Here is a 242652-nt window from a genome sequence, read left to right as displayed (position 1 = left end):
GTGCCCTGGGAATGAATGTGGGTCCATCCTTCAGAGAGGTTACTTGAATGCTAACCTTTACCAAAAGATCTAGGACATCATTTGGCTCATCGAGTCTGTTCCACTACTGCATCATGGCTGACCACTCAGCCCCATTCTCCTAATTTCTACCTGTAACCTTTGACACCCTTACCACAGACCACTGTCAGCAGTCAGAAACCTTAGCACAGGAGACATTTAGTTTAGTGTGTCTCACTGGTTATAGAAACGTTGCAGAGCCCAACTCCACCGTCCAGGGTGGCAGGCTAGTGTAGTTGCTGGTGTAACAATTTACAGCACCAGAGATGAGGGTCCAATTCCCACCATAGTCTGTACGGAGTTTATCCGTTCTCCCTGTGACTGCGTGGGCTTCCACCGGCTACTCCGGTTTCCTCCCGCGTTCAAAAGATGTACGGTTTAAGGTTAGTTGTGGGAATGCTATGTTGGTGCCAGAATCTCGCTGACACTTGCAGGCTGCTGGCAGCAACCCTCAGGCACAACACGACTCACTGCAAGTTTCAATGTGCACGTGACAAATAAAACTAATCTTTAGAGTCCACATGCAGCTGGAACTAATGTGTCCAAGGACCGGTTCCTCATATCACTTTCTCAACTCCCAGCATCTTGTACAAAGCTGTTCTTCGGGAAGAAGAATCTATGGTACTGACGAAGAGCAGTCTGCAAAAAAAGAGATCTGTCAGATTCTGGTTGATGGGTGAATGGGAACAGCTGGGAGCCAAAATGCAGGAAAAAGAATGACAAAAGGCAAAATACAGAGAGGAAGATAGGCTTGCCAAATCAGCATTCAACACCGGTAATGTGCACCAGCCTTACTGACATGGCCATTGGTAGAAAGAGTGAGCAGCTTCAAATTCCTGGGTGTCAACGTTTCAGGGGATCTCTTTCAAGCCCAACGATACAATCATGAAAACATGCCAGTGACTCTACTTCATGAGAAGTTAGAGGATGGTTGGTATGTTTCTAAAGACTAACAAATTTCTACATCATGTTGCCTTAAGAGAATAGGTTGAGTGAACTCGGCCTTTTCTCTCTGGAGCGGCGGATGAGAGGTGACCTGATAGAGGTGTACAAGATAATGAGACATTGGTCATGTGGATAGTCAGAGGCTTTTTCCCAGGGCTGAAATGGCTAAAACGAGAGGGCACAATTTTAAGGTGCTTGGAAGTAGGTAGAGAGGAGATGTCAGGGGTAAGTTTTTTACGCAGAGAGTGGTGAGTGTGTGGACTGGGCTGCCGGTGACAGTGGTGGAGGCAGATATGATAGGGTCTTTTAAGAGATTCCTGGATAGGTAACACTCACAACACACTGGAGGAACTCAGGTCCGGCAGCATCTGTGGAAACTTTCACTGATGGTTTCCATGGATGCTGCCCGACCTGCTGAGTTCCTCCAGCATGTTGTGAGTGTTGCTTTGACCCCAGCATCTGCAGATTATTTTGTGTCCTGGATAGGTACATGGAGCTTTGAAAAATAGAGGGCTATGGGTAACCCTAGATAATTTCTAAAGTAAGTACATGTTTGGCACAGCTTTGTGGGCTGAAGGGCCTGTATTGTGTTGTAGGTTGTCTATGTTTCTATTTCCAAACAGTTTCTGGACTGGGCAGTATATGTCTGTACGGTGTCACACTGAGGGAATTCACTGCTTTGCATGTGTAGGAAACTTCCAGATGATGGTGAATGTTTGGAATTCACTGCCTTTTTCATCTGAGACGGTTAAGCAAGTTTGGTATGGGCCTCCAAGTCCTAAGAACTTTCTACAGGGGCACAACTGAAAGCATCCTGACTGGCTGCATCACTGCCTGGTATGGGAACTGTACTTCCCTCAATCGAAGAACCCTGCAGAGAGTGGTGCGGACAGCCCAGCACATCTGTAGATGTGAACTTCCCATGACTCAGGACTTTACAAAGACTGGTGTATAAAAAGGGCCCGTCGGACAATCCCAACAGAATCTATTCCAGCTGCTACCATCTGGGAAACGGTACCGCAGCAGCAAAGCCAGGACCAACAGGCTCCGGGACAGCTTCTTCCACCAGGCCATCAGACTGATGAACTCGCTCTGATTTAAGTGTGCTCTATATTACATAGACTGTTCTATTTATTATAAATTACTATGATTGCACTTTGCACATTTAGACGAGGACGTAACGTGAAGATTGTTACTCCTCATGTACAGGAAGGATGTAAGAAGTAAAGTCAACTCAGTTCAGCAGAGGAAAGCAGACACTGCTGGTGCCCGGGATACGCGTCGGACCGGTCACTGTCTCCGATGGGTGGCTGGACAACAGGGTTTCGGACTGACGGCCTTTGCCCTCGGTCATGAGATTTCTGGCTGGCCCGGTGCCCGGGACGCCAGGCCGGGGATCGCCGGCCTCACGCCGGTCGGTCCTCCGAGGATCACGTGACCAGCCCACGTGGGGCAGACGTAGGCCGCGCGGGTGGCGCCGCTGCAGTTGCCCGGAGGGGCCAGAGGGGGCGGCAGCAACGCAGCGCCGTCCCCTCCCGACGACCCTCATCCGGCGCCGCTCTTGCCGCTTGGCTCGTCGTCACCTTCGCCTGAACCGGCGGTCATGGCCGCGCTCTGCCGGCAGCTCAGGACGTGTCGCCCTCGGTTCGCTGGCAGGTCAGTGAGGGGAGAGGTGTAGAGTGACTCCGGAGGGAGGGAGGGGGGGTGTAGGGTGACTCGGAGGGAGGGAGGGCGGTGTAGGGTGACTCGAGAGGGAGGGAGGGGGGGTGTAGGGTGACTCGGAGGGAGGGAGGGGGGTGTAGGGTGACTCGGAGGGAGGGAGGGATGGGGTGTAGACTGACCCGGAGGGAGAGAGGGATGGGGTGTAGGCTGACCCGGAGGGAGAGAGGGATGGGGTGTAGACTGACCCGGAGAGAGAGAGGGATGGGGTGTAGGGTGACTCGGAGGGAGAGAGGGATGGGGTGTAGACTGACCCGGAGGGAGAGAGGGATGGGGTGTAGACTGACCCGGAGGGAGAGAGGGATGGGGTGTAGACTGACCCGGAGGGAGAGAGGGATGGGGTGTAGACTGACCCGGAGGGAGAGAGGGATGGGGTGTAGACTGACCCGGAGGGAGAGAGGGATGGGGTGTAGACTGACCCGGAGGGAGAGAGGGATGGGGTGTAGGCTGACCCGGAGGGAGAGAGGGATGGGGTGTAGACTGACCCGGAGGGAGAGAGGGATGGGGTGTAGACTGACCCGGAGGGAGAGAGGGATGGGGTGTAGGGTGACTCGGAGGGAGAGAGGGATGGGGTGTAGACTGACCCGGAGGGAGAGAGGGATGGGGTGTAGGGTGACTCGGAGGGAGGGAGGGGGGGTGTAGGGTGACTCGGAGGGAGAGAGGGATGGGGTGTAGACTGACCCGGAGGGAGAGAGGGATGGGGTGTAGACTGACCCGGAGGGAGAGAGGGATGGGGTGTAGGCTGACCCGGAGGGAGAGAGGGATGGGGTGTAGACTGACCCGGAGGGAGAGAGGGATGGGGTGTAGACTGACCCGGAGGGAGAGAGGGATGGGGTGTAGACTGACCCGGAGGGAGAGAGGGATGGGGTGTAGACTGACCCGGAGGGAGAGAGGGATGGGGTGTAGACTGACCCGGAGGGAGAGAGGGATGGGGTGTAGGCTGACCCGGAGGGAGGGGGGTGTAGGGTGACTCGGAGGGAGGGAGGGGGTGTAGAGTGACAGGGAGGGAGGGGGTGTACAGTGACGGGGGGTGTAGGATGACTTGGAGGGAGGGGGGTGTAGAGTGACTCAGGAGGGAGGGAGGGTGTAGAGTGACTCGGGAGGGAGGGGGGTGTAGAGTGACTCGGGAGGGAGGGAGGGGTGTAGAGTGACTCGGGGGGAGGGAGGGATGGGGTGTAGGGTGACTTGGAGGGAGGGAGGGATGGGGTGTAGGGTGACTTGGAGGGAGGGAGGGGGGTGTAGAGTGACGGGAGGGAGGGAGGGGTGTAGGATGACTTGGAGGAAGGGAGGGGGTGTAGAGTGACAGGGAGGGAGGGGTGTAGGGTGACCCGGAGGGAGGGGGGGTTGTAGAGTGACTCGGGAGGGAGGGATGTAGGGTGACCCGGAGGGAGGGGGGGTGTAGGGTGACTCCGGAGGGAGGGAGGGGTGTAGAGTGACTCGGAGGGGGGAGGGAGGGAAGGACGGGGTGCAGAGTGATTCGGGAGGGAGGGAGGGGTGTAGGGTGACGGAGGGAGGGAGGGGTGTAGGCTGACTCGGAGGGAGGGGTTGGGTATAGGCTGACTCAGAGGGAGGGATTGGGTGTAGAGTGACTCGGGAAGGAGGGAGGGGTGTAGGCTGACCCAGAGGGAGGGATGGATTGTGTGTAGAGTGACTCGGGAGGGAGGGAGGGGGTGTAGGGTGACCCGGAGGGAGGGGGTGTAGGGTGACACAGAGGGAGGGAGGGAGCGGGGTGTAGGGTGACTGGGAGGGGCGGAGGGGGTGTAGGGTGACTCGGGAGGGAGGGGTGTAGAGTGACGGGGGGGAGGGAGGGATGGGGTGTAGGGTGACTTGGAGGGAGGGGGGGTGTAGAGTGACGGGAGGGAGGGAGGGGTGTAGGATGACTTGGAGGGAGGGAGGGATGTAGGGTGACCCGGAGGGAGGGGGGGGTGTAGAGTGACTCGGGAGGGAGGGGGGTGTAGAGTGACTCGGAGGGGGGGTGTAGAGTGACTCGAGGGAGAGGGAGGGATGGGGTGTAGGGTGACCCGGAGGGAGGGAGGGATGGGGTGTAGAGTGACTCAGAGGGAGGGATGGAGTGTAGGCTGACTCAGAGGGAGGGAGGGAAGGACGGGGTGCAGAGTGATTCGGGAGGGAGGGAGGGGTGTAGGCTGACTCGGAGGGAGGGAGGGGTGTAGGGTGACTCGAGAGGGAGGGAGCGATGGGGTGTAGGGTGACTCGGGAGGGAGGGATGGGGTGTAGGCTGACACGGAGGGAGGGAGGGGGGTGTAGGGTGACTCGGAGGGAGGGAGGGGTGTAGGGTGACTCGGAGGGAGGGAGGGGTGGGGTGTAGGCTGACCCGGAGGGAGAGAGGGATGGGGTGTAGGCTGACCCGGAGGGAGGGAGGGGGGTGTAGAGTGACTCGGAGAGAGGGAGGGATGGGGTGTAGGCTGACCCGGAGGGAGAGAGGGATGGGGTGTAGGCTGACCCGGAGGGAGGGAGGGGGGTGTAGGGTGACTCGGAGGGAGGGAGGGGGGTGTAGGGTGACTCGGAGGGAGGGAGGGGGGTGTAGAGTGACTCAGGAGGGAGGGGGTGTAGAGTGACTCAGGAGGGAGGGAGGGTGTAGAGTGACTCGGGAGGAGGGTGTGTAGAGTGACTCGGGAGGGAGGGGTGTAGAGTGACTCGGGGGGAGGGAGGGATGGGGTGTAGGGTGACTTGGAGGGAGGGAGGGGGTGTAGAGTGACAGGGAGGGAGGGGTGTAGGGTGACCCGGAGGGATGGGGGGTTGTAGAGTGACTCGGGAGGGAGGGATGTAGGGTGACCCGGAAGGAGAGGGGGGGTGTAGGGTGACTCCGGAGGGAGGGAGGGGTGTAGAGTGACTCGGATGGGGGAGGGAGGGAAGGACGGGGTGCAGAGTGATTCGGGAGGGAGGGAGGGGTGTAGGCTGACTCGGAGGGAGGGGTTGGGTATAGGCTGACTCAGAGGGAGGAATTGGGTGTAGAGTGACTCGGGAAGGAGGGAGGGGTGTAGGCTGACCCAGAGGGAGGGATGGATTGGGTGTAGAGTGACCCGGAGGGAGAGAGGGATGGGGTGTAGACTGACCCGGAGGGAGAGAGGGATGGGGTGTAGACTGACCCGGAGGGAGAGAGGGATGGGGTGTAGACTGACCCGGAGGGAGAGAGGGATGGGGTGTAGGCTGACCCGGAGGGAGAGAGGGATGGGGTGTAGACTGACCCGGAGGGAGAGAGGGATGGGGTGTAGACTGACCCGGAGGGAGAGAGGGATGGGGTGTAGACTGACCCGGAGGGAGAGAGGGATGGGGTGTAGACTGACCCGGAGGGAGAGAGGGATGGGGTGTAGACTGACCCGGAGGGAGAGAGGGATGGGGTGTAGCTGACCCGGAGGAGAGAGGGATGGGGTGTAGACTGACCCGGAGGGAGAGAGGGATGGGGTGTAGACTGACTGACCCGGAGGGAGAGAGGGATGGGGTGTAGACTGACCCGGAGGGAGAGAGGGATGGGGTGTAGACTGACCCGGAGGGAGAGAGGGATGGGGTGTAGACTGACCCGGAGGGAGAGAGGGATGGGGTGTAGACTGACCCGGAGGGAGAGAGGGATGGGGTGTAGGGTGACCCGGAGGGAGAGAGGGATGGGGTGTAGACTGACCCGGAGGGAGAGAGGGATGGGGTGTAGACTGACCCGGAGGGAGAGAGGGATGGGGTGTAGACTGACTCGGAGGGAGGGAGGGGGGGTGTAGGGTGACTCGGAGGGAGAGAGGGATGGGGTGTAGACTGACCCGGAGGGAGAGAGGGATGGGGTGTAGGAGGGAGAGAGGGATGGGGTGTAGGACCCGGTGTAGACTGGGGAGAGAGGGATGGGGTGTAGACTGACCCGGAGGGAGAGAGGGATGGGGTGTAGACTTAGGAGGAGGGATGGGGTGTAGACTGACCCGGAGGGAGAGAGGGATGGGGTGTAGCTGACAGAGGGATGACCCGGAGGGAGAGAGGGATGGGGTGTAGACTGACCCGGAGGGAGAGAGGGATGGGGTGTAGGCTGACCCGGAGGGAGGGGGGTGTAGGGTGACTCGGAGGGAGGGAGGGGGTGTAGAGTGACAGGGAGGGAGGGGGTGTACAGTGACGGGGGGTGTAGGATGACTTGGAGGGAGGGGTTGTAGAGTGACTCGAGTGACTCGGGAGGGAGGGGGGGTGTAGAGTGACTCGGGAGGGAGGGAGGGGTGTAGAGTGACTTGGAGGGAGGGAGGGATGGGGTGTAGGGTGACTTGGAGGGAGGGAGGGGGGTGTAGAGTGACGGGAGGGAGGGAGGGGTGTAGGATGACTTGGAGGAAGGGAGGGGGTGGAGGAAGGGAGGGGGTGTAGAGTGACAGGGAGGGAGGAGGGAGGGAGGGGTGTAGGGTGACCCTCGGAGGAGGGGGGGTTGTAGAGTGACTCGGGAGGGAGGGATGTAGGGTGACCCGGAGGGAGGGGGGGTGTAGGGTGACTCCGGAGGGAGGGAGGGGTGTAGAGTGACTCGGAGGGGGGAGGGAGGGAAGGACGGGGTGCAGAGTGATTCGGGAGGGAGGGAGGGGTGTAGGGTGACGGAGGGAGGGAGGGGTGTAGGCTGACTCGGAGGGAGGGGTTGGGTATAGGCTGACTCAGAGGGAGGGATTGGGTGTAGAGTGACTCGGGAAGGAGGGAGGGGTGTAGGCTGACCCAGAGGGAGGGATGGATTGTGTGTAGAGTGACTCGGGAGGGAGGGAGGGAGGGGGTGTAGGGTGACCCGGAGGGAGGGGGTGTAGGGTGACACAGAGGGAGGGAGGGAGCGGGGTGTAGGGTGACTGGGAGGGGCGGAGGGGGTGTAGGGTGACTCGGGAGGGAGGGGTGTAGAGTGACGGGGGGAGGGAGGGATGGGGTGTAGGGTGACTTGGAGGGAGGGGGGGTGTAGAGTGACGGGAGGGAGGGAGGGGTGTAGGATGACTTGGAGGGAGGGAGGGATGTAGGGTGACCCGGAGGGAGGGGGGGTTGTAGAGTGACTCGGGAGGGAGGGGGGTGTAGAGTGACTCGGAGGGGGGGTGTAGAGTGACTCGAGGGAGAGGGAGGGATGGGGTAGGTGCCGAGGAGGGGGGATGGGAGTGCGTGTCAGAGGGAGGGATGGAGTGTAGGCTGACTCAGAGGGAGGGAGGGAAGGACGGGGTGCAGAGTGATTCGGGAGGGAGGGAGGGGTGTAGGCTGACTCGGAGGGAGGGAGGGGTGTAGGGTGACTCGAGAGGGAGGGAGCGATGGGGTGTAGGGTGACTCGGAGGGAGGGAGGGGGGTGTAGGGTGACTCGGAGGGAGGGAGGGGTGTAGGGTGACTCGGAGGGAGGGAGGGGTGGGGTGTAGGCTGACCCGGAGGGAGAGAGGGATGGGGTGTAGGCTGACCCGGAGGGAGGGAGGGGGGTGTAGAGTGACTCGGAGAGAGGGAGGGATGGGGTGTAGGCTGACCCGGAGGGAGAGAGGGATGGGGTGTAGGCTGACTCGGAGGGAGGGAGGGGGGTGTAGGGTGACTCGGAGGGAGGGAGGGGGTGTAGAGTGACGGGGGGTGTAGGATGACTTGGAGGGAGGGGGGTGTAGAGTGACTCAGGAGGGAGGGGGTGTAGAGTGACTCAGGAGGGAGGGAGGGTGTAGAGTGACTCGGGAGGAGGGTGTGTAGAGTGACTCGGGAGGGAGGGGTGTAGAGTGACTCGGGGGGAGGGAGGGATGGGGTGTAGGGTGACTCAGAGGGAGGGAGGGAAGGACGGGGTGCAGAGTGATTCGGGAGGGAGGGGTGTAGGCTGACTCAGAGGGAGGGATTGGGTGTAGAGTGACTCGGGAAGGAGGGAGGGGTGTAGGCTGACCCAGAGGGAGGGAGGGATTGGGTGTAGAGTGACTCGGGAGGGAGGGGGGGGGTGTAGAGTGACCCGGAGGGAGGGATGGGGTGTAGGGTGACTCGGGAGGGAGGGGTGTAGAGTGACGAGGGAGGGGGTGTAGAGTGACGAGGGAGGGAGGGAGGGGGTGTAGAGTGACTCAGGAGGGATGGGGTGTAGGGTGACTCGGAGGGAGGGAGGGGGTTGTAGGGTGACTGGGAGGGAGGGAGGGGTGTAGGGTGACTGGGAGGGAGGGAGGGGGGGTGTAGAGTGACAGGGAGGGAGGAGTGTAGAGTGACTCGGGAGGGAGGGATGGGGTGTAGAGTGACTCGGGAGGGAGGGAGGGGGTGTAGGCTGACCCGGAGGGAGGGAGGGAGGGGGGTGTAGGGTGACTCGGAGGGAGGGAGGGGTGTAGGGTGACCGGGAGGGAGGGGGGTGTAGAGTGACTTGGGAGGGAGGGAGGGAGGGGGGTGTCGGGTGACTCGGAGGGAGAGAGGGATGGGGTGTAGGCTGACCCGGAGGGAGGGAGGGGGCTGTAGGGTGACTCAGAGAGAGGGAGGGATGGGGTGTAGGCTGACCCGGAGGGAGAGAGGGATGGGGTGTAGGCTGACCCGGAGGGAGGGAGGGAGGGTGTTGAGGGTGACTCGGAGGAAGGGAGGGGTGTAGGGTGACTCGGAGGGAGGGAGGGATGGGGTGTAGGCTGACCCGGAGGGAGGGAGGGGGGTGTAGGGTGACTCGGAGAGAGGGAGGGATGGGGTGTAGGCTGACCCGGAGGGAGGGAGGGAGGGGGGTGTAGGCTGACCCGGAGGGAGGGAGGGAAGGGGGTGTAGGGTGACTCGGAGAGAGGGAGGGATGGGGTGTAGGCTGACCCGGAGGGAGGGAGGGAGGGGGGTGTAGGCTGACCCGGAGGGAGGGAGGGAAGGGGGTGTAGGGTGACTCGGAGGGAGGGAGGGGGGTGTAAGGTGACTCGGAGGGAGGGGGTGTAGAGTGACAGGGAGGGAGGGGGTGTAGAGTGACTCGGGAGGGAGGGAGGGGTGTAGAGTGACTCGGGGGGAGGGAGGGATGGGGTGTAGGGTGACTTGGAGGGAGGGAGGGGGGTGTAGAGTGACGGGAGGGAGGGAGGGGTGTAGGATGACTTGGAGGGAGGGAGGGGGTGTAGAGTGACAGGGAGGGAGGGGTGTAGGGTGACCCGGAGGGACGGGGGGTTGTAGTGTGACTCGGGAGGGAGGGATGTAGGGTGACCCGGAGGGAGGGGGGGTGTAGGGTGACTCCGGAGGGAGGGAGGGGTGTAGAGTGACTCGGAGGGGGGAGGGAGGGAAGGACGGGGTGCAGAGTGATTCGGGAGGGAGGGAGGGGTGTAGGCTGACTCGGAGGGAGGGGTTGGGTATAGGCTGACTCAGAGGGAGGGATTGGGTGTAGAGTGACTCGGGAAGGAGGGAGGGGTGTAGGCTGACCCAGAGGGAGGGATGGTTTGGGTGTAGAGTGACTCGGGAGAGAGGGAGGGGGTGTAGGGTGACACAGAGGGAGGGAGGGAGCGGGGTGTAGGGTGACTGGGAGGGGCGGAGGGGGTGTAGGGTGACTTGGGCGGGATGGGGTGTAGGGTGACTCGGGAGGGAGGGGTGTAGAGTGACTCGGGGGGGAGGGAGGGATGGGGTGTAGGGTGACTTGGAGGGAGGGGGGGTGTAGAGTGACGGGAGGGAGGGAGGGGTGTAGGATGACTTGGAGGGAGGGAGGGGGTGTAGAGTGACAGGGAGGGAGGGGTGTAGGGTGACCCGGAGGGAGGAAGGGAGGGATGGGGTGTAGAGTGACTCAGAGGGAGGGATGGAGTGTAGGCTGACTCAGAGGGAGGGAGGGAAGGACGGGGTGCAGAGTGATTCGGGAGGGAGGGAGGGGTGTAGGCTGACTCGGAGGGAGGGGTTGGGTATAGGCTGACTCAGAGGGAGGGATTGGGTGTAGAGTGACTCGGGAGGGAGGGAGGGGGTGTAGGGTGACCCGGAGGGAGGGGGTGTAGGGTGACCCGGAGGGAGGGATGGGGTGTAGGGTGACTCGGAGGGAGGGAGGGGGTGTAGGGTGACTCGGGAGGGATGGGGTGTAGGGTGACTCGGGAGGGAGGGGTGTAGAGTGACTCGGGAGGGAGGGAGGGAGGGGGTGTAGAGTGACTCGGGAGGGAGGGAGGGGGTGTAGGGTGACTGGGAGGGAGGGAGGGGGTGTAGGGTGACCTGGAGAGAGGGAGGGGGTGTAGGCTGACCCGGAGGGAGGGAGGGAGGGTGTGTAGGCTGACCTGGAGGGAGGGAGGCAGGGGGGTGTAGGGTGACTCGGAGGGAGGGAGGGGTTGTAGAGTGACGGGAGGGGGGTGTAGAGTGACTCGGGAGGGTGGGAGGGGTGTAGGGTGACCGGGAGGGAGGGGGGGTGTAGAGTGACTCGGGAGGGAGGGAGGGGTGTAGAGTGACTCGGGGGGGAGGGAGGGATGGGGTGTAGGGTGACTTGGAGGGAGGGAGGGGGGTGTAGAGTGACAGGAGAGAGGAAGGGGTGTAGGGTGACTGGGAGGGAGGGAGGGAGGGGGGTGTAGAGTGACAGGGAGGGAGGAGTGTAGAGTGACTCGGGAGGGAGGGATGGGGTGTAGAGTGACTCGGGAGGGAGGGAGGGGGTGTAGGCTGACCCGGAGGGAGGGAGGGAGGGGGGTGTAGGGTGATTCGGAGGGAGGGAGGGGTGTAGGGTGACTCGGAGGGAGGGAGGAGGTGTAGAGTGACAGGGAGGGAGGAGTGTAGAGTGACTCGGGAGGGAGGGATGGGGTGTAGAGTGATTTGGGAGGGAGGGTTGGGGTGTAGGCTGACCCGGAGGGAGGGAGGGAGGGGGGTGTAGGGTGACTCGGAGGGAGAGAGGGATGGGGTGTAGGCTGACCCAGGGGGAGGGGGGTGTAGGGTGACCGGGAGGGAGGGGGTGTAGGGTGACAGGGAGGGAGGGGGTGTAGAGTGACGGGAGGGGGGGTGTAGAGTGACTCGGGAGGGAGGGAGGGGTGTAGAGTGACTCGGGGGGAGGGAGGGATGGGGTGTAGGGTGACTTGGAGGGAGGGAGGGGGGTGTAGAGTGACGGGAGGGAGGGAGGGGTGTAGGATGACTTGGAGGGGGGTGTCGAGTGACTCGGAGGGAGGGGGGGTGTAGAGTGACTCGAGGGAGAGGGAGGGATGGGGTGTAGGGTGACCCGGAGGGAGGGAGGGATGGGGTGTAGAGTGACTCAGAGGGAGGGGTTGGGTATAGGCTGACTCAGAGGGAGGGATTGGGTGTAGAGTGACTCGGGAGGGAGGGAGGGGGTGTAGGGTGACCCGGAGGGAGGGAGGGGGTGTAGGGTGACCCAGAGGGAGGAGGGATGGGGTGTAGAGTGACTCGGGAGGGAGGGAGACGGTGTAGGGTGACTCGGAAGGAGGGAGGGAGGAGTGTAGGCTGACTCGGAGGGAGGGAGGGATGGGGTGTAGGGTGACTTGGAGGGAGGGAGAGTGTCGAGTGACTCGGGAGGGAGGGATGGAGTGTAGGGTGACCCTGAGGGAGGGAGGGGGTGTAGGGTGACTCGGAGGTAGGGAGGGATGGGGTGTAGGGTGACCCTGAGGGAGGGAGGGGGTGTAGGGTGACTCAAAGGGAGGGAGGGATGGAGTGTAGGGTGACCCGGAGGGAGGGGGTGTAGGGTGACCCGGAGGGAGGGAGGGATGGGGTGTAGGCTGATCCGGAGGGAGGGAGGTGTAGAGTGACTCGGGAGGGATGAAGTGTAGGGTGACCCTGCGGGAGGGAGGGAGGGGGTGTAGAGTGACTCGGGAGGGAGAGAGGGGGTGTAGGGTGACTCAGAGGGAGGGAGGGATGGGGTGTAGGCTGATCCGGAGGGAGGGGGTGTAGAGTGACTCGGGAGGGAGAGAGGGGGTGTAGGGTGACTCAGAGGGAGGGAGGGATGGGGTGTAGGCTGATCCGGAGGGAGGGGGGTGTAGAGTGACTCGGGAGGGAGGGGGTGTAGGGTGACCCTGCGGGAGGGAGGGAGTGGTGTAGGGTCACCCTGCGGGAGGGAGGGAGGGGGTGTAGGGTGACCCGGAGGGAGGGAGGGAGGGGGTGTAGGGTGACCCGGAGGGAGGGAGGGATGGGGTGTAGACTGATCCGGAGGGAGGGAGGTGTAGAGTGACTCGGGAGGGATGGAGTGTAGGGTGACCCTGCGGGAGGGAGGGAGTGGTGTAGGGTCACCCTGCGGGAGGGAGGGAGGGGGTGTAGGGTGACCCGGAGGGAGGGAGGGATGGGGTGTAGACTGATCCGGAGGGAGGGAGGTGTAGAGTGACTCGGGAGGGATGGAGTGTAGGGTGACCCTGCGGGAGGGAGGGAGTGGTGTAGGGTGACCCTGCGGGAGGGAGGGAGGGGGTGTAGGGTGACCCTGAGGGAGGGAGGGAGGGGGTGTAGGCTGACCCAGAGGGAGGGGAGTGTAGAGTGACTCGGGAGGGAGGGGGTCTAGGGTGACTCGGAGGGAGGGATGGGGTGTAGGCTGACCCAGAGGGAGGGAGGTGTAGAGTGACTCGGGAGGGATGGAGTGTAGGGTGACCCGGAGGGAGGGAGGGGGTGTAGGCTGACTCGGAGGGAGGGGGGTGTAGAGTGACTCAGGAGGGATGGAGTGTAGGGTGACCCTGAGGGAGGGAGGGGGTGTAGGCTGACTCGGAGGGAGGGAGGTGTAGAGTGACTCGGGAGGGAGGGAGTGTAGGGTGACCCGGAGGGAGGGAGGGATGGAGTGTAGGGTGACTCGGAGGGAGAGAGGGGGGTGTAGGCTGACTCGGAGGGAGGGAGAGTGTTGCTCGGTAACCAGTTGCTGGTGGGGGGTGGTGTTAGAGAGTAGGATTCATGCGGGGTGTTAGAGGGAGGGAAGTTGGGGTTCAGGGGTGACGACTCGTTGTAACTGGATCGTTGATTCTACAGGCCATTGTCCCGTGGTCACCGGACGACTCCAGCAGATGACGAGCTGTACCAGCGGACCACAGTCAGTGCCCTGGAGCGGGAGTCCCGGGACTCACTCTTCATCGACTCGTACAGCCAGCAGGGCTTCACTATCGGTGGCAACCGGGTACTGGGCCCCTGTGCCCTGATCCCACGCGCCCTCCTGCACTGGGATGTGAGTGTCCGAGTGGTGGGGACAAAGGGTTGGGGTTTGGGGCTGTGAGGGTCACAGATGAGGTAGTCCATTCAGCCCATCCAGTTTGTTCCCATTGTGTCACCTTTAAGTCTGGTCGGCTCTCCGTTTGATCCATAAATCTCTAAGCCTCCCCCTATCCAGTCACAAACAAGAGAAAATCTGCAGATGCAACTGTACTCTTTTCCATAGATGCTGCCTGGCCTGCTGAGTTCCTCCAATATTGTGCGTGTGTTGCTCCCCTATCCGTGTCCATATGCTTTTGTAGAAAGTTTTAAAATATATGCCCACCTCCAGCACTTCGTCTTGTAGCTTGTTCCAAAACGCACTTCCCCCGTGTGAAGGAGCTGCCCCTCCACCTCGAATGTCTCTTTAGTGAAAAGGACTGTGCTCCTCCTGATCTGACGTACCTCTGTCAGATCACCCCCTCAATCTCCTGCTGACTGAAGCACTGACAGCTCCTTTCTTTTCAAGGACGCTGCTCGTTTCTCTGAGTTCCTTCAGTAGACTGTGTGGTCTCCACCCCTCCAGCTTCCTCACTCCGGGGAATACACTCCTGTTCCGAGAGTCTCAGTCAAGCTTTGAGATGAGAATGGGATGACAAAGGGATGAAGCTGATGGAACTCAGCACAGTCCAGGCACCTTCTGCCCCCAATTTTGTGCCAACCTTTTAACCTGTTCTAAGCTCTCTCTAACCCTTCCCTCCCACATAACCCTCCATTTTTCTATCATCCAAGTGCCTATCTTAAATGCCCCCACTGTATCTGCCTCTACCACCACCCCTGGCTGCACGTTCCACCCACCCAGCACTTTTAGTGTGGAAAAGATACACAACCTCTGACTTCTCTAACTTCTGCTAATGCCCCACCTCCCCCTCATACCCCATCCGTTATTTATTTATTCCCACACATTCTTTTTCTCTCTCTGTCCCTCTCACTTTACCCCTTGCCCATCCTCTGGGTTCCCCCCTCCCCCTTTTCTTTCTCCCTGGGCCTCCTGTCCCATGATCCTCTCATATCCCCTTTGCCAATCACCTGTCCAGCTCTTAGCTCCATTCCAACCCCCTCCTGTCTTCTCCTATCATTTCGGATCTCCCCCTCCCCCTTTCAAATCTCTTACTAGCTCTTCCTTCAGTTAGTCCTGACGAAGGGTCTCGGCCTGAAACATCGACTGTACCTCTTCCTAGAGATGCTGCCTGGCCTGCTGCGTTCACCAGCAACTTTGATGAAGTTTGTTACAACCTCTGACTCTAAATTACCTTAAGAGTTTGCCCCCTCGTATTAGCCATTTCCATCCTGCGAAGTCGACCTTGGCTGTCCGGACCGATGCCTGTTATTGTGTACACCGCTCATCGAGAGGCCCTAGGTCGATCTAATGCTGTTAAAGTGGGCAGGTTGTGAGATAGGGAATCTCAGGAGGAGGAGAGGGGATGGTCACTGCTGGATCTGGTAGCGTAGTTCACCAGCAGGAAGGGTGTAGATGAGAGAAGTGGTAACCACTGATGAAGTGTTATGCACCAGGGAGTGGGGGAACGGGGAATGACCTGATGCATCTGAACTGGATGGGGAGCAGTCTCCTTGCTCGGTGGGAGTGGTTAAACCACTGAGACAGTTGGTTTGGACCCGGGATGACTTTGGCAGGTAGGGATGTAATTCCAATGTAGAATATAGAACAGGCAAGTCTGGTTGGCAGAGACAGATAGGGAACCTCGGGAAGGTGGGGAGGGTAGTGTATTTGTTGAGATACCAAATCTCTTCAAACTCCCAATGAAGTGTAGCCACTGCCTTGCCTTCTTTATAACTACATCGTATGTTGGGACCAGGTTAGATCCTCAGAGATCTTGACACCCAGGAACTTGAAGCTGCTCACTCTCTCCACTTCTGATCCCTCTATGAGGATTGGTATGTGCTCCTTCATCTTACCCTTCCTGAAGTCCACAATCAGCTCCCGTATCTTATTGTTTCTGGTGGGTAGAGACAAGACCAGAGGGGAAGGCCTGGGGGAGCTCGAGGGTGGAGAAGAGTAATGCAGAGACCTCATGGGTAGAAAGAGTGCAGAGGAAATTTATGAGGGTGTTGCCAGCACATGAGGGTCTGAATTATTGAGAGATGTTGAGTGGATGAGGATTTTTTCCATTGGTGCATTGCTCATCTCTGTGCCCTGTGGCTTCTAAAGAAACGCCTTGCCAAAAAGCATTCAAGGAGCCGGCCGGATTCAAATCTGAGCCTTGAAGTCTAGCACGGATATCACACCACCACCAGCCGACTGTCTCTGCCCACTAGCCCTTTTTTCTGGTTGCCAGTGACTAGTGATGTTCTGTAGGGGGGCAGTCAGGCCATTCAGCCCATCTGGTCCATGCTAACCCAGATTCCCATCCAAGCTTGTTCCATTTGCCTGAGTTTATACCTCCTATCCATATACCTGTCCAAGTATCTGCCTCAAAGACTTCTTCTGGCAGTTCATTCCATTTCCTGAATGTTGCCCCTCAGATCTGAATAAAACTCCCCTCACCTTAAATCTGTGCCATCTGGTTCACCCTGTCTCTCATGATTTTATTCGCCTGTTAGATTGCTTGAGGTGCTGCACTGACTTTGCGTCACCCAGGCTTTGTGTGTTTGCTTCACGGCCTCTCGATTCTCAAAACTGTCCAGCTTCACTTGGAGTGGCCCTGGTGGTGATCACAGTCTCAATCCTGGACAATTAATTGTTCTCAACTTCCCTTTCCAAACATGTCTGAAATATGAGCAAGACAGTGTGTGAAGAACTAACACTTCAGTGCCTGTGAAAGATCAGCTGTGAAGAATAACCCCCATCTTTCTCTCCCTGTGGATGCTGCTCAACCTACGGGATAGTTTTCTTTTTCGGTCTTTATCTCAGATTCCCAGTAACTGCAGAATTGTTCTCAGAGGGCAAATGGCCATCGTGGGGATGCGTGTCACATGCCCAAGATGAGCTCCCCCACAATGATCAGAGCATTAGATAAGGATAGTCTGTACTTGACCTGACCCCTCACTGATAGTCACTCTGTGTTGGTTATCCTGTGCTGTTGTTTCTCTCAGTTGAACTCAGATGCCCAGGTGTCCTTACTGCCTCTAAGTCCAGTAACTCGCACTTCCTATCCTGGTTGTTCCCCCCAAATTACAACACCTCACACTTGTCTGCATAAAATTGCATCTGCCATTTTTCCAGCTGGTCCAGATCCCACTGCAAGACATGATAGCCTTCCTCACTGCACTACAACTCCAATCTTGGTGTCACCTGCAAATCTGCTGATCCATTTATCCAGATCACAGATATATATGACCATGACCACTAGTGACAGGCCTCCCCCAGCCAGAGGCATCCATCTACTACCACAGTCTTCTCATGCACAGGCAACGTCTAATTGAATTTACTACCTCATCTTGAATGCCAAGTTGCTGACCCTTCATGACCAGCCAGTGCAGGACCTGGTCAAATGCTTTGCTAAAGTCCATCTTGACAACCTCCACTGCCCTGAAAGACTATGATAGGTATGTTACAACCTATCATGCACAAAGCCACGTTGACTAATCAGTCCCTGTCTATCCAAATACTTATATCTCCGGTCCTTTAGGATACATTCCAATGTCAGGCTCACCGGCCTAAAATTTCCTGGCTTGTTCTTAGAGCCTTTCTTAAACCGTGGAACATTAGCTACCCTTTAATCCTCCGGCACCTCACCTGTGGCTAAGGACATTTTTAACAGCCTTCACTGTGGAAAACACTTGCAGTATGCCAGAAATTGAGAAATGTCAGGGAGCTGAAAGATTAATCAGCTAGATTTAATAACTGTACATCCCAGGATTCTGAAAGAGTTAGCTGAAGAAAATGTGGAGGCATTAGTAATGGATCTTTCAAGAATCAACAGATTCTGGAATGGTTCCAGAAGACGGGAAAACTGCAAGTCACTCCACTCTTTAGGAAACGAGACAGGGAAAAGAAATTCTAGGCCAGTTGCCCTGACATCAGTGGTTGGGAAGATGTTGCAATCCATTATTAAGGATGTGGTTTTGGGGTGCTTGGAGATGTGACAAAATGGGCCAAAGTCAGCATGGCCAACAAGGGGAAGTCTTGTCTGACAAATCTGTTGGAAATTTTTGAGGAAGGCTTTTCAGGACTTTGACAAGGTGCTACACGTGAGGCTGCTTAACATAAGAGCCCATGGAATTACAGGAAAGATTCTGGTATGGGTGGAAAGATCCTGCCTGGCAGGAGACGGAGTGGGAATAAAGGGAGCCGTTTCTGGGTGACTGTCTTTGTCACTGAACACATCCGCAAATCTGCTGATCCAGTTAATCATGTTACCCACATCGCCGTATTTTGTGAATGCTTTTCTAGGCTCAGGGAACAGTAGAGATAGAGACACATAGGAGTGTGGAATGCTAATCTTCTGAGTTTTCTTTCTGTCTAGGTTCAGAGCTACAAAGACATCAGTGCAGACAGTCTGGCCTTGTTCTACTTACTGGAACCCAAAATAGGTAGGAATCTCGGTGTGCGGAGTTTAATGGGTTAAATTAGACCTTGTGTGAATGTGGCTGAATTTCTTTAGATTGCATAGAATCTAGAGCCTTTCCAGCCGTGACCACACCAGCGTGGCTGTCACTGATAGTGCATGTTCGGTCACACTGAACTGGTTTCCAGTCGGGTTGAGGGAGGTGCTTTGAGGATAGGGGCATTCCCCCATGCTCGAGCCCGTTCCCTTGATTAACCCTGGTTGTTGAAGCCTGTACTGAATGAGGCTGTTGCATCTCCCACATTGCTACGGTTAAACGGTTTCTGAGAGTCTCAGATGTTCCTGGTGCTTTACAATGGAACTCCCCCCCCCCCCCCCCGCTTGTACGCTCATCTGTGTTGTGTTGCAGAGATTCTGGTGCTGGGTTTGGGAGAGAGTGTCCAGAGGCTGGATCCTGAGGTACGGGCGTTCATGAAAACCAAGGGGGTTGCTCTGGAGATACTGGACACGGTGAGTGATAGATTGAATCTGGGAATCAACCCTCCACCGGGGCAGTGATCCCAAACATGCACTGACTCTCACCGGGGGACGGTCCCACGCACAGACGCATCCTCTCCCTCACGTACTCTGAAGCTCACTGAGACCATTCAGCCCTTCAGCCCTTCTAGTTCTGCTTGTTTGGTAAGATCATAACTTATTTGTCGACACCAACTTTGTGTAGAACTTGTGAAGATTTTTTTTTTAAAGTCCTGATTTGGTCCCACAGGCCAGTCTACCCTGTGATTTTTTTTTTTAAGTGTCAGAGTAATTTTGTTTCTCTATCTCAACCCAGGGAAATCTTCCTGTATCTATCCTGTCTACCCCGGAACAACATTTTCCATTTCAACCAGACTGGTTCTGATTTGTTTAACTCGTCATTTCCTTTCTTATGAGAAAACCTCCACCTTTTGTCAACCTTGTGTTCCCTCCACTCCACCCCCTGGGCAGTGAGGGCTGTGAGTCGGGCAGTATCTGTGCAAGACGATGGACACTCAACATTTCCGATTCAGAATCCCCTGACCCCTGAAACAAATTGTGTACAGCTGCAGGTTTCTGGTGTCATCTTCCCAGGAAAGGCCGGGGGGGGGCAGGGGAACAGCAGCCACCTTCCCCCGGGGTTCAGACCGATACAGCAGCTTTGTCATTACTTTGGTTTATGCTTCCAATGCCATAGTTACTGTGTTGGGGCTTCAATTCTCATCTTTATCTCTCTGCTCGCAGTGATTAACTCTTTCATGTGATTATGGGGAATGACATTAATGCACTGTATCCTCCTCCTTTCCCAAGCCAAATGCCTGTGCCACCTTTAACTTCCTGCTGAGTGAACGACCGCACGTAGCAGCCGCCTTGATTCCTCCAAAAAACATCCCCACCGACAAGTAACAGGAGCCACAACAAAACCACCAGTGGGTGGTATAGAATAAACTGTGTGAAGATCACAGGAGGAATTCTCATGTCATCCCTATACCGTGTGAGATTAATGGGAGGAGACGCTGGCATCTCCCAGTAACTACAGCTCGTTACAACCGCAGGGATGCAGGCAGCTGTTGGGGAATGGAGCAAACCATTCGTGCTCCTGCCTTTATCCTCAGTCACAGCTCCCGTTCAGCCACCGCTGGGCAGGAAGGGAAATGGTGCATGCTGTTGGGAATTGGTGGTAAATAAAGACACCTGGAAACATTTGAAACCATTCATTATTCTGTAAACAAGGACCTTCCGGTCAGATGGATTGCTGCACACGCATTCCACGTAGTACCCGTTAATAAAAGCTCATTGCACCCTGTGCAGAGTGGTTTCAGCTAACCTGCAGTAGTCAACACTGGGCGCAGAAACCAGGGGACGGCTGTAGCTCGCACGCCCAGGTTTCCAATCCAGTTTACCAACAAAACATTCCTCTAAAGAATTCACAGCAAGGTGAGCCACGCAGAATCAGGCTTCAAATCCCAGTCCTGAGTTCTTTACTGAGAGTGGAAGGGAAAGTGGATCTGGAAGTTTGTCTGGACAGGCCTGGAGAAAGGTCCCCACAGGATTCAAAAAAGTCTCTTCTCATACCTGAAAAGTAACCAGAAATCGGTGGGTCAGAAACATGGCAACCAGTCTCATCACCCAAAGCTTCAAGTCTGGGAGGGATCTGGGTGTCCGACAAATACAGAACTGAACCAGCCATCTTATGTCACTGTTCCCCATAGCGTAAGGGGAGAGGGCAGGAATCGAGGGTACATTTCACTGAAGGAATCTTTGTTCCCCAGTAATTTCTGGGAGGTATACTAAGAGGCACACACATCCACGTGCCAGATTCCTGAGAAACATCCAGGGTAGAGAGGAAGTGGGGGTAGGGGTGGTTGTGAAACTTACGAATGCAGCCCATGGACTCCTCCTTCCATCTGAGCACACAGCGTCCTCCTCTCGAACTTCAGCTCTCCAGCGTACATCATCACTCTAGAGAGAGCAGAACATCAGTAACAGCAGCTGACAGAGGGGAAGAGAGAGAAGGAGGGTGTCGGGGTGGTAAGCACAAAAGAGGATGAAAGGGAGACAATGTCCATACCTAAGCTGTGTTAAACTCTTAGCTCCGATGTCCTGGCAGCCGTGTTGAATTCCAGCAATCAAATACGGGACGAACTTATGGATGGAACCCTTGTCCTGGACAGCACCAGACACTCCCTGAGCCACTTTAATCTTGTCCGACTCACTGGGGGAGGGAGATATCTGAATCAGACACTGCTGCTCTCCCATATTCACTGTTACCCCTGGGTGGCAATGGTCAGAGTGTTCCCGGTTCATTGTCCGACACTGATGTTGTACCCTCCTCTCCAGATGAAGGTCCATCACCCACCCAGCTGCCCTCTATTCCAATGACCAACTGAACCACTCTGTCCCTTCACTGCCACTGGGTCCAAGCCTTGGACCTCCCCTCCCCTCTGCTACACGGACTGCAGCGGTTCACATCTCCTCCCTTACACCAGGGGCAGTTAGAGACAGGCACTTACTTCGGCCCGCCCGGACCCCAAGGAGACCCTGCTGCCTCAGTAACTGCTTGTCCTGTGAGGAGCTCAGTCGTTTTGCACTGAAGTTGGAGGCAGAATGTGTCAGTTCAGGACCAAGAGTGCAGACGTCCCATCTGGAGGGAGGCAGAGTGGGTTGGTTCAACCCCCAGCCAAACACGGACACACCAACCTGAAGTAGCGACTCTGGCTGCCAACATGTTTGTCCATTGCGTCAACTGATCCCATCCCACGGTATTTCTTCAGCCTCACCCCATCGGTGAAGAAATATTCACCGGGCGCTTCACTCGTCGCAGCCAGGAGGGATCCCATCATCACTGGGGAGAAGTGAGGGGTGTTAGTCAGCACAGCCGGGAAACAAAATCACCCCTCCCCTGACCACACCGTGGTTCTCCATTGACAACACCCCTTTTTTCAAACAAACGTACAAAACTTCATTCAATTACAAAGGTCAGGAGTTACAATAGTTAGTGAATACAAATTAAAATACAGTTACCATCTACAATGCACTCATTTCATTGGGGGAGGGGCACCATTCCCAGAACCGCAACCCCCCCCCCCAAACTGTTCCCATAATGTTTGCATGTTCCCTGGCGTGAATGCCTACTGCCTAGACCCATGAATGGCCATCTTGGTCAGGCCCAAGAGCAAGTCTACTAGGAAATCCTTCCAGTGGCTCGCCCTCTCCCCCCACCCCCTTACATGGTGCTCACAAACCAGGAGAGTGGGGCTGAGATGCAGCCAGAACCTGAGAACCAACCTCCAGATATTCAAACGGGCTGCAACCTCTCACATTCCATGTAGACATGGTACACCAACTCCTCCAGGTCCCAGACAGAACAAGTGGACAAGGCACCACTTGTAAGGCCAGTGATGTTGTGGGGATGGAACTGGACTCTCTGACAGTGGTGTCTGAAAAGAGGATGCTGTCCAAGTTGCATGCCATCTTGGTCAATGTCTCCCATCCACTACATAATGTACTGGGTGGGCACAGGAGTACATTCAGTCAGAGACTCATTCCACCAAGATGCAGCACAGAGCGTCATAGGAAGTCATTCCTGCCTGTGGCCATCAAACTTTACAACTCCTCCCTTGGAGGATCAGACACCCTGAGTCAATAGGCTGGTCCTGGACTTATTTCATAATTTACTGGCATAATTTACATATTACTATTTATTTATGGTTTTATTACTATTTAATTATTTGTGGTGCAACTGTAACAAAAACCAATTTCCCCTGGGATCAATAAAGTATGACTATGACCAGTGAACCTGCTACGGTACACTGACCCTTCCCAGTCACAGAATGGACAGGCAGACACAGTACTCTGACTTCTCCAGGTCACAGAATGAACAGGTGAATGGGGAATCGGTGAACCTGCTTAAAAACCTGTGCATGGGGGGGGCGTCACGTGACGATGTGGGATTGAGACGTGTAAATCCAGCTCTCCCGTAAAAAATTAGCAAAGTACCGTTTAAACAAAACAAAGTTAATAAATACTTTCGGAAAACTATTTATAAACTTTGCAAGACTACTTTACGATATGCCTCCTAAACCACAACAGAAGAAGTCTGTTGTTGCGAAGCAGCCGCGAGATGGGAAGAAAAAAGGGCCTACTGCAGTGATGGAGCCTCGGACTCAGGTTGGATCTCCTTTGGAGGAGGTGCATTCTATCCCCGCCGTAGAACAGGGAGCAGTGGCGGCGGTAGCGGTCTCTCGGAAGAAGATGCCGGAAATGCGCATGCGCAAATCGACACAACTCAAACTACAAGAACCGACAGCCACTGCAATTGAAAATGACTCAGTCAGAATTGGATTCTGCAGAGAATACAGATGAAGAAGAGGAGGAAGAATTGGAAGCGACTGGAAGTAAAGGAGACGATGGAAACATAAGAGAGGCTATATTGCAATTAACGGCTGAACTAAGAAAAGTAAGAGAAGAGCTTAGAGATGTGAAGATGTCCTATAATAAAGCTATGGAAAGACAGGACAAAATGGATAAGAAGCTTCAGAAGATGGAAAGAGCAATGGGGCATATGAATGATAAGAGTGGAAAAAACAGAAAATGATCTGCTTGTCTGGAACTCGGAAAGAAATCGACTCTTGGAGAAAGTGGACATGTTGGAAAATTTCAGTAGACATAATAATATTAAAATTGTTGGTCTTAGAGAAGGTATGGAGAGAAAAACCAATAGAATTTTTTCAAAGATGGATCCCGGAAGTTTTGCAAATGGAAGAGGAGGTTCGAACAATTGAAATTGAGCGGGCACATAGAGCTCTAAGACCAAAACCAAAAGATGACCAATATCCACGATCGATTTTAATAAAATTCTTAAGATTTCAAGACAAGGAAAGGATTCTACAGGCAGCTGTTCGAGCTGCCAAGGATAGAAAAGGGCCATTGATGATTCAAGGGAACAAAGTTTTTTTCTACCCTGATATAAGTTATGAACTTTTGAAGAGAAGGAAGAAATTTAATCCAGTGAAAAAAACCCTATGGGACCACGGTTATCAATTTATATTGCGTTACCCTGCAACCTTAAAGATTTTTTTGCCTGGTGGAGAAAAAAGATTTTTTGACGATTACCGGAAAGCGGAGCAGTTTGTGCGAGATTCTCTGAATATTCACCAGATACAAGAACAAAACCAGGGGAGTGAGATAGATTGAAGATGAAGATTGAGTCAAAGAATGGACTTGTTAGATTTTTGAAGGTGGATGAATGTATAAATATATTATTAATTATACGAGGGGGGTAAGAAAGGTTAAAATTGGAGGAATATTAGTTGGGAATAGTAACATTAATTTTGTCTATATATATATATAAAATTTTTTTTTGTTGCGGGGGAGCTGGAAGAAGCACTGACCAATTGCTATGCTAATCATGTGTGCAAGCGTGGCTTTAGCCACGACCCGTAAAATGGAGGGGGGTAGTGTTGTGTATCCTTTCATTCACAACATTAGTGGGGGGGGTATTTTGTTTTTTCTTTTTTTGTATCCTTTCTATTTTTTTCTTTTTGCCTGGAGGGTTGGGAGGGAAACACATAGCAACATGGTGAAGTTTAAAGAGATTCCCCAAGGAACTATGAGAGTTGAGAAGTAATGTTTTAGATTGGAGTAACTTTGTTAAGAATAATGACTAATTTTTTGAATTTTTTGAGTTTTAATGTTAATGGGCTTAATGGACCAGTGAAAAGAAAAAGAATCTTAACACATATTAAAAAAATGAAGATAGATTTAGCTTTTTTACAGGAAACGCACCTAACAGAAACAAAACATCAGAAACTAAAGAGAGATTGGGTGGGTAGTGTTGTTGCGGCTTCATTTAATTCAAAAGCGATGGGAGTAGCAATTTTGATCAATAAAACATTACCAATTAGAATACAAAATGTAATAACTGATTCTGCAGGGAGATATGTGATTATACATTGTCAACTTTTTTCTGAACTATGGACTTTTACGAATATTTATGCACCAAACGAAAATGATGCAAAATTCATATAAGAAGCTTTTTTGAATTTGGCGGATGCACATGAAAAAATATTAATTGGAGGAGACTTTAATTTTTGCTTAGACCCAGTCTTAGATAGATCAACCAAGGTTGTTATAAAATCGAAGGTAGTAAATTTAACTTTATCATTGATGAAAGATTTAAATTTGATTGATATATGGAGAAGAATCAATCCTAAAGAAAGAGACTATTCGTTCTATTCTCATAGACATAAAACTTACTCAAGGATAGATTTTTTTCTATTGTCAATGCATATTCAACACAGAGTGAAAAATATGGAATATAAAGCAAGAATATTATCAGATCATTCTCCTTTATTAATGACAATAATAATGGCTGATAAGGAAGAAGTGGCTTATAGATGGAGATTTAATTCAACATTATTAAAACGTCAAAATTTTTGTGATTTTATGAAAAAGCAGATTCAATTTTTTTTTGGATACAAATTTTCATTCCGTGGATGATAAATTAATACTATGGGATGCGATGAAAGCATATCTTAGGGGCCAGATAATAAGTTATACGTCTAAAATTAAGAAAGAATATATGGTAGAACTAGATCAATTGGAAAAAGAGATTACAAAATTAGAAAAAGAATCTCAAAGATATATGTCAGAAGAAAAACGAAGGCAACTTGTCAATAAGAAGTTACAATATAATATGCTTCAGACATATAGAATGGAAAAAGCAATTATAAGATCTAAACAAAGGTATTATGAGTTAGGTGAGAGAGCACATAAAATTCTTTTGCCTGGCAGTTGAAAACAGAACAAGCTTCCAAAACAATAAATGCAATTCGAACAAGGGCAAATAAAATATCTTATAAACCTCTTGAAATAAATGAAACCTTTAAAAGTTTCTATTCTGAATTATATCAATCAGAATCACAAAATGATGTTAATGAGATAGAAAGGTTTTTATCACAAGTATCTCTTCCAAAATTGAATTTGGAAGAACAGAAGGGATTAGATATGCCTTTTACATTAAAAGAAGTTGAAGAAGCTTTAGGATCACTCCAAAGTAATAAATCTCCAGGAGAAGATGGTTTTCCACCTGAATTTTATAAAAAATTTAAAGATTTATTATTTCCTCTCTTTATGGAACTAATACGTCAAGCAGAAAAAACACTAACTCCCAGAATCTTTTTCAACAGCGATTGTAATAGTATTGCCAATAAAAGACAGAGACCCTATGAAACCAACATCATACAAGCCTATTTCTTTATTGAATACGGATTATAAAATAATAGCAAAAATTTTATCGAATAGATTATCTAAATATTTACCAAAATTAATACATATGGATCAAACAGGATTTATTAAAAATAGACAATTGGTAGATAATGTAACTCGGCTACTCAGTAGAATTCATTTGGCACAAAAACGGGAGGAGAAGAGTATAGTAGTAGCCTTGGATGCAGAAAAAGCATTTGATAGATTAGAATGGGATTTTTTATTTAAAGTATTAGAAAAATATGGGTTAGGAACATCTTTTATAAATTGGATTAAAACTTTAAATTCTAACCCTAAGGCTAAAGTAGTGACAAACTCTCAAATTTCAACACCATTCCAGTTAAAAAGGTCAACTAGACAAGGTTGTCCATTATCACCTGCTTTATTTGTACTGGCGATAGAGCCATTAGCAAAACTAATCAGAATTGATCCAGATATTATGGCTTTTAGAGTTAATCAGGAGGAATATAAAATTAATCTTTTTGCCGATGATGTTTTGATCTACTTAATAAACCCACAACATTCGTTACATAAATTATCTTCTAGATTGGATGAATATGGGAAGGTATCAGGTTACAAAATAAATTGGGATAAAAGTGAAATTTTACATCTTACTAAAGGAGACTATAGTCAATGTCGATTAGTAACCCAATTTAGATGGCCGGTTAATGATGTAAAGAATTTATATACATTTAATTATTTACCACTATTGAAAAAAATTCAAGAAGATTTTGACAAATGGATGATACTACCAATAACATTAGTAGGCAGAGTCAATGTTGTAAAAATGAATACATTTCCTAGATTACAGTATTTGTTTCAAACATTACCAATACAATTGCCACAGAAATTTTTCAAGAGTTAAATAAATGTGTGAGAAAATTTCTTTGGAAAGGTAAAATGTTAAGAATATCATTGGAAAAATTGACATGTAAATTTGGGTAAGGAGGGTTACAACTTCCAAACTTTAAAAACTATTATAAAGCAAATCAACTTAGATTTATTGCATCTTTCTTCGATGATCGAAAACCAGCATGGATTAAAATAGAATTAGACAAGATAGGAGAAAATAGACCTGAAGATTTTATATATAAATGGGAATCTAAATGGATACGGGAAAAGAAAGAATCTCCTATATTAATACATTTGATTGATCTATGGAATAAGATAAATGTTGATAATGAAATACAGAAATCTTTATTAGCAAGGAGACCTTTGTTTCAAAACAGACTTATTCCTTTTACAATGGACAATCAACTTCTATATAATTGGTACCAAAAAGGGATTAAATTTATAGGAGATTGTTATGAACGCGGTATATTGATGTCATTTGAACAATTAAAGGATAAATATAAAATATCAAATAATACTTTCTTTGTTACCTTCAATTAAGGGCTTACTTAAAAGGTAAGCTGGGCCAAACAATGTTTTTGCCAAAACCTAATGAAATTGAAATTTTAATTCGAAAAGGGAAAATTAAAAAATTTATTTCTTGTATGTATAATTTGATTCAAGAACAGACAATTAAACAAGGAACCCATAAGTCAAAACAAAAATGGGAAACAGATCTGAATATTAATATTGATGAAACAAATTGGTCAAGACTCTGTCTTGACAGTATGACAAATACAATAAATGTTTGACTTAGATTAGTACAATATAATTTTTTAGACCAATTATATATTACACCACAAAAAATAAATAGATTAAATTCAAATCTATCCGATAAATGCTTTCAGTGTAATCAAGAAATTGGTACTTTTTTACATTCTACTTGGTCTTGTTTTAAAATTCGACCCTTTTGGATAAATTTAAGAGTCTTATTGGAACAAATTACTGGAACTCAACTTCCACATAACCCTGTATTATTTCTATTAGGTGATATTGAAGGGATAAAGCCAAAACTTAAACTGAATAAATATCAGAAAGAATTTATAAAAATTGCATTGGCAGTAGCTAAGAAGACTATAGCTGTTACTTGGAAATCTGATTCGTATTTAAGTATGAATCGTTGGAACAATGAAATGGCTAGTTCTATTCCACTCGAAAAAATTACTTATAATTTAAGAGATAAATATGTAACATTTTTTAATATTTGGCGCCCTTATTTACAAAAGATAGGATGGCATATTTGAGTGCTCCGATAAAGATCTTGGTCCCTTGGGGAAAGTAACGAATAATTATACCAAATTTATTTTGAATCCCATGGAGCATGTGGAAACCTTCCAATACCCAGGCGGCTCTTTTTTTTTCTCTTTTCTTTCTTTTTAGGTAGGACTATATATGGGGGGGGGGAGGGTTAAGGGGAAGGGGGAGGGTAGATTTTATCTTTATCTTTTCATGTATTCTTTTTGAAAACTCAATAAAAATTATATTACAAAAAAAAACCTGTGCATGGCAACACCTTCCAGCCCAGGTCACCAGTGGACAGGAGCAAGGCACCTGCTTACAGAGACTTTCACTGGGGGTCTCGCTCAGCGCCTGAAGGTAAGATAGTCTGCTACGATTGTCACGATGGCAGGCAAGGCAATGAAGTGAAAAGTGTGCAAGAGCAGCCCTACAGGATCCATTTGGGTAGGTTGTGGAACGGCATGATGGGTATCACACCTCATGCTGTGTGGGACTGGCTTCCGAAGGAGATCTTGGGGTTTAGGTACGTACCACAAGCACCATCAGTGTGGCCAGAGCCAAAGCAAACCTCACAGCCACCATGACAGGATGGGAAACATCCTCCTCTGCAGTACAAGCCCTTCTCCTCACAGGCCCAGGAGCACCCCCCAGACACACAGTAGCTTCTAATAAAAACGTGCAAACTCCTGCATAGCAGAATGGCTGCCGTTCGCCGTGGGAAGCCGCGTACCCTCCTGCAGGCAGTGACTGACCGCCCTCTGCAATTGGAAGACTCAGGACCGCAGAGAACCCCACGCCTCCCGTTGCCACAGAAGTTGTCCACCAACTTCCTCTGGGTCATGGTGACGATACAGTGGCCGGTAACAAAGCATGGGTGATGACCAACACCCCCTGGTATCAGACTGTGCGAAGTAGACCTGACTGGCAACCCAGTTGGGCAGAGACTTTCGTCTCGAGTCCTGCCAGTTTGCTAGCCAAGACTCCACAGAGGAGCTTAGGTAGAGCCCAGATAGAGGGGTGTGGTGCTCTACACAAATGGCCTTAGCTCTTTCCTCCAAGAATAAAACTGCTGCAGTTCTCTGCCAAAGCTGAAACATCTCTCTCCTGAACCATTCTTCAGGATATAATTCCTAAATAAAACAACTTTTTCTAAGAGCTCACACAATTTCGTCCGTCCCTCAATGTGACCCTCCCTCTGTACCCGCCACCTCCATCCGCCACATCCCCCGGTTCTGCCTCTAACCTACCTGTGGACGCTCCCAGCGCCAGAGCCTTGACAATGTGTCCCACTGTTTGGATCCCTCCATCGGCGATGACAGGCACCCCAAAACGCCGGGCGTACTCGGCCACCTTGTACACCGCTGTAGCCTGCGGCCTCCCGACTGCCAGCACTGAGGGGAAGGGAGAGAAGATTGTCAGAGGTGTGCGTGACGATAGATCACTTGGACAGCCAGAGATAATGGCTGATACGAAGGGGCAAACGTGAAGGTGTTTGAAGGAAAGTATGGGGGAGATGTCAAGAGGTAGGTTTTTTTTAAAAAGCACAGAGATGTGGAACACTCTGCCAGGGGTGGTGGGAGAGGCAGATGCATTAAGGGCATTTAAGAAATTCTTAGATAGGCACTTGGATGATAGAAAAATGCAGGGCAAGGTAGATGTATCTTGGAGTAGTATAACATAATGGGCCGAAGGGCCTGTACTGCTGTATGCTTCTGTGTTCTCCCTCTGACCACTGGGTTTCACCGGTTTCCTCCCACATATTGACTGATGGGTCGGCAGGAGAGAAACTTCCTCGCACAACTGGCTGTTGTAAGACAAACCCTGCCAGGTAAACTGGGTCAAGGGACAGGAACTTAACACAAACAGCATGAGAACAGACACTTCGGCCCATCTGACCCAGAACTGGACAAGCCCCTGCCCTCCACCTTCCTATTCAAATACCTCTTAAACGATGCAGTCTACTTTCTCCGACAGTTCATTACACTATCCTCTGTGTAAACAAGTTCCCTCCCAGGTCCCTTTTAAATCTCTCCACTCTTGTCTTGTATCTGGCCCCTCTACTTCTGGGCTCCCCAACCCTGCACTATACCCTCTAGTTTTATTTATCGATACGGGAAGGACATTTCTGCAGTCGACACTATCCCTCAGTCATCCCGCCCCCCCCCCCCCCAAGGAGAGAGCCAGCCTCTCCCGGGTCTCCTCAGCACTGAGGGCCCTCCTGGAGTCACAGTGAAGGAGGCATTTGGCACGCCGGCCAGCAGTCAGTCAGTGCAGAGTACACTCTAGCAACTCCCCTCCTGGAATCTAATACCAATCTACCTGCATATTGAAGTCCCCCATGACTATTGTAACACTGCCCTATTGGCATTCATTTTCTATCTCCCATTGTCTTTTGAGTGTGGGCACGTGGCCAAATGGTTAAGACATTCGACTAACGATCTGAAGGTCGAGAGTTCGAGCCCCAGCCAAGGCAGCACGTTGTGTCCTTGAGCAAGGCACTTAATCACACATTGCTCTGCGACGATACTGGGGCCAAGCTGTATGGGTCCTAATGCCCTTCCCTTGGACAACATCGGTGTTGTGGAGAGGGGAGACTTACAGCGTGGGCAACTGCTGGTCTTCCATACAAGGCCTGTGCCCTGGAGAGTGAAGACTTTCCAGGCACAGATCCATGGTCTCACAAGACTAACGGATGCCTTTGTTTTTTGAAGGCCACATCCTTACTACTGTTTGGGGGTCTTCTACAACATCAGGGCGTTTTTACCTTTGCAGTTCCTTAACTCTATCCACAACGATTTAACACCTTCCAACCCTATGTCACCTCTTTCTAGTGATTTAATTTCAATTTTTTAAACCAACAGAGCAACGCCACCCCTTCTGTCTTCCTGCCTGTCCTTTAGATACAATGTGTATCCTTGGACATTAAGCTCCCAGCTCTAAACTTCTTCCAGCCATGATTCAGTGATGCCTACATCATACCTGCCCATCTGTAACTGTGCAGCAAATTCATCTACCTTATTCCATATGCTGCACACATCCAAATACAACACCTTCAGTCCTGTATTCACCCTTCTAGATTCTGTCCAGCTTTACGTAGGAACTCATCCTGTTGACTGCAATTTTGCCCGATCAACATCTCTCCTCACTACACATTGCCTCTGTTTGTAAACCAGCTTCCTCATCTTCAGCACTATCATCCACCCTTCCTACAATATCTGTTCCATTGAAATACAGGCAGCTCAGCACACTAGTCACACCATGCTCAACCTTTTGATTCGACTTTGTCTGAAGCCTTACCAACATCTGCCTCCACAAATTGACAAGAGGATTAGTTAATGACACAGGAAGGAAAAGCAAAGATGTCCCAAAAAAAAAAATGAATTTAGAGAGCTAGACAGAAATCTGAGAGAAAAGCGAGGGTTGTAATTTCTGGATTGCTGCCAGTGAGGGTGAAAGCAGGGTGATTTGGCAGATTCCATTGAATGGACTTTATTTCCTACATCCTTCACATACAGGAGGAGTAATCTGTCTAAATGTGCAATTTACAGTAATTTGTAATAAATAGTATGTACAATAGGACAGTCAATACAGCACAGAAATACAGTTGTGTCAGTCTGATGGGTCTGCTGGAAGAAGCTGGTGCAGGGGGCAGGGCTTCAGGTTCTTGGATCACTGGGATCTCTTCTGTAGGAGGTATGACCTGTTCAAAAGTGTCAGGTTGTACCTGAACCCGAGGGGGGGCTAATGTTCTCGTGGGCAGGTTTGTTAGAGCTGTTGGAGAGGGTTTAAACTAATTTGGCGGGGGTGGGAACCGGAGTGAAGGGACTCAGGATAGGAGCGATGGTAAAAAAGCAAAGATGTGGTACAGTCAGACTGTCAGGAAGGGCAGGCAGATGATTAAGACAAAATTGCAGCCAGCAGGGTGAGTATCAGTGCATTAAGGATGCAGAATCAAAAAAGATAGCAAATACAGCACTCAAGTGTTACATCTCAATGCATGGAGTACAAGAGATAAGGTGGATGATCTTGTTACACTATTACAGATTGTCAGGTATGATGTTGTGGCCATCACTGAATCGTGGCTGAAGGATGGTTATAGCTGGGAGCTGAATGTCCAAGGTTACATGTTGTATAGGAAGCTTAGGGTAAAAGAACCTTAAGAACCAGTGATCACAATATGATTGAGTTCAACTTGAAATTTGATAGGGAGAAAGTAAAGTCTGTAGCAGTATTACAGTAGAATGAAAGAAATTACAGTGGTCTGGGAGAGGAGTTGACAAAAGTAAACTGGGAGGAGATGCTGGCAGGGATGACAGCAGGGCAGCAATGGCGTGAGCTTCTGGGAAAAATGAGGAAGGTGCAGGGCATGTGTATTCCAAAAACAAAGAAATACTCAAATGGCAAAATAATACAACCGTGGCTGACAAGGGAAGTCAAAGCTAATGTAAAACTAAAAAAGAGAGCATGCAACAAAGTGAAATTTAGTGGGAAGACACAGGATTGGAAAGCTTTTAAAAACCTTTGAAGGGAGCAACTAGAAGAATCATTAGGAGGGAAAAGATGAAATTTAAAAGCAAGCTAGCAAACAACATTAAAGTGGATATTAAAAGCTTTTTCAAGTATGTAAAAAATAAAAGAGAAATGAGAGTGGACATAGGACCACCAGAAAATGAGCAGGAGGAATAATAACGGTGGACAAGGAGATGGCTGAATAAGTAAATGAGTATTTTGCATCAGTCTTCACTGTGGGAGATGCTAGCAATGTGCCAGATCCTGAAGGGTGTGAGGGAAGGGAAGTGGGTGCAGTTACTGTTACAAGGGAGAAGGTGCTCAAAAAGCTGAAAGACCTAAAAGTACACAAGTCACCCGGAGCAGACGAACTGCACCCTAAGGTTCTGAAAGAGGTAGTGTTACAGATTATGATGGTAGCAATTTTCTACCATTGATTCAAAAATCAATGGACTCGGGCATGGTGCCAGAGGACTGGAAAATTGCAAATGTCACTCCACTCTTTAAGAAAGAAGGAAGGCAGCAGAAAGGAAATTATAGACCAGTTAGCCTGACCTCAGTGGTTGGAAAGGTGTTAAGAGCCAATTGTTAAGGATGAGGTGATGGAGTACTTGGTGGCACAGGACAAGATAGGACAAAGTCAGCATGGGTTCCTAATGGGAAAATTTTGCCTGGCAAATCTGTTGTAATTCTTTGAAGAGATTACAAGTAGGAAAAATGAAAGGGGTGCAATGGATGTTGTATATTTGGATTTTCAGAAGGCCTTTGACAAGGTGCCACACGAGGCTGCTTACCAAATTAAGAGCCCATGGTATTACAGGAAAGTTAATGGCATGGTTAGAGCATTGGCTGATTGGTAGGAGGCAGTGAATGAGAATAAAGGGATCCCTTTCTGGTTGGCTGCCGGTGACTAGTGGTTCCGCAGGGACTGGTGTTGGGACCACTTCTTTTTATGCTGTATATCAATGATTCAGATGATGGAATAGATGCTTTGTTGCCAAGTTTACAGATGATACAAAGATTGGTGGAAGGGGCAGGTAGTGCTGAGGATATGGGTAGGATGCAGAAGGACTTGGCCAGATTAGGACAATAGACAAGAAAGTGGCAAATGAAATACAATGTTGAAAAATGCATGTTTATGCACTTTGGTAGTAGAAACATAGAAACATAGAAAATAGGTGCAGGAGTAGGCCATTCGGCCCTTCGAGCCTGCACCGCCATTTATTATGATCATGGCTGATCATCCAACTCAGAACCCAGCCTTCCCTCCATACCCCCTGACCCCTGTAGCCACAAGGGCCATATCTAACTTCCTTTTAAACATAGCTAATGAACTGGCCTCAACAGTTTGCTGTGGCAGAGAATTCCACAGATTCACCACTCTCTGTGTGAAGAAGTTTTTCCTAATCTCGGTCCTAAAAGGCTTCCCCTCTATCCTCAAACTGTGACCCCTCGTTCTGGACCTCCCCAACATTGGGAACAATCTTCCCGCATCTAGCCTGTCCAATCCCTTTAGGATCTTATACGTTTCAATCAGATCCCCCCTCAATCTTCTAAATTCCAACGAGTACAAGCCCAGTTCATCCAGTCTTTCTTCATATGAAAGACCTGCCATCCCAGGAATCAATCTGGTGAACCTTCTTTGTACTCCCTCTATGGCAAAGATGTCTTTCCTCAGATTAGGGGACCAAAACTGCACACAATACTCCAGGTGTGGTCTCACCAAGGCCTTGTACAACTGCAGTAGTACCTCCCTGCTCCTGTACTCGAATCCTCTCGCTATAAATGCCAGCATACCATTCGCCTTTTTCACCGCCTGCTGTACCTGCATGCCCACTTTCAATGACTGGTGTATAATGACACCCAGGTCTCGTTGCACCTCCCCTTTTCCTAATCGGCCACCATTCAGATAATAATCTGTTTTCCTATTTTTGCCAGTAGAAATAAATGTGCAGACTATTTTCTAAACAGGGAGAAAATCCAAACATCTGTGAGGCAAAGGGACTTGGGAATTCTCGTGCAGAACATGCTAAAGGTTAACTTGCAGGTAGGATTGGTAGTGAAGAAGGCAAATGCAATGTTAGCATTCATTTCAAGAGGACTAGAATACAAGAACAGGGACATGATGTAGAGATTTTATAAGGCACTGGTGGGGCCTTACCTTGAGTATTGTGCACAAGCCCATCTAAGAAAATGTGCTGACGTTGGAGAGGGCTCAGAGGAGGTTCACAAGGATGATTCCGGGAATGAAAGGGTTATCATACGAGGAATGTTTGATAGCTCTGGGTCGGTACTCACTGGAATTTAGAAAGATGAGGGGGGATCTCACTGAAACCTTTCAAATGTTGAAAGGCCGAGACCGAGGATGTGGCATAGCCTCATAGTAAAGGGACGCCCACTTTTAACAAAGATGTGGGAAATTTCTTTAGCCAGAGGGTGGTGAATTTGTGGAAATTGTTACCACATGCAGCTGTGGAGGCCTGGTCATTGGGTGTATTTAAGGCAGAGATTGAGGGGTTCTTGATTGGACATGGCATCAAAGGTTACGGGGAGAAGGCCGGGAACTGGGGCTGAGGAGGGGGAAAGAAAGGATCAGCCATGATTGAATGGCGGAGCAGACTCGATGGGCCAAATGGCCTATTTCTGCTCCTGTGCCTTATGGTCTTATGATTGAGTCCCATTGCAACACCAGACAGAAAACTGGAAGAAAAGTGCCTCCTCAAGACCTTTCAACAGAACGGATATCCACGAAGCTTCGTCCGAAGGTGCTTCAAAGTCAGAAACCTAAATATACAAACTACACGAACGATGAATAAATGAATTGTATTGCCGTACATAAAAAGCGTCTCAGAAATGACAGCAAAACATCACAGTTGCTCACTGCAGCTTCGAGGAGGAACTCAGCAAAACTCAAGGCACAACAAAGTGTCACTAATAGAACAAATGTTATCTGCAGTGTAGTGACTGCAACACAACAAGTACTATGTTGTCAACCAGGCTATACGAGCGTCAGCGAGCAGAAGGCATGACCCACTCTTGCTAGCATCAGCTCATGAAAACGAAGAAAGTCACCAATTCAACTAAATGACAGCCAGAGTCTTGACTCAAGCAAGAACAAGAAAAGAACGAGAATTTCTCGAAGCATGGATCCCTGCGGGAGGGTTCGCCAACAAACACATCGACACAGATCCAGTATATGAACCCGTACATAGAAAAGACATCACCAATATTCTCAGAGTCTGTACAGCGAAGCAAGCACTCCCAGCAGACCTCCCTCAAAGCTAGCCAATTAGAAACCTCTACTGCTAAACCGTTCAGTGTTTTGAACCATATCCATTCAGACCCCGGAGGAGTCAACACCTTCACCGTGCACCGATGACGGCTTCTCGATTGGAGCCGAAATTCTGCCAAGCTCAGAGATCAACCAAACTTCCAACTTCTCCACTAACTGTTCTGCCATTCTGGTTCCCGTCCCCCTGCAACTCTAAACTGCACCGTGCAGCATTAACAAACCTTCCTGCTAGGATATTAGTCCCCCTCCAGTTCAGCTGCAAACCGTCCCTTCCGTACAGGTCCCAATGAAAAGGAGCCCAATGATCCAAAAATCTTTATGTCCTCCCTCCGGCACCAACTCCTTAGCCACGTATTAAACTGTATAATCTTCCTCGTTCTGGCTCACTAGCATGTGGCACGGTTAGCAATCCTGAAATCACAACCCTGGAGGTCCTGCCCTGTAACTTAGCACTTAACTCCCTATGCAGGACCTCGTCACTCGTTCTACCTACATGGACCACGGCTTTTCACTGTTCACTTTCCCACTTAAGAATGCTGAGAACTCGATCAGAGATATCCCCAGAATCTTGTTCCAACCCACAGAACCCCCTATCCATTCCCTTAACGAATCCCCGTCACCACAGCGTGCAACGTGCCCTTTCTCCTTCCCTCCCGTCTGAGGCATAGAGGCAGAGACCCAACCACAGTGGCTTTCCATTGTTAGGTCAATTCCCACCCCCACACCGCCTCCAGACAGTATCCAAAGTGATATACCTGCTGGCCACAGGGCTACTCTGCACTGGCTCCTTAATCCCTTTCCCCTGCCAGACTGTCTGTCTTCTGTGCCCTGCACCTCTCTACATGTCCCTTCGGCCTGCGAAATGATCCAGTTCATCCAGTTCCAGTTCCTTAATGTGCAGCTGGAGGCACATCTTGTAGTTGGCAGGGCCACAGGAGGTCTCCCTGCCTTCCCACATCCACAAGAAGAGCATTTAACTATCCTGCCTGGCATCTCTGCTGCCCTAACTGAGCAGATATATAGAAGGGAAGGGAAAAAAAACTTAACCTAGAGCTTTTCTTTTCTTTGCTTTCTCTGACTGAAGCCTCGAACAGCTAATACCTCAAGATCACCACTCTGATCCTGCCCACTCAGACAAGGGGGCTGCACGCCGCTACCTTCGTTTAATTTGCTCTTTGCTAAACAATCCTAAGCTCCGGATGGCTGCTGGTCAAAGCTCTTATTCGCTGTACTGATCCTGCTGCTACCTTTTGTACTCAGGTAGTGGACCTGATTGAAGTCCCACCCTCTCAAAACTTCCAACATCCGGACTGGCCACTGATCAAAGCTCTCCTGGCGTCAGATATAAAGTGAAGATCCCTCCACACACCCCAGTGCATCTCAGATAAGAGCAAAGAAAAGGACATTTAGATGAAAACAGAAGTTTCATTCACTTCACACACTCGCTGGGCATCAATGTCCAATAATCCGTGCCTAAGGAACAGGCCCTTCGGCCCATCGTGTACACACTGACCATCCAGACAAATCTGAAGGAGCATCATTCAGTCTGTATGTGTCTCCAGCTGGGTAATAAGTCCTCGTGCAGATAAATGATGTGAGTCTCTGCCCCCACGGTACCCTCAGGAAGTGCTATCCAGATTCCGACACCCTATGACCTCTAGGTTTATACACACCTGCAGTGGAGAAGCATTTCTCATCACCCACTCTGTATATGTCGCTTACAGAGTCAAACACAGCACAAAGACAGGCCCATCGGCACAATTTCTGATGCTGACCACTTGTCTTCTCTAACCTTTCAGATCTTCCAAGCGTAACAGCTGCACCAACTCTCCCACTTCCTCTGGCAGCTCGGTCCATAGACCCCACCCCAATCATCAGGAAGCCTTTAAATCTTCCTCCTCTCACCTTAAATCTCCACTCCTTATTGATTCACCACCTTACTAAAAAAAACCTGACAATGCACCTACCTCCACCCCTTGTGAATTTATAAACCTCTATGAAGCCACCCCTCAACTTTGTTCACTCCGTGGAAAACAGCCCCAGCCTATCCAGTCTTTCCACATAACTGACACACTCCATCCCCAGTAACATTCTGAGGAAGATCACATGATACCAGGGTGCCGCCTGGATTGAAGAGCGTGAGCTATAACGAGAGCTTGGACAAACTTGGGCTGTTCTCTCTGGAGCGACAGAGGCTGAGGGGAAGTTTCTAAGGTTATGAGAGGCATAGATAGAAGAGGTAGACAATACCTTTTCTCCCCCAGGGTATAATACCAGAGGGCTTGCATTTAAGGTGTCAAATCACAGGGGAACCTTCACGAACTCCCACTGCCCCCAATGACCCTGCGATTTTAGTCTCTGAAACTAACATGAGAGCATCCTTCAGGAGGATGAACCCACAGAAAATATCCGGCCCAGATGGGGAACCTGGCCGAGTACTAAAGACCTGTGCTGGTAACTGACTGGAGTGTTCACTGAGATGGTTAACCTCTCGCTCAGGCAGTCTGAATATGCAGCTGCTTCAAGCAGACCTCAATTACTATCATCCAGCAGCACTAACATTCGCTGTGAGGAACTCCTGCTGCTCCAATTTGCCTACTGGATCAGAAGTCAACAGCAGAAGCCATTTTACTGGCTCTTCACTCAGCCCTGAAACATCTGGACAGTGAAGATGCTCTTTATCGACTACAGCTCGGCATTCAATACTACTGTCCCCTCAAAACTAATCAGTAAGCTTCAAGACTTTGGTCTCAATACCTCCTTGTGCAATTAGATCCTCGATTTCCTCACTTGAAGAAACCAGTTAGTTTGGATTGGCAACAACATTTCCTCCACAATCACCATCAGCACAGGAACACCACAGGGCTGTGTGCTTAGCCCCTGCTCTACTCACTTTATACCTATGACTGTGTGGCTCAGCTCAGCTCCATTGCCATATTTAATAAGTTTGCTGATGCCGTTGGCTGAATCAAAGGTGGTGATGAAGACAGACTGAAAATCTGGCTGAGTGGTGCCACAGCAACTTCTTACTCAGTGTCAACAAGACAGGAGCTGATTATTGACTTCCAGAGGTCTGTCAGCCAGTCCTCATCAGGGGATCAGAGATGAAGACTTTAAATTCTTCGGTGTTATCATTTCCGAGGACCTGTTCTGGGCCCAGCAGGCAAGTACAATTATGAAGCACGGCCGCGCTTCTACTTTCTCAGGAGTTTGCGAAGACTTGGTGTGACATCTGAAACTCTGACAAGCCTCTATAGATGTGTGGTGGAGGGTATACTGATGGGCTGCATCACAGCCTGGTATGGAAACACTGAAACCCTACAGCCCAGTCTATCACGGGTAAAGCCTTCCCACCATTAAGCACATCTACAAGGAGCACTGTCACTGGAAAGCAGTATCCATCACCACCCAGGTCATGATGCCTTCTTGCTGCTGTCATCAGGAAGGGGGTACAGGAGCTTTGGGATTCACACCACCAGGTTTAGGAACAGTTATTACCCCTCAACCATCAGGCTCTCGAACCAGAGTGGATAACTTTACTCAACCTATTAACACATCCTATGGGCTCACTTTAGAGTACTCTACATATCATGGTCTTGATACTTATTGCTTAGTTTTTTTTTGTCTTTTGTATTTGCATAGTTTGCTGTCTGTACGTTGGCTGTCTGTCCCATTGTGTGCAGTCTTTCATTGATTCTGTTGTGTTTCTTGGACTAACTGAGAATACCCACAAGAAAATGAATCTCAGGGCTGTTTATGGTGACATATGTGTACTTCCATAATAAATTTACTTTCAACTTTGAGGGCAAAGGAGATGTGAGGAGCAAGTTTTTTTTAAAAAAACAGAGTGGTGGGTGTGTGGAACGTGCAGTTTGAAGCAGATACATTAGACACTGAAGAGACAGATTGTGAGGGAAATGAAAGGATATGGACATTGTACAGGCAGAAGGGATTAGTTCAGTTGGCCAACTGATTACAAATTTGGCTCAACATTGTGGGCCGAAGGGCTTGTTCCTGTGCTGTACTGTTCTATGTTGTCGAACTACACGTGGTATCCCAGCTACGACTTCAGCAAAGGTTCATCAGAACCTCCCTGCTCTGCCTTTGTAGGACATGGACGCCTTCCCATCATCTCGTGACCCCGTGCTGTCACCTTCAGACTTGTCCATTCATCAATCCTCCTCACTACCCGTTGTGTTTCTTCACAGACTTCATCTCACTCGCAGTCAGACACAGGCTGGTGTTGCAGGCACTGGGTTAGTGACGTGCAGCCACACAGGACAGGGAGCCAGTGCTGGGGTTGGGTGCAGCGGGGAGGGGAGCAAACAGAAGACAGTCACGGCCCAGCACCCGAAGAAACACTTACTAAAGGAGCCCGACACAGTCGATGGGAGTTTGGGGCTGAGAGACTTTATGTCTGGAGGAATCTTGGGTGCAGCTGAATCGGAGTGTGGAGAGAGAAAGAGAGAAGAGAGGGCGGCTGTTACAGCGAGTGCGGAGAGGAGAGGAGAGATGGAGGCGAGAGCAGACCCATCACCAGATTGACCGGAGGTCACATCTAACCCACAGGCACCACTCCCCCACCTTCCCAGGTCCATTATCCCACTGCCCCCACCACCCTCACTGACATGGTCACCAACATAATGTACCCTTCCCACTCCCACATCCTCCATTAGCAACTCTCCCTCACCCCCACTAATGGCCCACAATCAGCTTCTTGGGATAAATATTCCCAGACTCAGAGACCAGACCCATCTCCGCGCCATTTGCCCCAAGCAGTTGGAACATTTCTCAGACCCAGACTGTCCACTCGTGTCTCCCCTCGTCCTTCTAAACTCTGGGCCAAGCGCCCCTCTCACGCCCCTGACCCCAACCCCCCACCGTCCCCTACCCAGCTGACTGTGTCTTGCTTCAGATTCCTGCACCTGTGACCATTCCCCACCACCCACCCTCCCACCCTCCCGTATCTCTACACCGGTCCCTGAATCCCAATATTGTAAAACTGGTGTATCATACCACTCCCCCGCCAAACCCCACACTCCCGTATCTCTACACCGGTCCCTGAATCCCAATATTGTAAAACTGGTGTATCATACCACTCCCCGCAACCCCCACACTCCCGTATCTCTACACCGGTCCCTGAATCCCAATATTGTAAAACTGGTGTATCATACCACTCCCCGCAACCCCCACACTCCCGTATCTCTACACCGGTCCCTGAATCCCAATATTGTAAAACTGGTGTATCATACCACTCCCCGCAACCCCCACACTCCCGTATCTCTACACCGGTCCCTGAATCCCAATATTGTAAAACTGGTGTATCATACCACTCCCCGCAACCCCCACACTCCCGTATCTCTACACCGGTCCCTGAATCCCAATATTGTAAAACTGGTGTATCATACCACTCCCCCCACAACCCCCACACTCCCGTATCTCTACACCGGTCCCTGAATCCCAATATTGTAAAACTGGTGTATCATACCACTCCCCCCACAACCCCCACACTCCCGTATCTCTACACCGGTCCCTGAATCCCAATATTGTAAAACTGGTGTATCATACCACTCCCCGCAACCCCCACACTCCCGTATCTCTACACCGGTCCCTGAATCCCAATATTGTAAAACTGGTGTATCATACCACTCCCCGCAACCCCCACACTCCCGTATCTCTACACCGGTCCCTGAATCCCAATATTGTAAAACTGGTGTATCATGCTCCCCCCACAACCCCCACACTCCCGTATCTCTACACCGGTCCCTGAATCCCAATATTGTAAAACTGGTGTATCATACCACTCCCCCCACAACCCCCACACTCCCGTATATCTACACCGGTCCCTGAATCCCAATATTGTAAAACTGGTGTATCATGCTCCCCCCACAACCCCCACACTCCCGTATCTCTACACCGGTCCCTGAACCCCAATATTGTAAAACTGGTGTATCATACCACTCACCCCCCAACCCCCACACTCCCGTATCTCTACACCGGTCCCTGAATCCCAATATTGTAAAACTGGTGTATCATACCACTCCCCGCAACCCCCACACTCCCGTATCTCTACACCGGTCCCTGAATCCCAATATTGTAAAACTGGTGTATCATACCACTCCCCCCACAACCCCCACACTCCCGTATCTCTACACCGGTCCCTGAATCCCAATATTGTAAAACTGGTGTATCATGCTCCCCCCCAACCCCCACACTCCCGTATCTCTACACCGGTCCCTGGACCTCAATATTGTAAAACTGGTGTATCATACCACTCCCCCCCCAACCCCCACACTCCCGTATCTCTACACCGGTCCCTGAATCCCAATATTGTAAAACTGGTGTATCATACCACTCCCCGCAACCCCCACACTCCCGTATCTCTACACCGGTCCCTGAATCCCAATATTGTAAAACTGGTGTATCATACCACTCCCCCGCCAAACCCCACACTCCTGTATCTCTACACCGGTCCCTGAATCCCAATATTGTAAAACTGGTGTATCATACCACTCCCCGCAACCCCCACACTCCCGTATCTCTACACCGGTCCCTGGACCCCAATATTGTAAAACTGGTGTATCATACCACTCCCCCCACAACCCCCACACTCCCGTATCTCTACACCGGTCCCTGAATCCCAATATTGTAAAACTGGTGTATCATACCACTCCCCCCACAACCCCCACACTCCCGTATCTCTACACCGGTCCCTGAATCCCAATATTGTAAAACTGGTGTATCATGCTCCCCCCCCAACCCCCACACTCCCGTATCTCTACACCGGTCCCTGGACCCCAATATTGTAAAACTGGTGTATCATACCACTCCCCCCCCAACCCCCACACTCCCGTATCTCTACACCGGTCCCTGAATCCCAATATTGTAAAACTGGTGTATCATACCACTCCCCCCACAACCCCCACACTCCCGTATCTCTACACCGGTCCCTGAATCCCAATATTGTAAAACTGGTGTATCATGCTCCCCCCCAACCCCCACACTCCCGTATCTCTACACCGGTCCCTGGACCCCAATATTGTAAAACTGGTGTATCACACCACTCCCCCCCCAACCCCCACACTCCCGTATCTCTACACCGGTCCCTGAATCCCAATATTGTAAAACTGGTGTATCATACCACTCCCCGCAACCCCCACACTCCCGTATCTCTACACCGGTCCCTGAATCCCAATATTGTAAAACTGGTGTATCATACCACTCCCCGCAACCCCCACACTCTCGTATCTCTACACCGGTCCCTGAATCCCAATATTGTAAAACTGGTGTATCATGCTCCCCCCACAACCCCCACACTCCCGTATCTCTACACCGGTCCCTGAATCCCAATATTGTAAAACTGGTGTATCATACCACTCCCCGCAACCCCCACACTCCCGTATCTCTACACCGGTCCCTGAATCCCAATATTGTAAAACTGGTGTATCATACCACTCCCCGCAACCCCCACACTCCCGTATCTCTACACCGGTCCCTGAATCCCAATATTGTAAAACTGGTGTATCATACCACTCCCCCCACAACCCCCACACTCCCGTATCTCTACACCGGTCCCTGAATCCCAATATTGTAAAACTGGTGTATCATACCACTCCCCCCACAACCCCCACACTCCCGTATCTCTACACCGGTCCCTGAATCCCAATATTGTAAAACTGGTGTATCATACCACTCCCCGCAACCCCCACACTCCCGTATCTCTACACCGGTCCCTGAATCCCAATATTGTAAAACTGGTGTATCATACCACTCCCCGCAACCCCCACACTCCCGTATCTCTACACCGGTCCCTGAATCCCAATATTGTAAAACTGGTGTATCATGCTCCCCCCACAACCCCCACACTCCCGTATCTCTACACCGGTCCCTGAATCCCAATATTGTAAAACTGGTGTATCATACCACTCCCCCCACAACCCCCACACTCCCGTATATCTACACCGGTCCCTGAATCCCAATATTGTAAAACTGGTGTATCATGCTCCCCCCACAACCCCCACACTCCCGTATCTCTACACCGGTCCCTGAACCCCAATATTGTAAAACTGGTGTATCATACCACTCACCCCCCAACCCCCACACTCCCGTATCTCTACACCGGTCCCTGAATCCCAATATTGTAAAACTGGTGTATCATACCACTCCCCGCAACCCCCACACTCCCGTATCTCTACACCGGTCCCTGAATCCCAATATTGTAAAACTGGTGTATCATACCACTCCCCCCACAACCCCCACACTCCCGTATCTCTACACCGGTCCCTGAATCCCAATATTGTAAAACTGGTGTATCATGCTCCCCCCCCAACCCCCACACTCCCGTATCTCTACACCGGTCCCTGGACCTCAATATTGTAAAACTGGTGTATCATACCACTCCCCCCCCAACCCCCACACTCCCGTATCTCTACACCGGTCCCTGAATCCCAATATTGTAAAACTGGTGTATCATACCACTCCCCGCAACCCCCACACTCCCGTATCTCTACACCGGTCCCTGAATCCCAATATTGTAAAACTGGTGTATCATACCACTCCCCCGCCAAACCCCACACTCCTGTATCTCTACACCGGTCCCTGAATCCCAATATTGTAAAACTGGTGTATCATACCACTCCCCGCAACCCCCACACTCCCGTATCTCTACACCGGTCCCTGGACCCCAATATTGTAAAACTGGTGTATCATACCACTCCCCCCACAACCCCCACACTCCCGTATCTCTACACCGGTCCCTGAATCCCAATATTGTAAAACTGGTGTATCATACCACTCCCCCCACAACCCCCACACTCCCGTATCTCTACACCGGTCCCTGAATCCCAATATTGTAAAACTGGTGTATCATGCTCCCCCCCCCCAACCCCCACACTCCCGTATCTCTACACCGGTCCCTGGACCCCAATATTGTAAAACTGGTGTATCATACCACTCCCCCCCCAACCCCCACACTCCCGTATCTCTACACCGGTCCCTGAATCCCAATATTGTAAAACTGGTGTATCATACCACTCCCCCCACAACCCCCACACTCCCGTATCTCTACACCGGTCCCTGAATCCCAATATTGTAAAACTGGTGTATCATGCTCCCCCCCCAACCCCCACACTCCCGTATCTCTACACCGGTCCCTGGACCCCAATATTGTAAAACTGGTGTATCACACCACTCCCCCCCCAACCCCCACACTCCCGTATCTCTACACCGGTCCCTGAATCCCAATATTGTAAAACTGGTGTATCATACCACTCCCCGCAACCCCCACACTCCCGTATCTCTACACCGGTCCCTGAATCCCAATATTGTAAAACTGGTGTATCATACCACTCCCCGCAACCCCCACACTCTCGTATCTCTACACCGGTCCCTGAATCCCAATATTGTAAAACTGGTGTATCATGCTCCCCCCACAACCCCCACACTCCCGTATCTCTACACCGGTCCCTGAATCCCAATATTGTAAAACTGGTGTATCATACCACTCCCCGCAACCCCCACACTCCCGTATCTCTACACCGGTCCCTGAATCCCAATATTGTAAAACTGGTGTATCATACCACTCCCCGCAACCCCCACACTCCCGTATCTCTACACCGGTCCCTGAATCCCAATATTGTAAAACTGGTGTATCATACCACTCCCCCGCCAAACCCCACACTCCCGTATCTCTACACCGGTCCCTGAATCCCAATATTGTAAAACTGGTGTATCATGCTCCCCCCACAACCCCCACACTCCCGTATCTCTACACCGGTCCCTGAATCCCAATATTGTAAAACTGGTGTATCATACCACTCCCCCCACAACCCCCACACTCCCGTATATCTACACCGGTCCCTGAATCCCAATATTGTAAAACTGGTGTATCATGCTCCCCCCACAACCCCCACACTCCCGTATCTCTACACCGGTCCCTGAACCCCAATATTGTAAAACTGGTGTATCATACCACTCACCCCCCAACCCCCACACTCCCGTATCTCTACACCGGTCCCTGAATCCCAATATTGTAAAACTGGTGTATCATACCACTCCCCGCAACCCCCACACTCCCGTATCTCTACACCGGTCCCTGAATCCCAATATTGTAAAACTGGTGTATCATACCACTCCCCCCACAACCCCCACACTCCCGTATCTCTACACCGGTCCCTGAATCCCAATATTGTAAAACTGGTGTATCATGCTCCCCCCCCAACCCCCACACTCCCGTATCTCTACACCGGTCCCTGGACCTCAATATTGTAAAACTGGTGTATCATACCACTCCCCCCCCAACCCCCACACTCCCGTATCTCTACACCGGTCCCTGAATCCCAATATTGTAAAACTGGTGTATCATACCACTCCCCGCAACCCCCACACTCCCGTATCTCTACACCGGTCCCTGAATCCCAATATTGTAAAACTGGTGTATCATACCACTCCCCCGCCAAACCCCACACTCCTGTATCTCTACACCGGTCCCTGAATCCCAATATTGTAAAACTGGTGTATCATACCACTCCCCGCAACCCCCACACTCCCGTATCTCTACACCGGTCCCTGGACCCCAATATTGTAAAACTGGTGTATCATACCACTCCCCCCACAACCCCCACACTCCCGTATCTCTACACCGGTCCCTGAATCCCAATATTGTAAAACTGGTGTATCATACCACTCCCCCCACAACCCCCACACTCCCGTATCTCTACACCGGTCCCTGAATCCCAATATTGTAAAACTGGTGTATAATGCTCCCCCCCCCCAACCCCCACACTCCCGTATCTCTACACCGGTCCCTGGACCCCAATATTGTAAAACTGGTGTATCATACCACTCCCCCCCCAACCCCCACACTCCCGTATCTCTACACCGGTCCCTGAATCCCAATATTGTAAAACTGGTGTATCATACCACTCCCCCCACAACCCCCACACTCCCGTATCTCTACACCGGTCCCTGAATCCCAATATTGTAAAACTGGTGTATCATGCTCCCCCCCAACCCCCACACTCCCGTATCTCTACACCGGTCCCTGGACCCCAATATTGTAAAACTGGTGTATCACACCACTCCCCCCCCAACCCCCACACTCCCGTATCTCTACACCGGTCCCTGAATCCCAATATTGTAAAACTGGTGTATCATACCACTCCCCGCAACCCCCACACTCCCGTATCTCTACACCGGTCCCTGAATCCCAATATTGTAAAACTGGTGTATCATACCACTCCCCGCAACCCCCACACTCTCGTATCTCTACACCGGTCCCTGAATCCCAATATTGTAAAACTGGTGTATCATGCTCCCCCCACAACCCCCACACTCCCGTATCTCTACACCGGTCCCTGAATCCCAATATTGTAAAACTGGTGTATCATACCACTCCCCGCAACCCCCACACTCTCGTATCTCTACACCGGTCCCTGAATCCCAATATTGTAAAACTGGTGTATCATACCACTCCCCCGCCAAACCCCACACTCCCGTATCTCTACACCGGTCCCTGAATCCCAATATTGTAAAACTGGTGTATCATGCTCCCCCCACAACCCCCACACTCTCGTATCTCTACACCGGTCCCTGAATCCCAATATTGTAAAACTGGTGTATCATGCTCCCCACCCTCGCTCTGCCTTTTCACTGTGCCATGCCACCCCAACTCGCTGCTCAGCATCTCCTGCACCAGCAGCAAACAGGTCACTGACCTAGAGAGGATGTTTCCTATAGTCAGGGAGTCTAGGACCACAGTGCACAGCCTCAGAGAAAAGGGCCGGCCATTTAGAACAGAGCTGAGGAGGAATTTTTTTTTAGCCGGAGGGTGGTGAGTCTGTGGAATTCATTGGCATAGACGGCTGTGGAGACCAAATCTTTGAGTATATTTAAAACACAGATTGATACTTTCTTCATTTGTCAGAGAGTCATAGGTTACGGGGAGAAGGCAGCACAATGTGGTTAAGTAGGATAATAATTCAGTCATGATGGAATGGCAGAGCAGACTCGATGGGCTGAATGGCCTGATTCTGCTGCAATGTTGTACGGTCTAATGGCACTGACAGTCATTAACCCCGACTGTCAAAATACCTCCTCTGGACCCTGCACACAGCCACTGGTGTGGCTCTTTTACCCTGTACCTTTATCAGGCACTGCATAGGAAGCGGAAACTCAACCCCTCGTTTGTGTAACCCCAAGGGTGCAGGGCAGCTGCGAAGCAGAGGAGGGGTGAGAGTTCCACTGAAGGTGGGCTAGTCGTCTTCACAGAACAATTACTGATCCCACACACCCAATGCCCGACAGAGTGAGAGGCAGTGAGATTTCTGTCTTTCATCACACACAGAGTGGTGGGTGCTGCCAGGGGTAGTGGTGCAGACAGATATGACAATGGTAGTTCAGAAGCCATTAGACAGATGCAGGTAAAGGAGGGACAGGGACCCTGTTCAGGCAGAAGGAATTCAGTTTAATTCAGCATCCTGGTCAGCAGAGTCACATTGGGCTAAATGGCCTGTTCTTATGCTGTTTGTTCCACAGAGCGAGAGGGGGCAAAAGTAACTGACCAGGGAACAAGCAGTGCCACGGATGAAGGGAAGGGGCAGTGAGGGGCCAGAGTTCAGGGAGCCAGGAATAAAGTGCCATCGAGGGTCAGACGTGAGGGAGACGGAAAGCAGAATATCCCACATAGAAACCCCAGTGCTCAGGAATTCAGGCCCTACCTTCTTGTGTGATGCAGATAGAGCCGCTGCCCATCCCCACTCGCAGAGCGTCCACCCCCGCATCGATCAGGTTCTTCGCCTGCGCTGCCGTCACCACTGTGTATGGGGGGGGGGGGGGAATAAAACCAGAACGGTCAGGGAACACCAGCTACCTGTACATAACCACTGTGTACGGGGGGGGGGAATAAAACCAGAACGGTCAGGGAAAACCAGCTACCTGTACATAACCACTGTGTACGGGGGGGGGGATAAAACCAGAACAGTCAGGGAAAACCAGCTGTACATAACCACTGTGTACGGGGGGGGGGGGGGGATAAAACCAGAACGGTCAGGGAAAACCAGCTACCTGTACATAACCACTGTGTACGGGGGGGGGGGGGATAAAACCAGAACGGTCAGGGAAAACCAGCTGTACATAACCACTGTGTACCGGGGGGGGGATAAAACCAGGACGGTCAGGGAAAACGTGACCACACTGTGGGAGGTGTGGGAAGTGAGGCAGGCAGGTGGTCGGGGGAAGACAGGGCAGACGAGACACACATCAACAGCGCAACAGACTGCGGGAACCCACATGTCAGCACCGAGCCGCATGTGGATCATGGACACAGAACCATGGGTTTCTGTGGGGATTCTTTCAGAACGCTGCCAACACCCGGACACTGTGTTCACTCACCATTCCCGCCAATAACCTGCAAGTCCGGATACTTTTCCTTAATGTGTTGGATCATGTGGATCTGGAAAATGGAGTTTCCCTGCGAGGAATCCTGCAGCAAACAAAGGGAGGAGGTACAGTGACTCCAACACGATCGATTCTTTTCCCTCCTCCCCTCCAGACGGTCAATTCTTTTCCCTCCCCCAGACCACACTGACTCTCACGATGGGATGGCGCCAGTTTGTCAGTGAGGATGGGATACTCACCAGGACCACAGCGTCCACCCCTGCCTGGGCCAGGAGGTCGAGCCGATATTTGTCATCCTCATGGGTGCCGATGGCTGCCCCGCACAGTAGCTGCTTGCGGGAGTCCTTGGAGGCGAGGGGGTAGTCCCTGTTCTTCTTCAGGTCGGTCCGAGCGATGATGGCCACCAGCTGGTCGTCCTCATTAACGATTGGGAGCTTCCCTGGGGAAGGGGGTGCGGCAGAGTTCAGCTGGTGATTCACACTTCACCCACTCCTAAAGATCACAATCCACCCCCATCCCTACTCCCCCCCACCCCCAACCCTGAGGGGTCACAGTAAAGGGTGCAGTGTCTCTGGTTCTCCACCCCCTACCTTAGGACCCCTCCACGGTCTGTAGCTATCACCAGTGGTCGGCAACGACTGGCAGCAGTCATTAATGATCACCAGCAGTCAATAATGGTCAGCACCTTTCTTGCTCCTTTGCAGGATCTCGTTGGCCTCCTTCAGGGTAATGTCTGCTGGAGCCACGACCAGGTCCTCCCTCCTCGTCATCACCTGCAGCAGAGGGTCAGAGGTCAGTAGGCCCCACCCCAATCACAGACCCTGATACAGTAATGCTAGACCTCCAAGCCTCAATGCACCTCAAACTCTGACCCTGGCAATGCCTGAATCTGACCCCAGTAACCCCTGAACACCTGACCCTCATCGCCAGCAACACCCCAACCTTCAACGATGGCAATAATGGACTCCCGCAATGGCCTACCCTGTTGACATCTGACCCCCAACTCAGACAATGCCCAAACCCCAAGCCTTGACCCCAGGAATGCCTCTATCCCTGAGCCTGGCATCGCCCAGCCTGCCAAACCCCTGACCCCAGCCGAAAAGTGGGAATGAACAGTGGGAGAGGACTTCTGCCACCACAGTCCAGTAACCACTTCCACAGCCAATGGCCCCCTTCACTGGGTCACCCCTGGGCCAATTCCCCCACCCCAGCTGTAGGATGTGTCTGAACCCAGCTATCTCTTCCCACACCTCGGCCCAGCAGCCCCTCCACATACCTCAGCCAGCGGGAGGTCGTGCTTCTCCTGTGTCAGGAAGTCGATGTCTCGAGATGAGATGATTCCAACCAGCTTCCCCCCCAGCTTTCCAGAATCGGTGATGGGAATCCCGCAGAACCCGTGCCGAGCCTTTGCCTCGAAAACGTCGCGGACCCGATCGCGGGGGCTCATCACCACTGGGTCCGTGATGAATCCCTGTTCGTATTTCTGGAAACCCCCATCACAGTTAGCCAGTCACCCAGCCTGACCATCCACCCCTCGTCCAAAACCCACCCTGACTCCACCTTCGACCCAAGCCCAGACCCTCACCACAATCCCAGCCTACGAACCAACTCACAACTCCATCTGGTCTCTGACACCAACCTAACCTCTGATCCCGATCACCTTACCTTGATCTCATATGACCCCAATACCCCCACTGTCACTAAATAGCACCCACCACACCATCATATCTGGTCACCATTCATGAACAAGCCCCACCCCTTCACCAGGACCCCAATCCCCCTCGTCCCCACCGCCCCTCCCTAATGGAGCACCCATCACCCATCACAGAGACACCACCACCCTGTGGAACGTAGAACAGCACAGCAAAGTACAGGACCTTCAACCCACATTATTCTGCCGACCCTCAAACCCTGCCTCCCATATAACCGCCCACCTTAAATTCCTCCATATACCTGTCTAGTAGTCTCTTAAATTTCACTAGTGTATCTGCCTCCACCACTGACTCAGGCAGTGCATTCCATGCACCAACCACTCTCTGAGTAAAAAACCTTCCTCTAATATCCCCTTGAACTTCCCACCCCGTACCTTAAAGCCATGTCCTCTAGTATTGAGCAGTGGTGCCCTGGGGAAGAGGCGCTGGCTATCCACTCTATCTATTCCTCTTAATATCTTGTATACCTCTATCATATCTCCTCTCGTCCTCCTTCTCTCCAAAGAGTAAAGCCCTAGCTCCCTTAATCTCTGATCATAATGCATACTTTCTAAACCAGACAGCATCCTGGTAAATCTCCTCTGTACCCTTTTCAATGCATCCACATCCTTTCTATAGTGAGGCGACCAGAACTGGACACAGTACTCCAAGTATGGCCTAACCAGAGTTTTATAGAGCTGCATCATTACCTCGCGACTCTTAAACTCTATCCCGCGACTTATGAAAGCTAACACCCCATAAGCTTTCTTAACTACCCTATCTACTTGTGAGGCAACTTTCAGGGATCTGTGGACATTTACCCCCAGATCCCTCTGTTCCTCCACACTACCAAGTATCCTGCCATTTACTTTGTACTCTGCCTTGGAGTTTGTCCTTCCAAAGTGTACAATCTCACACTTCTCCGGGTTGAAGTCCATCTGCCACTTCTCAGCCCAGTTCTGCATCCTATCAATGTCTCTCTGCGATCTTCGACAATCCTCTACACTACCTACAACACCACCAACATTTGTGTCGTCTGCAAACTTGCTAACCCACCCTTCTACCCCCACATCCAGGTCGTTAATAAAAATCACGAAGAGTAGAGGTCTCAGAACAGATCCTTGTGGGACACCACTAGTCACAACCCTCCAATCTGAATGTACTCCCTCCACCACCACCCTCTGCCTTCTGCAGGCTAGCCAATTCTGAATCCACCTGGCCAAACTTCCCTGGATCCCATGCCTTCTGACTTTCTGAATAAGCCTACCATGTGGAACCTTGTCAAATGCCTTACTAAAATCCATATAGATCACATCCACTGCACTACCCTCATCTATATGCCTGGTCACCTCCTCAAAGAACTCTATCAGGCTTGTTAGACTCGATCTGCCCTTCACAAAGCCATGCTGACTGTCCCTGATCAGACCATGATTCTCTAAATGCCCATAGATCCTATCTCTAAGAATCTTTTCCAACAGCTTTCCCACCACAGACGTAAGGCTCACTGGTCTATAATTACCTGGACTATCCCTACTACCTTTTTTGAAAAAGGGGACAACATTCGCCTCCCTCCAATCCTCTGATACCATTCCCGTAGACAATGAGGACATAAATATCAGCAATCTGTTCCCTCGCCTCGTGCAGCAGCCAGAGGAATATTCCGTCAGGCCCCTGGGACTTATCCATCCTAATGTATTTTAATAACTCCAACACCTCCTCTCCCTTAATATCAACATGCTCCAGAACATCAACCTCCCTCATATTGTCCTCACCATCATCAAGTTCCCTCTCATTGGTGAATACCGAAGAGAAGTATTCACTGAGGACCTCGCTCACTTCCACAGCCTCCAGGCACATCTTCCCACCTTTATCTCTAATCGGTCCTATCTTCATTCCTGTCATCCTTTTGTTCTTCAAATAATTTAAGAATGCCTTGGGGTTTTCCTTTCCCCTACTTGCCAAGGCCTTCTCATGCCCCTTTCTTGCTCTTCTCAGCCCCTTCTTAAGCTCCTTTCTTGTTACCCTATATTCCTCAATAGACCCGTCTGATCCTTGCTTCCTAAACCTCATGTATGCTGCCTTCTTCCACCTGACTAGATTTTCCACCTCACTTGTCACCCATGGTTCCTTCACCCTACCATTCTTTATCTTCCTCACCGGGACAAATTTATCCCTAACATCCTGCAAGAGATCCCTAATCATCGACCACATGTCCATAGTACATTTCCCTGCAAAAACATCATCCCAATTCACACCCGCAATTTTTAGCTTTATAGCCTCATAATTTGCCCTTCCCCAATTAAAAATTTTCCTGTCCTCTCTGATTCTATCCTTTTCCATGATAATGCTAAAGGCCAGGGAGCGGTGGTCACTGTCCCCCAGATGCTCAGCCACTGAGAGATCTGTGACCTGACCCGGTTCATTACCTAGTACTAGATCTAGTATGGCATTCCCCCGGTCGGCCTGTCAACATACTGTGACAGGAGAGGGTCCGTACCTTCACCCTGCGCACTTGGTTGGCCTGGAACTCGGGGGTGCAGTTGTGGTGAATGAAACCGATTCCTCCCATCAGCTGTGGGGAAGAGAAGAGACCGTTAGACATAAACTCTGCACAAAACACCTTAATGTCAGCCCAACACCTCTCACACTGATACACCGACACCACCCCATCACCCAACACCCTGACACATCAACACCACCCCGCACCCTGACGCACTAACACCCCATCACCCCTCACCCTGACACACCAACACCACCCCTCACCCTGACACACCAATACCACCCCATCACCCCTCACCCTGACAGACCAATACCCCATCACCCCTCACCCTGACACACCAACACCACCCCTCACCCTGACACACCAACACCACCCCTCACCCTGACACACCAACACCACCCCATCACCCCTCACCCTGACACACTAACAACACCCCATCACCCCTCACCCTGACACACCAACACCACCCCATCACCCCTCACCCTGACACACCAACACCCCATCACCCCTCACCCTGACAGACCAACACCCCATCACCCCTCACCCTGACACACCAACACCCCATCACCCCTCACCCTGACACACCAACACCACCCCTCACCCAGACACACCAACACCACCCCTCACCCTGACACACCAACACCCCATCACCCCTCACCCTGACAGACCAACACCCCATCACCCCTCACCCTGACACACCAACACCACCCCTCACCCTGACACACCAACACCACCCCATCACCCCTCACCCTGACACACCAACACCCCATCACCCCTCACCCTGACACACTAACAACACCCCATCACCCCTCACCCTGACACACCAACACCACCCCTCACCCTGACACACCAACACCCCATCACCCCTCACCCTGACAGACCAACACCCCATCACCCCTCACCCTGACACACCAACACCACCCCTCACCCTGACACACCAACACCCCATCACCCCTCACCCTGACAGACCAACACCCCATCACCCCTCACCCTGACACACCAACACCACCCCATCACCCCTCACCCTGACACACCAACACCCCATCACCCCTCACCCTGACAGACCAACACCCCATCACCCCTCACCCTGACAGACCAACACCCCATCACCCCTCACCCTGACACACCAACACCCCATCACCCCTCACCCTGACACACCAACACCCCATCACCCCTCACCCTGACACACCAACACCCCATCACCCCTCACCCTGACACACCAATACCACCCCATCACCCCTCACCCTGACACACCAACACTCCATCACCCCTCACCCTGACACACCAATACCACCCCATCACCCCTCACCCTGACACACCAACACCACCCCATCACCCCTCACCCTGACACACCAACACCCCATCACCCCTCACCCTGACACACCAACACCCCTCACCCTGACACACCAACACCACCCCTCACCCTGACACACCAACACCACCCCTCACCCTGACACACTAACAACACCCCATCACCCCTCACCCTGACACACCAACACCCCATCACCCCTCACCCTGACACACCAACACCACCCCTCACCCTGACACACCAACACCACCCCTCACCCTGACACACTAACAACACCCCATCACCCCTCACCCTGACACACTAACAACACTCCATCACCCCTCACCCTGACACACCAACACCACCCCATCACCCCTCACCCTGACACCAACTACCCATCACCCCGACACACCAACACCACCCCAACACCCCTCACCCTGACACACCAACACCACCCCTCACCCTGACACACTAACACCCCATCACCCCTCACCCTGACACACCAACACCACCCCATCACCCCTCACCCTGACACACCAACACCCCATCACCCCTCACCCTGACACACCAACACCCCATCACCCCTCACCCTGACACACCAACACCACCCCTCACCCTGACACACCAACACCACCCCTCACCCTGACACACTAACAACACCCCATCACCCCTCACCCTGACACACTAACAACACCCCATCACCCCTCACCCTGACACACCAACACCACCCCATCACCCCTCACCCTGACACACCAACACCCCATCACCCCTCACCCTGACACACCAACACTCCATCACCCCTCACCCTGACACACCAACACTCCATCACCCTGACACACCAACACCACCCCTCACCCTGACACACCAACACCACCCCATCACCCCTCACCCTGACACACCAACACCCCATCACCCCTCACCCTGACACACCAACACCACCCCATCACCCCTCACCCTGACACCAACTACCCATCACCCCGACACACCAACACCACCCCAACACCCCTCACCCTGACACACCAACACCACCCCAACACCCCTCAACCTGACACACACCAACATCACCCCAATAACCTATCCTGTAACCCAACATCACCTCAACACACGCATTGTATTACCCTGCCATCCCAACATCTGACAGCAGTCAGTGCCCATGGACAAGCTCACCCAGACCCTGATACCCCAAAAGCACGCATCTCAGCTCAGGGTCTTACACTCCATCATTTCCCACCATCCATCTTCCTCTTTTGAACATGGGAGTAACATTGGGTGCTGGTTAACATTCAGGGAATCCCGCACGAAGACTCCCGAGACCCTTTGCACCTTGGATTTTTGAGCTTTCTGTCCTTGGATTTTTGAGTGTTCTGTCTTTTATTCCTTCCACCAACATGCATGACTGTGTACTTCCCAACACTCTATTCCATCAGCCACTTCTTTGCCCATTCTCCCAGTCTGTCTAAGTCCTTCTGCAGGCTCCCTGCTTCCTCAGCACTGCCGTCACCTCCACCTATCTTCGTATCACCTGTAAACTTGGCCACAAATCCATTAATTCCGGCATCCAAATCATTGACATATAACATGAAGAGTTCCAAACACTGACCCCTGTGCAACACCACTAGTCACTGGCAGCCAATCAGAAAATGCCCCTTTATTCCCGTTCTTTGCCTCCTGCCACTCAGCCAATCTTCTATCCAGGCTAGTAGCTTTCCTGTAATACCACGGACTCTTGGTAAGCAGCCTCACGTGTGGTATTCTGACAATCCAAGTAGACCACATCAGCTGATTCTCCTTTGTCTATCATTGCCTCCTCTGTTCTTTCTTTCCTCTCCTTTCTATAAGTGTATACCTCAGATAAATATTATGTGGAGATTTGTGACAAATATGATTATATGATATATATGCACAGAATCTGAAATACATCTTATGGAAATGTTTGTTTGATGATGAACTTCAATAAAAAATAAACTACAAAAAAACAATTCCAACAGATTTGTAAAGCAAGATTTCCCTTAAGGAAACTATGCTGACTTTGGTCTATTTTATCATGTGCCCCAAGTACCCCAAAACCTCATCTTTAATAATGATCTCCAACATGTTCCCAACACTTAAGTCAGACTACCTGGCCTATAATTTCCTTTCTTCTGCCTCCCTCACTTCTTAAAGAGTGCAGTGACATTTGTAATTTTCAATTCCTCTGAAACCATTCCAGATTCCAGTGATTCTTGAATTTTCATTACTAATGCCTCCACAATCTCTTCTGCCACCTCTTTCCAAACCCTGGGGTGCACATCATCTGGTCCAAGTGACTTACCTACCTTTATACCTTTCAGCTTCCCAAACACCTTCTCCTTAGTAATAGCAGCTACACTCACTTCTGCCCCTGGCACTCTGTAATTTCTGGCATACACAGTGAAGACAATCGTGAAATACTCATTAAGTATGGCTGCCATTTCTTTGTCCCCCATTACTAGCGCTTCAGCTTCATTTTCCAGCAGTCTGATATCCACTCCCACTTGTATTCTACTCTTTATATATCTGAAAACCTTTTGGTACCTTCTTTGATATTATTGCATAGTTTACCTTCACATTTCATTTTTTCTCACCTTATTGCTTTTTTAGTAGCCTTCTGTTGGCTCTTAAAAGCTTCCCAAGCCTCGAGCTAGCCACTATTTTTTGCTCAATTATATGCCCTCTCTTTTGCTTTTATGTTTTCTTGTCTTCCATTTTCTTGTCTTCCTTCGTCAGCCACGGATGCCTCATCCTCCCTTTAGAATACTACTTTATCTTTGGAATGCATCTTTCCTGACCCTTCTGAATTTCTTCTAGAAACTCCAGCCATTGCTGCTCTGCTGTCATCCTTGGTAGTGTTTCCTTCCAATAAACTTTGGCCAGCTCCTGTCTCATGTCTCTAATTCCCTTTACTCCACCAGAAGACCAAAAGGACTGTTGCTATTCATGTGGCTCCTTGGGGTGATACACTACTAAACTAATTGAGGGGCTTCCTCACCCAACCCGGCACCCCCCCCCCCCACCGTCTAGTTCACTCACCGCCATCGCAATGGCCATATTGGCTTCAGTCACTGTGTCCATCGGGGAGGAGACGAGCGGCGTCTTTAGTCTGATCTTCTTGGTGAGTGCAGAGGTAAGGTCCTATGTAGAGACAGGAAGTGAATCAGTGTGCGCGTTCACCCAACAGCCTGAACTGGGTCGAGCCACTTCCAATTCCCTTCTCAGACCAGCAGTCATGGAAGAACCCATGCATGGAGATACAACCCCAAATACCAATCCATCCCAGTCTCCTGTATAGGAACAGGAACTTACACCACATCAGACCTCTCACCTACAATACTGACCCGTGCACAAATAAACATCCACCAGCAAATCATTTATTTGGGTGGGTGGGGGAGTATGTGAACATTAACCCCTGCACATGTCCTTCACAGGATGTTGACCGATCTCCGAGTATTTCTGGTGCCTTGTTTTCCACCAGATGAGATCATCCCTTCCAAATGGAGCCACACTTCAGCAGGGGAGAGAAAGGAAAGGCAAGGGGGGGGGGGGGTGCAGAGGAGATTCACCGGGGTAGGAGTTCCACAGAGCAAAGACACTGGAGAAACCATTTGCCTGAATCAAGGAGGGTTCAGTGATCTACAGGCGAACCGGTTTCTTTGGGGTGGGGTGGGGTGGGGGGGGAGTGAAGAGAACAGTGGGAGTGGGTGAGTGGTGAGGAGAAGTGTGTGAGGGACAGGAAGGGGAAAATCAAACATTAAAGATTGACTTTATTTGTCATGTGTGCATCAACACAAATAGTTAAATACATCGTTTGCATCAACAGCCAACACAGTCCAAGAATGTGCTGGGCGCAGCTCGCCAGTGCCGCCACGCTCCTGGCATCACTATAGCATGTCCACAACTTCTTAACTCATCCTTGGAACGTGGGAGGAAACCGCAGAACGTACAGACAGCAATGAGAATCCAACTTCAATCCATGATCATCGTAAAGTGCCACTTTCCAGCCACACATTGGTCTCATTGCGTCTCTGGCACTGAGATGGGACCCTCAGCTCAGAAGGGAAGGAGGGAAAAGAGGAGAGCAGTAGTGATAAGGGATTCAATAGTTAGGGGGACTGATAAGAGGTTCTGTGGAAGAGATCCAGAATCTCGGATGGTCTGTTGCCTCCCTGGTGCCAAGGTCCGCGATATCTTGGATCGAGTTCTCAGTATTCTCGAGAGGGAGGGTGAGCAGCCGGATGTCATGGTCCATGTAGGGACCAATGACATGGGTAGGAAGAGTGAGGAGGTCCTGAAAGGTGAGTTTAGGGAGTTAGGCGCCAAGTTAAAGGAAAAGGCCTCCAGGACAGCAACCTCAGGACTGCTACCTGTGCCACGTGCAGGCGGGTTCAGAAATAGTGAGATAGTGCAGAACAACACGTGGCTGAAAACATGGTGCAAGAGGGAGGACTTCAGATTTTTAGATAATTGGGCAGTTTTCCAGGGAAAGTGGGACCTGTCCCGACAGGACGGTTTACATCTAAACTGGAGGGGGACAAATATTCTTGCAGGTAGGTTTGCTAGAGAGGCTCCAGTGGATTTAAACTAGATACAAGGGGGGAGGGGAACAAGAGTGTAGGAACAGATGTAGGGGAGAAGGAAGAAAAAGAAGATAGTAAAGTTCTTTGCACCGTTAGTGATAAACAGAGAGTAAGAGGTGGAGAATTTCTTAAATGCATTTATTTTAATGCTAGGAGCATTATAAGAAAGGTGGATGAGCTTAGAGCATGGACTGATACCTGGAAATATGATGCGGTAGCTATTAGTGAAACATGGTTACAGGAGGGGTGTGATTGGCAACTAAATATTCCTGGATTTCATTGCTTCAGGTGTGATAGAATCAGAGGGACAAGAAGAGGAGGTGTTGTATTGCTTGTCAGAGAAACTATTACAGCGGTGCTCTGGCAGGATAGATTAGAGGGCTCGTCTAGGGAGGCTATTTGGGTGGAACTAAGGAATGGGAAAGGTGTAGTAACACTTATAGGGGTGTATTATAGACCACCTAATGGGGAGCGAGAATTGGAGAAGCAAATTTGTAAGGAGATAGCAGATATTTGTAGTAAGCAGAAGGTTGTGATTGTGGGAGATTTTAATTTTCCATACATAGACTGGGAAGCCCATTCTGTAAAAGGGCTGGATGGTTTGGAGTTTGTCAAATGTATGCAAGGTAGTTTTTTGCAGCAATACATAGAGGTACCAACGAGAGAAGGGGCAGTGTTGGATCTCTTGTTAGGGAATGAGATAGGTCAGGTGACGGAGGTTTGTGTTGGGGAGCACTTCGGTCCAGTGATCACAATGCTATTAGTTTCAATATAATTATGGAGAAGGATAGGTCTGGACCCAGGATTGAGATTTTTGATTGGAGAAAGGCTAACTTTGAGGAGATGCGAAAGGATTTAGAAGGAGTGGATTGGGACAACTTGTTTTATGGGAAGGGTGTAATAGAGAAATGGAGGTCATTTAAAGGTGAAATTTTGAGGGTACAGGATCTTTATATTTCTGTTAGGTTGAAAGGAAAGATTAAAAGTTTGAGAGAGCCATGGTTTTCAAGGGATATTGGAAACTTGGTTCGGAAAAAGAGAGATATCTACAATAAATATAGGCAGCATGGAGTAAATGAGGTGCTCAAGGAATATAAAGAATATAAAAAGAATCTTCAGAAAGAAATTAGAAAAGCTAAAAGATACGAGGTTGCTTTGGCAAGTAAGGTGAAAATAAATCCAAAGGGTTTCTACCATTATATTAATAGCAGAAGGATAGTGAAGGATAAAATTGGTCCCTTTGAGAATCAGAGTGGACAGCTATGTGTGGAGCCAAAAGAGATGGGGGAGATTTTGAACAATTTCTTTTCTTCGGTATTGACTAAGGAGAAGGATATTGAATTGTGTAAGGTAAGGGAAACAAGTAGGGTAGTTATGGAAACTATGATGATTAAAGAGGAGGAAGTACTGGCGCTTTATAATATAAAAGTGGATAAGACTCTGGGTCCTGACAGGATATTCCCTAGGACCTTGAGGGAAATTAGTGTAGAAATAGCAGGGGTTCTGAGAGAAATATTTCAAATGTCATTAGAAATGGGAATGGTGCCAGAGGATTGGCGTATTGCTCATGTTGTTCCATTGTTTAAAAAGGGTTCGAAGAGTAAACCTAGCAATTATCGGCCTGTGAGTTTGACATCAGTGGTGGGTAAATTAATGGAAAGTATTTTTAGAGATGGTATATATAATTATCTGGATAGACAGGGTCTGATTAGGAACAGTCAACATGGATTTGTGCGTGGAAGGTCACAATTGGTAAATCTTGAATTTTTTGAAGAGGTTACCAGGAAAGTTGACGAGGATAAAGCGGTGGATGTTGTCTGTATGGACTTCAGTAAGGCCTTTGACAAGGTTCCACACGGAAGGTTAGTTAGGAAGGTTCAATCATTAGGTATTCATATTGAAGTAGTAAAATGGATTCAACAGTGACTGAATGGGAGATGCCAGAGAGTAGTGCTGGATAACTGTTTGTCAGGTTGGAGGCCGGTGACTAGTGGTGTGCCTAAGGGATCTGTACTGGGTCCAGTGCTGTTCGTCATATACATTAGTGATCTGGATGATGGGGTGGTAAATTGGATTAGTAAGTATGCATATGATACTAAGATAGGTGGCGTTGTGGATAATGAAGCAGGTTTTCAAAGCTTGCAGAGAGATTTAGGCCAGTTAGAAGAGTGGGCTGAAAGATGGCAGATGGAGTTTAATGCTGATAAATGTGAGGTGCTACATTTTGGTAGGACTAATCAAATTAGGACCTACATGGTAAATGGTAGGGCATTGAAGAATGCAGCAGAACAGAGAGATCTAGGAATAATGGTGCATAGTTCCCTGAAGGTAGAATCTCATGTGGATAGGGTGATGAAGAAAGCTTTTGGTATGCTGGCCTGCATAAAACAGAGCATTGAGTATATGAGTTGGGATATAATGTTAAAATTGTACAAGGCATTGTTAAGGCCAAATTTGGAGTACTGTGTACAGTTCTGGTCACTGAATTATAGGAAAGATGTCAACAAAATAGAGAGAGTACAGAGAAGATTTACTAGAATGTTACCTGGGTTTCAGCACCTGAGTTACAGCGAAAGGTTGAACAAGTTAGGTCTTTATTCTTTGGAGCGCAGAAAGTTGAGGGGGGACTTGATAGAGGTACTTAAAATTAAGAGGGGGATAGATAGAGTTGACGTGGATAGGCTTTTTCCATTTACAGTAGGGGAGATTCAAACAAGAGGACATGAGTTGAGAGTTGAAGGGCAAAAGTTTAGGGGTAACATGAGGGGGAACTTCTTTACTCAGAGAGTGGTAGCTGTGTGGAACGAGCTTCCAGCAGAAGTGGTTGAGGCAGGTTCAATATTGTCATTTAAAGAAAAATTGGATAGATATATGGACAGGAAAGGAACGGAGGGTTATGGGCTGAGTGCAAGTCAGTGGGACTAGGTGAGAGTAAGCGTTCGGCATGGACTAGAAGGGCCGAGATGGCCTGTTTCCGTGCTGTAATTGTTATACGGTTATTGCAGTGGGACACCCGTAAGGCCGGAGGAAACAAATTATGAACAACACAACAGGTGTTTTGAGGCCGTAGGGCATGGAGTAGAAAGGGCAGTTGGGTGAGACAGTTATCACGTGCTGTCCCCAACCCAATAGACCGAGGAGCTTTAATTCTGAAACTCACCACTTGATCGGAGGTAAAATCAATGTATCCTGGCAAGATCAGGAAATCACTGAAAAACAAAAAAAAACAGCAACTTAATATTAACTGAACACCCTCAGCAGAACACAATCTTCCTCTCAGTTAAAATACTAACATCAATGCCTATAAGGGGACAGGACTAATGGTGTTAACTGCGTGTTCTTTAGGAAAAGAACAATGCTCGAGTTTTGCTGAACAAGATGACCACTTGAGCTAGTCCCATTTGCCTGCATTTGGCCCTAAGCCTTTCTCGTTCGCGTACCTGTCCAAGCGTCCCACCCACATAACCGTCCGAGTGTCTTCTAAACAGTATTGTTGTACCTGCCACAGCCACTTCCTCTGGCAGTTCATTCCATATACTCACCACCCTCTGGGTGAAAAGGTTGCCTCTAACATTCCTATCCCATCTCACACTTAATCCATTCTCCCAGTTCTCGATCCCCTAACCCTGGGAAAAAGGCTGTGTGCATTTACCTGATCCATGCCCCTCATGACTCTACTACATCTGTAAGTCAGGACTGGACTGGAGGCAGTTGATCCTGATTTGACTCATTCCTCTACTTGTACACAGTGAATCGGTGGACTGGACCATATTTGGAGATTCTTCATCTTCGGATCTGAATGAATATGCCACAGTTATCACCAACTTCATCAATACCTGTATGGATGAGTGTGTGCCTTCGAGACCATACTAGACATTGCCAAACCAGAAGCCCTGGATGAACTTGGAGATTCAGTCTGCTGAGAGCAAGATCTACGATGTTCAAAAACAGCGACCCAGATCCTCCAAGAAGCCTATGTACGATATACAGGCAGCCATCATGAGAACGAAAAAGCAATTCTGATTGAAGTAAGAGAGAGATTCAGATACACGACAGCCCTGGCAGGGTTTTCAGGCCATTACATCCTACAAGATGAAACCTAACATCATGAATGGCTGTGATACTTCACTCTCCAGTAAGCTCAACACCTTTCATGCTCGCTTTGAAAGGGAGAATAAAACTACACCTGTGCAAATCCCTACAGCATCTGGTGCCGCTGTGACCTGTGACTTGGAAGTTGACATCAGAACATCTTTCAAGAGGGTGAACCCCCCCAAGGCATCAGGTCCTGAAGATGTACCTATTGAGCACTATAAATCTGTGGCAACCAACTGGCAGGAGTGTTCATGGACATCTTCAATCTTACACTGTTGCAGCTGAAGGTTCCCACCTGCTCTCAAAGAACAACAATCAGATCAGTGTCCAAGAAGAACTCATATCTAATGTGCTGAAGTGCTTTGAGAGTTTGATCATGGTTGGAAACAACTCCTGTCTAAGCAAGGGCTTGGACGTGCTACAATTTGCCTCTCGCCACAATAGGTCAACAGTGGATGCAATCTCACTGGTTCACTGGCCTTGGATCACCTGGACAAGAGCAATACCCACACCAGGCTGCTGTTGATTGATTGCAGCTTAGTGTTCAACACAATCATACTCTCAGTTCTAGTCAACTAACTCCAAAACCTGGGCCTTTGTATCTCTACACCTACGATTGTGCGGCTGGGCACAGCACAAATGCCATCCAGAAGTCTCCCGACGACACAGCTGTTGTCGAAATCTCCGATGCTGATGAGGAGGCACACAGGAGTGAGAAAGACAGGCTGGTTGAGTAGGCTTGGAATAGCAACCTTGTACTGAATGCAAACAAGACCACAGAATTGATTGTAGACTTCAGGAGAGAGAAGTTGTAAGGACGCACATCAGTCCTGATCGAGCTTCTTTGGCTTCTGCTGATGAGAACCCCTTTAGGGAGGCACCTGCCCAGGAACCCCAATGACCTCCTCCCTTCCAGCACAAACCCTCAGGTCAATACGTTGGAAGGCTGGGAGGAGCAGAACACAGGGACCCCTCGACTACACACTGTGCTCTGAATTCTGTCTCAGATGATAATCTTGCTTTGAGGCATCCGACAATCTCAATGAATGGCTGGTTCACACTGCCCAAATTCAACGTAATTTAATTGAACATTTATGCTCCACTCCTCAGTCCACGCTAATTCAATTAAAAATCAAATGTTTTCAATAAAATTCTCAGCTCATCCAAGCACAGTTAATCAACCCTCCCCCCACATCAACACACACCAGCTCCCCAACCTGCTGATCGACTCAGCTGTGAAAGACTGCAGCTCCTAACACCAACACCTGTACTTCCCCCTCCCCCTCACAGTGATGCGTTGTCCATTCCCACAGGTGACAATATCCTTACCCACATATATCCTCTTCACATCTCCACACCTCTCCTGGAGCACCAACCTCGTGCTCCATCTCTCCACTCCTCTCTCAGGGTTACGGGAGGCGAGGAAGAGAAATGGAGGATCACAGGACCGGGTCAGCCGCCTGTCAGGAGACAGAGCTGACAATGTCCCTACACATCGCCACGGCCTCAGCTGGGTAACAGCTCTCAACCTCTTCAACTACTGGTGATAACTGATCCTAAGGAACCAGCTGCTATTACACCGAAACCCTTCACACCTGGTTGCTCAACAGCTAACCCCCACTACAGTGCTCAACACCTGCCCAAAATCTGACCCCCCCCCCACACGGTGCTGGCCCATCACATCCCACACCGATGCACAGAGAGGGGAGTCTGAGATCATCCCAGTACAGTCAGCCCTTCAGCCTGCCATCAATCTCCTCAACCATTCCCCAGCCCCCACATATCAGCTACTACCCCCACCCTCCCGGGAAAGAGTCCAACAGACTAATTGGCCAGCTTCATACATACTGATCCATCGCCCAGCACTTGGCCTGCAGCCTCAGTGATTCAGACCATTGTATCGTGGCAGGACATCACTGCATTGTTACCCCCACACATCCACCCACCCACCCTCCATCCCAACTCCCGCTCCGCTGGGCCATCCCCCCCACCCAAATTCCTGCTCCGCTGGCAATCTCCCCCCTGCCCAATTCCCGCTCCGTCGAACCTTCCCCCCCCCGCAATTCCCGCTCCGCCAGACCTTCCCCCCCACCCCAATTCCCACTCCGCCGGACCTTCCTCCTCCCCCCCCCCCGCCTAATTCCCGCTCCACCGGACCTTCCCCTCCCCCCGCAATTCCCGCTCCTCCGGACCTCCCCCCCCCCGCAATTCCCGCTCCGCCAGACCTTCCCCCCACCCCAATTCCCGCTCCGCCGAACCTTCCCCCCCCCGCAATTCCCGCTCCGCCGGATCATTCACCCCCCCGCAATTCCCGCTCCGCCGGACCTTCCCCCCCCCCCGCAATTCCCGCTCCGCCGGACCTTCCCCCCCCCCGCAATTCCCGCTCCGCCGGACCTTCCCCCCCCCCCCGCAATTCCCGCTCCGCCGGACCTTCCCCCCCCCCCGCAATTCCCGCTCCGCCGGACCTTCCCCCCCCCCGCAATTCCCGCTCCGCCGGACCTTCCCCCCCCCCCGCAATTCCCGCTCCGCCGGACCTTCCCCCCCCCCCCGCAATTCCCGCTCCGCCGGACCTTCCCCCCCCCCGCAATTCCCGCTCCGCCGGACCTTCCCCCCCCCGCCCATTCCCGCTCCGCCGGATCATTCCCCCCCCCCCCCCGCAATTCCCGCTCCGCCGGACCTTCCCCCCCCCGCAATTCCCGCTCCGCCGGATCATTCCCCCCCCCCGCAATTCCCGCTCCGCCGGACCTTCCCACCCCCCGCCCATTCCCGCTCCGCCGGATCATTCCCCCCCCCCGCAATTCCCGCTCCGCCGGACCTTCCCCCCCCCCGCAATTCCCGCTCCGCCGGACCTTCCCCCCCCCCCGCAATTCCCGCTCCGCCGGACCTTCCCCCCCCCCCCGCAATTCCCGCTCCGCCGGATCATTCCCCCCCCCCCCATTCCCGCTCCGCCAAGGGCAGCCCGTCCCTCCTCTCTCTCTCCGGCTTCACCGGGCGACCCCCCCCTTCCTTCTCCGCCGGGCAGCCCCCTCTCTCCCCGAGCTTCCCGCCGGCACACTTCATTCCCCACCACGCTGCCGCTCCCGCTCGGTCTCTGCGCTCAGACCCGGCCCTCTCCCCAGACCCCGGCTCTCACTTGTAGGTCAGCCCGTCTCCGGCCCCCAGGAGCTGCGCACCGCTCAGCCCGTCCTCCGGGACATAACCGGTGCCGCCGCTGATGAGAAACTCGGCCCCGGGCTCCGCCATCGCCGCCACAACGTGACTCTCAGCGGATATCCGGCGGCACGGGCGTCCAATGGGGAGCGGAGGGGAGGGGCGGATGAGGTAGGTGGGGAGAGTGAGGGGAGGAGTGAATGTGAGGGGAGGGGAGAATGAGTGAGGGGAGGAGTGAATGAGTGAGGGGATGGGCGGGGTGAATGAAGGGAGGGGGGTGGGTGAGTGGGGGAGGGGAGGAGTGAATGAGTGGGGGAGGGGAGGAGTGAATGAGTGGGGGAGGGGAGGAGTGAATGAGTGGGGGTGGGGAGAGTGAGTGAGGCGGGGAGGGGAGGAGGGAGAGGGGAGGGGAGAGGGGAGGGGAGAGGGGAGGGGAGAGGGGAGGGGGAGGGGAGGAGTGAATGAGTGGGGGAGGGGAGGAGTGAATGAGTGGGGGAGGGGAGAGTGAGTGAGGCGGGGAGGGGAGGAGGGAGAGGGGAGGAGGGAGAGGGGAGGAGGGAGAGGGGAGGAGGGAGAGGGGAGGAGGGAGAGGGGAGGAGGGAGAGGGGAGGAGGGAGAGGGGAGGGGAGAGGGGAGGGGAGAGGGGAGGGGAGAGGGGAGGGGAGAGGGGAGGGGAGAGGAGAGGGGAGAGGAGAGGGGAGGGGAGAGGGGAGGGGAGAGGGGAGGGGAGGGGGAGGGGAGGGGGGAGGGGAGGGGGGGGGGAGGGGGGAGGGGAGGGGGAGGGGAGGGGAGGGGGGGGGAGGGGAGGGGAGGGGGAGGAGGGAGAGGAGGGAGAGGAGGGGAGGAGAGGAGGGGGGGGAGGAGGGAGAGGAGGGGAGGGGGGAGGAGGGGGAGGAGGGAGGGGAGGGGAGGAGGGAGGGGAGGGGGAGGAGGGAGAGGAGGGAGAGGAGGGGAGGGGAGGAGGGAGAGGAGGGGAGGGGAGGAGGGAGAGGAGGGGAGGGGAGGAGGGGGAGGAGGGAGAGGAGGGGAGGGGGAGGAGGGAGAGGAGGGGAGGGGGAGGAGGGAGAGGAGGGGAGGGAGAGGAGGGGAGGGGGAGGCGGGAGGGGGTGGGGAGGGGAGGAGGGGGAGGAGGGAGAGGAGGGGAGGGGGAGGAGGGAGAGGAGGGGAGGGGGAGGAGGGAGAGGAGGGGAGGGAGAGGAGGGGAGGGGGAGGCGGGAGGGGGTGGGGAGGGGAGGTGTGAATGAGTGAGGGGTGGGGAGAGTGAGTGAGGGGAGGGGAGGAGAGGGGAGAATGAGGGGAGGGGTGAATGAGGGAGGGGAGGGGTGAATGAGGGAGGGGAGGGGCAGGGTGAATGAAGGGAGGGGTGGGTGGGTGAGTGGGGGAGGGGAGGGGAGGAGTGAATGAGTGGGGGTGGGGAGAGTGAGGGGAGGGGTGGGGAGAGTGAGTGAGGGGAGGGGAGGAGGGGAGGGGGAGGGGTGGGGAGGTGTGAATGAGTGAGGGGTGGGGGAGGGGAGGAGTGAATGGGGTAGGTGGGCAGAGTAACTGAGGGCGAGGAAGGAGGGGAGGAGAAGGGACTGTGTTTCTCCAGCATTTTGTGTGTGCTGCTTGGATTTCTCTTGTTTGTGTTGTGGTAGTTAATCGATTAAACCTACGCCACTCGGTTAGCCGCCCCCACTTGGGAGGAGTTGACAAGCAAGCGAATGAATGAAGTTCATGCTGCTTTGCTGCTGTGCTGTCTGCACTATCTCTCAATATCGAACACAACGTGTTTCAGAAAGGACTGATCGTCAGTCAGATATGCCAACTAGTGGAGTGGTGTCGCAGCAACAACCTGGCACTCAACGTCAGTGAAACGAAAGAGCTGATTGTAGACCTCAGGAAGGGTAAGACGAAGGAACACATACCAATCATCATAGAGGGATCAGAAGTGGAGAGAGTGATCAGTTTCAAGTTCCTGGGTGTCAAGATACTGCATTAAACTGCTGCTGCTAAGTTAGCAAATTTTATGTCACATGCTGGTGATAATAAACCTGATTCTGATTCTGAATCTGAATTTGGGCTATGGACCAGAGGAGATCCCTAACAAGAAAGAATTTGCAGTAAGACTGTTCTTGGTATCATGGATTCTTGACTACGTGTGCTTGCACCACTGTGTGTCCAACAGAGTGATCAGCAGCACTGGGGCTCCACAGGGAACTGTCTTGTCTCCCTTTCTCTTCACCATTTACACCTCGGACTTCAACTACTGCACAGAGTCTTGTCATCTTCAGAAGTTTTCGGATGACTGTGCCATAGTTGGATGCATCAGCAAGGGAGATGAGGCTGAGTACAGGGCTACGGTAGGAAACTTTGTCACATGGTGTGAGCAGAATTATCTGCAGCTTAATGTGAAAAAGACTAAGGAGCTGGTGGTAGACCTGAGGAGAGCTAAGGTACCGGTGACACCTGTTTCTATCCCAGGGGTCAGTGTGGACATGGTGGAGGATTACAAATACCTGGGGATATGAATTGACAATAAACTGGACTGGTCAAAGAACACTGAGGCTGTCTACAAGAAGGGTCAGAGCCATCTCTATTTCCTGAGGAGACTGAGATCCTTTAACATCTGCCGGACGATGCTGAGGACGTTCTACGAGTCTGTGGTGGCCAGCGCTATCATGTTTGCTGTTGTGTGCTGGGGCAGCAGGCTGAGGGTAGCAGACACCAGCAGAATCAACAAACTCATCTGTAAGGCCAGTGATGTTGTGGGGATGGAACTGGACTCTCTCACAGTGGTGTCTGAAAAGAGGATGCTGTCTAAGTTGCATGCCATCTTGGACAATGTCTCCCATCCACTACATAATGTACTGGGTGGGCACAGGAGTACATTCAGCCAGAGACTCATTCCACCGAGATGCAACACAGAGCGTCATAGGAAGTCATTCCTGCCTGTGGCCATCAAACTGTACAACTCCTCCCTTGGAGAGTCAGACACCCTGAGCCAATAGGCTGGTCCTGGACTTATTTCATAATTTACTGGCATAATTTACATATTACTATTTAACTATTTATGGTTCTATTACTATTTATTATTTATGGTGCAACTGTAACAAAAACCAATTTCTCCCAGGATCAATAAAGTATGACTATGACTATGACTATACAATACATCCCTGGGAGGTGTCCAGGGACTTCTTAGCTGGTTGCTAACTGCAAACTGAGACCTGGCCAGGGTTGCTGGGCAACGTCTTTGAGCTACACCCAAAAATAGATACATTGTAATAATCTGTGGGCCACTAGCCTGTGGAAGTGCACAGAGACACAGACACAGCAGAGGAGTCAGTCAAACTTTCAGGGAGAGGGAAAAGACAACACTCGTAATCCTAATAAATAAACAAACAAACAGGGAAATGGAGCAAATACCTGCAGTACCTACATCTACTTACTGAATAAAGCCCCTGAGACATTTGATTTCTCGAAACCAGGGGACCTTGAGCAATGGCCAAGACACTTTGAGAGATTTAGGGTTTCAAGCAACATCACTGAGGCTTCAGAAATGCATCAAGCAAGTACACTGATATACTGCATGGGCAGCAAAGCAGATGACATTATGGGTGGATTAAGACTGACATGCTCAGGGAAAGGATTACAAAACTACAGGACAAATTCAAAGACTATCTCACAGGAAAGCAAAATGTGATACAAGAGGAAACAAAGTGCAGTCGGAAAAAGGGGACAGTAGAGCTCAGACCAAACAAAGCAGACAACTGAAACAGAACAGATAAAACATCCATCTGCAGGAGATGCAGCGAGTCTCCATTCCATGTCAAAGGACTCTGTCTAGCAAAAGAAGTGAAATGGCAATAGAGTTAGCGATTTTAAAAGCTGGTGTCAAGAACAGTTCTTCAGGGGTCAAAGAAGACCATGATTTGGACAGAAAGAGAGCTTTACTTGGGGCTCTAGATTCAAATAGACAAGGCAGTTGGTCTACGGTTCAGTTGCATTAAAAATGGACACTGGGGCAGATGCTACAGCCATTTCCAAATGTCTAACAACAAAATGGGCGAAGAAATCAGGCATTATGCTATACTCAACAAAAAATGTGTTCGTAGGGGCAGGGAAACATAATCTTGGTGCGAAAGGAATGTTTACTAATGCCATCCATAAAAATGTGAGACCGTTAAAAGAGGGTGTCTATGTTGTTCAGAATCTCTTCTCACCGCTATTGGGACGATACAACATCGAGAAGCTGAACCTCTGCAAGGCTGGATTCACTAAGCAATGTTCAAGTGACAGGAGAAGTACCCGGAGTTGTTCACAGTCCTGGGGGTACTGAAAGAAGAGTACCTTACCCAAATGAGGCCACGAACGATGCCCTACTCTTTGTTCATCAATGGGACTGGTATAGGTCTCGCCGTGGTCAAAGTCAAAATTGAACGAGAGAATTGAGGTGTTTGAAACATAGAAAACCTACAGCACAATACAGGCCCTTCAGCCCACAATACTGTGCCAAACGTACTTACTGTAGAAATTACCTAGGGTTACCCATAGCCCTCAATTTTTCTAAGCTCCATGTACCTATCCAGGAGTCTCTTAAAAGACCCTATTGTATCCGCCTCTACCACGGTCACCAGCAGCCCATTCCATGCTCTCAATACTCTGCATAAAAAATATCCTCTGTATCTACTTCCAAGCACCTTAAAACTGTGCCCTCTCATGTTAGCCATTTCAGCCCTGGGAAAAAGCCTCTGACTATCCACACGATCAATGCCTCTCATCATCTTATACACCTCTATCAGGTCACCTCTCATCCTCTGTCGCTCCAAGGGTTGAAGGGACTTATCTGGGTTGAACTCTATCTGCCACTTCTCAGCCCAGTTTTGCATCCTTTCGATGTCCCGCTGTAACCTCTGACAGCCCTCCACAGAACTGAGCACAGTACTCCACGTGGGGTCTGACCAGGGTCCCATATAGCTGTAACATTACCTCTTAGCTCTTGAACTCAAATCCCACTGTTGATTAAGGCCAATGCACCATATACCTTCTTAACCACAGAATCAACCTGCACAGCAGCTTTGTGTCCTATGGACTTGGACCCTAAGGTCCCTCTGATCCTCCACACTGCCAAGAGTCTTGCCATTAATACTATATTCTGCCATCATATTTGACCTACCAAAATGAACCACCTCACACTTACCTGGGTTGAACTCTATATGCCACTTTTCAGCCCAGTTTTTCATCCTAACAGTGTCCTGTTGTAACCTCTGACAGCCCTCCACACTATCCACAACACCCTCAATCTTTGTGTCATCAGCAAATTCACTAACCCATCCCTCCACTTCCTCATCCAGGTCATTTATAAAAAGCACGAAGAGAAGGGGTCCCAGAACAGATCCCCGAGGCACACCACTGGTCACCGCCCTCCATGCAGTATATGACCTGTCTACAACCACTCTTTGCCTTCTGTGGGCAAGCCAGTTCTGGATCCACAAAGCAAGGTCCCCTTGGATCCCATGCCTCCTTACTTTCTCAATAAGCTTTGCATGAGGTACCTTTCAAATGCCTTGCTGAAATCCTTATACACTACATCTAGATTCAACTTTATCATCATTGTGCCGAGTACAGATACAAAGCCAATGAAATGCAGTCTACTGCATCAATGTGTTTAGTCACATCCTCAAAAAATTCAGGTTAGATCCTCCGAGATCTTGGCACCCAGGAACTTGAAACTGCTCACTGCTCACTCTCTCCACTTCTGATCCCTCTATGAGGATTGGTATGTGTTCCTTCATCTTACCCTTCCTGAAGTTGGTATAGGGAGTTTAAAACCCTGTCTCCTTGTAACCCTGCTCTGCTCTTGCACTTCCTCCAAGGTATCCTCCGTGGGTGCAACCAGCCATATTCGGTGCTGTTTCCATCAGTTTTAAGCAGCGATAGTTTATTTAAACACATTAAGACATCTTTTTTGACTGTACTGACCTTGCAAGCAGTTGTGCTTTTTAGCTGTATCAGGCTGAAAGGGGGATATTTAATTGTATTCATTGAGAGTACTGCTGCTACTCGAGTCATGAGTGAACTGGACAAAATTCACATTGATTTGAAAAAGGATTAAATCTGCAGCAAGGTCAAGCAGTACTGTGAGCATGGATGCCAGCTGTTCCAAAAGGAGCTCTCAAACTCCAACTTTACTGGCTTGAAAGAGGCACACTCACCAGTCTTGTTGTTTGCTGCTAAAGGGCTCCAGACTCATCATTCCTGCTTCAATGCACACCAAAATCATCAGTCCACCAAGGACATCAAGTATTGAAAAATGTTGTCTAACAGCAAGACAATCCATGTGGTGGCCTGGTCTGAGCACACAGCTGGGAGATTGTGAGAAGCATGCAGAAAACTGCACAAATATCATGCTGGAGCTCTCTGTCCCACAGAATTCCCAGACTTTCCTTGGCAGATTGCAGGCACAGACATCTTCAAGCTGAAACGAGACAAAAATCTCACTGTGGATTACTACTCACGGAATGATGAGGTGTCCAAGCCCCTGTGTGCTCAGCAGCAGTTATACAGCACCGGAAAGTTCTATCCACTTGTCATGGAACACAATGTCTACAATTCAGCTGCTCAGAATTGAAATCAAGCAGAACAGGTGTGTGTTTGTGAGCCTTCAAAGTCCACAAGAGATAAAGGAAGAAATAGAGCGGCCCGATCCTTCTGATGAGGGTCACTTACCTGAGGTGGACGTACCCGTTCAAGAATCTCCATCTGTTCCGACACTTCCAGAAACCTATGCTAGGTATGCTCATTTATCTGAGATAGACTCCGTAGCCTAATAGCTTAGGGCAAGTGACTAAAGGGGCAGAATAATCCTTTCACTCTGCCAAAGTGTTCAGGTAGTCTACCCCGACCTCCATTAGATTTAGTGTTTTTGTTTTAAAAGAAGAGTTCTAATGTTGAAAACATTTCACAAAATGAGACTGTTCTTAAAAAAAAAGGAATTGGTTAACAAAAGGAGGAAAACAGTGAGAGATGTTAAAAACAAAGAGAAAGACTGTCCTAATGTTGCCAGTTCTTGTTTATGTAAAGAGCGCAAGTTATGTGCTATGGGTAATGTGAACTGAAACACAAGTTTCAGTGACTACACTTTCAGTACAGATCTACAGACAAGTAGTACACACCTAGTTTTTCTTTTTTTCCCAAGGGGAGATGTTGTGGTAGTTAATGGGTTAATCCTGTGCCACTCAGTTAGCTGCTCCCATGTGGGAGGGGTTCACATTTTGTACAAGCAAGATTGTCAATAAAGTTCAGCTGTATGGCCTGCATGTTGCTATGCTGGTGTGCTCTGTGCACTCCCCCACAATATCAAACACAACAAACGTTAAGATGGCTAAGTCCTCAGAGCTGGATGGGATGTATCCAGGGTATTGAGAAGGGAGATTGATGGGGCCTTGAGCAAGAGCTTAGTATCTTCACTAGCCACAGGTGTGGTGCTGGAGGGCAGGAAGGGAATCAATTCCTTCCTTTGTTCAAGAAGGGACAGAGATAATCCTGGAATCCATAGACTAGTGAGATTTACATCAGTGGTTGGGAAGGTAATGGAGAGGATTGCTGAGCACTGGGAGAAGTACAGTGTAATTAGGCACAGTCAGCATAGCTTTGCATGGAGCAGGTCGTGTCTAACTCATCTGATTAAGGATTTTTGAGATGACAAAAGACCATAAGACAAAAGAGCAGAAGTCGGCCATTCGGCCCATCGAGTCTGTTCTGTCATTTTATCATGAGCTGATCCATAGGCAATCAAGCTGTGGATGTTGTCTACAAAGATTTATGCAAGTCATTTGATACCGTCCCTCGCAGGAGGCTCATCCAGAAAATTAGGATGCATGGGATTCACAGTGAGTTGGCTGATTGTCTTTTATGGACAAGCTAATTCTAGATTCAGAGGCTAATGGATAATAATGGATTGGGCTTATTATAGGTGGAAGTCCATGAACACTGATATTCTGCAGGGACCTCTGTTTGTCAAGTATATACGTGGCTAAAGGAAGGCCATATTTGGGAGCTTAACATCAAAAGAATATACCTTGTATTGAAAGAACCGGTAGGAAGGCATAGGCGATGGTGTGGCTGTCTTGGCAAGAGATCGAATTTGCATCTTTAGAAGAAGGTGAAATAGGATCAAAGAATGTTGAATCCTTGTGGGTGGAGTTAATAAACTGCAAAGGTAAAAAAAAAAATTATGAGTATCATATGTAGACCTCCAAATTGTAGCCAAGATGTGGGGTTGAGATTGCAAAGGGATCTAGAAAAGGGATATAATAAGGGTAATGACAGAATTGTAGTGGGGGACTTCAATATGCAAGGGGATTGAGAAAATCAGGTTGGTGTCAGATCACAAGAGAGGGAGGTTGTTGAATGCCTACAAAATGCCTTGAGCCTTCTCAGGGAAAGGCTATCTTAGATTGGGGGTTGTGTAATAACCCAGATCTTATTAGGGAGCTTAATGTAAAGGAACCCTTAGGAGACAGTGCTCATATGATTGAATTCATACTGAAATTTGAGAATAAAGGAGTTACAGAGGCATGAGAGAGGAGCTTGCCCAGATGGATTGGAGGAGGATACTGGTGGAGATGAAAGCAGAGCAGAGGTGGCTGAAGTTTCTGGGAATAGTTCACAAGGCGCAGGATAGATATGTCCCACAGAAGAAGTTGTTCTCAAATGGCAGGGCTAGGCAACTGTGGCTGAGAAGGGAAGTTAAGGACTGCATAAAAACCAAGGAAAGGGCATATAAGGTAGCAAAAGTGAGCGGGAAGTTGGATGATTGGGACACTTGGAAGAAGGGAAAAGATTAAATATGAGGGCAAACTCACCTATAATATATAGCAAGATGCTGAAAGTATTTTCAGTTATATGAAGAGTAAAAGGGAGGTGAGAGTTGACAATGGACCACTGGGAAATGATGCTGGTGAGGTAGTAATGGGGGACAAAGAAATGGAAGATTGCAAATGTTACTCCACTCTTTAAGAAGGTGGGAGGGGGAGGCAAAAAGGAAATTGTAGGCAAGTTAGAGTAACCTCAGTGTTTGGGAAAGTGTTGGAGTCTATTATTAAGGATGAGGTTTCAGGGTACTTGGAGACCAATGATAAATTAAGTCAAAGTCAGCTTGGTTTCTGTAAAGGAAAATCTTGCCTGACAAATCTGTTAAAGTTCTTTGAGGAAGTAACAAGCAGGGTGGACAAAGTGGAGGCTGTGGATGTCATTTACATAGATTTTTAGAAGGCATTTGATAAGGTGCCACACACGAGACTGCTTAACAGGATAAAGTCCTGTGGCATTACAGGAGAGATACTGTCATGGATAGAGGAATGGCTGACAGGCTGGAGGTAGCGAGTGGGAATAAAGGGGACCTTTTGTGGTTGGCTACCAGTAATTGGTGTCATTATTTGGACTGCTGCTTTTGACATTGTCAATTATTTAGATAATGGAATTGATGACTTTGTGGCAAAGTTTGCAGATGATATGAAGATGGCTAGAGGGGTAGGTAGTGCTGAGGAAGCAATGCGATTGCAGCAGAACCTAGACAAATTGGAAGAATGGGCAAAAATGTGGCAGATGGAACACAGTGTTGGGGAATGTACGATAATGTATTTTGGTAAAAGGAACAATTGTGCAGACTATTATCTAAATGGGGAGGAGATTCAAACATCAGAGGTGCAGAGGGACACACCAGTCCTCATGCAAGACTCCCAGAAGGTTAATTTACAGGTTGAGTCTGTGGTTAAGGTGGCAAATGCAATTTTGGTATTTATTTCAAAGGGAATAGAATACAAAAGCAAGGAGATAATGCTGAGCCTTTATAAGACACTAGTCAGGCTATATGGAGTATTGTCAACAGTTCTGGGCTCCATCATCTCAGAAAGGATGTGTTCTCATTGGAGAGTCCAGAGCAGGTTGACGAGGATGATTTCGGTAATAAAGGGTTAACGTATGTGGAGTGTCTGGCAGCTTTGGGGCTGTACTCGCTGGAATTTAGAAGAATGCGGTGGGGGCGGGGGCGGGAACCTCATCGAAACCAACCGAATGAAAAGACTAGATAGGGTGGATGTGGAGAGGATGTTTCCTAAGTTGAGGGTATACAGAACTAGAGGGCACAGCCTCAAAATTGAGGGGTGACCTTTTAGAACAGAGGTAAGGATTTTTTTTTTAAGTGAGAGTGTAGTAAATCTGTGGAAAGCTCTGCCACAGGCTGCAGTGGAGGCCAAGTCCGTGGGTATATTTAAAGCGGAAGTTGACACATCCCTGATCGGTCGGGGCATCAAAGGATTTGGCAAGAAGGCAGGTGTATGGGGTTGAGTGGGATCTGGGATCAGCCACAATGGAATGGTCTAATTCTGCTGCTATGTCTTACGGTCTTGATTTGCTTGAAAATATGTAGGTAAGTGTGCAGGATTGGTGGTGTTGTGGATTGTATGGAAGGTTGCCAAAGGACACAGTGGGATGATGGATGAGGTACACATACAGACAGAGAAGTTGCAGATGGAGTTCAATCCAGGGAAGTGGGAGCTGCTGCAGTTTGGGAGAACAGACGTAAAAGGCGAGGATACGGTTAATAACAGCAAGATCCTTGATAGCATTGATGAGCAGAGGGACATGGTAGTCCAGGTATACACATCACTCTCTTAAAGTGACCACACAGGTAAATAACATAGTAAGAAAGTATTGGTGTGCTTGCCTTCAGCAGCTAATACATTCGGTTCAAGATCCAGGATCCTACATTATGGATTTGTAAAAGGGCACATTTGGAGAACTGTGTTTGGTTTGATCACCCCATTCCAGGAAAAGTGTGGAGGCTTCGGAGAGGGTGCAGAAGAGGTTCTCCAGGATACGGCCTGGTTCGGAGACCATAAGGAACGGTTTGGCAAATTTGTGTTGTTTTCTTTACAACAGCAGAGACTGGGGGAAGATTTGATAAAACTTTATAAAATTATAGAGCAGGCAGCCAGTGTTCTCTTCCCAGATAGAAACATCCAGTATGAGAGGATGGTTGTTGAAGGTGGGTGGGAGTACATAGGATATGTGCAGTGCAAGAGGTTTTCTCCCCCACCCAGAGAATAGTGGGTGCCTGGAACGTGCCGGTTGTTTAAGAACCGGATGGTTAAAGGGAATTGATCAGCAGGTGTTCCTGAACCTGGACGGGTGGAGCCTCAGAGCTGTGAGAAGATGGCATGGCCTGGATCGTTGACAATGGGTGTTGCCTTCTCTGTAGGTACTACCAGTGGTGGGAGGCGACGTGCCTGTGATGTACTGAGCAGAACCCACCACTTTCTGCAACTTCTTGCATTCATGCACGTTCATCCGTGTGGAGTTTACAACATTTCTCCGGGTGCTCTGGTTTCCTCGCACATCCCAACGACATTCTGCATCAGTGAGTTAATTGGTGTCTGTAAATTGTGCCCCCCCCCCAGTGTGTGTATGTACCTGGGGGAGTTGTTGAGAATGTGGGGTGGTGGTGTGGGGAATAAAATAGGATTGGTATACGTGGTGTTGGTCAGCACAGGGCCTGTTTCTCTCTGTGAGCCTGCACTGGAAAGCTGGTCCAGTGGCACAGCAAGTTCTGGAGAAATGTCTCCAATACCGCGGCTGGGACACTGTCTGGTCCCAGGACCTTCAGCATCGCCAGTGTTCGCAGCTTCTCAATCACGTCAGATTGGAGCGAGAGGTGCCAGAGTTTAGAGGAGGGAAGTTGGAGTTTTATTCATCAGGAGCCTAAAAGGGGCAGAACTGCACATTGTAAGGTAATAATTGATTGGCCAATTAACAGCAGCCAATGAAAACTGAGAGTCAATCAGAGTGGCAAGCTGAGGCTATCACTCAAGAGGCTTCAGCGTATAAGTTGGCCCAGGAGTGACACCAGCTCTTTGAAAATGGCTGCAGGTAAGGTTTTATATTCTTTTTGATCCCCATCCATTGATTCTGTGTAGTGTGAAAGTGTACAGGCGGGTCTTGAGCAGCGAGTACACTCAAGACATTAGATGCAAAGGAAATGGGGATTGTGTCCCTGCAGGGAAGTGGTATCACGCTGAATGGTGGAGCAGGCCCAATGCTCTGAAGGGTTAGAGTTCGGTTGATCCTAACTCTCACTCCAACATCTCCATTCAGCAGAAGTTGGGGAGTTCAGGGAGGTATTAAATTGGATCTGGAGCAGTGGTTTGAAGAATTTGAATCATACAGTGGAACTGCAGAGGGTGTCACCAACCCTACCGTCATGGAGGCCACATCCTGAACATTGAAACAGACAAATCCCACAGCTTTCCAGAACCGTGCCCCCTCAGTGGTACTGTCATCCAGACCCTTGGCCGGTCCTCAGTAGCATCACCAACACCAATTAGGTTGTAAACACGAGGAATTCTGCAGATGCTGGAAATTCAAGCAACACACATCAAAGTTGCTGGTGAACGCAGCAGGCCAGGCAGCATCTCTAGGAAGAGGTACAGTCGACGTTTCAGGCCGAGACCCTTCATCAGGACTAACTGAAAGAAGAGATAGTAAGAGATTTGAAAGTCCACACCCAGCCCACCCCCTCCCTCTCCTGTACCCCACCCACCCTTCCCTTGCCCCCTCACCCCTTCCTTCCACAGCACCCCCTCACACAGCCTACACTCAGCCATTCCCACCCGCCCCCTCCCCACTGGATCCCTGGCCCCCCGTGAAGAGATTTGAGTTGACTGTACCTCTTCCTAGAGATGCTGCCTGGCCTGCCGCGTTCACCAGCAACTTTGATGCGTGTTGCACCAATTGGGTTGTGCCTATTGTTGCCATTTAATACCAGAAGCCTGACTGGTAAGGCAGATGGAAAGAGGACATAGATTGATAGGTGGGATGGGGTATCTGAACCATGATTAAAAACATGGCTGAGGGAGAGACAGAACTAGCAGATCCATGTTCTGGGGTATAGATATGACAGAGAGGTGAGGATAAGGGGCAGTTTTGATCAAGGAGAACATTGCAGCAATACTAAGGGAATATCTTGAAGGGTCTCTGTCTGAAACCCTCTCCACAGATGCCACCTGACCTGCTGAAGCATTGAGGTAAAGGAGGATATTCCTGGCAGATGACCCAGTCACACTGTATGGATGGAATTTAGAAACAGGAAGCGGGGGCAGTGATCGATATAATGAGAATATCAGGCACTCAATAGTCAGTAAACAAATACAAGACACAGAAGCAGGATTAGGCCATTTGGCCCATTGAGTCTGCTCCACCATTCTATCATGGCTGAATTCTCCCTCTCAAATCCATTCTGCCCTCTCACAGCAACGTTTGACACCCTGACTAATCAAGCACCTATCAACCTCCACTTCAAATGCACCCAATGATTTGTCCTCCAGTCTGTGGTAATGAATTCCCCAGATTCACTGCCCTCTGGCTAAGGAAATTCCTCATCTGTTCTCAAATATACAGGGAATCACAGACAAGCGTGGGAATAATATGATTGCAAGGTTGATTGGGAGATGCTGTTCACAGGTAAAAGCAACATCTGACAAGTGAGAGGCTTTTAAAAAGTGAGTTCAAGGCCAACATGTTCCTGTTAGAGCAAAGGACAAGGCTACCCTTCACTCTAACTGTGGCTCTTCTCAGGAGTAAGAGGAGGCATGTGACAGGTATAGACAGCTGGATTCAAGCAAATTGTGGATCAGAGAAAAGGTCCCCTTAAGTATTAATTATCTATGCATGGACCCACAGGAGATGGTAGAGGTCGGTTGGGTATTACTCATCTGTATTTACCATGTTGAAGGTAAAGGAAAATAAGGTGGATAGTGGAAATATGAAAAGTGATTGCAACATACCCACATTATGAAATAAGAGGCACTCATGGTGCTAAAGCACATCAAATCTTGGGGTTAGATTACATGCATCGCAGGACATTGTGGGAAGGGTGGGGGAGAAAAGAGGCCCGTGAGACAATATTGGCCACAGAAGACTGGAGAGTGGCTGATGTGTGTTTATTTAAGGACAAGGACAAGCCAAGGAATGACTGGCTGGTGAGCCTGTTGGTGGTGGGAAAGTTACTGAAACTACTGGAGGGGATTCAGAGGGACAGGAGCTACCGGCATTAGAACAGCAGGGATTGATTAAGGAGTCGGTGCAGCTTTGAATGTGTGTATCTTGCTTCCCAAATTTGAAATCTTTGCAGAGACGATGAAAAGGACCGGCAAGGGCAGGGACATGGACTTCATTAAGACCTTTGACAAGATCCTACATGGTAGTCTGGTCCAGAAGGTTAATCACATGGGATCCAGAGTGAGCGGGCTGATGTTGAATTGGTGTGGTGCAAGGAGTCAGAGGGTGGTAATGAAGGCTCTTTTGCAGACTGGAGCGCTGTTTTGCAGACATGTGCCACTTATTTATCTACATTAACAATTTGGATGAGAATGCAGTTGGCACAATGCTAAATTTGTAGATTACACCAAAATTACTGGGTGTGATGGACAGTGAATGAAATTTGCAACAGGACCAAGATCAACGGGAGAAGTGGGCCAAGGAATGGCAGATGGAATTTAACCTGCGCAAGTGTGAGGTGGCAAGTTAATGCAGGGCGGGAGTTCCACAGTGAATAGTGAGTCCTGGAAAGTGCTAAAGAACTGAGACCTAGGGCTGCAAGTATATACTGTAGCTCCCTTAAAGGGGAGACACGGGTCGAGAGGTGGTGAAGGTGCTTGCCCTAATCAGGGTCGAGTACAGGAATTGGGATGTCATGTTACAGCTATGGCCACACTTGGCATATTGTGTATTTCTGTTTCCTCATCTACAGGAGACACGTCATTAAGGTGGGGAGTATTCATGAGGATGTTACCAGGACCGAAGGACCTGAGGTCTGAGAGTTGGAGAGGCTGAGACTATCAGAAGTTCATGAAATAATGAAGGAACGTAGATAAGGTGGATGGTTACTGTCCTTTTCCCACATTTAAAAGGGACCTGAAAGGCAACTTTTTCCTTATGCAAAATGTGAAGGCGTGAAATAACGGCGAAAGGACACCATTGAAGCAGGTATAATTACAACATTTAAAAGATACTTGCTCAGGTAGGCACGTGGACAAGTTGGCCATTGGGAGAACATATGACATTGAGAATCATGGGTGTAAAGTCACCACGGACTGCACCAAAACAATGTTGTTAAGCAGCTCACAGGCACTGGGCAAACTGCTGAGACAGTGCAGGAGGGGATGGCTCCTCCATGTAGTTATTCCAGCCAGTTCTGCCCTCTAAAGCAATGCTGAAGGTTGCCACCCATCCACCACACAGCAACTCCCTTCTGCTGGTACACGGCAGACTTAGTCACATTTAATGGCATGAACACACCCTATAACTTTTGTGGAGGCTCACTGCCTGGTGAAGATGTAGAGCTTGGGGTTAAAAACTCATCCAACTTGTAGAAGGGAAGAATTGGGGAGGGAGAGGTGAGGTGTCAAAGCCCTGTCACCTTCTGTATCACCCTGACTACTGCCTCCAGGAGCAGGTTGAGTTGAGTTCTTCAGAATTAGATTCAATAACACTGACATAGGTCATGAAATTTGTTGTTTAAACAAATCTACAACTCATCCATGATTAATAGCAAATCTCCTCCATCTGAACAGTTTTGTTACGGTCAGAGATACAGGTAATCCACAGCAAGGAACTACACAAATTGCCACGATGAACTTTGTGAAGGAACACCCAGCAACCCTGTTCCCCGATCAGCTGGGCACCTCCGTCTGTTCCCATCGGCCCTGGCTAGTTCCCTTCTGGAAACTGGTCACCATGCTCAGGGAAAGGTGACAGGAATGTAAAGCAGGAAGGTCACAATCACCTGCTTGAAGAGATGGGAGAAAACATTCAACATTCAGAGCCAATAAATTCCTGAACTGCTGTAAACAGTTAAGTTCACCCCAACGGGAGACAAACACACTTGCCTCCCAGATTTACAAACCTCAGCAGGGGATAATTTTCTGACGGAGGATGGTGGTATTTATACCAACGACTGTCACAAGTACAGAACTGGAAATAGACAGGCTTGTCTGAGTTAACCTGATTGAGCAGAACAAGGGTGAAGGCCATTCCCCAGTGAAATTCCCCAAAGGTATGTTTCCACAAATGGATTATTTCTTTAAAAAACAATTTAATTTTCTTTTAACTTTTATTTAAAATACTTGAAACTGTATCACAAAATAAGCAAAAGAATATTTTACAAGTAAAAACTTTCTCCTTTTTTGTTGGATAAAAAAAATTAATGATGGGAGTCCAGCCCTGTATCAACAGTCCATCAGGACCGATCACCATGGATCGAGACAGTGGGGCAACTCTGGACTGGGGGAAGGATGTAAAGACGAGCCCAGCCTTGTATCGACAGTCTCTCGGGATCAATCACTCCAGACTGTGAGACAGTGAGGTGATTCTGGATGGGGACGGGAGAGAAGAGAGAAGAGCAAGGATGAGCCCAGCAGGGAGGCACCCTGATTGAAGATTCTTGGTGGGGGTGAGGATCCCTTCCACGCAGTGGACCAGCAGGTAGGAGAGCAGAGAGCAACACACACAAAATGCTGGAGGAACTCAAGCAGGTCAGGCAGAATCTATGGAAACGAGTACAGGTGTGTGTGTGTCTGTCTGTCCGTCTCTCGGATTTCCAGCATCTGCAGATGTTCTCCTGTTTGTGAGGGGAGCAGAAAGTTGATTTGGTAGGATCACCAGTCACTGCCCCAGACTGGTAGAATCAGGTGTGGCCCTGACACCTTGTAGGCAACCTCTGAACAGCCACAGACAACTCCCCTGGTTATAGGGTAGACAGGATTACCAAGCAGTTTACAGATCATTTAGTAGCTTTAGGATGATGGGAAAGCAACAGTTTCAGAAATACTCAGTGACGAGGCAGTTTGAAGAGCATGAAACGTGTGATGGTGGGGTGTGTCTCACAGTAAACCAGGGTGCATGTGGGGTTAAAGCACTCGTCCGCTGCACATTCTGTGGATGAAGCACTGATTAAAAGTTCCTTCAGCCATGGCCAAGGAGGGAGGGGGATCAGCCAGAAACCATGAGGGGACCTGGAGAAGTGCAGCACAGAAACAGGCCCTTTGGCCCATCTAGCCCATGCTGGAACTATTTAAACTACCTCCTCCCATTGACCTGAACCAGGACCATAACCCTTCATATCCCGACCATCCAAACAACTTGTAAACACTGAAATGAAGCTCACATGCACAACTTGTGCTGGTAGCTCATTCCACAATCTCAATTCTGAGTGAAGTTTCCCCTCGTGTTCCCCTTAAACTTTTCACCCCTAACCTATGACCTCTCGTAGGCCCACACCACCTCTGGAAAAAGCCTGCTTGCATTAAACCCCATCTATACCCCTCAATTTTGTATACCTCTATGAAATCTCCTCTCAATCTTCTTAGTTCTAAAGAATACAGTCCTAACGTAACATAGCATCCCATCTTCTGTACTCAATGCATTGACTTTTGAAGGCTCATGTGCCAAAAGCTTTCTTTACAACATCTACCTGCGACTCCACTTTCAACGAATTATAGACCTGTATTCCCAGATCCCCTTGTTCTACCGCACTCCTCAGTGCCCTACCCTGGAAATGCAACAGCTCGTACTGCCTTCAGTTCAGACACCAGGGTCAGATGGGCAGGCTGAGATCAGCACTATTCCCTGGCCTGCAGGGGTTGACAGTGGCCACTGCTCCTACGTCATTCCAGGTAGCGGACCCCAGTTATAGGAAAAGGTTGAATAGTTTAGGATTTTATTCCCTGGAGCAAAGGAGAATAGGGGGAGATTTGATAAAGGTACACAAAATTATGAGGGGTACAGATAAGATCAATGCAAGCAGGCTTTTTCCACTGAGACTGTTTGAGACTAGAACTAGAGATCATGGGTTAAGGGTGAAAAATGAAATACTTAAGAGGAAGTTCTTCACTCAAAGGGTGGTGTGGAACAAGCTGCCAGTGGAAATGGTGGATGCAGGGTTGATTTCAACATTTAGGAGAAACTTGTAGACAGGTGTAAGGAGGGGAGGGGTTCAGCTATGGTCTGGGTGCAGGTTGATGGGTCTTGACAAAGTAATGGTTCAGCTCACACTAGAGGGGCCAAATGGCCCAATTCTGTGCTGTATCACTACGTATGATTAGTTGTTATGGAAACCATCCCCTCTGGGGGCACAGTCCTGTTCAGGAGCCATTTCCTCAAACAGCTACGGGGAGCTGGTTGAAGTTTCAAATGCAAGAATGAGAGCAGTGAGAAGGGGTGTGTTGGTGAGGGAACTGGTGGCAGGTGAAAGGGGAACACAGTTGTGTTCTGGTGGCCACACTGACTGCTCAGGAACAGTCTGGAGTTGTGCTGGATGGAAGCAATCTGTGTTAATAGGAACATCTGCTAAAGGGGGCATTTATAATTTATGGGGGTCTTGAATTTATAAACCCCACAATCAAAACAAATTATCTTTGGAACATTTGAATAAAACATAGTAGGTTCAAAATTTTTAAACAGCAGTTGTTAGTGGCAGAACTCAGATCAAAGGCAGCAATACGGTTAGTGCTGAAATCTTCCAGAATTGTCCAGCTTCTTTCCCCTCTGAATGGGCGTTGAATCCATGAACACTACCTCACTACTCTTTTAACTATTTAATATAAAGACTAATTTTTTTCCTCTTATGTATTGCATTAGATCACAAGACATGGAGCAGAATTAGGCCATTCAGCCCATCGAGTCTGCTCCGCCATTCCATCCTGGCTGATCCCAGATCCCACTCACCCCAGACACCTGACTTCTCGCCATATCCTTTGGTGCCCTGACCGATCAAGAAACCATCAACTTCCACCTTAAATATACACACAGACTTTTCCTCCACCAGTCTGTGGCAGAGCATTCCACAGATTCACCACCCTCTGGCTCAAAAAACTCCTCCTTACCTGCTCTAAAAGATCACCCCTCAATTTTGAGATTGTGCCGTCTAGTTCTGGATACCCCCACCAGAACAAACATCCTCTCCACATCCACCATCTCTAGTCCTTTCAACATTTGGTAGGTTCCAATGAGATCCCTTCACATTCTTCTAAATTCCAGTGAGTACAGGCCCAAAGCTACTGAATGCTCCTCATACGTTGACCCCTTCATTCTAGGAAACATCCTTGTGAACCTCTTCTGGACTCTCTCCAATGACAACACATCCTTTCTGAGATATGGGTCAAAACTGTTGACAATACTCCAAGTGCAGCCTGACTTTGGAATCTTTTAAAGCCTCATTTTCTTGAAATAAATGCCAACATTGCATTTGCCTTCTTTACCACAGGCTCAATCTGTAAATTAACGTTCTGGGAGTTTTGCGCGAGGACTCCCAAGTCCCTCTGCATCTCTGATGTTTGAATTTTCTCCCCATTTAGATAATAGTCTGCACTATTGTTCCCTTTACCAAAATACATTATCGTATTTACCAACACTGCATTCCATCTGCCACTTTTTTGCCCATTCTTTCAATTTGTTTAAGTCCTGCTGCAATCACATTGCTTCCTCAGCACCACCTATCCCTCCACCTATCTTCGTATCATTTGTCAACTTTACCACAAAACCATCAATTCCATTATCCAAATCATTGACAAACAATGTGAAAAGTAACGGTCCCAATACTGATCCCCAAGGAACACCACTAGTCACTGGTAGCCAACCAGAAAAGGTCTCCTTTAATATCACTCGCTGCCTCCTGTCAGCCGTTCCTCTATCCATTCCAGTACCTTTCCTGTAACACCATAGGATTTTATCTTGTTTCATGTGTGCCTCATGTGTGCTTAAAAAAAAAGTATCACAGCATATGCCAGTGATATTAAACCCGATCCTGTTATCCACCTCATGTTCAGCAAATGGGCACTCCGGTAAATAAAACTGAACTTTCCCTGAATCCCAATTCTTTTAAACAGGATTTTAACAATGGCTCCTAAACTACTGGGCAAGGGTGGAGTGGGACAGAGGGAAGGGGTGGGTAATGACGAGCTGCTCTCCAGCACTGTGCTGTTCCTGTCAGCTCCTCCCAGCTCTGTGGAAACGGAGCGAGAACATTTGCACACTACTTCATTGCAATTTCTATGGCGCTGTGATCAAACTGAGAACCATCAGTGACAATGCATGCAAGTTTCCCATCGCCCGGTGTCCAAGTCTACCTTCACAAACTGCAGCAAGAATAAATCCCAACTCTAGCACACACACAGGCCAAATTCCCCCACAAACAGAATTGTGGAGACACACACACACACACACACCACACACACACACACAGTGGAGGAAATCATTTGACCAGAAGTCAGATTGGAGCAGCTGGTTTCTTGCAGGTGGCTCAGGGAATGTGTTATCGTCCCTTTATCGTCACTGAAAATGAATTACAGTTTATCACCTTCCAGAATCAATGGGTACAGACCATCCCTATCACTAAATTAAAAATGTCTGCAACCATCTACTCGAACTAAACAGAAAAACTCAACATGCCAACTGTGAATAGGCTGTCCTGGGATACCAAAAAATAGAGGTTCACTGAGAGTGCACCAGAGTGTCCCCTGAAACACTGGTCACTAGATTGTCCGGTCAGCAGCCGGTGGCACTGCAGTTTTTCCTCAGCAGTCTGGAATGGCAAACAACACCCTTCAGTGCACAGTACACTAGAACCTGAGCACGCGTCACAAACATATCTCAGCCCTACTACACCAAGGGCCAGATATGTTACCCTTTACCAAACTAATCAAAGACTGACAAGTGCATGTTGCACTCCGAACATGTAGTGCCTAACACTAGTTCAGCTAGGCTGGTTAATTCAAACCAACAAGGAACTTTGTGGAAATCTGGTTCCCCTGTGGGTAACGCACAAGTTCACTGTTATTGTGGGTGTGGACTGTGATTCAACTTTATATGTGTGGCTTGCAATGGGCAACATTGTCACACCTTGCACCACCTGACACTGCAAATATTGCAATATGGTAATATCACCCTTCTAGTAAAAAGTATAAAGTCAGAAATTATCCAAAATAAAGTTAGTGTCTACACCATGACTATCAGCTACCACAATAAGTACTACTGTATTCCTAACGTGAAGACATATTATCACAGTGCCACAGCTTAACCTCGACATCAGTGCGCAGACATGACTACAAGCCAATGGAATTAGTGATCGGAAGTGAAGTGATTTCACCCGGCAGCCAGTTAACAATGATCAGACCACAGCAGGCTGTCAGAGCTGCAACTGTGTTCACAGGCGGTGAACAAGTGCAGGGTCTGGCCCTCCCTCCGTCTCACATGCAATTCACTCAACTACAGTGAAAACCTCACACGTTATTCAAGGCCGAGAAATTTCTGCTGTGTCGCACAGACTATCAGAACAGAACACAGAAAAACAAAGGTCTCTTTATAATGGTAAACGAGTATATTACAATTATTTTGCTCTGCATCTTGCCTGGAGTTAAGGCCTCACACTAGGCCAGATGTGTGAAAAGTCTTCAGTTCTAGTCAGTCTAAAAAACATTATTTTTGTCTTAAGTATTGAAAAACATTTAATTATATAACCCTTCATCAGCGTTCTATTCTCTCGTCCAGGTTAAATTCTCTTCAGTGGAGGCCAGGTTTACGCCAGCAATTGGCAGAAAGATTACAAATAGATCCGTCTCACACCAATCACATGATGAGTTCGTCCTGAGGGGTTTCAGCAGTCCTTACACGAGTTCATAACAGCAGACCCTCTCGCTGCACAAAATGCTCCCACGCATCAAAAAATAAAGTAGAAATCAAATCTGCCACTTGAGAAAGGCAACTGCCAGACTCCTTGCATCTGGAGCGAAACCAGATTATACTAAATTATCCAAAGATATACAATCGATGGTTCAGCCTGAAGCCTCCATGGAAACACAGCGGAAGGCCTTAGTGTCCCTTGTAGTGCACAGAGTGTGCGTGCTGCCTGCCCTCACAGCCAGGCTTCAGTGCAGGTTGGCAGCCGCGATGGCGAAAGCTTCCTGGATCTCTCGCACGGTCAGAATCCGAGTCAACATCTGCTCCATGTGTTCCTTGCTAATGGGCTGGGTCGAGTACCAGATCGGACTGTTGGGAGCCACCACAGGCTCAGGCGTCAGGTAGAAGGTGTCGTTCCTGCCCTTCACACTCTGGGGACTGAACAAGACGTCACAGGTTATTTGGGAAAATCAATCTTCTCCTCAGAGACTTGCAACAGATTTGATAAGAATTCAATGCCTGTCACCTTGGTCACACCAAGACACCCCCTCCATTGGCACAAGTCACCAGGTGAGAGCACACTCATCACAACTGTCAGGCAACCGGTGCCAGGTCCTCAGGGAGTTGACGACAACCCTACATCACCATGAGCAATAGTAAGGGCTGTCCTCAATAAATTATCATTTCAGTACTAAATGGACTTCCTTCTATTCTAAGGCTGTGCCCTCACAGCTTAAGACCATAAGACAAAGGAGAAGCTGGCCATTCAGCCCATCGAGTCTGCTCCATCATTTTATCATGAGCTGATCCATTCTCCCATTTAGTCCCACTCCCCCGCCTTCTCACCATAACCCTTGATGCCCTGGCTACTCAGATACCTATCAATCTCTACCTTAAATACACCCAATGACTTGGCCTCCACTGCCACCCATGGCAACAAATTCCATAGATTCACCACCCTCTGGCTAAAAAAATTTCTTCGCCTCTCTGTTCTGAATGGGCACCCTTCAATCCTTAAGTCATGCCCTCTCGTACTAGACTCCCCCACCATGGGAAACAACTTCGCCACATCCACTCTGTCCATGCCTTTCAACATTTGAAATGTTTCTATGAGGTCCCCTCTCATTCTTCTAAACTCCAAGGAATACAGTCCAACAGCGGACAAACGTTCCTCATATGTTAACCCTCTCATTCCCGAAATCATTCTAGTGAATCTTCTCTGAACCCTCTCCAACGTCAGCACATCCTTTCTTAAATAAGGAGCCCAAAACTGCCCACAGTACTCCAAGTGAGGTCTCACCAGCGCCTTATAGAGCCTCAACATCACATCCCTACTCCTACACTCTATTCCTCTAGAAATGAATGCCAACATTGCATTCACCTTCTTCACCACCGACTCAACCTGGAGGTTAACCTTAAGGGTATCCTGTACGAGGACTCCCAAGTCCCGTTGCATCTCAGAACTTTGAATTCTTTCCCCATTTAAATAATAGTCTGCCCGTTTATTTCTTCTGCCAAAGTGCATAACCATACACTTTCCAACATTGTACTTCATTTGCCACTTCTCTGCCCATTCTTCCAATCTATCCAAGTCTCTCTGCAGACTCTCCGTTTCCTCAGCACTACCGGCCCCTCCACCTATCTTTGTATCATCAGCAAACTTAGCCACAAAACCATCTATTCCATAATCCAAGTCGTTGATGTACAACGTAAAAAGAAGCGGCCCCAACACGGACCCCTGTGGAACACCACTGGTAACCGGCAGCCAACCAGAATAGGATCCCTTTATTCCCGCTCTCTGTTCCTGCCAATCAGCCAACGCTCTATCCACGTATGTAACTTTCCCGTAATTCCATGGGCTCTTCTCTTGTTTAGCAGCCTCATGTGCAACACCTTGTCAAAGGCCTTCTCACTACTGGAAACATCCCCGCCACACCCACTATCTAGGCCTTTCAGATCCCCCCTCATTCTTCTAAACTCCTGTGAGCATAAGCCCAGAATCAAATGCAGCTCATATACCAACCCTTTCATTCCCGGAATAATTCTCGTGACCGTCCTCTGGGCTCTCTCCAATGCCAGCACATCCCTTTGTAGATAAAGGTCCCAGAGCAGATCAGTTTTCAGCCAGCCATGGAATCAGCACAGAAGAATACAGCGTATTGGCCTTCACCGATCGTGGAATTGAATTTAGGAGCTGAGAGGTAATGTTGCAGCTATATGGGACCCTGGTTAGACCCCACTTGGAGCACTGTGCTCAGTTCTGGTTGCCTCACTACAGGAAGGATGTGGAAACCATAGAAAGGGTGCAGAGGAGATTTACAAGGATGTTGCCTGGATTGGGGAGTGTGCCTTATGAAAACAGGTTGAGTGAACTCAGCCTTTTCTCCTTGGAGCGACGGAGGATGAGAGGTGACCAGATAGAGGTGTATAAGATGATGAGAGGTAATTGATCGTGTGGATAGTCAGAAGCTTTTCCCCAGGGCTGAAATGGTTGCCACAAGAGGACACAGTTTTAAGGTGCTAGGGAGTAGGTACAGAGGAGATGTCAGGGGTAAGTTGTTTTTTTATATAAACGCAGGGAGTGGTGAGTGCGTGGAATGGGCTGCCAGCAATGGTGATGGAGGCGGATACGATAGGGTCTTTTAAGAGACTTTTGGATAGGTACATGGAGCTTAAAAAAACAAAAAAAAAAATAGAGGGCTACGGGTAACCCTAGTAATTTCTAAGGTAGTGACATGTTCAGCACAAATGTGTGGGCCGAAGGGCCTGTACTGTGCTGTAGGTTTTCTGTGCTTCTAAGAAATGACCACATATACTGAGGACAAAGTATTTGTTTGAATACATGTCAGAGATTCCCAAAGTGGGATGCACAGACCCCTTGCTTAACGGTGTTGGCCATGGCATAAAACAAGTTGGGAGCCACTGATACAATGAATGAATGAATGATTACTATGAAATAGCTGAATGCTGGTCACTGGCTGGCCCAGCAGGAATCCACCCTGGTAGGTAGTCACGTGAGAGCACTCAACTCATTCCAAGAAATACAGTGCAGGAGAGTTTAGTTCAATCCCTGAGAGTCATTCAGCCAGGCATCAGCCAAGTGGAGATCACTGAGCCACTACAGGTGGCTGAAAACCACAAACACTACAGGAGAATTCATTTCAGTTCGAGGACGGAGACATTTACCCCGGGTTTACAGAAACACTTTCACCATTTGAAGAGGTAGAAGTTATAGAGTTTGATGGGACAGCTAGATCAGTGCTAAAAACCACAAACACTACAAGTTAAATTCATCATTTGCCCCGGGTTTACGGAAACACTCACCATTTGAAGAGGTAGAAGTCGTACAGTTTGATGGGACAGCGCAGTGGGTTCTCAGGGTTTTCCGCCTGCTCTGCGTACATGTCATCTGTAACTGAAGATCACAAATCAACATTATACATCAGCACCGACTGATGTTCTGCACTTCGAGAACAAAGTATTTCAATACAAATCAGGGATTCCCAATCTGGGGCCCACCGATCCTTGGTATTCGCCTTGGCATAAAAAAAAGTCGGGAACAGCCCAAGACAACCAGGGACAGGCAGTCTGTTCAACTATCCCCTAAAACCATTGCTGTCTTGCCCCAGCAGCAGGTCTGATGTCGAGTTGGAGGAGGAAGTTTAGTGAGACGGTGAACTCTAGTGCACGTGTCTGCTTTCAGAAGGGCTGTTTGCGAAATGGAATCGCTGAGCTTGGGGCGAGAGTGCCAAGGTTTTGGCAGGGCAGTCTCAGTCAAGAGCTCAGGATGAGAGTACCAAGGCTTCAGCAGGGGTGGTCTTGGTGTGGGGGCAGGCTGAGTGGTGACAAGGTTGGGGAGAGAGAGAGAAAGGAGGGGAGAGAAACACAAGCAGCTGCAGATGCTTGAATCTGGAGCAAAGAATAAACTGGAGGAACTCAGGAGGTCGATTAGTATCTGCGGAGGCAGAGTAGTAGTAAATGGATCAGGCCGATATCCTGATTCAGTCCTGGCGTGGGCCCTGACCACGCTTTGCCTCCACAGGCACTGCTCCATCTTAGTTAAGGCAAGGTCTGAGCAGCCACAATTTTCCTGAATGGTGCAGAGAGTTGAGTGGTATATGGCAGCTTGTGCTCCTAGTTATTTACTCCACACTGTCCTTTCCCATTTATATTCTCTGCCTTCCATCTTCACTTCTTTATAAAATTGGACAGCTTACACTCAGGCCTCCATCACAGCCTTTAAGCATAGGTTGCAAATGGCAGGATTCAGCCCAATTCCCACCAGTAACCTCCGCCCCCCCCCCCATCTCATTAATTCTGTTTTCTGTCCCCTAACTAATTTCCCTCAATTCCAGTATCGCTAATCAGGTGACTCCTATTCTGAAAGCTGTGGGGTCCATATCAGAGGCACCAAGGTGGGAGTAGAGGGTATTGCAGTATCGACATACACTGAGTGGCCAAGCTAACCTGCTTGTTAATGCAAATATCTAAACAGCTGATCAGGTGGTAGCATCTCAATGCATAAAAGCATGCAGACATGGTCAAGAGATTCAGTTGTTGCTCAGACCAAACATCAGAATGGGGGAAGAAATGTGACCCAAGTGACTTTGATCGTTGGTGCAAGATGCAATGGTTTGAGCATCTCAGAAACTGCTGATCTCCTGTGATTTTCACACAACATTCTCTAGCAAAGGGGTTCCCAACCTGTGGTCTACAGACCCCTTGTTTAATGGTATTGTTTCATCACACAAAAGGTTTGAAACCCCTGTTCTGGAGTATACAAAGAACAAAACACATCCAGTGAGTGGCAGCTCAATGGCTGCATATGCCCTGTGAATGAGTGGTCAGAGGAAAATGGCCACACTGGTTTAAAGTGACTAACTGAAGTAACCACACGTTACAACAGTGGTGCGCAGAAGAGCATCTCTGAACACACAACACATTGAACATTGCAGTGGATGGGCTACGTGAACATACACTCAGGGGCCACTTTAATAGATATAGGAAGTACATGATAAAATGGCCACTGAGTACAGAAAACAGCGACAGACCAATTGGCCCCAAGAGCTGTTCTGCCATTCAAACAGATAGGGGATGACATGGAATTAGGTGTTGTTGATAATGAAGGTTATTGCAGATTACAGGGAGATCTTATCAGTTTGGGAAGTGGGGAGGTGTGCTGAATAGATTTCCATACCGATAAATGTGAAGGATGTATTTTGGAAAGTCAGACCAATGTTGGACTTGCACTATGAATGATAGGGGCATTAGGGAGTGTCATGGAAGAGGAACTTAAGAGCACACTGCTCATTGAGAGCAGCAACAAAGGCAGACAGGAGGGCGAAATGGGTGTTTAGTACACTGACCTTCAGGGTGATTAGATAACTGGATTTTAAGACACAAAGGGCATCAAGGTTATCCAAAGAGAACAGGAACAATATTGAGATAGTGGAGAGGAAGCAGCTACAAATCAAAAGGTACAGTATAGTACAGGCCTTTCAGTCCAATGTTATGTTGATCCTTCAACCCATTCCAACATCTATCCCTTCCCTTTCAGCCACATAGCTCTCCATTTTTTAATCACCTAACTAAGAGTCTTAAATGTCCCTAAAGTATCTGCCTCTCCCAGCACCCTGGCAACATTCCATGCATTCACCAGTAAAAATAAACCTGCTTCTGACATTTCCCCCCATGCATTCCTCCAAGCACTTTGAATTATGCCCCCTGATATTAGCATTTCTGCGCTGGAAAGTGAGCTCTGGTTATCCACTCGATCTCTGCCTCTTGCATACGTCTCTCATCCTCCTTCACTCCAAGACAAAAGCTGCAGCTCACTCAACCTCTCCTCATAAGACATGCTCTCTAATCCAGGCAGAACACGTTGGAAACGCTGAATGACCTGCAAGGCAACTGCACTTCAATCTCAAGACATGATTTAAAGGCTTAACAGACATCTTCACATTTAAACCAGGTCATCCCAATTCAGATACAGTGACCAATGCCAGCAATTCCAGCAGCGTGCCTGGATTACAAGAGAAAAGAGCAGAGCAGGTTTCATTTACCAAGATTAATTCAAAATTGGGTTAGTGTTTCTTCTCTATGGAGCTGTGGATCTCTGAACCAGGCTGCAGACCAGATAGTTAACTGATGTTTCTCTTGTCAATGGACAAGGGCAAAGTGATACATTTTGGAAAGTTAAACCGAGCCAGGACATAGTGACTGGTAGGGCCCTGGGGAGTGTTACAGAACAGAGAAACAAAGAAGCACAGGTGGTAACACAGGCAAACAGAATGGTGAAGATAGAGCTTGGCACATTTACCACCATTCAGGTCACGGAGTACAAGAGTTGGGACATCATGTTACAGCTGTACGCGACATTGGTGTGACTGCGGTTAGAGTACTGTGGGCAGATACACTATAGGAAGGATGTCATTTAGCTGCAGAGAGCGCAGGAAAGATTCACAAGGATGTCACCAGGATTGGAGGACTGAGGTTCTAAGGAGAGACTGGAGAGGCTGGGACTGTTTTCCTTGGAAGAAGAGAGGCTGCGGAGTGACCTTACAGAGGTTAAAATCATGAGGGGCCTAGATAAAGTGTATAGTCACCGTCTTTCCCTCAGGATATGGCAAAATTAGAGGGCATAGGTTGAAGGTGAGGGGGAAAGATTTAGAGGCACCCGAGGGGAAACTTTTCTCAGAGGATGGTGGGTATATGAAATGAGTTGCCAGTGGAAGTAGTAGAGGCAGGTGTATTAATGATATTTTAAAGATATTTGGATAGGTATATAAACAGGAAATACTTAGAGGGATATGACTCAAATGCAGGAAAACTCAAGGCAACTTGCTGGAAATGGACAAGTTGATCCAAAAGGGCTGTAAAGCTCTATGACTGGTGGGACCAGCTCGAGACGCCCGATGGTAAACTTCTCTATCTTTGTGATTGGCAACATCTCCGCCACGATCTCCATCAGCACAGGTGCACCACAGGCTTGTGTGCTTAGCCCCCTGCTCTACGTGCTTTACATTCATGAAGCTCCCATCAAGGAGCTGTTTATTCACTTCAGGAGGAGGAAACCAGATGTTCCACGAGCCAGCCCTCATCAGGAGATCAGAGGTGGAGAGGGTCAGCAACTTTAAACTCCTCGGTGTTATCATTTTGGAGGAGCTGTCCTGGGCCCAGCACAAGTGCAATTATGGAGAAAACACGGCAGCACCTCTACTTCCTTAGTAATTTGTGAAGATTCAACATGCTATCTAAAACTTTGTTAAACTTCTAGAAATGTGTGGCAGAGTGCGCAAAACCATTCCCACCACTGAGCACATCTAAGTGAAACATTATCGCAGGAAGGCAGCATCCATCACCAGGGACCTCACCACCTGGTTCATGCTGCTGCCATCAGGAACAGTCATCACCCCTCAACCATCAGGCTCTTGAACCAAAAGGGCACAACCTCTTTCAACTTCACTCGCCCCATCAGTGAACTGTTTCACAACCTATGGACTCACTCAAGGAGTCCTCTCAGCATGTTCTTTACATTTATTGTTTATTATTCAAATTCTATTATTGTATTTGCAGTTTGTCGTCTGCACACTGATTGTTTGTCCATCTTGTTGAGTGCAGTCTTACATTCATTCTATTGAATTTCTTGAACTGAGTATGCCCGCAAGAAAACAAATCTCAGCGTTTTATATGGTGACGTATGTACTTTGACTTTGAGTTCTGTGCCCATTCGTAATAAACTAGGAACCATCAGCCTTGTGTACATCTTGTGTAAATGAGAGCCAGAGGTACTCCCTCCAGAGTCTCAGTGACTCACCTTGTTGCATATGCATTGAGAAATCTGTGGGCTGCAGCAAGACCGTGAACAAAATACTAACAGTAATGAACTTTAAACAGGTTTAAACTACCAAACCATCATGTTTCAAATGCCCAGTTTTCCATGCTGCACAACCATTTATGCTTAGCATTTACTGAGATTTAGGAACCAATTTTAGAAACGTAGCATCCAATCTTTGTTGTGTAAACATAGAGGACACAGGGAGGGAACTGCCAGGAAAACTGCTTCCCAGTGACATACAAATAGTTTGAGACAGGTAGGTACCAACCTTTCTGACCAGTTTGATGGAGACCCAATGCTTTCAGATAACGAATACTTGTGCTTTTGTCCTTGGGATTGACTGGGTTCTTCTTCGTCTGTCGAACCACCTTCGAGAAGGCCAGCTTCATGTGCTGTTCCACACTCTTCAATAGGAAGTACCTGAATGAAGAGAACAAGACGAAATCTTGAAAACTCAATAAGACCTCCTGAATGGCACACTAAAGTTCCCACGGTTTGCCCTTTGGGAAAAGCAAAATGCCTTCCGCCTTGAATGGATTTTTTTTTTAAAAACCAGACCATCTACCCATTCTAGTAAACTTTGCACTTAGTCTTAGAGCACAAAGACAGGCTTTCCAAATGTGGAAGTTCAGGAATTCAGGGAAGAGAACAGTGAAAGATATTTTTATTACAAAAGTGGTGCTGCTGATGGTCTTAAGGTGCATAAATGTGGGAAGCTCAGGAAGAGATTGAAGGGACTGTGGCACTTTCATCCATGATTGAGGATGAAGGGCTCTGACCAGAAAAGTCAGTAGTTCCTTCCCCACCCCACTGATGCTGTTCCAACTGAGCACTCTCAGTTATTTGCTGTACCTACATACTTGTTCTTTGCAAACCATGCAAGAGGACACTACACCCCTCTTGTATCTGGATAAGCTTTACTTGTGCTGCCAGTGGATAATATCACATTTCCTACAGTATACACCATTTGAGAGACCTCCGCCCACTGACTTCACCCATTTCTCTTTGCAGCCTCCTTATGCCATCTTCACAACTCACTTTCCTACTGATTTACCAATCTTTTGTGATGTCCACAGCTAAACCTTCAGCTCTTCCCATCCATATTATTTATAGAAGTTGTAAAACTGAGGCCCCACCACCAGCCCCAGTATATGGAGGGAAGCAAGTGGAAATCTGCATGCCTACCACACCAACATGGTACCAGTGAGGCCAGCAATTTTCTGTTCCACTATAAGCGTTGCCACGCCAGATTTTCAAACGACTACTAGATATGTGAGCGGACAACATCGGTTTGCTCCTCTTCACCCACAACATGTCACTGAAGAGTCATAGTGTTACTTCTTCAAAAAGCTCCAATAAATTAGTTGGAAACTATTCCCTTTCTCAAAGCCATCTAACTTTGCTGATTAACTTGAACTTTGAAATGCTGTACAATAACTTTTTAAAATCAGTTTTTCCTAACAGAGAAGTTGACTACATCAGCCTGAATATTGCAGATTTGTTTCTGCCATTCGTGTGGAATGAATTCTAAATTTTAAAACTAAACAAAAGTTTATATCTACTCCCTTTTCGAATGAAGGGCTTACATTTGCTATTTTTCAATCTAATGGAGCCTTTTCCTCTATGTGGAGAAAGTTGTTGGAATAGGATTACTTTGGCAAAGGTGAGAATTATTTTAGCTCAGCACTAAAACATAGGAGACAAAACTGAAGCATACTTCCCAGTGTGAAGCAGATACACTTTTCCCAAACGCACGTGGGACCATCCTATCCGTAATTGTTTGCACAAGAATATTGTTCATAACAAGTTCTTTATGTTACAAAAAACTCATGGCATCAGATTCAGAACTGTACATGAAAACAGACACTGAACAGGAGCACTATGGTACTCACTTGGTGTTGAAGAACATGAGAGTTGTGAGGAGAGTGGAAGGCGAGTGAGCCCCGAGCTGTTTGCATTCCCACAGCATCTCCTCAGTGATGTGACTGGGGATGATGTAACCTATTAAACAATGCATCACATTATAAATGTCGTATGACTGGATACTAACTATTTAGTAAGTACTTCTGAGAGTCTCTGGCTAAGTTGTGCCATCTTGGGAACCAGAGGTAAGATTTTCTGACAGCAAGCTACTCAGCAAGAGGGACAATTAACCTGATCAGAACTCAACAACGATAGTCAATGTAAAACAAGCTTCCCATGTCCCATTCAGCACCTTCGCCATCTAGCTGTTTTCTAACCTTTTCGAAAGTACAAACAATAGGAAGTAGAGTGCACATAAAAGCTTAACAAAACTGAAAAATCAATGAGGGGAACTGGCCAGTTTTACTGCATGGATTAAAAAAAGGATTTGTTAGCAGGCAGGTGGATTAATTTCACAAATAGAACTGAATGGGGCAATCCAACAGTGATTGCAGGGATGTAGTTGCAAAGTGACCAAGGTCAAGAATGGTCCTGGATGGTTAACTTTAGAAGAGAGATAAAATGGAAGATGTAGTTGGGAACTGAGGATCTGGTAGTCAGGGGGTCTTTCTGGAAAAGTACATTTCATCCAAAGACAGAAAATGATTTAGTTTATGTGAAACCAGACTGCGGAGGACTGGAGACAGGACAGGTGAGAGAGGAGCAACACTAAATGCTGGGGCAGTAAGCCCACAATGGTGTGGAGGACTGGTGACAGGAGAGTGAGGGGTAACATTAAACACTGTAGTAGTAAGTCGGCAATGATGAACATTCAGGAATAATGAGAGGGGGATCAGGACCATTCAAGGATAAAGGAGGAAGCATGCCTGGAGGCAGAGGATGTGGGCAAGGTCCTAAACAAGTACTGCACAAGGACCACAGTCAGTGCACCTGGAGTTCGGGTCCTGTCAGCAGCTAGCCCGGGGTTTGATATCAAAGATCAGAGACCAAAGGTCAATCGCTAGACTGGAAGTTGAAACCCAATTGCCAAAGCCTGGAGATTCATCCCAGAGCTGAAGGACTGCCCATGATTATGGGTGGGAGGGTAGTAACGGGGCTTCTCTTGTTGGTTGTTGTGTTCTGCTGAACATGGTGGGCATTAATGTTGACAGCTGCCTGAAAATGTCTGCACAGATAGATAGTGGTAAACACAGCACATGTACTTTCTTCATTAGCCAAGGCACCAAATTCAAGAGTCAGCAAGTTACATTGCAGCTTTATAAAACTACTTAGGCCTCACTGCATTCAATTCAGGAAGGACGTGGAGGCTTTGGAGAGCTCAGAGAATTCACCAGGATGCTGCCTAGATTAGAGGGCAGCTGCTTATAAGGAGAGATTACAAACTTGGATTGTTTTCTCTGGAGAAGCGGATCCTGAGCTGAGACCCTGTAGATGTTTATAAGATTACTAAGTTTATAAAACAACTAAAAAAAAGTCACTTACGGAATTCACAAAACACCAAACATTGAGTATTGAGTAAAATACACTCTTACGGAATTTTCACAAATGTACAAGAACTGGTTTGCCAAGAGCAATGATTGCAGGCTGCCAGTTCACAGCAGGAAGCCACTTAAGGGAATTGCTTTGGCAATTGACAAGGCAATCTCGTCTATTGACAGTTGTACAACAATACTTTATCCAGCAATGGAACAGCTGCAAGTCAATCTAGTAACTAAAACTACAACCCTTTCTCTTCTACCTACAATTAGAATTCCCTTGCCTGTCATCTGCACACCCACTGGAGAAGAGGGACCATGTTGCAGAAAATTTCAGTTAGAACACTGGCCCTCCACGTCACAGCGATACACTATTATTTCAAGTGACAAGCTGTTTCTGAAAACAAGGCAACGGTTAAACGTTTGTGGCTGTAGTGAAGAACCCACGGCATCACTTACCCAGAGCGCTGATCTGAGGCTGCCAGTCTTTTAACACTTCCTGCAGCTTTTCAGTGAACTTTGTATAATAGATATCTGAAAATATATCATCTACTCTGCCATTTTCAAATAGATACTGCAAAAAAAAGTTAGAGAAATTTTCAATTTAACATTAAATCGGGTACTGAATCTAAAATCAAAATTTCTGCAAATGATGGAAAGTTGAAACAAAAAGCAGCGAGCACCCAGCAGGTCGGGTACAGAGAAACGGAAGTATTCAGCTTGACAATTTATTGGAGATACAGTGCGGAATAAGCCCCTCTGACCCATCAAGCCACGCCGCCCAGCAATCCCCAGATTTAATCCCAGCCCACTCATGGAACAATTTACAATAACCAATTAGCCAACCCACCGGTGCAGCTTTGGACTGTGGAGTACCCGGAGGAAACCCACATGGTCACGGGGAGAACGTACAAACTCCTTACAAGCAGCTGCGGGAATTGAACCCGTGTCGCCTGTACTGTAGACTGCTGTGCTCCCCAAGTGTGCTGTGTATACAGCTGAAGAGTTCAGTAATGACCCTAGTTCTTTTTTTCCTCCACAGGTACCGACTGCCCCCACCAAATAGATCCACCAATTTACAACTTTGATTTCACAAAGGAATAAATGATTTTGCGCCATAAAAACAGAACACTCAGCAAGTTCTGGAGAGAGAGAAACAGCTGTTGTTTCAGAAGAACTGGACAAGTGAGAAAACAAGATGCAGACTGTTGTCCAGCTGACAACTGGCTTTAGTGCCAATGAGATTTAGGCTTTAGATCTTTCAGAAAGGATAGGGAGGGAGGCAAAAGAGCTGGGGACAGCTGCAGAAAAGAAGGAAGTCATGGAGCGGTTGTCTACTGAGTCTCTGTGGGTGGAAGTTAGAAATGGGAAGGGGGTCAATAACTCTACTGGGTGTTTTTTTTTAAAATACACAAGACCACCCAATAGTAACAAGGACATCAAGTCCTGACGAAGGGTCTCGGCCTGAAACGTCGATTGCGCCTCTTCCTATAGATGCTGCTTGGCCTGCTGCGTTCACCAGCAACTTTGATGTATGTTGCAAGGACATCAAGGAGTAGATAAGGAGACAGATTCTGGAAAGGTGTAATAATAACAGGGTTGTCATGGTGGGAGATTTTAATTTCCCAAATATTGATTGGCACCTCCCAGAGCAAGGGGTTTAGATGGGGTGGAGTTTATTCGGTGTGTTCAGGAAGGTTTCCTGACACAATATGTAGATAAACCTGCAAGAGGAGAGGCTGTACTTGATCTGGTATTGGGAAATGAACCTGGTCAGGTGTCAGGTCTCTCAGTGGGAGAGCATTTTGGACATAATGATTACAATTCTATCTCCTTTACCAGAGCATTGGAGAGGGATAGGAACAGACAAGTTAGGAAAGTGTTTAATTGGAGTAAGGGGGAAATATGAAACTATCAGGCAGGAACTTGGAAGCATAAACTGGGAACAGATGTTCTCAGGGAAATGTACAGCAGAAATGTGGCAAATGTTCAGGGGTATTTGCATCTGCATGGGCATGTTCCAATGAGACAGGGAAAGGACGGTAGGGTATAGAAACCATGGTGTACAAAGGCAGTTGAAAATCTAGTCAAGAAGAAAAGCTTACGAAAGGTTAAAAAGAAACTAGGTACTGATAGAGATCTAGAAGATTATAAGACTAGCAGGAAGGACCTTAAAAATGAAATTAGGAGAGCCAGAAGGGGCTATTAGAAGGGCTTGTGTGCAGGATTAAGGAAAACGCCAAGGCATTCTACAGGTATGTGAAGAGCAAGAGGATAAGATGTGAGAGAATAGGACCAATCAAGTATGAGAGTGGAAAAGTGTGTATGAAACCAGAGGTACTTAGTGGATATTTTGCTTCAGTGATCACTACGGAAAAGGACCTTGATGATTGTAGGGATGACTTACAGCAGTCTGAAAAGCTTGAGCATGTAGATATTAAGAATAAGGATGTGCAGGGGCTTTTGGAAAACATCAAGTTGGATAAATCTCCAGGATCAGATGAGGTACTCCAGGCTACTGTGGGAGGAGAGAGAGGAGATTGCTAAGCCTCTGGCAATGATCTTTGCATCAATGGGAAACGGAGAGGTTCCAGAGGACTGGAGGGTTGCAGATGGAGGGAGTAGAGGTAGCCCAGGAAATTACAGACCAGTGAGTCTTACTTCAGTGGTTGGAGAGTTGATTGAGAAGATCCTGAGAGGCAGGATTTATGAACATTTGGAGAGGCACAATATGATTAGGAATAGTCAGCATGGCTTTGTCAAAGGCAGGTGGTGCATTATTAGCCTGATTGAATTTTGATGTGACTAAGCACATTGATGAAGGAAGAGCAGTAGATGTAGTGTATGTGGATTTCAGCAAGGCATTTGACAAGGTACCCCATGCAAGGTTTATTGAGAAAGTAAGGAGGCATGGATTCCAAGGGGACATTGCTTTGTGGATCCATAACTGGCTTGCCCACAGAAAGCAAAGAGTGGTTGTAGACAGGTCATATTCTGCATGGAGGTCGGTGACCAGTGGTGTGCCTCAGGGATCTGTTCTGGGACCCCTTCTCTTCGTGCTTTTTATAAATGACCTGGATGAGGAAGTGGAGGGATGGGTTAGTGAATTTGCTGATGACACAAAGATTGAGGGTGTTGTGGATAGTGTGGAGGGCTGTCAGAGGTTACAACAGGACACTGTTAGGATGAAAAACTGGGCTGAAAAGTGACATATAGAGTTCAACCCAGGTAAGTGTGAGGTGGTTCATTTTGGTAGGTCAAATATGATGGCAGAATATAGTATTAATGGCAAGACTCTTGGCAGTGTGGAGGATCAGAGGGACCTTAGGGTCCAAGTCCATAGGACACAAAGCTGCTGTGCAGGTCGATTCTGTGGTTAAGAAGGTATATGGTGCATTGGCCTTAATCAACAGTGGGATTTGAGTTCAAGAGCTAAGAGGTAATGTTACAGCTATATGGGACCCTGGTCAGACCCCACATGGAGTACTGTGCTCAGTTCTGGTCACCTCACTACAGGAAGGATGTGGAAACCATAGAAAGAGTGCAGAGGAGATTTATAAGGATGTTGCCTGGATTGGGGAGCATGCCTTATGAAAATAGGTTGAGTGAACTCGGCCTTTTCTCCTTGGAGTGATGAAGGATGAGAGGTGACTTGATAGAGGTGTATAAGATGATGATAAGCATTGATCGTGTGGATAGTCAAAGAGGCTTTTTCCCCCAGGAATGAAATGGCTAACACCAGAGGGCACAGTTTTAAGGTGCTTGGAAGAAGGTACAGATAGGATGTTGGGGGAATGTTTGTTTGTATTTTTTTATATAAATATACGCAGTGACGAGAGTGTGGAATGAGCTGCCGGCGACTGTGGTGGAGGTGGATAAAATGGGGTCTTTTAAGAGACTCCTGGATAGGTACATGAGCTTAGAAAAATAGAGGGCTATGGGTAACCCTAGGTAGTTTCGAAAATAAGTATGTGTTCGGCACAGCATCGTGGGCCGAAGGGCCTGTAGGATTTCTATGTTTCTATGAGGGAGGAGGGAAGTTGTTGGTAAGATACAATGGGTGAGACAGCATCTGGGGAGAGGAATGGACAGCTATTACAGGTGGATTGCCAATTCTGACATACCAGGAGGGATGATCATCCAAAACTGTTTAATTCAGTGGACACTACAGGCCCGGATTCATTAGCTGGACACTCAACCACAGAGTTTGGTTGACACAGTTCTCCCACTCCCCACAACTAAACTCACTTGTTTTCTCACTATTCTACTTCTGAAGGACTGTTTCTCTCCACAACATCTGCCGAGTATTTCCAGCTTTTTCTACTGTGTTTCCCCCCCCAATTCTCGGCTTCTGCAGTATTTTATTTACTTCAATAGGTTACATGAAAACAGACTGCACACAGTGAAGTCAGGCTTGTTTGAAAGTTTGACCTATTTGGCCATACCTTTTGAATGCAGAGACAGATATAGTACAGCATGTCTGGATCATAGGCTTCACCCTCTGGGTTGCGGGCTTCCTTTAGCATCAGGCACAGTCCGTAGTTCAGTTCTGCCACTGCTGAGGACAGGAGGTTTTCCTGGAAGCGCAGTGGCTGCCGGCCTTGCCGAGAAAGAAGATGGCATGTTCACTGGTGCACTGCATAAATGTACCTTCTCCAAATTCATTTTGTCAAAACTAGCTCGTCCTTGGGACTGACCAACAGCAGGATATAATGGGAACGTACCAAGAACATTATTCCTCTCTTCGGAAGTGAAAAATTTAAAGGGGCAACTTTTCCCCCATAGAGGGTGGTGATATATTGGACGATCTGTATGAGGAACTCGTAGAGGTAGGTACGATTACAATGTTAGATATTGGATAGGTACATAGATAGGACAGGTTTAGAACAGGGGTTCCCAACTTTTTTTTAAAATATATATGCCAAGGGGCCTGTGAATCCCAAGTTGGGATCCCTTGGTTTAGAGGGATATAGGGACAAGTTGCAGGCAAGTGGACAACTTGGATCAGTTGAGCCAAAGGGCCTGACTCCAGTAGACCACAAGACACAGGAGCAGAATTAGGCCATTTGACCCATCCAGTCTGCTCCGCCATTCAATCATGGCTGATCCTTTATCCGCTCCTCAGCCCCATTCCCTGGCCTTCTCCCTGTAACCTTTGATGCCATGTCCAATCAAGAACTTATCAATCTCTGCCTTAAATACACCCAACACCTGGCCTCCACAGCTGCATGTGGCAACAAATTCACCACCCCCGTCTAAATAAGTTTCTCCGCATCTGTTTTAAGTGGATGCCCCTCTACCTTAAGGCTTGTCCAAGACTTTCCCACAATGGGAAATAACCTTTACACATCTACTCCGTCTAGACCTTTCAAATTTGAAAGGTTTCAATGAGATCTTCCTTCATCTTTCTAAATTCCAGTGAGTACTGACCCAGAGCTATCAAACATTCCTTGTGTGATAACCCTTTCATTCCCAGAATCATCATGAGCTTCCTCTGAACGCTCCAACGCCAGCATATCTTTTCTTTGATGAGGACCCCAAAACTGTTCACAATACTCAAGGTGATGCCTGACCAGCGCCATCACATCCCTGCTCTTGTATTCTAGACCTTTGGAAATTATTTGCCTTCCCCCGCACAGGGACTCCCCAAGGCCCTTAGCAGCTCAGATTTTTGGGTTTTCTTCCTGCTTAGAAAATACTCCATACATTTATTTCTACGACCAAAGTGCATGACCATGCATTTTCCAACAGTGCATTTCATTTGCCACTTTCTTGTCTATTCTCCCAATCTGTCCAAGTCCTTCTGTAGCCTACCCGTTTCCTTAACATTACCTGCCCCTCCACTAATCTTTGTATCAGCCGCAAACATGGCAACAAAGCCATCGATTTCATCATCTAAATCAGTGATATCAGCACAAAAAACAGCGGCCCCAGCACAGATCCCTGTGGGACACCTCTAGTCACTGGCAGCCAACCAGAAAAGGATCCTTTTATTCCACTCACTGCCTCCTACCAATCAGCCAATGCTCTAACCATGCCAGTAACTTTCCCGTAATACCGTGGGCTCTTAACTTGGTGAGCAGCCTCATGTGTTGCACCTTTCCAAAGGCCTTCTGAAAATCCAAATATGCAATATCCACTGCATCCGCTTTATCTATCCTACAAAGAATTCTCCTCAAAGAATTCCAACAGGCTCATCAGGCAAGATTTCTCATGAAGGAAACCAGCTGAAGTTGTCCCATCCCGTCCTAGGTCAACAAGTACTCCATAACCTCATCCTTAACAACTGACTACAAAATCTTCCCAACCACTGAGGTCAGGCTAACTGGTCTATAATTTCCTTTCCGCTACCTTCCTCCTTTCTTCAAGAGTGGAGTGACATTTGCAATTTTCCAGTCCTCTGGCACCATGCCAGAGTACAATTACTACCTTGGAGGTCCTGCTTCTCAGCTTTCTGCCTAGCTCTTGAAATTCACTTTTCAGTACCTCATTGCTTTTCCTTCGTCATCAGTACAAATATGTTCCAAGACAACTGGCTGTTCTCCCTCCACCTCCAGAATGCCACGGACATGATTCAAGACATCCCTGAACCTGGCACCTGGGAGCTGCCCTGTTCAGTAGTGGAAGAGACCAGGAATCGAGGCAACGGCCTTAGAATAAAAAGTCCTTTAATACTGAGATGGAGAACTTCTTCAGCCAGAGGGCAGTGAATATAAAGAATCTGTTGCCACCAAGTCATGGGTGTATTTAAGGCAGAGATTCTTGATAGGTAAAGTAGTTCAGTATTATGGGGATGTGGTGAGAAAATGGGGTTAAATGGCAGAGCTGACTAAATGGGCTAAATGGCCTAATTCTTACAAGGCAGAGGCAGATTGTGCTGTGCCTGAAGCATTTTCTATTTGGTTTATTTTAATCTCAGCTACTCCAATTGTGATAACAATAGTCGAACAACATTATGCTCGACAGCGATGACTGTCATGCATACTAGCATCATTCACTTTCATTGTAGCTCAGGATTAACCCAACACATCAGTTACACAGAGCAGGTGAAATAGTGTTTGAACAGCAGCACCACATAAGAAAAAGGTCAGACTTACGTAGGTCTGCCCTGGTACGTACCTGGAGAATTTAGAACCAAGCCTCAGCAGGTCTATTTGACCACCACAGAGTTAATATTTATCTGAAAACTAACTTGTCTTTATTACTTTTCCACTTCACTATTTCCTAATTTGAGGAAACACTAATACTAAACTCTGCAGTAACTGCACTGCTTATATACAAGTGAATCAAATACCATTAGACCAAGAAACATGCTGGCCTGTGAACAAAACCAGTACACTATGAACCAGAGGTGTAGAACAAAGGAAGCAGATTCTCCAAGCCCGAGAGTAGAGGTGTCCAAAACAAGAGCGCACAGTTTTAGAGGGGGTACAACGAATCACTCAGATGTGGCTGGAATCTGGGGCCGTTTCCCAGGGGGTAGTGGAGGTAGAGACTCTCACCATATGCAAGTACCCAGACAAGTACAATCGGCCTTCCTTATCCGCAAGTTTCGCGTGCGTGAATTCAACCAACCGCGAATCGAGAAAACCCGGAAGTGCTCTTCCAGCACTTGTTGTTTGAGCATGTACAGACTTTTTTTTCCTTGTCTTTATTCCCTAAACAATGCAGTATAACAACTATTTTACATAGCATTTACATTATACTAGGCACCAAGTAATCTAGAGATGATTTATAGTATACAGGAGGATGTGCATAGGTTACCATGGATCGGGATCGGAAAAAAAAACGGAAGTTCTCTCCCTAAGCAAGTCGGAACAGGTACTTCTGGTATTATTTAGCGTCAGTTAGTCAAACGTTTGTCTTAGTATATAGTATATATTTTACCTTTCTATGCATATAAAACACTTAAATGTATGTTTCAGCACCAGGCTTGGGAACGGAAGTTCCCGAGTTCCATCCAGTGACAGAGCGCACCCAAGTGCGCTCTCCATCTGTGCCAGGTTGATGTGAAGGATCAAAAGCTCAAAACCCAATAATTAAACCACTACATTGCTTAGTAATAATTGTAGCTTTCATTAGGGCAGGGCCTTTCTAACTTTATCCTTTAAAATTGTTCCAATCGTTGGCCGACTGTAGCCTAATGCTTTTCCAATGACCGATGGCGTTTCACCTCTTTCCGATCGCTTTATTATTTCCACTTTATTTTAAATTGCGATCGAGATTATTTTCATGAACATAAACTGCAGATTCAGAGCTCCGCTGCTGGGTCCTAATGCCCACCGCACTGAGACAGGTTAAATAAGGTCCGGGGTTCCACTGGGTCCTAAGATCCACTGCATTGAGACGGGTTGAATAAGGGACTTGAGCATCATGTCTTTCGGTATCCGTGAGGGGTCCCAGAGCCAATCCCTCGCGGATGAAGGCTGACTGTAGTTGAACCGCTGAGGCAGAGATGGGTACAGACAATTATTAGTAAATGGGCTGGGTACACGATGGCTGAGGCAGACACCGAGTCATACGGATTGCTCTACGAGCCTATGACTCACAGCTAGGAAGAAAATTAACACATTTTCAGTGCGCATATCAGCACTCAACTTAATCCTTAAATGTGATCACATACTCTTAAGACAAATTCCTTTCTAGAGAAAGAAGGATAGCAGATTTCTGGAAGCAGTCCTTGCACGCGAGGCAACACTTCACCTGCGAATCTGTTGTGGTGGTCTAGTGTCTCTGGTGCTCCCAATGCTACCTCCTCTATACTGGCCAGACCAGGCGCAAATTGGGGTACCACTTTGTCGAGCACATCAGCTCCATCCACTGACAGGATTTTCCGCAGGGGCCAAATATTTTAATTCCTATCCCCACTCCCAGACCAACACGTTGATCCATGGCCTAATTTGCCATGATGGGGCCACTCTCAAGGCGGCAGAGCGACACCTCATTCAGCCTCCAATCTGATGGCACGGGGCCGGCTGGTGGTGCAATGATATCAGCGCTGGACTCGGGAACGAAAGTTCCTGGGTTCGAATCCAGTCGGGGCCACTCCCAAGTATGCTTTCCAACCGTGCTGGGTTGAGTGTTGAGATTGCAACTCGACCTCAAAAATAAAGGGGAAAAATAGTGCGAAATATCTGTGTGAGGAATGGCGTGCCATACAGTCTTTATCTCACTCCGTGCCTTGTAAAGGCATGAAAAAGACATCGTCCCACCAACATCACGCGCACACACACTCACACGCCAGCCAAAAAAAAAAAACAATCTGATGGCACGATCACTGATTTTTCCTTCCAGTAAAAGTTCCCTCTTTCTATTCCCACTCAGGCGTCATATCTCTTCTCACCCACCTATCACCTTCCCCTCGCCCTTTCTTCCCTTTCTCCCATGGTCCACTCATCTCTCCCCATCAGATTCCTTCTCCCGCCCTTTACCTTTCCCACCCACCTGGTTTCGCCTCCTATCCCCACCCCCTACCTTTTTATTCTGGCATCCTCCCCCTTCCTTTGCAGTCTTGTTGAAGGGTCCGAGTCCAAAACATCGACAGTTTATTCATTGCCATAGGTACTGAGTTCTTCCAGCATTTTGTGTGATACTCTAGATTTCCAGCATCTGCAGAATCTCTTGTCTAGCAGATTTGTTTTAAGTATTCTTGTTCATCTCAGTATCTGATGGATGGAGTCACAATCTTCAATAGACCCCACTTCTAAACACCAACTTTGACTACATACATTTCCCCTTTCCTCACATTCTGGAATTAAAGTTAATCAAATCTCACAGCCTAGGACATTGCTGCATTAGCTACAGAGACATTCTTTAAACAGGTTATTCAGCTGTAACAGTACTTACGGCCAATGGGAGCTGGTCTGTTCTCAGAGTCCTTGTCAAACTCTGCGTTCTTGGTCTCTGCCCAAGTTTTCCAAACGCCAAGGCCTTCCTCCGGCTTCAGAGTGTTTGGCAAAAGCATTTCTGAAGCTGCTGGAGGCTGAGGTTCCACTTCAGCCACCTGCACTGCTTGACCCTAGTGCCCAGCAAAAACAAGACATTTCCAATGCTCTGACAGCGAACAAGCACAACAATATAAAAAGTCTAAACACAGGTGTGCGCTACATTTCATTCTAGAAAGCACTGAACAAATGTGATCTTGTGGGGCCACTCTGGGGTTTAACATGATTTGCACCTCTTTGCAACTTGACATTTTATAGAACACTTTCAGCTTAGTTTTCCCATAAATAAAAAGTTAAGGTAAACTTGGTTCGCAGAAGTTTGACATCGTCATGAAAAGGCAGCTTACTAACAGTTTGTGTGTTTGTAAGTTTCATGCAAGTCGTGCAGTCCGAATGGCAGAGCACAGACGACAGCTAACTGAAAATATGGCACGATACATTGAAGGTAGTGCAGTGGATGTAGTGTATGTGGATTTCAATAGGCATTTGATAAGGTCCCCCATGCAAGGCTCCTTCAGAAAGTAATGAGACATGGGATCCAAAGAGACCTTGCTTAGTGGATCCAGAATTGGCCTGGCCACAGAAGGTTGTGGATGGTTCGTATTCTGCATGGAGGACCGTGACCAGTGTTGTTCTCCAAGGATCTGTTCTGGGACCCCTCCTCTGTGATTTTTATATATGACCTGGATAAGTAGTAGAAGAGTGGATTAGTAAATTTGCTGATGACACAAAAGTTGGGGGGTGTTGTGGATAGTCTGGAGGGTTGTCAGAGGTTACAGTGGGACATCAATAGGATGCAGAACTGGGCTGAGAAATGGCAGATGGAGTTCAACCCAGATAGTGTGAAGTGGTTCACTTTGGTAGGTCCAATTTGAAGACAGAATATAATATTAATGGCAAGACTCTTTGACAGTGTGGAGGATCAGCGAGATCTTGGGGTCCACATCCATAAGACGATCAAAGCTGTTGCCCTGGTTAATGGTGTTGTTAAGAAGGCGTATGGTGTGTTGGCCTTTAACTGTGAGATTGAGTTCAAGAGCCATTAGGTAACGTTACAGTATGCAAGACCTTAGTTAGACCACACTTTGAGTACTGTGTTCAGTTCTGGTCACCTCACTACAGAAAAGATGTGGATACTACAGAGAGTGCTGAGGAGATTTACAAGGTTGTTGCCTGGATTGGAGCATGTACCTTATGAGAATAGGTTGAGTGTACTTGGCCTTTTCTCCTTGGAGCGATGAAGGATGAGAGGTGACCTGATAGAGGTGTGTAAGACGATGAGAGGCATTGACCATGTGGATAGCCAGAGGCTCTTTCCCAGGGCTGAAATGGCTAACACAAGGGGGCTTAGTTTTAAGGTGCTTGGAAGAAGGTACAAGGGGGATGTCAGAGGCAAGTCTTTCCACAGAGAGTGGCGGGTACGTGGAATGCACTGCCAGTGAAAGTGGTAGAGGCAGATACAATAGGGTTTTTTAAGGCACTTAGATAGGTACACGGAGCCTAGAATAAAGGGCTATGCTGTAGGGAAATTCTAGGCAGCTTTCAGAGTGGCTGGTCGGCACATTGTGGGCCAAAGGGCCTGTACAGTGCTGTAGATTTTCTATGTTTCTATGATATCAACAAACCTCAATTAAACTAAAAGAGTTAATAATTCTATGCAAGGTTGATTGTTGATGTAAACAAATTTTTGGATTTACAGAAGGTTTCAATTACTGCAAGGCTGAACGAGAAATCGGTGGCTCTACAATTGATGTGTTTAGTTATTTACTGGAAATTCTGAAATTTGATGCTAGTTTCATCTCAATGATTTCCTTGCAAGGCCCTTTAAGCATGATACGAATGGTTAAAACACGAGCTATGGATTCACAATAGTGGGTTGGACTACAATAGCAAGGCTGCTTTGAACACAATCATTGGTTAAGCCCTGACTAGTATGCCATATCTAATTTTGGTCTTAATAGTTTAGGTTCTAAAAAGGTCAGGGAGGGAATGACATGGAAAGGTTGCAGGGTGAGGGATCTCTCCTACAAGACTGGAGGGGTGAAAAGGGGTCGTTCTGTTAGAGATCTGTTTGGTGTTCACAAGGTCCTCACTGGCTAAAAGAGTATTTAGACAGAAGCTGCTTCCATCTATGGATGGTTCAAAGAACAGGGAATTTTCAAAGTTCTGAGTAAGACATGGAGAGGACTGGGAATACTTTGAAGGCAGTGAAGGTTGGTGATGAAAATAAGAAATACCTGGTGGTACAGCCCAGTCCCAGTGATTTCCCTTTCATTGTTATTGCTTCCTTAAATCTTTCCTGTCTTTTTTAAGATAATCCATAAAATCTCTTAATTACCTGTCTCAGTACCTCACAACATCTGTGATGCAGGGTCTCAATGTATACCCTTTGCCTCCTTAGATGCACTTGACCCACTGAGTTCTCAGATTTCAGTCTCTAGTTTCTTGTTTGTCGGTCAGGAGCAGAGTCATAGAGCATTACAGCAAAGAAACAGGCCCTTTGGCCCATCTAGATCATGTCTGTTATTCTGCTTAGTCCCATTGACCAGAACCTGGGCCATAGCCCTTCATATCCCTCTCACCCACGTACGTATCCAAATTTCGCTTAAACATTGAAATCTCTCCTGCACCCACCATTTCTGCTGGCAGCTCTTACTCTAATTGAAGATCCCCCATGTCCCCCTTAAACATTTCACCCTTAACCTCTAGCTGTAGTCTCACCAAACATCCGTGGAAAAGTCTGCTTGCATTTGCCTTATCAATTCCCCTCAATTTTGTCTACTTCTATCAAACTTCCCGTCCTTCTCCAACGCTGCCAAAGGAAATTGGACATGGCAAGTACAGGGGTGTGGTGCTGTGGTAAGGTGTGTGTTACCGATTAAGAAGCTGACTCTGCACAGACCAGGAAGAAATGGGCGAGGGAGGTAATTACTCCCCTACAGCCCATTACACACAGCCAGCTACAGCTCACTGTCACTCTGCCTTACCTGTAGTTGCTGCGGTGGCTGCGGCTGTGGCTGCGGCTGTTGTTGCTGCGGCTGTTGTTGCTGCGGGTCCCAGAGTTGTACAGACTGCGCCTGAGCCTGGTATGAGCCTCCCACTGCCTGCACTGCCACCGGAATATGGATGTTCCCATTCATGAACTGTGCCGGAAAGATGGTGTTGGCCAGTGTGTGAACAACCTCCTCATGAGAGTTCTTCATTACAGAGGTCACCAGCTTATCTTTATCATCCTCCAGCTTCACAGCGGCCACAGTGGTGGGTGAGCCGCTGACGTGTACCACATTATAGGCCTCCTGAGGGATGGCGACGTGTGTGGGCGTTTGTTGCTGCTGGATATCAGTACGTGGTTGCGTGGAATACACAGGGATGGCCCACGTTTCCCCACTAGGACTTGTGATTGTACCAGCCGCAGTCGTATAGAGATGAGCACTGTCCACCGTCAGAAGGTCAGGCCTCAGAGACACATATCCTTGCTGCTGCCCCTGTGGAATAGTCAGCACTGTGGCTACCGGCTGCCCAGTAATGGTGTAAGATACCGTGATGGGCATGTCCACCTTGCGCTTCTTGACCGGCTGGAGTACGTTTGAAGTACTGGATCGCCTGTCCCCCTCACGGGGAGACCCCTGCGGCTGAGTCGGGGAGAGGGTACCCACTGTCTGAATCTGTATCTGCTGAGCCTGACCAGAGACGAGCTGGGCTTGGATCTGCTGGTGCTGAATGTGCTCCTCGGAGATTTCCGATGTCTGCATTTGCTGGGAAGGCTGGATGTGCTGTACAGAGATCTGGGCGGCCTGCAGCTGCTGTGCCGTGTTGGGACTGTGCATGGTCTGAATCTGTGAGGGCTGCTGTGGGGCGGCCACGGGCTGTGACTGCACCTGCACTGGAATCTGATCGGGCGACGGGTGCAGCTGGGGAGACAGCTGCTGTGTGGACACGTGCTGCGGAGACTGCTGCACCTGAACCTGGACCTGCAAAGACCACAAGAGCACAGGCACTTTATAAAACAGCACTTCTCAATTACATCCATGTCTATTTGAAAAAATAATGGAGAAATAATAAGTCTCTACACAGTAAAAATTTAAACAGCAGTTCTACAATGACCTTGTAACTTTGAAAGCTTTGTTTAATGATTAGCTCTTTTGGGTAGATTCCACCCACTGGCAAAAAAAAAGAAAGAAATTGATTTGTGTGGTTAAACAGCACTGCCTGAAAAATTACAGAAGAGATTCAATCCAGTCTGAACCAGTCCAATTTACAAACTGCAATACGCTGCAGGAATTCAACGTCAGGCTGAGCAAGAGCAAGACAGCGACAGCGAGACCCAGATGGAGAGCATAATGGAAGCTCCTCAGCCAAGGCCCGTTTCACTTCCAATTTTCTAAAGCTGCCACCTCACAACAGGGCCTTCCATTTCTGATCCAAATGCCTGTCCACTGAACTAAATATTGGTAGGCAACTCAATGGAACCACCTTGGTCATGATGGCTACAATCCTGCTACGGAACCCATTCCAACTCCTCTGTGGCCCTGAGACGAGGAAAATGGAAAACAAAAACAGGATAAGGAAAAGCCTCGACAGAGCCGTATTACTAGTGAATCTCCCCTGCACTCGCACTAAAGCTTCCGCATTCTTCCTATAATGAGGTGTTCAAGTGTGGTCTAACCAGGAATTTATAGAGCTGTAACATCACCTCACAGCTCAAACTCAATCCACTGACTATCCAAGGCCAACACACCATATGCCTTCTTAACAACCCTATAAACTTGCATGATAACTGAGGGATCTGTGGACATGGATCCCAAGGTCCCTGTTCCTCCAGACTAAGAATGCTGTCATTAACCCTGTATTCTGCCTTCAAATTCGATCTTCCAAAGTGAATTATTTCACACTTCTCCAGACTGAACTCTCAGTCCAGCTCTACATTTAGTCCATGTCACGTAATCTGTGACAACTCTCCACACCAACAACTGGACACAGTACTCCAAGCGTGGTCTCACCAACCACTTATACAGTAAATCTGCAACATAATGTCCCAACTCTTACACTCAGTGTCTTGATTCAAGGAACATTTGATGGCTCTGGGTCTGCACTCGCTGGAATTCAGGAGGATGAGGGGGGGGATCTCACTGAAATCTTTTGAATGTTGAAAGGCCTAGACAGTAGATGTGAAAAGGATGTTTCCCATGGTGGGAGAGACTAGGCCAAGAGGGCACAGCCTCAGGATAGCGGGGCGCCCTTTCAAAACAGAGATGCAGAAAAATTTCTTTCGCCAAAGGATGGTGAATTTGTGGAATTTGTTGCCACATGCAGCTGTGGAGACCAGGTGGTTGGGTGTATTTAAGGCAGAGATTGATAGGTTCTTGAATGGACATGGCAAAGATTACGGGGAGAAGGCCAAGAAATGGGATTGAGAAGGAGATAGAAAAAAAGTACCAGCCATGATTAAATGGCAGAGCAGACTCGATGGGCCAGATGACCTAATTTTGCTCCCATATCTTATGGATTCATGAAAGTCAACATGCCAAATGCCCTTTTCACCATCTAGTCTGTGTCGCTGCTTTCAACAAACTATGCACCTGTACTCCTAGGTTCATCTGTTCCATTACATTTCCTAGTGCCCTATCATTCTGGAGGAGGAGGAGAAGATGGCAGCACGATGGTAGCGCGCGCGGCCTCTCTGGTGAATGATATCTGTAATCTGTCAATTAGGGGACCGTGCACAATTCTGCTTTGATGGAGACGGACGTGAGAGTACGGAGGAACATCTGGAGAAACTTCTGAAATGCCCGCTTCGCTGTTACTGTGTGGTAACCGGAATCTCCGGAGCAGAAGGCCCCGAATCCTCGTCTTTGCTTGTTTCAGCGATCGGGGCGAGGTCAAAGGCGCTCAGCAGAGGATGGCGCTCGGGAGGCTGTATCGGAGGGGCTGGTCGGAGGCTCGAAGTTTTCGGATGGACAAACTCAGTGTCAGCTACTTCCAAGGCATCGGCAAGTTGACGGTGCCTGAAGGTTTATGGCAGGGAGTTTCTCCCTTTTGCCGCCTGCTATCGGGGACTCGGGGACTTTGAGACTTTTTTTTTTTTTTTACCGTGCCCATGGTTTGCTCTTCATCAAATGATGGTATTGCTTTGCACTGCTGTAACTATATGTTATAATTATATGGTTCTGTCAGTGTTAGTCTTTGGTTTGTCCTGTTTTTCTGTGGTATCACTCTGGAGAAACATTGTATCATTTCTTAATGCATGTATACATTTCTAAATGACAATAAAAGAGGACTGAGGGTTCTCATAATCTAATCATTATATGTCTTACATTGGTTTGACTTTCCAAAACGCATCACTACACACTTATCTGTATTGAAAACCATTGCCACTCCTTGGCCCACTCCCAAACCTGATAACGGTCCTCCTGTAATTTATGATAACCTTCACCATCAACAAAACGTAAATTCATGGCATCTGGAAAGTTTCTGATTGAGCTTTGTGCATCTACATCCACATCATAATGAATTCCAAGGGTCCAACACTGACCCCTGCAACACACTTCTGGCCACTGGCCTCCATTCTGCAAAACAACCTGCAACCAGCACCCTCTGCTTCTATCATCCAAGCCAATTTGGAATCTCCCTGGATACCATGGGACCTTACCTTCCAGACCTTGCAGGACCTTGAGGGCCTAGCTAAAGTCTAAATCAGGGTTCCTCAACCGGAGTTCCATGAAAGTCACGATTAAAAAACGACATTGTTTTTTTGAACTTCACGCAACATGCTATGCTAGCACTTGCAATGGTGGGCAGTGACCGAACAGCCTGGTTAGCAAGAGGTCTCTCAGCCCAGTATGGTAGTGCACAGTAGGACCGTGTTTAATTGGTTGTCCATTCTCAGTTTTTGACGCAAGATTGGAGGGGCTGTTGATAATTGGTGAGTTCTGCATTGCATGGAGAGGTGGACTGTAGGCCTTTGAGGAGCGTGAAGTGCATTTCACAAGCATTGAATGGACATGCCCAACTTGGGCTGTGATGCCAGGATCTCCCTTCTGAATTACCTCCCCCAACTTCTCCTTACATGCTCCAACTGACTTAAGGGAGTGTTCAGGGACTTAAGGGAATGTAGTAGAAAATTGGAGGGAAATTTTCATTCTAAAGAGGGAATTTTTATGTGTTGTGACTCATCCAGAAAAGGAAAAGTCACACGGTTGGAGAGAAACTAATAACATCAGCCTGTAAACATAGTGGGTAAAATGCTAGGACAAGATGCAGTATGAGAAATTGAAAAGCTTCGCTCTCAAACAGTACTAAGAGTTTATGTATTGATCACATGATATCAGAAGAGGTTTGTACGATAAACTAAGCAAAAGCTTCTCTATCCATGTTGATGAGTTAACAGATTTCACCAATAAATGTCATGCTGCAAGATGACATTTGTAAGATCTGTAAACAGTGAAATTCAAGAAAGCTTTTACTGTTGCAAAGAGCTGCAGAAACAAGCAAAAGCCAAGATATATTTGATGTTTTGTCTTCATATCTGTAAATAAATGCCTGTCTTGGAGAAACTGTGCTGGCATCCGTATCGATGGTGCCCCAGTGGTTGGCTCTATGAGAGGTTTCATTTTTTTTTGAGAGAGTTGTCACAACACCACTTTCTTCAGAGATGCTGATGTCAAAAACTCTTGGAGATGAAATGAAAAAGTTCTGGATGATGCTACAAAAAAATGGTTAACGTTATTATACAAAGACCAGTTCACTCAAGAATGCTTAAAAAGACTGAAAATCTGGACCAAGAGCACAGCAATCTCCTGCTACAGACAGAAATCTGGTGGCTTAGCAGAGGAAGAGTTCTCAATAGGGTGTTAGAGCTACAAGGTGAATTGCAGGAATACTTTCAAGAAAATATTAAGCCAGATTTTGCTGAAGAACGGCTTAGCCACACTTATCATATGAACCAGTTGAACAAATCTCTGCAACACCCTGGAGAAAATATTTTGACTTCAAGTGACAAGATTCTTGATTTAAACAGAAACTAACAACTTACTAATTACGCTAATGAACAGTGAGCTGTAGATATTTTATATATATTATACAATTTATTTACTTTTTTCTAAAAAACACACACGCATTTCCTGAAACCTGAAAATTACTTCAAGGGTTCCTCCAGGGCAAAAAGGTTGAGAAAGCCTTGTCTAAATACTACGCTATCCTCATCTACCCTTTTGGTCACCTCTTCAAAAATCTCTCAATAAAAGTTTGTTAAAAACTACTTCCCACTCTCAATCAGAGTTTGTCTACCCAAATATTGGTAGATCCTTTCCCTCAGATTACCCTTCAGTAACTTCTCCACTACTGATGACGGGCTATTCAGCCTGTAGTTGCCTGGCTTGAAAATTACTAACTATTCGAACTTACTTTCAGAAAAACTAAAACAATCTTATGCTGGTTACACATTGTATAAGCTGGGCTAGCCTACCACAAACTCAAATCACTAAATCCAAAAGGCAGTGACAGTTATTTTCCTGTGTTCCAGACACGCAAATAGCAGTTCAACAGGTTTAACCAAACTTTTGAAAGTTGAAGTCAAAGGCCAAGGAAATCTGGGCTTTCTAGCTTTATTGAAGGGAACTTCATGTCCGCCATTTTGCATACATTACTGCTCATACAAAGTTCAAATAAGTGTTTTTAAACACAAAAATTCTATTTCTGCTATTCAGCTATTTCTGCAGCTACATAATGACACTTACACAAATACTGGATAAACAAGATCACCTCTCTGGTGTTAAACATTATTTGAAGAGAGTATCTGATTGGTTAACTCTTATCTACGAATTTGACTGGAATGCTTATTTGAGATACAGCGCAGAATAGGCCTTGCTGCCCTTCGAGACACACTGCCCAGCAATCTCCCAATTTAATTCTAGCCTAAACATCGGACAATTTACAATGACCAATTAACCTACCATTCGCACATATTTGGACTGTGGGAGGAAACTGGAGCACCTGGACGAAACTCACACGGTCATGGGAAGAACTTACAGGTAGAATTGAACCTGGGTTGCTGGTACTCCAAAGGATTGGCTAACTACTAGGCCACCATGTGACCTCAGTTTCTCATCTTTGAGTATAAAAAGAGCTGACCACGAGGTGACAGCTGCTACTGTCCTCTGCTCCAGTTACTCTCATTTTCAATTTTTTGTTCTATTAATGCTTAAAATGACATTGTGCTCCTTTCCCAATTTCCATAAGAACCTTGGATTTAAAACATCTGAGTCCAACAGTGGTGACCAGTAACACAGATTTAAATCAGCAGGACAAATTATTAGACAGGGAAAATGTATTTCACTTACTGAGCAGTGGGGCTCTAAAATCTGAGTGGGAGCAGAAACTGCCTGGATGAGCATTTGAACTACCACATCTGCAGGACTGTGGACCCACAAATGCAAAAGGGATTAACCAAATTTCCATTTCTGGCTAGGAACTTTGATGATTTCAATACATATCAATTAATGAGTAGATATTAAGGCACTGTTGTCTTTGCAACTGATGACCTTGCTAAAATACATCAGCATCACATAGAGCGATTGCTCTGAACTGTATTGTTCTGTTGCAATGCAAGTTTAAGATGGAGCTGGTAAGATACAGTGATGACTCTTATCACACATTTCTGGAAAATGATCACTGCAATCAATTGTCTGCAACTTCCCTGTCAGAGTTGAGCTTTTGAACTGCCTGTATGACCTGGCATTTTTGCAGTGTGAACTGAAGCCTCAAAGGTGCAAGACAGTTGTGGTGTGGTGTGTACAGGCCAAACTGACGAGGCGGGGCTTGGGCCCCGACAGTCAGGAATGAACCAGCATTTGGCCACTGCTGGAGCGGACCTGGAGCAGATTCGAAGCCGCAGAGCTGAGGTGGGGCGAATCATGGTGAGTCAGCAGGGCTGATGTTTGACTGATTTAAGTGCCAGGCCATACTGAAAAGGTCGGGTACAGGCAGGGCCCAGGCCCAAGTAAGAGGAACAAGCCGAAGTCTGGCCAATTTAAGTGCGGGGCCAGATTAAAAAGGTCAAGGTGTTAGGACTAGAGGCAAGGTACCGGCTGGTGTTCAGCTCGCTCTCAGCAAGGTTTACCCCGTTTCTGTGCTGAACTGAGACTGTGGCCTGCAACAAACAGGCTCCTGGACCGGCCCCGACTCACTTCATGCTGTGAGATCATTTTTGTGAACTTTAGTTCTGAATGGTACTTGTTTACTTTTTATTGTTTGCACGATTCGTTTTTTGCATGGGTATTTGACTGTCTTTTAAAAACGGGTTCTAATGTGCGTCTTTGTTTTGTGGCTGCCTGTAAGGAGGTGAATCTCAAGGCAGTTTATATTATACACACTTTAATAATAAATGTTCTTTGATCATTGAGAAAATCTCTAGATTTTTATAGATATTCAAGCATTCTTTAGAGTTTGACTTGTAAATAATAAACAGACAAATAATCCTATTTCTTAATGAGTGCAGAACTTAAACCACTACGTGGCTCATTCTGCAAGCAATCCAGTTAATTACTTTAACAGCCGTTGTTCAATAAAATGGAAGCTGGCTGCTGGGATTAGAAGAATTCTGAAATGGAAAGCTGCCATCACTTGCAATAATTCCTTCCCTTTCCATCCAAACCTTCTACTCACACCGACATGCGCAGTAATCATCACTGATGAAGTAGACAGTAAAGAGAAATGGTAGCAATTCAGTTATACAACATGGAGACTGGCTCTTTGGTCCATCACATCCGTGCAACCAAGTTGCCTACCCAGAGCTAGTTCCACTTCTGTGTTTAACCCTCTCCTTCCAGGCTTTCCTGCTTAATTACCTGCCTCACTACCTTTTAAATGGAATGGGCCCACCCTCCACCACTTCCACTGCCATCTCTGAAAACTATACAAGTTGTTAAGATGTGATTTGCGAAGCCAAAAGGGTTGCAAATGTTGGTATTTCAGTTTGAAACTCATCAGCACAGTGAATCAGATTTAATATCACCAGCATACCTTGTGAAATGTTATTTTGCAGCATAGGTACTAGGCAACACATAGCAATGAAAATATATATTTAAATTAGTGCAGAAAAATAAGAAAGAGGAAAGTTAACCAAAACTCAGGACACAGACAGTCTAGAGAAGTGAGGCAAAAATGGCATTAACTTCATGTACCCTGTATAGACTACAAACAAGGGTGCTTGCTGTCTTGAAGCAAATGAGTGCGGATAAATCCACAGGCCTGACCTGACAAGGTGTTCCCTCGGACCCTACAGGAGGCAAGTACAGAGGTTACAGGGGCCCTAGCAGACAGAAGTAGTACCAGAGGACTGGAGGATAGCTAATGTTGCTCCACTGTTCGAGGACAGGTCTAAAATAAACCAGGAAGTTATAGGCCAGTGAGCCTGGCATCAGTAGTGGGAAAGTTATTGGAAGGACTTCCAAGGGAGCGGCTATACATGTATTTGGATGGACATGGACTGATTAGGGATAGTCAGTATGGTTTTGTGAGTGGTAGATCATGCCCAACCAAGCTTAGAGACTCCCCCCCCACCCCCCACCAAGGAAGTTACCAGGAAAGTGGATGAAGGCAAGGCAGTGGATGTTGTTTACATGGATTTTAGTAAGGCATTTGACAAGGTACTGCATGGGAGGTTGGTCAAGGTTCAAGATGAGGTAGTAAACTGGATTAGACATTGGTTTTGTGGGAGAAGCCAGTGAGTGGTAGTAGATGGTTGCCTCTCTGACCGGAGGCCTGTGTCTAGTGGTGTGCCGCAGGGATCAGTGCTGGGTCCTTTGTTGTTTGTCATCCACATCAATGATCTGGATGATAATGTGGTTAACTGGATCAGCAGATTTGCAGATGACATCAAGATTGAGGATGTAGTGGGCAGCAAGGAAGGCCATCACGGCTTGAAGAGGGATCTGCAACAGCTGGAAAAATGGCAGATGCAATTCAATGCAGACAAATGCAATTATATTTCAGTAGGACCAACTAGTAGGAGTGAACGGTAGGGCACTGAGGAGCGTAGCAGAAAAAAGCCATCTGGGAATTCACTGAAAGTGGGGTCACAGGTTGGTAGGATCATAGAGAAAGGTTTTGGCCAAATGTCCTTCATAAACCAATGTACTGAGTACAGAGATGCGATTTCTGTTGTGTGCAGTTTTGGTCACCGACCTACAGAAAAGATGTAGAAAGACATAGGCAAGATTGAAAGAGTACAGAAAAAGTTTACGATGATGCTTGGTCTGGAAGATCAGATTTATATGGAAAGACTGAACAGGTTAGGACTTTACACCTTGAATTGTAGAAGACTGAGTGGAGATATAATAGAGATACAAAATTATGAGGGAGATAGTGGAAAAAGCCTGCTTATGTTTACCCTGAGTTTGGGTAGGACTATAAAGAGGTCACGGGTTAAGGGTGAAAGTTAAAAAGTTTAAGTGGAACATGAGGGGAAACTTCTTCACTCAGAGGATGTGAGAATGTGGAATGAGCTGCCAGCACAAGTGGTGCATGCGAGCTCGATTTCAACATTTAAGAGAAGTTTGGATAGGTACACGGATGGCAGAACGGAGGGCTATGGTCCTGGTGCAGGTCACTGGGAATAGGAATTTTAAATTGTTTGCTATGGACTCTAGGACCTGTTTCTGTGCTGTACTTTTTTTTAATGGGGTGGAACAAAGTGATGATGGCACTAAATGGCGACTCCTTTGCTTGCGTCTTCAGAAACAGCTCTATTTCCATCTTTTATATCTCTTCCCCCCACCCCACCCCGCTTTTCGAGGTTCTTTTGAAGACCCTGACCTGCAGTTACACTGACTTTGGTTCTTTGCAGGAATGGGCCAGGCCACTTTTTGATATCCCAAGAACATGACCTGAAAGATCAGCATGTCTTCAGGATGCTGGATTTTCATGGCTCTAGAGACAGGCTGATTCAAGGCCAATGCTCCTGACTGAGGCGTCGTGGGAGAACATGGAACATTAGGAGCAGTGGGTTAGCTGTCGTGGGCCGTGTCGAGAGACTTGACCCTTGGGGTCAACTGTCATGCAGAGCTTGGAAAAAGTGACATAGACTTATTGTTATAAATCCACAAATTGTTTGTTACGTCTCCCTTGCTGTGAAATGGGGACACCTCTCTCCCCCTTATTAGGGAGTGAGAGAGGCTGTAGTACATTGAATTACCAGGTGAACGAGTAGTCTTTTGGGGTACTGCAGGTCTGTGTTTTTACTGATGCTCTGCCGCACGCTCGAGTGCTCGGTGGGGGGCACCAATGTTTTTTTGCTGGTGGGGGAGGGGGGCTTTGCTTTGTTGCTGCTTGTGGGGGAAGGGGGAGCTTTGGGGTGCTAACATTTACCTGTCAATCATTCTTTGGGGCACTTCTGTTTTTGTGGGTATTTGTGAAAAAGAATTTTGGGATGTATATTGTGTGCATTTCTCTGACATCAAATGTACCTATTCATTAAAATAAAGGAGAGGGAATGGTGAAACAGGAGACAAATGTGAATGGTGGACAGAGGAGAGGAGGAGTTGGGAGACAGAGGCAGGTGGATGATGGATGAGGGCAGAGGAGTTTTCTAATTTTAGATATCCCTTCCTTCTCCCTATTGTCCTCATTCCACCCCCCCATCCCCTCATCACCCATCTTTAACTCCAAGACCATAAGATATAGGAGCAGAATTAGTCCATTTGGCCCATCACATCTGGTTCACCATTTCATCATGGCTGATCTAATTTTCCCCTCACCCTCGATCTCCTGCCTTCTTCCCATATCCCTTCATGCTCTGACCAATCAAGAATCGATCAACCTCTGCCTTAAATATGAAGATATGCTCTCCATAGCTGCCTGTGGCAACAAATTCCACTGATACATCACTCTCTGGCTAAATAAGTTCCTCCTGCTCTTCGTTCTAAAAGGACGCTCCTCTATTCTGAGGCTGTCCCCTCTGGTCCTAGACTCTCCCACCAGAGGAAACATCCTCTCCACATCCACTCTATCAAGACCTTTATTCTTCTGAATTCTAGTGAATACAGGCCCAGAGCCATCAAGCGCTCTTCATATGACAAGCTATTAAATCCTGAGATCACCTTCATGAACCTCCTTTGAACCCTCTCCAGTTTCAGCAAGTAACTTCTAAGATAAGGGGCCCCAAACTGTTCACAATATTCCTAGTGAGGTCTCACCACTGCTTCGAAGTCTCAACATTACACCCTTGCTTTCATATTCTAGTCCTCTTGAAATGAATGCCAACATTGCATTTGCCTTTCTCACCACAGACTCAACCTGCAAATTAAGCTTCAGGGAATCCTGCACAAAGACTCAGGTCCCTTTGCACCTCAGTTTGTATTGTCTCTCCATTTAGAAATGGTCAGCTCTTTCATTTCTTCTACCAAAGTGTATGACTGCACATTTCCCAACATTGTATTCCATCTGCCATTTCAACTCCAACATCTTTCCAACCACTGAGGCCAGACTAACTAGCCTATGGTTTCCTTTCTTCTGCCCTTCTCCCTTCTTGAAGAGTGGAGAAACACTTGCAATCATCCAGAACCTATTGATTCATGGAAGATCATTACTAATGCCTCCACAATCTCTGCAGCCACCTTTTTCAGAACTCCAGTGCACACCATCTGGTCCAAGGTGACTTATCTGCCTTCAGACCTTTCAGTTTCTCAAGAACCTTCGGTCTTGTTACAGTAATGTCACACACATCGTGCCCCCGACACCTGCTAGTGCCTTCCACAATGAAGACTGATGCAAAATACTTATTCAGATCATCCACCATTTTGTTGACCCCATTACTTCTCCAGTGGTCCAATATCCACTCTCTCGTCTTTTACACCTTCTGTATCTGAAGAAACTTTTGGTATCTTCTGTATTATTGGCTAGCTTTGTATTCCATCTTTACCTTCTTAATGACATTTTAGTTGCCTGCTGTTGCTTTTTAAAAGCTTTCCAATCCTCTAACTTCCCACTAATTTTTGCTCTATTATATATCCTCTTTGGCTTTTATGTCAGCTTTGACTTCTCATTAGCTATGGTGCGTCATCTTTCTTATAGAATACTCCTTCCTCTTTAGGGTGTATATATCCTGTGCCTTCCAAATTGCTTGAGAATTCCAGCCATTGCTGCTCTACTGTCATTCCAATCAATTGTGGCCAGCCTCTGTAATTCCCTTTCTCCACTAATTCTGATGCATCTGACTTCAGCCTCTTCTCAAATTTCAGGGTGAATTTGACCACTTACCCCCAAAGGAGACCACTCTGTACTGGCTCCTTAAACCTTTTAGGGTCTCTAATCAATTCTGGTTCATTGCACGACACCCAATCCAGAATAGCTGATCCTCCAGTGGGCTGTTCTAAAAAGCCATCTTGTAGGCATCCTAGAAATTCCCACTCCTGTAACCCAGCATCACCCCGATTTTCCTAATCGACCTACATATTGAAGTCCCCCATGACTACTGTAACAGCCCCTTTGGCATGCATTTTCTATCCCCCATTGTAACGTGTGGACCACATCCTTACTACTGTTTGGGGTCTGTATACAACTCCCATCAGGGAGGTTTTTTTTTACCCTTGCAGTTCCTTAGCTCTACCCAAAAATTTTCAACACTTTCCGACCTTATGTCACCACTATTTGATTTCATTTTTTACCAACAGAGCAATGCTGCACCCTCTGCCTTTCTACCTATGCGTTCAATACTTGAGTATCCTTGGACATTAAGCTCCCAGCTATAATCTTTCAGCCATGATTCAGTGATGCTACAACATACATGCCAATCTGCAATTGTGCTGCAAGTTCATCTACCTTATTCCATATACTGCGTGCATTCAGATACGACACCTCAGTCCTGTATTCACCACTTTTGATTTTGGCGCACTATGATCAGCCTTTTGATTCCTAACTTGGTCTGAGGTCTTACTAACATCTGCCTCCACAATCCGTCCACCAATGGTCTGGCACTCTTGTTCCAATTCCTCTGCAACTCCAGTTGAAACCCCGCTGTGCAGCATAAACAAACCTTCCCACTAGCATATTAGTGCCCCTCCATTTCAGATGAAAACTGTCCCTTCTATACAGGTTCCACCTTCCCCGGAAGAGAGACCAATGATCCAAAAAAATCTTATGCCCTCCTTCCATGTATTAATAGTATAATCTTCCTAGTTCTAGCCTCACTAGCAATCCTGAGATCACAACCCTGGAGACCCTGCCCTTTAACTTAGCACCCAACTCCCTGAACTCCAAATACAGAACCTAGTCATTTGTCCTACCCATGTCATTGGTACCTACATGGACCATGACATCTGGCTATTCACCCTCCCACTTAAGAATTTTGAGGATTCGATCAAAATGTCGCGGACCCTGACACTTGGGAGGCAACAACCATCTGGGAATCTTGTTCTCGTACACAGAACCCCCTGTCAGTTCCCATAACTAATAAACCCTCTAACACCACAGCATGCCTCTTCTTCCTTTCTGAGTCACAGAGGCAGACTCAGTGCCAGAGACCCAACCACCGTGACTTTCCCGTTAGGTCATTCCCCTGCCCCACTTCTCTCCCCCCACAGTACTGTTGAGGGGGATGGCCGCTGTGCACTGGCTCCTTAACCCCTTTATGATTATAAAGGTAGTCACACCCAGTGTCCTGCACCTTTGGTGTAACTACTGCCATGTCCCATCACCCCTTCAGCCTCCCAAATGATTCCAAGTCCATCCAGTTCCAATTCCTTAGCACGGTTTGTTAGAAGCTGCTGTTGGATGCAACTCTTGCAGTTGTAGTGGTCATGGATTCTGGAGCTTTCCCTGCCTTACCACATCCCGCAAGAGGAGCATTGCGCTATCCTGCCTGACATCTCTACTGTCCTAGCTGAGCAGATATAGAGGGAAGGAGAAAAACTTGAGCTTTTCTTTCCTCTGCTTTCTCCGAGTGAAGCCTCTCTTCACTGAAGCCTTGAAGAGTTAAAGCCTTTGTCCGACTCTGTGCACTCCGATGACAGCTGCTGCACTTGTTCCCGTCTTCTTTTAACTTGCTCTTACTAATTCAATTCTAAATACCAACCGGCCACTGGTCAAAGCTCTATTACACAACTGCCTCCTTTCCCAGTTCCATCCATCAACCACATACGCAATTCACTCCCAGGTTTCCTTCTATTCCCTTCCCCCACCTGGTTCTGGTTCTATCTGCCATCGACTTCTCTCCGAATGGTTCCATTACCACCTCGGAGTGCCACACTGGTGTTCATGTTCACCTCCCTCCAGCAGCTGAGCACCTTTACCTTCCTGTTGCCTCCTCCACCGCACGCCAACTACCTCCATTTCCCCGTGACCATCCATCATGTACCCTCTCTCAACCTCACCCCCCCCAACCTGTCCACCATTCCTCACCCCTCCTCCTGCCTCACTACTCCCCCTCTCCTCTTTATACTGGCCATGACCCGGGGGGTGAGGGGGGCAATGTCTAATGAGGAAAAAAGCATAATATTAAGGTGCTTGGAGGAAAGTGAGGATAGTTTTTTTAAAAAAAATATATACACAGTGGTGGGTGTGTGGAATGTGAAGGGTGGTGCTAGAGCCAGATACATGCATTAGGGAGATTACAGAGACACATATGGATGAGGCAAAAACCATGGGTTATGTGGAAGAGAAGGGTTAGACTGATTTTAGAGTAGGTTAAGAGATCAGCACAACACCGTGGGTTGAAGGGCTTGTACAGTGCCGTACATATTATTCTGCCTCTGAAGGCCCTCTGCTCTATATATGGCTGATGAAAGAACACAAGAATTAGGAGCAGAATTAGGCAATTTAGCCCACTAAAAAGGTCAAAGGGACCCGTATTGCCCTAAGTAAAGTAGAAATGTACATTGAGTCATACCTGGATCTGCTGCGGTTGCTGTTGGATCTGGTGCTCCTGCTGTTGTACAGTTGATGTGACCGGACACGCAAGCTCGAGTAGGGAGCCAGCCACCTCAGTGCTGTCTGTGTAGATGCAATTGCCACCCTGCTGATACACAGTCATGGTGGTCTGCTGGAATTCCTGCAATGCTTCCGGCCCTTTTGCAGCCAGTGACTCCAAGAACTCCTTCATTCTGTGCTGGGGGATAGTGCGTGCTTTCAACCGAATGTACTCTTCAAACGACATAGCGTTATCCAATGAGTTATTCATGGTTACAGTTTACCTGTAATCCTGAACAAAGGTTTAACAAACATTAAAACATAATAAATGTACTATTATCAATTCCCCTCATCCAAGCAACACTCCTTGAAGATAAATATACTTCTGGGTCCCTAGAAGACAGGACTGCAAGAAGATGGCAAAAAAAAAACTGGCCCAGGGCATCAGTCTCAGGATTTTAATGTCAAATGCTTGTTGAAAGAAATGCTATAATAACTCAGCTTAAAAACAGATCCATGGGGACTTCCGGTAGCGCTCATGGAGTGAAGTCGCGTTCTTGACTCGCTCCATTACCTCTGAGTTTTTTCTCTCTATGGTCAGCTATACTTTAATTAACTATTAAGGCATCAATTTTTACAATACTTTGAATTAAACTGAATTCTCTGACAATTGGATGGAACTTAGATCTGCTATGTCTAAGAACGGGAAAGACGGCAAGGATGGTAAACCTCCGGTTAAACCGAAAGCTACGGATCTCCCTCCGACTGAATCACCGGTGACTTTGGAAGCTATATCGGAGTTAATTCAGAGGGAAATTTCAACCTCTGTTAGGGAGATGATTCGTACAGAAATTATGGGCTTTGTTAAAGACCTGATTCATATGGAAATCTCAACTAAGTTCCAGAAAATTGCCGATTTAATTGATAAGATGCAAACATGTATTGCGGAACATCAGTCGGCTATATCTGGTCTTCAAAAATCCGCGCAACAAAGTGAGCTTAAGATGGGGAAAGTCGAAGAAACAATTAATGTAATGAAGAAGAAACTTGACTTTTTGACTTTTAAAAACTCTGACTTGGAATCTAGAATGCGACGGCAGAATTTACGAATGATTGGCGTCAGGGAAGCCGTGGAAGCTAACAACCCTATGAAATATTTCTCTCAACTTTTAAAAGATGCATTCCCTACTGTATTTCCTGACCAACCACCGCTACTGGATCGTGTTCACAGAATCCCATCATACTCGTCTAGGTCAGATAGACCTAGGCATGTTATCTTACGTTTTCATTACTTTCAAGATAAGGAGAGACTGTTTCGATTCGCTCGATCTAAAGGTTTCATTGATTTTTCGGATCTTAAGTTCCGATTCGTGGAAGATTTCAGTAAACCAATCTGGGACCAACGGGTCCGTTACAGATCCGTGATGTCGGAATTCTATAAGATGGATTTAAGACCAGCGCTGCTGTACCCTGCACGTCTAAGGATTCGCATGTTAGATGGAGCTCTTCGTTTTTTTGATTCTCCATCGGATGCCCAGAGTTATCTGGATCAACTTTCATCTTCAACATCTTAATTGCCTTTTTTTAATTTTCTCCGTTGATCGGAGGCTGTGAATTGGTTGGTTTTAACTTTTCTGTGCCCTATTTGGGCAGAAAAGTTTACTTTCGATTTCTTAATATGGCTGCTAAACTTTCTTTTTAACTGCGTCATTTCTTTCTTTTCCCAGGGGATTCTGGGTGGTTACTTCCCTTTTGTCATCTTACGTATTTCCTGTGCGGCCTTAAATTTTGTAGTTTTTTTTAAATTTTATTCTGTTTTGCTTTTTATAATCATTTTATGTTAATAATCCTATTTTTTTTGTTGCTGTGTCTATTCATGAGTTTGAGGTTTATTGTGGTTTTTTTTAATATATACTTTCCGGCTTTTGTTCTGTTCTGTGTGTATTTTAATTGAGCTAACTTTTTTTTACTTATTTTTTACTGTTTTACAATTAGCTGATCCTTTTCATATTTATACCTTTTTTTTAGGGAGCGTATACCGGAAGTCATGGGGGTAGTTTTAGCGCTTGCTTCTTTCTGGCGGGTCTGCTTTAGATTTCGCCTTGGGGTCCTGGGGTGGGGGGCGGTGGGAGGGGCTTCACGTTTTAGTTTGTTTCTCTTTGGGCTATATACATTATTGAAGTATTGGTTACGTCCTTTTCCCCGGTATCTTTTGTATGTTCTGTTTCCTCTCCGGGTCTGTGGGTCGCGCCTATTGTCAATCCTCCTTGTTATGGGTTGACTTTAGGATTTATGGAGTCTATTATTAATTTTGTCTCCTGGAATACTAATGGTCTTAATCATCCTATTAAAAGGAAAAAAGTTTTTAAAGTGTTCCGGAGACTTAAAGCACAAATTTTATTTTTACAAGAGACCCATGTACGGAGGGGGGACAGACTACGTTTTTTCAAATTTTGGAAGGGACAACAATTTCATTCGAACTCCAATGCTAAGATTCGAGGCGTCTCTATCTTTATAGACTCCTCAGTTACTTTTATACAACAGGATATTATCTCTGATCCGAATGGTAGATTTTTATTGGTTAGTGGTTTATTATTTAATAAAAAAGTAGTTTTGGTTAATGTTTATGCTCCTAATATGGATTGTCCGGAATTTTATAAATCATTGTTTGATCAGTTTCCGAATTTGAACGAGTTTTCATTGATTTGGGGCGGAGATCTTAATACCTGTTTATCTCCAGCTTTGGACCGTTCGGCTCCTTTACGGACTTTACCTAATAAATCTGCAAATTTGATTAATTTTTTCCTTTCTGATTCTGGGTCGACGGACATTTGGCGTTTTCTGCATCCTCAGGAAAAAGATTTTTCCTTCTTTTCACATGTTCATCATTCCTATTCAAGAATTGATTATTTTTTCATTGATTCTCGTCTCATTTCTTCAGTGATTAAATGTGATTATGATTCTATAACCATTTCGGATCATGCTCCACTTAAGCTTTCTATTAAAATTATGGCCAATATACCAAACAATAGACAATGGCGTTTTAATTCGCTGTTGCTTCAGGACTCGGACTTTGTTAATTTTATGAATGAACAGATTGAGCTTTTTTTTACAATTAACCATACAGAAGATATTTCGGTTAACACTCTTTGGGACACTTTTAAAGCCTATATTCGGGGTCAGATTATTTCGTATTCCGTTGCTTTGAGGAAGAAACAGAAGCAGGAGGAGATGGTAATTGTGGACAAGATTAAAGAAATTGATAAGAAATATGTTATGGCTCCTTCTGAGGAGCTATACAAACAAAGAACTGAACTTCAAATGGAACACAGTTTACTACTCTCGTCCTCGATTGTAAACCAATTAAAGAAAACAAGAAGTGATTTTTATGTTCACAGTGATAAAATTGGCAAGCTGCTGGCTAATCAATTGAAATCTAATTATGTTAAATCTCAAATCAATCAGATTTATAACCAAAATGATCGATTGATATTGGATCATGTGGGGATTAATCAAACCTTTTGTGATTTTTATTCTTCTTTATACCAATCAGAGTCTCCTCGAGATTCTAAATATATGAATGATTTTTTAGATAAGTTAGACTTCCCTCTGATTTCACAGGATATGTCTTCTTTATTAGATACTTCCATTACAATGGATGAGATTAAGAATGTTATTTTTTCTATGAATCTGGGGAAAGCTCCTGGCCCTGATGGGTTTACCGTTGAATTTTATAAATGTTTTGCTTCTTTATTGATTCCTTGGCTCTATAAGGTTTTTGAGGCTTCTTTGAAACTTGGTAAACTTCCGGAATCTTTTAATAGAGCATCAATTTCTTTAATACTAAAGAAGGATAAAGACCCTGCTCAATGTGCATCTTATAGACCAATATCTTTATTAAATGTTGATTCTAAAGTTTTTTCTAAGTTATTAGCAAATAGACTAGAAAAAGTACTTCCTTCTATTATTTCGGAAGACCAAACGGGTTTTATTAAAGGTCGTTACTCTTTTTATAATATTCGTACATTGTTAAATATCGTTTATACTCCCTCACAAAATGTTCCTGAGTGTGTTATTTCTTTAGATGCCGAGAAAGCTTTTGATAGAGTAGAATGGCCTTATTTATTTAAGGTGCTTGAAATGTTTAATTTTAGCTTGAAATTTATATCCTGGATTAAACTGTTATATTACTCCCCTGTAGCCTCGGTTCGTACTAACTCCTTAAACTCACCTTTTTTTCCTCTCTTTCGTGGTACTCGACAAGGCTGTCCTCTTAGTCCCCTATTATTTGATATTGCATTAGAACCTCTTGCAATTGCTATTCGAGAATCTTTAAATATTACTGGGATAACTCGGGGATTAAAGTCCCATAAATTATCACTCTATGCTGATGATTTACTTTTATATATTTCTAATCCTGAGAGATCCATTCCTGCTGTTTTAGAGTTATTAGCACAATTTGGTCTTTTCTCAGGTTATAAATTAAATCTTAGTAAGAGTGAACTTTTTCCGATTAATAAACATCTTCCCTTATATTATAAATTTCCATTTAAATTGATTAATAATTACTTTTCATATCTTGGGATTAAAATTACTTGTAAACATAAAGATTTATTTAAGATTAACTTTTTACCATTAATAGACCATATTACTCAACTTTCATCTAAATGGTTTCCCTTATATTTAACTTTGATTGGTCGTATTAATGCAGTTAAGATGTTTTTTTTGCCAAAATTTTTATATGTGTTTCAGGCATTACCAATTTTCGTTCCTAAATCTTTTTTTGATAAAGTTGACTCTAAAATTTCTTCATTTATTTGGCAGAACAAGAATCCGAGACTGGGTAAAATACATTTACAGAAAGCTAAGAGAGATGGAGGTTTAGCATTACCTAACTTTAGATTTTATTATTGGGCTATTAATATTCGACATATGAAATTTTGGTTACTTGATCGGGACATACTATTTATTCCTAAATGGGTAGCATTGGAATTACAATCTGTTCAGGGTTATACACTTGGTTCTATTTTAGGTTCCTCTCTTCCTTTTGATTCGAAACGTCTTAAGCAGGTCTCTAACCCGATAGTTAAATATGCTTTGCGCATTTGGTTTCAATTCAGAAAATTTTTTGATCTTAATCAATTCGGGTTAGCGATTCCTATTTTAGGTAACATATTTTTTCCTCCCTCTTTTACGGATCGCGCTTTTCAAACTTGGAAGACTAAGGGTATTTTACGGTTTTTGGATTTATTTTTAGATGGTTCCCTTATGTCTTTTGAACAATTATCTAACAAATATAACTTATCAAGAATACATTTTTTTAGATATTTACAAGTTAGAAATTTCCTAAGTACTATACTTACTTCCTTTCCAATGCTTCCTCCTATATATATTTTAGATTCGATAATTAACCTTAATCCATGTCAGAAAGGTGCATCGGCTATGATTTATAATATTATTATGAAACTTAGGAAAGCTCCATTTGATAAGATTAGGGTAGATTGGGAACAGGAATTGGGGCTTACCATTTCTGTGGATGATTGGGGGCAGATTTTACAATTAGTTAATACTTCCTCTATTTGTGCTAAACATTCCCTAATTCAATTTAAAGTGGTTCATAGAGCACATATGTCCAAAGATAAGTTAGCGCGTTTTTACTCGCATATTAATCCTTTCTGTGATAGATGTTCGGGGCAGATAGCCTCTTTAACTCATATGTTTTGGTCTTGCCCTACTTTGGAAACTTTTTGGAGAGATATTTTCAATATTATTTCTAAGGTATTAAATATAGATATCTCTCCTCACCCTATTACTGCTATCTTTGGACTACCTAAAATTTCTAGTAATCTTTCCCCTTCAGCCCGTAGAATGATTGCATTTCTTACTTTAATGGCGAAAAGATGTATTTTACAACATTGGAAAGAGCTTAATGCTCCAACTACCTTTTTTTGGTTTTCTCAGACGATTTTATGTTTGAATCTGGAGAAAATTAGAAGTAACCTTTATGATTCTTCATTTAAATTTGAACAGATTTGGGGACCTTTTATTCGATATTTTCATTTAATGTAATATTTACCCTTCTTGTTTTCTCTTCACTGTTTTAATGGAGGTTGGGATTGAGGACGTGATTTTAAGTTTAACTCTGTTTGGTTTCAAGTTAGCCCATTGCTTTGCTTTGCTTTTAGTTAGTTGCACGGTGGGTTTTTTTTTGGGGTTTTTTTTTTCTTTTTTTCCATTGATATATATAAAATCTAGTATACTATTATGTTATCTTGGTTTCTTATGCTTAAATTACATTGTTTGTAGTATTTTCTTTTTGGTATTGTTATCTTTTGGAATTTTATTATACTTTAACATTGTATTAATGTTTATATGGCTTACCTTTTTTGTATACTTACTCAATAAAAATATTTAAAAAAAAAAAAAAAAAAAAAAACAGATCCATAGGTTTTATAAGACTTTGATCAGACGACACTTGGGATTGTGAACCATTTTGGGCTCCTTGTTTCAACGAAGAACGTGTTGACATGTGGAAGGTCCAGAGCTGGTTCACAAAAAATTATCCTGGGAATGAAAGGGTTAACCTTCATTCCATCCGTCTGATCTTTATTAATCCCTTCAAAGTACTTCACTCATCAATAAATCTCACCTTTCACTGCTCTGCCCCTTTACCAACACCATTCTGCAAGAGTCATTGCAAGTCTCATTGTCAACACCACCAACCCATGGTAATCATAGTCACAGGCTTTCAAAGACTGAAGCAATTCTCCACCCTCTGCTCCTCATTACCAAGCCAGTTTTGGTTCCAGTATGCCCTGAATCCCAGGGGCTCCAACTCATTTAGATCAGTTTCATGGGAAATTAATCAAGGTCTGCCTTGAAGAAACAAGTCTAATTATAATATTGGAAGTATCATTTTATTTACAAATACAGTGCAGTAACTACCCAATGAGCCTGTCCTGTGCCACGCAATGTGACCGATTAACCTACCTACTGGTAAATCCTCAGAGACTGGGAAGGACAGGAGCACCCAGAGGAAACCCACGTGGAGAATGGGTTTGCACAGAGAGGGTGTACAAACTCCTACAGATAGCAGTGGATTGCTGGTGCTGGAAGTAATAGTGTTATGATACACAAGTTCAAGTTTAATTGTCATTCAACCATACATGAATAGAGGCAAATAAAACAGTGTTACTCCATGCTGCCCTTTAATAGAGCAGCAGATGAAGGAAGGTGAATGAGTAGAAATGGAAAGTGACATACGGAAGCCAATAACAGGAAAATTTCACTGTTCAGATACAGAGTTAGCAATGGGAAGTCTTTAAATTGAGGACAATTCAGCAACAAGCTGGAAATTAAATGCACAAATCCACAGATTCAACACAATAGTACAAAGCAGCTGGTGGACGGGTAGATAAAAAATCATGGAGAATGAGAAGTGTTATATTTTGGTAGGAAGAATAAGGAGGGGCATTACAAACTAGAAATCACACGCTTCCTGCAGCAAGGTGTCAGAACGCACAATACTCCAACTCAGGTCTAACCAGTGATTTATACAAGTGTAACATGATATCCCAACTCCTCCACTTACAAGGGCAGGCAGACTATGTGGGCTGAATGGCCTTGTGTTGTGGAATCTCCATTCTGAGATTCTAACCTCCTAGAAATAAACCTGTTTCTTGCTCCTTCAAAAAAAGTTTTTTTTTTAAAGTGATTTGCATGCTCTAGATTCCTGTACTTGCTAATTAAGCAGTCTAAGAATTTTGTTTAACTTCAGAGTAGACAGCAATTCTCAGTTTTTACTTAAAAGGCTTTCAATACAAAAAAATGTCAAAAACAAATTTTCAAAAGAGTTTCAGTAAACACGCTACAGTTTCTGCACATGAAAAATGCACAAGAATGCCTTGCTGCACCAATTAACCAATGCACTCCACAACTCAACGCTTCCACCAGAACTGCTGACCTACAGGGAGACCTTGCATTGACTAGGTTATCTGACTGTTTAATGGGCTGAGAATTAAAAGGACAGCATGTTTACTCTGCCCTGCTTTGTGTTAAACTCTATGTTCCACTATGAATATTTGGTCTGTCACAATGTTAAAATGTTCAACATTGACCTGTCACGCTCAGGAGGGTGGACAGGTTTAATTTGCCACATGAAGGAACTTAATTAAATACCTTACATTGATTAGGAAGCCACCTCAGAAAAAGGAACCAGGAAGAGTGGAAAGCTTGTAGCATGTTCAGGTGATTGACAGTAATACTGAGGAGAACCTGAAAGCAGAGCATACAGTCGATGACAACCAAGATGCCAATTTAAACTAATCGCACCTGACTATTCATATACCCATCAAGTGCTGCCACTGTATCTGTATCTGCCCTCCCCACGTTGCAGGGACCTAGCACTCTAAAACCATTACCCTGCTCATCTCCTTTCAACTTTCCCCCTCACACAGCGCCCTCTAGCATTTAACATCTCCATCTTGGGCAAAAGGCTGACCCCAGATACCTTTATTTATCCTGTAGGAAATTAGCGTTGCAAGGCTGCTCAGTCAGGTATACAAAACGTAAGCATTAAGGCACAAACCCCCCCCCCCAAAAATGTTCATTAAAGTAACAGTGCAAAATACAGATGTGCAATGAAACCATTGGGTGGCCTATGCCACAGTAGGGGTGATGGGCTTAAATAATTAGAACAGTAAGCAGTTAGGGCCACAGGATACACCTCCATTCTCAACCTGCCCCCTCTCCCCATCTCCCCAACAGGAGAGGTGATATATTGAGGGCAGCACAACGGATGCATATACATTGACTAAGGAAAACTTTCAACATGGTTCCTCATGGTAGGCTGATTCACAAGTTTAACACAAAATCCATGGTGACTTTGTAAACTGGATAAAACTTGGATTGTTTTTTCTGGAGCAGCAGCTCAGCATGGATAGGGTGAGTCAGAATATTCCCCCTCTCTCCCCCCAGTGTTGATATGACAAATACTGGAGGGCATAGCTTTAAGGAGAAAGGGGGAATCTTAAGGAAACTTACGAGGCATAAAAACAGGTACCCAGTATGTGCTGTCAGGGGTAGTGGGATTGGGGGTGGGAGAGTAATGGACCAAGAACGAGGTGGGGATGGAGATGGGGAGAACAGACTTTGGATGGGGCAGGAAAGACATGGACCCTGGACAGGGTGGATTTACCTGGATTTCCAGAAGGCATTTGATAAACATAGAGCACCAACAACACAATACAGGCGCTTCAGCCCACAATGCTGTGCCGAACATGTATTCACTTTAGAAATTACCTAGGGTTACCCGTAGCCCTCTATTTTTCTAAGCTCCATGTACCTGCCCAGGAGTCTCTTAAAAAACCCTACTGTATCTGCCTCCACCACCATCACCAGCAGCCCATTCCACACACTCACCCACTCTCTGCGTTTGAAAAAAAACACTTAATCCTGACATCCCCTGTGTACCTATTTCCAAACACCTTAAAACTGTGCCCTCTAGTGTCAGCCATAACATACCAGATAAAAGACCTATCTGTAAGGTAAGGATGCATAGGTGATAGAGGGTTGTCTAATAGAAAGCAAAGAGTTGGGATACATGGGTGTTACTCCAGTTGGCAGTGGTGAGCGGTGTACCGCAGGGGTTGGTGCTGGGTCTGCAATTGTTCATGATATACAGTACCAATCTGTAGTGTATCTAAGTTTGCTGATGACACTAAATTGAGTGGAAAAGCAAATCGTGCACAAGTTATGGAGAGTCTGCAGAGAGATATGGGTAAGTTAAGTGAGTGGGCAAGGGTCTGGCAGATGGTGTACAATGCTGGTTAATGCAAGGTCACCCACTCTGGAAGGAAAAATGAAAGAGCAGTTTATCATTTAGATGGTTAAAAAACAGCAGCACGCTGCTGTGCAGAGAGACTCGAGTGTTTGTGCATGAATCACAAAAGGTTGGTTTGCCGGTGCAGCAGGTTATCAAGGCAGCAAATGGAATGTTGGCCTTCATTGCTACAGGGATTGAATTCGAGAGTAGGGAGGTTATGCTGCAACTATACAGGGTACTGGTGAGGCCGCACCTGGAGTACTGTGTGCAGTTCTGGTCTCCTTACTTGAGGAAGGATATACTGGCTTTGGAGACAGTGCAGAGGAGGTTCACCAGGTTGATTCCAGAGATGAGGGAGTTAGACACGAGGAGAGATTGAGTCACCTGGGACTGTACTCACTGGAATTCAGAAGAATGAGAGGAGGTCTTCTAGAAACCTACAATATTATGAGAGGGATGGATAGATAAGATAGAGACAAGAAAGTAGTTTCCATTGGTAGGTGAGTAGAACTAGGGGACATGGCCTCAAGGTATGAGGGAGTAGATTTAGGACAGATGAGGAGGAACTGCTCCCCCCACCCCACAGAGTGGTGAATCTGTGGAGTTCTCTGCCCAATGAAGCAGTACAAGCTACCTCAGTAAATATATATTGCATAGATTTTTGCACAGTAGGGGAATTAAGGGTTACGGGGAAAAAGCAGGTAGGTGTAGAGGAGAGCACGGCCGGATCAGCCAAGTGCCAAAGTGCAGACTCAGCTTTTCTGCGTGCTGGGTTTATAACATTAATTTAAACACACTAGCTACAGCACCTCAACATATAACATGGTTTAAACATTTTCTTTCTTCTGAGTGTATCATGTATGGCCCAGTCCAGATGGGCTTTAGGCTGTGGTTTGAAAAGTAGAGTCAGTGAGATTGCTCAAGCATTGGCTTTAATGTTTTCAACATTTCCTTGATTAGACCACAAGACACGGGAGCAGATTTAGGCCATTCAGCCGATCAAGTCTGTTCGCAATTCTCTCATGGGCAAGAACCCATCAACCCCCACATCAAATATACTCGTGACTAGGCCTCCACGGACATCCATGGCAATGAATTCCACCACTCCCTAAATTCCCAGATCTCCTTGTTCTACCACACTCCTCGTTGGCCTACCAGTCACTGTGCAAGACCTGCCCTGTTTGGTCCTACTGAAGTGAAAAACCTTGCACTTGGCTGCATTCAATTCCATTTATCATTTTTCAGCCCATTATTCCAGCTGATGCAGATCCCTCTGATTGCCTTCCTCACTGTCCCTACACCTTCAATCTTGGTGTCATCTTCAAATCTGCTGATCTGGTTAACCACATCATCAACTAGATACAGATGACAAACAACAAAGGACCAGGCACCAATCCCTGCGCCAGGCTACTAGTCATAGGCCTCCAGTCAGAGAGGCAACCCTCTACTACCACTCTGGTTTCTCCCACAAAGCCAATGTCTAATCCAATTTACTACCTCATCCTGAATGCCAAGCGACTGAACCTTCTTGACCAGTCTCACATGTGGGTCCTTGTCAAATACTTTACTAAAGTCCATGTAGACAACATCCACTGCCTTGTCTTCATCCAATTTCCTGATGAACACATTTCACGACACATGCCAGTGATATTACACCTGATTCTGATAACTTCATCAAAAAAACTAAGATAGTTTAGACATGACCTACCACACAAAGCCACAATGCCTATCCTTAATTGGACCATATCTATACGAATACTTTTACATCAGTCCCTTAGAATACTCTCCAATAACTTTCCCACAACTGATGTCAGGCTCACTGGCATATAATTTCCTGGTTTCGGCTTAGAGCCTTTTTTTTTAAAACAGCAGAACAACATCGGCTATTGCCCAATCCTCTGGTACCTCTCCTGTCGCTAAGGATGTTTTTAATATCTCTGCTAGGGCCCTAGAAATTTCTGCACTTGCCTCTCATAGCATCCAAAGGAACACCTTGTCAAGCCCTGAGGATTTATCCACCCTCATTGGCCTCAGGGTAGGAAACACCTCATTCTCTAATCCGTACAGGGTCCATGAAGTTGATGCTGCTTTGCCTCACTTCTATAGACTCTGTATGTCTTCCAAGTAAATACAGATGCAATGAATTTACCAATGGCCCCAAGTAGCTGTTTACATGTGACTGCAGCCACACCTCCAGTACACAGTTTCAGTAGGCAAACTGAACAAGTGACCTCATAGCCTGGTGAGATAGGGACATTGCTGTCCTAACATGTAAAATCAGCTCTGATGGACTGGGCAAATGAGAACTAGAGTGAGGCACAACAGCCAGGAAGGCAGTATTGCAACACTCCATGGAGAGGAAAGAGCATGACAAGGCATCAGAAGACATCATGGCTATCCACTACAACTAAACGCAATTTGTGACACTGGATCCAGAATGGGGGGGGGGGGGGAAATCACCCCTTTATCTAATTGGTGAGAAATTACAAAGCTCAGGAGTCAGGTATTCTAGTCCAAAACCGCAAAAGTCTACAAGTACACCAGGTAATTAGGAATGCGAACATCATTATCTTTTGTTGCAAGTGGCATGGAATACAAAAGTAGGTTATGTCTCAGTTATATAGGGCACAGGTGAGAGTACATTTGGAGCACAGCAAATCGTATCAAGCTGCGTAGTTAGATGCCAAGGCATTGGAAACATCTCAAGAAGTTAGACTAATCCCGACAATGGACAGTGTCTCATGAAGAAAGGTTGCACAGGTCAGGACTGCATTTGCTGGACAAATTGACTGAAACACGATGTTCTGAGGGTCGTGTCAGCATTGTAGAGTCCAGGACAGGGGTCTCAACTTGGGGTCCACAGACTCCTCGGTTAATGGTAGGGCTCAATGGCACAAAAGAGTTCAGGAAGCCCTGGTTTAGGACTAGTGCTATTTAGAAATATGAACTCGCCTACACAACAAAACTGAATTTTGTTTTAGGCAGGTGGTGATTCTTTAGCATTTTCATTGCCAAAAGGTCAAAGTCAGAAAGGGGAAGCAAAATTGAATTTTAATGAGCAAGGGGTGAAAACTCATCAGGGCTTGATAGGAACGCAAAGTTAAAGTTACAAAAACACAATCTCAGAGCAGGTTTGAGGAATATCGGGGCTTACTCCTGCTAAACTGCTGGTTATTATGTCAACCAGCTCTCATTGGCTTTGGTGGAAGTTCTGACATCCCAGTAGCACAAAACGTACAACAAAGATACCATTCCACTGTGCAAGGCTCTCCCACAGGAAGAGGGTTTAAAGACATCATCCCACCAGGTAAGACACTCTCGCTGGGTGAGGACTGCGAACATGACATCTTACTGGGGAAAGACTCACCGCATCACGAGGATTTTTAGGGGTTGGAAAAAAATGTCAAGAGATACTTAAAGAAAATTCAGAGGGGTGACAGCACCCTCGCCCATACTGAGAAATGGGTCTCTAAACATAACATCATTCAATGATGTGAACTGTGAAATCCCTACCAACCGTCTGTGCCATGTTGCTCTTTTTAAATTGAGACCCTCGTGGTTTTTATGCAACTAAAAACAGGCAAATTGATGTGGGACATACTGGACAAGGTATTGACAGCTCAGACTGGCCTCTTATCCTTTTATACATGCAGAGTTGACTATCCTAGTAGACCAGCCACAGCATAACACTGGCACCTCATTCTCAAATACAAGGCGACTCTTTAAAAATATCGGCAAATACACAAATGGCTGCCCAGGACAAAATGGATAGGACATCAGTGAAGCTTTGTATCGTCAAAATGAAATTTTGAGAGTCTTAACAGACACTGAGAGGTTCACTCGGGGGGGGGGGGGGCGGGGCGGAATACAGAACTGGGGTACAGTTATAGGTTTGTGAAGCTTCACAATTCTTTACTGCAAACTTGTCTATGGAAGTTCTCAGTCATTCAGGTCATTGTATATCAAGCAAATCAAGGCAACTGGACTTGCTGTGTTGTCTAGAAGAGGTTTTGTTATCAAAGGGACACTCCTTTGACGATAACAAAGTGCACATTTTGGACAGGTGGTTTGAAAGAGGGGTTAAAGCCATCCTTGTCAAACTGGAAAACCTATCCCTGAACAGAGGGGGTGGGATACAACACCACCCATCAGCTACTTACAATGCAGTCCTAACATCTCCACCCCAATGTCATCACAACAGTTCACATCTCCATTCATGCAAAGATAAGACTAATGACCCTCTCATTACCTCTACGACTCTTAACAATGCTCATGTGATTGCTATATCTTTAAACTCAAGAGTTTATAAACCAGAAAACTGCCCACCATGGATCAGAAATGAAGTAGTCTCTAATGAGTGGCGAAATGCCTTCCAGACAACACAGCAAGTCCAGTTGCCTCGATTTACTACTGCCTGATATTTACTGCAAACAGCAGAGACTACCAGTCCTCAAATACAGCCAAGACTGGAAGCTGATTTTTGACTGAGAAGAAAATCAAGGATTGAAGGATACAGCAAGGAAACGGACCTTTTGGCCTAACCCATCCACGCTGACCCAAATGCCCATGGTCCTGAAAAACGTTGCCTTGTTTTTAACTGTTTACAGTATACCAGCAGTTACGGTCGAAATGACAATAAAAAGTGACTTGATCTAACCTAGTCTCACCTGCCATATTAGCACACCTAATTTAATCCCTCTTAAACATTTTAATTTTACGCACCTCTGGCAGCTTGTTCCAGATACTGATCATGTGGAAAGCTTTCCCCTCAGGTGCTTTTTCAATCTTTCCCCTCTCACCTTAAATCAATTCCTCCAGTTTGACTCTCCTACCTGGGAAAGAGACCTTGACCATCCATTTTATCTATGTTCCACCTGATTTTATATAGCTGTACTATCTCACCCCTCAGGTTCCTGTGCTCATGGTTGGAAAGTTCTGAGAATCGATTGTTAGGGATGAGATTATGGAGTACCTGGAGGCACATGACAAGATAGGCCAAAGCCAGCATGGTTTCCTGAAAGGAAAAGACTAACGTAATGCAATTTTTTGAGGAAATTACAAGCAGGGTAGACAAAGGAGATACAGTGGATGTGGTGTACTTGGATTTTTAGAAGGCCTTTGACAAGGTGCCACACATGAGGCTGCTTAGCAAGATGAGAGCCCATGGAATTACAGGGGAGTTACTAGCATGGGTGGAGCTTAGGCTGATTGGCAGAAAGCAGAGAGTGGGAATAAAGGGATCCTATTCTGGCTGGCTGCCGGTTACCAATGGAGTTCCACAGGGGTCGGTGCTGCTTTTTACGATGTATGTCAATGATCTGGACTATGGGATTAATGGATTTGTGGCTAAATTTGCCGATGATACAAAGATAGGTGGAGGAGCGGGTAGTGTTGAGGAAACAGAGAGCCTGCAGAGAGACTTAGATAGTTTAGGGGAATGGGCAAAGAAGTGGCAAATGAAATACAATGTTTGGAAAGTGTATAGTCATGCACTTTGGTGGAAGAAATAAGTGGGCAGACTATTATTTAGATGGAGAGAGAATTCAAAATGCAGTGATGCAAATGGACTTGGAAGTCCTTGTGCAGGATATCCAGATTGAGTCAGTGGTGAAGAAGGTGAATGACATTCATTTCTAGAGATATAGAACACAACAGCAGGGATGTGATGTTGAGGCTCTATAAGGCACTCGTGAGACCACACTTGCGTGCAGTTTTGGGTTCCTTATTTTAGAAAGGATATACTGACATTGGAGAGGGTTCAGAGAAGATTCATGAGAATGATTCCAGGAATGAAAGGGTTACCATACAAGGAACGTCTGGCAGCTCTTGCACTGTATTCCCCGGAGTTCAGGAGAATGAGGGGGATCTCATAGAAACATTCTGAATGTTAAAAGGTCTGAACAGATTAGAAATGGCAAAGTTATTTCCTATGGTAGGGGATCTAGGACAAGAGGGCACGACTTCAGGATTGAAGGATGTCCATTTAGAACAGGGATGCGGAGAAATTACTTTAGTCAGAGGGTGGTAAACCTGTGGAATTTGTTGCCACGAGCGTCTCTGGAGGCCAAGTCATTGGGTGCATTTAAGGCAGAGATAGATAGGTTCTTGATTAGCCAGGGCATCAAAGGGTATGGGGAGAAGGCAGGGGAGTGGGGACAACTAGAAGAATTGGATCAGCCCATGATTGAATGTCGGAGCAGAATCGATGGGCCGAATGGCCTGCTTCTACTCCTATATCTCATGGGTTAAATCAGTCCCAGCTGGTCAGGCTCTTATACCTGCAGCCTCAACAATATCCTTATGAATCCTTTCTGCACTCTCTGCAATTTAATGGCATCCTCCCTACAGCTGGATGACTAGAACTATGCTCAACATTCCTAGCGTGGTCTCACCAATGACTTGTAGAGCTGCGCCACTATGTCCCAACTACTGATGAAGGGTCTTGGCCCAAAACATCAACTGTATCCGTTTCCACAGATTGTGTGTGTTGCTGTGGGTTTCCAGTACCTGCAGAACTTCATCTTTATGATTTACAATATTTGGTATCCTGACCGATGAAGCTGAGCATGCCAAATGCCCATCTCACCTCCCTGTCTACCTGCGACATCATGTTCATGACCCCCCAACTCTCTATTCTACAAGAGTGCCAGGGGGCACGTCAGTTACTGTGCAAGTGCTGTCCTGGATGCAACGTCTCACTCATCACGGTTAAGTTCCATCTGCCATCCCTCAGCCCACTCAATTGGTGCAGAGAGATGCTGTTGACCACACCTCAGTTTTGGTGTCATCCACAAACTTACTACCCCTGTTAACAACCGTGCCATCCAAACTGTTAATGTAGGTGGCAAACAGCAGTAGACCTATCTCTGATCCCTTTGACACTGGTCACAGACCTCAAAAATTAATAACAACTCTCCAGTGCCACCCTCTGCCAGCTTTCAGGAAACAGAGTTTGTATCTAATTAGCTAGCTCACCCAGGATCCCAGGAGATCTCACCGCCAGACTTGTTTACGCCAGTCCTTGTCAAAAGGCTCACTGCAATGTAAACATCTACTACCCAGCCTTCATCAACGTTCCTCACTCCTTTCTCAAAAACTTTAGTCAAACTTGAGACACTGCCATGCTGACCATCTCTTACCAAGTCCCTGCTTTTCCAAATGCATTAAAATCCTGGTGCTCAGAAAAGCTTCATGGAATTTCCCCACTGGTGACTTTAGGTTCACCAACTTGTAGTTCCCAGAATTGTAGGCACAGCATTACAGACAGACAGCATAGCCATCCTCCAGTCTTCTGGTATCCCTCCACTGATACAACTCCTGCCAGGCCCTTGGAAATTTATTCCCTGGCTTCTCACCTGATCAGGACCCAGAGATTCACCTGATCAGAGACACCAACAACCTGATAGCATGAACATCGATTTCTCCAACTCCCAGTAATTGCCCCCTCCTTCACCATTCCTGATCCCCCCCCACCACCTCACCCACCCATCACCTCCCCACTTCCCTTTCCTCCATCCCCTTCTTCAGCCCTTTATCTCTTTCACCTATCAGTTTCCCAACTCTTTACTCTCCTGGTTTCACCCATTACCTGCCGTTTTGTACTTCCTCCTCCCCTTCCTCCACCTTCTTACACGGACTTCTCCCCTTGTCCTGACGAAAAGTCTTGGCCTGAAACGTTTCCATAGACGCTGCCTGACCTGCTCAGTTCCTCCAGCATTGTGCTGCTCTGGATCTCCAATGTTTATTCACTTACCTTAACACTTTGGGTTCCTGAACTTTCTACACAGCAAATACAGATGAGCAATACCCATCTTTCCCTCATCACCCATTTGCTCCTTTGTCATTTGCAGTTAGCTTTTTGCCCCTTATTTCCCAACCCTCAAGGGATTCACTTCATCTCTGTACCCCTACCTGACAGACAGCCTGACCAGAAAAAGGAGGCATCTGTAGCAGTCATCAATCCTGCCAAGCTTTCCCTGAGCTCTACTTTTTAAAAAATTATTTATTTATTTATTTATTTTTAAAGCCTCCCACTCGTAGTGGGCCATAACTCAAATAGCAATGAGTCAGAGTACTGGAAGGAGATAGAGAGATTATTGACATGATGTCATGACAGCAACCTTTTCCTTCAATGTTAAGAGAGCTGCTGCACCACAGAAAGCAACTGGGTATACACATAGCAACTGCACACAGCCACAGACAACATATCGTGGGAACCAGCCTCTCTTCCATAAACTGCCAACACTTCCCGCTGCTTCAGTAAAGTGGCCAGTATAACTGAAGACCACAACCACCCCAGACACTCAAGCTTCTCCCTCCCATCAGGCAAAAGATACAAAAGCCTGAAAGCACGTAAGATAATGACTCGATCTCATTATGGTCTTGCACCTTATTGTTTACCTGCACTGCACTTCCTCTGTAGCTATTATACTTCTATTCTGCATTGTTGTTGTTGTGATGACAAGGTTTTCACTGTATTTCAGTACATGTGACAGTAACTGCAGTGTAGTGGTTAGTGTGACGCTAACAGCTTGGTGAGCCAGAGTTCAATTCTGGCCTCCTCTGTGAGCACATTCCTTTCCTCCAGCTTCCTCCACAGTCCAGACACGTACTCATTAATAGATCACCCGGTCACTGTAAGCTGTCCTGTTAGGGTTAAACTGGCAGGTTGCTAGGTGGCGAGGCTTACGGGGCCGGAAGAGCCAGCTCCGTATTGCTTCTCTCAAATAAATTAAAGACCAATACCCCAGGGCAAAGATGCCCAACGGAGGAGGATATTGCAGGGAAAGTTTGAAGGGGCCTGCAACATAGACAGTAGTGGTGACAGAGATACATAAAACTGTAGCATTTAAGAGTCTTTAGAAAGGCCTGTAAATACGCAGGAATGGAGGGAGATTGCTCCCATTCAAGGCAGAAGGGATTAGTTTAATTGGCATTGTGCTCAGCTCAGCCATTGTGGGACACAGGGCCTCAGTGCACCGTTGTGTTCTAACCTCTTCTGTGGCAGTAGGGGCAGATTCTAGGGACATTTAAGAAACTCAGACGTATGGATGAAAGAAAACTGAAGAGCTACGTGGGAGGGAAGGGTTAGAACAGGGGCTCCTAACCTTTTATGCCATGGACCAATAACATTAAACAAAGTGTCCTTGGACACCAGGTTGGAAACCCCAGTAGGTCAGCACAACATCATGGGCTGAAGGGCCTGTACTGGTCTACATTCTATTCCTCTGATACAGGCCATCTCTGCCCAGGAACCTGAACCCTCTGCCCTGCACCAGCACCAGGTGGGTATTTCTCATTCATTTGGAGTGTCCTTAACTGTGTGAGTGTGTGAGGCACAGGGAAAAACCCAGAGACGACCAACCGAGGTTCTGCTTTTCAAATTTCTCTCCAGCTCCCTAGATTCACTCTTTGTTTAAACTGTGTGGTTGGTACCTGTGGCTGTTCACCCTCCACCTCAATGTTCTGCAACCAATCGGAGACATCCGTGACAGTGACACTACCACGGAGCCCTGCTTGTAGCCACAGACTCTTATTTGATGCCAGTCCCTCCGCTTCTCCCCGTCTCCAACCTTAACCACTGTACGAACAGTCCTTGTAACACAGCTCTTCCCCAAAAGGACGTCTCCCCAAACCGTCTAAAACAAGATGCTTGTTAGCGATGGGTTTGTGCACTCTGCCTATTCCCTCTCTTTTCCTCACAGCACTCCCCCTGCTCCCCCCCAAGACCACGACATCTCAGGCGTGACCACCTCACTGAAGCTCCTGTCTGTCATGCTCTCAGGTGGGAAACAGCAAGGTGCTGGAATGAGGCCACAGAATATCCAAGCAGGCTTGGGGTCATACAGCCCACTTCCAATTCTACGTTACAGGATGCACTGACGGTCAGAGCGGGGACACTGATGAGCACAGCAGCATGAGAGAGATGCGCAAGACCAGAGGCATCAATCGAGTACACAGCCACAGGACAGAAATGGATAATACAAGGACTGATGACTACAAGGACAGTTTGAAGTCACAGGTAGTTTTTTTTAATTACAGAATGGTTGTAGAGGCAGGTACTTTAGGGACATTTAAAAGACACATGGATGATAGAAAAATGGAGGGCTAGGTAGGAGGGAATGGTTAGATTGATCTTGGAGTGGGTTAAATGCACAGCACAACATCATGGGCCAAATAGCCTGTAATGTGCTATACTGTTCTGTGTTCTGGGAATGACAGAAGCACAAGAACATGATAATAGGAGGAAAAGACCGGGGCATCTCACTGAACTGTAGATACCTACCAGAATACATCATACTGTATTCCATCTGCCACTTCTCTGCATATTTTCTCCTAGTCCAAGTCCTTCTGTAGCACCTCTGCTTCAACACTACCTACCCCTCCACCTTTCTTCAAATTATCTGCAATCTTGGCCACAAAACCATCAACCCCATCATCCAAATCACTGACAAATAATGTGAAAAGAAACCCCCCATCAACACTGACTCTGAAACACCACTGGTTACCAGCCAGCCAACCCTCCAGCCATCTTTCCTGTAATGCCATGGGCTCTCACCTTGTTAAGCAATCCGTCAAAAGCCTTCTAAAAATCCAAATGAACAACATTCACCGACTCTCCTTTGCATATCCTGCCTGTTATTTTCTCAAAGAATTCCAGATCTGTCAGGCAAGGTTTCTGCTTAAGGATACCATGCTGACTTTGGTTTACTTTATCATATATACTCAATTACCCCAAAATCTCATCCCAGTCTCCAACACCTTTCCAACCACTGAAGTCAGGTAACTGGCCTTCAGAGATGCAGTAGAGAGTTGGCCCTTCCAATCCTTTGAACTGCACCACCCTGCAACCCATGACAACTCAGTTTAACCCTAATCTAATCACAGGACAATTTACAATGACCAATTAACCTACCCAGTACTTCCTGGACAGTAGGAAGAAATGGGAGAAAACCCATGCATTCCCCTGGGAAGGACGTACAGACATGCTGGGAGTGAACTCTGCACTCCAACCAACACTGTACTAACCACTCTGCTACCGTGGTGCATGTGGCTTTGGTAACCTCTTTTATATCATTAGCCAAATCTCTTCCATGTTTTGTCTTGCTTTTTAGCTGCTTCTTAAAAAGCTTCCCAATCCTCTAACTTCCCACTAATTTTTGCCTGCTAGATGCCCACTCATTTGCCCTTTAGAATACTTCACCTTTGGGATGTATCTATCCTGAGCCTTCTGAACTGCCCTCAAAGCTTCAGCCATGACTATTCTGTTATCATCCCTGCTAGAGCCGCCTTCCCATCAACTTTATCTAGTTCCTCTCTCATAGTCATAGTCAAACTTCATTGATCCCGGGGGAAATTGGTTTTCGTTACAGTTGCACCATAAATAATAAATAGTAATAGTAATAGAACCATAAATAGTTAAATAGTGATATGTAGATTATGCCAGTAAATTATGAAATAAATCCAGGACCAGCCTATTGGCTCAGGGTGTCTGACCCTCCAAGGGAGGAGTTGTAAAGTTTGATGGCCACAGGCAGGAATGACTTCCTATGACGCTCCTGTGTTGCATCTTGGTGGAATAAGTCTCTGGCCGAATGTACTCCTGGGCCCAACCAGAACATTATGTAGTGGATGGGAGACATTGTCCAAGATGGCATGCAATTTAGACAGCATCCTCTTTTCAGACACCACCGTGAGAGAGTCCAGTTCCATCCCCACAACATCACTGGCCTTACGAATGAGTTTGTTGATTCTGTTGGTGTCTGCTACCCTCAGCCTGCTGCCCCAGCACACAATAGCCTCATGCCTCAGCAATTCCCTTTACTCCACTGTAATACTAATACATCTGACTTTAGCTTGTCCTTTTCAATTATCAGGGAGAATTCCATCATATTATGATAAAATCCTACCCTGCCTTCCCAACAAAAGGCAGGGCAGAGTGAAGGTTTGTTGGAGTGCAGATGAAAATGGGAGCTATGAGTGTAGGGCCGATGACACACTGGGGTGTTCAGCAGGTGTTGAGAGCTGGGGTTGTAGGAATGACAGAGTGATATGTGAATAACTAAAAAGATCTGCAGCTGCTCAAAACCCGAGAGAAAAACAGAAAATGCTGGAAATACTCAGCAAGTCAGGTAGCATCTGTGGAAAGGAGACAGAGTTAACATCTGAGATTAATGACATTTCAAGTGAGGTGCGGGTGCTTTATGGTTCTGATAGGGACCTTTTCCAGGGGAGAACGGGGCTGGGGGAAGGAGAAGAGGAAAAAAGCGGGGGAGAAAACAGAGGGGAGGGGACGTGGGGCGAAGGGGAGGCCTCAGAGGCAGTGAGGGGGATGCTACCCGCATCCACCTCCAGACGAGACTCGGCGCCCCTCCCTGTCCTGCAGCCTGGCCCGGGAGAGGAGGTGCAGCCACTCACCCAGGGAGGCCCGCGGCCTATCACCGAGCCACCGTTCCTCGGGCCCCGCCGCCGCCGCTCCACCGCCGGCTCGGCGTCAGCGCGTCGTGCAGCCAGGAACGCGCACGCAAACGGGCGCCGTGGCGCAGAGGGAGCGAGCGCGCTGAAACGTAGCATCTACAGGCATCGCCCGTGAGCGTCCAAGGAAGGCGCGGCCTCCCGCCTGTGGCCCCGCTGCTGCATCCCGCGCCGGGGAAGAGCCCGAGGCTCAGGCTCGGGCTCGGGCCCGCGCTCGGCCGCGCCACCGTTCCGCCCTTCCCGCGGTGTCCGCCCACCGGCCGGCGACGTCCTGCTGCCCGGCCTGGCCTTACCTGAGCCTACGGGCCGCAGTATCCCGGTCCCCAGCGCTCGGCTCACTCGCCACGGCTCCCGCACACTCCGCCGCCCGCCCTCTTATTGTGTTTCCGTCCGTCTAAAGCACCCACTCCGCCATCTTACAGCCCGCCCGCCGCAGCCAATCCGCGCCCTCCAAAACCCTCATCCAATCCGCATCGGCCGCCCGCGACACCCCACCCAATCGGCGCTGACGCCTGCGCAAGCCTCGCGATACTTTGCTGTCGACCTGGCGCTTCTTAAAGGGCCGGGCGCAAGCGGCAGTTCAGCCCATCCCCATTCGTACTAGCATGGTCCAGCCACTGTCAACTATAGATGCAGAGGACCAATAATCACCCACGCTACAGAAGGTCCATTCGGTCCGCCCCCCGCCGGACTAGCAGGAGGCCATTCAGTCTCTGCCCTGCCGTACTAGATTACCCATAGTAGCAGGAGACCACTCATTGCTCCAGGCTTAAGAAGCCACATGCTCCCGTATCTCTCACCAAACTTAGAATCATGCTATTATCCTGGTATTATTCTACAAAACTACAGCAAGTCTCCTCGGAGTTCATAGAGACACCTAGTATGGAACAGGCTCTTCAGCTTATTTACTGATGCCAGCCACAGCGTGATTCTGAGCTGGTCCCATCTGACAGCATTTCAATCTTTAAATCTCCTGTATCTCTATTAAATGTTGTAATCATACTTGCCTCCATCACTGCCTCTACGTGGAAATGCTGCCCCTGAGATTCCCTTTAAATCATTGGTGTTTCCGTAAGACATAGGAGCAGAATTAGGCCATTTGGCCCATCGGGTCTGCTCTGCATTCAATCATGTCTGACTCTTTTTTCTCCTCTCCTCAGCCCCACTCCCTGGCTTCTCCCTGTAACCTTTGATGCCGTAATGACTGCCTTAAATACACCTGGCCTCCACAGCTGTCAGTGGTAACAAATTCCACAAATTCTCCAACCTCTCACTAATTTGTCTGACCTCTGACTAATTTCTCCGAATCTCTGTTTTAGATGGATGCCCCCTCTATCCTAGGCTATGCCTTCTTGTCCTAGATTTCCCACTATGGAAAGCATCCTTTCCACATCTATTCTGTCTACTCCTTTCAACATTGGAAATGAGATCCCCTCATCCTTCTGAATTCTTGCAAGGGAAGACCCAGAGCCATCAAACGTTCCTCGTTTCCTTCCTGGAATCATCCTTGTGAACCTCCTCTGGACCCTCTCCAATGCCAGCACATCTTTTCTCAAATGAGGGGCCCAAAACTGTTCACAATACTCAAGGTGAGGCCTCACCAGTGCCTTATAAAGCCTCAGCATCACATCCTTGCTCTTGTATTCTAGACCTCTTGAAATGAATGCTAACATTGCATTTGCCTTCCTCATCATTGACTCAACCTGCAAGTTAACCTCCAGGGTGTTCTACACAAAGACACCCAAGTCCCTTTGCATCTTAGATTTTAGGATTTTCTCCCCATTTAGAAAAATATTCTGCACATTTATTTCTCTTCCTTAGAAGTCTGTAAAGATTTGACATGACATCTAAAACTCTGACAAGCTTGGAGTATTGTGTGCAGTTTTGGTCCACCTGGAGTATTGTGTGCAGTTTTGGTCCCCTAATCTGAGGAAAGACAGTCTTGCCATAGAGGGAGTACAAAGAATGTTCACCAGATTGATTCCTGGGATGGCAGGACTTTCATATGATGAAAGACTGGATGAACTAGGCTTATACTCGTTGGAATTTAGAAGATTGAGGGGGGATCTTATTGAAAGGTATAAAATCCTAAAGGGATTGGACAGGCTAGATGCAGGAAGATTGTTCCCGATGTTGGGGAAGTCCAGAACAAGGGGTCACAGTTTGAGGATAAAGGGGAAGCCTTTTAGGACCAAGATGAGGAAAAACTTCTTCACACAGAGAGTGGTGAATCTGTGGAATTCTCTGCCACAGGAAACAGTTGAGGCCAGTTCATTGGCTATATTTAAGAGGGAGTTAGATATGGCCCTTGTGGCTAAAGGGATCGGGGGTATGGGGGGAAGGCAGGTACAGGGTTCTGAGTTGGATGATCAGCCATGATCATACTGAATGGCGGTGCAGGCTCGAAGGGCCGAATGGCCTACTCCTGAACCTATTTTCTATGTTTCTATAGATGTTAGTGGAGAGTATACTGACTGGCTGCATCATAGCCTGGTATGGAAACACCAATGCCCTTGAATAGAAGATCCTACAGAAGGTAGTGGACACAGCCCAGTGCATCACGGGTAAAGCCCTCCCCACCATTGTGCACATTTACAAGGTGCGCTGTTGCAGGGAAGGACCCTACCCCCCAGGTCATGCTCTCTTTTCGCCACTGTCATATGGAAGAAGGGATGGGAGCCTCAGGACCCACACCACCAAGTTGAGAAGTAGTTATTAACCCTCAGCCTTGAACCGGTGGGGATAATTTCACTTGCCCCGTCACTGAACTGTTTGCACAACTTACGGACTCACTTTCAAGGACTCTGCATCCTGTGTTCTTGATATTTATTGCTTGTTCATTTATTATTATTATTTCTTTTTTCTTCTTTTGTATTTGCACAGTTTGTTGTGGTCTTTCGTTGATTCTGTTATGTTTCTTGGATTTATTGTGAATACCCACAAGAAAATGAATCTCAGGGTTGTATATGGTGAGATATATGTACTTTGATAATAAATTTACTTGAACTTTCAACTGGAACAGCAAGCTAGTTGATCTGTGCTGTGCACTACATGCACTTTGCATTATATTTTACTAATTTATTTATGGTAATATTTTGGTTTATGCAATACGTGTGTTATATATTTTGTGGGTGCACCCTGGTCCAGAGGAATGTTCTTTCATTTGGATGATAATAAACTAGAACTTGAACTTGTACTCCTGTCTGTGTGCTATGCCTCCCCCAAGGTTGTCTCATTCACCGTGGAAATGGTGTCCTGAATTAACTTCCCGAAATAGATGGATGAGAGGGTTTTAGAGGGCTATTGTGGTCGAGGTAAGGGATTGATGGGATGAGGCAAAATAGGAGGTCGGCCTAGACTAGAGGGGCCAGAGAGCCCGTTTCTGTACTGCAGTGCTCTATGAGCCGGTTAAATTCCCTCTGCCATTCCATAAAACATCAAAGCAGAGTCAGGCCATTCAGCCCATCAAGCTTGCTCCACCATTCCACTGTGGCTGATTTATTATCCCCCTCAACTCTATTCTCCTTTTTTCTCTCCATAACCTTTGACACCCTGACTAATCAAGAACCTTACAGCCACTGCTTTAAATATACCCAGTGACTTGGCCTCCATAGCCATCTGTGGCCATGAATTCCACAGATTCACCACCCTCCAGCTAAAGAAACTCCTCATCTCTGTTCTAAATGGACACTCCTCTATTCTGAGGCCGTGACCTCTGGCCCTAGACAACAGGAAACATCTTCTCTGCATCCATTCTATCTGGACCTCTTGAAATTCGATAGTTTTAATGAAATCCCTCCTCATTCTTCTAACCTTCAGTGAGTACAGGCCCAGAGCCATCAAACACTCCTCACACCTTAATCCTTTTCATTCCTGGAATGATTCTCGTGGGCCTCCTCTGAGGCCCTGTCCATTGCTAGCACATCTTTTCTTAGATAATTCCTCAGCCGATGAAAAACCAACTAGTATTGACAATCTGATAGAATAGGAGCAGATGGAGTGATTTAACTCCTTAAAGACTAACACACCACATGCCTTCTGAACCACCCTGTCATCTTGCACAGTTACTTTAAGGGATCTGTGGACGTGAATTCTATGTTCTTGATCCCAGAGTCGTGCACTGAATATTGGAGTTGTAATGTTATGTTGTGGATGTACAATACATTAACAAGGAAGGCTGAACTTAGAACACTGCAGGCAGTTTTGCTTATGCTGTTTTATAGGAAGTATGTCATTCAGATGCAAAGAGGAACACAGAGAATTACAAGGATGTTGGTAGGATTTGAAGGGTTAATTATTGGGAGAAGTTGGACAGGCAAGGATTTTTATCCTTGACCCTTTTGAAGTGTATAAAATCGTGGATGGCACAGACAGGGTTAATGCACAGTGTTTTTCCAGAGGGGAACAGTTAGATCCGGTGTTCACAACCTTTTTTATGTCCTGGACCAATACCATGAAGTAAAGTTGAGAACCCCTGGGTTTGATTGATCTTGGAGTAGGTTAAAAGTTGGCACATCATGGGCCACAAGGCCTGTACCGTAGTGCTCTGCCCTACAGTTTGTTTTATGTAGAACAGAAACTATGACAGCCAGAAACATCCAGTTCCATTAGCACAGTAGTGTAGCAGTTAGTGCAACACAGCGTCCTCGGTAAGAAAGTTTATAAGTTCTTCCTGTGTGGATGTTTCCAGCTTCCTCCCACAGTCCAGAGATGTACCAGTAGGTAGGTTAATTGCTCATTGTCAATGATCCTTTTATTAGACTGGGTGTTAAATTGTGGCTTGCTGGGCCTGAGGTCTGTTCTGTGCTGTATCTCTAAATCAGGGGTTCATGGAGGGCTCTATGGCATAACAAATAAAATCTCTAAATAAATGATATCAAAACAACGGTATAAGGATCATGCATAGGCAGATGTGGAGATTAAAATGCCACACAATTGGTGCAGATGTGGAGATTAAAATGCTATCACGATTGTGCAGATGTGGAGATTAAAATGCTATCACGATTGTGCAGATGTGGAGATTAAAATGCTATCACCATTGGTGCAGATGTGCAGATTGGAGATTAAAATGCCAACACGATTGTGCAGATGTGGAGATTAAAATGCCACACGATTGCTGCAGATGTGGAGATTAAAATGCTATCACGACTGGCGCAGATGTGGAGATTGAAATGCCATCACGACTGGTGGGCCAGTGCTATAATGTTCCATCCTGACTGGAAGCGGGGCATCAAATCAGTGTTTGACCTGGCGGAGGCGTCGTGTCCCTGGGTGGTGGGGGAGGGAAGAGGTGATAACGCAGGAGTGCCATTGTCTTGGGAGCATGGAAAAGTGCCGAGAGACACATAATGTTACTGGATACAAGAGTCACAGATAGAGAAATCCCTTCAAAATGCCGAAAGGGTAGGTGAAGGAAATGTGTCTGATGTGGGAATCATGTCAACAATCACAGAGAATGGTCTGTTGAGGGTGGAGGCTGCCGGGAACTCTGAACCCTGTTCTGGCCCAGATCCTGGTGAGGGCCGAGTGAAGGACTTTGTCCGTCATAGAGAGAGGAAGCCATGCATCAGGAAGGAAGACAATGTCAGAGGAACTGAAAGAATGGCAGGGTTGAAAAATCACCGAGATAACCATGGGGCTGTAATGAACATTTGTGGTGAGAAATTCCTAGTCACAGTCACAGAGTCACAGTCATAGTCATAGTCACAGTCACAGTCACAGTCAGTCACAGTCATAATCACAGTCATAGTCATACTTTATTGATCCCAGGGGAAATTGGTTTTCGTTACAGTTGCACCATAAATAATAAATAGTAATAAAACTATAAATAGTTAAATAGTAATATGTAAATTATGCCAGGAAATAAGTCCAGGACCAGCCTATTGGCTCAGGGTGTCTGACCCTCCAAGGGAGGAGTTGTAAAGTTTGACGGCCACAGGCAGGAATGACTTCCTATGACGCTCTGTGTTGCATCTCGGTGGAATGAGTCTCTGGCTGAACGTACTCCTGGGCCCAACCAGTACATTATGTAGTGGATGGGAGACATTGTCCAAGATGGCATGCAACTTAGTCAGCATCCTCTTTTCAGACATCACCGTGAGAGAGTCCAGTTCCATCCCCACAACATCACTGGCCTTACGAATGAGTTTGTTGATTCTGTTGGTGTCTGCTACCCTCAGCCTGCTGCCCCAGCACACAACAGCAAACATGATAGAGAGATCCAGAAAATGGTCAAAGAAGGGCTATGTGAAGGAGAAAGCAAATATCTAGCTGGCATTTGAAATTTGGAATTGGATTGTTGCCTGAATTGTGCAATAATGAGAGGTTGGACAGATTTGGATTGGTTTCTTTGAAGTGGGCATGGCTCCCTGGCAGGAGATCTGATAGAGAGTCACAAGATTATGGGAGGCATAGGTAGAGTAGACAGACTGTACCTTTTTCCACTAGGATTGAAATGCCTTATACCAGAAGGCATGCATTTAAGGCGAGAAGGGGTAATTTTAAAGGAGATGCAAGGGTCAAGTTTCATCTATCCATGCAGAAAACGTGGGGAGTCTGGGGTGGTGGTATGGAGACCTTTCTGGGTCGTTCAGACAGGCATGTGAATGGAGTTGTGCAGGCAGAAGGCATTAGTTTAGTTGATCACTAATTGAACTGATTCTAACATCGAACGGTACAGCTCCGGAACTGGCCCTGCGGCCCACAAAACCCATGCTACCCATATGGTCCGTCTCCTACAGTCATGTGCCTGTCTCAATGCCACCTTAGTCTAGAATAGAGTCACAGAATAGGACAGCACAGGAACACAACCTCCAGCCCAAACCATCCACGCTGATCAGGTGTCCTTCCATCTAAACCCCTAACTGTGAATTGTCCAAATGTATTTTAACTGTTGTTATCGTACCTGTCACAACCATTTCCTCTGGCAGCTCGTTCCAAATAGTCACCATTCTCTGCGTGAATTTCCCTCGTTTTGGGCGGCTGTTGTTTCCCCCTTGCATAAGCATTTCGCTAGCGTTAGCAGGAAACGAGGCGCTCAGCATGAAAGCGAGCCGATAATGAGACGGTGGTGAAGTGGTTGTAGCCTAACAAGGCGGGACCAAGAGTCGTTTCGCGGTCTAGTTTACCGGCGGAGAAAGCGAATTGAGTCGGAACGCAAATCTAGAAAGCCCGGGGAAGGTCCAAGCACACGTTAGGCGCTATCTGGTACATCAGGCGCAAAGTGTTTACTTTTAAGCATTTAAATAAATACTATCACTTAATCTTCAGTCGTTGAGTAGTTCTTCCCCGCTTAGAAGTATAATAATGCAGCCTCTGCAATGTCAATCTTGCCTTATGTCCGGATTCACGGAAACTTGCTCCCCTGGGGTGTTCATATGCGAGAAACGTTAGCTAATCCAACACCTCGAGAAGAGGTTGAGGAGGAGATAGCTGACCTGCGATGTTTAAGAGAATTGGCAAATGTGCTACCAGGTGTCCCTTAGGGAGAGAGTGTGCACTGAAAGAGAGGCACGGGTTGAGACTCCAGACCAGAAAGAAAGAGACAGGTAGGCGAACGTGGGAAGGAGATGCACACTGTCCGGGGGGTTATCAACTCCAGAGCTGCAAATATCCAACCATTTTGAACATCCAGCGATGCTTAGCAATAACCATGAAACCTGAGGTGGTCGGCAGGACAGAGCAGCCCCAAAGGACCTGCTCTAATTGCAAACCTGAACCCCGTAAAAAGGAAGGTATGATAGTAGAGGACTCAATTACTGTATCGGGAGTTGAAAATCAGGAGAGTACTGACAAGGAGTCTCGTACGGTTTGGAACCTACTCAAGTACACAACTGACCTTCCTGGATGAGTAGATAAGCTTCTGGCTAGAACTGGCGTGGATCCAGTAGTCATTGGCCACGTCGGAACAAATGACATAGGTAAGGGCAGACTGTCACACCCAGATGTTAAAGGTGGGGTTCCACGGGGATTGGTTTTGGGGTTACTACTGATGACACAAAATTAGGGAGACAGCTGATAATATTCAGTTGGTAGAATCAATAGTTAGATCGAAATCAAATCCAGATGTAGGCAGGTAAAGGGCAGATAAAATTTAATGTAAGTAAATGTAAAATATTACATATGAGAAGTAGAAATATTAGATATAAATATACAACTGGGGGTCTTGAGTTAGAAAATGTGTTGTATGAGAGGGATGTGGGCTCCCTATCAACATCTAGAATAGGAAGGCTAACAGATCGTTGAGCTGTATAACGCGTTCAGTGGAGTTCAAGTCTGGGGATGTTCTCCTTAAACTGTGTTATGTGTTTCTGAGGACACACCTTTGAATATTCTGTACAATTTTGGTCTCCATATTGTGTGAGGGAGGTGAAGGCACTGGAGAGATTCCAGAGAAGGTCGATTAGACTCATTCCAGGGTCTGCAGGGTATGAGATATGAAGAAAGATTGGAGGAATTTAATCTTTTTAGCCTAAGTAGATGTAGAATGAGAGGAGACATGATAGAAGTGTTTAAAATCATTAAGGGTATAAGTATGGTGGATGCCAGCAGATACTTCAAAATTAACCCATCAAGGACACGGGGCCAAAGGTGGAGACTGGTTAAGGGGAGATTTCAGACTAACATCAGGAGGCATTTCTTTACACTGTGAGTTGTGGACTACCTAGTGTGTAGTTGTGAGTCATACCTTGGAGACTTTCAAATCTAAACTCGATCATTATTTCAACACACGATGTGAGTAGGAATTTGGCAAGCTTCGTTGGGCCGAATGGCCTGTTCCTGTCAAAAACTTTCTAATGTTCGATTTTCCACTCAGCTGACAGAGGGGTGGCACGGTAGCCTAGTGGCTAGTACAAGGCTTTACAGCACCAGCCAAGAGTTCAATTCCTGCCGCTGCCTGTACATTCTTCCCGTGACCACGTGGGTTCCTCCCACAGTCCAAAGACGGACCGGTGGGTAGGTTAATCGGTCATTGTAAATTGTCCTGTGATTAGGCTAGTGTTAACTTTCTAACTTCTGGGCAGCACGGCTCAAAGAGCCGGAAGGGCTAACTGTGTGCTGCATCTCAACGAATAAATAAATGGTCGAGGTGAAACTCTTACGCATTTGGGTAGGCACACGGAGGGGAGCGGCTTAGAGCTACGGGCCAAATATGGGCAACTGGGACTAATGGGGGAATGCTGTGATCAGCATGGATCAGATGGGCTGAAGGGCCTGTTTCCATGCTGAATTACACTGTGACCTTAAATCGATGCTCTCCACAGTTTAGATCCCCTTCCCTGGGGAAAAAGGACTGTATTTTTACCCTATCTCTGCCCCTAATGATTTTACACACCTCTATATTTGCCCTCACTGTCCTCTGCTTCAAGGAATAGGAACACAAGAACTAGAAGCAGGAGTCAGCCATCGAGCCCGCCATTCAATGAGATCCTGGCTGATCTAGCTGTGGACTCAGCTCCACTGGCCTGCCCTTTCCCCATAACGCTTACTTCCCCTGCTATACAAAAATCTAACTCTGTCTGAAATATATTTGACGCTTCCCTGGGCAGACAATTCCAGATTCACTACTTTCATGGAAAAGCATTTTCTCATCTCCATTCTAAATCTATTCCCACAAATCTTCTCAACTTTTTTTGTGCCAGGAGAGGAATTTTGGGGCTGTGTTCTTTTTTTTTGTGCGGGGCAAGGATTTGGGATTTGATGTGCCTGATCCATTTTGTTCGTTTTTTGTGTAGGGGGACAGATTTGAGGGTCCACGTGCCTGATCCGTTTTTGTGCTAACTTTCTTTTCTTTCTTGGTTTCATAGCTACCCAGAGAACTGGAAAATATCAGAGTTGTATACTTTGAAAATAAAATGAACCTTTGGAGTATGCCCCATTCACAGCCTGCCCATGGGCCACATCTCCTCATTCCACATCCCGTGTCCATTTCTCCTTCCCATTCCATCTGTCCATGGGCCACATTTCCCCATTCCACATCCCCTGTCTGTCCATATCTCCTTCCCATTCTGTCTGTCCACAGTCCAAATCTCCTCCCCGTTCCCTGGCTGTTCACAGTCCAGATCCCCGCTCCCCCATCGATAGGGTACAGTGAAGTCATTCATCGCTAAGTCAGATTAAAGATGAATAAATCACCAAGACTCAATGGAATCTACAAAGAAGAGCTGGAAGAACTCAAGACTTGCTGTCAGGCAAATAACCACTTCCTCAATACCAACAAAACAATGTAGTTTATTGACTTTTGGAGTACCTTTGGAAAGCATCCAGCCCAGAAGGGGTACCTGGCTGTGTACTAAAAACCTGCACTGATCAACTGGCTGGAGTGTTCACAGATATCTTTAACCTCTTGCTTCAGCAGTCTGAGGTACCCACCTGGCCTTGATTATACCAGTACTTACGAACGTGGTAATCTGCCTCAAAGACTACCACCCAATATAATTTACATGCATTGTGATGAAGTGCTTTGAGAGGTTGGAGATGAACCCTATTAACTCCTGACTGTAAAGCAACTTGGGTCCCCACTCCAATTTGCCTACCATCACAACAGGGCCACAGAAGATACCTCCTTTTACAATTTGATCTTTCATTTCCTTACTTGCAGACCTTTGGATTGGCAACATCTTCACGATCTCCAGCGGCATAGGAGTACCACAAGACTGTGTGCTTAGCTCCCTGCCCTACTCATTTTACACCTTTGTTGTGTGGCTAAGCACAGCTCTGATGCCATACTCAAGCTTGCTGATGACACCACTGTTGTAGGCTGAATCAAAGGCGGTGGCAAATCAACATATAGGAGGGAGATTGAAAATCTAACTGAGTGGTGCCACAACAACCTCTTACTCAATGTAAGCAAGACCAAAGAGGTGATTATTGATTTCAGGAGGTGGAAACCAGAGGTCCATGAGCCAGTCCTCATTGGGGAAATCAGTGGTGGAGAGGGTCAGCAACTTCAAATTCCTCAGTGTTATCATTTCAGAGGCCCTGTCCTGGGCCCAGCATGCAAGTGCTATTACAAAGAAAGCACAGCAGAACTTACACTTCCTTAGGGGATTACAAAGATATGACATGACATCTAAAGCTTTGACAAACTTCTATAGCTGTGGTGGAGAGTATATTGACTGGCTGCATCATAGCCTGTTATAGAAACACCAACTGGAAATTCTACAAAAAGTGGTGGATATGGCCCAATGCATTAAGGATAAATCCCCCCATATTATTGAGCACATCCACACGGAGCAGTCACCAGCATCCAGCATCAGGGACCCCCGCCATCTGAGTCACGCTCTCTTCTCACTGCTGCCAGCAGCCTCAGAGCTCACATCATCTGGCTCGGGGGGGGGGGGGGGCAGGGTGCAGTTACTACCCCTCAGCCATCAGGTTCTTCAAACAGAGGGGAAAACTTCACTCAACATCACTGAAACGTTCCCACAACCTGTGGACTTACTTTCAAGGACTCATCTCAGGTTATTGATGTTTATTGCTTATTTATTTATTATTTTCTTTCTTTTGCATTTGCAGAGTCAGCTGTCTTTTGCACACTGTTTGTCTATCCTGTCGGTGTGGTCTTTCATAGATTCTGGTATGGTTATTGGATTGAGCATGCCCACAAGAAAATGAATCACAAGATTGTATATAGTATACAACTTTGATGCTCAGTCCATTGTTAGAATCAGAATATTGCTGTTCATCACCCCTTGTGGTCTGACAAATTGTACTGGTACAGCTGTGGAGTGGCAACAGAGGAGGATCTGGAGCTACACGGACCCGACTGGGCAAGGACAGCACATCCACTCCCCTGCAGAGCATTAGTGAACGAGATGGATTTATACAACCCTGTTGTTTTCATGGTTATTACCATGTAAGGGACAAGGTATTGTTAAGACCACATTTGGAGTGACCTCTCCGATGCCAGCAGATCCTTTCTTGGATAAGGGGCCAAAATTGCACACCCACTCTACGTTTAGAGTACCCTCACACGGGCAGCCATGAAAACAACAGGGTTGTACAAATCCATCATTCACTGATACTCTTTCAAGGGAGTGGATGTGCAATTTTGGCCCCCTAAGAAAGGATGTGCTGGCATTAGAGAGGGTCCAGAGGAGCTTCATGAGAATTTTCCTAGGAATGAACTGGTTAACATATCAGGAGCATTTGATGGATCTGGGCCTGTACTCGCTGGAGTTTAGAAGCTTGAGGAGGGATCTCATTGAAACCTATTGAATATTGAAAGGTCTAGATAGAATGGATGTGGAGAGGATGTTTCCTATAGTGGGTGAGGCTAGAGGCAGAGGGCACATCCTCAGAATAGAGGGATGTCCATTTAGAACAGGAATATTTCTTTAGGCAGAGGGTGATGTTACCAACCACCCATCCTCCCCAACACCCCTGCAATGCTGTCCTGCATGGAGGGACCACAGAGCCCCTCTGCATCCTGAGAATCTCCTGCTACACCCTCTTCAGCTTGGCTGATCCAATTTTTCCCCCAGCCTCAATTTGCTTTCTCCCATATCCCTTCATGCCCTGACCAATATCAACCTTTGCCTTAAATGTACATAAAGACTTCCAATGAATTAGGGACCTGAATTCCCAAATCCTTTTATTCTACCAAATTCCTCAGTGCCCTACTATTCACTGTGTAAGACCGGCCCTGGATGGTTCTACCAAAGTACAAAACCTAGCACTTGTCTGCATTAAATTCCATCTGCCATTTTTCCAGCTGATGCAGATCTCTCTGCAAGCTATAATACCCTTCCTCACAGACCGCTACACCCCAAATCTTGCGTCACAGCAAATTTGCTGATCCAGTTAACCACATTATCATCAAGATCATTGATCTTGATGACAAACAACAGACCCAGCATCGAATCCTATGACACACCACTGGTCACAGGCCTCCAGTCAGGGGCAACCCTCTACTACCACTCTCTGACTTCTCCCACAAAGCAAATGTCTAAACCAATTTACTACTTCATTCTGAATGACGAGCAGCTGACCCTTCTTGACCAGCCTCCCATGTGGACCTTGTCAAGTGCTTTACTAAAGTCCGTGTGGGCAACATCCACTGCCTTGCCTCGATCCACTTTCCTTGAAAAACTCTACGATTGTTAGACACGACCTACCATGCACAAAGCCATGCTGACTATCCTTAGTCAGTCCATGTCTATCCAAATACTTGTATATCCCGTCCCTTAAAATACCTTTAAATAACTTTCCCATAGCTTTTGTCAGACTCAGCAACCCATAGTTTCCTGGTTTAGGTTTCCATTTCCCAATTGTTCTCAGTCCTCTGCAATCAGACAGCCTTTTCACTGTCCAGCACACAACCAGTTTAGATGCCAAAGTCCTCATTCAGGGTTCTGTTATCCGTAAATGTTTCAGTCTCCTGGCTGGATCCTTGTGCACAGCCACAGTTCAGTCCCAGGCACCCATCGCACATGCCGAGCTGTACAGGTTTCCACAGCTCTTACTCTCCCTGTGGTCTCCCACTTCCCTGTATCACCACCTTCCTGCTACTCCGTCAACCTAAGTTCCTGCACTTCCCAGTAAACACCTCCTCCACTGGCCAGCTCCATCACCCGTATGCACCTCCGTGAGACTCAGTGTCGATGGTTCCTTGCCACATTGGGCATTTTAGTTTATAACTACACCTTGTCAATGGTGAAAATAGCATTTCACACATACTCCTGTGATGTAGGTGACCACTAGGCCATAAAGGGGGCCCCATATCTGGCACTGGAGCAGGTTCTGACGAGGTTCAGGAGAACAATTTCAGGAATGAAAGGATTAATGTTCGATAGCTCTGGGCTTGAACTCACAGGAATTTAGAATGAGAGGAGAAATCCCATTGAGACCTACTGAATGTTGAAAAGACCAGATAGAGTGGACATGGAAAGGATGTTTCCTATAGAAGGGAGTCGAGGACAAGAGGGCACAACCTGAGAATAGAACAGATGAGGGGGAATTTCTTTAGCTACAGGGTGGTGAACCTGGGGAATTCAGACAGCTATGGAAGCCAAATCATTGGATATATTTAAAGTGGAGCTTGATAGGCTCTTGATCAGTCAGGGCGTCAAAGATTATTGGGAGAAGGCAGGAGAATGGGGTGAGAGGGATAACAAATCAGCCATGATGGAATGGTGGAGCAGACTTCATTGGCCAAATCACCCGTTCTGCTCGTATGACTTATGGTGTTACCACCCCCATGCTGGCTCTTGGCAATGTCATCAGTATTTCCCCACATACATTCCCAATTCAGATTCTTCCACCACCATCTACACCCAGGGGGCAGTTCACAACATTAACCTGCATAGTGTTGGATGTAGGAGGAAGCTGGAGGATCTGGATGAAACCTACAGAGTTACAGGGAAACCTCCACACAGAGTGCCGCAGGTCGAGACTGAACCACTGCTCCACTGTGCTGTCCTAATCCCGAGGCTGGCTTTCTGCACCAACATTCAGAAACAACAGCAGGGCAGGGAAGTTACCCCAGTGTACTTCAAGCCCAGGGGCCTGTCCTGAAGCTGTCTTCACTGGCTGCGTGATGGCAGCCACTGAACCCCTCTGGTGGGGTTGGCCCCACAGTACCGACCCACTGCAGTGGGGAGGGGAGTACTCCCACAGCATTCAGCCAGTTCAGTAAAGGAGGAGGACTCCCACAGCATTCAGTACAGCACCTGTGACTTTGGGAAATGGGAACTCTGGAATTCCAGAACGACAAGAGAGGGGCTCCAAAAATCATTGCTTTATTTTTGCAAACCTGACATCAACATCAATTGCTGCAAGAAATTTGAGCAGAACGGAGGTAGTGGGAGAGAGGGTGGGGGCATGGCAATGGCCGAGGGGGTGTCACTTGGTTGGTGGGGGGGGAGGGGGAGGAGGAAGGGAGGGATGGGCTGAGCTGGAAAAAGGAGTGCAGATCGGTTCGCAGGTTACTGTGGTGTTTCCATACCAGAGCTGGACGACCTCTGGCATGGCCCATCCCATCTGAGATCACGTAACACTCTCCCTCCCCGTGTAGCAGGTCCCCTCGCACCCTCTCCCCTCCCAACTCCCCACCAGCTTCCTGAGGCACAACTGGTCACTGTGAGGGTCCATCTTCCTGCTGCTGGATCCTCTCGACAGTTAACTCATTGGGGTTACCGAGATCAATTGGAGGGCTCCAAGTCAAAAGAGTGTAGATGGCGTACAGAGGACTGCAGGGAAATTCTTCGCTGCCTCAGCTGATCGCCTGCAGTCTCATGTCAGTTTATTGCTGTGACGATTCAAGGGGCAAGAAGCGACTATCTCCTTCCATCAGAAGACGCAGCGTGGCGTGGGCGCGGGTGTGGGTGGGCACAGCATAGCTCAGCTCAAATCTTCCCAGGATCCTCCTTCAGCGTCACAGTTCTGTTGAATACCAACTGCAGAGGGAGAGCAAGAGACTCTGGCACCAATATTAGCGAACAGCCTGCCTAACTCAGCATGGTGCGGACGGACAGAGGCTTTATTTGTCAAGTGTACATTGAAGCATACAGTGCAACAACCACCAACACCGTCTGAGGAATGTGCTGGGGGCAGTCTGCAAGTGTCGCCATGCTTCCAGTGCCAATACAGCATGCCCACAATTTACTAACCCTGACCGGTATACGTTTTTGGAACGTGGGAGAAACCGGAGCATCTGGAAAAAAACCCGCGTGGTCAAGATAAGAATGTACAAACTCCTTACAGACTGTGGCAGGAATTGAAACTGTGTCACTGGCTCTGTAAAGTGGTACATGAACTGCGACACTACCATGCTGTACGCAAATGCCATGGTAACCCTCCGCTCCTTCACCACTGGAGCAGTGTGCACCCTCTATAAACCCTCCCGCAGCAACTCTCCCAGTTCCAACGTCTCCTCCCAAACCCACCATCTCTCCCACCGTTCCTTCACCACTGCAGGGTCTGATCTGATCTCTGAAACCCCTTCCCCACCAGCACCATGGGAGCATTTTCCCCACACAGATTGCAGCTCTCCTCCCCTCCCCCATCCTCCAGGGGTGGGGGGGGGGGGAAATTAGGGATGGGTGATAAATGCTGGTGGCGACCAGACCCAGAGTGCATCAAATGCAAGGCAGAGAAGGTGCCGGAACGACAACTTACTGGGGGTGAGGAGGAGGGGTCAGGCTAAGAAATGTAGGGGGCTCCTGTTTACCCTGACCTAGCTCTTCAGGGAAGGTTTTTACTTCTGATCAAAATGGCTCCAAGCTGCAACATCTAGATTCAAGGCTCAGACATATTTAAAAAGAAATGTTTGTAGGGATGGTTTTGGGGACAGCAGAGGAAGTTAAGAGGACAGATTAGGATTTAGGGGACAGAGGAAAAGAGTTAAGAGATTGGCTCAGTAAATGAAGAGTTTAAATGAAGAGTTTTAGATGAAGAGTGCCAGGGTCCAGGTTGGAGTGCCCTGTGGTAGAGACCAGTGATCCCCATGAACAGATGTCACGCCTCATGGATGAGCGCGGATGGCCATCTCCTCCAGGTTGGAGAGTTCCTGCCTGAGTTCAGCATTACAGGTCCGTGGGTGCAGGAGGCACGATGGCTGCTGAGTTGCTAAACTGAGGCCCTATATCTGAGAGTCCAGATCGGCAACCGGAGGTCACCTGTCCTGTCCTGGGGTTGTGAGAGAGTGAGTGGCTGGGCTGGAGGCACAGAGGTGACCTGCCCCAGAGGCAGGGGAGAGAAACACAGAGAGAGAGAGAGAGAGAGAGAGAGAGAGAGAAAAGGTGGTTTGTTTTGCTGTTGTTTGTATTGTTCTGCCTAGCACTGTGGGCATTCAGTATTGGTACTAGAATGCATGACAACATTTGCAGGCTGTCCCCAAGCACACCTGTTAAGCCTGATTTATACTTCTGCATCAACGCGTTGCCCAAGTTCTGCGTCGCCACAAACCCTATGCAAAGCCGATGCGGAACCCTACGCGAGATCCTGCGTTGCTGCGACGCGCACCTCTCCCAAAACGTAACTGCGCGTCGCAGCAACGCAGACCACAACAATTGTGATTGGTCCGCTTGGGAGCATCGCATTTCCTCCTACGCTGCAATAGCTTCCCATTGGGTGACTGAAGGGCAGGGAAGGAACTCTGGCTGCAATGCTTTCCATAAAGCTTTACAGACCTCCGAAATTATGGAGGACACATTTCGCTTTTACGAAAAAAGATGCTCGCGTCTTGTTTACCCTGAGAAAGACTACCATGACCATGAAGCCTCGCGCGGGCAGGTGAGTGAGCATGCATGACATGCGCGAATTGCAGAGTGGCGCAGACACACCAACGCACAAGTATAAATGCTCACAATGCACGTGGTAAATCACTTGCTTAGGTTACAGCATCCAGTTAACGCAGAAGTATAAATCAGGCTTAAGTGTGTTAGTCATTAACTGTAGGCTTTGATTTACATGATAAACAAATGAATCTGAATGGTTTACAGCACAGGGTGGGGGGGATTGGAATGTGATAACGAGGGTGATTTGGTGTGGGTGGTGCACCCACCATCGACATCCCTCACCAATACACAGCACAGCGCGATCATCACTGCACTCACCTTCTGCTCAGTGCTGTCTGGATCCACAGAGAAATAACCAACACGCTCAAACTGGAACTTATCAAACAGCTTGGCATTTTTCACTGAAACATCCACCAGTGCATTGGGGATCTCCTGCATGGATTTCTGGGAAGAGGCAAACAACATTGTCACATTGAGTAATGAGGCACACTTCATGCTCACTTTGTAAACCAGACAAAGCAATGTCAGGGGGGACTTAACCAGGACAGTAGAAGCTGATGTTTGGAGAGGAGACTCACACAAGGAATGATGGGGTCCTAGTTGGCGGCACGGGAACTCAGGTGCTGAAGGCCATATACATGGGATCCTTCTGGTAGTGGTTCTGACTGCAGGTCTGTAAGCAGCAATGGGGGCTGCAGTCTGTGGTGCTGCGCAGTGACCAATGATGGGACCGCTGCAGGTGTATGAGCTGTGGTTTTGCGTAGGGACCGGCGATGGGACCACTGCAGTTTGCAGTGCAAATCTTGGTTGGTTGATTTGCCGGATTGCAGATGACAAAAATGTGCAGAGTTGTGGAGGGTGACAAAGGATTCAGCAGGATATGGAGCAGTTGGAAGTGCGTGCAGAGAAATGGCCAATAAGAGTTTAATTTGGACAAATGTCAGGTGTTGCACTTCAGGTCATCAAGTGCAAGAGGAAAGTGTACAGTGAATGGCAGGACCCTCAGGAGCACTGATGTCCAGAGGGATCTCGGGGTGCAAGTCCACATCTCCCTGAAAGGGGTAACACAAGTAACTAGGGTGGTGAAGGCACACATACACCAGTCTGGGTGTTGAGTATAGAAGTTGGGAAGTCACAGTGTAGCTGGACAAAACTTTGGTTAGTCCACATCTGAAGGACCGAGTGCAGCTCTGCTCTCCAATTTACAGGACAGATAAGACTTTGGAGAGGGTGCAGTAAAGGCTCACCAGGATAGAACTAAACTAACCCTTTCTGCCTGCACAAGGCGCATATTCCTCACTCTCTGCACAACCTTGTGCCTATCAGATCTGTCTCCAGCCCCACTCCAGGCAGCACATCCCAGGGACCCAGCACTCTGTAAAAGACTTGCCCCTCATTTTAAAATCTTATTTCGAGATACATCACAGAATCAGCGAGCCAAACCACTCAGTAAACCACCTAAAACCCAAGACTAATCGCAGGGCAATTTACAATGACTAATTAACCTACAAACTGGTCCACCTTTGAAATGTGGGAGGATGTCAGAGCATCCTGAGGAAACGCACACATTCATGGAAGGTCATACAAACTCCTCACAAGAGAACACTGGAATTGAATTCCAGACTCCGACACCTTAAGCTGTAATAGCATCATGTTAGCTGCCATGCTGCCGTGTCGCCATATCTCCTTTGAACAAGACCCACCCCTCCATCTTTGCATGTTCTTTGACTAGGAAAAGAATGTCTCAAGTGGGTTATGTTCTGAGATTGAGCAGAGGCACCTTTCTGTTGGGAACATTCACATGTCCTGAATGACAGTGACATGCCTTGTGTCCACAGAATCAACAAGACTGAATTTGCTGTGTTGGGGCAGGGTCACACAGACAAGTCTCAAAGAGCTTTTTAAATGGTCATTTGTGACAAAGCAGCTCATGGGATCTTCCTGTGTGCAGTGGCTGCCACATCGGGTGACTGACTCAGTCCTCCAGAGGGAGGAGCAGCAGACTCCTTCTTCAGTCACACCTGCAAAATATCAACCACTCTTCAGCCTGTGGAGATGGGTTCATTCCAATCTCCAACCACACCTGGAAATGCTAACCCCACCCCTCTCTCAGTGATCAAGGTACAGTCCTCATGTTTTGGGCGCAATACTCACTGGGTTAATGTCTGACAGGAAGCCACCGGGCACCTCACTCGCGTCCTCAGGACATTTATGGAGGAATCTGCAAAATGAGACATCAGGTCAAAGTATCAACTCCAGCAAAAACGATGCATCTCCACCCTGAAACCCTCAGGCCCTCAACCCAAAAAATCCTCCCAAACCCTGAGAAACCCTCCAAGAACTCTCAGACCAACAAATCTTCCCAAACCTGCGCAGACCAAGAAACCCTCCAAAACCTCCACCCTGAGAAATCCTCTCAAAGCCCCACCCTGAGAAATCCACCTAGACCCCCACACCCCGAGAAACCTTCTCAAAACTGACCCCATCCCGAGAAACCCTCCCACTGCAAATCAGCCACCCTCGGGAAACCTCCTAAAACCTACTAAATGAGTAGGTACCCATGGTTAACACACCACTGGGTGTAGGTACAGACACCTGACCCACTGTACTGTAGGTTCCTGTGGTTAACACACTGGGTGTAGGTACAGACACCTGACACACTGTACTGTAGGTTCCTGTGGTTAACACACCACTGGGTGTAGGTACAGACACCTGACCCACTGTACTGTAGGTTCCTGTGGTTAACACACCACTGGGTGTAGGTACAGACACCTGACCCACTGTACAACTCCAACCTCCAACTATAATGTTTCACAGCAAGTCCACGGAAGTTTCCAGAACAACTACTTTTCAACCACTTGGTTCTTGAACGAACTACCAAAAGAGTAATCTCTATCTCAGTTTAGAAAACTAGCACCATATTAATCACTTTGCACTAACTTCAACTACTTTTGTTGTAACTGGTTCTCTTGTAAAATTCTAGTATACAGTGGTACTAGAAAGTCTGTGAACCTGAAGGATTTTCTCTGTTTCTGCATAAACATGACCTAAAATGTGATCAGATCGTCATGCAAGTCCTAAAACCTGATAAAGAGAACCCAATTACATAAATAACACAAAGACATTATCCTTGCTCATTTATTGATTGAGACAAATGATCCAATATTACATGTATTTGTTGGAAAAAGTATGTGAACCTCTGGGGTAAAGCTTTTCACCAAAGCTATTTGGAGTCAGGTGTTGCAATCAATGAGATGATATTGGAGGTGTGGGTTGTAGAGGTGCCCTGCCCTATAAAAGACACAATAAGTCAGGTTACTGACAGCTTTCGAGAAAGATCTGTTCATGTGTACCACGCTTCCATCAAAACAACTTTCAGAGGACCTTGGAAGAAGAATTGTAGAGATGCATGAAGTTGGAAAAGGATATAAAAGCATTTCTAAAGACTTGATTGTTCATCAGTCCAGTGGGAAATTGTCTACAAATGGAGTAAGCTCAGTACTGTTGCTACTCTCCCTAGGAGTGGGCATCCTGCAAAGATCACATCTAGAGCACAACCTGCAATGCTGAAGGAGATGAAAAGAACCCAAGGATAACAGCAAAAGACCTGCAGAAATATCTAGAACTTGCTAAAGTCTCTGTTCATGTGTCCACTGTAAGAAAAATCAATGGTGTTCATGGAAGGACACCACGGAGGAAACCACTGCTCTCCAAAAAAAAAATTGCTGCCTGTCTCAAGTTTGCAAAAGACCACCTGGATGTTCTACAACTCTTCTGGGACAATGCCCTGTGGACAGATGAGACAAAAGTTGAACTTTTTAGCAGAAATGCACACTATGTTTGGAGGGAAAAGGGCACTGTACACCAACACCAAAAGCTCACCCCAACTGTGAAGCATGGCGGAAGGAGCATCGTGGTTTGGGGCTGCTTTAGGGCCTGGGCAGCTTGCAATTGTTGAGGGAACAATGAATTCAAAACTGTATCAAGTCATTTTACAGGAGAATGTCAGGGTGGCGGTCCATCACTTGAAGCTTAATATAAGTTTAAATAATGCAACAATGATCTGAAACACAAGAGTAAATCGACAACAATGGTTTAAAAAGAAAATTTATGCTTTGGAATGGTCGAATCAAAGTCCTGACCTTAATCCTATAGAAATATTGTGGAAGGACCTGAAGCAAGCAGTTCATGCAAGGCAGCCGACCGACATCCCAGAGTTGAAGCAGTTTTGTAAGGAGGAATGGCATAGAATTCCTCCAAGCCGATGTGCAGGACTGATCACCTGGAGATGTTTGGTTGAAGTTATTGGTGTACAAGGGGATCACACCAGTTACTGAAAGCAAGAATTCACATACTTTTTCCAAAAATGCAAGTAATATTAGATCATTTTCCTCAATAAATAAGTATAATGTTTTCATATTTTTTATTTAATTGGGTTCAGATCACATTTTAGGTCATATTTATGCAGAAATAGAGAACATTCTACAGGGTTCACAAACTCTAGCACCACTGTAACTTACATACTGTACTTATTAGCCACTTTATTAGGTACACTTGTACACATGCTCCTTAATGCAAATATCTAATCAGCCAGTCCTGTGGCAGAAACTCAATTCATAAAAATATGCAGATACGGTCAAGAGTTTCAGTTGTTAATCAGACCAAACATCAGAATGGGGAAGAAATGTGACCCAAGTGACTTTGACCATGGAGTGATTGTTGGTGCCAAACGGGGTGGTTTCAGTAACTCAGAAGCTGATCTGGTGTTTTCACACACAAGTCTCTACAGTTCAGAGAACAGGGTGAAAAACATTCAGTGAATGGCAGTTCAGTGGGTGAAAATGCCTTGTCAGAGGAGAATGGCCAGACAGCATCTCTGAAAGCACACCACCTTGAACATTAAAGTGGATAGACTACAACAGCAGATGATCACGTTGGGTTCCACTCCTGTACCTAATAAAGTGGCCACTGAGTGTGTTTTTCTTGTGAATGTTGCTGCAGGGAAGGTTTTCTTGGCAGCATCTACTATCAAGGGCAAGGGCCTCCACGATTTTGAAGAATTCCATCTCACGTCCTGTTTATTTACGACTGTTTCTTCCCCTTCTGTATTTGCAGAGTTTGTCTTTTGTACTTCAGTTGTCTGTCCTGTTGTGTGCAGTCTTGCATTGATTCTACTGTTCCTTCCTATTTCTTGCAAATGCCCGCAAGAAAATTAATCTCAGTTATATATGGTGACATCTGTACTTTGATAATAAATTTACCTTGAACTTTACATGTGCCTATGACAATAAACTTGACTTTGACATAGTCATAGTCATACTTTATTGATCCCGGGGGAAATTGGTTTTCGTTACAGTTGCACCATACATAATTAAATAGTAATAAAACCATAAACAGTTAAATATGTAAATTAAGTCCAGGACCAGCCTATTGGCTCAGGGTGTCTGACCCTCCAAGGGAGGAGTTGTAAAGTTTGATGGCCACAGGCAGGAATGACTTCCTATGACGCTCAGTGCTGCATCTCGGTGGAATGAGTCTCTGGCTGAATGTGCTCCTGTGCCCACCCAGTACATTATGTAGTGGATGGGAGAGATAGTCTCTGGGAATCGTTTCCCATACTGTTGGACCACCTCGTGGTGAAAGTGGACGTAGGAGGAGATTCAGCATATGGACAGATAGTGGAAGCCTTGCTTAGGCAGCAGAGGAAGCGCATCACCCCACCCCCTCATCTGTGGGGTCGGCGGGGCCTGCAATTTAGTTCAGAGCACACCGAACCCGAAGGGAAGTGACCCTCCATCCCCAGGACTACCTCTACACTCTCAGATCTATACTTTATACTTTATTGTCGCCAAACAACTGGTACTAGAACGTACAATCATCACAGCGATATCTGATTCTGCACTTCCCACTTCCTGGATTACAAACATTAAATATTAAAAATTTAAATTATGAATCATAAATAGAAAATAGAAAAATGGGAAGTAAGGTAGTGCAAAAAAAAAAACCAAGAGGCAGGTCCGGATATTTGGAGGGTACGGCCCAGATCCGGGTCAGGATCCGTTCAGCAGTCTTATCACAGTTGGAAAGAAGCTGTTCCCAAATCTGGTCGTACGAGTCTTCAAGCTCCTGAACCTTCTCCTGGAGGGAAGAGGGACGAAAAGTGTGTTGGCTGGGTGGGTCTTGTCCTTGATTATCCTGGCAGCACTGCTCCGACAGCGTGCGGTGTAAAGTGAATCCAAGGACGGAAGATTGGTTTGTGTGATGTGCTGGGCCGTGTTCACGATCTTCTGCAGCTTCTTTCGGTCTTGGACAGGACAACTTCCATACCAGGTTGTGGTGCACCCAGAAGAATGTTTTTTACAGTGCATCTATAAAAATTAGTGAGGGTTTTAGGGGACAGGCCAAATTTCTTTAGTTTTCCCAGGAAGTAAAGGCACTGGTGGGCCTTCTTGGCCGTGAACTCTGCTTGGTTGGACCAAGTCAGGTCATTTGTGATATTGACCCCGAGGAACTTAAAGCTTTTGACCTGTTCCACTTGCGCACCACCGATGTAAATTGGGTTGTTCGGTCCGCTACTCCTTCTGAAGTCAACAACCAATTCCTTTGTCTTGCTGACGTTGAGGGATAGGTTATTGTCTTCGCACCATGCCACCAGGTTCTTAATTTCCTCTCTGTACTCAAACTCATCATTACCCGAGATACGGCCTACAATTGTTGTGTCATCAGCAAACTTATATATTGAGTTTGCTGGAAACTTGGCTACACAATCATGGGTGTACACTGAGTACAGCAGGGGGCTGAGTACACAGCCTTGTGGGGCACCGGTGCTCAGAGTGATTGTAGAGGAGAGCTTGTCCCCTATTTTTACAGCCTGGGTCCTGTCTGTGAGGAAGTTGAAGATCCAGCTGCAGATCTGAGTGTTAAGGCCCAGGTTCTGGAGCTTAGGAATCAGTTTATTTGGAATGATGGCTGTTTGGTGGAAAGGGCAGGAAGATGAAGGGAGATGAGTGTGGATTTAGTTGGACATAGCCCACTCTTCCGCTGCTGTATCTCACCAGCCAGTTTCCAATGTCCTCCCTCAAGAGCCAGCATCAGTCAGAACACCAGCTGGGCACAGACAGCCTCACCCCGCCCCAACCCCAACCCCACTGTGACTTACAGTGTCTCATAGAGCCGCAGTTCACACGTCAGAGGATTTGACACCCAGTGAATAAAAGCCTTCGGTTTCTCCACGGAGTCAGACTTCTTGCAAGTTGTCTCCAATTCAATCACCTTTCCATTGCTATCCTGGAGAGTGACAAACGCAAGGAACATTCCCGTTTCATCAGATTCCTCAGGCAGCTTTGTGTGTTGAATTTACACAGAAAGGGTCAAGGATCAACTTTATTCACCATAAACCTTCACATGGATTAGGAATTTGCTGTGGTGGGTTGGTTAGGATGTGATATGGAACAAAAAAATTAATTACACAATAAAGAATTATATGAAAATAAAGTTGGAAATACAGATATGGAACGACATGTGCAAAAGTACACAAATACCCTCATGAATTTACAATGTAAACAGCATAAGGTTTAAATTGTTTGTAGTATAAAGCAGTGATGGGGTAACAGATGCAGGCGGGGCTAACGAGAATGATTGATCAGATTAATTACCTGGGGGTGGGGAATGATGTGAAGTTTTTGTTTTAATAATCCTACATCATAAGATACAGGAGCTGAATCAGGCCATTTGGCCCACCGAGGCCACTCTGCCATTTCATCATGGCTGATCCATTTTACTTCTCAGCCCCAATCTCCTGCCTCTCCCTGTATCCCTTCACACCCTGACTAATCAAGAATCTATCAGCCTCTGCGTAAAGATACCCAATATTTGCCGTCCATGACAACATATTCTACAGAATCACAGCCTTATAGCACTTTCCAGACAGGAGCTTCTGGAGAAGTTAATTTGCAGGGTGGGTTGTACTCACATTAATTTTTCCTGCCCATTTCTTTATCCTGGGCAGATATAAGTCCTGTAGTGATGGTGGGCTGCAGACAATGACCTTTTCTGCTGACCCAACAGTTCACTGTAGTGTTTGTACACTGTGAGAGGGTGTTGCACCAACCAGACAGTAATGGCTGATGTGAGGATGCTCTCTATGATGAGCTTTTTTTGTTATTGAAGGAGACATGGTTCTCCCTCGAGGTCCTGTGAAGCAATGATGACCAGCAAGCTGAATGATGAAACTGTGCTAACTGTAGAGTTGTTGATGGTGAGTGGGTGGAGAGACACACCTCCTGAAGTCAATGCGCATCTCCACAGAGGCAGCTCGTTCCTCCACCCTCATGAGTGGGAGTTGTGTTGAAAAGGGGCAGGTTCATAGCTACACTGACACAGTGAGAGGGGACTCGGAAAGACTGCTCCACCAGGTGAAGTTTAGCATGATACAAAGCAACTCATAAGACGTACAAGATTCTGAGAAAAAAAGTCAGGGTTGATTCCTTAGGTCAGAGTGTCTAGAAATGGGACAGTGTCTTATTGCATCAAGTCCCAGGATTATCAGAGGTTTGTGGACAAGTTCAAAGCATTCTGAACACCAAGAGAATGAGGGTATTGTAGAAAATGAACGTCAAAGCCATTGTGGGCAGCAGCAAACGCAATGTGATGTGGGAAAATGAGGTTAACAATATTCCCGCACAAAATACAGTACAAAAACGAGAGTATTTGTAACTGCTGAGAGATTGTGTAGAGGTGATGCTCAAAAGGGACATGAGGGAGGGTATGGTCTCATACACAAGTCACTGAAAAACAACTTCAGAAGGTGATTAGGAAGACAGGAATTTGCTGGCTTCTATGACAATGTTGGAGTATGGGAGCCAAGATGCATCATTGAAGTTGTCAGGACTTTGATCAGAACACTCCTGGAGTCTGGCTCTTCTTACACAAGGAGGTACAGTACTCACCAGCCTGGTTCTGGGATGGTGTACTTGTGGTATATGATTGAGGAACCTGAGATATACTCCCTAAGGTTTAGAATTAAACACAAAAAGCTTCGACAGGTTAGCCAGCCGGGACACAGGGAGCCTGCGGCTCTGCTGAATGAAGGGCCACAGTTACATAATTAGGGTGTCAGCTAAATAAGGCTGAGATGGAGGGGGAATTTCCTCACCCTGGAGTTGGGAACTCTCTATGGGAGGGGGCTTCATCAAGACTGGGCTGTGAATACTCCAGGAATGAAGGGTATGGGACAGCACTGGAAACTGACAGCAAGCCTAGTCTGCCACCTCACACCTCCTCCACAACAAGAGAGGACCACTTGTAGTACTGAAGAGGGGAGCAGGATCCTGCAGTGTAATAGTTTCTGCTCCTATGAGGACCAAAGAGGACCAAGGTCTCATGAGGATTTTGCTCCTAATTAGGGACTCTGACTTTGGTTAGTTGTTGGTGTTGGTGAGAGACTCACCTTAATGACCCTCTGGACCGAGATGACATATCCAGCATGCCGGAGTCCAACGGGCTGGTCAGGAGTCAAACGCTTGTAACGGTTCTCCATCACCTGCACACAGACCAGTGTATATGAGCATCAGTGGATCCAGCAGAGAATAAATGCCAGCAGTTCCTGTGAAAATCAGACCTAAAATCTACCCTGTCTCTGATCTCAGTCCCAATGTCAATCACCTGGTAATGCCCAGATGGATCCCAAAACCACACAGTCCCAAGCAAGAGCTGAGTTGATGCGCAGTCCAAGTCCAACGCTAATGGCAGACCTGATTCTCAGCCTTGACCTCCATCCTGATCCCATGCCCAGTCCTAATCCTGATTCTAGAGCTTCAACCTCGATCCCAATTGGTCCTGAACACAGCCAGTTCCTGATCCCACGCCCAGTCCAAATGTGATTCTGGACTAAGTATCAATCCTGATCTCAATCTGGTCCTAAATACAATCAGATCCTAATCCCATGATTGGTCCCAACCCCAAGACAGACTCCTTAAGACCATAAGACAAAAGAGCAGAATTATTCCAAACCCAGTATTAATTCCATGCCAGAAGCCCACTCCTATGACTGTGACTATGAGATCCATTTCCCCACACCAGGCCTGGAATATAGAGAGACTCACCTCCCGGAAGTCCGACTGTTCAATGTAGATTGTGGAGGTGATCGGTACCACATGGAATCCTTTGCTTTCATCTGCTGGGAAATTTGGAATGGACACTTCCAGAGGCTAAGGATAACAGACAGCTTTATCAGGAGAGGAGGCGTTATATTCATCAGCAACTCCCCTTCAAACTCTACCTACTGCAACCACTGAACATCTTACCTAGGCATTGGGACCTCCTAGCCAACACCATGACATCAGAAGGTTCAGTGAGCTGGGGCTCTTCTCTGAAGCAGAGGAAGATGGTAGGTGACTTGATTAAAGCGTACAAGAGGCAGAGATTGAGTGAACAGCCAATTTTTCCCAGGGTGGAAATGGCTAATCCAAGGGCACAAAATTTTAAGGTGATTAAAATATAAGGAAGGTGTCACAAGCAAGATTTTTAAAAAAGTGGTGGGTGTATGGAATGTCCTACCAAGGCAGTGGTTGAGGCAGATCCATTAGGGACATTTAAGACACTCATATATAGGTACATAGGTGATAGAAAAATGGGGCTATGTGAGAAGGAAGGGTTAAATTGATTTTAGAGTAGTTTAAAAGACTGGCACAACAAGAGATTCTGCAGATGCTAGAAATCCAGAGCAACACACACAAAATGCTGGAGGAAGTCAGCAGGCCAGGCAGCATCTATGGAGGGAAAAAGGCGATGTTTCAGGCCAAGACCCTTCACCTGGACTGAAAAGGAAGGAGGAAGCCAGAATAAGGTGGGGGGGGGGTGGGGAAGAAGGGAAGAAAGACAAACTAGAAGGTGGTAGGTGAGGCCAGGTGGGTGGGTGGGGGGGGGGGAAGGAAACGAAGTAAGAAGCAAGGAAGTGAAGGGTGGAAAAGGCAAAGAACTGGTGAAGTAGGAATCTGCTAAGAGAGGAAAGCGACCACAAGAGAAAGGAAAGGAGAAAGAAGATGCCAAGTAGGTGAGAAGAGGAGAGGCAAGGGGGGAGGGCACAGAATGGGGAATGGAAGTGGGGGTGAGAAGAGAAATTACCAGAAATTGGTGGCTACTCAGACAGAATATGAGGTGCTGCTCTTTCAATCTGAGAGTGGTCTTGTCTTGGCAGTAAAGGCAGCCATGGACCAACATATCAGAATTGGAATTAAAATGGTTGGCCACCGTTTGTTGCGGATGGAGCGAAGGTGCTCGGCAAAGTAGTCCCCAATCTATGTCGGGTCTCACTAATTTAGAGGTTGTATTAGGAGCACTGGATATAGTAGACGACCCCAACAGATCTGTAGGTCAAGTGTTGCATTACCTGGAAGTACTTTCTCCCATGGTCCACTCCTTTTTTCTATCAGATTCCTTCTTTTCCAGTACTTTACCTTCTCCACCAATCACCTCCCAGTTTATTTCATTCCCCGCCCCCTTCCACCAACCTGACTTCACCAATCACCTTCTAGCTTATTCTGGCTTCTTCCCCCTCCTTCCTAGGTCCTGAAGTGTTGACAGTTTATTCATTTCCATAGATACTGCCCGACATGCCAGGTACTCCAGCATTGTGCAACACACCCATTTCCCCAGGTTAACTCCCAATTTCACACACACCGCAAACCACAGTGGGTACATTCCTGCATGACCATAGACGAATCCTCCTCGTGCAGGGAACATGCTGGTGGGTCTGCAGACACTAATCGTTAGTTATCTGTGTCAGTGAGTGATACCTTCCTCCCCGGCAAGAACCAGACAGAAGGAACTGCGGCCATTGAAGGCTGTTTTGCAAAACGGAGGCCGCTGACTAATGCCCCAGTTGGTGGTTTTGGGACCTTTATTACTCATTATCTATATAAATGATGTAATTGTAATGCACACGGTTTGATCACCAAGTTTGTGGAAGACACAAAATTAGCAGGTTTTGTTGATAGTGGTTATCGTGGATTACACGGGAACCTTAATCAGTTAGGGAAGTGGGCCAAGGAGTGGCAATGGATTTCAATATAGTAAGTGTGAGGTGATGTATTTTCAAAAGTCAAACCAGTATAGGACTTGTCATCATCAGGTGCCATGCCCAGTTTGAGCTTTGACTGCCACGGTCCACACACTCCTGTTTCGGGTCAAGTGGATCAATTCATCCGTATTCATTTCCAGTTCTCTGGCTGCTGTCTCCACCATTTGTCTTCGTCTTCCTCTTGCTTTCTTCCCTTCAATCTTTCCCATAATTACCGTGCATTCTAACTCATTTTTCCTAATCACATGTCCAATGAAGTTACGTTGCCTTTTCATGATCTCAGACATTATTTCTCTTTTTCTGTTTGCTCTGTTCATGACATCATTAGATATTTGTTTTGTCCATGATATTCTTTGTATCCTCCTCAAAAACGACACCTCTGCTGCTACAATTCGTTTCCTCATGTTACTAGATATTGTCCAACATTCTGAGCCATATAACATAACTGGATAAACGTAACATTTCAGTACTCTGAGGTGGGTTGTCATGCCTAGTTTAGTACTGGTCAGTATACTCTTCATTCTCGTAAAGGTGTCTTTTGCCATCCCTATTCTTCTTTTAATGTCCACATCGCACCTGCCATCTGATGTCATCCAGCTTCCTAAGTAGCAAAAGTTCTGTACTTGTTTTGTCTTCCACGTTTATTCTCAGCCTGCAGATAGGATTCTCCTTCTTTTTAGATATCACCATACATTGTCTTTTTGCAATTGACAGATAGACCCATTTTTGCACTTTGTTCAACAACTATATTAAGTTTTGTAGTTCTTCCTCTGTACTTGCAATTAACAATGTCATCTCCATATCTGAAATTATCAATGTTTTCACCGCCAACTGTGATTCCCAAGATGTCTCTTTTTTTTTGTAATATTGTTTCACTGTATACATTAAATAAATCGGGAGAAATCACACCCTTGTCTGACGCCTCTCTTGATTTTCGTAAACTGGCTCACTATAGGACTAATTATAAGAATAATTATATAACTGGGCACCAGGGAGTAATGGAACAGAGGGACCGAGGAGTACAGGTGCACAGTTTGTTGAAAGCGGTGACACAGATAGAGAGGGCAGTGAAAAGGCACCTGGCATACTGGCCTTCATCAGGATGGGCACTGAGCATGGGAATGAGAACATCATGCTGCAGTTGTACAAGCTGTTAGTGAGGCCATACCTCGAGTACTGTGTGGAGTTTTGATCACCTTGTTATAAGAAAGGTTACACTGGAAAGAGTATGTACGAGTGCCGAGGAAAAGTACTGCGTGAATGCGGCGCATTTAAGGGCAGCACTGGGGTGGGAGGGGGGGAAAGACACCTCGAAATACTGTAACGTGGGTGTCTGGCTGTCTGCCTCTCTCCACAGTTGCAGACACCCACCCGATCCCGTGTCACAATGTATTTCTGCGTGTCTGCTTTACAGCACCAGAGACCCAGCTTCAATCTTGGCACTGTCTATGTAGAGTTTGTACATTAACTCGTGACTGTGTTGGTTGGTAGCCACTAGAAATGGCTCCTGGGCTGTAGGTGAGTGATGGGAGAATCAACTGGGAGTTGATCAAGTGAGAACGTGTGAATATGGTTGATGGTACAGACTCCGTGGGTTAAAGCGCCTGTGTCTGCACTGTATCACTTAAAACTCCACCTAATCCTTCTGCCAACTTGTTTAAATCCATTTTCCCTGGATATTGTTCACTGCAATGGGGATTGAGGTATTAAATCTGAACCCTTTTATATCTTCCCCCAACCTCTTCTGTTACAGAGGAAGCACTCCTAGTTCATCCTTACAGTTGTGGCAACATGCTGTAGCCTAACAGTTGTAACATAACTTGCTGCTCATACATTCTGTGTCAGTTAATAAAGGAAAGTATTCAGTATCTCTTTTCCAAACACCCCAGTGACCATTCCTGCCATGTGCACAGATAGGTGGCAGCACAGTTTAAGAAAAAGACATTAGAAGTCCACAGAAGAATATAGCTAGTTGAAGGAAGTGGACAAAGGTCTGTCAAATGGAGTTTAGTGAGGGGGAAAATGTGAAATTGTCTAATTTGGTATGAACAAAGCCATTTGTCTGAATGGTGAGAGATTGCAGAGTTCTGGGACACAAGGGTCTGGACATCTTGGTAATGTTCATGAAAGGCTGGCATTCAGGTTCACACAGGAATGCTACCAATTTTGCCTGTAGAAATCAATTTCAGTTAGAGAGCAGTTCTGTTTCAGTTAGACAGCACATTCCGATAGCACAACTTTACCTAACATTGGGGTCTTCACTTTAGTAAATTTTCAACTTCTTCCAGTGCACCCTTGCTTAGTGATGTCAGCAATGGGGAAGGATGGGAGGCCCTGGGGAGTCAGAGGGACATAGAACCTGACACAGTCTAGGCTCTCCAGCCCTCAGCCCTTCAAATTTAATCGTTCTAATCCTCCCTCTACACTATACTCCATTTTTTCTCCTATCCTGTGCCTATCTAAGAGTCTCCTAAATGTCCCTAACATAACTGCCCGTTACCACCCTTGGCAGGGTGTTCCACACACCCGCCATTCTGCATAATACTAAAAAAATTAGCTCTGATATTTCCCACTCGCCGCTCCCCCCCTCAACTTTCCTCCAATCTCCTTAAAATTATGCCCCTTGTATTAGTTGAAATGACTACACCCTGAGAAAAATTTTTGTCCACTTGATCTATGCCCCGAGTGTATGGGAAAATGAAAACTAAAAGCTCTGTAAGGGATGTACATAGAGATGTTTACTACTGCGGGGGATTCTGGAACAAGGGGTAAGAGCTTGCCTATTTAAGAGGGTCGTAGAGCAATACGGCACAGACACGGGTCCTTCACCCTAACACGTCCATGCCAACTGCTGTACCCACCAGCTAGTCCAATTCCCTGCAGTCGGCCCATATCCCTCCTACCCCTGCATGTATTTTCCCAAACGCTTCTTAAATGATACTATTGTAGCCGCCTCAACCACTTCCTCTGGCAGTTCGTTCTATATACTTACCGTCCTGTGTGTGAAAAAAGTTGCACCTCAGGCCCTTTGAAATCTCTTCCCTTTCACTCTAACCTATACCCCCTAGTTTTGGTTTCCCCTAACCTGAGGAAAAGACTGTTACCATCCACTTTATCTGTCTCTCAGAATTTTAAACATTTCTATAAGGTCACCTCTCATTATCCTACGTTCCAAGGAATAAGGACCCAGCCGGGCTGACCTCTTCCTATAACAGGTCCTCCGGTCCTGGCAACATCCTCGTAAATCTTTTCAGTACTGGCCTGAAGGTACGTGGCACGTGGCACTCCCCCACCACCCTGACACCCGTTACCAAGGAGGCTGCTGTGGCTTCAAACTCAGAGCCAGGAGCAGCAGCACAGTGAGCCGAGGGGCAGGGGGGTTCGAGGTTACCTGGTCAGTTGGGAAGTTGGTTATGGAAACTTTCAGTGGCTCGAGGACAGCCATGGCCCGAGGAGCAGTGTCGTTGAGCACATCTCGAACACACGACTCCAGGAGGTGAGGCGCCATCGTCGTCTGTGCGACCGTCACACCAACCTGCGGCAGGGAGAGAGGAAGCAGTTAACCTGCGTGTCCGAGAGGGTGGGGTACACACAGGGGTGAGTTGGTGCTAGGTACAGAGTGCGAGGTAGTGTGTGACAATGATTGTGCAGGGGGTGTTACATCAGAGCTGGGCTGATAGGGTGAGCGCTGCTCACTGCTGTAGAATCCTTCGGAAGCCATTGCGCCTGACAGATTGGGAAGGACACGGTGGGTTTCTGGCCACTGCAGCCCTTGTGAGAGCTCTACACTTATTGTGACCTCGGTCGGTTTTTACCCCAGCTCCCCATCGCCGCAATCAGTGATCTCTGCCGGGAACAGACTGTGGCTCTTGGCGGAGGGTTCCTGACATTCACTGCCCAGTGGATAAGACGATTGTTTCTCAGCTCTCTCGAATGTCGAATGGCCTACCTTAGCACAGAAATTGTTGATGGCCTCTGGGGGGAAGCCTCTCCTTCGCAGAGCAGTCAGTGTAAAGAGGCGGGGATCATCCCAGTCCCTACAGAGGAACAAAGTACACAGGTGATAGCAGCCCCCAAGGGAATCTCCTGCCCTACCCACAGGACATTTCAGCGCTCCCCCACACACAGGACATCACCTGGGAATCACCCCAACACCCCTAGTGATGGAAATCCCCACAGGGGATCCCTCAACAGAATGCTCCATGGGGGGGGGGGCAGAAATCCCATCCTGTAGAAAACTGCCCATCCAGGACAACTCCACTCACAACAGAACACCCCCAGTGGCAGCCCTCCCACACACCACACCCAGGCATGAAAACCACTGCACATCACCCAACTTTCCACTGTGGGTGGAATGCTTTCCCTGTGGGTAACCCCTCCACTCAGGGGAAATGCCTCCAGCCCAACACAAGCCAGTGCACATCACTTGCCACTACTCTGCCCATTCGCATCTTCCCCTCCCCTCCTCTCCACCCTCAACCCACAAGACCTGCCCCCCCACCCCCCGGCCTAAAGTATGTGAGGTAGGTGACAAGATCCCTGCATTACTGTAATGACGCAGTCAGACAGCCAGTTAACTGCTATAGCCATCCTCGTAAATAGCTGGAGAAACCCTGCCTCGGCACTGCAAACCCCACAGGGGGCCGAGATCTCCGCGAGGACACCGGGGAACACACAGACTCTTCCACAGGTAGGACAGTCAGCAAGGATGAGTCTTTGTGTGGCCCTATACCGGGCCTCGAGGCTCTCCCTCCCCACTTTGAATCCACACTCTACAGGGGGGTGTTACATTTTTTCATTCAACCATAAGGCAGGTAATTCAGCCCATTGATTCTGCTCCAGCATTTCACCATGGCTGATTTATTATCCCTCTTAACTCCATTCTCCTGTCTTCTCCCCATAACCGTTGATGCTCTGATTAATCAGAAACCCATCAATCTCCACCTTAAGTATACCCAATGACTCGGCCCCCACAGCCACCTGTGGCAATAACCTCCACAGATTCACCATCTGGCTGAAGAGATTCCTCATCATCTCAGTTCTAAATGGATGTCCCTCTATTCTGAGGCTACCACCCACTATAGAGAACATCCTCTCTACATCCACTCTCTAGGCCTTTCAATATTTAATAGGTTTCAATGAGATCCCTCTCATTCTCCTAAATTTTAGTGAGTACAGGCCCAGAGGTAAACACTCCTAATACATTACCCCTTTCACTCCTGGAATCATTGTTAACCTCCTCTGGATCCTCTCCAATGCCAGCACATCCTTTCTTAGATAACAGGCTCAAACCTGCTCACAATTCTCCAAATACAGTCTGACCAATGTCCTGTCAAGCCTCAGCACTACATCCTTGCTTTTATATTCTAGGCCTCTCAAAATAGATGTTAACATTGAATTTGCCATCCTAACCACAGACTCAACCTGCAAGTTAATCTTTAGGTAATCCTGCACAAGGACTCCCAAGACCTTTTGTTCCTTGGGATTTTGAATGTTCCCCTTGTTTAGAAAATTGTCCACACCTTTATTCCTTCTACCAAAATGCAAGACAATATGCTTCTCTGCCACTATATTCCAGCTGCCTCTTCTGCAGACTTCCTGCTTCCTCAACACTACCTGCCCCTCCACCCCTCTTTGTATCATCTGCTAACATGGCCACAAAGCCATCAACTGGTTATCCAAATCATTGACATAACATAAAAAGTAGTTCCAACACAGACCCCCATCGATCGCCGCTATTCACTGGCAGACAGCTAGAAAAAGCCCCCTTTATTCCCACTCGTGCCTTCTGCCAGTCAGCCAATCTTCTATCCATGCTAGAATCTTTCCTGTAATATCATGGTCTCTTAACTTGTTAAGCAGCCTCATTTGTGGCACCTTGTCAAAGGCCTTCTGAAAATCCAAGTACACAACATCCACTGACTCTCCTCTGCCTATCCTGCCTGTCCCCCCCCCACCCCCAAAGAATTTCAACAGACGTGTCAATAAGATTTCCTCTTAAGGAAACCATGTTGACTTTAGCCTTTAGAGGTGGAGGGGCACGGACACCCCCCCCCCCCGCCACCTTCCCTCGCACCACGAAGGTTGAGAGATCTTTACTCTGGAATGCACCACACTTTCTCATTTGCCCTTACTATTAGTCCCATAAAGTGTACAGTGAGTGCATCCAAACCCCAGTATCACTGAATGGTGTGAAGCCCGCGAGTCTGCACTCTGTACGAGGAGGCTTCGGGCCCCGAATTAACCAGACTGTCTCTGAGAGCTGGCTGTAGGAGCTCTGGGTGCAGCATTCACAATGAGGCAACAGGTTACTAAATGGAGCTCACTATCACTCTGATTTTGTTCAAATTAACCAAAAAGATATGTCTTATTGCATTAAAAACTCCAACGGATCAGGTTTCTAAAAGGACAAGGAGCCCATGACATCGCTATTTTTGCTCTCCTTTTAACTACTTAATTCCTGTATTAAATACACACGGTTTTTATTTTATTGTAATTCTTGCACTGTACTGTTGCTGCAAAGCAAATTTCACGACATAATTTAATGATCAACTTGGATTAATTTTCCTTTGTATTGGTTGTGTATGTTATTGAGTTAATCAGCCAAGTCACCGAACACCGAATGAAAGCAGGCCATTACCTCACTGTGTGGCTTGGCCATGGATGTTACTGAGTTAACACACACTCTGAACGAAGGACAGAATGTTACCTCACTGCCCCTGTCTCCACCAGTTTGATGATCTTCCTTTTTGACACCACTGTGTACTGCAGGTTCAGTCGACCGTACTCCCACTGCACGGGGCAGTAGACATCCAGAGCGTTACACAGCCAGTAGTAGGATGATCGCCTGTCAGAAACAATGTAGCAAACTTCACCTCAACAGCTCTGCTCACTGTCATATACTATCCCCCAGTTGGTCTTCCCCTCTGTCTCCAGAGATGCTCAGAAGTCATCTGTCAATAACCTAAGAATGTCCCAAAGGACTTTTACAACACACACATCCACTATTCAGATATTTTCATGATATGGAAGGTTTCAATGAAATCCTCTCCTCATCTTTATGAAATCCATCAAATACAGGCCCAGAGCCATTCCTGGGATCATTCGTGTAAAATTAAGGCAATAAGGTACCAACTTCTACATGGAAATCTCCCTAGAGCAGCAACTAGGAAAAGGTACCTCATTGCTTTAATTTTATGAAGACAGCCTATGTTTAAATGAGTATTTGGGCATCAGATACCAACTTGATACTACGGTTAAATCCAGGAGACCAGCAAATTGAACCTAAAATGAACTCAGTGTCAGGAATCACAATACAATGTGACTGGAAGGCTGTTTTCAGTCCTTGCTTCCTATAATGCAATTGAGCAAGCCATTTTCAATGGTCTATTTAATATCGCAGAATGAATACAGTATACCCGAAATACTCACTCCTCACAGACGTTAACGAAAACAGAAGAATAAATGACAGAAAAACGTTAGCACCCTGAGTACCCCTTTACCCCTCCTGTCATAAGCATCAAACCCCCCTCCCCCACCTATTACAGCAGGAAGCATCAGCGCTCACCACCCACCAAGTAAGCAAAAACAAAGCCCCCAAAGCAAGGCCATGATTTGCAAACCAACAAAAACTGTGGTTCACCCGACAATTCAATATGCCACAGGTTTCTTTTGCACACTAATAGGTGACACGCGTGAGGAATAAACAACACTGGCTATGCGAGGAGGAAGCTTATCGGGGTCAACCATGGATGTTGTGTCCCAGCTGTCTACGTGATACACGAGCCCAGCCAGTATGATATAGAGAGCAAGCTGTTTCCAATGTAGCAAGCTCCTCCTCTCCGCGAAGCTGATGAATCCAAAGAAACGGCAGAGATATGCTTGGCATCAGATACGTCACAGGAGTTGCCAGTCAGTAACGTAGGACTGCCTTAAGGATTTCAGCTCCAGATTGTTCCACTGGGGTTAACTGCACGTTTTTTTTTAAATAAAAGTTTTGTCAGAACAAAGTAGGCTGTCACAAAGAGACATGGATCTTCCTAACTCAACCCATTGCCCCCAACAGCTTCGTTTGCCCTTTAAAAATGGGACACTACCACATTACATGTAGTTATCTAGTCATTCAACTCTACAAACATGCAGTGCTACAGTATCCTTCCTTGTAAAGCTCTTTTACCGAATCACTCAGACCTCTGTTAGTAAAGACTGTATTTAATGCTCCCCCATTACTAACTGCCCTGCCAACAACACAAATCCCAGCTGATGAAGAAGCACTAGGTAGAGCTCACCGGGCCTGGAACTCCTTGGTGCAGAGCGAGTGTGTGATGTGTTCGATAGAGTCGCACAAACAGTGAGTGTAGTCATACGTTGGGTAGATGCACCTTCAAAGGACACACAAACAGGGAGTGAGAACCTGGAAAACACCAAGCATCGTAGCAGGGGCTGGGAAAGGGTGATGGTGAATGGGGCTGGCTGGGGCCAGGGGGGGCGAGAGACGAGAGACAAAGGGCTGAGGTAGAAAGCAGTGAGCGGTTGGGTTGGGTTTGGTTTGGGAACCAGGGTCAGTGAGCTGAGGCGGGAGGCAGGGGTTGAGAGAGTGACAGCAGGGGAGCTGCGTGGGCAGTGACTAATTTGGAGAGGGTGAGCTCAGAGAACAGCCTTACCATTTATCAGCAGTTCGATGGTGAGCGGTGTATTTTATCCTGTAAGCCACTGGATCCATTTTTCCATCCTCCATAATGAGCTTCATGCGAAGGGTCACCTCTCCTTCCGCAAACATTCCCTTCCGCATTTGCTGTGGGGCAGATGAAGGAGGAAGCTCACTGACTTACGAGCACTTGCAGTGTGCAATCCTCAATAATCTGTGGTCGAGAATGGCAACTAGAGGTACCACCAGCTACGACCTACGCTCCAACCCAACCCACAGTTCCCCCTACCATTCCAACTCTATCCAACCTGCTTCCTCCAGCCCAATCCACGGGTCCCCCACCACACTACTCCACCTTCATCCACAGGATTAATATGGTGTTACATGCTCAAGGAGATTGTTTTTGTGTGAGAATGCTGTAATGGTCTTTTGGAGGTCACCTGATGTGATTTTCCCACTGTTGAGGTCACATGATGACATGTGCCCCATGACTATATAAGGTGACGCAGTAGGGATTTTGAGTTTGTAGATTTCCAGGTAGAACGTGTTGTGCCTCCGTTTCTGTTGCGTGTTTGTTTTTGTGATGCAGTTTCATTTTTAAAACTGAAGGTGCGTTCTCTTACAAGATTTGTATTATTGAACTGGGAATTTGTGGCTGGAAGTGCCAATTTACTCAATTCCGACAGTTTTGAAGGGAGAGTGAAGAATTCAAAGTGAAGGATCGAGAGAAGTCGGCATCGGTTGGCAGTTTAATAAAGAATCGACCTTATTGAGTCTTCGTTGAAGAGAAGCTGCATTGAGATAACTCTTGTAAAAGCGCAATGAGTTCATGCACAAAGGCTCTCTCTCTCTAAAAGGAATTTAAGGTCAGTTGATTTAAACTGTTTAATTTCGGCATCGGGAATCCTGTGGACAGAACCGGCAGTAAAGGTGCGTCGGTGAAGAAATCGTTCTCCAGAGAAGTCTCTCCGAATTGAATGTGTAAAACCGTTGGACTTTTGAAGTTATCGCTTTAAGAACTGTTTCTGCATTTAACTCTTTAAGAACCAGAGCCGAGTGGAGTTGATGAAAGGCTGCGTACCTGTTTAACCTCCGGTCAAAGTTTTCCTTTTGTTTTTTTTCTCCTTATCGTTTATACGTGTTTAATAAATGTTCGGTTGTTTTTATAAAACCTGTCTCCGTTAATATTCATTGTTGCCAGTTATGTAACAATGGGTACAGGATTAACAATAGTAAGGTGTGGATGAGTTAGCCCAAATGATTTCCAACGAGGCTCCGGTTGAAGCTCTGCTGGGTTTTGCCAGCAGACATTGGGACTATGCTGTTGCCATCACCTACCTCAAACAGGAGGAGGGATTCCTCAATTGGCCGATCCCTCCATGGAGAAGGGGGAGGATTGTGTCCTTTAATCTCATCCACTGTCTGGTGACAGGCATATGCCATGTTCCTGCGTGGTAGTGGAAACAGAGAGAAAACGTTAACATTCAAGGTATGCTGCAGAATTTCACCGCATTCAAGAGCTGTAGACAGAACTGCCTCAGTGCCAGACACCCCGGTTCGATCCTGACCTTTAGCGCTTTCCGTGTTGAGTTTACCCGTTCTCGGTGATCTCATGAATTTCTCCTGGGTGTTTCAGTTCCCTCCTAGACGTGCATGGAGGGTTAACTGCTCCCAGCGTATAGATGAGAAATCGAATGTTGATGAGAATAAAGAGTGGGATTAGTATGGACAGGTAGTTGGTGGTCAGTCTGTTTCCCTGCTGTCTTTCTCTATGACATACAGTTGCAAGAAAAATAAAGTGTGAACTCTCTACAGTTACCTGGTTTTTTGCTTTAATTACTCAAAGTGTGGTTTGATTATCCAAGTCAGAATAATGGACAAACACAATCCGCTTAAACGAATAACACACAAACAATTGTACTTTTCACTTCTTTACTTAACCCATTGTTTAATCAATCACAGTCCAGGGGAAATAGTATGTGAACCCTTGCATTTAATAACAGTAGAACCTCCTTTAGCAGCAATAACCTCCACCAAACGCTTCCTGTGGCTGCTGATCAGATTTGCACAGTGGCAAGGAGAAATTTTAGACCATTCCTCCATACAAAGCTGTATCATCAATATTTCTAGGATGCCTTACATGAACAGATCTCTTCAGGTCATGCCACAGTATCTCAATAGGGTTAAGGTCTGGACTCCAACTCGGCCATTGCAAAACACCAACTTCCTTATTTTTAAACCATTCTGTTGTTGATTTACTCGGGTTTTAGATCATTGTCTTGTTGCATCATTCAACTTCTATTAAGCTTCAGGTGACAGACCTCTATCTTGACATTCTCCTGTAAAAAGTCTTGATACGATTTTGAATTCATTGTTCCCTCAACAATTGCAAGCTGTCCAGGCGCCCTGAGGCAGCCCCAAACCATGATGCTCCTTCCACCATGCTTCACAGTTGGGGTGAGTTTTTGCTATGTTTGGAAGGAAAAGGGCACTGCACACCAACACCAGTGTGCATTTCTGCCAAAAAGTTCAACTTTTGTCTTATCTGTCCATGGAACATTGTCCCAGAAGTGTTGTAGAATATCCAGGTGGTCTTTTGCAAACTTGAGAAGTGCAGCAATACACATCAAAGTGGCTGGTGAACGCAGCAGGCCAGGCAGCATCTCTAGGCCTGACGAAGGGTCTCGGCCTGAAACGTCGACTGTACCTCTTCCTAGAGGTGCTGCCTGGCCTGCTGCGTTCACCAGCAACTTTGATGTGTGTTGCTTGAATTTCCAGCACCTGCAGAATTCCTGTTGTTTGTTGTTGTTCGAAGTGCAGCAATGTTTATTTTTGGGAGAGCAGTGGCGTCCTTCCATAAACACCACTCTTGTTCAGTGCTTTTTCTTATAGCAGACACGTGGACAAGTGCTTTAACAAATTCTAGGGATTTCTGCAGGAATTTTGCTGTTACCCTTGGGTTCTTTTTCATCTACTTTAGCATTACACATCGTGCTCTTGATGTGATCTTTGGAGGATGTCCACTCCTAGGGAGACTAACAATAGCACTGAATTTCTTCCATTTGCAGGCAATTTCTCTTACTGTGGACTGAGGAACACAGGGGTCTTTAGAATAATGTTTTTGTAGCCTTTTCCAGTTTCATGCATCTCTACATTTCTAAGGTCCTCTGGAAGGTGTTTTGATTGAGACACGTTGCACATAAACAGATCTTTCTTGAGAAAAGTAAGCTTTGTCAACAATCTGACTTCGTGTCTTTTTTAAAGGGCAGGGCACTTCTACAACCCACACCTCAAATCTCATTGATTGCAATACCTGTCTCCAACTAGCTTTTGTAGAAGGCATTACCCCACAGGTTCTCATAACTTTTTTGAACCCAGACTGTGATTGCTTAAATGGTCTACTCAGCATTGACAAGAAGAAACAATTGTATTGTTGAGCTCAGAAATGGCAAGGATAAAAGAACCCTAATGGCAGTTGTATAGAGGCCTCCAAATAACAGCAGGGATGTGGATAACAAATTACAGCAGGAAATAGAAAAGGCATGTCAGAAGGGCAATTTCATGATAATTGTTGGGGATTTTAACATGAAAGTGGATTGGGAAAACTAGGCCAGCACTGGACCTCGAGAGAGAATTTGTAGAATGTCTAAGGGATGGCTTTTTAGAACAGCTTGTTGTTGAGCCCACTAGGGGATCGGCTGTGCTAGATTGGGTGTTGTGCAATGATCCAGAGGTGATAAGAGAGCTTAAGGTTAAGGAACCCTTAGGGAACAGTGATCACAATATGATCAAGTTCACTTTGAAATTTGAGAAGGAGAAACAAAATTCCAATGCGTCGGTATTTCAGTGGAATAAAGGAAATTACAATGGCATGAGGGGGGAACTGGCCAAGGTTGACTGGAAAGGGACACCAGCAGGAAGGACAGCAGAGCAGCAATGGCTGAAGTTTCTGTGAAAAATGAGGGAAGTGCAAGACAGATATATTCCGAATAAGAAGAAATTTTCAAGAATGAAAGGGTTGCCATATGAGGAACGTCTAGCAGCTCTTGGGCTGTACTCTCTGGAGTTTGGAGAATGAGGGGGGGATCTCATAGAAACATTCCAAATGTTAAAAGGCCTGGACAGATTAGATATGGCAAAGTTATTTCCTATGGTGGGGGGGCCTAGGACAAGAGGGCATGCCTTCAGGATTGAGGAACGTCCATTTCGAACAGAGATACAAAGAAATTACTTTAGTCAGAGGGTGGTAAATCTGTGGAATTTGTTGCCATGAGCGGCTGTGGAGGCCAAGTCATTGGGTGCATTTAAGGCAGCGATAGTTAGGTTCTTAATTAACCAGGACATCAAAGGGTATGGGGAGAAGGCAGGGGAGTGGGAATGACCGGAAGAATTGGATCAACCCATGATTGAATGGTGGAGCAGAATCGATGGACCGAATGGCCTACTTCTGCTCCTACATCTTATGGTCTTGTTAGTTTAGACAGATTGTGTTTGCCTATTATTTTGACTTAAATGAGGAGCAGACCACATTTTATGAGTGAGTAAAGCAGAAAACAAGGTAATTGCAAAGGGCTCAAACTTTCTTGCAACTGTACAATAAGAGGCCAGAACTTTTATTGAATGTTTTACCATCTCCGGACAGCTTACGGTTCATAAAATCTTCACTTCAACAGTGATGACTAAGCATAGGTGTTCAAGAGAGCCCATGGTAGTGTAGTGGTTAGCGTAATACTTCACAGTGCCAGAATCAGGGTTCAATTCCCACCCATGTCTGTAAGGAGTCAATGCTCTCTCCATGACTGGATACTCTGGTTTCCTCCCACATTCCAAACATATACGGGTTAGGGTAAATACACTGTAGACATGTTGTGTTGACACCAGAAACGTGGCAATACTTGCGGGCTGACCCCAGCACATTCCTTGGACTGTATTGTTTGTTAACACAAACAGATTTCACTGTATGTCGATGTACATGTGACACAAAGAAAATCTCTCTTGACAGTGAAACCTGCCACCCTCGCTGTCCAGTCTACATTACCCCTCACCCGTCGGGTCTGCATGAGACTTCAGACTATGGTTGATTTTTACTGCCCTCCTATAGTAATCCTTAGTTCCCAAAGTCCCTTAGCAGGCATCAGATGGTCAGTGTATTTCGAGGGCAAAAGGGGAGACAACTGCTGGCCTGGCCAATAATGCCCAGAATAAACTACAATGGACAGGATAGATATTTCTAAGGGTGCTGAAGTCCAAAACTAGCAGAACTCACAGAATGGAAATACAGAATTCCAACAGAGGAGTCTGGTGAAACTTTGTTTAGTCCATGGGCAGAAGGCAGAACGCATTCTCTTGGGAAGTGAAACACGATGGAGAGAGGAACAAAGTGGGGGTGGGGGCAGTGAGAGTGGCCCTTGGTCATTGGGCAATGGAGAAATACTGGCTGAAAGCAGAAGAAATGAGTGACCTGTTCCTGCGCTGTACGTTCTGTACACCCACCTTTTGATTAATTCCACTGCCCAGTCGTACAGTTGGTCAAAATAGTCAGACGCATGGGTGACCGCGTACGGCGTGTAACCTTGAGGAAGATGAGATGGTTAAAGGAGGTTCAGTACCATGTGGAAATGCTCAGTCACCACAAACTACATATAATAACTGTATTCTTCACATTCAATCCCTCTTTCAATCCAAAAGGAAAACACCCAGACAGATCTCACACTGCAGTGACTTTGACCATATTCCTACTTGTTGTGTCATGCAGTGACTTCTTGTCCCTTCTGGGGAAGACAGCAAGACACTTAGGACTGTCTACTCAGAGACAGTACGGTTCAGACCAAACCCTGTATCTGAACTCTGAAGCATTGCCTGAAAATTTAACAAGGGGTGGGACCAGCTCGCCTACGGGAACATTGAGGAGACCCCTCCTCCAGTCTGTCAGTTGCGACAGCAATGAACTGCAGGGTAAGAGAGCCCAGCTTCTTTGTGTGTCATAGGGCAGGGGCCGATTTTGATGGAGCTGGCAATGTGGACAGAGGAAGTGATGACTGTGAGGTCTCCCAGCCTTGCGATGGAAGGTGTGCTGGGCAAAAACCAACCCGGGTTCACTGTGAAAGCCTAGTACCACTGTGGAAGGTGGGTTACTGTTCCTCAGAGCATCAGTTCCTTTGAAACTAGTACATAGCTCCCTGAAAGTAATCACATAGACAGGCAGAATGATGAAAATGGCATCTGGCATACTTGCCATGACCAGTCACGGAACTGAGCCCAAGAACATGGAACGTGACAACACTGTTTAGACCCTTCAGCCTATGTTGTTCCTCCAGCCTTTTAACCTACTCCAAGATCATTCTAACCCTTCCCTTCTACATCCATGTGCCTATCTAAGAGGTTCTTAAATATCCCTGATATCCCCCCTATACTTCCCTCCAATCAATTTAAAATTATACCCCCACCTCTTGTATTAGCCACTTCTGCTGTGAGAAAAAGTCTCTGGACACAAGGAATGCTGGTGGAACGCAGCAAGCCAGGCAGCATCTATAGGTAGTAGTACAGTCGACATCTTGGCCTGAAACGTCGACTGTACTTCTTCCTATAGATGCTGCCTGGCCTGCTGTGTTCACCAGCATTTTGTGTGTGTTGCTTGGATTTCCAGCATCTGCAGATTTCCTCGTGTTTGTGCTCTGGACACAAGCTTTGGGATGTTACCTTGCAAGAGCTCAGTGATACCGGTGGGCTGCTGAGCATGATTCCAGTCACTGTCAGTAAGCAATGGGTTCACAAGGATGTTACTGAGACAGATGGGTAGATGGGTTTTAGTAATGACAAGAGACTGGAAAAGCCGTGATTGTTTTCCCTAAAGCACAGCAGATGTGGGGGGGGGGGGGGTTGCTGTTGTGGAGGGGACCTTATAGAGGGTTGTAACGTAATGAAGGGCACAGATGGGTGGGTGGTCAGGCTTTTCCCCAGTTTAGGGTGTCTAAAACTAGAGGTCAGAGGTTTAAGGTGAAAGGGTATAGATTTAACAGCTCACCTTTTAAACTTTGTCCACTGGGTGGTGGGTAGTTGAAGAGGAGGTAGAGATGGGTACACTTACACCATAGATGGAAAAGGTTTACAGGCATATGAGCCAATTGCAGGCAAGTGGGACTAACTGAGTTGGCATAGACGAGCTGGGCCTTTGGGGCTAATAACTGAGCTTGGTGGGGCGGAGGGGGAAGGGATGCAGAAAGCACAGCAGAAACACCAGTCACAGTGCCAGGTTCAGCAGATTGAGCTCAGCAACTGGCATCAGCAGGAATTTGGGAGCAGACCATTCCAGACTGCTGGAACTGCTTGGGATTGCCAATCTGTTCCCACCAATATATCGCCCGAGAAATGGCTCACAATCAAATCTGCATACACCAGCCAGTGAATGAACAGCACCCATCTGCCTGACAGCTCATCGTCAAACATACCGAGCCATTCCACCATCTCCCTGATGCCTCGGAAATACTTCTCCTCTTCCTTCTCAGGGTTTGTGTCGTCGTACCGAAGAAAGCAGATCCCATTGTTTGCCTGCAATCAACATTTACCCTAATCAGTAACAGCGGACAGCACCGCAGCCTGACGTACAAGTATACAGATACTGTGGGAAAGAGGCGGCAAGATGCACAAGGTCAAAAGGTGACAGCAGTTCTTCACAATGCCGACAGGAAAGCTATAAACGCAGCAAGTCTGTGACAGATACAGTACTGGGATACTGCACCGATGGGGTCACACCAGTCACTGTACAACATGGGGGTGGGTACAGTGCTGGTGGGGACGGGTCTGTCGCTGTGGAACGCCGGGGCGCGGTACCGGTGGGGACGTGTCCGTCAGTGTGGAACACCGGGGCGCGGTACCGGTGGGGACGTGTCCGTCAGTGTGGAACACCGGGGTGCAGTACCAGTGGGGAGGGGTCTGTCCCTGTGTAACACCGGGGTGCAGTACCAGTGGGGAGGGGTCTGTCCCTGTGTAACACCGGGGTACGATACCGGTGGGGACGGGTCCGTCACTGTACAACACCGTGGTACGGTACCGGTGGGGAGGGGTCCGTCGCTGTGTAACACCGGGGTACAGTACCGGTGGGGAGGGGTCCGTCGCTGTGTAACATCGGGGCTCGGTACCGGTGGGGAGGGGTCCGTCGCTGTGTAACACCGGGGTACGGTACCGGTGGGGAGGGGTCCGTCGCTGTGTAACACCGGGGCTCGGTACCGGTGGGGAGGGGTCCGTCGCTGTACAACACCGGGTTACAGTGCTGGTGTGGAGCAATCTGTCACTGTATAACACTGGGTTCGGTACCAGTCATTAATTTACATCTACCATTCTTGTTACAGATACCCAAACATTTAGGGAGGATTTTAATAGAACGAGAGACGATTTCTTTTTGACATTGTACATTCTGTGAAAGGGGGGGGGGGGGCGAGGATGGTATGTGGAGACCCCCCCCCCACCACAGCGCTCTGTAGAGGGTGTGTTAATGGACATGCAGTGAGGAATGAGGACAGAGGGTCAGGCAGGACACAGAGCTAAACACTGAAACACTCACCCTGGCATAACCAAAGTTGAAGTTGATGGCCTTGGCATGGCCGATATGGAGAATCCCATTAGGCTCTGGGGGAAACCGCGTCCGCACCTTGGAGACAGCAACATAGGGATGAGTGTTTGCGATTCATTTAACTCCTTTCAGACAACCAACCCTAACATCTGAAACAGTGTTGGAGTAGGGCCAGTGATGGACAGGTAGGAAGAGCCACTGGGAAAACATGGCCAGATCCAGCCTCTCATTGTACCAATACATCAGATTATAGGAATGCGTAACTGGGCAGGGTGACCAACTTTACAATCACATGGACATTAGGGACCAGAGACCAGACACAGATTCAAGGGGTAATCAAAGCTTGAGTAGTACTCTATGCCCACTGTCCACAACACAGCTCACTCCAAGTGCCCCCCACTTTGTGCATAACTCAGACCCCAGCTGAAATACCCAAACCCTACACTGTTGCCAACATCAGCAACAACCTTCACGACAGAACATACTCCTCCGGCCTTTCTCCAGCCCACTCTCACACAGTGTACACCACCAGGGCACTGGCATGACACTGGACTCCCGCTAGACTATAAGAGTTAGGAGCAGAATTAAGCCATTCAGCCCATCGAGTCTGCTCCACTATTCTATGACAACTGATTCATTATCCACCCGAACCCATTCTCCTGCCTCCTCTCCGTAATCTTTGGTGCCCCAACTAATCAAGAACCTATCAATATCAGCTTTAAATATAACAATGACTTGGCCTCCACGGTCTTCTATAACAATAAATTCCTTCGATTCACCACCCTCTGGCTAAAGAAATTTATCTTCATCTGTCTAGAGAGACTTTGGCTGAGTCTCAGATCAGGGGGCACACCCTCAGAATACAAAGGAAATATTCCCTCCACATCCACTATCTAGACCTTTCAGCATTCAATAGGGTTCAATGAAATCTCCCCCATCCTTTTTCTAAACTCCAGCTAGTACAGGCCCAGAACCATCAAATGCTCTTCACCTGTTAACCCTTTCATTCCTGGAATCATTTTCATGAACCTCTCTAGACCCTCTCCAATGCCAGCACATCTGTTCTTAGCGAAATAACCCAAAAACTGCTGACGATACTCAGAGTGGCGCATTCTGTCTTCCTTCCCAGGAAGACCCATCATTACAAGGCATTTTTGTGGCATCACTTCAGCACAGCAAGAGATCACAAACCCGAACCATCTCAGCTCCCATTCCCCTGTTTAATCAAACTTTAAAAACGAGTCTTTGATAGGCTTTAATCCAATGTCCGCAATGGGACAGGAGCATGGCTTGCGTAGTGGAGGTGCTTGACGATAGGTGCTGCTTTCCTGCGACAACACTCCATGTAGATATGCTCAATGGTGGTAATGTTAGAAAACCATCAATGGGGAGTAGGTCCTGCCATGTGAGACTGATTCTTGCAATAAAGGGGCAGAACCTCTGATCACACATTACATTAGGACAGCCACGGCGAGTGAGATAAGTCTTAAACAACAGTCTCAGGGAAGTGTAGTGTGGTGGTTAGTCTGTCAGAAACCACTTTACCTGACCTCCGGTAATCTCCAGGTGTTTCTGTAAGAGCTTCATCGTGTTGGGCGTAACAACATAACCTTCCGTCTTATAATTTTCACCTTTAGTGAAGAAAGAAAATTAATTGTGACATTGCATAGCATGAAGTGTCAGCAGCTATAGCAACACCTGTCTCAGGTCACCCGTGATGGAAAGAGCCAGGTTTCCAGACACCTCTAAACTGGCAATAAAACACACAACCAGGATTGACGCACAGTGAGAGGCCAGTGTCTTCAGTATCTAAATCCCACGTTCACCCAAACCAGCCACACAGTCCTATCCTTGTCCCACACTAATCCCACTGTCCACTCTCCCAGAGACCTGAATCAATCCCACACTAATCCCACTGTCCACTCTCCCCACAGACCTGAATCAATCCCACACTAATCCCACTGTCCTCTCTCCAGAGACCTGAATCAATCCCACACTAATCCCACTGTCCACTCTCTCCCCACAGACCTGAATCAATCCCACACTAATCCCACTGTCTACTCTCCCAGAGACCTGAATCAATCCCACACTAATCCCACTGTCTACTCTCCCCACAGACCTGAATCAATCCCACACTAATCCCACTGTCCACTCTCCCAGAGACCTCAATCAATCCCACACTAATCCCACTGTCCACTCTCCAGAGACCTGAATCAATCCCACACTAATCCCACTGTCCACTCTCCCCACAGACCTGAATCAATCCCACACTAATCCCACTGTCCTCTCTCCAGAGACCTGAATCAATCCCACACTAATTCCACTGTCCACTCTCTCTCCACAGACCTGAATCAATCCCACACTAATCCCAGTGTCCTCTCTCCAGAGACCTGAATCAATCCCACACTAATCCCACTGTCCACTCTCCTCACAGACCTGAATCAATCCCACACTAATCCCACTGTCCACTCTCCCAGAGACCTGAATCAATCCCACACTAATCCCACTGTCCACTCTCCCCAGACCTGAATCAATCCCACACTAATCCCACTGTCCACTCTCTCCCCATAGACCTGAATCAATCCCACACTAATCCCACTGTCCACTCTCCCAGAGACCTGAATCAATCCCACACTAATCCCACTTTCCACTCTCCCAGAGACCTGAATCAATCCCACACTAATCCCACTGTCCACTCTCCCCACAGACCTGAATCAATCCCACACTAATTCCACTGTCCACTCTCTCCCCACAGACCTGAATCAATCCCACACTAATCCCACTGTCCACTCTCCCAGAGACCTGAATCAATCCCACACTAATCCCACTGTCCACTCTCTCCCCACAGACCTGAATCAATCCCACACCAATCCCACTGTCCACTCTCCCAGAGACCTGAATCAATCCCACACTAATCCCACTGTCCACTCTCTCCCCACAGACCTGAATCAATCCAACACTAATCCCACTGTCCACTCTCCCCACAGACCTGAATCAATGCCACACTAATCCCACTGTCCTCTCTCCAGAGACCTGAATCAATCCCACACTAATTCCACTGTCCATTCTCTCCCCACAGACCTGAATCAATCCCACACTAATCCCACTGTCCACTCTCCCCACAGACCTGAATCAATCCCACACTAATCCCACTGTCCACTCTCCCAGAGACCCGAATCAATCCCACACTAATCCCACTGTCCACTCTCTCCCCACAGACCTGAATCAATCCCACACTAATCCCACTGTCCACTCTCTCCCCACAGACCTGAATCAATCCCACACTAATCCCACTGTCCACTCTCCCAGAGACCTGAATCAATCCCACACTAATCCCACTGTCCACTCTCTCCCCACAGACCTGAATCAATCCCACACTAATCCCACTGTCCACTCTTCCCAGACCTGAATCAATCCCACACTAATTCCACTGTCCTCTCTCCAGAGACATGAATCAATCCCACACTAATCCCACTGTCTACTCTCTCCCCACAGACCTGAATCAATCCCACACTAATCCCACTGTCCACTCTCTCCCCACAGACCTGAATCAATCCCACACTAATTCCACTGTCCTCTCTCCAGAGACCTGAATCAATCCCACACTAATCCCACTGTCCACTCTCCCCATAGACCTGAATCAATCCCACACTAATCCCACTGTCCCACTCTCTCCCCACACACCTGAATCAATCTTACATAAATCCTACTGCTCTGCCCTTTGAGAACAAGGTGGGAATGACGAGCCCAAGTGAACTGTGACCATTCACCATCAAAGCATTGTGTCAGTTGTCCGAATGGAAGCACCTGGAGAATGCCCCTTCATAGAAAGCAGGGCATTAGACAGTCAGAGATGCTGAACATGGAAACAGGCCATTCAGTTCATCTCTCACTGAATAGTGGCTACCCATTTGTAGTAATGAAATCTCCCAGCACATGACCCACCGCTTTGGCTCCTCTGGACACCTCGTACACAGTCGTCAGCTGCTCTCCTGGCACTCACTGCCCTGTGTGTAACAGGGTTCCCTCACACCCCTCTGAATCAGTCTCCACTTAGCCCAACTCTCTCCTCCTGGAACCCCCCTCCCACCCAACTTTCCTACTCCACTCTGCCCTGTGTGTAACAGGGTTCCCTCACACCCCTCTGAATCAGTCTCCACTTAGCCCAACTCTCTCCTCCTGGAATCCCCCTCCCACCCCCCAACATTCCTACTCCACTCTGCCCTGCCCTGCACAAGCCTGGGTTTTGCATGGCTGGCACGTTGACTGTATGGACACGGAGCAGCTCCAGGGTTTAGTGGTGGGGGTGGGGATGGGGGTGCACCGCGGACAGTGGATGACACTGGAGAGGGGAACACTCACCTGGCAGATGGAACTTTATTGCCTCCCCACGTAACTGTTCCAGTACAGATGTAGAGTGCAGCTTTAGCTGGTCTGTGGAGAACAGAATGCGAAACCTTCAAACTTCTGTTCAGCAATGTGAATCCCAGCTGTGCGGTACCATAAACATACCCACCTGCCACTGGACCCCAGTACTTTCTTACCCCTTGCTCCAGTGAATTCCTCTCCTGAAACTCTGAACAGAAAGTGCCCCAGGCTTTCACCATGTGTGTGAGATCTCACTGATTCCACCTCAGCCCGGACCTCCACCCACTAGTGCAAGTACAGACCACCCCCAGGGCCTGCATTTCCACTGCACCCACCCAAGTACAGATCACCCATCACCCCAAGCCTGGTGCTCGATCTGTTCCAGATTGGACCCCCCCCCCCCCAGAGCATGTACAGATTCTCCGCATTCCCCCCCACCCCACAAACCCGGTTCTCCACAGCTCCAGACTACAACCCATTCACCCAGATCACCCCGCCCAAGCGGCTCTGGACCGTACCCCCCACCACCACAGTGAGTACATATTCCACCACTCCCCCCCAACCCCCCTCCCCCACAAGCCGGGTTCTCCACACCTCCAGCAGGCAGCCCCTCCTCCAAAGTACAGATCTTGGGTCCAAGAACATTGTGTGCAGTTTTGATCCCCTAATCTAAGGGAAGACATCCTTGCCATAGAGGGAGTACAAAGAAGGTTCACCAGATTGATTCCTGGGATGGCAGGACTTTCATATGATGAAAGACTGGATCGACTAGGCTTATACTCGCTGGAATTTAGAAGATTGAGGGGGGATCCGATTGAAACGTATAAAATCCTAAAGGGATTGGACAGGCTAGATGCAGGAAGATTGTTCCCGATGTTGGGGAAGTCCAGAACGAGGGGTCACAGTTTGAGGATAAAGGGGAAGCCTTTTAGGACTGAGGTTAGGAAAATCTTCTTCACACAGAGAGTGGTGAATCCGTGGAATTCTCTGCCACAGGAAACAGTTGAGGCCAGTTCATTGGCTATATTTAAGAGGGAGTTAGATATGGCCCTTGTGGCTAAAGGGATCAGGGGGTATGGAAGGAAGGCTGGTACAGGGTTCTGAGTTGGATGATCAGCCATGATCATACTGAATGGCGGTGCAGGCTCGAAGGGCCGAATGGCCTACTCCTGCACCTATTTTCTACGTTTCTATAGCTCCCTGAAAGTGGCCACACAGGTTGGTAGGATGGTTCAGGCGGCATTTGGCATGCTCGCCTTTATTACTCAAGGAAATGAGTTCAGAGTCAGGAAGTTATGTTGCGGCTTTATAAAACTCTAGTTAGGTCACGCCAGGAGTATTGTACACAGTTCTGGTTGCCCTGTTATAGGATGACCTTGGAAAGTGTGAAGGGATTTCTCTGGAGTGCATTGGCTGAGGGGAGATCTGATAGAGGTTTCTAAGATTATGAGACACAGACAGCACACGGGCTGCATCTTTTACCCAAGTTTGGAAATGTTTAATACCAGAGGGCATGTATTTATCAGAATCAGGTTTTTTTTATCACCGGCATGTGCAAAAAAATTATGCAAAAAAATATATATATTAAAAAATTGAGGTAGTGTTCAAGGGTTCAATGTCCATTTAGGAATCGGATGGCAGAGGGGATGAAGCTGTTCCTGAATCGCTGAGTGTGTGCCTTCAGGCTTCTGTACCTCCTACCTGATGGTAACAGTGAGAAAAGGGCATGTCCTGGGTGCTGGAGGTCCTCAATAATGGACGCTGCCTTTCTGAGACACCGCTCCCTAAAGATGTCCTGGGTACTTTGTAGACTAGTATCCAAGATGGAGCTAACTAGATTTACAACCCTCTGCAGCTTCCTTCGGTCCTGTGCAGTAGCCCCTCCATATCAGACAGTGATGCAGCCTGTCAGAATGCTCTCCACGGTACAACTATAGAAATTTTTGAGTGTATTTGTTGACGTGCCAAATCTCTTCAAACTCCTAATGAAGTATAGCTGCTGTCTTGCCTTCTTTATGACCACATCGATATGTTGGGACCAGGTTAGACCCTCAGAGGTCTTGACACCCAGGAACTTGAAACTGCTCACTCTCTCCACTTCTGATCCCACTATGAGGATTGGCATGTGTTCCTTCGTCTTACTCTTCCTGAAGTCCACAATCAGCTCTTTCACTTTACTGATGTTGAGTGCCAGGTTGTTGCTGTGGCACCAGTCCACTAGTTGGCATTTCTCACTCCTGTACGCCCTCTCGTCACCATCTGAGATTCTGCCAACAATGGCAGTATCATCAGCGAATTTCTAGATGGCATTTGAGCTATGCCTAGCCACAGAGTCATAGGTATAGAGAGAGTAGAGCATGGGCTAAGCACACACCCCTGAGGTGCACCAGTGTTGATCGTCAGTGAGGAGATATCACCAAACCACACAGATTGTGGTTTTCCGGTTAGGAGGTTGAGGATCCAGTTGCAGAGGGAGGTACAGAGCACCAGGTTCTGCAACTTCTCAAATCAGGATTGTGGAAATGATTGTGTTAAATGCTGAGCTACAGTTGATGAACAGTATCCTGACATAGGTGTTAGTGTTGTCCAGGTGGTCTAAAGCCATGTGGAGAGCCATTGAGATTGCGTCTGCCATTGACCTATTGTGGCAAAAAGCAAGTTGCAATGGATCCAGGTCCTTTCTGAGGCAGGTGTTCAGTCTGGTCATGACCAACCTCTCAAAGCATTTCATCACTGTGAGTGCTACTGGGCGATAGTTAATAAGGCAGCTCACATTATTCTTCTTATGCATTAACAGGAGAGTGGTAAGTTTAAAGGAGATTTTTGTTACACACTGGGTACCTGGGACGGTATTGGAGGCAGATATGACAGAAGTTCATGTACAACTGCAGGGAATAGAATGATATGGACATTGCAAAGGCAGAAGGAGCCAGTTTAGTTGGGCATTTGATTACTAATTTACTTAGCTCCGCACACATTGTGAAAGGTGTGTTGTGAGGAGGACATTCTGACTCCGCAACAGGAAATGGATTGAGAGAGTGGGTAATGTGAGGTTGTACAATTTGGCATCAACAAGAAGATTAAAGGGAGAGTGTGTTCAAATCAGTACAGAGAGTGAATCTCATGGTTACATATGGTAACATATATGTACTTTGAATCTCGGCGTTCTTGCGTGTGGAAAGCTATAGACAAGTTGGCAAGTGCCCCAAGTGGATCAGAGGGCAAATAGCAGTTTAGCTTTACTGCGAGTGAGTTGAGAGTTTACAAACAGCATTGTTACACATGTACTGATTGTTGGAAAGCCCATGACAGGAGTACTGTGCACAGTTTTGACTTCTTGAAGGGTATTCTAGTTTTGGAAGCAGCCTGAAGAGATTCACAGGTCTAATTCCTGGGATGAAAGGTCAGACACCCACAGCAGAGGGAGATGGACAGTTTCCAGTTGAGAAAGTTAACTATCCATCTCCCTCCATAGATGCTGCATGACCTGCTGAGTTCCTCCAGTGTTTTGTGTGTATTGCTCTACATTTCCAGCACCTGCAGAATCTCATGTCTTTCTACAGGATCCTGTGTTCTTACATGCAGTAAGACCTTCACTCTGTCATAACCCTGGGATGTACTTTAATAACCACATTTCTGTTTGTTTCAAACACTACTGGGAACTTGAAAGGAAGTTGGAGTTAAAGCTGATTCAGCACGAAGCCCAGCAGACTGACAGCTCGAAAACTTGGCAAGTCTGAGTGACAGTTTTTCAAATTTATTTGGTGACACTCTGCACTGCATTCACCAAACTTAAGGCATGCTGAAACAGCCTAGTTCTCCAGCACTTTAAGCAGGCTGCCACCATCTCCCTCAGACCACCAGGTCAGTCCAATCACAATGACCCCCACCTCCATCAGTGCCCAAGTAATGACCATTCTTTTTGCCTGTGTGATTATTTATAACTCACTGTTGTTGGATACTGCCTCCTTGTCCTTAGCGGTGATTCGCGGTGCCTTCTCCTTCGGAGCCTGCAAGGAACGAATGAAACCCAGCTCAGTGGGACTCCATAGTTGCGGGTATATGCCAGTGACTGGAGCTGGCCGAGGCACATTCACTGAGGGTTACACATCACACCGAGTTACTTGCCTGGGAAACCCGAGAACTAGCCCATGTACACTCAGGGAAAAGGGGGCACTGAAAGCAGTGACACTGCCCATAAAGGTATACAGAATTATGAGGTGGGGGGGGGGATTATAAATTGATTAAATGCAAGTAGGCCTTTTTCATGGAGGTTGCGAGTTTGACTACGTTAAGAGAAGCTTGGACAAGCATATAGATGAGAGGGGTGTGGGGGACTACGATATATGTGCAAGTCGTTGGTTCTGGGTAGAAAAACAGTTCAGCACAGACTAGATGGGCTGAAGGGCCTGTTTCTGTTCTGTAGTGTGATATGACTATAAGACAGGTATGCACCCATCCGCATACAATACTGCCCCTCCCGCAACACTGGCAGCCTCTCAAATGACAGTCAGTACTGCCTACTGTAGTTCCCTGGTCGACAAAGATCCCTGCATTGTTCCCAGGAGCCAACATCAGTAAATCAAATAATTTGTTCATTACGTCTGTAGATCTTGGTGTGTGCACACTGGCAGCTGTGTGCACTGTTGACCTTAAAACACTTTCGCATTTGCCAACGTTTTTATGTAACATGCTGTAGGGGTTTCACTGATAATGTAATGGTTTCTCTCTAGCAGCAATGTTTGGGTAATAGATAACAGGGTTATCTGTTGTTCTTTCTTGAGAGCTGGAAGAGAGATTTTCGTGGTCTTTTTGCAGGGAACAGATGAAGAGAGAAGACGTGAAATGAGAGAGAGTGGGTAGACCGCCGGATGGGGTGGACTTGGAGCGAGGTTCCGAAGGGCAGCGATGATCGGAGGAGGTCGATGGTGGACGACCATCTTATCAGTGAGCTCCAACATTGTGCAACAGACTTTATTAAGATTGGGCCCTTTTTTTCATTTCTTTACTGACCATATAGTCAAAGTAAGAATTATAAAGCTCAATTGTTTAATCGCATATTGTGTACTGTTTGTTATTTCAGAGTACTGATTTGTAACAGGGAACACATCATGCAGCATCCACCCAAACGAGGTTTTTTAAGTTTGGCTGGGCTGGGGGCTATCACCCCCTATATTAAGCCGCTAGCCGAAGCGAGAGTTACATTTAAAAGGAAAGCTTACTCTTCACTGAGGTCAGAATCATGCCCACAATCTCACTGTCACATAATGCCCATACTGTAACATGGATCTTCCTTAGTACTGCCCCTCCCAGAGGGCAGAATCCGGTTTACAATCTCACTGCCATCTAGTAGGCAGTAGCAGTAGGGAAACCCTTCTAAGTTTGTCAAATCCAAACATGCCTGGAAGTCAGACTTTGTCAGTGGTACAGTCCTCCAGGATAGTACTCAAAGTGATAGGAACCACTGTACCAGGGAGTAAGAACATGATAGCACAGTACAGGCCCTTCAGTCTACGATGTTGTGCTGACATTTTAGCCTACTCCAAGATCAATCTGACCCTTACCTCCCACTAACCCTCCATTTTTCTATCATCCATGTGCCTATCTAAGCATCTCTTAAAATATCCCGAATCTATTTGCCTTTACCACCAACCCTGGCTGCTCAGTCCATGCCCTCCCCCCACCTCACTGCGAGAAACTCTGACCTCTGACATCCTGACAGGTGTAATGAGAATAATATAAATTTAAACTCAGGGTACACACTACTTGCACTCACTTTGCACGGAAGAGCAAGTAATCACTGGTGCGGATAGATGGCAACTACAGTAACTCTGGAGAGTATAACGGGCATGCTGAAGAATATAACAAGTATCTATCATGGGCACTCAGCTCCCCATCACCCAGGACACCTTCCAAAGGTGACGCCTCAAAAAAAAAAGGCAGCATCCATCGTTAAGGACATGCCCTCTTCTCATTGCTACCATGCAAATATAGTTCATTGTTACCATGAATTGTATAGCGCAGATGCAGAGGTGACCTGGCCTCTCTCACCACACAAGAACCCCTCTCCTTAGCGGGATGCAGTCCAGAGCAACCGGAGCAGGGCAGTTATATTAACAGTTCTCTCAAAGCAAGATGATGAGACAAACATTCTGAGCGAACAGCCAGAGACTTTTTCCCCCGGGGCAGAAATGGCTAATACGAGGAGGCATAATTTTAAAGTGATTGTAGGAATGTATAAGGGGATGCCAGAGGTACTATTTTTCAAGAATTAAATGCAGAGTGGTGGGGGCGTGGAATGCCCTCGTAGAAGCATACACGAGAGACATTTAAGCAATTCGTAGAGAAATGTGCGTGAAAGAAAAATGAAGGCCTATGAGGGAGTGAGGGGTTAGATTGATCTAAGATTAAGTTTGAAGGTCATCACAACAACATCATGAGCCAGAGGGCCTCCTCTGTGCTTTAATGTTCTATGTCTGAAAGGAGGGGTTCCCAATCTGGGGTCCCCACGGACCCCTTGGTTAATGGCAGGGGTCCATGGCATGAAACAGGTTATGAACCCCTGCTCTAAAGCGTCTGCATCCATAGCAAGCACATTAAAACCATCAAACTACGAGCAAATTTAATGAATACCTTAGTCTTCTTTTCTAGGTCAGCTTCAGTCTTTGGACCAAGTAAATTTAGAACCTGAGGGGAGAATGGAAGCACTGAAAGTTACAGTCTACTCAGTCACTGTGAATGCCTTGTTTCTGCCAAGTTCCTGAAATTACACCAGAGACATGAAGTTTACTTGTCTTTTAATAGCACATTCACCCTTAACTGCACCTTTCCTATGGGTGGGGTTTGGGGGGGGTCCCAATTAAATAGGGAAACAGTCACACACCACAGCCCCGAGACAGTGGCAGGGCAAACAGTCACTGACCACGGCCCCGAGACAGTGGCAGGGCAAACAGTCACTGACCACGGCCCCGAGACAGTGGCAGGGCAAACAGTCACTGACCACGGCCCCGAGACAGTGGCAGGGCAAACAGTCACTGACCACGGCCCCGAGACAGTGGCAGGGCAAACAGTCACTGACCACGGCCCCGAGACAGTGGCAGGGCAAACAGTCACTGACCACGGCCCCGAGACAGTGGCAGGGCAAACAGTCACTGACCACGGCCCCGAGACAGTGGCAGGGCAAACAGTCACTGACCACGGCCCCGAGACAGTGGCAGGGCAAACAGTCACTGACCACGGCCCCGAGACAGTGGCAGGGCAAACAGTCACTGACCACGGCCCCGAGACAGTGGCAGGGCAAACAGTCACTGACCACGGCCCCGAGACAGTGGCAGGGCAAACAGTCACTGACCACGGCCCCGAGACAGTGGCAGGGCAAACAGTCACTGACCACGGCCCCGAGACAGTGGCAGGGCAAACAGTCACTGACCACGGCCCCGAGACAGTTGCAGGGCAAACAGTCACTGACCACGGCCCCTAGACAGCGACAGGGCAAACAGTCACACACCACGGCCCCGAGACAGCGACAGGGCAAACAGTCACACACCACGGCCCCGAGACAGCGGCAGGGCAAACAGTCACTGACCACGGCCCCGAGACAGCGACAGGGCAAACAGTCACTGACCACGGCCCCTAGACAGCGACAGGGCAAACAGTCACACACCACGGCCCCGAGACAGCGACAGGGCAAACAGTCACACACCACGGCCCCGAGACAGTGGCAGGGCAAACAGTCACTGACCACGGCCCCGAGACAGTGGCAGGGCAAACAGTCACTGACCACGGCCCCGAGACAGTGGCAGGGCAAACAGTCACTGACCACGGCCCCGAGACAGTGGCAGGGCAAACAGTCACTGACCACGGCCCCGAGACAGTGGCAGGGCAAACAGTCACTGACCACGGCCCCGAGACAGTGGCAGGGCAAACAGTCACTGACCACGGCCCCGAGACAGTGGCAGGGCAAACAGTCACTGACCACGGCCCCGAGACAGTGGCAGGGCAAACAGTCACTGACCACGGCCCCGAGACAGTTGCAGGGCAAACAGTCACTGACCACGGCCCCTAGACAGCGACAGGGCAAACAGTCACACACCACGGCCCCGAGACAGCGACAGGGCAAACAGTCACACACCACGGCCCCGAGACAGCGGCAGGGCAAACAGTCACTGACCACGGCCCCGAGACAGTGGCAGGGCAAACAGTCACTGACCACGGCCCCTAGACAGCGACAGGGCAAACAGTCACACACCACGGCCCCGAGACAGCGACAGGGCAAACAGTCACACACCACGGCCCCGAGACAGCGGCAGGGCAAACAGTCACTGACCACGGCCCCGAGACAGCGACAGGGCAAACAGTCACTGACCACAGCCCCGAGACAGCGACAGGGCAAACAGTCACTGACCACAGCCCCGAGACAGCGACAGGGCAAACAGTCACTGACCACAGCCCCAAGACAAACAGTTACAGACCATGGCCCCACGACAGTAATGCAGGGGCAACATCAAAAATAAAGCCCGCCCTTTCAAAATGGTTCCCAGACCTAAGGCAACACATCACATCAATATTACCCATTGGTAGCTTCAGTTTTAATAAAAATTAATTTGGAAATCAGTGAATATTTGAGAACAATAAGGTACAATTTGGATGAAAACCCAGTTTGAGTTTCCAGAAAGAAAGGGGGCTATAAAAGGCTGCCAAACACACAACTCCCTGCTTCTCAAACAAGGAGACCATATTGGCTTGTTGCTTGGCAGCAATCTGAACAGAAACCAAGCATTTGGTTCTCCACAACCATGTTTTATATGATTAAATGCTGGAGGAACACAGCTGAGTCCTGATGAAAGGTCTCAGCTTGAAACATCTACTGTTTATTCTTCCCCATAGTCGCTGCCTGACCAGCTGAGTTCCTCCATCATTTTGTGCGTGCTGCTCTGGATTTCCGGCAGCTGCTGAATCTCGTATTTATGTTTCACACGAGTGGCCTGAGAAATGGTTCATATTGCCCACTGGGCGATCCCACAAAAGATGCTGTGCACTGTGGTGTCGAGCCGAGGGCCTCTCTGAGCACCCAGTGAGCAGCTGACAGAACTCAGGGTTACACTTGCCTGTAAGTCCACTTCGTTCTTGACAATCTTCCCATCGGCCCACTTCAGCTTACTCCTCACATCACCTAGCGGGGACAATAGTCACACAGGTTCCATTTTCAGCTGTGACATTACAAAGCCCCAATATTAACTCCTCTTTATAAGCCATGTGTTCACCAATCCCTTGACAGCTGAAGAAGCTGCCCTCACTGCTTTCAGAAACAATGAATCTCACAGCGAAGGCCGTTCAGCCCATTGCGCCTGTGTTACCTTTGCCCCCACTCCCCTGCTTCTTAATTTGCAAATTCCCCTGTTAAGAACATGGAACACTGCAGCAAAGTACAAGCCCTTTGGCCCACAATGTTGTGCTGACTTTTTAAACTGCTCCAAGATCAATCTTACCCCTTCCTCCCACATAGCCCTCCATTTTACAATCATCATGCGCTAAAGGGTCTCTTAAATGCCCCAATGTATCTGCCTCCATCATCATCCCAGGCAGGGCTTTCCATGCTCCCACACTCAATAAAACACCTACCCCTGACATCACTCCTCCATACTTTCCTCCTGTCAAAAAAAAAAATTATGCCCCATTGTGTTAGCCATTTCCACCCTGGGAAAGTGCCTCTGGCTGTCCGGAGATTTTCTCCCTTCATCCATTCAAAGCAGTTATGGAGCCTGCTTCCCGCACCCTTTCAGCTAAGGTGTTTCAAAAGGACATTTCTCTCCACTTTTCCTTCATCATTCAGGGCCAAAGTGAACATGGATGCCCAGCATCATTGGTGAGATATGCTCTCAAGTGTTTGCCCATTTGTCTCATCATCATCCACACGAGTACTCGCCCAAGCTGAAGGAAGGTAGATGTGCAGAAGGCAGCAGCACTCTATTCTAACATTTGGCCAGATTTACCACTGACAGCTATTATTAGAATCAGAGCACTACAGCCCAGAAAAAGGCCCTATGGCCTACATAGACTGCTGTCCTGCCTAGTCTCATTGACCCACACCAGGACCATTGCCCTCCACACTCCTCCCATCATGTACCTATCCACATGCACATCCCTCACTTCCACTCCACACTCACCACCCTCTGAGTAACAAGTCCCCCCTTAACCTGGGACCTTCAGGTTTAGTCTTACACAAGCTCAGTGGGAAAAAATCTGCTTGCATTTACCCCATCAATTCTGTATACCTCGATCAAACCTCCCCTCATTCCCCTATGTTCCATGGAATAAGGTCCTTGCGCCCTTCCTTTATCACTCCGAGAATGCAATACCTTCCTGTCCCATGGTAGTCCAAGAGGTGTTAGAGAGTGGTTGATTTTATTGTTTGGCCATGTCAGAGATCAACAACAGTGATGTGGGAACTTGGAAAGAAAGACAGGCTACCTTCTCCAAGGAATACCAGTAATACAGTGGAATTATTCATGACATACCCCTGGTCTCCAAGATCAATCTTTTATCATGATTCAAATTCTAGCACAATTTGAACTGACAACCTGCTGGTTATTGGGTGCAGACAGCTGGATGATAAGGTGGCAAGAATTAGCAGGAGTTGGGCATACAGCCCCTCCAATGGAATCACAACTGATCCAATCCTAGTCTTTACACCATTCTCTGCCTGTTCCCTTCAGGATTCTGAAATATCCTGTTAACGTCCACCATTGAAGATCAAGAACCAACATTCCACTCTTCCCAAGGCAAACTGGCAGACTCCTGACGTGGGAAGGTGGGATGGAAACCACACACATGGTTAACACTCACCCATCAGCAGGCCCATGTTAAAACGGTAACGCTCCAACATAATCTGGTTCTTGTACTTGCTGACTGCTGCTTCAACCTAGGGCGGGCACAGGGACAATGTTAGCAAATACGAGTCAAAGGCAGATTATTCCAACTGTACTCTCAAAACTGGAAGCTCTGAAAAATATTGCCAACATTCATAGTCATACTTTATTGATGCCGGGGGAAATTGTTTTTCGTTACAGTTGCATCATAAATAATTTGCAGTTCTTTAGAAAGATGCAACTCCAGATAGCATCACAATAAACCTGCAGGCACCCAGTCTCCACAGTGCACCTTCAACATTTAATCATTAAAAAGTGTGTTTCTCCCTCCACACGTGCTGCTTGACCTGCTAAGCATTTCCAGCTTTTTCCACTTTTCCCCCAGGGTTCTCTTTATCCTGTCTGAATTTGGCAGCATTGGGCGTTTTTGAAAGAGTTAGGGCTCGAACAGCATGACCTTTAGCTGTCAGAATTGAGATAACAAGCTATCACTTTCACTTCCAGTTTCACCCCTCCCCAACTCCTTACCACCCTCTCTCACTAGAAGGGACTCCTGACTTATTACTCCAGAAACACCTTAGTGCTTAATATTTCTGTGACTCACCCTGGGATTTTTAATCATATAGGTGATATACAACAGTGACATTTTGAAGGCCGTGCCATTTTGTCATCATAGATTGTGTCAATACAGCCAAAAATAACCACTTTGCAACCTTTGGCCTCACAGGACACAGCTCTACAGGTGCTCACAATATAGTCACACAGCACAGGCCCTTCTACCCACCCTGTTCATGACAATCCTCTTGCTCATCTACACTAATTCCATTTGAGCCTATTCAAATATCTGTCGAAATGTCTTCTAGCTACAGTGGGTGGAGCCGGACAGAGAAGCTATCATTACAGAAAGCAGTGCAGTTTAGTGATAACAGAATAGAAATGGAAAACTAGCATTCGATTACCAATAAAATAAACTGAATGTGGGTGGACAGAGATAACAGAGTTCACACTAACAGGCACAGTCCGGAGGAAGAAGCCTGAAGGGGTGGGAGAGGAGAAAGCGACTTGCTGTGTTGTAATTCCCTTTAGTTCTGTTGCTGCTGCTCGTGTTGTTCTGCTGAACACTGTGGAGACGTTGTATTTGTGCCAGGAAGTGTAGTGGCACCTTGCGGGCTGCCCCCAAGCAAATCTGGAGCACCTGAAGAAAGCCCATGCGGTCCCAGGGAGAACTTAAAAGTCCTTATGGACTGCAGTGAAATTTAACCCTGATGGCCAATGCTGGACTACTGAAGGAAGAGCAGAGAAACACACCGGTAGTAGTGATCACATTATGTTTCAGAGCGACTGCAGGAAAGAAACACGCCGCTAGCAGTGATCAGAGTGACTGCAGGAAAACCAAGTTGATAAATTATAGAAAAGCCAATGAAGGGGCTGATAGTCGAACTTGGGAAAATAGAAAAGCAATAATATTGACAAACAATGTTGCAGAAATTGAATGGGAAATGTTTCAGTGTAGAAAAGCCTCTGCTAAAAGGACAAATGAAGCATTAAGGCAGGAGTTCCCAACCTTAATGCCATTGACACCTACTGTTAACCGAAGGGTCCAAAGACGCCAGGTTGGGAACCTCTGCTATGCAACAATGAGGAAAGACAAGAGAAATAACAAACAAGAGGCATGTACAGTATACACAGACCACAAAAAACAAGAGTGAATACAATGAAATTAGGAGAAAATTCAGAAAACATAGAAAGGGAAAGAGGATCAATGAAAATACACGTTCAAAGGACGTAAAACAAAAGGGTAGAAACTATTTTACAAAAATCACATTGAGGGATATTATTGAAACTTGCACTGAAACCTCGTTACTCTTTGAATATTACACACAGTTCTGGTCACCAAGACTCAGAGATAGTGAAGAGGTGCAGAGATTTATGAGGATGATGTGAGAAAGGATGGATAGACCTGATCTTTCTCCTCTTGAGAGAGGAAAAAAGAATGAGGGGCAATGAGTCAACACAGATGGCTTACACATGCAGAGCTGAATCACAGGTATTCACACAAGTGAGTCATTAAGAAAATCAGGGAATTTCTTTACCAAAGAGTGACGAGAATGTGGGACCAATGGCAACTGGGAGTGGGAGAAGGAATCGTGTATCAATAGTAATACATGCCGACCCAAGATTCCCAACTAAGCTGATCCCATTGACCTGTGCTTGGCCCAAAGCCTCTAAACCTTTCCTATCCATGTAGCTGCCAAAGGGTCTCATTTTTACTGTGCCCACCTCCTCTAGCAGCTTGCTCCACGTAGCTACCCGCCATCCTGTGAAGTTGCCTCTCAGTCCCTTTTAAATCTTTCCCTCTCACCTTAAACTTATGTCCTCTAGTTTTCCAATATTCAAATGTATTTGTCATTCAACCATATACACAAATACAACCAAACAAAAACATATTCCTTTGGAGCCAAGGTGCAAAATACAACCAACATTTACACACTGCACACACTCTACAAACAAAAAATTTATTAGTAATAATCGAGCCTGAGTGCCCTTGCCTGTACATCAATGGTGCATGGAATTCGTCCTGGAATCACATTTCTGCAAGAACAGCCCACAGCAGGTCCTCGTAACCAGGCAGTGCAGCTGGGGACACAGATGAAGACAATCCAGCCTGTCTCCCATCGAGCAGACACTGGAGAGTAGCACCAAGAGGGGCCAGCCTCCAACTCAGCAACACAACCAGCTCCAGCACCTCCTTCCTTGCCAGCCACAACAGACAACCCTGTGGCACAAATCAGTGCCACACAGCTCCTCTGCCAGTCTTGCCAATGAATCAGAGTCAGTTTCCTACTTTACTAATGTCCAATAGGGTCTTGCAATCACAAGAAAAACATTCTGCCCGTCCAATAAATCATGCTTCATGTACCAACTGACGCCATCTTCCCTGCGTGGCTGAAACATGGCATGCCACAAATACAGCTCCTCCGCGATCCAGCATCTCATTGATGGGGTGGCCCTGCAGTACCTAGCATTCTTACATAAGAAATAGGAGCAGGAGTAGGCCATCCGGCCCATCGAGCCTGCCCCACCATTCAATAAGATCATGGCTGATCTGTCCGTGAACTCAGCTCCATCTACCTGCCTTTTCCCCATAACCCTTAATTCCCCTACTATGTAAAAATCTATCTAACTGTATCTTAAATATATTTAGTGAGGAAGCCTCAACTGCTTCCCTGGGCAGAGAATTCCACAGATTCACTACTCTCTGGGAAAAACAGTTTCTCCTCATCTCCATCCTAAATCTTCTCCCATGAATCTTGAGGCAATGCCCCCTAGTTCTAGTCTCACCCACCAATGGAAACAACTTTCCTACTTCTATCTTATCTATCCCTTTCAAAATTTTGTATGTTTCTATAAGATACCCTCTCATTCTTCTGAACTTCAGAGAGTAAAGTCCCAGGCGACTCGATCTCTCCTCATAGGTTAACTCCTTCATCCCTGGAATCAACCTGGTGAACCTTCTCTGCACTGTCTCCAAAGCCAGTATATCCTTCCTCAAGTATGGAGACCAGAACTGCACACAGTACTCCAGGTGCGGCCTCACCAGTACCCTGTATAGTTGCAGCATCACCTCCCTGCTCTTGAACTCAATCCCTCTAACAATGAAGAACAACATTCCATTGGCCTTCTTAATAACCTGTTGTACCTGCAAGCCAACTTTTTGTGATTCATGAACAAGCACTCCCAAGTCCCTCTGCACAACAGCATGTTGCAATCTTTCACCATTTAAATAATAATCTGCTCTTCTATTATTCCTTCCAAAGTGGATGATCTCGCATTTACCAACATTGTATTCCATCTGCCAGACCTTGGCCCACTCTCTTATCCTATCTATATCCCTCTGCAGACTCTCCACCTCCTCTGTACATTTTGCTTTTCCACTTAGTTTAGTGTCATCAGCAAATTTTGCTCTGCTACACTCAGTCCCCTCTTCCAAATCATCAGTGTAAATGGTAAACAGCTGCGGGCCCAGCACCGACCCCTGTGGCACCCCACTCACCACTGACTGCCAACTGGAGAAACACCCATTTATACCAACTCTCTGCCTTCTATCGTTTAACCAATCCACTATCCATGCCAATACACTTCCTCCGACTCCATGCATCCGTATCTTATTTATAAGTCTCTTGTGCGGCACCTTATCGAACGCCTTCTGGAAATCCAAGTGTACAACGTTCTTAATATCCTGCAGTGTCTTGTGATTGTGAAAAAGATGTAAAGGGCGAATAATTGCATCTTTGGTTGGACCCAGAGAGATCTGAGCGTGCCACCATCTTAGTGGAAGTCCTCTTACACCGGGAAAAATTGTTCCTTCACTCTACCTTTGCCTCAAATGATTTTATACACCTCTAAGATCATGCCTCAGTCTACATTCTAAGGAATAGAGTCCTAACCTGCCTAATCTCCTTACAAGTCCTGGCATTATTCTTATAAATCTTTGCAGTTTAATGACACCTTTCCTCTAGCAGGGTGTCCAACATTGAACTCGGTAATCCAAGTGTGCCACATTAATGTCTTATACAAGCACAACATAATGTTCTAACCACAGCGTACTCACCGCCTCCTCGATCTGTTCGGGTGACACCACCACTCCAATGCCACATTCTCTTTCAAAGTCTGCGCTGTCAATTGAATCTAGCCGGTGGTTTTTGATATATTCCACAGCAGCTAATTGAAGAAAGGGATTGCACATCTAATTAATTTGAAATTTCTGGAATCACAGGTTAAAAAATAGGCGAGCAGAGAGCTAGAGGAGCTCAAAAGATCAGGCATGATGATAACTGTGAAATTAGTCAGTAGAAAACGAGTCTCGGGAATGAATAATGGAAAACCAGATGTACAGTAAATGAACTAATGGGTATAATTCAGCAGGCCAGGCCGAGTGCCTCCAGCATTTTGTCTGTCTTGGATTTCCCAGTATCTGCAGACTTTCCCTTGTTTGTAATGGTTATAATTTATTCTCAAAAGAAAATCGAAAACAAAACTGCAGATCCCAGAAATATGAAATAAAAAGAGGAAGTGTTGAAAACAGTCAGTCATTAGAAAAAGCAACACAATTAACATTTCAGCCCAAACAACTTTTATCAGAAACATTAACTGCTTTTCTTTCCACCGACCTGCTGAGAGTTTTCAGTACTTTCTCTTTGTTCACTAACAGGCTGTTAGTAACATTCAAAAAATTCTCTGTAAACCGAGAATTGGAAGGGGTGACCTGGGGACGATTACATACACCTAGATAGTGCGATGATAGTGAGAAGCGGGGCGGGATGGGGAGGGAACTCCAAGCTATGCTGAAATGCAGAGGATGAGGCTCCATCTGCCCACCATCTTGTAAGCAAATGTGAGATCATGGAGAACAAAATGGAGAACCCGAGGACAAATTTGCTGTATTGACAGGGAATGAGAGATTTTTGTATATCTTCCATCACCCATTACATTACCCTACATCCTCTTATAACATTAAACCAAGCGACATGGGCAACAACAGGGCTTTGCTTCCAGATGAGCTCAATGCTTGCTTTGACCATCAAAATATGGAGGAACCAACACAAACTCCCACAGCCCCAGAAAATCCTGCGATTTCAATCCGAGCCCGACGTGCGAGCATCCTTTAGGAGGGTTAACGCACGAAAGGCATTAGGTCCAGATGGGGTATCTGGCCAAGTACTAATACTGATTGACTGATATCTTTAACCTCTCCTTTTGACAGTCTGAGGTAATCACCTGCTTTAAACAGACTTTACTTATCCTGGAGCAACAGGTCCACAGTAGATGCCACCTTACTGGCTCCTCACTCAATTCTGGAACAACTGGACAGCAAAGATGCATACATCAGGATGCTCTTTATCAAGTACAGCTCTGCATTCACTACCATCATCCTCAAAGTTAATCACAAGCCCAGCCTCAATAACTCCTCATGCAATTAGATTGTCTATTTCCTCACTTGCAGATCCCAGTTAGTTTGGATAGGCACATGAATAATAGAAAAATTGAGTCTGATGTCATTCATTATACAAAAGGCAAGGATTAAATTGATCCTACAGCAGTTTAAAAGGCCAGGATAACCTTTTGGGCTGAAGGGCCAGTACAGTGCTGTAATGGTCTATATTGTATGAGCTGTCACAAGTTGCCCAAATGATTTGGTGCATATCACACTGTTTAGTTACTGTTGTAAGTTTCTGACACAACCCGTTGATTGGCCAGCACTTACCACTGAGCTGCAGGTCAGAGTTTAATCCTTTGTTTGCGATGTACTTGATGAGGAATGCCAGGTGCTCTTGGTCCTTCAGTCGAGCAGCGGCGTTATACAGCAGTGTACCCGTCACCTTGTCCAGAGCACAGCCCAGGATCGCTTCTGCCTGATGGGGACCAGAGAGAGATGTGACCAGTTGGGAAGGGTTGATGACCATTTTTCCCTTTGCCTACAACATACCCTGATCATTAAGGTAGTCCTTTTAACTGCATCTTACATCGGCCCATTGTGCCAGCCTGGGGATTCAAACCTCCAGATAGCCTCGGGGTCAGCAGTGGAGGTAATCACTGCCTTAGGTAACCCTCTCTCCACTCCCCAACACACCCACACCTCCCTCCTGTCTGCCCCCACCCTTTCCCCCTCACGGTATCCTCATCTCCCCGCTGTGTCCCATGCCCATCCTACATCGCTTCCACCGTCCCATTCCACCCCTCACCACACACCTCATTTCTTTCACCCCCCCCCAACTCTCCCTAGCCCTCGCTGTACACAGATACTCTACACCCTCATGCCAGCCCAGGGCCACTCCACACAACTCCAACCCTCCCACACACCCAGACCAGCCCGGCTCAAGTGACAAGTGAAGTTTATTGTCAATGAACTACATACGTGTATATAGAAACAAGGCAATGTTTCTTCAAACCGGGGTGTAAAACACATAACGCAAGATAACTTGGGAAGGCAAGGATAAAATCTATAGACGACTAATAAAACAAAGTGCATTAATATACAAAGTTGTAATGTATGTAACATATTAACCAGTGCTACTTCGAGTACGATGTGGCCAGGAGTTTAGAAGCCTAATGTTTCCCATCATGACTGTTCTCGTTTTTGTTCATCGTAGTCTCCTGCCTGATGGTAGAACGTCAAAGAGGATGCTGTTGGATGAGTGGGATACTTAATACCAAGGGCCCTGCATATGCAGCGCTCCTGATAAATGTCCCCAGTGAATGATCCTCTCAGCTGTTCTTGCAGTCCTTCGTAGGGACTTGCGGTCTGATGCTTAACGACTCCCACACCAGATGAAGATGCACTTGTCAGGATGCTCTCAATGGTGCTCCTGTAATATGCAGATGAGGCACTGCTGAAGCTTCTTGTTCAGGGAGGTGATATTAAGGGACCTGGTGAGGTCACCCATCATGTGAAATCCCAGGAACTCGGGAACACTTAACCCCACAGAGCAGCCATGTATTCGTACAGAGGGGTAGTTTGTCTGCATCTTACTGAAGTCGACAATGATTTCCTTTATCTTCACTACATTCAGGCTAAGGTTGTTCTTCTCACACCAACCACTCCCATGGGGTTATGGGGGAGGGTGTGGGAGAGTAACCGAAAACTCTCCCACACCCTCCCCAACCCAAACTCTCCCACACGCTCCCCCGGAACCCAAACCCTCCCACACCCTCCCCCGGAACCCAAACCCTCCCACACCCTCCCCCGGAACCCAAACCCTCCCACACCCTCCCCCGGAACCCAAACCCTCCCACACCCTCCCCCGGAACCCAAACCCTCCCACACCCTCCCCCGGAACCCAAACCCTCCCACACCCTCCCCCGGAACCCAAACCCTCCCACACCCTCCCCCGGAACCCAAACCCTCCCACACCCTCCCCCGGAACCCAAACCCTCCCACACCCTCCCCCGGAACCCAAACCCTCCCACACCCTCCCCCGGAACCCAAACCCTCCCACACCCTCCCCCGGAACCCAAACCCTCCCACACCCTCCCCCGGAACCCAAACCCTCCCACACCCTCCCCCGGAACCCAAACCCTCCCACACCCTCCCCCGGAACCCAAACCCTCCCACACCCTCCCCCGGAACCCAAACCCTCCCACACCCTCCCCCGGAACCCAAACCCTCCCACACCCTCGGGCCCCGGCGATGGCCTTACTTGCTGCACGGCCTGTGCCAGGGCGTCACTCAGCGCCTCGTTCCGCAGAGTCTCCCGCGCCTTCTGCTCACTCAGGCCGATCCGCCGAAACAGAGCCAGCTCCGCCATCACGCCGGGTTCCGGACACGCAGCTATCAACCAATCACAGCGCCCACTACCGCCGCGTGATCTTTGGCCAATCAAATCACCTTATAGGGAGGAGCGCGAGCGAATGGTCAGTCTCAGCACCAATTAGAACAGCGCCCACATTCCTGCCAATACCTTCGTGAATTTTCTGCAGCCATCCAATCAACATTCCATAAGGGTACCGCACAACCAATCACAAAGGTATCACCAATACAACCAATAGGAGATGCCGCCTCGAAGGCGGCTATGATTGGACAGACGACTCTTCTCCGCTTTCGCTTAAATACTGTAAATACTGTAACTCAATAAATGGGAGTGTTGCATCAGCCGAGCGAGCGAGGGTGGGTCCCCCTGTGGCATGAGTGATAATGAGGGTGGGTCACTGTGGCATGAGTGATAATGAGAGTGGGTCACTGTGACATGGGTGATAATGAGGGTGGGTCACTGTGGCATGGGTGATAATGAGAGTGGGTCACTGTGGCATGGGTGATAATGAGGGTGGGTCACTGTGGCATGGGTGATAATGAGAGTGGGTCACTGTGGCATGGGTGATAATGAGGGTGGGTCACTGTGGCATGGGTGATAATGAGGGTGGGTCACTGTGGCATGAGTGATAATGAGGGTGGGTCACTGTGGCATGGGTGATAATGAGGGTGGGTCACTGTGGCATGGGTGATAATGAGGGTGGGTCACTGTGGCATGGGTGATAATGAGGGTGGGTCACTGTGGCATGGGTGATAATGAGAGTGGGTCACTGTGGCATGGGTGATAATGAGGGTGGGTCACTGTGGCATGGGTGATAATGAGAGTGGGTCACTGTGGCATGGGTGATAATGAGGGTGGGTCACTGTGGCATGGGTGATAATGAGGGTGGGTCACTGTGGCATGGGCGTGGGAGAGTTCAGTTCATGGGCTGTGCAATGCCTTGTTAAGGTCCCTGCGTCTTTGACAGTGCCCTTGTGCTTTGGGGAGGGGGTACATCAGGGGTGCCCCGTTTTGGGACAGTTCTACTTGGGTTGGGTGGAGCCATTCCTGTACCCTCTCCTTTAGAGGTTAATGGGCTTGGTTCATGGAGGCTGTCCTTTTGGCTTACACCAATGCTGTCCTCCTCAAGGTACCAACCAGGTGGACTCGCAGAGGATGCGAGACTGCCAGCAGATTTTCTCGGCTGCATCCTCTGCAAGGGTCAACTGGGAGAAGAGTGCGGGCCTCCTGGTGGGTCAGTGGCAGGTGGACTCCCTACTGGAAGGGTTGAGGCCATTTGCTTGGAGCACCACGCACCTCCTCTACTTGGGGGTCTACCTTAGAACACCTGGAGAATAAAGATGCATACGTAAGGCTCCTTTTCATTGACTACAGCTCTGCCTTTAATACTATCATTCCAAATAAACTGATTCCTAAGCTCCGGAACCTGGGCCTTAGCACTCAGATCTGCAGCTGGATCTTCAACTTCCTCACAGACAGGACCCAGGCTGTAAAAATAGGGGACAAGCTCTCCTCTACAATCACTCTGAGCACTGGTGCCCCACAAGGCTGTGTACTCAGCCCCCTGCTGTACTCACTGTACACCGATAATTGTGTAGCCAAGTTTCCATCGAACTCAATATATAAGTTTGCTGATGACACAACAATTGCAGGCCGTATCTCGGGTAATGATGAGTTCGAGTACAGAGAGGAAATTAAGAACCTGGTGGCATGGTGCGAAGACAGTAACCTATCCCTCAATGTCAGCAAGACGAAGGAATTGGTTGTTGACTTCAGAAGAAGTAGCAGACCGCACAACCCAATTTACATCGGTGGTGCACAAGTGGAACAGGTCAAAAGCCTTAAGTCCCTCGGGGTCAATATCACAAATGACCTGACTTGGTTCAACCAAGCAGAGTTCACTGCCAAGAAGGCCCACCAGTGCCTTTACTTCCTGAGAAAACTAAAGAAATTTGGCCTGTCCCCTAAAACCCTCACTAATTTTTATAGATGCACCATAGAAACCATTCTTCTAGGGTGCATCACAACCTGGTTTGGAAGTTGTCCTGTCCAAGACCAAAAGAAGCTGCAGAAGATCATGAACACGGCGCAGCACAACACACAAACCAATCTTCCGTCCGTGGACTTACTTTACACCACACGCTGTTGGAGCAGTGCTGCCAGGATAATCAAGGACATGACACACCCAGCCAACACATTTTTGTCCCTCTCCCCTCCGGGAGAAGGTTCAGGAGCTTGAAGACTCGTACGGCCAGATTTGTTAACAGCTTCTTTCCAACTGTGATAAGACTGCTGAACAGATCCTGACCCGGATCTGGGCTGTACCCTCCAAATATCCGGACCTGCCTCTCGGTTTTTTTGCACTACCTTACTTTCCATTTTTCTATTTTCTATTTATGATTTATAATTTAAATTTTTAATATTTAATATCGATTTGTAATCCAGGGAGTGGGAAGCGCAGAAGCAAATATCGCTATGATGATTGTACGTTCTAGTATCAATTGTTTGGCGACAATAAAATATAAAGTATAAAGTACCTGAGCTTGACAGAGGAGGCCTGGCCAGGAGACAAAGGTCTCTGCCCATCTGGGATGTTGGTCAGGCCGCCTTCATGCAATCTCATAGCCGGGAAGGGCCTTGGTTATTAATCAGCTGATTGCCTCCATGTTATGGTCCCAGCTGATTACTTTAGTCCCACCCACTTTTGACTCCAGGACCCAATCTATGTCTCTGATATACAAGAGGCCACACCGGCAACACTGACCCCAACAGACTATAAGGTGAAGTGTACCTCAGTTGGAAGCACTGTTTGGGGCCCTGAGGGAAGAGGTGTAGAGGCAGGTGTAGCACTTGTTCCACTTGCAAAGATAAGTGCCAGGAGGGAGATCAGTGGGGAGGGACAAATGGACAAGGGAGTCACGTAGGGAGCGATCCTTGTGGAAAGCAGTTGGGGGAGGGAAATATCAGCTTGGTAGTGTGATCCCATTGGAGATGGCAGACACGGAAGCTGATAGGGTGGTAGGTGAGGATGAGGAAGCCTATCCCTGGTAGGGTGCTGGGAGGATGGGGTAAGAGCAGATGTGCGGGAAATGGAAGAGATGTGGTTGAGGGCAGAGATGATGGTGGAGGAAGGGAAGCCCCTTTCTTTGAAGAAGGAGGATATCTCCTTCATTCTGCAATGAAAAGCCTCCTCCTCAGAGCAGATACAGTGGAATCTTTGATGATGGATGCGGCTTTTTTGTGGCAGTACTCCTCGATGTGCTCCAGGCAAAAATGGAGAGGGCTTTGCCTGTGATGGACTGGGCTGTAACCCTAGACTTTTCCATTCCTGGGCAGTTTTTTTTGGGGGGGGAGTTGTGGGGGGGGGGAAGGTGATGAAGGAAAGACAGTGGATGTTGTCTGCAGTGGAGTGCACTAGAATGAAGAGATCTGGGAATACAGGTCCATAATCCCTTGAAAGTGGCTTCACAGGTAGGTAGTGTTGGAAAGAGAGCTTCTGACACATTGGCCTTCATAACTCAAAGTATTGAGTGTAACGAGTTCTTTGGCCTGTGCGGAGAGCCTTGGGCTCCAAAGATTTGTAGATCACCTGAATTGGTTCATTGTTGTTAAATGAGATTCGTTAATCATTTAGCAGCGGTCCCCAACCACCGGGCCGCAAAGCATGCGCTACCGGGCCGCGAGGAAACGATATGATTTGGCGATAGGAGTCAGCTACACCTTTCCTCATTCCCTGTCACGGCCACTGTTGAGTTTGAACGCATGCAAGGTCATTACCCGCGCGTCATCCATGTCAGCGCGGGCAGAAGATCAACTCCTCGAGCTTGCAAATGACGGCGGGCTGAGAAGTATGTTTGACATAACATCTCTGCCGGCATCCTGGATCAAAGTCAAGGCTGAATATCCTGAGATAGCCACGAAAGCACTGAAAACGTTGCTTCCATTTCCAACATATCTCTGCGATGACTGCAACGGAAACTAAATTGCGGAATAGACTGGACATAAGGAACCCCGTTCGAGTATCGCTGTCTCCCATCACCCCTCGATAGGACCGTCTTGTTGCAGGAAAACAAGCCCAGGGCTCCCACTGATTCAGCGATATTGGTGTGTTGCAATGATTTTGTATGTTCATATGGGGAAAATATGTGCTGTGTGTTTAATATCCAAACGTTACTTAAAATGTTATGATGCTATTGACTTACTTATATAACCATGTAACAATTACAGCACAGAAACAGGCCATCTCTGCCCTTCTAATCCGTGCCGAACGCTACTCTCACCTAGTCCCGCCGACCTGCACTCAGCCCATAACCCTTCATTCCTTTCCTGTCCATATACCTATCCAATTTTTCTTTAAATGATAATATCGAACCTGCCTCTACCACTTCTACTGGAAGTTCATTCAACACTTACTTCAAGCTCCCCTGTCCTCCCCTGGTCACTATATTCATGCGAGGAAAATATGCGCTGTGTGTTTAATATTAAATTCGTTAGATAAACCCTTTTGCCACTTACCACCTATATTTCGGTCGTGATTCCCCCGCCCCCGCGAACACAGTCTCCAAAAAATATTGGGGGGGGGGGGAGAGGATCAGCAGATAAACGCATGCGCACTAGTGCCCGCGCAAGGCTTCATGGTCATTGTAGTCCTTCTCGGGGTAAACACAACGTATTTGACTGCTACTCTTGTCCGTTGGCAACCCTACCCCCCCCCCACCCCGGGGTCGGCCGGTCCGCAAGAATATTGTCAATATTAAACCGGTCCGCGTTGCAAGAAAGGTTGGGGCCCCCGATTTAGAGTTCCTTGTGTTTTTTTTCTTGAGTGACTCGCTCGTTGTAATGTGATTTCCTGATGCTTTCTGTTTAAATTTGTTAAGTTTACTTTGATGGGCTTGAGGTTCTGTGTTACTTGTATGATTTAAGCGGAGCCTGAGAAGTGCTAAACGCGGGGTCCTAGTTTTAAGAATGTTACGTCTTGCGCTGGTGCTCACCAATGTGTTGGAATTTTTATGAAGAAACTCTGGTTGCCGTCTCTATGTTGGAGTCTGTCTTTCCTCCGCACTTGGGTTCCGACATTGCCAGCGCACATCGTGACAACAGTGCAGGAGTTATGTAGGAATTGTATAAGCGATGGCAAATTCCTATTGTATGTAAACGTACATGGTGAATAAAGTTTATCCCTGAGCCTCGATGCTTGACATTGCTGAGGCTCAGTCTGGAGTATTGTATGCAGTTCCGGTCACTAACCTACAGGAAAGATATCAATAAGATGAAAAAAGTGCAGAGAAAATTTACAAAGACATTGCCAGAACTTGAAGACCAGTGGGATAGGGAAAGGTCAAGGAGAATGAAGGTAGATTTGATAGAGGTATACAAAATTCTGAGGGCTATAGATAGAGTAAATGCAAGTGGACTTTTTCCTCTGAGGCGGGGTGAGACTAGAACCGGAGGTCATAAGTTAAGGGTGAAAGGTGAAATATTTACGGGAAACTTGAGGGGGAACTTCTTCACTCAGTGGGGGTGAGAGTGCGGAATGTGCTGCCAGTGGAAGTGGGGGGGAATGCAGGTTCAATTTAAGAGAAGTTTGGATAAGTGCGTGGGAAGGGTATTGAAGTCTTTGGTCCAGGTGTAGATTGATGGACTAGGCAGAATACTAGTTCAGCATGGACTAGATTGGCCGAAGGGCCTGCACTGTGAAAAGGACGTGTAATGAGCTTAGGACGCCAGGAGCACTGAGCTACAGAGGGATTTTGGGTTGATCGCTGAAGTGGCAGGACAAGTCGATAAGGTGATGAAGGAAGTTCATGGGCTACTTCCCTTCCTACCTGGGTCAGTGAGGTTGTGGTAGAGCTTTTGTGTAAAATCATTTCCCTCTGGCAGGTGTCTAAGCTGAAGGCAAGGAGAAGACCAGAGGAAGTTTCCTTTTACCTAGAGGGTAGTGGCAATGTGGAAGGCATTGCCAGAGGGGGTGGTGGGTCAGAGCCTGTTGCAACATCTTGGTGAAAACCAACAGCACCAAGTCTAGAAGGCTACAGAGCAAGTGCTTGTAAATACCATCAGAGAGGGTGGCTAATTATCCTGGATTAAACAGAGGTCTTGTGTCCTCGCTGTATCTCCGTGAAGGGTTCCAACCCAAAGCTTTGGCAGTCCAGTTCCCTCCACAGGTGCTGTCTGACCCACTCAGTTCATTTTCAGCTCCAGATTCCAACATCTGCGACCTCTTCTTTCTTCACCAGGATGTTAGTCATAGTCATAGTCACACTTTATTGATCCCGGGGGAAATTGGTTTTCGTTACAGTTGCACCATAAATAATAAATAGTAATAAAACCATAAATAGTTAAATAGTAATATGTAAATTATGCCAGGAAATTATGAAATAAATCCAGGACCAGCCTATTGGCTCAGGGTGTCTGACCCTCCAAGGGAGGAGTTGTAAAGTTTGATGGCCACAGGCAGGAAACTTTACCTGGAATGGAGCGTGATGTACCACCCCCTTTATAAAAAACAGAACTATAGGTTTATTTACACCAAAATTACACAAAGTACAAACGTTAATTATTTACCAGACAGTGAATAAATTCAAATTAAAATATGGTTATTACTGCCTATGAAACAGTCAATTCCCGGGGGTGCACCGCTTCCAGAAGTCCCCCTCTGAACTGTACCTGTACAGGTCCAGCGAGAATAGAACCTCATAAAAGGAAATTTACGGAACGATTCCCGCTGGATCTGTGATGTTCCTCTGCCAGTGGCTCCACAAAATGCCTCCGGGGGCCTCGAGAGAACAGAAGGGCGAGGCGAGGTCCAGATCCTGTAGCATCAGGACCCGCGACCTCACATAATCGCCTCGGGACCTTTGAACCACAGGTACCTCAGCGCCTCCTCCTTCCTCTGGTACTCATCCCAGAGGGGCTTGTCCCATCGGTCAGCCCTAGCCGGGACTCCAGGTGTCAATCACCTCCTTCTCAAGCCGATCGATCCCGGACATCCGCTGCTCGGTCGGTCCCCGAGCATATTCCTGGCACAGCAGTCGGACCACACGTCCCACCAGAGCCTCAGGGAGCGGGAACTCTCCTCTTGTACCTGCCAGGACTTCGAGAAGAGCCGGAACGATCCCGGAAATGGCTGCCCTCCGGCAGCCGGTTGTTGAAGTGCCAGTACGCGGACCCCAGCCGTGCGGGCAGCACATTCCGCTCTGCCCACCCCAGGTGGTGGTCCGAGCACGCAATAGGCCGCACGGAGGCGGCCGACACCCGGGAGACATGCGCCCTGGAGACACAGATTTAGACGATCTGCGAGCCTCCACCTCCTCCGTACCTCCCCGAGAAAGCACAGAGGTCAGGGTGAAGGTTCTACCAGATAACACCAAGTCCGTGGAGACAATCGACTCCCTGAACTTCCTTACCGATGCTCGACGACTCTGGGGACCAGTGTGATCCCTCCCCTCGAGGGTGCAGTTGAAATCACCCCGCAGGATAACGCACTGGCTACCATCCATGGAGCCCAGCAACACAGACTCCTCTCAGAATGGGCACAAAGGTATCGGGCCAGGCTCAGGGGCGCACACATTTATAACGTGCATCGGTGAGCCAGCCTGACGCACGGCAAGGCGAAGCAGGCGGTCCGGCACGATTTCCTGAACCTACAATATCTCAGGCTGGAGAAACGATGGACACCCTGCTGGAAGTGGAGCTGAGGGTGGCTGATGTGGACCCCACCTCGCCAACCCCGCCATTCCAGGAGCCGGGTGGATTCTTCTCCTCGAACGGAGCGGGTTTCCTGCAGGAAGCTCACCGCATATCTCCCGTCCCGGAGGACAGAGAGATGATGGATTCTGCGGACCTTTTTGAGGGTTGTGACACTTAGCTTCGTGACACATCTTACTGAGACCCCTCACCGGAGCCCCCGGGAGAGGAAGCAGAGATCTCCTTCCAGCCCTGTCCCGACTTCGCCCTGTAATGCTTCTCCAGGTACTCCAGCAGACTCTCGGACTGACACCTCTCCTTACGGGTCACCTCAGCTCCCCTCCCCTTCTTTTGGAGGGTCACGTGTAGAGACTGAACGGCCCCTCCCAGACCCGACCAGCGATCGGTGGCCAACTGGGCCTTGAAAGGTCTCCTCCAGTCGACCCTCACGAATTGCCGTATCTCCTCCAGAGAGACGGGCTGTGACTCGGTGCTGGGGTCGAGGAGTCTGCTATCTCGGCTTCCACCTCACATGTCCCACGGTCTTGTCACCTTCCAAGCAACCGTCATCTCCACCCGATGTGACCACCCCGCTCCAAACCATGGCCCTAATGGAAGGCCCCACCACGGGCTCTCCCCCCAGCCCCATGACCACGAGACATGGGAGCAGAATCAGGCCATTCAGGCCATCGAGTCCGCTCCGCCATTTCATCATGGCTGATCCCGAATTCCATTTAATCCCACACACCTGCCTCGGCCAATCAGGAATCTATCGGCTTCCGGTATAAATATGCCCACAGACTTGGCCTCCACTGCAGTCTGTGGCAGAGCGTTCCACAGATTCACCACTCTGTGACTAAAAAAAACCCTCCTTTCTCCCGTTAGCCCCTCAATTTTAAGGCTGTGCCTTCTAATTGTGGATACCCCCACCACTGGAAACACCCTCTCCGCATCCACCCTATACAGTCCCTCCAACGTTTAATGAAATCCCCACACATTCTTCTAAATTCCAGTGAGTACAGGCCCAAAGCTGCCAAATATTGCTCATATGTTAATCCCTTCCTTCCCGGAATCATCCTCATGAACCTCCTCTGAACTCGCTCCAATGACAGCAATGACAGCAGAGAAAGGACCAGAGAGGTGGGGGGGGGGGTCCTGTCACCTCTGGATCCGGAATCCCTCCCACGGCCAGGATACAAGCCTGCTGGGCCGTATCCATCTCCATACCCCTGTCACCCGCCTCGGAGTCAGCGCCAGAAGAGTCCCCTCCCTCCTCACCCCGTGGGCCGCACTCCCTCTGATGGACTGCACGGGATGGCGATTCCGGGTTGCTCCGATTCCCATCGTGGACTAGGCGCCCCTCAGTAGGGCACCTGGCCTCAACTGAGGCAACAATCTGGGGAACCAACCCCACTGTTGACCCTGCACCCAGAGGGAGACAACGGGGGGGGGGGTGACAAGGGGAGGGACAGCAAAGGGGGGGCGGTGTCAGCGGAGGAAGGCCCAGTGGTCTCATCCTGTGTCCCTGAGGCAGAATTGGCCACCCGACGGTTCAGGCAATTCTTCCGAATGTGTCCAAACTCTTTACAGGCGTGGCACCTCAGGCACCCACAGACCAGGGGACGGTATAGTATCGCCACTTAGAATAACCCTGGAGCTGCCCCTGGGCCCCACCCCGCTCCAGCTGCATCGGCAGACGGCGCTGGAATGAGACTAGGTGCTCATAACCCCGGGGAGGTGCTCTGTACCGTATCGGGGTTATTTCTGATCGCACCTCGCGATGGAGCGCAGACTGGGGAATGGGGCCCTGTCAGGGAGATGGGGGTGGATGTTTGAGAGGATTACCGACCGCACGGGGCCCAGCACCGGGTCCACCTGCATAAAAACCCTCCCCACCCTCAACCCCTGACTCAGGGCCTGAAACACACCCCGCGGTGACTTCAAATACAGGAGAGTTTTCCTGTTCAATACCGCTACCGCAACGATGCCCGCACGGCCTCCGACAGTCTCCGCCACGGCCTCTATGGCGGCATTCCTACCGACTGAAGTAGGCACAGTACGCCGTACGGTGTTCTTTAAAGTCGGGAATTTGAAAGGGTGGTCATCTTGGTGAGCTGTAACTCCCGACCCCGCGGACCCCACCGCACATCCTCGGCGGGGACACCTTGGAGCTGTAACCTGCCATGATGCCGTTCAAATTCAAAAGTTCACCACCACCGCTGGGGTATTACACAGTCGACACCCAGCGGAACAGCAGTGAACAGTCAAAAGGGAACCGTTCAGAGACGGGACCGGGGGAGAAAAGGAGTGGACGGGCAGGGAAGTGTTAAAACCCTCAGCACCGTCTGTGCAGCGGCGAACAATGAAAGCTTTTCCCGGGCCGCGCCGGTCCGCTGTTCCTCTAGCCGCTCCAAAATCCCGAACCCTCGCACCCAGACACCGTGGGATCGGCACTCCGAACGGGATGGGTTTCCGCTGTTACAAACATCCCTGCTCCCAACAATGTCAGACTTGAAATTTTGGCAATCCGCCAGTCGCATCCGCTGTTCAGCGCTGAGAGACACGGAGCGCACACTTCACCAAACTGATCCTTCCAGACAAGGAAACTGTTTCAGTTACGGCAACACACATCAAAGTTGCTGGTGAACGCAGCAGGCCAGGCAGCATCTCTAGGAAGAGATACAGTCAACGTTTCAGGTCGAGACCCTTCGTCAGGACTAACTGAAGGAAGAGCTAGTAAGAGATTTGAAAGTGGGAGGGGGAGGGGGAGATCCAAAATGATAGAAGACAGGAGGGGGAGGGATGGAGCCATTTATATACACACATTCTTTCTCTCTCTCTCTCCTTTTTCTCCCTCTGACTATACCCCTTGCCCATCCTCTGGGTTCACCCCCCCCCTTTCTTTCTCCCTGGGCCTCCTGTCCCCTGATCCTCTCATATCCCTTTTGCTAATCACCTGTCCAGCTCTTGGCTCCATCCCTCCCCCTCCTGTCTTCTCTTATCATTTCGGATCTCCCCCTCCCCCTCCCACTTTCAAATCCCTTACTAGCTCTTCCTTCAGTTAGTCCCGACGAAGGGTCTCGGCCCGAAATGTCGACTGTACCTCTTCCTAGAGATGCTGCCTGGCCTGCTGCGTTCACCAGCAACTTTGATGTGTGTTGCTTGAATTTCCAGCATCTGCAGCTATCCTCGTGTTTGTGTTTCAGTTACTGAGATGATTCTCCACACTGCCAACCCTTCTGGTGGTCTTCTGCAGCAAGTTTTCAGCTTTGGGAGAGAGTGCTCCGACAGCGTGAGCCCCTCCACAGTGTGACTTTCCCTCAGCACCTCGGTTTTTGGCAGAAACTCAGCCGTTCGGCGGGCGCCAGCACAGGGAGCTGGAACTGTGCAACTTCCGCGGGATTGCGGGCAAACCCATCGGCTCCTGTAATGCAGAGATTCGCCTGCACAGCTGTGAACACATGCGTGGATTTTCTTTTTTTTTTATCCTTCTCTCTGTCATACACACTTACAGAGGTTCTCCATACAAACTCCTGCAGATACCGGATGGCACACACACTCCTCTCTCTCTCACTCACACACACACACTCTCGCTCACTGTCTCTCACACACACTCTCACTCTGTCCCTCACACACACACACACACACAGGTTCTCACCAAACTCACTCACACTCTCTCACACACACACTCACCTCTCTCTCACTCACACACACTCTCACTCACTCACACACTCACTCAGTCTCTCTCACACACGCTCACTCCGTCTCTCACTCACACACACACACACACACACAGGTTCTCACATACAAACTCACTCACACTCTCTCACACACACACTCACTCAGTCTCTCTCACACACGCTCACTCCGTCTCTCACTCTCACACACACACACGTTCTCACATACAAGCTCACACACGCACCTCTCTCTCACTCACACACACTCTCGCTCACTGTGTCTCACACACACTCTCACTCTGTCCCTCACACACACACACACACACACACACACAGGTTCTCACCAAACTCACTCACACTCTCTCTCTCACACACACACTCACCTCCCTCTCTCTCACTCACACACACACTCACTCACTCACACACTCACTCACTCTCTCACACACGCTCACTCCGTCTCTCACTCACACACACACTCACTCACTCAGTCTCTCTCACACACGCTCACTCCGTCTCTCACTCACACACACACACACACACACACACAGGTTCTCACATACAAGCTCACACACTCTCTTTCTCACTCACACACACACATTTCTAATACAATGACATTTCTGGGAAGAAGTGAGTAGGACTGAGGCCATTCAGCCCCTTGAGACCCTCTGGCAGGCTTCTTTTTAAAATATTCGATCTGTTTCCACTGCTCTTTGTTGAAGACTCACAAGAGAAATCATCGGCCTCATATGAACGTCCCTCATTTTTAGTGTCCTGATTTGGATTCTCCCACTGGAGGAACCGTCTCCACGTCCAGCCCATCAGAACCCCTCAGGATCTGACTTGCTTTAACTGTCCCCTCTCACCTTCCAGTGGATGCAAGCCTGGTCACTCATACAGGAAAACCCAGCCTCTCCAGAGTACCAGCTCAGTAAAACCCTGAACAGTTTCCAATATATTAACGTCTCACCTTAAATTGGGGGATCACTACCACACATGGAAGGTAGATGTGATCTCACTCCTTCCTCATTTCGCTACCCAACTTCACCACAATAATTTTACGTAGAACAGATTACAGGCCTTTGGGCCCATGATGCTGTTCCATCTCTTAACCTACTCAAAGATAAATCTTATCCTTCCCTCCCACATAGTCCAGCTTGCTATCATCCATATGTCTATCTTAAGAGTTTCTTAAATTCCTTAATGTATCTGCCTCTACCATCACCCGTGGAAGGGCATTTCGCACACACTCACCACTCTCCATGCAAAAAACTCCCACCAATGACCTCCACCCCGATACTTTACCCCAAATACCTTAAAATATTACCCTTCGCATTAGTTATTTCCATCCTAGGAAAAAGTCTCAGTCCATCCGCTCAATCTTTGCCTTTTTTTTCCTTTTTGTGTTCTTAAGTACAAGTGTTACCCAACTACCACGTTCCCGTTGGCCAGATTGACTCCGATCACTTGCTGCCGACAGCAGACCCGTGAAACTCCGTGTAATGTTATTCGAGAGCGTTACAGTTCCCCCGGCCTCCACCAGGTGGCGGTAGGAATCTGGACAATCTCCATCGAGATGGGTGACAATCCCACAGTCACAGTTACCCCCAGGATTCTCACCCGCCCCCAGTCTCCCTCCCGGGGATTCTCACACTCCACCCCAGTCTCCCCCCCCCGGGGATTCTCACACCCCCAATCTCTCCCCCCCCCGGGGATTCTCACACCCCACCCCAGTCTCCCCCCCCCGGGGATTCTCACACCCCCAATCTCCCCCCCCGGGGATTCTCACACCCCACCCCAGTCTCCCCCCCCGGGGATTCTCACCCCCCCTGTCTCCCCCCCGGGGATTCTCACACCCCACCCCAGTATCCCCCCCCGTGGATTCTCACACCCCACCCCCAGTCTCCCCCCCCAGGGATTCTCACACCCCCAATCTCCCCCCCGGGATTCTCACACCCCACCCCCGTCTCCCCCCCCGGGGATTCTCACACCCCACCCCCGTCTCCCCCCCCGGGGATTCTCACACCCCACCCCAGTCTCTCCCCCCCCGGGGATTCTCACACCCCACCCCAGTCTCCCCCCCCCGGGATTCTCACTCCATCCCAGTCTCCCCCCCGGGAATTCTCACACCCCACCACAGTCTCCTCCGGGGATTCTCACTCCATCCCAGTCTCCCTCCCCCCGGGGATTCTCACCCCACCCCAGTCTCCCCCCCCCCGTGGATTCTCACTCCATCCCAGTCTCCCCCCCCTGGGATTCTCACTCCATCCCAGTCTCCCCCCCGGGATTCTCACACCCCACCCCCGTCTCCCCCCCGGGGATTCTCACACCCCACCCCCGTCTCCCCCCCCGGGGATTCTCACACCCCACCCCAGTCTCTCCCCCCCGGGGGATTCTCACACCCCACCCCAGTCTCCCCCCCCCGGGATTCTCACTCCATCCCAGTCTCCCCCCCGGGAATTCTCACACCCCACCACAGTCTCCTCCGGGGATTCTCACTCCATCCCAGTCTCCCTCCCCCCGGGGATTCTCACCCCACCCCAGTCTCCCCCCCCCCGTGGATTCTCACTCCATCCCAGTCTCCCCCCCCTGGGATTCTCACTCCATCCCAGTCTCCCCCCCGGGGATTCTTACCCCACCCCAGTCTCCCCCGGGGATTCTCACTCCATCCCAGTCTCCCCCCACCGGGGATTCTCACACCCCCACAGTCTCTCCTCCCCCACCCAGTCACAAGGACCCTCTCCCCTCTCTCTGGATTCCTTCTCCTCACACTGAGGCCCCTCTCTCTCACTCACCAAGGTCCCAGATCCTGTCCGCCCCCACCACCATTCGCCAGGACTCCACCTCCCTCCAGACGCTGCCTGCCCTGCTGTACATGTCAAACACTCACTGGGGTTATTTCTGTTTTCCAGTATCGATGTTCTGTTGATTTTATTAACTGGGGAAAGGTGGTGATGACCTTTGAACCCCCTCCTCCTCTGTCAAACACCTTTCTCCTGAATTTCCACCTGGCTGATCTGATGATCTTTTCATGTGAGATACTTTCTGCTGCTGGGAGATGGGGGAGGATTTCTGAAGTCTGACCAACAGTGACCTCAATCTGAACTGGAGACCAGAAAAATGGCTGAAGGCTACAGGAACTATACACTGGGGTTTGCCCTATATCAACAGCTCTCCCAGAACCTGCTCTGAATTAATCATTGTTGGTTCTGTTTCCAACTGCCTCCACCCTCCCGGCTCTGAGCCCAGAAACACACCAGTACCATTTGAACTGTAACATAACCAACACTCTTCCAGCTCCAGACGAGTGCTGATGCAAAGAGAGTGCGAGGGTGGTGTGTCCCCCCAGGGACCTCGGAGCCAGCACAGGCTGCCCTTCAGAAAGAGATAGGACATAGCATGAGCCATTCAGCCCACAGTATTGTACCATATTCTGCTTCAAGATCAATATAACATTTCTCTCCCATATAGTCTCCATTTTCTATCAACCATTTGCCTATTTAAGAGTCTCTTAAAAAGTTTCTTATTTAATACTTTTAATTCACTTTTGGGATGGCACAGTAGCGTAGTGGTAAGCAAAACGCTTTGTGGTACCAGCGACCCCGGTTCAATTCCCGCCACTCCCTGTAAGGAGTTTGTACGTTCTCCCCGTGATCGCGTGGGTTTCCTCCGGGTGCTCTGGTTTCCTCCCACAGTCTGAAGACATACCAGTTAATCGGTCATTGTAACTTGCCCCCTGATTAGGCTAGGATTAAACTGAGGGATTGCTGGGCAGAGCGGCTCGAAGTTCAGTAAGGGCCTGTTCTGCTCTGTATTTCAAAAAAAAACTTAGTTAGTTGAGTAGAAATACAATTAAATTGTATGGAAATATGATACATCTTATTTAAGATTTAATTGTGTAGAAATACAAGACAAAGAAGTTTTTGGGTCCTTGTATTTCTACTCAATTACTATTGTCAGAGGAAGAGATACAGGGGCATAAAATTACAATTTGATTGAGCACAAGATGATGAGACACAGCTTGAGGGGACAATCAGAGCCTTTGTTTCAGGCTGGAAATATCTAATGTTAAAGGGCATCATTTCAGGTGATTGGAGGAAAGTAGAGGGGTGGGGTGGGAAGAGATGTCAGAGGTAGGTTTTTTTGAAAGAGAGGTGTGGGTACGGATCACACTGCCAAGGGCAGGCGTCGAGGCAGACCCAGAAAGCCAGATGGATGATAGGAAAATGGAGAGCACCGTGGGAGGGAAGGGTTAGATTGATCTTACAGGCCGGCACAACATTGTGGCCCAGAGGTCTGGTACTGTTTGTTCAATGCTCTAAAAGACATTTGGGCAGGAATTGAGAGGTATGGGCCAGACAATGGTGAAGGGAGTAGATCACGAGCAGTTAGGTTGAAGGGCCTGTTTCTATTAAATGTCAACAATCACCATGTTTCGGAGACATTAGACAACAATTAAACAGGCAAGATACAAAAGAAAAAGGTCTTAATGTGCATAAATGGAATTCGTGTGTAGACGGACAAAAATCAGCATGCATGATTTGGGCTGAAGGGGCACTTTCTGTCTGTACCACTGTGATTTGAAAACTCTGACTGAATCACTCCTGCCTGTACTCTTTTACCCTCAGCCTTACACTTTCATAGATGTATTTTCTTAACTTAACCCTCCACATTTTTCAAAACCTCTTTCCCAATTCACCAAGTTCCCGAGCTTTGCGGTCAGTAGAATTATCAGTCTCCACATTAGTAGAAGCTGCCTCCATGCTTGGAGGGTCCCAGCTCCGCCCTCTGAGGGTCCCCCTCCGCACTCTGAGGGTCCCCCTCCATGCTCTGTGCTCCGGGGGTCCCCCTCCACGCTCTGTGGTCCGGGGGTCCCCCTCCACGCTCTGTGGTCCGGGGGTCCCCCTCCACGCTCTGTGGTCCAGGGGTCCCAGCTCCACACTCTGAGGGTCCCCCTCCACCCTCTGAGGGTCCCCCTCCGCACTCTGAGGGTCCCCCTCCATGCTCTGTGGTCTGGGGGTCCCCCTCCACGCTCTGTGGTCCGGGGGTCCCCCTCCACCCTCTGAGGGTCCCAGCTCCACACTCTGAGGGTCCCCCTCTGCACTCTGAGGGTCCCACCACTGCACTGTGGGTCCCATCTCTTCACTGACACTAGGCACCACCTCCGCACTGTGGGTCCATCTCCATGCTGACCCATTAGTTGGCCCTACCTCTGCACTCTGAGGGTTTATGAGGTTCTGAAAGAACACAACTCCTCCTGTTAGTCAGTCAGTGTTTATTGCCCTCAAAAAGGAGGGGCTGAGGTGCCCTTAGCAGTCCTTCTGGTGAAAGGGTTCACCACAGTGCTGGTCGGAGGGAGGTCAGGGTTTAGACCTAACGATGGGGAAGGAACAGCGAGACGTTTCCAAGCCAGGGTGATGGGGACCCTGCAAGGTGGTGGTGTCTCCCCACACCAAGTGCCTTTGTTCTTGCAGGTAGAGTCACCGTTCTGGGGGGAGTGAATTCTGTAGACAGTGAATACTGCAGCCTCAGTGTGCCGGTACCGGAGGGGCAGGGCAGATCCAGTGGGTTCTTTGTTCCGGACAGTGCTGCGCTCACCCAGGCCACTGGAGAGAGTTCGATCACACTCCTGACCTGTCCCTGCTGGAGTTCAATCACACTGTACCTGTGCAGTGAGCTTGGTGTGTCAGGAGATGAGTCACGATCCACAGGATACCCAGCTTCTGATCTGGCCTGGGGCACAGTATCTGTCTGTCCAGGTGAGTCTGTGGTCGGTGTCAACTCCTGCAGTTTTGTGTCCAGTGGAGCACTGGGTTCTTCTGGCAGCCGCATGTTGCAGTAACCTCCGTCTCCTGGTGGGACACCACTCCTGCCTCCCAACTTTGTGTCACACGGGCCACACCGTCACTTTACCTTCTCTCCAGAGGCAGCTTGGAACCTCCGTACAAAAGAGGTGAGGGTGGGAGGGATGTGGGGCCTAGGTGAGGGGTTGTTGGATAGACCCCTCTACTGGCTGTGGTTCTGGGACTGGTTTAACCTATGCACTGCCATGTTCCACTGGATGATGTCAAGGGTAGGGACAGGGCTTTGGGTGCTGAAGGGTCCTGTAGGGGCAGGACCTTGCTGCCACTGGTTCTCAGAGGGAGGAGGAGATGGAAAGGGCGGTCTGAGGGTGGAGTTTGGGGAAGATGCTGGTGTTTGAGGTTGGGACTGAGGGTGGGAGAGGGAGGGATGGCGGTATTTGAGGGTGGGATGGAGGAAGGGGCTTGGGGAAGGTGGGTGAGCCAGATCGAGGATAGGAGAATTGAAGGTACGATTGGGGGGTTTGAGGGAGGAAAGGGGCGATTGAGAGTGAAATTGGGGTAATGGGGGTAATTGAGGGTGGGATTGGGGGAATGGAGGTGATTGAGGGTTGGATTAGAGGAATGGGGTGATTGAGGGTGGGATTAGAAGAATGGGGGTGATTGAGGGTGGGATTGGGGGAATGGGGTGATTGAGGGAGCGATTGGGGGAATAGGGTGATTGCGGATGGGATTAGAGGAATGGGGTGATTGAGGGTGGGATTGGGAGAATTGGGTGATTGAGGGTGGGATGGGGGAATGAGGGTAATTGAAGGTGGGACTGAGGGAAGGAGGGATTGACGGTAATTGAAGGAGGGATTGAGGGTAATTGAAGGTGGGATTGAGGGAAGGAGGGATTGAGGGTAATTGAAGGAGGGATTGAGGGTGGCAATCAAGGTGGGATTGGGGGAAGTGCTGAAGTGGGCCTGTGCTGCTGGTGTGGAGGATCAGGCCTGGACGTGGGCCAGGGGCTGGGAGTGGGCCCCAGCTGCCCCCACCGGCTGAGCCTTGCCGGTCTCCACCCAGGAGTTGTGGATGACAGTGGCACTGGGCGCAGGGTCAACTTGCAGCACGGACACTACCCGCTTCTTCACCTTGCTCTTGAGGACCTGACGGAACTTGTGTCGGGCGAAGGCGTACAGCAGCGGGTGGAAGACGGTGGTGGCGTAGGCCAGGGCCAGGCCGCAGAGGCGCAGGCGGATCAGCCGGTCGCTGGGCCCCAGGCACAGCAGCAGCACGTGGACCACGGAGACGGGGGCCCAGCACAGCAGGAAGGTGCAGACGGTGAGCAGCGACATCCGGAACACCCGCCTCTGCCTCTGCCGTCGGTCCCGGTGCCGCCTGACTGCCCGCCGCAGCGCGATGATCACCGACACCGAGGCGTGGACGCCCAGCGCGGGGGGCGGTCCTCCCACGGCGGGGGCCGGCCTCCGGCTCTCGTACTGGGCGCTGAGTGAGCCCGGCCCCGCCGCCGCGCCCTTCCTCTTCCGGCGCCGCCGTTGCCGCTGCCTCCTGCTCTTGCGCTTCTGCCCGCGGCCGAAGTGGTTGCCGATGCGGATGTCGAGCGCCTTCAGGATGCGGGAATAGGCGGCCAGCATGCCCGCGGCAGCCAAGCAGAAGCTGGGGACCTGCAGGAAGAGGTGGCCGTAGGCGGCAGGCCGGCGCCGGTACTCTTCGGTGCCGACGCACAGCAGGCTGCGGTTGCGCCCGGCGGGGCCTTGCAGCGGCGCCCTGAAGAACTCGGCCTCGATGAAGGGCGTGAAGAAGACCAGCAGCGAGAGGAGCCAGATGGCAGCCAGCAGCAGCACTGCCCGGCCCAGCGTCAGCAGCCTGTTGGCCGGCCGCACCGAGATGTCGTAGCGGTCCAGGCTGATCACCAGCACGTTGACGGCGGTGGCCACGCTGGCAAAGGTGACACAGGCCTCGTGGAAACAGCAGAGGAGGGCCAGGTCACTGTCCAGTGGGGTCAGCACCACGGTGACGGTCAGGGGGACACACACCAGGCAGATGATGAGGTCCAGCACGTGCAGGTTGATGGTCACCACATTACTGACCGAGTCTACCAGGCCGCTCTGCACGCAGTACAGGACCAGCACGGTCAGGTTGCTGCCGAACGCCAGCACGATCTCCAGCGTCAGGAAGCTGGTCAGCGACACCTGGAAGCTGACCGGGTAGGAGACGTACCAGCCCGGCTTTACCGATGACTTGTCCATGGCCTCGGGCACCGTCCGGAAATTATCCAGTTCCATGGCTGTGTCCATCCGGGCCTCTCAGCATAGTCCCAGGAATGGCAAACCCCTTCACTGTACCTAGAACAAACACAATGATGCCGTGGGCATGGATCGCAAACCCCTCTTCGCCTATCCGTGGGGCGGAGGGAAGGGGACAGGGTGACGGGGAGGGGAGGGGGAATGGGGAGCAGATGAAGGAATGGGGGGAGGAGTGTGGAGAGGTGGGTTTGTGGACCGAAAGGATGTTAGGAGATGGGAGACAGAGGAAAAGGAGGAAGAGGGAAGGGGGATGGGGGATGGGAGACGGAGTGGGGACGAAGAGAAGATTAGGGGATGGAGAGAGGGAGGGTACGGGGAAGGGACAGTGGAGAGGGGAGGATTTGGTGGGGTTTGGGGAGACAGGTGTGGAACAGTGTCCCTCGGAGACTGGCCTGTCCGCACTGGGCACAGTGGACCTACCTGTGCCCTCCCTTGGGAACAGACAGCAGCACTCCTAGGCAGCAGAGATGGGTGGTGTACCCTGGCCGCAGCTCTCATTCTGCGATAGTGTCCAGCGCTCCAGCACCGGTACATTGGAGACAAGCGGGATGTCAGCCCTGTGGACAGCTTTCTGTTCAAAGATAAAGATTAGTTTTACTTATTACACGTACAGCACAACATAGGAATATAGAGTGAAATGTGTTGTTTGTGTCTATGAAAAACACCGTCTGAGGATGTGCATTTCAGACCTCTGCTGGCCTGAAACATTAACGATTTATTCCCCTGCTGAGTTCTTTCAGCATTTTGTGGTGTCCAGACACGACCGAATCTCCCAACTTCTGCACTAACTGTATCTCACGTCCATCCTGGCCTACGGGGCAGTGAGAGGGGGACTGGCCACCACTCATACCTCCCCAGTTTGGCATTTTCACCACAGGAGGACAGGGCAGCACTGCTGAGAGTCTGTGCTACACCTGATTCCTCTCCTGGTCGGTCTGGATCTTCCACAGGACCATTCCCATGTGCCGTCAGGGGCTGGTTTCAGGTGGCCAACTTTGTCAGGATCCTCACCCTCCACACCAGTCTCCCATGCAGGGCCGGTTGTCTAGCTGGAAGCATCAGAGCCTGATATACCAACTGCCCCGCCCGCGAGTGCAGGAGAACGCAGAGTTGTGAACACAGCCCAGTCCAGCACATGCAAACCAGCCTCACTCCATTGACTTGGTGACAAGAAAGCAGCCAGCGTACACATGGACCTTACCCGGACATTCTCTCTTCTCCCCTCTGCAATCTCGCAGAAGATACAAAAGCCCAAGGGTGTGTACCAGAAGCTCACGGACAGCATCTTCCCCTCATCAGACCTCCCCTATGCTGTCCTCTCATGGGCAGCTTCTACACCACTATGCAAGGATCAGTTTTGGGGCCTCTGCAGTTTTCAATTTACATTAATGATTTGGATAATCACATATCAAATAAATGTAGTAAAGTTTTCCGGTGACACAAAATTAGGGGGATTATCTGATAACATTCAGGCAGCAGAATCAATACAGAGTGATCTAAACAAAATCCAGATGTGGGCAGATAAATGGCAGATGAAATTAAATATAAGTAAATGAAAAATATTATATATGGGAAGTAGAAATATTAGATGTAACTATACAGTTGGGAGTCTTGATTTAGAAAATGCGATGTATGAGAGACACTTCACCTGTGAGTCAGCTGGGGTGATATACTGAGTCCGGTGCTCCTGGTGTGGCCTTCTATATATTGGCGAGACCCGATGCAGTTTGGGAGACCACTTCACTGAACACCTACGCTCTGTCTGCCAGAGAAATCAGGATCTCCCAGTGGCCACACATTTTAATTCCACATCCCATTCCCATTCTGATATGCCAATCCATGACCTCCTCTACTGTAAAGATGAAGCCACACTCAGGTTGGAGGAACAACACCTTATATTCCCTCTGGGTAGCCTCCAACCTGATGGCATGAATGTTGATTTCCCTAACTTCTGTTAATGCTCCTCCTCCCCTTCTTACCCCATCCCTATTTTTTATTTTTTTCTTCTCTCTTTCCCCCTCACTATAACTCCTTGCCTGTTCTCCATCTTCCTCTGGTGCTCCCCTCCCCTTTTCCTTCTCCCTGGGCTTCCTGTCCCATGATCCTCTCATTTCCCTTTTGCCAATCACCTGTCCAGCTCTTGGCTTCATCCCTCCCCCTCCTGTCTTCTATCATTTCGGATCTCCCCCTCCTCCTCCTCCTCGCACTTTCAAATCTCTTACTAGCTCTTCTTTCAGTTAGTCCTGACAAAAGGTCTTGGCCTGAAACGTCAACTGTACCTCTTCCTATGGATGCTGCCTGGCCTGCTGCGTTCACCAGCATTTTGTGTGTGTTGGTTGTACGAGAGGGATTTGGGCTCCCTGGTAGACTCATCACTATCAACATCTGGAATAGGAAGGCTAACAGATCGTTGAGCTGTATAATGCATTCAGTGGAGTTCAAGTCTAGGGACGTTCTCCTTAAACAGTATTATGTGTTTCTGAGGCCACACCTTGAATATTCTGTACAATTTTGGTCTCTATATTGTGTGAGGGATGTGAAGGCACTGAAGGCACAGAAGGGTGACTAGGCTCATTCCAGGTCTGCAGGGTATGAGCTATGAAGAAAGATTGGAAGAATTTAATCTTTTTAGCCTAAGTAGATGTAGAATGAGAGGAGACATGGTGGAAGTGTTAGGGTACAAGTAAAGTGAATGCCAGTTGCTACTTCACAATTAACCCATCAAGGACATGGGGCCAAAGGTGGAGACTGGTTAAGGGGAGATTTCATACAAACATCAGGAAGCATTTCTAAATCAGGAAGCATTTCTTCACACAGTGAATTATGGACACATGGAACAAACTACCTACACATGGAAAAACTCAATAGTTATTTCAACACACTATGTGAATAGGATTTTGGCATGCTTCGTTGGTCTGAATGGCCTGTTAGAAAGATCGAAAACCTACAGCACAATACAGGCCCTTCGGCCCACAATGTTTTGCCGAATATGTACTTAATTTAGAAATTACCTAGGATTACCCATAGCCCTCTATTTTTCTAAGCTCCATTTACCTATCCAGGAGTCTCCTAAACCAGCGGTCCCCAACCTTGGGCCGCGGATCGGTACCGGGCCGTGAGGAAACGATACGAGTCAGCTGCACCTTTCCTCATTCCCTGTCACGCATTGTTGAACTTGAACATAGAGTTGCTAACTATCCCGTATTTGCTGGGACATCCTGTATATTGGGTTAAATTGGTTTGTCCCGTATTTCCCCCGCTAAGGTACAACGTTCCTATGAAACCTTTCGTGCCAAAATGGCGTAAAGCGAAGAAGCAATTATCATTAATTTATATGGGAACAATTTTTGAGCGTTCTCAGACCCAAAAAATAACCTACTAAACCATACCAAATAA

General features: G+C 47.9%; 5 protein-coding genes across 13 annotated transcripts in view; 1 reads left to right on the top strand and 4 right to left on the bottom strand.

The window, feature by feature from the left end:
- The first annotated feature begins 2468 nt into the window (after window positions 1-2468).
- ndufaf3 (NADH:ubiquinone oxidoreductase complex assembly factor) lies at window positions 2469-19920 on the top strand. Its single transcript, XM_063068297.1, has 5 exons — window positions 2469-2658; window positions 13510-13702; window positions 18153-18219; window positions 18604-18704; window positions 19521-19920. The coding sequence occupies exons 1-5, from the start codon at window positions 2606-2608 to the stop codon at window positions 19614-19616; spliced, it is 510 nt and encodes a 169-aa protein (XP_062924367.1). The 5' UTR covers window positions 2469-2605; the 3' UTR covers window positions 19617-19920.
- Window positions 19921-20071: 151 nt separating this feature from the next.
- Window positions 20072-66773, bottom strand: impdh2 (IMP (inosine 5'-monophosphate) dehydrogenase 2). 2 transcript variants are annotated; one of them, XM_063068295.1, is made up of 15 exons: window positions 66605-66773; window positions 62537-62585; window positions 57833-57934; window positions 53494-53568; window positions 50582-50788; window positions 49991-50078; window positions 49545-49744; window positions 49300-49390; window positions 48627-48722; window positions 40277-40348; window positions 29357-29500; window positions 21411-21555; window positions 20782-20925; window positions 20589-20672; window positions 20072-20285 (listed from the first exon to the last, which is right to left on the bottom strand). In XM_063068295.1, exons 1-15 carry the CDS (start codon window positions 66712-66714, stop codon window positions 20264-20266), a joined length of 1629 nt encoding a protein of 542 aa, XP_062924365.1. In that variant the 5' UTR covers window positions 66715-66773; the 3' UTR covers window positions 20072-20263. The 2 variants fall into 2 exon arrangements, with proteins under 2 accessions (XP_062924365.1, XP_062924366.1); XM_063068296.1 differs by lacking the exon at window positions 40277-40348 and having other exon boundaries at window positions 66605-66765.
- Window positions 66774-88009: 21236 nt separating this feature from the next.
- Window positions 88010-150157, bottom strand: LOC134356993 (transcriptional regulator QRICH1-like). 4 transcript variants are annotated; one of them, XM_063068293.1, is made up of 11 exons: window positions 150000-150151; window positions 135588-135683; window positions 127390-127701; window positions 112496-113479; window positions 109411-109582; window positions 104010-104164; window positions 100024-100138; window positions 98059-98167; window positions 96435-96586; window positions 91654-91744; window positions 88010-88767 (listed from the first exon to the last, which is right to left on the bottom strand). In XM_063068293.1, the coding sequence occupies exons 3-11, from the start codon at window positions 127678-127680 to the stop codon at window positions 88578-88580; spliced, it is 2259 nt and encodes a 752-aa protein (XP_062924363.1). In that variant the 5' UTR covers window positions 127681-127701; window positions 135588-135683; window positions 150000-150151; the 3' UTR covers window positions 88010-88577. The 4 variants fall into 4 exon arrangements, with proteins under 4 accessions (XP_062924363.1, XP_062924362.1, XP_062924361.1 ...); XM_063068292.1 differs by having other exon boundaries at window positions 135593-135683; XM_063068291.1 differs by lacking the exon at window positions 135588-135683 and having other exon boundaries at window positions 150000-150157.
- A 9783-nt stretch (window positions 150158-159940) lies between these two features.
- qars1 (glutaminyl-tRNA synthetase 1) lies at window positions 159941-219833 on the bottom strand. Of its 2 annotated transcripts, none has more exons than XM_063068289.1 (24): window positions 218394-218506; window positions 217743-217890; window positions 216090-216199; window positions 211455-211530; window positions 209717-209781; window positions 207243-207296; window positions 204559-204619; window positions 200604-200675; window positions 197787-197872; window positions 196233-196319; window positions 195121-195220; window positions 193166-193244; window positions 189011-189119; window positions 187689-187819; window positions 187314-187406; window positions 185735-185872; window positions 182975-183062; window positions 182417-182560; window positions 177050-177154; window positions 176395-176487; window positions 174106-174233; window positions 169101-169167; window positions 167265-167390; window positions 159941-165104 (listed from the first exon to the last, which is right to left on the bottom strand). In XM_063068289.1, the coding sequence occupies exons 1-24, from the start codon at window positions 218442-218444 to the stop codon at window positions 165054-165056; spliced, it is 2262 nt and encodes a 753-aa protein (XP_062924359.1). In that variant the 5' UTR covers window positions 218445-218506; the 3' UTR covers window positions 159941-165053. The 2 variants fall into 2 exon arrangements, with proteins under 2 accessions (XP_062924359.1, XP_062924360.1); XM_063068290.1 differs by lacking the exon at window positions 218394-218506 and adding an exon at window positions 219676-219833 and having other exon boundaries at window positions 159942-165104.
- A 14873-nt stretch (window positions 219834-234706) lies between these two features.
- LOC134357145 (G-protein coupled receptor 22-like) overlaps window positions 234707-242652 on the bottom strand; it is a 57825-nt gene continuing 49879 nt past the window's right edge. For all 4 annotated transcript variants that reach the window (XM_063068445.1, XM_063068443.1, XM_063068446.1 and 1 more), the window contains 2 exons: window positions 239677-239827; window positions 234707-239295 (listed from right to left, as the gene is read on the bottom strand). In XM_063068445.1, the coding sequence (XP_062924515.1) occupies window positions 237934-239247 (1314 nt within the window). In that variant the 5' untranslated portion in view covers window positions 239248-239295; window positions 239677-239827 and the 3' untranslated portion in view covers window positions 234707-237933. The remainder of the gene's footprint in view (window positions 239296-239676; window positions 239828-242652) is intronic.

Source organism: Mobula hypostoma, chromosome 15 (assembly GCF_963921235.1).
Source record: "Mobula hypostoma chromosome 15, sMobHyp1.1, whole genome shotgun sequence".
NCBI classification, from domain to species: domain Eukaryota; kingdom Metazoa; phylum Chordata; class Chondrichthyes; order Myliobatiformes; family Myliobatidae; genus Mobula; species Mobula hypostoma.
Note: the sequence above shows the minus strand (reverse complement) of the source record. Positions and strands in the feature narration are given on the sequence as shown.

Coding starts and splice junctions, on each gene's coding strand:
- ndufaf3 (XM_063068297.1), top strand. CDS start 2,606: ATGGCCGCGCTCTGCCGGCAGCTCAGGACGTGTCGCCCTCGGTTCGCT. Junction 18,220..18,603: donor CTTACTGGAACCCAAAATAG/GTAGGAATCTCG, acceptor GTTGTGTTGCAG/AGATTCTGGTGCTGGGTTTG. Junction 18,705..19,520: donor CTCTGGAGATACTGGACACG/GTGAGTGATAGA, acceptor TCCTTTCCCAAG/CCAAATGCCTGTGCCACCTT.
- impdh2 (XM_063068295.1), bottom strand. CDS start 66,714: ATGGCGGAGCCCGGGGCCGAGTTTCTCATCAGCGGCGGCACCGGTTAT. Junction 20,926..21,410: donor AGCCAGAGTCGCTACTTCAG/GTTGGTGTGTCC, acceptor TCCCTCCCCCAG/TGAGTCGGACAAGATTAAAG. Junction 20,673..20,781: donor AAGAGTTTAACACAGCTTAG/GTATGGACATTG, acceptor TGCTCTCTCTAG/AGTGATGATGTACGCTGGAG.
- LOC134356993 (XM_063068291.1), bottom strand. CDS start 127,680: ATGAATAACTCATTGGATAACGCTATGTCGTTTGAAGAGTACATTCGG. Junction 109,583..112,495: donor AGCCACCGCAGCAACTACAG/GTAAGGCAGAGT, acceptor GCTGGGCACTAG/GGTCAAGCAGTGCAGGTGGC. Junction 100,139..104,009: donor TCTGTCTCTGCATTCAAAAG/GTATGGCCAAAT, acceptor TTTTTTTTGCAG/TATCTATTTGAAAATGGCAG.
- qars1 (XM_063068290.1), bottom strand. CDS start 219,783: ATGGCGGAGCTGGCTCTGTTTCGGCGGATCGGCCTGAGTGAGCAGAAG. Junction 204,620..207,242: donor ACCTAGAAAAGAAGACTAAG/GTATTCATTAAA, acceptor CGTTCCTTGCAG/GCTCCGAAGGAGAAGGCACC. Junction 182,561..182,974: donor TCAACAATTTCTGTGCTAAG/GTAGGCCATTCG, acceptor TCCCTGCCGCAG/GTTGGTGTGACGGTCGCACA.